The sequence below is a fragment of the Xenopus laevis genome, chromosome 5L, assembly GCF_017654675.1.
Source record: "Xenopus laevis strain J_2021 chromosome 5L, Xenopus_laevis_v10.1, whole genome shotgun sequence".
Taxonomy (NCBI): domain Eukaryota; kingdom Metazoa; phylum Chordata; class Amphibia; order Anura; family Pipidae; genus Xenopus; species Xenopus laevis.
Window position 1 is genome coordinate 122,024,148 of NC_054379.1, and position 276,154 is coordinate 122,300,301.

Consider the following 276,154-nt stretch of genomic DNA (forward strand, 5'->3'; position numbering starts at 1 on the left):
GCAGATATTTATCAAGCAACATTAGAAAAAAAAAAAAGTGAACCAATTTATAAAAAGGTGGAACTGAATAGGAATGACCCTTATAACATCCCCAGCACATATTTTCAGTAAAAAGTATTGGTGACATCTCCATGTGTGACAGTTGTTAGGTAGAGGTCGCCTTATTGGACAGCTTACCATCAATTTATGAACTGAAACATAAAAGTTCGGTCTTCAGACAATGCAATTGTGTTCAGACTTACTTTACTCAAGTTAGCTTTCAGTTTTTTCAGGCAGAGAGTAAGCAGCTCTCTTGACTCCAAAGCACATTGGATCCAGGTTCCTGGGGGCTGCAGGTAGCTAGGAAAGATAATGGTGTGGTTTATAGCTGGGGGTCAAACTTTAAGCCCTTAAGAACTTGCTTAGACACACAACATAATGTTAGAAGCTGGGGGACTGCAGAATGAAATTTTATCAGATGTCTCACCACACCTCCAACTTTGTAAGCTTTTAGCTTGATCACAAAAACACACAAAAGTGTACATTACGCTTATAACAATGAGGAAGTATTTTTGGAAATGATTGCTATAGTATTGGGGTTTACCACAAATTAGGACTGGTTTCTGCTATCCCTGCGCTATAATAAATATTACATGCCCTCTCTATAAATAGTGGGATAGCCTGTTATATAATAAAGTGCCGATAAATGGCACAATCTCCACAAAGGGATTAACACTTTATCACAGAGATAGTAATAATCAGGGCAGGCTGGACTGCTGTGACATTCAGTAGAGATTCACCCAAATAAACTAAAAAAGCCTATCTTATCTTTAAATGTGAAGCCGACAACGGCTGATCTGGTGGGTTTATTTAACCTGTCACCGACTCTCCCAGGTTGGTTATCAACATGACTAGCTAAAAAAATCAATTTCCCTGTAACTTTACCTTATATACAACCAGTAAGACATTGTCTACAGCACATTAAAAGCAAATGATTATACTTCCATTTAAAAGTACTTTAAATGGTAGATATCAAGAAGCTTTTCCAGCTCAATTGATTTCAGGTTGTTTGCCAGAAATGTAGATTTTTTTCAATTACTTTCTGTTTTCTATTTGTGACCTGTTTTCAAATGAAGTGTAAAGTTTTATTTCTCACCTTCTTATTTCTTTCGAAAGCAGGTCTGGGAGGGGGAGGTCACAGCCTCTGCAAACTATTCTAAATTGGTGGCGCAATTAGTGGATACATTTTATATCTTTGTCCTGCTGAATCTCTGAATTTCATTACAGGCAGCTGTTAGAATTGATACAATAGTTGCTAATATTCATAGAAGAAATTGTAACTGTTCAGAATCTACACTTGGATTAGAAACTGCCAGAGACATGAACATTAACCTTAAAACTTTAGTTTTGGAAAAACAGTAAAAAAAAAAAAAATGATGGAAAGCAATAAAAAAAAAAAAAGTCTGGTGAACGATCTGGAAACAAATGAGCTGAAAAAAGTTTGAAAGGTGAACAACCCCTTTAAGGTTTCTGATATGGTTCAGCAAGGATCCTGAAACAAATATTTCTTCGTCTGCCTTGGAGCATTTCAGTTATTTTCAGTTATTGTATGATTTGATATGTGGCAATAATAAATATGAATTCAGCATCTTACCGTTCACACTGTTTGCAGAAATGCACTGAAACTTGCTTTGGGATGCCCTCGCTAATGTCAACCTGCGTCCGCAAGCAGGCTACACACATGTTGGCTGGATTGGGGGGAATGGGAATGCCACACTGGCAGCAAAGTCTGTACAAAGAAAATACAATTAATAGTTGTAAACTTAAAGGATTTTCAGGAATGAACACACAGAGAAACATCTGAAGACATCTGAAGATGCTGTAGGGTGCCAAGAGAAACCTATTTAGCACCTCAAGCTTCAACAAATGTGCGAATTGACTTTCTAAATACCAAAGCTTGTCATTGCTCTATTCTAGAAGTGCTGATGAAAGAAAGGAAATATTCTGACAGATACCATTTATACATTTTTTTGTTCAAATATTAGAACGGCAACATCAATAAATTCTGCGTTATTTGCCCAATTTTGAAAAAAAAAAAAAATAATTAATTGGCAGCAAAGAAGAAAGCACTCAAGCACTCCCTGACACAGAGCATACCATGTTTAGAAAGAGCACCAGGTTGTTGTGCTGCTCTTTTGAACATATAAAGAGCAGCCAATTAATGCAAAAGGGAAGAAAACCCTCCCCAAAGCACTTTTACAAGACTGCTGGATGGAGAGCAGTTAGGAGGCTAAAACCAATAACATGACTACCCAATAAAAATCCTTCTGCATATGGACCCCTACAAACTACCCCTGTCAATTTACTGTGCTGATTTCTGTAGGGTCAGAGTAAATATCCAGAACCCAGTACACGCTGTGACCCATGAATTAGAACCCCACTTCACACACGACTTTCACATAACTGTCATTGATCTGTATTGATATTAACAATAAAGAAAATTGCAACAAATAGTAGTTCTTGCAATGTATATTGTTATAAGTATCATATTTCATTGGGATAGTTCAAAATATTTTTTCTCAGCAACAGCATATTTTATAAGAACTTAAGATGCAAAAATGCTCACAGCCATTTTTGGCATACACACTTTTCTTTATGAAACTTCCTCTCGCCTTAAAGTGATACTGACACTAAAAAACTACTTTTTAAAATATGAATGTTCACTAAAAGTTACCTATAGGTCATGTTGATAGTTTTTTGCTGAGAGTTTTGTTTTTGTAAGGAATTGCTAGTTTTTAAACCTGATTGTTTTGCCATCCTGACTGTCCGATGTCAGCCTGTCAGTTAAAGTTTCTAATGCGAATGGACTCCTGCTGCACAAATATGGCAGCCCCCTCGCACAGGAACATGGGGCATCAGAACAGTAATGTAAAAGCATCCTGCAAATACTTTATGGCAAAATTATAAGTAGCTTTCAAAGGCAATATTATAGATGTAAAAAAATACTTTAATTTCTGGTGTCAGTATCTCTTTAAGAAGAGCGTTAAAGGATGGGGAAACTGTTTAGCAAACCTACATAACAACACTGTTATAAAGGTTTTAGTGCCACCAGTCACACAGCTTCCTTGAGGGCACCTTTGTAACATCTCTGCAAAAACAAACAGTGGCATCTTTTATACTCCTCTCACACAGATTTGGAGGGGATAGCATTGCCTCAAAGGTTGAAGACCACAGTTAATTAGCTCCTCTAGGAACAGAGTTTCAGCCATTTAATACCTTTTTATATTGTGGTGTAACCTAAACCCCGACTCATTGACATTCTAATATATGCTCAAATATATAAGAAATTGTTATTAAACAATAAATGAATAACATGCATTACATAGCGAGTGATATATAATAAAATCCACAGCATAGCGTACAGAGAAGACTTTAATGTCGGTCCCAACCATGCTAGACTGTTAAAATAAATACACCCTCTTTATAATCAATTATTTAAACAAGTATGTATGAGGGCATGGTTTAGCATCATCACACAGTGTATTTTGGGGTGACTGTTTCAAGTAAACAGATAAACAGAAAAGCACTCACATGTTGCCCTGGCTGCTTGTTGCAGGCCCTTTCATGTACTCCATTTCTACTAAAGAGGTTCCTGCAAAATAAAAAACAAAGATTGTTATATTATAAACTACATTAACACACATATATATATCTCAATGAGTATCCACACTCTAAGGCCAGAATATGTAATCGGGGTGCAAGCATAGGACTGGCCAGATATGGGATGACTTTGACGTAGTTGGCCAGCTTAAATATATTGCAATATATGGACAAACAATCCCTGTTTTGTTTAAAGGGTAAGGTATTTTTCAGTAGCTGTATGCACAAAATGTCTCTGTCTTAAATATATTGATAATGGGTTGAGTGCAGAGGACTCTTGTATGTGTCTATATGTATTTACCCTCATTGCACCCCCGCCTAATGGTTTTAAAAACTAGCGGTGAGCACAACTTTCCCTTGTTTTATCTACAAATATCAAAAAGCTGGCACACCCATGTAAAAAATAATTTGACCTTTTTTATTATTTTTTAATCCTTGAAATCGGTCATTTTTTTTTACTTTGATATTCGTGTGTATATATATATATATATATATATATATATATATATATATATATATATCTTTTAACAAAAAATAAAAAGAAGAAATCATGTAGTGCCAGACAACATAGGGATTGGCATAAATAAAACAAATTTGGAAATGGGGAATAAGATGCAAGGAGAACAGTTTGGGGATTAAACCCAAAGAGAGAAAGCCTGTTTAACAAGAATCGTTCTGTATATGGAACCCTCCCAACCACACTTGTCAGTTTACTGTGCTGATTTCAGGAGGGTCAGTTTTAGATTCTAGTATGAAACGCAGAAAAGTAGGACATGAAATGGGAAACCGTGCCAAAAAGCATAGAGCAAGAGGATAAGTAATGAACAATGACTCTCTGAATAAGCAGCAGATAAAGATAATATTATATATTTTCCGGACAGATGAAGACAGCCGACAACTGTGAAAGCATGGGATCCGTATCCTCGTGTGAGTTATCCTAATGCTTATAATGTTAGCTGGGAGACAACGTGCTCACTCGGTATTAGACATAACACTCACTGCCCCTACCCTCGATTTCTACCATGTTAATGAACTAAATGAAGCCAAACCTCAGCCGTGCCAAAGCCGATCATGGAAACGAAGTGCAGACTCCCAGTTCTAGGACCCGCACCATGTGGCAATGCTGCGCTTCCGGGTGATGTCACTTCCAGAAGGACCATGGCTGTCTTATGCGCTGCCTGTATGAAAGTAACCCCACATAATCTTATAGCATCTGACGTGTGACAGTTAAATATCATTCCTTTAAAGAATAATCATCTATGAATATCATCCAATAGGGTTGTTGACGCCGGAACACAAAATTTTCTGTCATGACCTTCGGTGTCATTTTTAGGACATCTTATATTTGTTTAAAGGGCTGGTTCCACTTTTGAGTTAACTTTTAGAATGTTAAAGTTTCCAGTTCTAAGCAACTTTCCAATTGGTCTTCATTATTTATTTTATATAGTTTTTTTTAATTTGCCATTTTTTTCCAGCTATCAAATGTGGATCACTGACCCTGACCTACAGGGCATCTCCACCCAGTACAGTAGGGTTGCCACATGGCCAGTATTTTAGCGGCCTGTATTTTAGCGGCCTGGCTGGAAAAAAGATATATAGGAAGGCCGGTATTTTTTTCCAGAAAAGGTGACAACCCTACCACCCAGTTACCCATGTGAAAACTGTGAATGCATATACCACCCAACATTTGAGAATAAGGGCAGGACTGCACGGACGATTCCGGCGGGATCCGACATGCTGCGCAAAACCGCAGACGTCACATCGGATGTGACGGAAATAAGGTAAGTAATTCTATTGTTGGATCGTGTCGTATTGTTGATTCGACGCAACACGACTGTCGGATGCAGACGCAGCGTGCAGCGTCTGCATCCGACAGTCGTATTGCGTCGCATCAACGCTGTGACATGATCCGCCAATAGAATTACTTACCTTATTTCCATCGCATCTGACGTGACGCCTGCGTTTTTGCGCATCGCGTCGGATCGCACCAGAATCGTCCGTGGAGTCCTGCCTTTAGAAAGAAGGACAAAAAGTAGGGCCGCAGCGAAAATATTTTGGCCATGTCCACTTGATGGCCACACCCACAGAAATCACGCCCCTTTTAACAAAACACACACCCATTCATTGGTTGCAATGGTAGCATCAGACACACGATGTGCACTAGCATTTTAAGGTAGTCAAAGTGGGCCCCATTGTGTCATTTCATTATTAAGCTTTAAACTTAGATTTTGGAAAAAAAACTGTTAAGAAATAAAAAAAATAAAAGCAATTGAAAAAAGTCTTTATTTCTAGGAATAATCAGAAAACAGCTCAACTGAAAATGTTTTTGGAAGGTGAACAACCCCTTTAACTGTGCCAACCTAAACCCGAGCTCAGCCCACCACTCTACTTTGCACATCTGCACCCAACCTGCCCATCTCTAACATCACCAGAGCAGACGGGCCTTAGTGTACAACTAACAGCTGCTATCGGCATCTTCTATAAGATGTTGGGTTGGGGCAGAGCAGAGCAGGGAGAAGTACAATATGAGATGTGGGGATACAGGTATTAGCACTCAGTAGAGCCACAGTAAAGCAGGAAAAGCAGCGGGGTATGCATTCTGCATGACATTAAAATGGAAGTGACAAGAGAACAGCTAAATCTAAGCCTTAAAGGCACATTTGCTCCCTCCTGAGAGCGCATGGAACCATCTACCAAAAACATGTGAACATATTAGTGGGCAGAACCCATGAAGTTCATTTGACAAAAGATAGTTATAATGGCTGAAGAGGATAGCATTTGCTTTTCACTGTATCTCTGACATTTCAGTTTTTAGACAGAGGACTGCAAACTGTACACTGATGCGCACAAGGATAAAAAGACTGCTCATCCAACCAATGAGGTGGCTTTACTATTTACTGTACGTCCCCAAACAAAGAATAGCACTATAGTTACTGCAAGCTTCTACTGTTGACCTACCTCCACAAGCCTCACCCTTGCTCTAAAATATTTATATCTCTACATCATATCTATCTATTATCTATCTCTCCATCTCTCTCATATATCCATCATATCTCTCTCTCTCTCTCTGCTTGCTGTTCTACGACCTGGTCCAATGGAATCAATAGGCTTCTATCCAATACCTGCCACTGCTTTAAAGAGGAACTTTAGTCAGTCTACCACTTTTCTGTTTAATGTTTCCAGCAGGGGATATAAGGGCTCAATTACTGTCACAGCATGTGGACTCACTCCTGCGGGAGATCAATGTGAAATATGAATCAACTGAGGTAACATTAAAAGTAAATGCTGCCTTACCAGCAGCTGTCTTCAGCAGAACAAGCTCATTCTCGTTCCTCTTCTGGAGCAATAGGATCGTGATGTCACAGTCATAGTCTCTTCTTGCGAGACTATGCTAACTATGCTAAACCCGAAAAAGCAACAGAAAGCGGGACATTATGTTCATAATCCGGGACAGCGGGACGAGCTGTTGAAAGTTGGGGGTTATGTGAAGGTTTAAACTATGTGTTCAGTGCTGGCAGTCAGTATTGCAATTATGTTATTAGTTTAAGCAGATTGCATTTGTCTGTTTTTGTGACTAAAGGTTACCATATCGCCAAACAAGCCAATCTCTCCCCGATGAGCCCACATTGAGGCGGGCGATATTGGGCTGATCCGATCATGGGCCCTAGGGCCCAACAATCAGATCATAATGGAGCATATACAGGCAATCGGATCGCACGTCCGCATCAACAAACAGATACGACCGCAATCTGATGGGATTTTTAACCTTGCCTGATCGGCATCTGGCCGACTTTCGGGCCAGATATCGATTGGAAAAGCCCGTCGGCATGTCCTACACACGGGCCGATAAGCTGCCGAAGCGGTCTGTTAGCAGCTTTTATCTGTCCATGTATGGCCAGCTTTACTTAAAAATCAGAGCACATTTTATGACAAATTATGCATTACTTTACATTCATTTATAATAAACAGGGGTCTTACAAGAGTTACAAAATAAAATGTAATCAAAGGACCCAGCATCGGACTGGGGGGTTTGCACTCTCAGGGGCCCCCCCCCACCATCCCCCAGGCCCCTCAGCCGCAGAATCGACTCTCCCCCCATCCCAGCCGCAACCTGCACCTCCCCCCCTCCCCCCCGCATACTTTTCTTGCTCCCCGCAGCAAAATTCAGGGAGGGAGGTAAGCAGCGGCAGTGCAGGGAGAGGGTCTAGGCCAGCATGTTTTTTCCCGGTGTCCTGCCGGCCCAGTCCAACCCTGAAGGTAGCCCCAAGTATGTATAGCCCAAAAAGTACAAAGCATACATTTGGATGTCCCTTTTGTATTAATAATCGGACTAAGGCTGCCAACAACCTTCCACGTGTAATGATACTGTACATATTAACGTCTTCACCATAAATTGCAATGGTTCCACTGCAGCGGGAATAAAAGCCAAGTATTTATTTGACTAATATGTAATGTTTGACAAAATGCGAGTCAATTTTCATGTCCCATTAAAGATATCCTGCTTGGGGTTTTTGTTATTCTTACTCTTTTGCATCTGAAATTGCTACGCTAGAATGTTCTCTGCACGGCTATTAATATTTAGAGACGTGAAAGCAATGATGCAAAGCTTGGAAAAAATCTAAGTATTAGCTAAAGAAGTAAAATAAGAGAAGCACAAGGAAACAATACTTCATTTACTTCCATGTATAAAACACCTGAATAAGTAAATTGGGCTCTTAACAATTCTATTTAATGTACAGGACCACAAATTTACTTTTCAAAATGGGAAGTTCCAGAATATGAACAATTAAGTTTAAATAATACCCAGTTTTATTAATGTTCTATAAAACTTCTGTTTTTTTCTGCTTTCTTTGCAAACTCTGAAAGAGACACTTTATGACAAACAATACACTTTATTTTCCATTAGCTTAAGGAGCCTGGAAAGTTAGTTGAGCTGCTGGCGATGCTGATGTTATATTAGTTTTTGTTTACAAAGTTAGATCACTGGATGCTACAAAATACACTTTGTTGCAAAAAGTATCGACATCTGCTTGTCCAACATCTCATTTTCAAACCAAGGGTATTAAAGTTGGGAATTTCTTTTGTTGATAAAAGAGTCTTTACCTTCACCAGTGTAGTCAATATGAATGTGTTAAATTGCCAGTTCCCTATAAAAAAGAGCCTTCAAATTACACTGTTGCTTATGTTTAATTTTACAAATAAAACTTTTTTTATACATTCAAATTCATGATTGAGTTTTTTTGTGATTTGAGTTCCTACATATAGTGATCTTTTTCTTTGTCCAAGCATATTTTGAAAAATAAACTCATTAAAATGTACAAATCTCCCTTTTTTAGATATATGTGCCAGCTGTGTAGGGTATGAGCTTGTGACATATCATGGGTTAACTTAATTTTGCTTAATATCATTGTCTGATGTAATGGCCCCTGTGTTAACCATAATGGTTGTGGATTAAATAGTAAATAGTAAACTCCAATAAATAATACTTTTATACATATAATATAGTATAGTTCAGTATAGCACAGTTCAGGTAATCAGGATCTAAAGAAGTCACTAGCAGGCTAGTATAGTGCTTCTAATCAGGGGTGCTTCGCCAATGAAGCTAGTTCAGTCTGTCTAGGTACCAGGGGCTGCCTGCTTCTAATGAAACATATGTTTTCTCTGCTACAATAACTCCTGTACAGGTATGGAATCCAATATCCACAAACCCTTTATCCAGAAAGCTCCGAATTCTGGAAAGGTCCCATAGACTCCATTTTATCCAAATGATGGAAATTTTTAAAAATTATTTCCTTTTTTTCTATAATAAACAGTACCTTGTACTTAATCCAAACTAAGATATAATTAATCCTTATTGAAGCTAAAACCAGCCTATTAGATTTATTTCATTTCCATGAAATGAAGATTCAAATTAAAGAAAGATCCATTATCCGGAAAGGCCCAGGTCCCATACCTGTATATTGTTAATGACAGTATCTACCCATATTCTAAGATGAGTTAAAAATAAAATTAATTGGACACTACCCCAATGTACTTTATGCACAAGCCAAAAAAATATTTAAATAATTAAGATTAATGCTAGTATAGGCGGGCAAGGCAGGCCGGGCGCCCTAGGCAGCCCAACCAGCCAGCTCGCCCCCTACTTTCCCCGGCGTGCATATGGGGAAACGCAGATCACACGCACATGCACAATAACGGTATTCGCACGCGCATGTGTGGTAACGCTATTCACGCGTTATTCACGTGCGGAAACACGCAATAACGCAATTTACAAAGCACGCAAGTCAGGTCTAAGGGTGGGCAGAAGAAGTGCCTGCTCAGCGCCCCCCAATTGTTGCACCCTAGGCAGTTACCTCTTCTGCCTACCCTATAACAGGTATGGGACCAGTTATCCAGAATGCTCGGGACCTGGGGTTTTCCATATAAGGGATCTTTCTGTAATTTGGATCTTCATATCTTAAGTCTACTAGAAAATCATGTAAACATTAAATAAATCTAATCGGCTGGTTTTGCTTCCATTAAAGATTAATTATATCTTAGTTTGGAGCATGTACCAAGTACTGTTTTATTATTACAGAGAAAAAGCAAATCATTTTTAAAAATGTAAATTATTTGATTAAAATGGAGTCTATGGGAGATGGCCTTCCTGTAATTCAGAACTGTCTGGATAATGGGTTTATGGATAACGTATCCCATACCTGTATCGAATTGAATTCTATGTGATCATCTAGAAGGCAAATGTTACTGTACGTTTATAAACTCAGAAATAAAATTATACACATTGAGGCATTATAGATCTCCAGGGTTAGTTGTCAAATGCCAAGTGGATTTATTATCAGTTTCCATGTGCCGTGCCTGACCTGATGAAGTGCTTTATATGCTACAGAATCATACCGTAATACATCCAGTTGACTTCTGATGATGAGTGTACCCTGGAGACATTCCTGAGTTATATTTAATGTAGCTCAATAGTCAACAGAAATCTGCTTTTCTCGGCAAATGTATGCATGGAATGAAGAAACTGCAATATGTTACACCCCTCCACTGCTAGACGTTCTGCATTGCTATTGTTTTCAAATGACTGTATGGATTGTAAAATTGATTTCATACTTCATCTTTGCTTCTGCATTCTGTACATTCATTTTACATGTAAAGCATGGAGATATGGAACAGGTATACCCGGTAATGGCTGGAACAGAAGAATCCATCACAATCCATAAAATCAATATTTTCCCAACATTCGCCATCTTCTATCCTACATGACTTTCTCATGGGCATGCTTTTCTCCCACTGTTTGCTTTTTGATCTGAAGAGAGCATTATTAAACATTACCTCCTTAAAGTAGTTGTTCCCCATTTGAGTTAACTTTTAGTATGATCTAGACTTCTAGAGAGTTTGTTTTCATTTTATTATTATTTGTTGTTTTTGAGTTATTAGGTTTGCAGTTTTATCAAACTGGTTGCTAGGGTCCCAATTACCCTTGCAACCATGCACTGATTTGAATAAGAGACTGGAATATGAATAGGAGAGGGCCTGATTAGAAAGATGTGTAATTAAAAGTAGCAATAACAATATATTTGTATTTGTAATAACAATATGTGTAGACTTACAGAGCATTTGTTTTTAGATGGGGTCAGTGACCCCCAGCTGGAAAGAGTCAGAAGTAAAAGGCAAATAATTCAAAAACTACGTAAAAAGAAAAAAAAATGAAGGCGAAGGAAAAGTTGCTTAGAATTAGCCATTAACTAATAACATACTAAAAGTTAACTTAAAGCTAAACCACCCCTTTAATGTCAGAATCTTCTTGATAATTTGAGCAAAATGTTTTGCCTCGTTTCACCAAGAAAAAAAACCCCATAGACTATAATAGATAGTTTAAAAAATGTTGAGCGGTTTAAAAAATGTTGCACAGTTTGAAAAATAGTGGCGCAAAAAGGCACCCATTGATTTCAATGCTGTAAAAACAAGAAACAAAGTCTGCGTTAACATTAACATCATCTAATAAAATGGACTGAATGACTCTATATTAATGTGTTTTCATAAATGATTGCTATTGAACAGAATGTGGTACAGGCGTGGTATTAGAAGTGACTTGAGATTATACTGGTAAAGCATTACTAAGTCATTCCATAATAATGCTCAGTCTTGATGCAGAGAAACACTGATGGATTAAAGCTATTATAATGCATAGCAAAACTTGTGCTTTCCCGGTATATATATAATGACAGCGTGGTTGTACAGTGAAACCTCAATTTTATATTTCCTGATCTTTAGTTTTTCCTCATTATACACCTTTTTTGTGGTTCCACCAATATATAATACATAATGAATTTCCCTGATTTTACATTTTCCCAGATTTTACATATTTTTCTTTTGGTCCCCTAAAAAACATAAATGGTTCCACTGTATTTAAGGCAACAGTGGAGTAGCTACGTATAGAGGAAGCAGACCTCTGCGGTGAGGAAGCATAGCACAATTCGGCACAGTGCGGAGAGTGGGTGGAGTCAGGGTGGGAAGTGGGCGGGAGGATGGGGATCGGAGGCGCTGGCTCCCTCTGAAGATTTTTTTGCAGGGGGGCCCAGCACACTTTAGTTACGCCACTGTAAGGCAAATTATGATTGTAAAAATAAATACTTTTTCTAAAATAATTTTTCTAATACTGAAGTTTAATGTTTCATTTATTTCATTTTCTCATGTCCCCCTGGAGCAGCTCTGTGATGAGGGGTCACCAATTCTCTAAACTGTCTTTAATTGATACATTTCTTATCTTTGGTCCTGCTGCACATGATCCCTCAGTTTCATTAAAGGCAGCAGTTGTAATTGATACAATAGTTGCTAATATTTCAACAAATGCTGCTGCTGAACAATGAATCCACTTAGTAGCAAATGGCACAGTTATGCACCTGGATAACTGAGCTAAACATTAAAGTTAAAACTTCAATTTTATAAAAATGGTCAAAAATAAAAAATACAAAGTAATAGGAAAAAGTCTTTAGAGATCATTCATGACACCTGGGGGTTCAAGTGCCTTTCTTAGGCAAAAGCCTGAAAACCACCTGTTACTACTAGTGACAGACTTTTTTTTATTGAATCTAATGACAGATTCCTAAACCACGTTTAGAGACTTCTCCACGAGCTGAAGAATGCTGGTAACACACCGAATATGTAGACATAATAAAAGTTTTTTCAGTGAAAGGCTAGCCTCATGGAACTGAAATATGTCTACAGAAATTATTTTCAGGACTATAGATGTCCGCAGGCTTTACTGTAAGACAATATTTTCATTGCCTTAATATGTTACGAGATTAGATTTAATGCAGTTTTTTGTAATGTAAAATAATATCTAGTGTACTTGCTAAATAAGATAAAGTATTGAATCAGGCCAGAAAGCAATCTATTCAGGTGCCTTGAATTCGAGATCCGAATTACGGAAAGACTCTATTAAAATCAAATAATCCACATTTTTAAAAATGATTTTCTTTTTCTCTGTAATAATAAAACAGTACCTCTTCTTGATACAAACTAAGATATAATTAATGCTTATTGGAAGCAGAGCAAGCCTATTGGGTTTATTTAATGTTTACATGATTTTCTTTAGACTTGAGGTATGAAGATCCAAATTATGAAAACATCCATTATCCAGAGAGCTCCAGGTCCCGAGCATTCTGGATAACAGGTCCCATACCTGTATTTGTAGATGACACAAAACTATTCAGCCCAATTCTTCCATCCTTCCTTGTGGCATCCTTGCAGCAGGACAAACTGTCCATCTGGGTATAACGGGTCTGATCAGTTACTCTAAAGTGTATTTTGTATACCCTTCTTCCTCTCCATGTGTTAATTGTCTTTCAATTGAGGGCCTATATAAGCCTAGCTCCAGCAATGGGTAGTTAGCTGGTCATTAATCTCCCTAGCTGTTCTCCTGCCCCCCTGGTTCCTCGTCCCTAGTCTGGCTTTTTCCTGGACTTTGTTTGCCTGCTGCCTATCCCAACTTCTGGCCTATTTATTAGACCCAACGCCAACTATATTTGGCCTATATATTCATCTGTTGTATTCATTAAAACTTACATTCACTTTATCATGGCTTCTGGTCTCATTTCTGCTATTTATGGCTATACTCATGGTTACCTAGCATATTGGCTCCTATCAGCCAGTTTTACCCCAGTGGTTAAGCATGACACTGGGAGGCTAAATGGCAAGTGAGATTCAGTGTTGATAAATAGAAGGTTATGCACCTGGGATGTAAAAATATGTAAGCCAATTAAATCCTTAATGGGACTGCACTAGGAAAATCCATAATAGAGAAGGGCCTTGGAGTTCTTGTAAATAATAAACTTGGCAGTAGCAAGCAATGCCAGTCTGCAGCCGCAAAGACAAACACATTTTTTTTGTAGGAAGAGAGGGTAATTTTTTCTCTTTACAGAGCACTGATAAGAACTCACCTAGAATAGGCTGTGCAGTTCTGTTTGTGCTCAAACTGAATATTATTGAATTAGACAGGGTCCAAAGAAGGGCAACTAAGCTAGTAAAGGGTATGAAGAAAGACTGGCCAAGTTGGGGTTGTTTACAATGATGAAGAGGGTCTTAAAGGGATACTGTCATGATTGTCATGACAAAACATGTTTTTTCCCAAAATGCATCAGTTAATCGTGCCGCCCTAGCAGAATTCTGCACTGAATTCTGTTTCTCAAAAAAGCAAACAAAGTTTTTTATATTTAATTTAGAAATCTGACATGGGGACATATTGTCACTTTCCAAGGTGCCCCCCAGTCATGTGACTTGTGCTCTGATAAACTTCAGTCACTCTTTACTGCTGTACTGCAAGTTGGAGTGATATCATTCCCCTCACCCCCCAGCAGCCTAACAACAGAACCAGATAGCAGCTCCCTAACACAAGATAACGGATAACAGCACTGAAATGATGTAATTTTCTTATAGAGCTAATGCCAATGATAAACAATGATATCACCATTCTTTGTCCTTTGCAGCGAAGTCTATTTAGCTTTTGAAGAATGAATTGTGCAAGGAGATGCTAAACAAGCAGTGACCTCTAAACTTGTTTTTTATATTAATAACATTAAGTGGATGTTTTAAATTGATTGGTCTAGTTACTGATTCTTCCTTCCTAACTTATATCAGTTCTGTGATGTGTTCATTTTAGTAATGGGGTGGTGATCACAGCCAAGGAGCATCACACAGTTAAGATACTCCAGGAATCGTGGACCTTGACAAAATAAAAAGATATTGCAGTGAAGATTCAATCTATACCGGTAAGTAGATTAATATTATAAGCTTAAAATTAATACCAGCAATAGATTGGTTATAGGTAAACTAGTTGCAACCTTTATAAGGATAGCATTGATGAGAGGCATGTGCATGTCTATTCTGCCCCTATGCATTGATGTTAAAGCCAAATTGAATCTTACTAATTGAATTACTTTAACTGACAGTTGCTAATCTTCTGAATCTATTACAGATTCTAAACTTTGCATTTATGATTCCTGCTATTATGTCTGTTCCAGTGTGATAGGGTTTATTTGCTAATGCACCTGCAAGTTTTAAGTGTTTCAAAATGGAAATGGTCACTGATTATACTGTATTAGCTCATATAGCCACCAAATGACATGACCTTAACATTACAGGGGTTATTTATTAAGGTCTGAATATCCAAACCTTGAATAATTTGTGGTTTTCAAAGGAAAAAAAAACCTAAGTATTTTTCGAGATGTATTTAAGTCTGATGGTCTAAAAATTCAGAAACCGAAACCCTGGCATCTAAAAGCTCTTGAGGTCCTGTATAAGTCACTGGCGCTCATTTATCAACACTGGGCAAATTTGCCCATGGGCAGTTACCAGTGTTGATAAATGACCCTCAATGGGGAAGGTCCCAGTGTGTCTTGCGCTGATGTCCGTACCGATATCTGATGAGTTCATGGTTTCTGAGCAAAAAACTCTGAAAACTACGAAAAAATCATAGTTTTTGAGCAAAACTCCAAAGTTTTTGGGAAAAGCTCCAAAGTTTGCCCGACCCTATTTTTTCAGGCTTTTTTCTTCATAAATAAGGTCCATTCGTGCAATCGGAGTTGGACGTATTTCAAACTTAGAAATATTGAGATGAATTTGGACCTTGATAAATAATCCCCTACATCTATGTTGTTATTGTTATATTCAGCAAAATGACTCTGGGCCCATAGAGCTACAAATATGTATTCTGTTCTATCCCATTTTAGTGTTATTCAGAAAAGAGGGAAATCAAGTCAAATATCCTCATGTAACCCCATGAGCCATTCTTTCTCCTCCACATTATTTAATATGATACCCTGTTTATAAGACCGAATCTCTGTTTTACCTGAGAGATGCTGGTTCTTTGTTGATAGGAGGAGGTATTATGACAATATTGATCTTAACAGTGATATTTATTAGTCCATTCGGAATGCACTTTTAATTAGACCTTTAAAAGAAGGTCTAATCAGGAATGATTTTACCCTTTAATGTTATAAGGGATCTATTTTCATAGAGAAAGTGTTCTGGTAGTGCAACTATAGATCAAAACAAGCCAGCTTGTCATACAAATCTATACAGTATATTTCTTGTACTAATAAACTGCTCATTCTCTCACCCATGGGTTAACCAAGAAGGGAATGCTGATGCTCTTACTAGGAGGGCTGGTGGTGTTGCAGTCTGCTGAGCAGAGCAGGAGTTGATGGGAAGTGATTAGGAGTTTCAGTCAATGTAGAGTTTATAGCAGCTTATTTTATACTATAATAGCAAAACCTGCAGACTATAGATCCTGATTAACAGCATTGTGGACACTGAGCAGTGGTTTATATATAATTTAACACATCCTTAGCAAGATATCAGTACCATTGCACAAGGAACCTTCCCTGCTGTCATTCCATAAGAAATATGGCAAATAATACTTCAGGACAGGGTGCTGGAATAGTTTACATCAAATATAAAGAACATATTTTGTTATATGTATTGTGTTAAGATGTTGTGGGAAATGATCATTGTGAATTCCAAAAAAGAAATAGTCCAGCAGAGATTGTACTTGTTCAGATGTGGCCAATTCACTCAACCAATTAAAATTGCTGCAGTGCAGGAGTTACCTACACTTTTTTTTTTTTGTGTGCCAGGCTTAAGAACTGTATTATAGGTGGGAATATGGCTAAATTTGAGGAAACCCCCCCCTACAATAAAATAAGACTGTTTTTTTATGTTATTATTATTCAAGGTAAAATAGTACATAACATAACATAACAACAGAATATTTCATGTTGATACTTATATCACATTTAAATACCTATGTAACATCAATAAAGAAAGTTTCCAAAAAATTTTTTTTCTGTTTTGTTATTTGGGGGGGGGGGAGAAGAAAGGGTAGAAAGAAGGAGGTGGTGGAGGGAGGGGGGATTGGAGAAGGAAAGGGAGGGGGAAGGGTGGGGTAAATCGAAGGGCTGTGCTTTACAGGCAGTTTTTGTACAATGGACCTTCACCAAGTGACAAATAGAGAGCGAGAGTTACAAACAAGGGGTGCTGATTCATTAGTATCATTGGTATGTGAACCAAAAAACTCAGTAAGACCGAGAGAGAGCACATGATGCAGATTAACTGCTAAGTGGTGAAGAATAAACCACTTAGCAGTTAATCTGCATCGTGTGCTCTCTCTCGTTCTTACTGAGTTTTTTGGTTCATTTGCTGCACCTGGAGCGGAGGTGTCTGACTGAGATAGAGAGTTTGAGTTACCCCATTACCCAGTCAATCTCAATTTCTTTTGTATCATTGGTATGTATTGATATTAATAAGTACTTTGTTGCAAAGCTATTTAGATCCCCACAGTATCGGCAACAAGTTGCAGGATTGGAAAGGGGGCTCATAAGAAAAAGCTACAAGTTATAACAAAGGGATATAGGAGGGTCAATAATTGGGATCCCACATTAACACTAGTCCACCAAATTTTGACCAGAGGGGGAGTACAGGGCCCTAGAGTCCACTGAGAAAAATAAAATATGATCCATGCACAGTGACCAGTGGATGAGGACAAACGAAAGATCAAATTCATGACTTCCCTCTAAATCTCTTGGTTGATTTGTTTGTTTTAAACACTTGTGTGTTTTGTTAGGACTTCCAGGTTTGGCAGTAACTCATTCTCAAGAAAGCTGAATTATGGGAAGGCCGTCTGACATCTCCTTTTCTCTGTGATAAGAAGACAGTACATACTATAGTACTTGATCCAAACTAAGATATAACTAATCATTATTGAAGGCAAAACAACCCTTTTCTGTTTAGTTAATGTTTACTAGTATCCTGCAAATCCCAGATCCTGTGCATTCCGGATAGCACAGTCTTTGAAACAGATCAACTGCACAGTCTGTCAATGCCCCAAAATTCAATCTGCTGAAACTATAATGCAGGACCAATGTTTGTGCAGAAGAACAAAATGGCACCTCAGAGTGACTCTTTTGATCAAGCACAGGAAATAGAGCCACTTGAGCACATTCCGTTTTGCAAGTGTACTTTACAATGAAAGTCACCTTGAAATGTTCAAGAAATTCTAAAATTGATAAACACTACATTGTAGGTATATGCTAATAAATGCATCTAAGACATTAAGATGAATATGACATAAGTTAATGGGATAAGAATGGGATGTGACAGTATCTGGGGATATTCTGGACACCTAATTGTAGAACTATTGCTTTGTTTAAAGGAATCAGTACGTTTGTACCTGGCAGAACACATATACATAATCATTCACTTCAAATAATAGGGAAGGAGACACAATGACAGGGAAGATATTGAACTTCCCAGTAGCTGTGTATGTGCTGATTGGTTCCCTTCTTGGTGCTGGTGATTCTAGACTAAGTTCTTAGTAGGTCTGAGGCTGTGTCAGTGTGCCCATTCTGTGCAAATGTAATGATGTCGCCAGCAGGTGGAGATGTAGAAGTACATTGAGCTAGTAGGAGACAAATTTACAGGCAAATATCTCTCCAGTCATAGGGCTGCTGGAGAACTGTGAAATAAATGATGAATACTGTAATGAATATGGTATATCATTTGCACTGTAATTAAAATGATTTTCTCTTAAATTAATGTATTATATTGCCAGGTTTAATTTTGGTAAATGTATCAAAAGTATATGTATACCTTTTTTGGTGTATTTTAGCACTTTCTAATCAACAGAGGGTGGCTCTGTTTTGCTGGTTTTCCGATTGGCTGATCCCATGTCATTAACTTTAATGTCCTGTCCGGATTTCCTAGTTTGGAAATCCGAACAGGCACTTTTCAACCGGACAGTCCTTCCAAAATGAAATCCAGACAGGTGGCAACTCTACCTTTAACTTATTGTTTCCTGCCAAAATTTTAAGAAAAGTTTAGCATATGAAGGGGCACACAAAGTCTCCGTTGCGGTCCCTTGGGTTTGTAGGTAGACTCTACCATTAAATGTAAAATAGTTAAAACACAGGAAAAAAACTCATTAACTTGCATCCAATTATGCCAAATGTTAATGTAAAAATATAGGAGTGCTTTTTTTGGAAATTTCTCCATGAAAATTTGGGTAATGAGCTGCAGTATATTAATTCAAAAATGTTATTAGAGGAATGGCGTAAGTAAAATTGTGCTTTACTCCAGCTTCAACTATTTGTCCTAATGAAGGGTTTTTGGCAGATTTGGCAGGAAACTTTCCGTAAATTGTAAGATTAATGGGGTAATTTACTGTTTGGAATGTCCTTGTAACAAAAGCAGTGCCGGAACTAGGGGTAGGCAGAAGAGGCACATGCCCAGTGCACAATGAATGTTGGGGAGCCAAGCATGCACCTCTTCTTTTGCCTACCCCTAGTCCGGACCCTTGTTCTCCCACTGGCACTCGGAGCGCTCCTCCATGCTTGCCCCCGGTGCGCAATTATCCCATAGGATAGTATGGCTTAATAAGTATTTGTTTACATATCTCCCAAATTTAATGGGCAAATACTTTTCACATATCGAAATATATGCAGTAAGATTGAATGTAGAATAGGATGGATTTTGGTTGGATAGGACTGGGTTTCCATGGCGTTTTACTTGAGGTTTCACAGACCAATAATTCACAGACAATACTTAGTACACTAAGGGTGCTTTATTACCAATGAGGTTAGTAAAACAATCAATAATGCATCAATCAGCAGTAAATCAGCAAATAATTAAGAATGCATCACCATTTGAGTCAGCATCATCATCTGCACCAAGCAACTGGGAGATCTCATTTTAGTCAGCAGAGAGGTCTCAATCAGGAATCAAGGGCCCTGGGCAGTATGCGAGATACTCCGCAGGAGAGAGCTGATGGGCGCCTGCGGAGTAGTGCGCATTCTGCTCTTCGCTAATCCTAGTAAAGTGAGTGGCGTATCGGCACATGCGCAGTTGGAGCAGTTTTCCGGTTCGTTACAACTGTGCTGGAAAATTGCCGAAGCGCTGGAAGAAGACCCAAAGATTACTGCGTTCACTCTGCATGTATGGTCAGTAATCCTACAGGGGACACAATTCTGAGCTAACACTTAGCAGGGAGGAGGCAGGGAGTGGGCCAACGGAGGGTGACCAGTGGGGACTTATCACAGTGGGGGGGGTTGAATTCTCCTTTAAACGACTTGGTCAACAACACATCTTGCTTCCTATGCACTCACCAGGAGCTGGCCAGGCTTCCAACAAGCACATCCAAAGCAGAGATCTTATCTTATTGTTTATTAGTATTTGAGTACATATTCTGCTCCCAGCTATAATGAAGGAAGCGTCTATGAAGTCAGAAATATATTCGGAAGTAATAGAAGTCATAAACATTAGGTCATTGTGTATCCTAAAAAGCTGTATTATATATTACATTGGGTTTCAAAGTTCTTTTCTACAAAGCCGCTTTATATAAGACATTTCTATCAAAGTATTACCATGAGCCACCATTGATAAAACTCCTTTCATTCCACAGAGTAACTAGGAATTGGAACAACTCCACCTTCTATACAATTTCCCTTTCTCAACTTTCAATCAAATTAATTGTCAGCATTTATTTAAATTGATTGATATTTTGTAGTGAATTCATTTAAGAAGCACCAGCACCATAATAATTGTCAATTTGGAATTAATTGATTTCAGCAAAAATGTGAATTTTATCTAAGGCACAAATTCATTTATGATGAATTGATATAGCTAATTGGTTGTAGTGAACCATTCATTTATTTACTAATTCATCAAGTTATAATTAATTGCACATTTGAATTGAAGTTAATTTATTGAATTTTTATCGGGACAGTGCAGGGTTAATTTACTTATAATTCTGTCTAATCAATCGTATTTAACGGTAATCAGGCCTCAGTAGAACCCAAAAGTGTACTTTAATTGAGCCAGCAAGGGAATCTTTTTTTTTGTGGACTATAACAAACATCATCATTTGCGGTTATGGCTTATAAATCTATTCAAATCTAGCTTTGCCAAATAAAGATTTTCTTTTTACTTTTTTCAATGCGCTTTTTAGTGCAATTAGAACAGAACAACAAAACTGCATTGTCAAGACTTTCATTGTTTATTTTCCTTTTCAGTGTTTCTTTTTAGAATTGCACCCTTTTCCTGAGAAAAGGCTATTTGCAATGTCTTATTATATCTGCAAATAGCAATTAAAGGGGAGATATTTCAGCCTCTGCTGCAGAATTGCATTCAAACTTATCTGTATGCAGGAAAAATCTGACAATACCCAGAGGTCACAGAATGGCTGCATGAATTATTCAGATTATGTGAATGCATAAATAACACATTGCAAACAGGAGGAAATGCATATTTTTTTAAAAAAACTCCTTACATTTTTGAGAATTTTATCAATTATCTCCTGGTGCTAATTGCAGTAAAAATCTACATTTATATATTTCAAAAGACCAGTAAGTCATCTTTGGAAAATATTTAGAAAACAGAGCATTTACAGGATATTTTTGTGATATTTTAAAAATGAAATACGTGTAGAAATAACTTACAGTTGGAAACCTTTTGGGGCTGTAACTTATGTTATAACAAGCCTGAAGAAAGTAACACGGGTTTCTATGGTCATGACCCTTGTTTTTAAAATGCTGACTTTCCTCTGCACCTGACTCCTTGAATACTTCTCAACTGTGCTTACTTGTCTCATTATCTGTAAGCTATGGATAAAAATCTGTGGAAATACAGCATAGCTGTTTAATTTTGCATAGTATTAATCTTTTATATGGGACATCATGTTTTTGGCAATACAGTTCTCAATAGTACTCAGGAACGTGACTGGTTCTTCTCAGCTACACTTGCTGGATGGCTGGATAAGTGGTATTGTGGTAAAGTTGTTACAACTATTCAGTGCCTGAAAAACAAGTTTTACTTTTGTCTTATATGTCTCAGTGGTGCCTAATGTCCTGTTGCATTGGGTCCCCTAGGATGTATTTAATCACCAATTAGATTTCTTAGATATGTCTACTACAGGCAGCACAATGAAATTAATCCTAATCTATTGTAATGGGTTGCTGTACTGGTACAATTTTGAGCAATCTAAGCAAATCTCCTTGTATCGTTGATTTTCTACCTTTTGTTTTGGTAATAACTTTTTTCTGTAAATATGTATATAATTGTATGTATTCTGAAGATACAAACCCTAGCAAATGAAGTTTGTCACCAACAGTAAAAAACAATGGCTAATAGATGAGTGCTAGGTTGCCAGGAACATGAAGTGCCATGGTTTAGACATTTTTTTTCTAAATTATGGGAATTAAACAGGGGTTAGAAAGTTATTGTATCCACTTGCTTTCAGGATTAGAACTCCCAAATGGCTGCCCTTTTATTGGCCACCACTGGGATCACCTGACTATAGCTGGAAAGGGTGGGCGCAACAACATGGTGCTGGTCACTGCTCCTGTATAAACTATAACAAACAAGGGAAAGTTGTGCTCACTTGATATCTATATAGACAAAGACAAGTGGTTCTCTGCACTCAGGTGACCAGTAAATTCTAGCTGCTGATTGGTTGCTATGGGTTACTGCTTCTGGGCAAACTTAGTGACTTTTTTTACACAGACCCATAAGACATTTTCCCCATATGTAATAAAAGGCACTAAGTTTGCCCAGGAGCAGTAACCAATAGTAACCAATAATATGTTTGCTTTTAAACAGGTGACCAGTAAACTGTACCTGCTGATTGGTTGCTATGGGTAATTGCACCTGGGCAAAGTTATTGCCTTTTATTACAAAACCCCCTTTGTGCATTAAGCTACTAAATAATCCCCCTCCTTTAAACAAAACATGGATTGTTTGTCCAAATATTCAGGGTTAGACTGGGGGGCCCAGGGCCCACTGGGGCTACTGGCCCAGGGCCCCTTCTGACCCCCCCTGCTGTACAGGCGCCACATACGAGTGCATGAAAAAAAATGTCCCCTTTGCCGGAGGTCGCGGCATAGGTGCCCCTTTGTCGTAGAAGCTGTTGTGGGTGCGGACCTGGGCTGGAGGGGCCCACAAGAGCCGGTGGGCCACCGGGTTTTTTCCCGGTGCCCCGCTGGCCCAGTTCGACACTGCAAATATTGCAATATATTTAAGCTAGCCAACTGCGTTAAAGTCATCCCTGGTCTGGCCAGTCCTAAACTCACTTTTATCTGATTCTACTTCTTCAATATACATTTTTCATAGGGACTATGTTTTACCTGCAACTTGTTTTCCAGTGTAAAAAATCCCAAATCTTTTCCCTTTTTATTGGACACCACTGGGATATCCTGAATATATTTTATATATATATAACATTTGCATTTTTAAATAAAACAAGCATTTTTACAATAAGACTGGGCTTATGTTGGTTTACTAAAGGTGTACATTGATTGCCCTTTAATACTGGTTTGTAACTCTTTTGACTTCTGAACTGAAGTTGTCAGAAAAAGCTGGAAGCATTTCGCACATCACTTTGTTAATTTAGGGTGGAACCTTTAGAGCCTTTAGAAGTGTTGTGAGTAATACATTGCCTGCAGACTGGCACTTCAGCCTTTGTGACAGGTTTATTGTGCTCCTATGAGGCAGCATAGTTGTGACCTGGATTTCAGTATCTTATTCGCATTATTTTTAGAAAGTCACTGCTGGAAGGAAAGCATCTCGCTCTTATTTAAGGCTGATTGAATGTAACCTTCTCCTGTTTCTGTTGCAACATAATACTTTAATTTGTATAGCAGTTTAATCAGAAAAGAATATCATACCTATAAATGTGGGGTTACCCTATAGCAATGTAGGAGGGCTTGGGACTCAGTATTACTTACTTAACCCCATCTCTGCCAGTTGCCTTTGATGTTGACACAAGATGCTTTGGGACTGCATGGGCCACTTTTTGTACAAATGCATGGATTTACACATAATTTGTTACCAGGAGGTTTACTGTTTTTTTTACTAAAAGCTGCCAGTCAACCCTCGCCTTCAAGGGTCTCACCTATTGTTCTACATCATTAGTCATTACTTCTGGCAGATACCCATTTACTCTTGCATTCACTTATAAATAATTTTCACTGTGCTCATTCATTATTTACCCCCTCTTCCAATATTCTTTCATGATAAAGGGAAAATTCTGCTGAAATTCCTCCACTGCCCTGTTATTATAAGTTTCCCAAGATGTAATTCTCTTTTAGTATACCGTTTATTTGTGTATTAATATATTAAGGTACTATCACACTGTACATTCATAGAGTTTTATTTCATTAAAAGTATTTTGCATGCAGGAGTTAGGTATGGTAAAATAAATGACAATTGATGGGGCAGATTCTCTGATTGTTATGCAGATAGATTAAGATTGTATGTTTTCTCCATATCTGCTTTGGTTTTCTCTTGTTACTCTTGTTTCTTCCCCCACATACAGGCAGGTTAATTGGTTCCTGATGAAAATGGCCCTAGTGAGTTCTGTGATTTATAAACATTATCTGTAAAACGCTTTATAGCATGTCCGCGCTAAGTTAAAAAAGTACAACATCACATAGAGAACATCATAACAAGGGAAATCTTTTTGGACCCCATTCTAGTACAGTATACAAATGTGACTCAGTATATTTTGGTTTATTCCATAAAGAGACAATAATGGCCTTAAGCCTCAATAAAGGAGACTTGCACTTTAAAATACACTCCTTTAAACGGCAAAATGTCTTGTTTGCTCTTATTCCACATGCATTTTGGTTTACAGATGTGCCTGCTTAAATGTCAGTTTGTTCACTTCTGCAATCAGTGCTTCATAAAGCATCAGTATATTTCAAGGTGATGAACGCAAGAAAATGTATGCTGATTTCAAGTGCTATTTCTAAACATATTACTTATGTGCTGTTCTAGGCAGCTTTTACATTGTGTCAGGAATATTCAACACATAGAATAACCGCCATTCACCCCCATATCTGGTACTGACATACCTTTAAACTGTCCCCTCCTACTGATGTAAGCCACACTAAGGTTTATAACACAAAAGGAGGACAATGGTTTTGTTTAGATAATTAATTCATAGTAAGTAATAGGTGATCCCTCAAAACATAACTTATCAGGAAAAGGAATTATGTGGATTATTCAGAAAGACCTTTTCTTGTTTAGTAAAAAAAACTATAGAGATAATACTTGATAATTTGAGATGAGTGAATTTTTGGGGGGCGGAATTTGAGCAATTGAGATTTGAGCACCCAGATATCTGTTGGTGATCAAATTTATTAGATGTGCCTGTAATTTATAAACTCTAGATGGTACTTTTTGGTTAAACAGCAAAAGAGTTACTCTGTAGTGCAGTAGATACCATTACCAGTCGACCAGAGGTAATGGCACAGACAAGTTTTTAAGAGATTGGCAACATGGGAGCCTTTTTTCTATTGAAAAAGCAGATGTAGCATAGTTGATAGGAGGTTCTCTAACAATGCAGGACATGTGTGTTGCAGTATGCTGAGTGATAAATCCATGTGATTTTACCTTCCCATTGACTCCAATGCAATTCAGCAAATTTTGACACAATCAACTAGACTTGAAAGTAAGGAAAAATGTTTTATTGGTAGCCCAAAAGAAAAAAAAAAATGTGCCACAAAAAACACCCATATGTTTTAATTTATTTTGATACAAAAAAGTTGCAGCGACAGGGGGATTCAGGGGAATGTGGACATTCCAAAAATATATGGTTTTCTGGGATGAACATACTTTTTTGTACCTTTGCCCTCAAAAATGCTGTAAATGTGTTGATTTTGCAGTATCTGGATTTAAAGAACTGAGAGCTTCTATGGGGTGTCTCATTTTGGGGCCCCTATATGCCACATACATAGGTAAACCAATACTCATTGGGCATCAAACTGTTCAGTGGACTCCTGACGTTCATATTTAGGGTGTTTTATCCGGTTACCTAATGATATGTGGGAGATATGATGCTGTAGACTGGAAGCTTTGAGGTCATTTTTCAAAAATTTAACAAATGTGTAAATAAAATGAAAAAAAAGAATTTCAACTTGATAGTTTGGAGTATGTGTCATTTTCTAGGGTAAACCTACTGTTAGTGGAACGTTTGGCCTTGAAATCCAGTATGCAGTTTTGTGGAACAGTGCTTTGAAAATTTGGTACTAAATTGCTTGAAGTTTTTGATCTATCCAACTGAGAAATCTCCATAAAAATATATATCTTTGGTAGTGGCACTTTCAGGAGACATAGAACTTTCCAAATTTACAGTCTTCTCATGGATAAAATACATTATCTTGTTTTCCTGGGTAAACTAAAAGACCCCCCAGGAAAGCACAAAATGTTAAAAACTGGTCTGGCAACAAAAGTACCAAATTGGCTGGCAGTGAAAGGTACTGAGGCAGTTTATTGGCAATAGATTAGCTATAATAGTGCATGCTAGACTGCTATATTTATTCTGAAGAATGCTTTAGGGTAGTGGGCAACGGAGAGATTTGTCATCTGCGATTATTTTTGCACAACTGCAAGCAATAAATCTCCCAAAAATGTGTCTCCATTTGAAATAACTGAAACCGATGTAGGTAAAACCAACATATCGTGAAGCCACCCAAAGTTTACTCCAGAGGCAACATCGGACAACTTTGCAATATGTTGGTTTTACTACCAGTGATTTTAGTTATTTCCAAAGGAGATGCATATTTGTGAGATTTATTGCCTGCAGTTGCACATAGATAATTGCAGGAGACAAAACTCCCTGTCAGCCACTGCCCCTACCATACCTGAGTAAATAGCTCTAGATGCTCTCTCTGTTCGTTTAGGATAGCAGCTACTATATTAGCTTGGTGTGACATCACTTCCTGCCTGAGTTTCTCCCAGCTTGCTCATAGTCTGGGCTCAGATTATAGCAGGGAAGGGGAGAGAGGAGCAAACTGAGCATGCTCAAGCCCTAACCCTGGTGGTTTAAGCCTAAAGAAGGAAGTCTGATAAACAAGCCCATATGTACACAATAGAAGGAAAGAAATGTTGTGTTTCTATTGACAGAGGACTCAGAACAGGATTCATTTGAGGGTTTTCTCGTGTATTTAAATAGATAAAGCTTACTTAGTTTCAACCTATCCTTCTCCTGTAAAGGGATGATACATAGTTACATAGATAATTTGGGTTGAAAAAAGGACCAAAGTCCCTCCAAATGAAACCAAGTGCACATACAGTATATTCAGTATATATACTGACACCCATACTGATCTCTTCATATTTACATATACAGTATATCATATATATATATAAACTAAATATACCAATACCTATACTAAACTGACTGGATGTTATGCTTGTTCAAGAAGACATTCAAGCTACTTTTAAAGGCTCTCATAGTGAAAAAACAACTTTGCTGCTTCAAATGAAAGTTCAAGTCTAAAGGGGTGGCTTCTGGTTCGTAGATCTTTTCTACTGGAAAAAAGATCACCTGCTCTCTGTCCATAATGTCCTCTAATGTACTTGTAAGAGTTAGCAGGCCTCCCCCCTCCCAAAAGGTCATTTTCTCTAGAGAAAACAACCACAACCTTAACAGTATTTCCTAATTTTGCAATTATTCCAATCCATTTACTGGATTTATTGCACTTGCCCGAACTCTCTCCAGTTTATCAATATCCTCCTTAAGGACTGGAGCCCAAGACCACACTGCATACTCAAGGTGTGCCCTTACCAGGGACCTATGTGATGCCCTTTTTAGCCAACACATTACTTTATTTGCTTTGGCAGCCACAGGTTGACATTGCCTAGAGTTACACATCTTATTATCCACAAAATCCCAAAATCCTTCTCAATTAAGGATGCCCCAACACACTACAATTTAATGTATAACCCACATTTATGTTTTTCCTATCATAGTGCGTAAACTTGCATTTATTGACATTGAACCTCATTTGCCAGTTCTCCGGATTAGTCAAATCACTGCATCATAAATGGAATTGAAAGTTTGTCACAATTAAGTATCATCCAAAAAAACCCAGAGCCTCAAGGTCATTAATGAACAAGTTAAAAAGATAAAGGTCAAGGACAGACCTCTATTGTAATCTACTAACAACACAGGTCCTATTAGAAAATACTCCAGTTACTTGCTGGCAGTATATAAATAAAGGATGATGATTCAGCCAAATTAATTTATGTACTGTATCTTCTTCAATAAATGTGGCAGTTTGTTAAAGCACATTTATGGCTTTCAGGAAAATTCCTGTAAAGTGTTCATGAATGGCGTTTTCACAGTTTGAAATAAAATGAGCTTGACTTGTGCATTGAGTGATTCATATCCCTAGACTAGTGGTTGTTAGACTATTTTGGTTCCAGAACTCCTTGAAGAACCAAACTCCAGCCCCCCTTACAGATATAGGACAACATTGCTGTATCAGCTATTTATCAGTAATTCCTGTAATATCTTACTCTTCTGAACACCCCTGCGGCTCCAAGCACCCGGGGGGGAAACAGTATAGTTAGGGTGAAACTGCCCTAGAGTATAAATGTTACTTTTCTGTGCAAGGACTGCACAAAGTTCATATATTGAATTAGCACCTGAGTGTGACTTGCATTTTGGAAAGATCAATGTGATATTAAAATAAATTTATTGTGCATTCTGCATCCTAGTTTTCTTTATTAATGATACTGTGTATGCCTAGTCTCTGAACATGCTTCACTGGATCATAAATGGTTGATGATGAATCTGTATCAATCTTCTATGAAAAAAATCAATATGCCATAATTATATACTTGTTCTGTGATTATCACAGTATTGTATTTTATTACTACCGTACTTTCTCCAGAAAAGTCTTCTGTTCTTTATTTTTCCTATTGATTAAATACTTTGAGGACAATGAACGTGCTGTCATCCAAGCAAATGCTGTCAGCTGTAATAAATTCCTGGTTTAAGAGGAATTCCCCCCAATGTAAAAGAAATGGAGGCCTAGCAGTAAGAAAAGCAGAGTTTTGGAACAACAAGAGGACTCATTTACAATGCCCTATAAAGTGTCCAAAAAAAAAGGCAGCAACCTGTCATATTATTGTCCACTACTTGAAGCTTTTGTGTAAATAGCTGCAGGCCTCTGCTCTTTGTTTCAGTGTCCAGGAGCAGGCAGCATTCCATTCAAGAGAGTCAGGGGTACATGGATGCACTCAAGCTTCTTCACACCTACCGCCACTTACTAATAAAGCCCAGGGCCACCATCACAATTTACAGGCCCCGTACAACAAACTTTCTGGGCCCCCCACAAGTAAAAAATATTGGTGGCATGCCCCCCCCTACAAGTTATGAAATATATTGGTTGACTGGTACAAGTAAAAAGAAAAGCCCTTGGTGGCCAGACCCCCCCCCCCAAGTGAAAAAAAACAAAACATCAGCGGCCAGGGCCCCCAAATTAAAAAAAATAGTGCCCAAAGGTTTTAAAAACTTTGCTCCTACTTCACCAGTTCAAGGGGGGCCCAGCTAATCCAGGAAACACAGCACGGCCGGGCCATCCTTAACATATAGGAGTAAATTTACTAACCTGTGAAAATTCGCCAGCGACGGCTTTGCACCCATCAATACATTTCGCCAGCTGAAAATTCGCTCAGACAACGCTAATTTACTAAAATGTAAAGTTTCGTCCAGGGCGCCGAACGCTGGCAAATTTTTGCTAGCATTACTTTGGCAATCAAAGCTAAGATGTGCTAGTGTTCAATTACGCCTAGCGCAATTTCGTTAGAGGTCTTCGCTCAGGCTAATTAACATACGGCGGGAAATTATAAAGTTGAATGGCCGTATAAAACATCACATTACACAAGTCCAGGGAACCTTAATAAACACAATAGAGTTGTTATAATGGCCTACACATGAGCCCACTGTATAGTTAATGTTCCATATGTTAGAAAATGTATGGGGGAAACCAGTTAGCCAAAAAAAATGTACCGTAAGGACTTTTGCAGACTAGCCAGCGTTTTTGGGAACTTTTTCCACTATAAATATGATGTAAGTGACAGAAGATTGAGGAAGATCTATGCACTCCAGTGCACTTTGCCTGGTCTGAGCGAACGCAAGTCTGGCGAAAGAGGTAACGCTAGCGAAGTTACGTCTGCACCCTTTAGTAAATCAGCGAAGTGCCTGAAAGCCGTAATGCTGGCGAATTGTTGAGAACATTAGTCACATCTGCCATAGAAACCATCAGGCCCACAACAATTGTCCCCCCAGTGCCCCCCTGATGGTGGCCCTGATTATGCCTCTCCAATGTCAATTTTTTCCAAATTCTATAAAAGAAATGATGCCTACAAAACCTCTGGCTGGTTGATCCCATAGCCTACACACATGCACCAAAGACTACACATATTATTCCCACAGACAATTGTAAAAGTAAACGTCACATCAGGAAATCTGTTAGTGTTTTGTAGCAGAAGTCAGTGCTGACAAAGCGTGAGGTATCTTGTCCAATAACTTCCAAATGTGAATGAGAAAAATGAGCATATGTACGACAGACCTGCACAACTACCTCCTGGAGATGTGGCCATCTGTTCATTCTGGTGGCTATGCTGCATGTCCACAGTGGAAAATAACTGGAGACAATTATTTCACACCTTTCGTCAGTGGTTTAACAGAGAAAAGTTGTGGCTACAAAAAAATATTCCTGGAGTAACTTTAAACATCCAACAGTTTATTATATTAATTTCTTCACTGGGTCTAGATGAAGAATTGGAGGCTACCACCCATACAAGGATTTGGCTAATTCACTCTCGGGTTCTCTTCTCTCTTGTTTAAAGCAAAAAAAAAAAAAAAAATCACTTGAAGAACTAGCTTTGAAAAGACCTCAATGTTATTAATAGAGAACATATCTCCTTAAACATTATTAGAAGGAACACAATTGTATTATGATAGGACAATACACAAAGACCACAAATGCAAAGTGGCCTTGTGGTGGCAATAGTTTCCTGAGTTGGATGTGCATGGGAATGCTATGCTACTTTAGATACTGGTATAGGATCCCTTATCTGGAAACCCGTTTTACAGAGGGATCAGAATTACAGGAAGTTCATCTCCCATAGACTCCATTTAAATTAAATAATTAAAAAACTATTTCCTTTTTCCTCTGTAGTAAAAAAACAGTACCTTGTACTTGATCTCAACTAAGATATATTTGATTTTATTTGTGGGAAAACAATCATATTGGCTTTATTTAAGGTTAATATCAAAAAAATGTTTTTAAAAAAATTGTTAGTACACATAAAAAAAACACCAAGACAAATTAAATCTTAAAATCGCAAAGTCTTTATTAAGAAATAACTTACCGAAACTCCGCTTGCGCTCCTCTTCAGAAAGCTATCGGGCGATCCATCATGCAGCGATTGATTTCTCCTCCCTGCCTTCCTTATAGGAGATAGCCAGGGAGGAGAAATTGAGCGCCGCACGATGGATCGTCGCCCTGTCGCCTTTTCTGAAGCGTTGTTTCGGTAACTTATTTCTTTGCGATTTTAAAGTTTCATTTGTCTTGGTGTTTTTTTCCCGATGTATAGTAACAACGTTTTTTTTTTTTAAAAAAAAAAATATCGATGTTACTGGTCCTTTAAATGATTTTAAGCAGACTTAAAGGGTTGTTTACCTTTGAATTACGTTTAGTATCATGTAACCAGTGATACCCTGAGACCATTTGTAGTTGGTTTCATTTTTTATTTCTGTTGCTATTTTGCTTTTTATTCAGCAATCTAGTTGCTAGGGTCCAAATTACCCTAGAAACCATGCATTGATTTCAAAAAGAGATTTGAATCTGAACAAGGAATAAAGGAATGAGTGACTTGCTTGCAATATTGGGTAGTAGTTTACTTTATGTAATTCCTAATCACTGCACTAGCCCCTTCCACACGCTGACCCCATAGCCGGCATTAGAACACGTGACATGTTCTTCGGAACTTGAACCTGCGTCTGTGCAGCTCCTATAGGACTACAGCTCCCAGAGCACTCTAATGATTTGGATAATAGGGCTGCAGTACACTCTGGCTGCCGGATAAAGAGCGCCAGCAGGGTCCCTGGATAAGGTTCGCCAGTAAGCAGACCCTCTGCAGCTGTCCCGTGTGACTGGAGACCCAAGCGCAGCCCTCGCGACATCCGATTATTTCTGTCCCTCCTCGCTTGCAGTTTTCCTGTAAGCACCGGGACGTACCACATACACCAAAACATAGGGGTGGGCACTAGGTGTTGCAGTGGAACGCTAGAGCACGTGCGCGGCACATCAGCTAAGTAAGTCACAGCGCCAGCTTAGCACTCGGTGAAAAGAGCAGTAAGATGGGCAATAAGGCACCCGTTCGCCGGACTGGAAGTTATACTCCGCGCTGCATTGAGACTCCCCCCCCCCGTGAATGAAGGTTTGATCCGGTGTTGGCGAGAGACTGAGAACAGCCGGCGCTTCCACCTTTTGACAGCTCCGCAAGGTGCTGCTTGCGACTAGACTGGAGGGAGCGAGTGCTGTCTGATTGGTGGCGTACATAGGAACAGGTAAGCGGGGCTACGTATTGCTTCCCACTAGCACCACATTAGCGGATCTCCCCCTGCTGAGCCGCCGCTAGTGATAGTGATAGTAATAGTTACCCTTTGTTTTAGGTGCTGCAGAGCTGATCCCCTGGGAGGAGCCGAGAAAGAGAGGGTCACACCTGGCAAGTGCCATGCACTGATCCCCCTCCTTCCAGCCCGCACCGCCCCCTCCCCGGCCATTCCCGGCACATAAATGATAGAGGATACCATGACTTTGCTGTCTCTCCTGGGTAGGATCATGCGCTACTTCTTACTCCGCCCGGAGACCCTGTTCTTGCTGTGCATCAGCCTGGCCCTGTGGAGTTACTTCTTCCACACGGACGAGGTGAAGACCATCGTGAAGTCCAGCAGGGACGCCGTGCAGATGGTAAAGGGCAAGGTGGCCGAGATGATGCAGAACGAGCGCCTCGGAGGGATCGATGTGATGGAAGCGGAGTTGTCCAAGACTTGGGAGTACAAGAGCAACAATGTGGCCGTCTATTCCATCCAGGGCAGGAGGGACCACATGGAGGACCGCTTCGACATCATCACTGACCTGCTCAACAAGAGCCACCCTTCTATCTTCGGCATCTTTGATGGACATGGAGGAGAGGTATGTGCCCAACTGATTGTGCCCATAGCTGTAGGGTAGCATGGAGATTGGGGCTCGGTCACCCAAGTAAATAGAGATACTGATATGTTTGGAAGTTTCTTAGTGAGAGGTTTAATAGGAACTAATGAAACAAGGGGCAGTCATGGAGAAATGGTAAGGGGTGATGAGCAGTCACAGGACTGGACAAAGTGATTGATTCTCAGTAGAACAACTGCACAGAGTGATGCTCAGTGTAACAACTGGACCGGGTGATGCTCAGTGTAATGACTGGACCGGGTGATGCTCAGTGTAATGACTGGACCGGGTGATGCTCAGTGTAATGACTGAATCGGGTGATGCTCAGTGTAATGACCGGACCGGGTGATGCTCAGTGTAATGACTGAAACAAGTTTGCACCCCACTGCTGTAAATTATATATGTGTGCTTCAATAAAAGCCGTATTGATATTATAAATGTCTTCCCCTCTTGGATCAGCGCTCACTAATTGCGAGGTAGATGGTACATAGTACAAGCCGGGAGCAGCGACCGGAGGAGATTTGCCAATCAGGGTGAGCTCTGCCATTACCACTCTACAATCTGCTATATCGTGATGCTCAGTGTAATGACTGGACCGGGTGATGCTCAGTATAATGACTGGACCAGGTGATGCTCAGTGTAAGGACTGGATGCTCAGTAAGAAGACATAAAGGATTGATACTTCTTGAGTATTGGAAAAGGACTCTGGTGGAGCTGAAAGAGATGAGAATCACTGATACATTAAAGGGTTGGAGGTCAGTGTGAGCATAGGAAGAGGCAAGAGTTAGTATGAGAACCTGAAGGTGTGATACTTAATACAAGGACTGGAATAAATCATGCAACACACTGGACAGAGATATAATGTTTGTTATGAAGATTTTAAAAAAGAAGTCTGTAGAGGAACTGAAAGTGCTGAAGGATTGGTGGTCAGTGGGAACAGGAGGCGAGCTGGATGGGTAATTAGGGTGCGGGGATGAAAAGAAGTTCATGTATATTTGGACAAATTAAAGAGCAAATGCTCAGTGTGTTGGCAAGGTGAAAGCTGGAAAAAGTTAGGGTCAGCACAGAGAATAAAAAAACATGAGCATTAGTTATTGGAAATAGCAGAAATGGGGATCTGTATAGAAACCACAAGAAGTGAGTTTTACAGTGGGTAGTGAAAGAGGTGAGGGTCTGTGCACGGACTAGAAGAGTTCAGAGTCACTATGGTAAATGGAGAAAATAAGGATCATATAATGTGAATACTGAAAGAAAAGCTCTGAAAGAAAACTTGAACAGAGTAAATTAGACTGTATCTGACATGGGTTGGTAATTAGAATTTGCTGAACTACAATTCCCAGAAGTGTCTGTTTGGCTTTCTAATTTAAAAAATCCTACAAAGTGAAGAGAGTTTTTTTGAAATATGTACAGGAAAAAAAAGTTCTTCTAAAATCAGCAGATCAAAAGTGAAATAGTTATAAAAAAGCCAGCTCCTTCTTGATATACGGTATATCTATACACATGTATACAGATTAGCTCAGATAACGAGTGAACGATACTGAACTGAAGTGGATGAAAAATAAGAATTTATATTTCACTATCTGGCATTCAGTTTGTATTTCAGGTTGCTGCATTAAATCTTATTTATAAAGTGCCTGAAGGAGAATGTGCTCTCAGTGCCTTGCAGCTTAATCTTGTAAATTATGCCATGAAGGTGTTTGTGTACTTATATGCACAGTATTCATTTCTCAAGTTTATTGCAATTAGGCCTGCAAATGCTTTGCGTTTTGCTGTCTGACAAGCTTACACTGCTGGAATATCAGCACATTTGGTTTCTAAGAAGTACCTTTTACATTACTACACACTGAATCAAAGTTTTATAACTGCACCATTCACAGAAGCTTGCATGGGAGCAGCCCCTGGTCTCTGTATTAAAACTAAGTGTTTCATAGTTGCGTTACTTTAAATCCCGGCATTATGTCTTTTAAACATCTCGTTCAGTTCTTGTCTGTAATAAGAGCGCCATCCGCGAGACTCAAGCTTTCTGGTGGTGTTTAGCTACAGAGAATATCACACACATCATTTGCTGTGTACTAATCCTTTTTCCTAGTTCTTGTCAAAGCTTCAGCTATTCTCGATCTCTATTCTGGGTAGAGTCATAACAAGTGCATTGTTAGGGAAAGAGAGATTTCCTGTACAGGTATCGGATCTATCATTTAGAAAGCTCCAAATTACTGCCCATTATAAGCAAAATTTGTTTTCTTGTTTTGCTTTTTCTGAGTAATAATAAAACAGTACCTTGTACGAGACGGTACCTAAGCTGCGGGAATCCATACTGGTGGCAAAACAATCCTATTGGGTTTATTAATGTTTAAATTGTAGCCAAATCGCTTATCTAGGTAACCCCTTTAGTTTGTTAACTCTTGTGAGTTGGGCCCTCCGATCCTATTTTTTGTAATCTGTAAGCCTTGCTACATAACTTGCTGGCTCTTTAAATAAATGATGATGATGGTGAACCCAGGCATTCTGGATAATAGATTCCATACCTGTAGTTCAAAATTACAATATGATATACCAATAAGTGTCAGTGTAATAAATAACTGCCAGAGATAATTTACAGTATATCAGTGATAGGCAAGCTTGATATGATTGTCAGAACTACAGCTGAAGTTTTAGTTCATGTTAAATTGGGCATTTAAATGTTTAATCACTGTTCATGTAGAAAGTAAGGATTGAAACCCACTAGTGTCAGCAACACTATACCGTAACAACATCCACCTGGCTCTGCAAATCAAATGTATTTTATATGTGCCCCAGTGTCTGAGTGATTTCACGAGGATCAATGAACAACCTCAAACCTGCCATAAAGTTTTCTTATCATCTCTCTGCTTTATGCACTATTGTATTATTGCTTTATGCAGTGGGAATTGATGCATAAAATGAAATTCTTCCTTCCATCCACACCATTGGCAGCTCCCCTTCTAAGCAGCTCTAATCATGGCTGGGTTCTTATAGCAGCAACAGCATGGCAGCACACAGAGGGAAGGAAGAGAGCTGCAGATTATGTTGATCCATGGGCACTTTGCATGGAATCATGATCAGAAGTTGTCTGTGGTGCTTAATCTTATTTACATCAATACCAACCTACTTTTGTGTTTGAAAGTTCTATAAACTAACTGTGCACTGCAGGTGTAATTTGTCTGTGTAGTTCAAATACATATGGAGGGCTGCAGGTTACCCTTCCCTGACTGTGACCTTATTCAGAATCCAGACTTCTATGAGACTATGGCAGCCAGAAAGCACTAGCAATATATTAGCCGCTGTATTCATACTGGGAAATTCCAGCACAGATTTACTCATGTTTGTTTTAGGATTTAAACTGTTACCTTCAAGAAACCTTGTTTAATGGAGTCAGTGTGTTAAGACAGTCGGTTATACTAGCTCTGTGTTTATCTGTCTACAGTGTCTTGCAAAAGTATTCAGACCCTATAACAGTTCTGTCATTTTTCTGAAATTTGGTCCTCTCTGATTTTTTTTATTATTTAATCCCTTCCCTGCTGGGTGCCTTTGACGTTGTTATGCTAGACAGCATGTGGCATGGCACAAATCCCGGGTTGCCTGCCATGAGGTAAGGTGACAATCTTGCCTCAGGCAAAAGCTTCCCCTAGTAACTTTAAAGGAGAAGGAAAGCTACTGAAGCAGTTTATTGCCAATACATTAGCCACAATAGTGCAAACTATAACACATTACATTTATTCTGCAGAATGCTTTACTATACCTGAGTAACAGCTCTGGAAGCTCTCGCTGTTTGTTTGGGATAGCAGCTGCCATATTGGCTTGGTGTGACATCACTTCCTGCCTGAGTCTCTCCATGCTCGCTCATAGCTCTGGACTCAGATTACAGCAGGGAAGGGAGGAGGGAGGGAGAGAGCAGCAAACTGAGCATGCTCAAGCCCTAGCCCTGGAGGTTTTAGCTTAAAACAGGAAGTCTGATACAGAAGCCCATGAGTACACAATAGAAGGAAAGAAATATGGTGTTTCTTTTGACAGAGGACTCAGAACAGGATTAATTTGAGGATTTTCTTGTGTATTTAAATAGATAAAGCGTACTTAGTTTCAACCTATCCTTCTGTAAAGGGATGGTACATAGTTACATAGATAATTTGGGTTGTTGTTTTTTAAAATGGAACTTTGTCTCTTCTAGTACAGAAAGAGCAATAGTGCTCTTTGCACAAGCAATGCGCCCCCTTTGAACCACTCTGATATTAAAGTTGTAAGCATGGAGCGGATATAGAGGGTCATCTGAGGCAGAAACAGCCCTGCACAGATCATAGAGCATCCCTGCATTTTAATATTTTGTAGAGCTACCAAAAACGGCAGCAAAACAGCTTTGAGTCTTCTTTGGCAAAGTATACGCCAACTTTGTTTGCTGCTTGGAATTGATTTGGGCCCATTGTTCTAGGCAGTTTTGCTCCAGGGTGTTCAGGTTAGTCACATGACACTGTCATGCCTCAATTTTTGAATAGTGCCACAGATTTCCAGATGAGTTGAGTTTAGGGATTTTACTGGACCATTGTAGGAAATAGCTATGGTGATTGTATAATATTGTGGGGCTCCAATTCATCAGCTAGACGTGGGCATTTTGTTGAAATGGAATAAAAAAAAAAGGTTGGTGCAAAATCCGAATTAATGTTAGATTTGCTCAGAAACAAAAAGGTAATCATCCTACCATTCAATACCTTGTTATCAGTCTAACTGAGAATCTGTAGCACTGTTTAAATATCTTGGTGCAAAAGTGTCCTTAAGCAACTTGGAGTAAATTTGCCCAGAAAAATGGGATAAAATCATTCCCAAATAGTGTGCAAGCCTGGAAATTATGTCATGCTGGTATGACTGCAAAAGGTGGCTCCACAAAATAATTGTATTGGATACTTCTGCAAATGGAAATTTCAGTATGTTTTAGGCAGTGTCACATTAATGAGTTTAAGTAAAAACATATCACGGAGAACAACATTTCCAGCTAGTATTTATTATTCATTAAAAAGAGAGAATTGGACTAGGGACTGAATACTCGACCTATCCAGGTCCATTTCTTTTATTGTCTCAAGACAGGACTGAGTTAATCATGTGGGTCGTGAAAAATGTTTCAGCTATAAATGGCTCCTTTGTCTGAATATGTAATATCTTGTTATGTTTTTCATCTGCTCAGTGTGTAATTAGAAATGTTCCACCAATTTGCGTAAATATCAGCGAGCATAATCCCTCTAAAGAAAGGAACGTGCTCTTGCACCTGATTATTAAGAAATTCTATTCAGCAGCTAAAATCAGTCACAATATTAAACTACAGGCTTGGCATGTATTATCCAGAAACCTGTTAGCCACAGTGCTCCAAGAATCAGCAGTACCATTCCAAGCACTGGTTCTGTACATTTTCTCTTTTGACAGACATTCTTTTCTACTGTAATATGAATGTAGTTCCTTGTACTTGATATTAACTAGAGCAGTAGAAATCTACATTTAAGGGAATATGTAATGTTAAAATATTTTTCAAGGATTCTAGGCAGAGTGTTTCATATTAAAGAAAGACCCCAAATGTAGATAATAGATGCCATACCTGTATTGCTTTCAGAAATGTCTGTTTTATAAAATAATTTAAGAACAACTCAGTACCAATCTATTACTTCTTCTTGCATAGTATCAAGTCACTGAAGCAAACTATAGACAAGGGGAGCTGCCCACTCTAGTTGTGTGACTGTATATACAAAAAAAAAATTACACTATTTGCTTTTGTCTCATTTCCCACTCTGTGAGATAGGCAAGAAGAGGGAAACTGCAACCTAAACAGTAGTTTGCTGGTGCTACATAAATGTAAAGTGTTGACCATGAAGTAGAAGGATATGCTTTTGAAGATTTTTTTCCTAGTAATTTTATTTTATGTAGAATCATCCCTTGGCAGTATATAACAATATCAATTCTGTGCAACTCAAGGACAGAATTGGCAGCCAAAAGGGGATACCTGGTGTTTGCCAATGTGTTGTCATTCGGTCATTTGAGAGATGAGATGTTATTGGCTTTCTCACAGCAAGCATATGCAGCCCAGCAGAGCTCATTGAAAGTATCTAATACTGCCTTCTGTTGAGCCTTCATGGTTTGGAGTGAATCCTATGGAGGATAGAAATTTTTAGGGTACCCAGGAGATGTTCCCTACATCCCCTAGTAAATGCTTGCACAGGTATGGGATCCATTATCCGGAAACCCCTTATCCAGAAAGCTGAGTGACGGAAAACCTGACTCCATTTTATCTAAATTTTTTAAAATGATTCCCTTTTCTCTGTAGTAATAAAACAGTACCTTGTACATGATCTAAACTAATCCTTATTGGAGACAAAACCAGCCTGTTGAGTTTATTTAAGGTTTACATGATTTTCTAGTAGACTTAAGGTATGGAGATCCAAATTACGGAAAGATCTGTATCCTGAAAGCCCCAGGTCCTGAGCATTCTGGATAACAGTGTCACCAGCGAGAGAAAAGCCTGTCTGTCCCGGTTATCCTAGTCTTGTTTATAAAGGTGACGTGTGCTACCTGGCAGCACTTGCAACTGTTTTTCTTTTCTAAGTAGCAGTTTACTTTTCTCCTGTACTTTTTATTCCATGCCAAAACCACACCTAGTTAACCGTGAAGCAGTCCAAGCTGAGTTCCTACATATTATATAAGTGACTGATACCCGTTATAGTCTATTTATTTATCACAGTTAGGTTTTCTGTGTACTAGCTTTAGACACAGTGGAAATCAGGAGTTGTATGTGAAGAAGTGTCAATGAAAACAGATTCAGGAATGGATTTAGAAAGGAAACTGCAAATCTCTGCGTTGGTTTCTATTTATTTCTGTTGTGTGTGTTGATTTGGGTGCTCAGATTTTCCTTCAGCTGTTGCGAGGGATCAGTGGAGTAGCATTCCTGGAAACAGAGTCGGACAGATCTATGTAAGTGTTGGGCCAGAGAGTAACATGCAGAACGCTGGCACAGATCACACAGAGAGGGGCCTGTTGGATTTCCATATGTTTATCTAGTGGGTGCTTTCTGTTACGTAGCAGGATCTTCGAATTATTTTTCAGGTGTGATTGAAGTGTTTTCCAGGCGCAATAATGATTGCAAACAAATGTGAAATGATCAGTTTATCATCCTGCATGGAATCTTATCAGTTATTTGCAAGTTGACTATTTATTTTAAAATGGTTACATTTTGAGTACTACAGGTGTATGAGATAAAGGAATACAATCAAGAAAATTACTTTTATTTGTGCCTGAAATAGAGTCTCACTCTAAGCTAGATAGAAGGTGGGTGTCTAGTAGTGCCTTACACTGGGTCTCTAGATAGGGGAAATGGGGAGTGTCAGCCGAGACACCAGGGCTTGACCTGCCCACAATACTTGGCAGGGCAGCAAATTGCCCGAGCTGTTCTGAGACTTTAGCAGTAACATTGTGAGAGTTCACCTTCCATACCAACACCTCAGCTAGACAGTAATGTAGCTAGAGTTTATTTCAAGCAAGCTACATTAGATAAGGCCATTGTGGTTGATGTGGTTGATATAAGAAAGCTTAGCAGAATAATGGATACTGAACCACTGCCATATTTAGTTACTGCCCAGCAGTAATTACATATACATACAAACTAAATAGATATATTTATTAATATAAGTATGGTATGCTTGTATCCTTTCAACAAATGTATAATAAGCCAGCCAACCTCAGCTATTTTTTGTTCTTTCTTGTCTCCAAGAGAAATGGCCAACCTCCCAGCTGTTAGCAAACCAAAGCTCCCAGCGTCCTATGAATCTACACATGAATCTGCTTTATACAAGTAATATTTAAAAAAAGCTCTGGCATACCAGTTATTTATGATGCTCACCGGGGCTAAAATCCCACATGCAGATAAAGAGAGAAGCACCCGGATCTGTTTTGTGGTCAACAGCTTTGTTGAAACTGACCAAGTTTTCGTGGGAAACCCCCCTTTTTTTTTTAATAGTTTGTTTCTTTCGCAACAATTGCAAAAGAATAAATTTCCTGTTGCCTACAAAAAAGGCTGTATGTTTTTTATCTGCCTATGTTAGTCTATTGCTAGTAAATGTAGAGAAATGTTAAATATTGCTTTTATACATTCTCAGTAGCTACAATAAAAGACACAATGCTTGCAGGATCTGCAGCAGTAGGGAAGAGCACTTTCTCCCTTTAAGTTATTTCTTCCCAAACTACCCGTGACAGAGAGGAGTGTTGCATTATGTGTGTGTGTATAAGCTACCCATTGGTGTGTGAACTGATTTATTTTTAGCTGTCATTATTGATTGCTTGATGCACCTTCCACTTTTGCAAAGAGGATTTTCACCCAGTCACACATAGTAACGGGTGTCAGACAGCAGCAAAAAGATAAGTCTGAATAATTTCTGCAACTAGCTGGAAACAGTTTGTTTTAATTATGTATTTCCACAAGAAATCATTGTCCCTTGGTGTCCCAGTAAAATGTGCCCCGTTCAGACTAGGTCCAGATGATTCGACCATCCCCAAAATTCTAATAATTAGCAGCTTGTGGCGCCTAATACATTAGTGATTGTATGGACCACCATACAATAACTGCCACATGGGCAGCTGTCTACTTTGTCTGCATCAATTTACATTGTGATGCGACTGGGGCTGCCCTAGCAAACCACAAATCCTAGGAGAGTATAAGTTAATGTGACTGTCTGTATTATTATAATCATCATTATAGACATACATTTATTTTGGTTGTGGTGTTGTACCATCAATCAGTATATTGATTTTTGTTTGTTTCAATTACAAGCATTAATGCACCTTTAAAAAAAAAAAAAAAAAAAAAAAAAAATCAAGAAAACAAACTAACTAATGTTTTGCTTACCAAGTGTTTAGCGTTAGGATTAGATTAATTGTCACGTGTTGATAGACTATATAAAGTATTCGTAATGTAGCAGCAGTATTTGTCTGCAGTGAAGGTGACTTCAAGGTCAGTTTGGTTGGTTGTGACATTGAAGTTGAAAATGAAATCTCATCTGATATAATGTCTTGTTTTACAGCATTACATTGTACGTGATAATATTTTGACCGATTAACCCTTTCTCTGCCAAAGACATAGACTGGACATTGCTGCCAAAGCAGGTATAAGAGTGCCAGCAAAGTAGATTCAATATTTTGGGGTTATATTTAAGTTAATAAAACAAAGCACATTGTCTAGTAACATACAGGGGAGCATTTTCAGCTGGTGACGGGTTAATAAAAGCATGAATTTTCAAAAGCTGCTGCGTACAACTTGGTGCATGCCTTGGAGTTATAGCCTGAATGCTGTGTTCTGTATTAATATGACTGCTGTTGTGTGTATATATATGTCTGTGTTCTGATTATAATATAACGTCTTCTAATTCACTCAATAAACACATTTTTTTTTGTAGTGATATAACAGTCTTGTTTCTCTGATAATCCAGACACATTTTGGTTTCTCAAAGTAAAGTTGCTCTCCATCTCTACATATAAAGCCAAAAGATAATAACAACCTCTGCTAATGGGGTCCCGAACGTTCCATTTACTAAGATCATTTTCTAACTTTGTAACCACAAGCAAAATGTGTCATAATCAAAGTCTCGTTTGCGGTGCTATTAATGTGCTTTTTCCCCTAGGTGCAGGGAAGAAACAGATTAATGTGGAGATGTAATGGTATTTGTACATTAACTAAATATCTTCATGTTCTGTAGCCTTTTTTTTTTCATTCTAATACCCTGGGGTGCAAGATGAGAATTCTTTAGCTTAATATTATTCAAGAACTAATAAATAACGGTGCCAGCATAATATGAAATTCAGGTAAGGAGCTTTATGAGACGCTAAATAGTTTCCTTGGGTGAGATCATATCAGCCGAAGAGACAAGAAGATATGGTTGTCTCCCCAAGGATAATACAGTTAGTTTGGGCCAATGTAAGGGCACTAGCAAAGGGCAGTAGCATGACAGGGCATGTCTGCTGATCCATGTTTGTACAAACAATGCAACCAGATTGTTGTTGTTGTGGTATTTTTTTCCTTTTATTCAGTGTCGGACTGGCCCACAGGGATACCAGGAAAACTCCCGGTGGGCCAAGGTGTCAGTGGGCCCTCATGCTGCTAAACATTTGACCTATTTCTTGGTCATTCCCTATTTCTATGAGAACAAGAGGCTAAATAGATGGAATAATAGATTATAGTATGTAACAAAAAGAGACTAGCAGAATACAGGTTGAGTGAGGAGAGGAAGAATAATATTACTGAGAGTGGCCCCCTGGTCTAAGGTGTTTTGGTGGGCCCCTAATCTAAGGCTTTTAGGGTGGACCCCTGGTGTCCCAGTCCGACACTGCTTTTATTTTCCTCTTTGTCATTTAAAATACAGGCATGTTTTACGACAGAGAAAACTGCTGAATTATTTGCCTCCTTCTTCTGACATTTTGCATTTTTTTGAATGGGGGTCACTAACCCCATCTAAAAAACAAATGCTCTGCAAGGCTACAAATTTATTGTTACTTTTAATTGCTTATCTTTCTCAGGCCCTCTCCTATTCATATTCCAGTCCCTTATGCAAATCGATGCATAATTTGGATCTTAGCAACCAGATTACTGAAATTGCAAACAGAAGAACTGCTAAATAAAATACTAATTCAAAATAATAATAAATTATTTAAAAAATGAAGCCCAATTGCAAATTGTTTATTTAAAGGTGAACAACCTGATTGGGTTGTCCAAATGTTAGTGTACCCCCCCCCCCCCCAAGGATTGTAATCACTTACCTGAACCCCCAGGCCGGTGCTCCTGTTAGGAGAAAACTGCACCAGCCTCGGGTTCTTGCGAGCAAGCGATCAGCTTCCTCCCTTCTACTGTTTTCAAAGTGCAGTGGCCGACACATGATCAGTAGAGTGAAAAAGCTGGCTGGAGTGTCAACCCAAAAAATATGTTTTTGCCTAATAAAAGAAAACATAATTCTAAGCTTTGCAATATACATAAATTACAAGTCTTCTTTAGTTTTTAAGTTATGTGTATATGTATAACTATTCTCTGCCCTGATGGCTCAGACTGTTGATACAATGTGATACAATGTAAGACAAGGCAGCTGATTAACAGACTTGTCTTTGAGGGGGAAACTAAGACTTTTGCAACATTGTTTAGAAAATAACAACCAGGCATTGAGCAAATGCTGCTTTCAATAGCAATTGTTTTTACAAATAACTTTAAAAGCACAGACCTATTTTAAATAAATGTATACTGGAAAGGTGCTAAGAATGATTTTTTTATTTGGGAGTTGACTTTTATTTGGGAGTTTACTTTTATTTGGGAGTTGCTCTTTAAAGTTTGGTGTTTCACTCTACTGTGCATGTACATGTGGCGCAAAGACAGAAGCAGGAAGAGGATCTCTAACACGCATATACCCCAGGCCAGTGCAGTTTTCTGCTTAACAGGAGCGCTGGCCGGGGGTGTCAGGTAAGTGATTACAGTCTTTGGGGAGGGGGGGTGACTACATTTGGCACCCCCCAACGATTGGACCTTTTCTTCTGCTTTAAAGGAGAAGGAAAGGCATTCTTCACTTGGGGGTGCCAAATGTTAGGCACCCGCTAGTGATTGTATTGACTTACCTGAAACCCTGGGCCAGTGCTCCTATCAGCAGAAAACTGCACCGGCTCATGGTTAAACAGTGAGCACCACAGAGCACTTCTCTTCCGCCCTCAGATATTTCGTTCAACTGCGCATGCATTTGCCCCCGGAAATTTGAAGCAAGAAGAAGCCGGAAGAGGATCGCTCAGTGGTGCTCACTGGTAAACCCTGGGTCGGTGCAATTTTCTGCTGATAGGTGCTCTGGGTTAACCTTTAAATTGTACATATTTAAGCCTTCCAACAAACTATAAAAAAGTTTTTTAATTGTTTGGGCAATAAACATTTTTATTTACACTCTAATTGTGGGCAGAGGACCTGTACACATTTTTAAAAAATTTCTAAAACCTAAAAGTAGCTTGTCATTCCATTTCAGTCTGACCTATGTGAACATTCATTCCTTAAAAAGAGGTCCTCACAATCGACTGTAAACTCAACTGGCTTATTTTGGAGTATGTTGCCTTTCTGTATTAGGCCTATGAACTTAGTTCCCCCTATCCTGTGAATCACTCTGCCCTATCCAGAACCAGTTCAGTTGTTCATACAACAACTATAGTATTTGGCTTGAAGGAAACACAACTTTGAGATGTGTTGTGATTCCAATTAAATGATAAGATTTGCAGCGTAGCGTAGATAACATTATGTTCATTTTTTTTTTAAAAAAAAAAAAAAGATTCATCATAATGAAGGACAATATATGGGAAACCTCAGCCTTAACTTGGCCATACATATATATGTTGAGTGGACTACCCCAGCCATTATTTTTGTATGATTGATATCAGTTTGTTTGTTGATTGGGTAGGTTTGATAATATCATCTGACCATGCCCCATGTCAGCCAGTGTATTGTGCATTGGCAGATATGGACATAAAAATGTGCCACAGCCCCTTTTACTTTCTGCATTTTCAATTGTTAGGGCTCTCTGCCCAAACCATCTATTGTGCCACCTCAGAGATGTTACATGCAATTAGTTTAGAACAGTCAACTGCAAGATGGAAACTGAAATCAAAGACCTCATTAGCTGCTGTTGGCAACTGCACTTCCAGTGTCGGACTTGGATGTCTGGGGCCCACCGGAAAACCTTTCAGTGCAGGCCCACTCTCCAAATTATTTTTCCTTTTTTTCTTCATTCACTTTTCTTCCTTTTCTTCATTCTTTATTATTTTAATAATTTCTCCTTACATATATCCAAACATATCATCCATTCTTCCCTCCATTTCCTCTCTTCTCTTTTAGAAATGGGGGAATGGCTGTGGTATAGATATACAAGGCAAATAATTGGTTGATCAGAAGGGCCCACTGATACCTGGGCCCACCGGGAGTTTTCCTGGTATCCCGGTGGGCCAGTCCAACACTGTGCACTGCAAATTAGCACCTTTGTTAGTAAATTGCATTTTTTGTGAACTCTGCATGCATTTCTCTGTTATGTTATTTTGTGAAATCCTGCAGCATATTGCATTGGGGAAAAAAAGGTATTGAAACCTGTGTCTCAAACAAGAACCCAACTTGTGAAAAAAAACGCCCTTGTGTTATTTACATTTCGTTCACCAAGTAAAGGTGCTGGTGTGTGACAAAGCACCAACAAGCAAAGTTGAAAAAAAAATAAACTGTTTTATATGTGTCATGTTAATGTGCTGTTTTAACACATACTGGTTAAAATGTTGCTGGTGGGGGAACAAGATTATTGCAGTCAGCATTTTAAGAAGAAAGTATTACTTGTTGGGTACTTGTTGTTCTACTGCTGAACCGCTAAACTTTCTTTAGCACTTATGGGGGCAGATTTATCAAAGGTTGAGGTGAATTTTTTAATTTAAAAAAATCTAATTTCGATTTATTTTTGTGTACTTCGACTAGGGAATAGTCCACATTCGATTTGAATTTAGAAATTTATCATGTACTGTCCTTTTAAGAATTCGGATTTGACTATTCGCCATCTAAAACCTACCAAATTGGTGTTTTAGCCTATAGGGGGACCTCCTACAATCAATTTGGAGTCATTTGGTGGACTTTTGAAGAAAAAAAATTTTTTTTTTATTTTTTGGGTGAAAAGCCTTGAATTGAATTTGTAGATCAATCCTATTCACCTGTTTTTAAAAAAATTCGACCCTTGATAAATCTGCCCCCTAGAGTTAAATTCACTGGCCGTTTTGTATTTACTGGGGAAGGCAAGTTCTGCCATATAATCGATTTTCTGTGTGTTAAAATAGTAACTACCATAAAACATTCCAGAAAGAGAAGGAATTCAGCAATAATTATTCACAGCAGAAAAATAGAGTATTTCTTGGCCACTGCAGTTATTGTTCCCTAGTGCTGTCTGCTTTCATTGGCTTTGTCATTTCATTGCAGCCTGTCACAGGCAGGTTATTAGAAAGGCTATCTGGCGGGAGAGACAGAGGGCCCCAGAACTGCATTTTCCCCTCCTAAACAATTAATCCCCAATGTCGTACAGAACCATAGTACAGGTATAGGATCCGTTACTCTGAAACCCATTATCCAGAAAGATACAAATTATGGAAAGGCCATCTTCCACAGACTCCATTTTATCCACATATTTCCTTTTTCTCTGTAACAATAAAACAGTACATTGTATAAAGATATAATTAATCTTTATTAGAAGCAAAACCAGCCTATTAGGCACAAGCATTCTGGATAACAGGTCCCATACCTGTACCTCTCAATCCGAATTGACCTCAATGTGGTTGTATGGAACTACAGGCTGTCCTCATCAGGAAAAGGAATTCACTAAAAGGTGATACAAGTGATCATACTTTTGTTTTTCCCAAATATGATCAGCATATTTAGAAACACCACATGGGTGGCCAAAGTGAGCAAAAATCTGTTCATTTGGCAACCTCACCACATGTTTACTCTGTAAGCTTTAAACAATAATTTGTATAAAATCATGTACAGTATAGGATCCGTTATCCTGAAACTGGTATACAGAGAACTCCAATTTACTGGAAGGCCATCTCCCATATACTCCAGTTTAATCAAATAATTCAAAAGTGATTTCTCTTTTCCCTATAATAATAAAACCTTCTATTTGATACAATCTAAAATATACTACTCGTTTTTGGAGGACAGCCATCCTATTGGATTTAATTAATGTTTTAATGATTTTAAGAAGACTTCAGGTATAGAAATCCAAATTACGTAAATATCCCTTATCCGGAAAGCCCCTGGTCCCAAGCATTTTGGATAAGAGGCCCCATACCTTTATTGGCATTCAAGTGTAAGTGTATAATGGTGAAGAGAAAAACTATTCTGGGAGCAAACCACACATTCTCTCAAATTCAATGGTCACTATATACCCACTACCACCTTGCACACCCATGTAGATATAGGGATATCTGTTTGCATGATAAGGCTTGTGTATGCAATATTAATGTTTAACATGTACTTATATAGACAAGTGGCGATTGCTGTATGCTAAAATGGGAGCAGAATTGTAAATTGCTCTCTATAGAGCAGAGGTAGGAAAAACATCCTTTACAGAGAATTGATAGGAATATATTTGTCCTTTACGAATCAGAATGGAGACTGAGAGCCATTTAGCTAGTTCGTGGAGTATTAAATAGGCCAGAAATTACTATCTCCAGTGCATGTGTGCTGTTGGATTTTTTTTATTTGCTTATTTTTGATATACTGTATGAACTCTTTCAGTGGGAATTATGGTTTGTGCCAAATCTAAGTGATGATTTCTGTTCCTTTATGCTTCCGATGTGTAATATAAACCGTAAACTTGTTCATACCAGATAATCTCTTAAAAAATGCCAACTAGCCCCTTACAGTATATGACACAGGTGCAAGTGTCAGTTGATACTGTCGCTGGTGAAGCCAGTTTTCTGGGACATCCTAACAGCACCCAGCAGCTGCCCAAATATTAGCTCTTTGATCTGCCTCATGGCCACTACATTAGTCCAGTATGTCATAAAGGTGACTGCACTGCTCTGATTCGTATAATTACACCCAGTCATTGGAAGTCTCTCCGATAAATAGCATCTGCTCTAGCTCTTTAAAGGAAAACTATACCCCCAAAACAATGTAGGTCTCTATAAAAAGATATTGCATAAAACAGCTCATATGTAAAATCCTGCTTCATTTAAATAAACCATTTTCATAATAATATACTTTTCTAGTAGTATGTGCCATTGGGTAATCATAAATAGAAAATTGCCATTTTAAAAAATAAGGGCCGCCCCCTGGGATCGTACGATTCACTGTACTCACAAACATACCAACAAACCATAGATGTTAGGTCACATGAGCCAATTAACAGACCGAGTTGTGTCTTTTGCTTCCACACTTCTTCCTGTTACAGTTAGAGTTGTAGTATTTCTGGTCAGGTGATCTCTGAGGCAGCACAGAGACCATCACGAAATGGTGGCTCAAGGCAAGAGATGTAAAAGGGCAATATTTACTTTAATATATATTCCAGTTTGGTAAGATTCTTTAATATGCCACTTAATATGATATGAACTATCTGTTGCTTAAGTGTTCATTTTGGGGGTATAGTTTTCCTTTAAAGATGCTGTTCACCTTTAAATTATATTTTAGTTTGAAGTAGAGGGTGATAGTCTTAGTCAGTTTACAATTTTTTATTTGTGATTTTTGAGTTATTTAGCTTTTTATACAGCAGCTGTTTGCGATTTCAGCAATCTGGTTGTTTAGGTTTAAAATACCTTAGCAACCATGGATTCATTTGAACAAAGCTGGCCATAGATGCAAAGATCCGATCGTACGAATCCTCGAACGATTGGACGTCCCCATCTCCCGACCTGCCACTAACCATTCAGATCAAATAAAGTAGTAAAAAAACTGATCAGCCGATGTTCTGCCCCTGACAGCAATTGTACAAAAGTTATGTCCAACAAAGCTGGGGACAGTCTCTTATTAATAATCGTATGATCTGCAATACATGCAGAGACCGATCTCCGCCAGACAAAAAATGTCGTGACTCTCCAGACAGGGTCCAAAAAAGAGCTTACAATTTGACTTCTGCTATCAACATAAAATAAGATTAGTAACCTCCTATTGAGTAAATCACACAGTTTAGTTGTGTCTGACTATTGGGGAAAGTGAAATTAGAATTGGGATTAGATCTGTATTCCAATTACAGTTGGCTTTGTTGCAAATTGTAGCTTTCACAAGACTATTTTAATATTGACTGGGGATAAACACAGTGAACTGAAAATCAGATGTTAAACCATTTTAGTGTGCATCAGTGAAACCAAGAATGAGCTTAAATGGGGTTTTCAGTAACCTACATCTAGCTCTGAAAGCCTGTGTGATCTGCGAGAATGCCTCCTGCAGTGACAGCTTGGGAGATAAACTCCCGGACAGCTGCCCTCAATTACACTACATCCAGATTGTGGCTTCATGGTACAAGACTGTCCTATGATTTATCTGAAGCCTCTGACCCCAGCATTGAGAGTGTCTTCAATGGATCATTCATGGAGGCCTGATTCCTAAGGTACTTAAACAAAGAGTGTTGTGCTGGGACTAAGTGGGTGACAATGCTATGCATGATTTATTATGATGGTTGGTGTTTCGCTGATGAAAACCTACAAATGATAAATTCTGACAAGAGAGGCCTTCTGTACTCTGTTGATCTCCTTTTTGGAAATACATAGAGGGCGGCAGATTTGCAGAACGTCTTTGAGCTCTATAAATTGGCAATAGAGATGCATTTAGTTCTGTTTGTGGTGTGTTTCATTGATGATTGGTTGTTGTGACAATTGTGTGAGATGCTAAAATGAATTTTAGAGATTACAGGGGTTGCTAAACCTTTTAGGCTTCCTCAAGTTCAGGGCTGTGTGGTTGACATTACCTGTCTCTACAGTCTTGAGTGCAACAGATGTCTTCTGGGTGGTGTGTGAAACAGCAATTGATACTGGGATTTAGATGGGTGCCCCCCAATCCCTGCCCTGCTGGAATACCTATTTTTTTATGCTTATTTTAATATTTTTTCAGTTATAATGTACAGTGTATTTCTTATATTTGATCTCTATCATAGTCTGTGTAACATCATGGCAGTGCCAGTTCTAGTTAGACTAAATCTTCATGCTGTTCTGGTGAACATCAAGCAAATTATAAACACTCTGAGCAATGTTCCCTCTAATTCCTTCTTGGCTATGTGCACAAAAAAAAAATTCTTTTGTGTGGACATTTTAAACTTTTGTGTGCCATTTTTTAAACAGTTTAATCAGGTCAGAATTAGTGCAAAATTATGTGTTTTCATACAAAATTCTTTGTGCGGACCACAATTTGTTGTGTGCGTGCGTACTAGCACACACCTTAGAGGGAACTTTAACTCTGAGCAGTTGAGAGTATTGAAGTGCTCCTCTCAAGCATTCTTAGCTGTGAACTAGGGACTTAAACTTCTAATACGCATCATACTGTTTGCTGAAAAATTTCTCTACACGTTAAAGCCAATCATGTTACAAAATAGTTCCCTTTTTTTATTGTCGGAATCTCTCAGCTTTGTAGTTGATGCAGTGGTTAGATTATTACGAAAATGAAAAGTCTGAACAATCGGGATAGTTATTTTTTAAAGGGGTTGTTCACCTTCTAAGTACTTTATTTCAGTTCGGTTGTTTTCACACTGTTCACCAGAAATAAAGACTTTTTAGAATTGCTTTCCATTTTTTATTTTTGTCTGTTTTTCCAGAATTGAAGATTTAGGGGGTTATTTACTAAACCCTGAATGCAAAAATCATGAAAAATTTGTGATCTTTTTCTTTTTATAAAATCAGACTTTTAAAAAATCACCAATGTTTCATCATTTATTAAACCCTGAGGATGGAAAAGTCTGAATCAGAAAATCCGGCATCTCTGACCGGTAGAGGCTGCATATAAGTCAATGGGAGAAGTCCTAATGATTTTTTGATGTGCGTTGGGTTTCATGCAGAACCCTGAGGTTTTTGGGCAAAAAAACAAAATAAATCTGAGTTTTCGGGTAAAAAATCATGAAAATCGGATTGTTTCCCGCAAAGCAAATTTGCGGGAAAATGTAATAATAAATAAGCGTAAAAAACCCAAGCGGATTTGATCGGAGTTTGCAGCAGAAAATGTTGAGATAAATTCAAACTTTGGTACATAACCCCCCTAATGGTCCTCCCTCTGGTGTTTTAGCAACTCAATGATGCAGGTGCAGATTCTAAACTGTTCTAATTTACTACATTAGTTGATACCTTTCTCAGCAGCTTTTTTGGAACATTAGGCAATTATTGTATCAATTCTAACAGCTGCCTTTAATGAAACTCAGGGCTCTGCAGGACCACAAAACATAAGCAATGTTTCAACTAATGTATCAATGTAGAATAGTTTATAGAGTTGGTTTAATGATGTGCCGGTCCAGATTTTAAGAACCAGCCCTCACCCAACCTGCACCTGACCCAGCTCGGCTCCTCCATTTAAAGTCCTGTGCCCACCTCACCCCCCAGTGATGTTAGGAAAGGGACGGGGCAGGTGTGAATCCATTAATGGAGGAGCTGGAAGCCAGCAGTGTTAGGTCTCGGGCATGGAGAGCGGAAGGAACCGCTCAACTCGAAGCCCTTTCCGACCAGAACATTTAATGCCGGTTAAAACCTGAGTTTCGGCCCAGTCGGCACATCACTACCCCCCTTCTCTCCCAGATCGGCTTTGGAAAGACAAAAAAAGAAAGGTAAAAAATTCAACTTTAAACTTCAATATGTATTAGTTTCCAAACCAGATTTCTTAGTGTGTGTATGTGAAGGGCAGCACCAAAAACAACATTAGCATTATTCACTGTTGTGCGTTTGTGTGTGTGTGTGTGTGTGTGTAGGCACAACAACATGAAAAGGTAGCTCTGGGAAAAACACTTTCCCAAGGCAAGTGTTCATTCCAAGGCTACCTTTCAACTGTACTTTGCATTTTGCATTTATTTGTGTGGAATTCATCAGAGCAGGCTCAGTGTTGCAAGGAATGTGTGTGTATATGTATATATATATATATATATATATATATATATGCAAGGACCAGAGGGAGAGTTTTGTTTAAGTGCAAATTATTTTGTGCTTGCATTTTTATGCTTCTTTAAACATTACCTGTAAGCATTGGAAGTGACCCAGAATAATGCCCTGATAGGTTTCTTACGTTTGCCATAAGCAAGCATTCCTACGTAGAGAAGCCATTTATCATCCTACCATGCCACCGGGGATTATTATTGAATGATTCTGAAATTTTTTTCTTCAGCTTTTTATTTATGACATGCTTTGAAATGAAATATTAATCATTTTGTCTTGGTGCAGAAGTCAGCACTGACCATTTTATGCCAGATTTTGTTTCCTGGAAGCCTTTATTTAAGTGTAAGGCTTATAAATGCTGTTTAGCAGCAGAATACTATTTTTATTTTATGCTTGATTGGCAGACTGGCTGCCTATGCAGAGTTTTAGTTTCAATTATTACATTTACAAATCATTTTAAAAATATGAAAAAAAACCCAAATATTAAATATATTTCATATTCTATTAAGTTGCACAGAATTGCACTTTTTTCATTAAATTCTATTTTGTAAAGACTTGCAGGAATAACAACCTTGTGGACCAGATTTATCAAGTATGGGTAAATTGTGCAGTGACAAATGGAAATCCAAATAAGATTTTACATACTACCCATCTGTCCTGATGTAGACAGGACAGCCTGGTATCCAGTAGCCAAATATGGAAAAGGCTAAATTTTGAGAGGCACAGTTTCAAACAGATTAGGGCACGCATCAGTGCTGCTGGTACAAATCATTGGCATTGCCTGACATGCAATTTCTGTATAAAGAGAGAGACTTTGTGCAGGCAATCTGCCTTATTATATCAGGAAGGGGATATAATTGCCGTGTATCAATCCAATTGATACCCCATTTCTAGGCAAGGCATCCCACCAAAACCCACCATGGTTTTTGTCAATCTTATCAGGGGAGCCTGAAGATAATCATCAACAGCCAGCTTGCCACTCTTGGAGCCTTAGTACCATTAATACTGTACTACCTTTCTGGCATAAAAGAGGGCTATGTGAAACCTCCTTTTTTGCTTTTTTCTAGTAATTATTCCTTCTATAATTCCCAGCAAGCATAAGTCTGGTGCAGTTATTGCAGGGAAAGCCATCTTTGTGGTTTGAATTTTGCCCACTCTCCCTTCCAGGCTTTAGCGACCTGCAAACACTGTAACTCCAAATGGAAGGAGCAGGCATCTGACTATGGACATGTATGGCAGCTTAAGCCTTCTTGGAGCAACTAGGTGGTAGTAGGCATTATTGTTTCCTTGACTTGACCACTGGGTAAAGATATGGTATTTATCACATGGACAGAACCTAACCATGTGAGTTGAACAACCACAAATCCCTAGTTAGATTACAGACATTGTAATTGGTAGGAGTTTTAATTGGCTATAGGGATTGTGTCTCATTTGTAAGTAGTTGAACATCTCAAGTAGTGTGCTTACACAGTCTTTGTTCTTAAGAAGATGTCCTATCTTTTTAAATAGAAAATACAGGTATGGGACCTGTTATCCAGAGTGCTTTGCACCTGGAGTTTTCTATATAACGTATCTTTCCGTTTGGATCTTCGTACCTTAAGTCTGTTAGAAACTCATGTAAACAGTAAATAAACCTAATAGACTGGGTTTTCTTCCAATAAGGATTAATTATATGTTAGTTTGGATCAAGTACAAGCTACTGTTTTATTATTACAGTGAAAAAAGCAAATCGTTTTTAAAATTTTTGATGAAATTGAGTCTATGGGATACAGCCTTTCCATAATTTTGAGCTTTCTGGATAATTGGTTTCCAGATAACGGATCCCATACCTGTATTTTAATTCATTACATTTTCTGGTAGATTTATATAAAATCCAATGGTAACAGCTCTCACCTATTTGTTGAATTCTTGTCTGGGTGCATCTCTAGCAATTTCGAATTGACAAAATCTTTTCTATTAACATATTCTTACTTGAAACGTTTTTTAACTATTAGTCTATTTTTTTTTCCAGACAGGTCATATTGTGATGATAATGTTTTAAAATTCATATTTGCTTAGTCATAATAATTATAACTGGTTTGTTTCCCTCCAAGACCACAATGCAAGCAACCAAGCATAATATACAGTTCTAGCAGAAAAATGCTTTATCAGAAATGTTTCTTTTTGTTAATGAAATTTCATTGATTTAAACGATTATCTGGAAAAATTCATAGAGAATGAGATGTATGGACATAAATTATCACTGAAGGGACTAGGTTATTACAGTCACTGAACATGATAGATGACAGGTTTTCCTTCTTTCATCTGTAGGTTTTGCTTCTTTGTCCATAGTAAACAGGGTAAGGGAATTCTTCTTCCTTTCATGCTTTCCATGATGCAGGGTTTTGGCTTAAAGGAACAGTACCATCAAAAAATGAAAATGTTTTAAAGTATTACAAATTCAATGTTCTGTTCCCCAGCACTGATAAAAATAGTGTGTTTACTATAGAAACGCTACAATATTTTATATAAACAAGCTGTTGAGTAGCCATGGGGGCAGCCATTGAAGCACAGGATACACAGCAGACAACAAATAAGCTTTTCAGTAAACAGTGGAATTCTAAAGGACTTATTTACTATTTATCCTGTGCTTTAATGAATGCTGCCCCAATGGCTACACAGCAGCTTGTTTATATAAACTAAAGTAGAGTTTATTTAGTAAACACACTAGTTGTATCAGTGCAGGGCAACAGTACATTGTATTTTCAATACTTTAAAGGCATACTGTCATGGGAAAACATGTTTTTTTCAAACTATCAGTTGATAGTGTTACTCCAGCACACTTCTGCACTAAAATCCAATTTTTAAAAGAGCAAACAGAATTTTTTAAATTCAATTCTGAAATCTGACATGTGGCTAGACATATTGTCAGTTTCCCAGCTGCCCCAGTCATGTGACTTGTGCCTGCACTTTAGGGTAAGGCCACACTAAGCGATAGCGCGGCGATTTGACTCGCCGCGACTATTCGCCGCGACTTTTAATCCTCAATCGCTGGTGAAACTTTGGCGCTGGCGTCTATGGGAAATCGCGCAAAATCGCCAGCGTAAAAACACACGCGGCGATCTTTTTTCTATTGTCGCTCGAAATCGCCTAGCGAGGCGATTTCGAGCGACAATAGAAAAAAGATCGCCGCGTGTGTTTTTACGCAGCGATTCCCCATAGACGCCAGCGCCAAAGTTTCACCAGCGATTGAGGATTAAAAGTCGCGGCGAATAGTCGCGGCGAGTCAAATCGCCGCGCTATCGCTTAGTGTGGCCTTACCCTTAGGATGGAACTATTTTCTGGCAGGCTGTTATTTCTCCTATTTAATGTAACTGAATCAGTCTCAGTGGGACTTAGCTATTACTATTGAGTGTTGTTTTTAGATCTACCAGGGAGCTGTTATCTTGTGTTAGAGAGCTGCTATTTGGTTACCTTCCCATTGTTCTTTTGTTAGGTTGCTGGGGGGGGGGAGGGGGTCATAGCATGCCAACTTGCAGTACAGCAGTAAAGAGCACAAGTCACATGACTGGGGCAGCTGGGAAACTGACAATATGTCTAGCCCCATGTCAGATTTCAAAATTGAATATGCCAGTGAAAATGCCAGTGGAATGCTGGGAGTTTTCATTATATCTATGGGGCCACAAGTTAACAAATCTTTGTAGTTTTAAATGTAGAAGCTTCCACTCATCCAAATGTGGAAAAGGAATATTATATTCCCATAAAAACCTATTTCATACTGTGATGTCGAAGGTTAAGGCAAGATAAGGCGAAAATAAGTGCTGCTAAGTCATGTATTACAGTTTACCTTTTAATGAACTAACTTGAGAAGAGATGGATACAAGATGGATACAGTAAGAGACATTTGGGTGCAATGGTTTCACTCAAAGCTTGTATTCATACCCCCTAAGCTGAAAGGCTTGGGACTTGAGCACCTGGACCTCACCTTTTCGTAAGTTACTTCATAGAAATAAATACTGCTGCTTCTATATATTGGTCTCATCTGTTGTCCAATCTATTTATTACACTGAAGTCATGAAGCTTCCATTGGTTAGATACAGTAAAAGGAAAGATAAACGGTAGTGCACCATCATAAGTGACGTCAGCCATTGATGATTGATGATCTTGCTGGAGAATTGCTGCCATCATCCACGACCTTGTCTGCTTCACAGCTGTGTGAGCAGCTGACATCTCCAACCAGACAATCACAATACGTGTCTTAACTGCTAAACCACAATGCAATTATCCATACAATGTGGAGCTGGCAAACCAAATCGCCTCTCGGGAGAAATAAGCATTTATTTGCTTTTACACTCACAAGATACTTTTTATTTTTACTTTATCCTTTCAAATGCGGGAGAACTTTAACTTTCAAGCAGCTCACAAGGGGTAAAATCCTAAAGCCGAGTCTTTTTTTTAATTTGATGAAATTTAGATTCTGCACTGTCTTGTATAAGTACTTTCAGCAAATAAGCCTCAGCATGTAATGAATGTCTATACTTTCTACCACTTCTCATATGCAAAGTGCTGAAGGCCAGAGAGTGTTTCTTCTGATAACTACAGGCCTCATTATAGATTTACATTGCGTTGCCTCTGCCAGGGGCAAATTGGGATTTGCAATTAAATGAAGAAGTGCTTTCTGCGAGGGTCTGGAGAGGCTGGAAATTTAATTCACTGCCACACGAGGGTAAATTGAGTTGATTATGTGGTTCAGGCAAAGTGACCCCACGAGATACAATTGAAAAGATTTCCTTGCTCTTAATTGTTTTTTTTTTAATCCTACAAGCTCATTTTTCTGTTTTGTAGACAAGTTGTCATAGTCGGACAGAGGTTTCATTAGCGGTTTTGTCACCAGAGGACATCAATTCTCACATACATTTTCAGAGAAGAGTTCTACTAAATGAGCAGTGACTACAGTACATTGCTGATGTGTGCATCTGTCCATAACTAGCAAAGGCCACAGGGTATCTTCTTCATCTCCTGCTTATGTCAAAGGTTGAATAGATACTTTTGTTGTAGCAAGCTACCTGTCTCAGTCAGGGAGAGGTGCTGAGCGGAGTTATGTCAGTGCAGTACAATTGCCTTTGATTCCTTTTTGAGGCTTGGGCTTCACAGAAAAAATATTTTTGTGCATCACAACCACTTGACTGATCTAACACAAATCCACACTCCATTTTAAATGAAATTCTGTCTAGTATGTTTCTTGCTATAACAGCAAGGAGCACATTACAACTCGTTTCTCCTTTTAAAACTGGCATGCAATGACAATTGCTCATGGATTGCATAGAAAGAGAAAAATGTTTTATAAGCTGTGACACAAATAAAGGTAGACACAGAATAAAGAACTGTGGTGCACTCTGCTTCCAAAATAAGTATTTGACAGTGGATCCGATTTATGTGATAACAGAGGTGAGTTATCCATAGTCCATCAGTGGCAATTGCCTGCAACCGTGGAGTGAAATGGAAACGAATCTGCCAGATGCTGTAATGAGTTACGGCCTTTACCAGGCTCTTTTCAGCTCTGGAATAATTATAACACCCCATAAAACAGAATGGTGTAAGGCTGCTCAAAACAGGCAAACACATTCTGACAAATTGACACAATGATCTGCTAGATGACTTTGTCAATGCTTTAAACACTGGTCAAAAAGGTGTTTATACAATTGTAATAAAAAATCCAAGATGCTGGGTAATCTCTGAAATTACCAAATTCAATTCTGAATAAATCTGTCCCTTTGTCTGTTGTAAACTGGGAGTATTTGCTGTATCTCAAAGTGGGTTACTAACTAATCCTGTGATACACAATGATATTTGGCCTGGGGTCCCTGCTCCCTTCAGCACCTTTGATTATATCTCTGCATCTACACACCTACGTTTGTCTCATTGAGATGCTTCTGACATACAGTATACCCATAACCACAGGCAATGCATAGTGTATCATATTACCAAAATACCCCATGCCTGGAATGATCCCAGACATTCCATATAATTGATCACATACCTGTTTAGATCTCTTGCTCTGAGTACACATTTGCACCTAGAGCACACATTGCTATGAGTCAGCATTTCCTAACATTTTCCTCAATAGATCCATATTAAGCCTGTGGATCAGCTTCATAATTCAGTAATAATTGGTTCAGAATTAATTATCTAGTTAATTTACTTTTTTTTGTAGGAAGCAATTTTACTGCATTAAACAAAATCCTAGAGAAACAACATAAACAGCAAGTTGTCTCAATTTAAGCTCTTGACCCATAGTTTAACAGTCCCTGCTCTAAGTAATAAAACTTAAAAATTCTAATTATCATAACAGGCAAGGTTTTATGTAGCATTATCTGAATTGAAACATCTGGTTTCTGATGTATCAGAACTGTACTTAAGTTCTTCCAATAAGCCAATAAAGAATGTACAATGCAACCATATGTTCAACACACCATGCATATATCATAGTCAACAAGCTCCCTCCAACACATAAAATAGAGAAAATGGAATAATAATTCCATTATTTCCCATCTCTACTTTAGTGAAATGGAAATTGTCTAATGGGTTTATGATTATTTTATCATTTCTTTAGCTAAAGCAAGCGCCCTGTGAATGCAAATCACTACTCACCTTGATATTGGCATGTCGGTAAAATAGTTGCAGACAGATCCATAATTCCTTCTTTTTTTCCATATTAATAGTTAATTAGATATAGGAAAAGCAATTTTAAAGCTTCCCAGTAATAGCTCACCTCAGATATTAAATGGAAGATTATCTATTTGGAAACAGCCTTAAATCATGATACTGGAATGCTGCTGTCATGGAAAATTTTAATGACCACTAGAGTCTACCTGTAAACACAATAAGCTTTCTAGGGAAAGATATGTCCACTCTCAGCCATACGTGAAGTCTTCTTAGTTTGGAAGTTCCTTGCAAAGTGTAAATATGAACGATAAATGATACAGGTATTTTAAACAGATTAAGGTATAATCTTGAGAATATGTATGGTGATGTAATGGAACACCCCACACATAAACATTATGCTAAAAATGATTCATATATAGTAGAATTATGCTCTGTAGAACAATTTCCACTGGTCTCCAGACCCAACTACGTTAGGAGGAGCTTGTACGGGCCTGGATTTGTGTTAAGGCCACAAAGGCTCAGGCCTTGGGCGGAACAACACCATAATAACCAGTGGTTGGATGTCCCTAAGATCGACCACACATGGGCACCTTTACTCATATAATTGTTATGCACTGGTGTGGTGACATTTTTAGTAAATTTGCCTCCAGTCCTGTTTTCAAGAGGCTTGAGAAAGGTTCCAGTAGGGCCCGAAACTTTGCCCTTCTGTGTGTTTGTATATGGGCTAATAAATCACTGAAGATTTTTTTGCAACATTACCAGTGTGCTACTGGATTTTTTCATTGGATGTAAAAGTTGACCGAGCTTGCGGGCAAAGGTCTTCCGGTCTAGCACCTGGACCTGCACAGGTGAATATAAGAGGGTAGAGCACTCCTAACTACTTGCTATTGACTGTTTTCACAGTCTGACATATAGGTATGAGACCTGTTATCCAGAAGGCTTGGGACCTCGTGGGTTCTGGATCTTGTAAACAGTGACCGTAAATCATGTAAACAGTAATTAACCCCAGTAGTTGGTTTTGCTTCCAATAAGGATTCATTATATCTTAGTTTGGATCAAGTACAAGCTTCTGTTTTATTATTACAGAGAAAAAGGAAAACATTTTTAAAAATTTGAATAATTTGATTAAATGGAGTCTATGGCAGATGGCCTTCCCCTAATTCAGAGCTTTCTGGATAACAGATCCTATACCAGGCCCGGACCAAGGCAACTCCACTACCGCGCGTTTGCACAATTTCGCACGTTAGCACATGGTGGTGCGTGCACTTGCACTGCTTTTTTGCCATGAAAAAGAAAACCTTGGTGCAGATCTTATCCGACCTTGCCTATACCTGTAATATGATGTCTATTTAGAATTGCAACCAATTTGCAGTGCATGTTTTTTGTAATGCATTTTTGTAGGATTGGTATCGCTTCTTTCCCGTGCAGTATTATCAACAACATGTGAAAATCACCAAATACAATTCAGTTTTGTGGGTAGATACAGGCCATTAAGCGAACCCCAGAATTAATGGCAGGTCAACGCTCAACCATGGTGTATTTGCATTTATTTCGCCCTGTGCTGATTGGGCACATTAGCTGAAACAGAGCATGTATAGGCAGAAATGCATTTGTAAATAGCCAAAAAAAACACAATTTTGTATTGATTTTAGCACTTAGGAAAGTGCTTTCTATTTTTTTTTAAGAATTGGGCACATCTTTTCTTTTAAAAGAGCTGGCTTTCCAGAAGAGGAGTAAAATACCATACACAGATACAATTTACAGTTATATCATGGATTCTCACACAATCGTGCGTGTGCAATGGCCTCTGTCCCCAATACGCAATGGACAAAATACATTGCAATTCTATTATAAGGAAGATTAAAATATTTCCATTAAGTGATTATCCAAACACATAACTTTTAGATTTTATAAAGGCATCTTCTTTTACCAATACTTCTGTCTAAATTATATTTAAGGATTACATAAATCTGCCTTAAGAGAAAAGTTATGAATATATTAAACCGCACAGCCTATAAAATGCTCCGATTATAGCCGACCGAATGAGCTATGCCTATGTGTTTAAATTCTGCTGTGAATACCACATTCCCCTCCTCATAAGTGTTTTCTACTGCAGTACCTGCTGGCCATAAACCTGGTCCGATCCGACATTCAACTTCTTTTAATATATAGCCTATAAACATATATTAAACCTGCATAGAGAATTTGTCCTTACATTTTACATCACATTTTAAGTGGTAAAAACCATTGAAAATTTGAAAACTTAACAGGACAGTAAAAGTGTTTTTTTTAATAAATTTTCAAGGTGACCTTCGTGGGCGTCTGGGTCGTTTGATTCATTCTAATGTGGAAGAGTTTGATGTCATAGAATGGCTATATTCTTTCAAGTGTAAAGAGGAAGCTTCAGATTCATCTATGGCTGTGCCATGCACCTGATGTCCTCTCCGATTTGGCTGAATACTAAATCTTTAACCAAATCCAATTTGCATATACAAATGAGCAAAATCTCCCCCAAAATGCAATAGGGAAGAAGGGACAGAGGCTACTCCAAACTCACTACCAAGGATGGTTGGAACATGTTTCTGAAACAAATTACTTTATTGCAGTTAGGTCTCCTCCAGGTGCAAGTTAACACAGTTCTTTGTATCACAATATTGGAGATTTAATTGGATTCCATTACTATATTATTTATTAGCATACTGTACATTATAAAGTTATAAACATGAGAAGCACCTGCCACTACCTGACATACTTTGGGCACTCCATCCTTAATCATAGCCATAGGCACACTCCTGAAATAATCCCAGCCTCCAGAACCTAAACCAAATAGTTTCGATCAGCGATATATTGAAATTGCCTTTATTTTAACTAAAAGTTTCAGGTGCTTTGAACAGTTTTCCAAGAAAATAACTGGACTAATTACAATGCAGGATAACTCATCAGCAATTATGACGAGTCACTATACAAAGAGGAGTTGCAGCGGTTAACAGGCTGGTGTAGAGCCAACAACCTGTCTCTCAATGTAGACAAAACAAAGGAGATGCTTGTTGACTTTAGGAAGACTAGTAGTGACCACCTGCCACTGTACATCGACGGCTCTAATGTGGAGATCGTCAAAAGCACTTGCACTTTTTGTCTGTTGTCCGGTACATATATGTTGTGTTGTGTAGCACCATGGTCCTAGAGGAACGTTGTTTTGTTTCACTGTGTACTGTACAAACGTATATGGATGAAATGACAATAAACTTACTCTTGACTTGACTTGAACCCTCAGTACATATGACTATCTGACATGTTTTTGGCATCCCCACCCTTAACCATAGGCATATGATTAAAGGGGACACTCAAAACATGAGGCAGTAGCAGGTGCTGCTCATGTTTATACCTTTTTAATGTACAGTAAACTAATAAATAATACTTTGAATGAGATCCAGTCTGGAAGTTGCTGCATCGTTCTTCAATATTGTTACCAAAAAAATAAAAACATGGCCTCCTTAGTTGTCCAGGTGTCAAAAAGTCACATGATATAAAGGGTTTCGATATGGTTCTGCAAAGCCTTATAAAAGGTGCAAACATGTACAGTGTGTAAAAAAACAAAACTATTGCATCATGCAGATGACAAGAAACTTTATTCTATTCCCGTGAGACAATAGGGCCAAGCTCTATTGAACAGGTAAACACACTAGTAAGTGGTGGTTATCCGGAAAGAGGCTGAATGGATTTTCCATCTCAAAACCCTTTCTCTTCATAGGTTTAGGTCTTCATTCAGTCTATCATGTTTCTTAGAAAGGTGATGGTACCTAGAAAGTAAAATGGAAACTACAGAATCATCACTTTTTGTCTGCTGCTGCTGAATTAGGTCATCCACTCTTTAACCTTTCTTTAGCTCAGCATGGTAGCAGCTTGCTGCAGATCCCTTGCTTCATTTGCTTTTCATGATTTATTTGCTAAATGGATTTTTGTTTTGCGTAGTCAGTCTGGTGTCCGGATATACCTGGATAGAAAGGATGTATTGATGTATATGTAATTATATGCTAGAAACATGTTCTCCTTGGTGTTCAGAATTCACAATCCTGCCTCCAGACAAAACAATAAATAACATCTCAGTCAGCTACTAGATCTCCTATTTTGTCTAATCTATTGAAATTACCTTTATTCTAACTAAAAGTTTCAGATGACTTGAATTGTCTCTCCATTCACATGACAGTATATTTCAAATGTAACAATCGTGAGCAATAAATGATTGCATAGTATATATTAATGGTTGCTTCTATAGGAATAGCCACGTATATGCTGAAAATAAATTAAAATCAACCCTAAGATAGTTTCCGGAGCACATTAACCCACAGTACAATTCCTGTATCCTTACTGGATCAAACAAGAATTCCCCATTTACCACCATATTCCCCCGTATTTTGATAAGATAGGGGCTTTGAATGTAATGTAATCTCCAGCTAGGAACCAGTAAAACGGGTTTTCAAGTACATGCTAATCTTATATTAACCTGACATTGTAGAAACTTCTGTGATTGTGAAATAAAGAAAATCTTGGCAACCCGTAGGTGTCTGGAATATGACACAAGGGCCACATTTTACCAGTTCTTCTAATTTGTGACTTATTCACTCGCTGATAAATCTGCCACAAGGCACATACAACTGAGGCAGCTACGAGTGGGAAGGCATTCTTTTTAGCTGAGATGCTCTTTTGCGAAAGCTAAAATAAGTACAGATATAAAATCTGTTATCTAAAAATCCATTATCCAGAAAGCTCTGAATTACGGGAAGGCCATCTCCAATAGGCTCCATTTTAAGTAAATAATTCTAAACTTTAAAGTGGACCCGTCACCCAGACATAAAAATCTGTATAATAAAAGTCCTTCTTAAATTAAATATCAAATTCAATTTCTTTTTTTTTATTAAAGCATTCATAGCTGTTAAACTCGTTTAAAAATATCAGCTGTCAATCAAATATTGCCTACCCCGCCTCTATGCCTAGGCATAGAGGTGGGGCAAGCAATTACTTTCACTTTCCTAGATGTCACCGCTCTCCCTACATTCCCCCAGCTCTCTTAACGATTTAATTATGTAACCAGTGCATGGGGATGGACATTGGGCCCCTGTCCCCTGGTGCACAAACAAGATTCTGAGATGATACAAGGCTTACCTTAATAACAGTGTCCACAAAATGGCTCCTTCCTGGCTGCTATAATTATGAGTTACCAGACTGATGGAAACAAAATTCAAATAATTTATACAGTGTAATTAAAGTTCATTTTGCTTGACTAACATGATAAAATAGGATTTGGATAATTTTGTTTGGGTGACGGGTCCCCTTTAAAAATGATTTCCATTTTCTCTTTAATAATACAGTACATTGCACTTAATCCCAACTGAGATATAATTAATTCTACTTGGAAGCTAAGCAAATAGTATTACGTCTATCTTATGTTTAAATAATTTTTCAGTAAGGTATGGAGATCCAAATTACAGAAAGATCCCTTACCTGGAAAACCCCAGGTCTCGAGCATTCAGGATAAGAAGCCACATACCTTTATTTCCCACTGTCTTGGTACTGGGTGATTTTGGTGCCTTTACTGATTGGATAATGGAGTATTAAGGGGCAGATTTATCAAGGGACAACGTGAATTCGAAGGAATTTTCTAAGTAAAAAAATTCAAAATTCTAAGTAATTCTGTGGATATTTCGACTGCAAATTTGATTCGAAGTAAAATCGTTCGAATATTCGACCATTCGATAATCGAAATACTGTCTCAATACTTCGACAAATTAAACCTGCCGAAGTGCTAAGTTAGTCTATGGGGACCTTCTAGAGCATTTTTCTATGTTTTTGGAAGTCGAAGTAAAATCGTTCGATCCATCACTGAAATCTTTCGAATCGTTCGATTCGAAGGATTTAATCGTTCGATCAAACGATTTTACTTCAACCGCAGGATACCCAAATTCAATGAAAAAAACTCTGACTTCGAAGTATTTCAATTCGATGGTCGAATTTCGAAGTATTTTTATCTTCAAAATTTGACCCTTGATAAATCTGCCCCCAAATGTCTTCACATTCACATACAGTGCAAACTATTGTGGGTTCACCTGCTAGCATGCTGCCCCCTTTCCAGATGTTACATTAAAGTAGTTTCCTTCTTAGCCATCAAACAGCTGAGTACGGTATGTCCTTTACACTTGCACTATAATAAGCAGCAATAATTGGTGATTTTTAGGTCTGTGTTTAGTGGCATGAACATTTCAGGAAGAAGGAATGTTATGAACATGGCAAGCTTAATTAGGGCATTACACAGTAGACTGAATCTGCAATGTATACTAAATGCCACAAATGAATGGTGGGTGTGTTGAAGCTCAGTAGAATATGGGCGTTGTTGACCTTTACCAGTTTAGCTTTTTCCACTCATAAGGAAAGATATATTGCTGCTCTCTATTAGGACTGCCAAGCTACTGGCTAGTTGCCCACAAGATGGGGATTGGCTGGCATCCTACAAGTGTTCCTTGGCTTTCAATGAATAGCATTCATTGCTTACATTAAATGTTACAAAAAAACACTTTAAGATATTACTGTCCCTAATTAAAGCACCACAAAAGATAACTGTTAGAGTAGTGGTACATTTATAATGCTTTGTTACCCTAGCATTTTCTACCTTCAAGCAATACATGCCTGGCACTATACAGAACTGGGTGCCCACCCATTGATTTTGAGAGTGGGGTCAGAGTTTGATTTCTTGATTTTTGAGGGAGAAAAACCAAAAATATAGAAATTAAATAGTGTGCCATTACGCTTAATAGAACATTCCTTCTGTTTTTCAAAGTATATAATTCTATGATAAATACTTCATCTTGATACTATGGGGGCAAATTCACTAACCTCGCCAGCGACGGCTTCGCTCACAACGCAACACTTAGCCAGGTGTAGACTTGCCAGGACAACGCTAATTCACTAAAATCCGACGTTGCTTCCAGGACGCCAAACGCTGGTGAAGTTGTGCTAGCGTTACTGTGTCAAGCGAAGCGAAGTTGCGCTAGCGTTGGCTTATTTGCATACGGCGGGAAGTTAAAGTTGAATGGACATACATGTTGCAGCAAATACATTACACTACTCAAGCCCAGGAAACCTTAATAAAAAAAAAAAAAGTTGTTAAATTGCCCTACACATGAGCCCAGTGTATAGTTTAGGTGCCATATGTTAGGAAATGTTGGGGGAAGCCGGTTACCCCAAAATAAATTTTTTTATCACCCTGAAAAGTGAAAAGACGCTAGCTTTTTTTGGGACTTAGAAAAATTGTCAGCAATTTTTTTAGGAACTCTTATCTACTCTATTGCAATTCGCCTGGTCTGAGTGCAAATTCGCCAGGAGTTTGGGTCTTTCTCCTTCGCTAGCGAAGTTACGCCAGCGACCGTTAGTAGATCGACAAAGTACCAAAATGACGTCACGCTGGCGAACTTTCGCCCATGTTATTCACTTCACCCTTTAGTAAATTTGCCCGTATATGTCCCCTTTAATATGTAAGTTAAAAAATAAAGGTACAAATATATTTTGTGGGGCTGGCTTCTGTCAAATCATTATAAATTAGCAAGCGTGTAATGCATTTGGATTATATTTATTCCAGACTTATTTATTCTACTTAAAATGTCAAATATAAACTGTTTCTAAAATTATGGCTGCCTTTAAAATATGCATAATAGGAGAGGTAATTTAGCCCATGTGACATCTGTTAAATACTGCATGCTGTGCTACGTCTCTTCCGTTATTGCACAGTACACTTCACGAGTAATGTGCGCTTGGGGAACTGTTATTTCTGCATACACTGCACTTTGTCTTTTCCTTTTTCAGTTGAGATGAGGACACTCCTCAAATGACATGTATGTTCCTAGAAATGATTTAGGAAAATATAAATGGCACATTAGGATGTATGTGTGTGAATATATTATTATGAACTATTGTATAAACAAAGTGGAAATGGAACCCTACATTAGATTTTTGAAATCCATCCACTATCTACTTAGACTGTAAGTTTTTCAGGGCATTCGTCTTTGGATCCTTAGCACATTCAATTCGATGTATCTCCACCATCTACGGTACTTAGTTTCTTGTATGTATTATAAATATTGTGTATAAAAGTTGGCTTGGCATGGTCGGTCTTGCCAATAATGATAAACCTTCATACAATTGGATCTAGCTCTGCCTGTGTCCTTTCAGTCTTTACTTCTGTCAGAGTAGAAAAAATGTCTCCATGTACATCTGTCACCAATATTATTTGTGTGGGAACATTGTGTGTTTTGCTGCAGATGTCAATCCAACATACAGAGTCTATTCCATAACAGAAGACAAGCAAGACAATACAATAGCAGAATCTGTCTATTTTAATGCAAGTGCAAGGGCCAGAGTGCTCAAAATGAGGGTTTCTTAAAAAATTATATTGTCTTGCACATCCAGAGTGCAAGTTTTGTTCCCTAAATGTAATTGCTGATAATACATGATTCAGTTCTTGGTGATTCACCTCCCTTGACAACAACGGGCCGGCCCTCATCCATACTGAGTCTGCACAGGCTGGATCACTAAAGGTCTGTCGCATTAGCTCAGTATCAGGCTGGCGCCATCTTCTATTATAGTGTATATATGTCAGCAGCTGTTGAAGTCAATGGTTTTTCAGTTGTTTGTTGCCATCGCCTCAAAACAGTGTGCTTCATTTGTCTACATGTAGAGTATATACTGTCAGTGTTTTGTATGGCGATCATCTATTTTAATTATCTGTAGCTAGGCTGGATTTCGTACACCTCCCGGCCTTATCTTAGGAAATTCCCTCAAGTGCTGTACCAATTTCAGAAGTACATACATCTATTCTGAAGCCCATGTCTCTCTTTCTGATAGATGAACTTGCTATACTGCATTCATTTCTAGGGCAAAGAGGTAGATAACCAACATATTTTTATACTTTACTATTAGACGACCGTGACCTTGTGGTGTACCTCATAATTTAACAGGACCATACGTTGCAGCCTAGAAATTGTACTGATCACATACTGCAAATAACAGGAAGGTATCATTTCTGATTCGCATTAAAAGGACATAGATGAGCATAATTGACATTACCAGGCTTAATCTAACTGCAGATCTACTACACTTGGGGGCCGATTCATCAAGGGTCGAATATCGAGGGTTAATTAACCCTCGATATTCGACTAGGAACTAAAATCCTTCGACTTCGAATATCGAAGTCGAAGGATTTAGCGCAAATGCTATGATCGAACGATTAAATCCTTCGAATCGAACGATTCGAAGGATTTAAATCCAACGATCGAAGGAATATCCTTCGATCAAAAAAACTTAGGCAAGCCCATGCGGACCTTCCCCATAGGCTAACATTGACTTCGGTAGCTTTTAGCTGCCGAAGTAGGGGGTCGAAGTTTTTTTTAAAGAGGCAGTACTTCGACTATCGAATGGTCGAATAGTCGAACGATTTTTAGTTCGAATCCTTCGATTCGAAGACGTAGTCGTAGTCGAAGGTCGAAGTAGCCCATTCGATGGTCGAAGTAGCCCAAAAAACACTTCGAAATTCGAAGTTTTTTTACTTCGAATCCTTCACTCGAGCTTGATGAATCGGCCCCTTGGTGTGATTCAGCTTTGTATTTAGTGTTCTGCAGCAAAATTGTAGCTTTTTAGGGGGTCTATATCCCATATCCTTTCAAACACAAGTGTTGCTAGAAGTTGTATTTCAGTGGGCCAGGAATACATTTGTAAGAAATATTTTCTGTATATATAGCAACATTTATATGCATGGCATTAACCCTTTACATGCCAGGAATAAATTGTATGAAATAGACACTGTAAAAATAGACCATGAAAGGAATAATTAAAATGTGAAAATAGAATTAATTGCAAACATCATAAAACAATGTAGGGAATGTGTTTTCGGCAGTGGATTAACATTCGACAGCCAGAATCACTGAAGGCTACAGAATTCATCACATCTTCTTCCTATACCTTTTACATCCTCATCCTCTGCACACAGCCCCTCGTTTTAACCTGCACACAGTCTTATTTCCCAGTCTTTTGGCCATGCACATAGTCTCTTTCTCCATCCTTTTCCCCTAGTCCTTTTTCGAATTCTTTTTGCTCTGCACCCTTATGTTTCTTTCCTATCCCTTTTCTCCTGCACCCATCCTCCTTCCCTATCCTTTTTAACTTGCACCCATGCTCCTTTACTATGCTTTTTGGCTTGCATGCAACTTTCATCCATATATTCACACTGCACACAACCTTGTTTCTGTCACTGCATGCCCCCAATTATCACGTGCAAGTTTCCTCCCTATGATCAGGGTGCAGGCCTGACCATTAAGTCCATGTGTCTGGCTCCCAATTGGCTATATTTCTCATGACTATATTCTATATTATACCACTAATTTATATAGCACTGGCTAGCTGTCACACACAGAAGTCACTTCAAGATGCTTGTGCTCACCAATGCCACACCACCATACACCACATGTCTAATTACCTAGTACACACCCAGATGTAACTTTCGGTCTGCCCATGACCTCCATCTCTCCTCCTCACTTATTACTTCTTCTCACTCCTCATTCCAGTACTTTTAACCTTTTGCATCCATCCTTGGAACACCCTGTCCCATCCCATAAGACACTCTCAGAGCCTTCAAGATTTCAAACAATCACTTGAGACCTGCCTTTTCATTCAAGCATATAACATAAGCACTCAGCAAGTTGACCTACCCCCTAACTTTTTGCTCTCACACTGACACTGATAACCATGTTTCATCCTGTACTTACCATTATTATCATAACCAACATGGACTCTCCATTCAGACTGGTTACCCTCACCATATGTCTCATTTCCTCTCCCTCTTAGATTGTAAGCTCTTGCAAGCATGGCCCCTCCCATACTGTCTTTTAATAAAAATTTCCATTTGTAACAGTGAACTGATTGTGGGGAAATGTTTGTATTTGTAAACTGTTAGATCTTGTATTTGTATCTCTTTAGTTTGTACAACTGTGTGGGGACTTTATAAAAAATAAAATGGCTTTAAAATAGTATTAGAATCAACAGGGATCATACCTTAAACCAACAAAGATTACCTAAGCCCTCCGTTGTATGCCGTGCTAAGCTCCAAAGAGTTGGCATTGTATTATCAATGTCTCCCCTGGTAACTTAAACTCATGGCAATGCTCCCAATGCAACTAACCCCCAGCACTGACTTCTGATCAGGTTGTAGGTATTGAAAATAATATAAGATGGTACAAAGTTAGTTAACCAAATTTAACACAGCATAGACGATTAGCTGTAAGGATCCAATTTATACAAAGTAATAGTGAAATCCCCTGTTTTGGTAAATATCAGTCTTTTAATGTATGTACATACAGCTCTTCCCTATAAGCTAACTTCAGTAGAATATTTTCACGCTGCCTTTTCCCAGCATCTTGCCCCCAACACAGTCTCTAGGCTCTCATCACTGTGCGCTTTCATGTTATCCATGGTATCCTCTTATTGATCTATCATCATTTCTCAGGGATACCCATGGGCTAAATATGAAGAGCGTAGCTGTAGCTCACATTGGAGCCAGCCAACCCCCAATAGTCCACTGTACAGTCTATGGTACATAAATATTTGATAGCTGCTTAATAGCACTAGAGAGAGAGAGAGAGAGAGAGAGAGAGAGAGAGAGAGAGAGAGAGAGAGAGAGAGAGAGAGAGAGAGAGAGAGAAAATAAATGTTCCCATGCAGGACTTTAGAATAATGTAATGAGTTAACTGAAAAATAATTCTAGTTTCTAGTTTGGGATCAGAACAAGACTCAAGAAGGCATGTGTATATAATATAGCAAGATTCCACTTCTCTTGCCTCTCCTTGTGCAGATTTGTTAGTGCCTTTTCCAGGAACTCATATAAATCATTCATGCACATTCAAACAGAACAAATAAAGGCAACTGCTTTGATTCTAATTAAAGCTGTTAAACTTCTAAAGCAAAAAAAAAAATACAAACAATTATCAAGGGAAAAATACAGCATATATTAAGCAAGTATCAACAAGTATCATACTGCTTGTTTTGTATTTTTGGGGTATGAAATGCTTCTTTCTATAATGTAAATGATAGACTATTCTAATCCTCAAAGCATGTCTGCAACTCTACCTCTTTTTATAAGGAGGTCAAACAATCACAGACACAATACTGGCTCCAGGTCTAGTAAAACCGATGAAATGTTTGATTTTAGTAAAATCTGCCTGTCTATTAGTTCTTATAGGTTATCAGAACCAGGATTTTTATAATTTAACACTATATATATATATATATCCTAAACCCCATACTACTAAAAAAAGGGAAAACTTTGTCCAAAACCATTTTTAATAAAAGGGAAAACTTTGTCCAAAACCATTTTTAATAGAAGAGGCGGAACATACATTGCATCTCATACTCTTTTTTTAGTTCCATATCTATCATAAATAAAACTTTGATATTGACAATTTCTACTTTTCTTGCCTTTACAAAGCTTACATTTGCAAATCAGTGTCCTGCTTAGTATGGATATGCAGCCATATCCATATAAGACCTCAGTTCGTGTTCAGCAGAAATACGTTCAGTGTCAACATGTTAAATGGCTCCAGACTCCGGTACACAGGTACATTGTCTGTCACACACAAATAGTGTTTGTTGTACTTATTTATATACTACTCTTTTATTCTCTCTGCATTCTTATTACATTATTTTTCTTCTGTGGTACAGTTTTCCATAAATAAATATGTATGCAGTTTAGGGGCAAAGCAGAACTTGTTGAGTGGAGAGGAAAAACAGTCCAAATTACTTCTCCATAAACTTTGGATTAAAAATGGCCAGTGCAGTTTCATGCAGGTGATTACGGCACAAATATGCTGAGTTTTGGAGTGACAATAGACTACAAGACATTTCTCTTTGCTCTTTCAGACACTTTAATTTTAAAGTTAATAGAGGGTAATTATGTTTTGTTTGCTGCCCTCTAAGCTGCAAGATGCCAGGACAACAGTAGTTTTCGAATTAAGCTTTGTGCCATTACCCTTAGGGACAAAAAAGGCTGCACCTCACTTTTGTGCCGTCTTTGTTTGTATTAAGAAGTGGGAGTTTTGTCACGGGAAAACATGTTTTTGTTTCAAAACCCATCAGTAATAGTGCTGCTCCAGCAGAATTCTGCACTGGAATTTGTTTTTCAAAAGAGCAAACTGATTTTTTTAATATATCATTTTTAAATCTGAGAGGGCTAGACATATCTGTTTCCCAGGTGCCCCCAGTCATGTGACCTGTGCTCTGATAAACTTCAGACTCTTTACTGCTGCACTATAAGTTGGAGCAATGTCACCCCCTTCCCTTCCCCGCCAGCAGCTATTCAGCAGAACAATGGGAAGGTAACACTATAACAGTTCCCTGACATAAGATAACTGCTACCTGGTATATATGAGAATAACACTCAGTAGTAAAAATCAATGTCCCACTGTGACTCCTTCAGTTACATTGATGGAAACAATAGCTTATCTGAAAGCAGTTCCATAGTGAAGTGCTGGTTCTTTTTGAAATCACAGGATCAGGCTGAGATGGCTGCCTACACACCAATATTACAGCTAAAAAAAATTAACTTGTTGGTTCAGGAATAACATTTCATATGGTAAAGGGAATTATTTGCAGTGTAAACAATGTAATTTAGAAATAAAAATTACATTATGAAAATTATGATAGAATCACTTTAAGCATGAGTAATGCCCCAGGCCCCAAACATAGTTTGTTCCTGAAGTGCAGCGGTTTTACATAGGAAAGATTGCAAATACTAAGTAAGGCTCATGACACACGTGGGATATTCTCCACCGGTTCTTTTATCTAGCAGAGCAGTACCTACATACATCCTGCCTATATTATTACATGAAAAGGGATGAATTTCTGATTTAAAAAAAATTAAATTTAGCTTTTAAAGTTACCAGGTGGGTGTTCCTGTTTGCTAAACACATTTCCACAAGAAAAATCATTGTTCTAGAAGCCCTTTAACTGTGATGTGGAACTTGTATTTATTTGTTCTCTCTGTATCCTAATTATATAATCTGGCTGATGATGATCTTGATTAATTATCATTGATTCCATCTGACAAGGCATATCTGAATATATCTTCATGTGGAGTATCTCCCAAATGTACTGTTTAATTTTTACCTGCCATATTGTAATTCATAACTACTGGGCATGGAATACTGCTTACACATACATTATAGTATTCATTAGAATATAAATAGAAGTGACTGAATTGAAAATATCATCGGTGAATATTTTTAGCAGGTGGCGGAAATACATTTGTACTTAAATGGCAAGTAAAGGCCCTGGTTAAATATTTATCTGCATCTTTGTGCTTAAACTGCTGTATGTGCCCAGTCTGCCTCTGACATTATGGGTGTTATGCCTGTTTGATCTTAACTCTGGGGTAAATCTGTGACCTGATGCAGCCTCCCAGTTGACAATATTTAGCAATTGGCTTGTTAAGTTAGTAACAAGTTAGATCATTGTTGCATGTTGCTACTTTGGAGGGCATACAAACGTATCCATCTTAAAGGGATGGTTCACCTTTTTGTTCTCGAATGGCTAATTCTAACTTTTTAAGTGGCCTTCATTTTTTCTTTTGTATTGTTTTTGAAATATTTGCCTTCTTCTTCTGATTCTTTCCAGCTTTCAAGTGGGGGTCACTGACCCCATATAAAAAAAAAAGGCTCTATAAGGCTAAAAACATATTGTTATTGCTACTTTGGATTACTCCTCTTTATATTCAGGCCCTCTCCTATTCATATACCAGTCTCTTATTCAAATGAATCCATGGCTGCAAAGGCCATTTGGACCCTAGCAACCAGAATCTTGAAATTGCAAACTGGAGATCTGTTGAATAAAAAACTAACTAACTCAAAAACCACAAATAATAAAACAAGAAAACAATTGCAAATCATCTCAGAATATCACTCTCTACATCATACTAATTTAAAGGTGAACAACCCTTTTAACCTCTTATGTAGTGCAAAGGGTAGATTGCTAAGGGAAAACATTCACATTTGTTGTTGACATTTTCACTTCCAACCTGTTAAATTACAACGGAATTATTGCTTGTTTTAGGTTGTTGGAAGTTCAGTAAAGGTTGGAATGTCTAACCCACTGAACCATCACCCAGGTTCCAGCACCACTCAAGGGCTGGTGCTTTGAGTCCTAACAAATGCAGTTTTTTTCCACCTAAATCTCACTGCGTAGGTAAGGGGAACAGTCATGTTAACCCATGCTTGTTTGAGGATTATCCTAAATACCTGCACTTTTTCTGAGGTTATAGGATTATTATGAGATCACAGCTGCAGAGGAAGTTGAAGAACAAGTAACAGAAAAAGGCAGCCCACTAATTATAAATGGTGTATTTGCAAGCAAAAGTGATATTTGTTTTCTCGTTTGTAATAAAAATATAATTTATATAAGCATTTGAAATATAAACGAATACAACATGCACTGTTAATTGTTTCTATTATAAATTCTATATTTGTATTATAAATTCTAATATTTTAGGAAGAACATGAACTTATAATGTAAATAGTGTTGGAATCACCTAGCCAAAGGAAGAAAATTGTTTGCATATACCACCACATGATGAATCATTTTGGCTGCAGAAAGTGGGTAGTCTGTGAGCCAATCAAAAGAGCAAGATTGGCCATGCACACTAAGCCCCATATGTAATATAGTGCACAACGTTTGGCCAGGTGCACAGACTGGGCCGGCGGGACACCAGGAAAAACTGTAGGTAAAGATAAAATAAAGTATGCATGTGCGCGCGGCAGTCGGAGGGGGTTTGCAGCAGGGGTGGGGGCCCAAAAGTGTAGGGGGATGTGGATCTAGACAGGCCCAGAAGCTATGGGGGGTCATGGTTGGGGCCTAGGAAGCCTTGGGGTTGGCAGGGCCATGGAGACGATCCCCCCAGTCTGATGCTGCCCAGGTGAAGTAACCCATAGAAACCAATTAGATGTTTGCTTTAAAACAGGTGACCAATAAATGCCACCTGCTAATTGTTGCTATAGGTTAAAGCTCCTGGGCAAACGTCTGTCTTTAATTACATAACTCTATAAGATCCAATTATTTGCCATGGTTGCCCATTACGACTTATTAATGATGGGATTTTTAAGCCAGTCCAATAGATATCCGCCACGTCTCAACAAAATAACAGTCAGAATCCACCACCTTGTCCCCAGAGATAAGCCAAAAAGCTTCTGACTTGGTCAAGAGTGACAGGCCAGTAAAATCAGCCTGTGTATGGCCAGTTTACATGTAGTGGTGAAATGGATAGTTCAGATGCTGCCATACGGAATCTACCACCATTGGCACTTAGGTGTTCCCAATTCTTGCTAGCTCTGAAATAGTCTACAAAGAATTGGATGTGACAATAGGAAATTAAACATATTGCAACCTACTTGTAACAAGGTGTTTCTTTTATGGGATAAGGATAACAGACACCTTTAATCCCCAGATAATCTCACAGTTACGGAGGCTTTAATAGGGAATGAGCACAGTTGCAACAAAAGCTAGATTTGTTAAAGGGGAAGTGTCCATAAACTGAAATTTCAGAAAATCTCCTATTCTCCTATTTAAGCTTAGAAGGATTTTTTGTTTTGCAACAGCTTCACCAGAATGAGACATCCCGATCTTACAGAAAGCTGCATTTACAACAAGCTGTGTGGTGCAGTTAATTTCAACAAACTGAAATGAGAAAACACTGGCCCCAGGGCAATGCAGGAAGGGTGGGGCGGCAAAAAAATTCAAGCACAAAGAACTATTCTATACATACTGTACTAACTCTAGGCAGATCTAAAACCTGAGAAATACAGTAATATAATGAGAGGAAGAGAGGAAAGTTATTGTTTGGGCAAGGGCTTTTGACATAGACAGTGCAAAAGATGGTTCTTTCTGTCTCTAACTAGGAGTCATTGATTCATTGACTAAATCGTTTCCCGTCAGGTTTTATTCTTTCACACAAAAAGTAGTAATGTTTCAGATGTTTCCATAAAGAGATTTGTATGACCTTCAGAGGAAAGTTTCCATACGTGGCAGTGTATTATCAGTCACTGCTTTGGTTACAGTGTCCATTAGAGAAAAGCAGAGAAAGCCATCAGGGCAGAGTAGGAAGGCTGGGTCCCAAAAACAACTTAAACCTGATTAGTAGGATGATGGAAGTTATTGTTCTGCAACTCCTGGAAGGTCACAACCCTGGTGGTGTGTGATTAATTAAAGCAATCTTCCACTGGTGTGATCTCTAAGATGAACAGCAAAGACCGACAGTTGATTAGTTAGAGAGTAACATTTCCACAACCAGGGTCAGCTTATGCTGACCCTCACTATTTAATTTTCTGATTGGGTTTTTTATATTACTTGGCACAAAAGGTGCAATGGGGCTAAGTTCAAGGCAGTTTTAGCACAACCCATTGGCATATGACTTGTTACTGTGTGTGTGATTTGTGGTCTAGTGATTGTATCTGTGTAAATGGGGACATTGATCTCTATATTGAAGTACAGCAAAGTAGGAAACAGCCCTGTGCCCTAAATATCTGCTTGCTGGAGACTATATACTTGTCATTCACTGTACAGAAGGTGCATTCCTCAAGGATAATTGATTTTTCTGGGAGAAGAACAGTCCCCAGAACTGGTTAATTCACAGAAATACGTTTGATTGAATTCTTCAAGGGGAATATGTAGCAATTGGAAATGGTCTTCAGATGTCCTTTACACATAACCAGTTGTCTGTGGGGGTTTCCAACATCTTATTAGCAAAAAAACAGAAAATCAAAATTATATTAGGGGGTTGTATTTGTCCTTCTGTGGTTGGTTATTTCAAAAATATCACCTTGACCAGGGATATGTATTTTACCCCCTAGATGCCAACTGCACTCATGCAATTCTAATGCTCTTATCACAAGGACGGGCATCTGTCACTCTCCAGATTTTGCTATTCTCCAACTTTCAGCGTGATTGGTTGAAGAGGCACAGACAACAGATTATATTCTAGTACATAAGTATTAAAGCGCAGGCACACAGGTGCACTCTGGATTCCAGGAAAGAATATACCAAGTATGTTGGGCCCTGCCAGCTGGGTCCAAAACATAAGTTGTACTTCATTATGGAGTAGGCTGTGTCCCCACTGTGTGCACATTAAAGATGTGTTTGTTAATATGATAAACATTGGTTACAGGCAATATAACAGCATGTGAGCTGCTAATAACCTACATTGAGAATCTTTCATCCTTCATTTATATGTTTTACGTTTCTCTTTCTTGAAAATGCAATATTTTGGGCAAGTTTGGCCACCCACTGGCATTTTATTGTTCCCTGGTTTATGTATTCTGTTGATAAGTTGTTTTTTTCCCTCGGGTTTTTAGTTACTGTCAGGGAGGCACGATGCCAAATAGCTGTGGGTTCAGGGTTTGCAAAAATCCGTTGTTCCTGTACTCTTGTAAAAATGTGGTTTCTTTATATCTTTTTTAAAAAAAAAAACGACATTTCGCTAAACAAACAAGAAAATGAGAATGAAACTCGGATGATACTCACGACTTGGGTGAATTGCGAAATGTTTAAAGAAAAACTCTAAGGGAATTTTTCCTGGAAAAAACATGATTTTCAGGAAGGCTAAAAACAATTCCAAGGACGTCCCCCTTAGGCTAAAACAGCAATTTGAAAGGTTTAAGGTGGCGATAGTCAAATTCTTAAAGAGCCAGTACATGAATTTCGATCGAATTGTAACTATTCCCTAGTCAAACACTCAAAAAACTGAAAAATCGAATTTCGAAATTCAAATTAGAATTTTCACTGCGGCCCTTGATAAATCTGCCACTAAATGTCCTGTTGCCTTTGATTCTTCTAGATGCTGAATATCATGACTTGGATAAATGAGAATCTTCATAGTCATACCTGTACCATGCATGCAAAATGGGTAATGTAATAACAGCCAAAAATGTTGCTCCAAGGCTAGTAATGCATAGCAACCAATCAGATATCTGCTGTCAAACAGCAGGCCAGTCAGCAGTGATTGGTTGGTTGTTGTGCATTACTAATGATTGGTTGCTGTGCATTACCAGAACTGGAACAAATCCCCCCCATTTTTTGTATTTGTTGCCATAATCCCCCAGCCAAGACTGTTAAATTATAAATTTATTTAGAGAGATTTTCACATGTCATATAACATAAATTTGACTGAACAAGTTGAAGGTCTTTCTCCTTTATATGAGTCACACCGTGCCATTAATAGAATAACTAGCAAATCTGACAGAATATAGTCATGGTTCTCATCTCACTATCTAGACAAGGAGCATTTCTGACAGCTTGCAGATGTCCCTGAAGATGGAGAGGAAAGATGAGAAGAACTAGTGATAGGCTTGATGGATTCAGATTTTGGAATCCTCCACAAGTTTTATGCAGGGTTATTCTATTGGTGAGGGGACGTTAAGGAGGCAATGTTAATATAAGGTGCAATGTTTGCTACAGGTCTAGTAACCCATAGTAACCAATTAGTAGGTAGCATTGAACGGGAGAGAAAAAAACCTGCTGGGTTGGTTGATAATGGTTATTAAGCCCGAACAATCTGGGTAATGTATTAAATGATCCAAAGTTTCCTCTCATTTAGTAACCCATAGCAGCATGGATGTGTGTTTTCATATAGCTGACCATTCAATGCTACCTGTCAATGCTTTACTATAGATTATTAGAAAAGCAGCAAACTTTAGCCTATTAAGGCAGACGGTACAGTGTAGCTATTTATTTGATACAGTCAGTAGACCGGTTCTTTGTAGGCTGCTCTGGGGTTGGCAGGAATAATATATACATGTGTGCACTTAGCCGAATGGTTTCTAACCTGCAGCTCTCCAGATGTTATCCCAGTAGAAACCCTTGTGTTTTTTCCTGTACCGTATAATGTGTGTATATATACTTTTTTGATTTTTATTCTAAAGTTGTTTTACATTCATTCAGTTTGACAGCATATGCAGGGGCGATCCTGATCCCTCTGCTGCCTGAGGCAGCTTGCTGTAGCTGCCGCCCCCCCCCCATGCGCTCACCTTTTTGCGACGGAAGGGGTCGAGGGAGGTCCATGAAGAGGGTGGAGGTGCATCCAACATGATGCCTGTGATAAGTCTCAGCGCGTCTACCAGGAGGCACATTTTTGCCACTCCTGGTAACTAGTGGGGCGCTGCCACCTCATTCGAGTTTCTCAACTCGCCTCATTAACGCAGCATCCCTGAGCGTATGCCAATGTCTATGAAGACCCTGCATTTTCTAGTGTTTGTCTAGTAAAGTATGGTGGGAAGGATTATCTTGCCCAGGTTTCATGCAGATAGAGAGAACAAAAAGCAGCAGATAATTTTATATATGAGATACTTATGTGAGTAGTCTGTCCATGTAATCTGTCCATGCCATCCTTAGATTTTTTTGTATATTTTCTATTCTGTACGCTGTATTATATATATGCATTTGTTCTCCTTTGCTTTATAATGGGCTATTCTAATTTGAGCATATTATGTAGAATTCTTCAGAACAAATCCCAAAGTTACTGTGTTAATCCAATGAAAACCCATATAATCTCTTTGATCTTTTTGTGTCAAGATCTCTTCTTCAATCATTAATTTTGTTAATCTCTGTCCTACATAATTCAATAAAAGATTTTAGTGCCAGGAACCTTAAAATTAGGTTATTTAAACTGTTTACATTTTACAGTATTCTTTAAACTATATATGTAATTAATATGCTTCACTGTTAACCTGTTAGAATCCTCAGAAAAAATACAGGCAATGCTATACCTACTGCTTGTAACGTAGAGTGCAAGGTCCCACTGCCAGGGACTCACATATACTGTAACTCAAAGATAACCACAAGTGTTTATTGTGCCAACAAACCAGGCTCCTCAGGATATGCTCCCTTATATAGGGATGTATTATGATATCAGTAATGTTTACTGCAGTGATTCTTAACCTATGGGCCCCATTTACTAACAATCGAATGTCGATTTTTTTAACAAATCTCAAAAACTCAAAAAATTTGAGATTTATTAAGTGTAAATACCACAAAAACCTCTTGTATAAAATGTTGCCAAGTTTCGCTAGGAATTGTCTGACAAACTCAAATTTTTAGAGGTTTTAGAGGTATTCGTATGTTTTTTTTCAGATCGTTCAGCGCAATTTTCCATTCGTACCTTTTTTATTTCGATTTTAATAAATGTCATGACATTCGTAGTTTTAGAGAAAGTGAGTTTAGCTGTAGTTTTAAAAAACGCTAAAACCACTAAAATTCGTCCTGTAATAAATAGGCCCATTAAATAGGCCTCCACTTGTCCGGGGCAAAAACTGATGTCCATTTACTTTATGGTGGGTAACTATGAATCCCCTGGACACAGTAAAGGTTCATTTTCTCTGCCGGCATATATATAATTTAAAGGTTCCTCTTACAACAGGGGTCCCTAACCTTTTGTATCTTTGAGCCACATTCAAATGTAGATTTGGGGAGCAACACAAGCACGCCAAAAGTTCTTGGGTGACTAATTAAGGGGTGTGATTGGCTATTTGGTAGGGATGCACCAAATCCGGGATTCAGCCAGGATTCGGCCTTTTTCAGCAGAATTCAGCCGAATCCTTCTGCCCGGCCGATCCGAATCCTAATTTGCATATGCAAATTAGGGGCAGGGAGGGAAGTCGCATGACTTTTTGTCACAAAACAAGGAAGTAAAAAATGTTTTCTCCTTCCCACGCCTAATTTGCATATGCAAATTAGGATATGGTTCAGTATTCGGCCGAATCTTTCGTGAAGGTTTTGGGGGTTAGGCCGAATCTAAAATAGTGGATTCGGTGCATCCCTACTATTTGGTACACCCTATGTGGACTGGCAGCATTTAGGAGGCTTTGTTTGGCAGTACATCTGGTTTTTATTCAACCAAAACTTGCTTCCAAGCAAGACCAGTGAGAACAACATTTAAGGGGTTGGTGAGCAATAGGATGCTCACAAGCCACTGGTTGGGGATCACTGCTCTTACAATAAAAAATAGTCCTCAAAATACAAGATACTTTGGGCCATCGGATCTCCGAAGAATAGTAAACACTGCTTTACCGAGGACAGACAAATTCTATCCTGCATCCTAATAATTAGGGTAAGGTTTTAAACAGGTAGCACAAGTGACAATGGTATGGCATTACTTATAACAATGAAACATGTCTTTGAATTGGCTGCAGCTAAATAACTTTTTCATTTTGGATTGAACCTCAGAGAACTTATATAAACATGTTGCTGCCTTCTGCATTTAAAGGAAGCAGGCAGTGCTGAATGAATTCGGGAATTGTGAGTGTCCAAAGAAGACATTGATCGAGAGGGAGAAAATGAGAAAACTAATTTAGGAGCCAGAAATGGAAGGAAGGCACTATAAGGGTTGCAGATGCATTGACAGGAGCCATTTCACCATATCAGAGAAAACTGCAAAAGAAGCAAAGAAAACTCTTCTTATTTTGCTGTTCTAATGTAAATCTATATAAGCTGCAAATTAACTAGAAGCAGTTTATTTCCTCACTTACAGACAGTAATCAAAGGCCCTGAAATGCGTTAGTTTTTCTGTTACCGGGCATAGCAAGTGGACACTTTTCATTGCGCTATATTAAGTATGTCCAACTGACATTTGACATATTGCTACATCTATAAGACGCATTGGTAGGGAGTTTTGGTTTAATGTTAACTGGTTTTGCATGGAATGTATATGGTGGGAGTGTGACAACAGGGTCTGCAGAATGAGCCACTGCTAGGGGACCCAGTGGGCATTTAGTACACAATTTTAGAATGAAGTGTGAACTAGATGATTGTTCACCATTGAGTTAAAACAGAGAGCGATATTCTGAGACAACTTGCAATTGCTTTTCATTATTATTCGTGATTCTGTGAGTTATTTAGCTTTTTATTCAGCAGTTCTCCAGTTTGCAATTTCAGCCCTCTGGTTGCTAGGGTCCAAATTACCCTAGCAACCATGCATTGATTTGAGTAAGAGGCTGGAATATTAATAGAGGAGGCCTGAATATAAGTAATAGTAATAGTGAGTAATAAAAAAGTAGCAGTACAAACAAAGTTGTAGCCTTACAGACCTTTTTTTTAGATGAAGTCAGTGACCCCCATTTGAAAACTGGAAAGAGTCAGAAGACAAAGGCAAATAAATAAAAATAAAAAAAAAATTGTAAAAAATAAATAATGAAGAGCAGTTGAAAAGGTGTTTGGAATTAGCCTTTCTATAACATACTAAAAGTTAACTTAAAGATGAACCACGCGTTTAAGCTAATTTTACACTCTAAAAATGTTAGACTTGCTAGTATGGGAAAGGAAATGAGTAACTTATTATTTCATATTTTATTAACTAAACCTTACAATTTAACCATTATATTTTGTGGGAATTGCATTACAGCTCAGCTTGGTATCTTTGATGTGGCTGCAACACCAAAATACATTTCTTAGTGTGCTACTGCTGTTTTATATTTCCACTTTTTTGACCTTTATAAGCCATGCCTGCCACACATGACTAGCAAAGAGCACTGAAGCATCACACAGAGCCATGTAGTGCTATTGAACCATTGAAGATGAATTGTTGCTGTATTAGTAAGATGTTGCGGGCAACACACTCCTAATAGCAGCAAAGCATTCCACAGTGATTGGCTTCTTCCTTGTGGTTTTCAGTACTAGTAGTGCTGTTTACCTGTGACTTCTATATCATGCTTGTGGGTTAGCTCTTACTACCCCCTGCGTTTTTCATGTCGTTACTACTGGTCAGACGTAGGGGACAATATATTAAGTGTAGACACCTCTAACTTCGGTGGATTCTGTTCTTAAGCTAGCCTTGGCCAAAACTACCCCGGCCTTGAGGACAGAGCCACCCGTTTGTTCAGTACTTTCTTTTTCTTTGCTATGGAGCGATATCTCTTTGCTCTCCCACTGGTAACTCCCTTTTTACAAGCCTATAAAAATTCTGTGATTCCTTTGTTTGGGGTTCTGACTGTTTGCGAGTTCTGAATCAACGGATCAGATGTCAAATAAAACTTTGTCTTTCACCCGAAGAGATCTCTGGTAACTGGATTCTACAGCAAGGCCTACTAATTCATTGACAGACACTATTTTTTACCCCCCTATTAAGTATTCCATCAAATATGGCTTTGTGGCTAATTGGGGCTCGAAACATTCATGACTGGCAATGAATATGTGTAATGTTGATTTCCAGCATGGCACTCATGTCATTTTTATTTTGCAGTTCAATTTCTTTTTTTCAAGCGCATAGTGAAAGTGAAGTCTTAAAGTGCCTGCCTGATGGCTTCAGCCATGTTGTAACCAGAAACAGCTTCCCAAGTGGCACTCGCTAGGTACTCAGGAGCCACGAGCTGAGCAGTTCGCTCTACATTCAGCCCTTATGTGAATGAGTGGCACTCACAGGTCTGACTTTTTGACTAAAGGCAGATGTACATTTTTTTTACACAGCTCACTTTTTTCACGAGGAACAAAATTACCTTCTTTTCCAATTTTTTTTCATTGGTCACAGAAATACTCGAATAATTTTCAGTAAAAATATCCCATCCATGTGTAATTCCATTGTTTATCAAGCATGGCAGACCGTTTTGTGCAGCAAAGTTAGCTGCAGTTTGTTTCAGTCTAGTAAATTGAGTGACAAATATTTTTCTTGAAACAATGTTAGTGTGAATGAAAAAAAAAAACATTTCATAATTTGGGGAAATAATTCAAACTTTTAATTGTGTTCATATTTAAGCAGGGATACAAGCTTTATTTTTAGTAAACGTAACCCTTATTGTGAAGTCAAATACTGTTACAAGGTCACATTATTCAGGAGTAATTCTGGATGTGACTAGTCGCCAGATTTATAATATATGCCCCTCTTGACATAAAAACACCTGATTTACATAATGGCAGTTTGCATTAACTTTTCTGAAGAGTTAGGTGCTTATTTCTCCTTGGAAAGGACATAAAAAACATTTAACAGTGGCCGTGTTGATATACTCACCCTGCGCCACAGTTTAAAAACAAATGATCTACAGCTGCTATGCTAAATACCATTCATAAAAGCCCCTGTTTATATGGCATCCGTACAATGCATCTCATCAGTCTTTGCTAAGGGGAGATTTGCACATTTGCATGGCCTTTCCACGGTGGAATAATTTTCTTTTTAACATCTTAATGATTTCTATGACTTTGAATATTTGTTGCAGTTCTTTCTTGTTTTTTTTCACCATTATATTTCATTGCAAAGGGCAAACTGCAGTATTGTATTTTTTTGTTGTAGGTGGCAGACGCTTCTAAAGCTGGCCATACATAGGGCAGATCTCGCCCGATATGCTGCAAATACTGGCAGTCGGATTGCGGGCCATATCAACCAACTGATGCGGTCCTCAATCCAACTCGATTTTTAAACCCACCCGATCAACATCTGGCTGACTTTTGGGGAAGCCCGTTGGAGGGCCCAATAAACTGCCCAATAATTTTATAGGAATTTAAATTCCAATAAGATATATTGGATATAACTGTCAATGACTATCTGACACCCAACTGCTGCATGAAGACAGAATGAAGAGAAACAGATGCTGAGAGAGGGATAGTGAACATAAACTTAATTATTTCAGAAACAATGCAGAATTTTTAATTGATTGTATTTAGAAAGTTTCTTATTTCAGTATGAAGCTTATATTTAATTTATATTCATTTTCTTGTTCGTTCCCCTTTAAAATTGTATGCCACACATCTGTCCACACAAGACCCACCTTCCATTCCTCAGTCTTTCTATATTCTACTCAAACCATGCCCCTTTTCCAGTAATCTGCTTTTTTTTTAATATCTAGAATGTAGTACCATTAAGGAATTACAGGGGCATTTGGAAGGTATGAGTTCCAGGAAACTTACTCCACAAAAAGCATCAGTCAAAGGCATGCTGTCATTAAAACAAAAACAGCTTACATGGATCTGAAGACAAATGTGTAATACTATTTATGGGTTGCCACATTCAGCAGCCATGTATTGCCTTCAGCAAATATGTATGCTGTGTTGAATGACAGAGCTGTAGAGTCAGAGTCTCCATACATTACTATATTAAAGGAACAGTAACACCAAAAAATGAAAGTATTTTAAAGTAATTAACATATAATATACTGTTAGAATGCACTGGTTAAAGCTGTGTGTTTGCACAGGTTACATAACAAATAACAGACAAAACACCATTGTATTGGACAGGGCTTATCTGTTATGTGCTATGTAACCTGTGCCTTTTATCGGTTTTTTTTCAGCTTGAAGAGCTGCCCCCATGGCTAAACAGCAGCTTGTTTATAAAAACTATTGTACTGTAGTCTTTCTGAAGCCAACACACCAATTTTACCAGCGAAGAGCAACAGTACATAAGGGGGTTATTTATCAAAGGTTGAGTAGATTTTTACCTGGTATTTTTAAGTCAAAACTCAAATTTTTCAAGGTTTTTCTAAACAAAAATCAAAAATTTTGCCAGATTTATTATACCCAGACCCTGGAAATAGTTGGAATCTGAAAAAGCATAACCAAAACCTGTTAAGGTCATGTAGAAGTCAATGGCAGAGGCCCCTTGAACCATTTGAAGATGTTTGTAGCCTTCATGATGTTCGAGTTTTTTTCCTTACGTTTCACTCGAAAACTCGATCAATTTGAGCAATTCAAATTTTGTTTTCACCGAAAACTCAATCAATTCGAGTATTCAAGTTTTTCACCCCAACTACACTGATTCAAGTTTTTTACATTCGAGTTTTTTCATGAATTAGAAACCAATCGAGTTGTGAGTTCATTCTAAGTCTAAAATAGCTTAAAAAACTTCTAAAATTCCACCTTTGATAAATAACCACCTATATTTTAATTACTTTGATACATTTTCAGTTATGGTGTACTGTCCCTTTAAAAACAGAGACGTCGGAGTCGAGGTACCATAAAATGAGGAGTCTGAGGTGTCATAAAACGAGTCGGAGACGAGGAATTTATGTACCGACTCCACAGCCCTGTTAAAGGACCAACAATAACTAAAGCATGTGTCACTATTTAGGATACAGACAGTACCCAAAATCAGGAAAAAGTTACAATCAGACAGCTTAACTAAGTCTCCATTTGGCTGGCAGTTTTCTAGCATTCCCACAACTCAATGCATAGTGTTTAGGTTTGATTGTTAAACTATATAGGTTTGGGGGATATATTTTTTTTGCATAGGGCCACATTTCTGCTTTTCATTATTTAAAGGACAGGTCCAGACCTTGGGACTCATCCTTCATCTTCATTTCTACAGTGAGCAAATAAATATGTTGTTGAAATATTAGTTGTTAGTGATGATGGAATCGCATGACCCTGATGTTTATATCGTTTAGTCCCTTTCCCCTTCTGCCTGTATTAGTGTTTTTATTTTTAATGTTGGCTTTTTAATTAAATCAGCCGCACCTTCAACCAGGTGTTGATGCAGAATGAAATGTGTGTCAGGCATCTGATTTCAGCCTTATAGGGGGCAGCATATTTTGTACTATGTAATTATTAGGAAGCCTTACTGGCTGTTATTTCTTTAAACAACATGCTATAATATTAATAAGTTTCTTTTGATCTTTTTGAGTTGGCTCAGCCTTCTCCTGGTTTTGTGTGGTGGGTTTAAGCGCACTAGGGTGTAAATTGCTCTAGTCTCTCCTTCTCTTCCCTTTCCCCCCCTGTTTGAACTGGCTATGCTCTTATGAGAAACCTATTTGTTTCTTTTCTTAACATGAGCTAAATCTCAGCCAAAACACAATAACACAATAATATTTGAGTGAGCAACTTGTAATTGTATCCTCTTTTTTTAACATTTGCATAGGGTTTCTATAGATACATTTTCCAATATACTTGATTTTACATACGTGGTTATGTAACATTACGTTTTAGTTTCCAAACAATACACATGAATTATTGGTGTGAAAGTTCTAATACATAGTAACAGTAAATTAGGTTGAAAAAAGACACACAACCAGAAAGTTCATACTTTTATGTCTATATAAAAACTTCTAGTTGATCCAGAGAAAGGCAAAACACCTTTCTGAAGCCTCCCTAACCTCCTTTATTCTAATCGAAATGGGTGCCTTTGTGTCTGCTTGAAGGACCTACTGGTAAATTAACCATTAGAGAGATTATTATATGATTCCTTTATATACTTATATATATAGTTATCTTACCCCCTTAAGTGTAAACAACCCCAGTTCGGCCAGCCTTTCTTCATAACTGAGACTTTCCAAACCCTTTACCAGCTTAAAGGGTATGGACAATAATATTTTGTTGGAGCATTGGAGGACAAAACTGCAGGAAATATTTTAAATATTGTGTTTCCGCGAATCTATGCTCCTAATGCAGCTCAAAATCTTATTTGCCCTTTCGGGTGCTGACCGCTTGCTATGTGCATGTTTATTATGTACAAGGACTCCAAGATCCTTCGCCATTATGGATTTGCCTAGTGCAGTATCATTAAGTGGCTTTCATATTTTTACATCACAGAAGCAGGACTTTACATTTGTAGACATTGCATCTCAACTGCCACTTAGCCACTCAGATTGCCAGTTTGTCATCATCCTGCTGCAAGGAATAGAATTATTTTGGGTGCATAGTTTTGTCATTTGTAGTTTAGCAAGAGGCAGACAGTGTAGGAAGATAACATAGGGAGTGAAAGAAAGGGAAGAAAATGTTAATGAATAACGAAAATGACGAAAAATTAAAGTGAGTTTTGCACACGTGAAATTATAATGAAAGTAATGAGTGGGTCTCCTAGTAACATTCTCAATTTTTTTTCTGGAGTTCTTAAGTGAAGGAAATAATGAGCTGTATTTTGGAATGAATATGCTATATATTCTGTTATTTCATTCAGAAACACTATGTTATAAATCTCTTTTCCATAATTCTGGATTTTCTCTTTTGTGAACCATGGTTGGATGCTTTTTTAGTTTTACTCAGAACCTTTAAAGCTTTAGTACTTTATAGCTCTGGAATAAATCAGTATCCATTTGGCATTGTTTTTGGACAAATAATGCATTTTTTGTGTTTAAATTAAGATTTATTTTGGGGTAAAGCCTGCAAGTATATCTCTTCTTTTGAAACCCCAATTCACAAACCGCAAACAAATACATGACAGGATAGTAAATATTCTTAACCGACTTAAAACAAATGGCTTAGAAAGGAAAACCACACATACACACCCACGCAAAATAGCCAAGGGTATTAACAAACAAATACAGGTCAATGTGGAGCTTTAGTCGCTCTTAAATCTCAAGCATATAGCTAAATAGAATTTGAAAAGGAGTGATTTAAATATTGATAAAATATAGGATTTTAACACATATAATCATATAGTGCAAAATGTAATTTTCTCCTTGGAGCAACTTATATTTTAGCTGTCATTGCATGCCTTTCTTCCTTAGTACTTCTCTGTTCACCCATTCCAACTTGTATAAATATCTTGGTTTGTAGATATTTTATGAGAAAGTTTAATATGAGACCTGTGCATTTATAGGTTTCTGCTTTACTAATGTGCCCGAGCGTTTCTTACTGTGTTGCCAAGTGCTTGCAGATGGCTGACTGGATTGACTTAAGACAAATGATTTCATGTATAAATGTGTTACTTTGCAGTGGCACATTTCCCTGCCTAATGTGGATCATTTTGCCAGTGCGTTGGAGAAACACAACAATCCATCATTCATGTAGTCACACTATTTTATATCGCCTAGTTAATTTGCTGTGAGTTCACCCATACAGTAGAGCACACAGAACTAATGGAGAGACTGGAAGTGTGTGTGTGTCATTTAGAAAATATACTTGTGCTCTAAAAGATATAAAATACATTTACTTGACAGCATATTGTTTGGTTACAAAAACAGTACATTTATAAACGGATTAATGCAAAACATATCTTCTGGGGGATTTATTAAATGGGTGCTATCATCTGTTATTAGCCTATTTTTAAATCTTATGCTATAGTTATTTTGAATACAGGTATGGCATCCATGATCCGGAAAAAACGTTATCTAGAAAATCCGAATTATGGGTTGGTGATCCCATAGACTCCATTTTAATCAAATTAAAATTTCTAAAAAATGATTTCCTTTTTTTCAGTAATAATAAAACAATACCTTGTACTTGATACCAACTAACTAACTAATAATTAATCCTTATTGGAGGCAAAACACGCCTATTGGCGTTATTTAATGTTTACATGATTTTTTTAGTATATGTGGAGATCAAAATTATGGAAAGATCCGTTATCCAGAAAATCCCAGGTCCCATATCATTCTGAATAACAGGTCTCATACCTGTATTTAAAATCAATACTATGGGATTACCATAGTTATAACAATGTTTAAAGCAACAAAATTATTTTCCATCATTTAATTTATTACAGTTTATTTATTATTACCGTTGGTAGCCTGATGTTTAAACAAAGCTCTATCCCCATTCCCATTTCAATGTGCCGTGAGCTAGGAAATATTTATGAACTATGCTAAAAATCTTACCAGAAAAATAAAATAACAATATAAGGGTTTATAGATATGGTGGCAAATTTTCTAAATGGGAGGGGAACATTTAAAAAAAATATATGTTTAGAATTAATTTTCTTGTTACCATTTGTTATTTATTTATAAACACTTTAGTATTCTATGTAAAAAAATATTCTTTACAGAGGAACACTTTCCGACATCGTAAGAAAATGTATTCTGAACCAGTTGTCCAGACTTCACTGGATTCACTGGGTCTGCCCATGAGAAGGAGCTGCAAAAAAAAGACATTTGTACTGGAAGAAGACAAGGGATAATCTTATGCTGGCCGTGGACATTCTGGGATATTGCTCTGCATGACATACATACTTTCATATTAGTACAATTTGACCTTTGAATTACATTATATTTATGGTAGGACAAAGACAATAATATCCCACAAGGTAAATAGCCAGTGATGTGGAAAACCCATAACCTTTCAGTGTGATTAGTAAACAAATAAGTGACCCTTGTATTTGGATTAACATAACATTTTTAGGATGAGTTAAAAAAAAAAACAGCTAGAAACATCTTCTCTTCTGTGATATTTGCCATTTTCTCTCATCCCAGTGTGGTGACCTCTGTGCACTCCAGCATGGAAAATCCATCTACTCACGCATGAAGGGCCAACAGTATGAGAGAGCACATCCAAGTTTAGTTAAAAGTGGAAGATTCCAGTGAATACGCCCACATACGTAATTGCTGAAAGTAGCACGACTGTCACACTTAAGGCAATATTTGATATGTGTTTTTATAACCTAAATAGGGTTTAAACATTACATGGGATCTGTACCCAAACACCAGGAATATATATAAATAAATATCAACCATAGGATCTTGTGCTGTGGGACTGGCACCCCTGGGGGGCTCAAAGCAGCAAACTGGCTGATTATTTTATATGGTACAATTTGTACATTACGGCCGGCACACGTAAACTGCTTTGCTTTTTCTAGCCTTGATGTTAGCCGTGCCTCAGTACTCCGGTTTGAAACATGCTGTGGCTGTGTTTGTTTTTAGATACCTCCTGGAAGGGCTGCAAAACATCCTGTGAAACTAGAAATATTCCCATGACACATTTATTCAAAAACCATCTCTACTGCTTCTCTGCCAAACTCCTAACATCCATCAGTTTAGTTATTCTGCATTTGTTATAATGGCACACTATGGTGCACATTTATCAAGGGTCGAATTTCGAAGTAAAAAATACTTGGAAATTCGACCATCGAATTAAAATACTTTGAATTCGAATATCGAATTCAAACTTCTTTCATCGAATTTGGGCATTCTGCGGTCGAAGTAAAATCGTTCGATCGAACGATTAAATCCTTCGAATTGAGCGATTTTATCATACGATCGTACGATTTTACTTCGACTTCAACTTGAAAAATGCTGTAGAAGGTCCCCATAGGCTAACATAGCACTTCGGCAGGTTTAATTTGGCGAAGTATTGAAGTCGAAGTTTTTTTAAAGAGACAGTACTTAGATTATTGAATGGTCGAATATTCGAAATTTTACTTTGAATCGAATTCTAAGTCGTAGTATCCTATTCGATGGTCAAAGTATCCAAAAAAATTACTTCGAAAATTCCCTCGAATTTACTTCGACCCTTGATAAATCTGCCCCTATGTGTGTTACTGCAAACACTCTCTCCAAGAGGAACACATACTCCTCTATGGCTATACAGTATCTAAACAAAGAATGCTTTATAAAATAATTCCTAAAAGCAATAGGTATGGGCCCTATTTTATTTTTTTTACCCCAGTGCAGTTTACAATCTAAGGTCCCTGGTCACATTCTCACATCACACAGGCACTTTTATCAATTTCATCAGTAGCCACTTAAAATAGCCACTTCCAAACACTTTTTCAGTTGAGTTGTTTTCAGATTGTTCACCAGAAATAGACTTTTTCAATTGCTTTCCATTTTTTATTTTTTACCATTTTTCCAAAATCTAAGTTTATAGTTGAATGTTCCTGTCTCCGGTGTTTCAGTCTGGCAGCTCAGTAAGGGTAGGACTACACGGGCGTTTTCGTCGCGATCCGATGCGCTGTGGAAAAACGTAGGCATCAAGACGGATGCAACAGAAATAAGGTAAGTAATAGCATTGTCGGATGGTGTCGCATCGTTGATCCAACGCGGAACACCTGTCGGATGCAGACGCTGCACCTGCATCCGACAGTCGTGTCACATCGGATCAACGCTGCGACTTCATCCGACATTTGTATATCTTACCTTATTACTGTGTCATACAACTTGACGCCTGCGTTTTTGCGCAGCGCGTCGGATCGTGCGAAAACGCCAGTGTAGTCCTACCCTAATTCAGGTGCAGATTCCGAACTGTTACAATTTGCTACATTAGTTGATACATTTCTCAACAGCATCTCTGGAATACTGTATTAACAACTATTGTATGAAACAGCTGCCTTTAATGAAACCCAGGGATTCTGCTCAGCAGGGACAAAGATAAGAAATGTGTCAAATAATGTATCTAGGGGTGAACAACCCCTTTAACCTGCTTGCAAGGGCTAAATTATGTTTTTTGCTTATAATATGAAACATATTACTTGTTATATATTCCTTGGTATTTTGCAGTAATTCTGTCCATTCAAAATCCTCAGTATAAATATATATATATAGATATATATAGCTATATATATAGATATATATATATATATATATATATATTTATATAGATAGATATGTATATATATACATATACATATATATATACATATATATATACATATATATACATATATATATATATATATATATACATATATATACATATATATATATATATATATATATATATATATATATATATATATATATATATATATATATATATAACGATTGAACCACACTATGGGTCTTTTCCAAGTGAAAAAATTGCTGTTTATTCCAACGTTTAGGCTCCTAACTCAAGCCATATTTTTCACTTGGAAAAGACCCAGAGTCAACTTGTACCTATATAGTCAACTTGTACCAACCACACTCAAATCCGGATAGTTTTAGCTGAATTCGGGTGCAGGGTCAAAGGTATTGCATATAGGATTATTGAGAAGACCTGCACTCCATTTTGTGAAAAAATTCAAATGCCTTTTATTGTGTACATAAATCCAACGTTTCGGCACCCATTGGGGCCTTTTTCAAGGATGAAAATCCTTAATAATTATATATATATATATATATATATATATATATATATATATATATATATATATATATATATATATATATATATATATATATATATTATAAATCAATAATATATACATCAGGTTATGAAAAAAAGTTGTAATATGCTTAAACATGCACCTCTGTTTTAAATCATACCTAATTTTTACATATCAAATTAAGCAATGTGAAAGCAATTTATAATATATAGAAACTAATTATTTCTGCACTAATGAGGTGTGACTTTACCACATGCCCAACAGCTGTTCGTGACTCCATCAGGCTGCAAAGTAAGGTGGCCTAGCATCACAACGAACACTGGTAGTATTCCATCTGAATATTAAGTATTATGGTCTACAATCCTGTGTAGTTCCATACAGTGTGTTGTGAAATTGTTTACTTGCCCCGACCATATTAAACCATTTAGGGCTAAAAATAATAAGCTAAAATAATGAGCTAAAATAATAACCAATGTAAATTAAATAAAAATTGTAAATAAAAGATCTTTTAAACTAATGTTTAAATGTATGATTTGTAAGGCATTCCCTAATAAAACCTTCTTATATGTATATGTCCTTATAAGCTATGGGTGCATGTACAAGGGATCATTTATGGACACAAGTGCAATGTGCAAAGTGCAATTTCAGGCATAATTCGCTATGATTTTTACCCCTAGTGCAAAGTTTCATCCCACAATTACAGCGTAATTATGGCTGATAGGAGAATTGCACCTGATGATTCTTCGGAACTGACATGGCAGGCACAAAAGTGAGCCTGTTTAGGCACATGTATCTTTAATGAATTGAGCCTGATGCAATTGTGCCAGATGCATCAATTATATGTGCATGATTCATCAGAACTGACATGGCCTGCACAAAGGCACTTGGCACAGATGTCCACATGTGCAGTTGCTGTTGTAAAAGAACTCTTTTGTTTTGACCAGGCAGAATATAGACAAATTATTAACAATTAAAATGATACAAATAAAACATGAAAAAATTAAGAAACACAAAAAATGAAATAGCCTAGATGTAGAGTTGCTTAGATGATGTCTCAATATTAGACATTAAACTTTTAAGGTCAAAATTTCTATTCAAATTTAAGAGAGAATTGTCACAAGAACTGGTGGTCCAGACTTGTTTTTCTTCAAAGCAGAGAAGGGTATTGATTTGCCTTGAATAAATGTGTAAAGCGTCAATACAGTGACTTATCTGCAGACCTTTCCATTAACAGAGTTTTACACAGGATGCAAGCACATAATTGGAGACAGGATGGTTTTATCTTTGAAAGGACTTTTCACAGTAAAGCTGGGCATACACAGGCCTGTAATTCACATATCCAGTTGTATTACAAAAGTGCAGGATACACTTGAAGGCCAAACTGATGTCTGTTTAGGTGTACAACTAGTATCTATCAGACTGTTTTGAAAATCTCATCAGACAAGGAGCGCATCGAGCTGCTTATACTCCACAAATGCCCTTATTTTGAGCCCGTTGTTGGCCCAGAGCCCAATGATCAAATCAGTTTAATCTGACCCACTACTTAGGTGGCCATATTGGGTAAAGATCTGCTTATTTGGCCAGTGGATCTTTGTGTGTATGTGTATATTTGAGTAATAAAGACTAGAAATGACAGTAAACCGTAGTTTCACAAACTACGTACCATGTAAAAAACATTTTTAAAAAATGTAATTTTAAGTTATTTTACAGATTTTGCCTCTTGAATATGCAAACTAACTGACCGGTAGGGGTAAGAATGGAAATGCCCCCTTCAAATCTAAATAACTTTGTTGGCAATCTCTGTTCATTTGCACAAACATAAATGGTTTGTGCAGATTAAGGGCAACGGGGGAGTGGTACATGGATACGAGTTCGCCACTTGAAATTAAGGAAGCAACACCAACTAAGGCTTTTCAAAATTGCAGGTACCCAAAATCGACACAATACATAGGGTGACACAAAAGAAACATCACTGCTTGTCTCATGCAGTTTGCATTTTCTCTCAATTTGCCATATTTTTAAGGTTTGCTGTAATCCTTCATAACTAGCTGAGGCTGTTTTCGATGATTAGCAATGTTTATAAAAAAAATTTGCAATGTTTATAAGCAACAAATAAATTTAGCATCCACATAAACTGATGTAGATTTATATCACAAGTCTAAGCTTGGCTGGTTTATAAACATTAGAGTCCATTGCTGTCTGTATCTGGTCTCTCAGAACATATGGTAATTGAGCAGCTGAAGCAGCTTCTCTTCGGCCCATCTCAGACCTGTCTCAGCATGGTTTGCCCATTCAGCATTATTATTATATCAAAAATATCTTTGATTTTTCTGTCTGGTTTTCTTCTTGCATTTCTTTAGTTTCTTTTTTACATGAAGGCTGCTAATCTCAATGTCTTTGTTCTGAAGATGCTACAGATGCCTCTATTTACTACTGTCATAAGCAGCATACATCACTTGACAGCATCTCTTGTGTAACAAATCCATTACCTTTTAATTAAAGAGGTAGGGAAGGAAACCCTTCTCATCCGGCATCAAGCAACTCTCCACTCTATGATGAGCAGTCCCTTTAGTGTTGCAAACGTATCATTACCAGATGGCCCTGGAGCATGTTGCCCTGCCTCTTCTCAACAACAAGAAAATGGTCAAAGCCCTTGAAAGCATTTTAGCTGTAAGAACAGCTCCACTAAATGGAAACAAAACAAAAATAGCTCCTCTTGCTTGTGGCCTGATGTGTTTTAAATGGTCCCACTCTGTGTAGCAGAACTACATATCATCCAGCTCACAAAAAGTGTTTAACTAAATCAAAGAGGGTATTCGCCTTTAATAAAGTTTAGCATATTGTACATAGACCTTGTTCTAAGCAGCTTTCTTTTTTTCTTTTTTTTTTTTTTAAGAAGTTTTCACATTTTTGATTTTGAAAATGTGACTTTCCAACCTGCTAGCTAAAAAATGCAGTCATGGCCACTGACCATTGCAAGCTAAGAACAAAGTGACTCCATTTTATTGTTATTCTTATTGCATTCTATTCAGTTCCTCCGCTATTAATCTTAGTTATTTATTACCCCTTTAAAATAGTGATATTTTCAAACAAATTAACATTTACTGAGTATGTGTCTCTAGTGTTCTAAGCCTCCATTGACTGTGAGTATGAGTTTTTTGCCTACGGTTTTGTGTCATCTTGGGCTGGAAAAGAATGTTCACTCTAAATCATTGTCTGAGACCTGACAGTCATGTAACTATAATATTGCTTGTAATTTTACAAATAATTACTTCTACACAATAACATTAACAGGACATATGATTAAATTATGACCAGCAAGATAAAACAAGTAATTTAAATCATGTTAACTTACCGTAGTCTTTAAACAATTATGTGTGGTATTATTTTTTCCCAAAATAGTGATCTCGCTTTAAAGTTCATTTCTTAAAGACGTTATTCACCTTTGAGGTAATGTTCACCTTTTCATATGATGTAGAGATTGATTTTCTGAGAATTTGCAGTTGGTTTTTTATTCTTTATTAATGTACTATTTTTGAGTTATTTAGCTTTTTATTCAGCATATTTGCAGTTTCAGCAATCTGGTTGCTGGGGTCCAAATTACCCTAGCAATCATGCATTGATTTGAATAAGAGACTGGAATATGAATAGGCTTGAATAGAAAGATGAATAAAACAATGTAGCAATAACAATACATCTGTAGCCTTACAGAGCATGTATTTGTTTAGATGGGGTCACTGACCCCAATTTGAAAGCAGGAAAGAGTCAAAAGAGGGCGAATCATTAAAAAAACTATTTAAAAAGAAAATGTAAATAATGAAGACCAGCTGAAAAGTTGTTTAGAAAAGGCCATTCTACAACATACTAAAAGATAACTTAAAGGTGAACCACCCCTTTAGCTAGGGTCCCCCAACAGATGTAAGTGCCTCTACCAACAGCAGGTTGTATGTTGAAACGAAATTAAAAATAACACCATGGCTTGATCCCCCCACTAATCATTCTAGTGGGTGTTACATGCAAACCTTATTAGCTCGTTATCTTCTTTATTGCTTTCCAGCATTCTGCAAAGTGTCCTGAAATCATCTGAATGCTACCAAGGAAACTACAGAATGACAGATTTCCTCTATCAGCTTTGTGCAGATTTGTATCGGTAAAATGCCTTGTATCTGGCCAGGCGGTAGTATATCCAGTACTCTTAAGATTTATCCGTTTGTGAGAAGCGTACACGGTTTCATTTTGTTGAAGAGGATGGGGAGGAAAGATAAACTCTAGCGGATGAGATATTATTATTAAAGTAAGGAGCATGCATTGTCCTTTACTGAACATAGCCTCCAAGGGAGTCTGCTACTTGTTTTAACATGTCTAGACATGTAAAGTATTTGCAATTTGATATAAATCTGGCACTATACTTATAAAAAATATTTAATGTATTGAAACGTGAGAACAACTTGTTTGATTATAATAAGACAAGCCAGTACATTATTTTGCTAGTATTTTGCTAGGAATGCATCTGACCAACATTGCCTAACATCAATGCACCAAGCTGAATAAAAACTGTGTATGGCCACCTGCCTCACTGCTAACTTTTTATTGGTTCCCGTGAGTTTCTTCTATTGACAGTACAACAATCCACAGTCTTCACTTGTTCCTGAGACACGTTATTACTAGTTTAATGCTCGTTGTAGAAAGCAAGGACAGATTTAGGGCCATTCCATTTTTGTCTCCTAGATAGATACATCACAATATATATAACATTGCTCTAATTGGGATGTCCGTCTGTTTCAGTGCACTAGATTTCTTTAATAGAAAGGTAGCTTTATAGGAAATACTTTGGTAGCTAAAGCCTAAGGACACTTGTTTAGGTTCCTTTTTCTATAATATATATGAATTGTAGATTCCATTAACGTAAAAGAGAAATCAAACATTGACCCGCAGCTCCTTGCCTGCATAGTGTGCATTTCAAGGAGTCATAATTGTAAATATTAATTTTCCCAAGCTCATGCTAAATCTCTTGTTTGCCTTTGTGCATGGGGGAATGTAATACAAGTCGCAAAGAGCAAAACAATTTGCACAAATAAGAATTAATTTCACATTTTGCAATGTAATACTATTCTCTAAACTGTTAATACATTGCGAATTTTAAATGCGCATTGAGAATCTTAATTGAGCATTGCAAATTTTAATTCTAAGAAGAGCTTGAAGGTGTTATGGTAATCTTTTGGCGCAAACATCATGACTTTTTCAGTAAGAAGTTTTATTACATTCACTGCGCACTGGCGCTAACTATAAAATTCACAAACCTTCTTCCACTTCCGGTTTTGCAAAAGCTATAATACATTCGCGCAAAAGAAAGTTTGTTCGCAAAGAGGCATAACTTTTTGCACTGCGAATATTTTCTTCGTTTCCGACTTTTATTACATTCCCTCAATGGAGTTTTGTAACACAGAGCTGCCTGAGACTACAGCCAATGGGACAGTTAAAAATGGGAATGGTAGCTAGAAGGCGCTTCCAGTCACTTTAACTTTAAATGTACACTCGTGATTTATTTTTAACTGTTTAGATAAGGTCCAAATCCATTGTAGCTTTTGCGAGGCTGTAAATCCTTTAGACTTAAGGGAGCATAAGGTCAGACATAGCTAGAGAAAATATTTTGACTTGATGTGTTTAATGTTCCTTGTCCAGATCCAAGTAAGATACAATGACATTCAAATGGTTTGGAAGTAAGTAGCTAGATTAGGAACTGTCCTGCATCCTTGGCCTATATACCTTAGTGTGGTTATAATACTGATAAAACCCATAAGCATTAGTTTTCCATGTGACATTTACTTAGTTGACATTGTTTTAGTCACATCTTTTATCATATGTGGGGGATGAAAGGAAATCAAACTTGTATAGTCTGTATAGTCACTTGACCCGAATGAGCACTTGTATCTGGATATATTTGGCACCATTTAAATCTTTAAAAATCCAAAATGGCTGGTCTGCACCAATCAAATCATTAAGTATGACCACCTTTAAATTAATTAAATTAAATTAATCTCGCTATTTATTACTTAATAGCTTAGAAAGTAGTTTAAAATCCTTCATTGTTTTACACAGCACTTTACAATAAATGAATCCTTTCCCTTAAACATTTAGCATTTTGGTTATTTAGGCTCATGGCATACACAGCACTTTCTCTGCCAGTGGAAATACCTGACACTACCCATGCTGCTTGATGTTGAACTGAATGGCAACTGCCAGTGTTAACATGAGGATTTCAGCCCGAGACTGCTTGATTACAAGTTTCTATCAGCTTTCACCATTGGTAATGGGCAGTTGCCATGCAAGCCAGTATGGGCAGTGACAGGTGTTTCTGCAAGTGGATTAAAAAGCTTTGTGTGCCATTTACCAAGGGACATTGTTTAGATTATTGTATCAAAGACCTTTCTTAGTTTTAGTATTTCAAGTTCAGGATAATTGTGCAAAAAAATAAATTTATCACATCCACAAAAAATACAGTCCTTTTTTCAGTTAGGTCACATAATATACCATTTCTAAAGCCTGGATATTTTTTTCAGGCTGAGAAAAGCAAATCCGCTCTGTACCCCAGCTCCATTCATTTGAATCACTTCAGGTTGTGTGCAGTCACGCAGCAGAGCAGAGGTCAGCTTGAAAATGCCTTCTTTTGGGCCGTGCTCCACAATGTGTGGCTGCACAAATGCAAATCTTACTCAAATCAGTGGAGATGGGGCATGGAGCAGATCTGCTTCTCTCAGCCTCAAAAAAAAAGCTGAGAGCAGTAATGCCAAACACTCTGCCCTTGACCTAAGACTAGATTCAATTAGATGAGAAAGACTTATCTCCTTATTGAATTACAGATTGGGCTTTCCGATATTGTTGACAAACAGTTCACTGAACCCCCACTATTGAGTAGTGATGGATGTTGTACTTGAGCAACAGTTGTAGCTCCAAAGGTTGAATAGTTCTACTTTATATCCATCATGAGAATTGTTAGCCCTTGGATCCCAAAGAATGTTAGGTTTGTACTTGATGCAAGCATCACCAAGCCAGTCCAGTGACAATTTCTGCTTTAAACCATCATTCCCAGCTTGATTTTCAGCTTAAGCAGTATTAACTGAAGACACTATACATGCTGAGATGAGAAGGAGATTTCATTTAAGATGTCTGACCTATTCATTTCATTATTTACAGCAGAGCCGGGCCAACCCGGCCAGGCGCCCTAGGCAACCTGTCCGGCCACAGCGCCTAGTGTGTGCTCAATCGAGCATGTGCGAAACTACGCACCAGCGCGAAACTACGCGCCAGTGCGCATGCACGAAACTGCGCGCATGCGTGCAAGTGCATTTAAACAGAAATTACCAGAGGCAGACAGGGAGACACAGGACCGGACATGGGGTAGGCGACAGAGCAGCCTGGCGCCCCCTCAGCTTTGCGCCCTAGGCACGTGCCTACTCTGCCTACCCCTAGTTCCGGCCCTGATTTACAGGAATCCATTTTTGTTTGACCTGCTTTTAATGCTATGGCTGAAACAATAACTTCAAACTCTATTTGGTTATATTATGTGAGCTATCGTTTCATGAGGCCTCCTAAAGGTCTTTAGAATTTGTAGTTGCAAAGGGTAGAAATAAATCTTACATTCGGCCAGAAAAAAAGATTCACTCCATGACACAGGCACCAGGTGGAAAGAACATTTCTTTATTCCCCACATCAGCTGTAAATTAGCAGCTTCCACTCATACACAGAGCAGTATTGCCTGTACCTATACAATGTATTATGGACACACTTGCTTCTGATATTCAATTCTGTTTATCTGCATACAAAACCCTTGCATTTTTTGGTGTTACTGGTCCTTGAAACCTAATGTATTCTATTCATTTTGATTAGACCAAGTGATGGTAATTTTTTATTTTTATTTACCTATCCCCTGACTGATATATGACCAATTGCTTGGTGATTTAGCAAGACCATGCCTCAGGTTAGTAGAGACTGGCCTTGTATTTAAGTTCTTGATTTAAGTTCGATATACTTTATTTTATAACATCAACTCCTAAAGTTAATCTTCCTCAGAGCCTTTAGCCTTGATTTTTATTGAAAGAATTACAACTTGAATATGTCTGTTTTGGTCAACGAGATGGCTGCCAGAATGTGAAAATGTTACCAAGAGTAGGAGTTATTTTGGTTAATGTGCAACTGAAAAAGGGATGCACCGAATCCACTACTTTGGATTCGGCCGAACCCCCAAATCCTTTGTGAAATATTCGGCCGAATACCGAACTGAATCCTAATTTGCATATGCAAATTAGGGATCGGAAGGGAAACTTTTTTTTCTTCCTTGTTTTTGACAAGTCACGCAATTTCCCTCCCCACCCATAATTTGCATATGCAAATTAGGATTCGGATTCAGTTCGGCCAGGCAGAAGGATTCAGCTGAATCTGAATCCTGCTGAAAAAGGCTGAATCCCAAACCAAATCCTGGATTTTGTGCATCCCTAAACTGAAATAATAGTAAGCATTTTGTGCAGAGCCATCTCAAAACCTTGCCTTGGTTACTAAACACACACACACACACACACATAAAATTCAAATCATCAAAAATATTGAAGCTTCAAGCAGATTGACATATTGCAGCAAATAAAGAGCAAATCATAAAAATGTCCTTGTGTGTCACATTCCCATCTGCATATATGTGCCCTGGGCAGTGGGCTTTCTTTCAGGTAAGAAAGAAAGAAGTGTATGGATCAGATCCATGGTTAAATTTCCAAAATCCATAGCAGGGGAGAAAACAGTATAATTACTCTGGCATGTATTCTGCTAGATTGATATATATGGGGCCAGAAACCCTTTGCTCAGACATACAGTATATATGTGTTATTCTGCAAATTAGAGCTCCAAGTCATGTACAGAGTTTGTATTTTCCACCCTGCTCATCTATCTATAGTAAAGACTTGCATCTTATGAGACCATTTGTTGCTTTGTATTGTCTTTTCAACAACACCTAATAAATCCTGTAGTTTATAGTCCTTTTGTCTGAGCCTCCTGAAGGTGGCAGATGGTCTGCTCTCAACAGTTAATGAATACTGGGTCAGTAATGAGCACAGTAATTCACTCGGAACTGAATGGGACATTATGAAGACATCTGTACAGGGTAGGGGGGTGGTAAAGTTTCTTGTAATCTAATGGTCTAAAGACATCAAGGGCATGGGGCACAGCTTGAGGGGAACCTTTTCAGTGCAAAGAAGTGGTGTGTCCAGCAACCCAGACAGGAGAATAGAATTAGGAGATGAATGCTAGCTAGGGAATATTAAGTCTGAATTGCATTAGAAAAAGAAATCAGAATGCTAACTGAATATAGTGATAGAACAAGACAACTCCTAGCATATATGTGCAGGGGTGTACCCTAGCCACTGCTATAATAGTTATACAATGACCAGATGGTCCTCTGATATAAGGGATTCAAGAAATCAATAAAACGTCAAAGCCAGAGTATTGTATAGCAAGTACAATTCAGTTTCCAAAATTGGTTTAAATGATATGGAAATGCAGGAAAAAGATATAAATAGGCAGGACACAGGGTCGGACTGGGCTGGTGGGACATTAGAAAACAACCCCGACCGCTGTCACATTCTGGGGACCTCTGCCGTCGCTCACCTCTGCCCTCACTCCCCCGATCGCAGCAAAAGAAAGTGTAAAGTGTGAGAGAGGGGGGAAAGACTGGCAGTGGGCCCCTGGGGTAGAAGCTTCAGTGGGCCCCGCACACCCCAGTCTGATCCTGGCAGGACACAAACAAGGCAATTGGTAACTTTCTTTACTGCAAAGCACCTTGCCGAGACGTGTAGTCTGTAGTGTTACATAAAGTGTACAAGGACAACTACACCACGTTCAGATAATGATAACTTAAAGGGATACCGTCATGGGGAAAACATTTTTTTTCAAAATGAATCAGTTAATTCTGCACTGAAATCCATTTCTCAAAAGAGCAAACAGATTTTTTTTTATATTCAATTTTGAAATCTGACATGGGGCTAGACATATTGCCAATTTCCAAGCTGCCCCAAGTCATGTGACTTGTGCTCCGATAAACTTCAATCACTCTTACTGCTGTACTTCAAGTTGGAGTGATATCATCCCCCCTCCCTTTCCCCCCCTGAAGCCAAACAAAAGAACAATGGGAAGGTAACCAGATAGCAGCTCCCTAACACAAGATAACAGCTGCCTGGTAGATCTAAGAACAACACTCAATAGAAAAAACCCATGTCCCACTGAGACACATTCAGTTACATTGAGAAGGAAAAACAGCAGCCTGCCAGAAAGCATTTCTCTCCTAAAGTGCAGGCACAAGTCACATGACATGGGGCAGCTGGGAAATTGACAAAATGTCTAGCCCCATGTCAGATTTCAAAATTGAAAATAAAAAAATCTGTTTGCTCTTTTGAGAAATGGATTTTAGTGCAGAATTCTGCTGGAGCCGCACTATTAACTGGTTCATTTTGAAAAAAAAATTTCCCATGACAGTATCCCTTTAACTCATTTAAAAAAAAAAACTGTATTATCTTTCTGCATAAAGCCTTTGTGTCTGAGTCTACTATACTATACTATACTGTACAATCAAGATTCTCCCTATGCTATTCGTGTGCTAGAAATACTTGAATTACTCTCAATCACTTTGCAACTTTACATATCAAGGAATTAATTGCACTTTTTAGATTTGCTTGCCTCATGTGGATGGAAACATCTCATTAATGAGCAAATAACATATACTTTTATAGATGTTGGGCTGGCAAATTTTACTGGTAAATTTTAAAAATTATGGATACACTGGGGCTCATTTATCAACACTTGGCAAATTTGCCCATGGGCAGTTACCTATAGCAACCAATCAGTGGTTAGCTTTTTAAAGCCAGCTGCAAGTAGAACAATGAAAGCAGCAATTTGAATGGTTGCAATGGGTTACTGTCCATGGGCAAATTTACCCAGTGTTAATAAGTGATCCCCACAGTCCATAAATGGTCAACTACATAAAAGTTGTCACTAATCTTTTTGGCATAGGTACTGCCTAGGTACTGTTCTATTCGCTAATATTTATGTGTAATATGTATGTATGTATTCATACCATATGGGTATTGATAATTAGGTATATTACTTTATTCTCTTTAGGATTATAACTATGCCTCCGAGTTTCCTATTATTAAGGTGCCCATAATAAGTTCAGACCAAGCTCATTGATTCCCCCACAAGCAACTGATATGTGGCTGAAAATGGACCAAATATCAATCAAGTTGGTATGTTTTTCATGTCCAACAAGAACTGCAGTGACTTGTTAATATGGTCCTTATCCGACGGGCCTGTAAACCGCTCTGTATGATCTGATTGGAAGCAATCGATTCTGGCAGTGTATGGCCAGATTTTTTTCCACCCAGCTCCTTAACTTCCCTTCACTCTTCCCCTGTTCCAACCCCTTTCCTACTCTATATTACTGTATATATTGAAAATGTTTTAAATAAAGAACATTTTTTATAACCTTTTTATTGCTGTATCCGGTTTACTAAAACCTTATTATTACTTGTAACAGCAAATTATATCATTGTTTATTGTTATATTTCTCTTTGAGATCCTTTCAGTGCTGAGGAGCGTGTAATACATCACCAAAATATGTTTTCTGTGTTATAATAAAACAAAGCATCTTCGTTCCTTTAGAAAATGGTTGTACTGAAAGCATTTCAGCACAATATCCAATAATTCTTCAAAACAAGGTACTTTGGCTTGCCAGGCTTTCAGACAAAAAAAACCTCCTTTTGATGCTGCCCTTGTTTTACCTGGCACAAGCCCACAGCCAAAGAGGTCTGCAAATAGATTATACCGGACAGCTGTCACTTGGAAGGTAACATTGTGTCCCAGTTCTGATTTGGCCTTGTGTGCAAGCAGATCATCTGCTATAAACAGATTTCCATTTGGTTTTCTGTCCAATGATACATTTGCTAAATGTAGAACAATGAGAAAAGCTGCAAAACATTACCACTGGGAAAACACTGTGGCAATTACTTTCTATAAATAAGGTGTTGCATTTTAAATGTTCCATTTTCTGTTCTTTAAAAGTGTTCTGTCACTCTTGTCAGGTTGATCGGGAAGATATATTTTTTTCTCATTAGAGAATACATTCTGATACATACTGAAATTAATCGTTAAAGGAACAGTAACAGCAAAAGAATGAAAGTGGTTTAAAGCAATTCATATGTAATGTACTGTTGCCCTGCACTGGTAAATGTTATGTGTTTGCTTCAGAAACACTACTATAGTTTATATAAACAAGCTGCTGTGTAGCCATGAGGCAGCCATTCAAAGCTGAAAAAAGAGAAAAGGCACAGGTCACTTTGCAGATAATAGACAAACCCTGTAGTATAAAATGGGATTCTACATAGCTTATCTGTTATCTACTATGTGTCCTGTGCTTGAATGGCTGCTCCCGTGGCTACACAGCAGATTGTTTCTATTAACTACAGGAGTGTTTCTAAAGCAAACACACCAGTTTTACCAGCGCTGGGCAACACAACATTGTATTTTCATTCTTTCAAAACACATCATTTGTTGGTGTTACTGTTCCTTTAAAAGTATTTTTTTTTTTTTTTAAAATTCCAATTTTTATTAGCAAATATACACACACAGTGAGGGTACAGAGAATAAATATACATCATAAAATGTGTATTCCAAGAAAGAGGAGGAAACAAGAAAAACAAAGTTGTACATTCAACCTGCAATCTATTTCCACAGTATAACAACCTCATCATTGTCCGTTCACGATCACATCATTACCGTACCCTCCGCAACATGTGTACCTTTAAAAGTATTTTATACAGCTCTACGCTGATGGTGAGACAAAAATTTGTCCTCCAGTGTTCCCCATGTGTTATACTACAGGTATGGGACCTGTTGACCAGAATGCTCAGTACCTGGGGTTTTTTGGATAATCTTAGCATCTCATTTGTTGAAAGGAATAACTGCTCCAGGGCAAACATAATGCTTTTTATTACATGTAGTGGGTTACGGTCTGGTTCTGCTATGTTGTTTCAGGTGTCGGAGAATGCAGAGAATATAAACAACTGCTAATATTGCTTTCAGTAGCATACTGTATACATTTATTTGCACTATATGGGGAATTTGTGCTGTAGTATTCCCTCATATTGACATAATTAGGAACCTAGATCCATCTGAACATCTCTTCTGATTAAAGCTCCTGTTACATGAAATGCTGATGCAATATATTCAAAAAAATTGATGTGAAAAGTAGGACTTAAAAGGGAATGCTTACCTTTTGAATACACTTGTAGTGAACCTGGTCTTAAAGGGGTTGTTAACCTTTACATTATTAATATGATATAGAGAGTCATATTCTGAGACAATTTGCATGGTATTCATGTTTTATTATTTGGGGTTTTGAGTTATTTGGCTTTTTCCTCAGCAGGTCCTCCGTTTGTAATTTCAGCAATCTGGTTGCTAGGGTCCAAATTAGCCTAGTAACCATGTACTGATTTGAATAAGAGACTGGAATATGAATAGGAGCGGGCCTGAATAAAAGAGATGAGTAGCAGTAGCCTTACAGGGCATTTTAGATGGAAACCACCAATTGAAATCTGGAGAGGTTCAGAAGAAAAAATAATTCAAAAACTATTAAAAAGAAAATATGCAGGCCATTTGAAAAGTTGCTTAGAATTAGCCCTTCTATAACATACTGAAAGTGAATTTAATAGTGACCCACCCCTTACATTTTTGATTACAATTTTCCAGTTCTAAACACTTGCTGTTCTGCAACTGAAAATGCTGTCTTGTTGTCGGGGTCCCTGACCCTGGCAACAAAGAAAACAAACTGACAAAAGAGTTAAAGCTCAACAGCCAATCTTATTTTGTATTATTTTCTATCAATTCTATTTTTTTTTTTTTTTTTTACAACTTTCCTTTGCTGACAGTAACCATTGTTTAGGAATAGCTTAAACATGGAGAGGGGTTAGAGGAACATTAAAGAATCACTTGAGCACTAAATTATGTGTATTTGACTTTACTTTACAGTAACTTTTTCATATTAAGCCACAGCAATGCACCCTATAATATTCCTGCAGAGTGATGCTGAAATGTGCATTAGACACAATACACCAAGCACAACTGTACTGAATGTTGCCAAATACACAACATGAAACCATTAACAACTGGGGAAATCGTATGTCCATTTATTGCCTTAGAGGCAGGTAATTGGATATTGGAATCATCCTGGGGTTAATTATAGGATAAGGCTATTATCAAGGAAAATGGTCCATAAGTAAATAAGAATCCAGTATTACAATTAGCCAGGGGACATCTCTGTCCATATTTTGGAATGGAGAGAACACCACTATAAAATGATGAGCAGAGGTGATATTCTTGATGTGAATTATATCTCATAGTTAATATTTTCCTTCCACAATCCCCTTGTATTGAAAAGGAAACATAATTTGAGGTTTATTGAAAAATGTGATACAATAACCCAGCACATAACACTGGGCTTTAATCTTTAAGAAGATGAAGACTTACATTGTGCAGCATCTGCCCCAGCTGTGTTTGCAAGATAAAAACATCTTTGCGGTATGTTCCATATAAAGTCGGAAAAGTAATGTATCATTGCTGCGCCTTGTAGCTCAAGACAAAAATGAGATTGTTAAGAAAGATATCACTGAAAGGCATTAAATCAAAGCCGCCGTCCTGTTTTATCTGCAAAATAAAAGCCCTGTTGTGCTCAGATGTGTTTTACGCCGCAGCTGAATAAAACATTGAATGGAACTAGATCACTGCACCTTTAGATTGAGCACCCACTGAATGAAGAGACTGGAACAATACAATTACATATCCAACCAGAAAATACAATTATAATCTTTTACAAGGAGAGAGCAGGAGCTGGGTTTCGGAAAAAGGAAATTTCTTGGCTGCTGTGAGTCCCCTCTGTGATACAAAAGATTGTATATAACATTCAGGGCTTAGCCTGAGACCATGGTGCAGCAGCCAGTGCAGAAGTCGGCAAGTACAGGCCAGCCGAGGATGATGGGTGCTGAAAGCTGCTGTTTATATTCCATGATTTACAGTGACACCAGCATGTGTTTATATGCTAAAAACTATTATTCACATAGTTGTTTTTTCACATAGCGCTCCCTTGTTTCCACCAATTACATATTTTCTTTGCATTTGTTATTGTGTCAATAAAGAAAAGAAATAACTGTGATTTCCATGGGAAAAAAAGAGATCTATATATCTAATATATACATATCTAAACAAGCAATTGTACCATTTTCATGTCAGATTGACGCCTGGGAATGAAATATAATGTAATACTACGCAACTTTCCAGTATACCATTGTAAATTTATTTACCCCAGGTCGGTACAGTTAGCAGAAAACGACACCAGCTTGGGGTACATTTGAGCCCGGTAAAGTGGCCCTTCCTTCTCCTTTAAAAGCAAAACAGTAGATCCATGAATTTAGGTCTTAGATTTTCCTAGAATAAACGCCACTTAGGTTTTTCCAGTCCCTTAAAGGAGAAGGAAAGTTGTATCCCACTTGGGGTGCCAAATGTTAGGCACCCCCAAGTGGTTATATATATACGTACCTGAACCCCCAGGCTGGTGCTTCTATCGGCAAAAAACTGCACCGGTCCTGCATTATACAAGCGAGTACCACGGCGCTATCCTCTTCCGGCTTCTTCTTTTTTCAAATTTTCCGTGGCAGACACACGCGCAGTAGAATGAAATAGTCAACTTTTTCGTTAAAGTTCAACTTTTCTCTCTGGTGGGCATGTGCAGCCGTGAGAAGAAAGAAGAAGCTGGAAGAGGAGCGCAACCCTGGGCCTGTGCAGTTTTCTGCTGATAGGAGCACCAGCCCCGGGGTTTCAGGGGGGTTTCAGGTAAGTTAATACAATCACTTCGGGGTGCCTAACATTTGCCACCCCCAAGTGGGATACGACTTTCCTTCTCCTTTAAGTGAAAAAACTATGTTTTGTAATCTGTCGTTTTGATGCGGTCCACTAAATTGGAATTCTGCTGTATAAGTCTGGCTGTTTACATTCTCTATACTTTGTACACACCTGACTTTGATTCGAAATTAAACACTGATTTTAACTTACAGTTAAACAGAATTTTTTAATTAATTTATATTTGAAATTCTGCAAAAAAAAAACAGCTTTAAAGTGCTGCCCATACCTGAAACGTTGGCTCCTTTTTAGAGCAAACTGAATAGGGATATTTGTTTTTATTTGTATTTACAGGGATAACGTTACCTTTAAATAGACTGTACATTTTGATTTGTGGTAATTGCCATATTTCATGCCTTGTATGAAGTGAATTAAAAAGGAATTCCCTAATACGCCACCATTGCTAAATACAAATCGATGACAACAGCACTCCTAGTGACCATTAGTGATTAGCAACTGGATCACTTCCAATGTTCCCACTAATTCCTTCTTGTTATGTGCACAAAAAATTTATTTTGTGAGCACATTTTAACTTTGTGTGCGCATTTTTAAAAACTGTGTGCACAGGTCAGAATAAATGCAAAATGTGTTTTCACACAACATTAGAGGGAACTTTGGTCACTCCGACAAATGTCTTCGTCTGGTCACACAATAAACTCTGCTTTTATGCTGTACTGAAGGCAGTCCTGATTGATAAATCAGAACTGTGCATTAATTGTTGCATCAAAAAAAGCACATAAACTTCAAACAGGCTGGATTACATTGTGTTCTATGGCCATTGTAATTAATGCTTGTATTTTAATACTCTGCTTCATTAACTTTTCGAAGGCTGGCATGTGTGGGCGGCATACGTAGCGTTCCTCTGCAAGGAGACAGGGTGAAATTGAGAACTTGTGCCTATGGCCGTAGATACAGAAACATTTGCAATGATCAACACGAAAAACTACAAATCAAAGCGTGGCTGTTATCTTGCCTTACCACAAGCTCTTTCAGCAGAGTTCTAAGGCAAGCGCCAAATCATTTGCAATTGATGCTTTGAAGTTTGCTTTGCTGTGTTATGGGTTTAAAATACACATGCCCGCACTGCTAAATTAGCCTAAATGCATAAATATTCTGACAACAACTGCAGAAATACACATCTGAACTTTAAATCAGGCCTCTTGTAGTCTTTGCCTCACAGTGAAATTAGCATTAATGTACTGTAGCATGCTCCGCACTTAATCCACTTCTGATTAAAAGTGTCTCTCCCTCCATATTTCCATAGCACAGAAATAAACACTGCTTTTTCATTATACCAGTATTTTTATAACAATTTAATTATCCAATAGGGCATTTTCTTTTCCCTTTTTCGCCTTAAAATGGAATGTACAATGTATTAGCCAAAAAATGTTGCCCACTTCACAGATTTGCAGGTCAGAGGCCAGCCAACACTCAGCATTTTTGATGTTAGACTATCAACTGTTTATACATTCTTGAATCTGCCCACACGCCTGTGTTGGAAAGCAGTGCACTTATCAGAGGGAAGCGTCTCTAGGCCTCCGGTGTCTTTGTTCTTGTGGGTAAAGCCGGTTATTTGTGTGAAAGATTTTTCCAATTTGAAAAGGAAGAATCTCCCCAGAATAAAGCAGATAGAGGGGAGGTTTCTCTAATTGGGGAGGCTTACGTTACCTTACACATTCACCTCTTGGATTCCTTGTTTACATTTTGTGATCAGTCAGCCAGTATATCCCAAAGTCTTGTGAAAACACAACAGGTTTTCCTCAAGTATATGCCATATATATTTAAATATATTAACCATTACTGAACCCTGGCTGCTAGAGTATCCTTGAGTTGCTCTTATATCTTATGCATATTTCCCAGGAAGGATTAGCACAAATGTCTGCACCCTTGGTAATTTGCACAAAGAATTCTGCTTTGGGTGCTCTAGAACTTCAGTAGTGCTTAAAGAACTATGAATGTTTATGCAGATTTGTATGCAAAACCCTTCAACTTCTTCCCTCTAGTGAGATGGCAGAAAGAATGCCTTGAAACCAAGACGTTTGCTCCACTATTTATTTGACACAGAAATATTGTACAGGCCTTTCTTTTATGTTTCCAGATACAGTTTATTTCCATAGTGTGGAGCCCCATGCCTTAAGACTACTAAAAAAATTTAAACACAAATAATATAAAAACAAGATTATTATTTTGCTGTTAGTGTGGATTTTGTACTGGCTTAATTAACATCAAATACAATGTTTTTTATTGCTATTCTACAAAATAAGCAAATAAGCAAAAATCAAGAATTGCTAGTTTTAATAGGACACTACTGGAGATGACTGCCTTATATTAGAGCTTTTTGTGAAACTGGTTTCAGGATAATAGATCTTATACTTAATGCAGGTATGGGACCTGTTATCCAGAATGCTCAGGTCCTGGTTTTCCAGATAACTACAAAATCATGTAAACATTAAATAAACCCAATAGGCTGGTTGTGCTTACAATAAGGATTAATTGTATCTTAGTTGGGATCAAGTACAAGCTACTGTTTTATCATTACAGACAAAAATGAAATCATTTTTAAAAATTTGGATTATATAGATAAAATGGAGTCTGTGGGAGACAACCTTTCCATAATTCAGAGCTTTATGGAAAGAGCAGAGTTTGTTTGTTGTTTTTTTTATTTTGTAGATGTTTCAACAGATGCATTTCATGTTGGAATGTGGCGGTTGTGTATCATGTTCATGGATTGCTCACACAGTCTATGATTAAAGGACAGTGAAAAGTTAGAAATAAGTAAACTTTGTCAGAAAGGTCCAGGTAAAAGTCCTTTTACCACTTTCCTTTCTTTGTATCCGATTTCCTCCTCACAGCTCAAAACCTCTGCCGCTGGCAGCCATGCCTGTACAGTTACTCACTACCCCTAGATTCTCCCTCACTCCCTCTCCCTTCCCTAGCTGTAATCTGAGCCTAGAGTGGAGCCTGCAGCCATAGACATGGCAGGGAAATTATGTCACAGAGAACTGATATGGCGGTTGCAATCTTAAGCGGGAACTTCTATGGCTGTTACTCAGGTATGGTAGAGCATTCTGCAGAATAAATGTAGCGTTCTGGCTTGCCCCAGTGTGGCTAATCTGTTGGTCATAAAATGCATCACTAGCTTTCCTTCTCCTTTAAGTCTCTTCTTTTGGTTGAACATTTTGTACAGACGTTGGGCATTGGGAATCTTTATTGTTTAACAGGAGTTCTGACGGAGTATGATTAGCTATCCAAAACTCAAATCATGTACCATATTTGTATCAAATCATGTACCTCCCTAGGTGGTTTGATCATTACAATATCCAAAACACTGGAACATGTGAAAACAACTTTACAGACCTATTCTCTCTGCTGTCTTTTTTTATTAAGTTTTCACTACCAGAACAATGGATGCAGCTTTACATGGACTGGAATTAGTATAATGGCATGAAGTTCATGGGAAAAAATGAGTGTCTGTTAAATTTCAGAATGATATTCTGTTAATGTGAAATATACCCAGCCCTAGATAAATGGCACACTGGATATAGCATCCAAGAGCAGATACCTACACAAAAGCAAAGCCATTCACAATAGGCAAGTGTCACTCTCCTTATAAATAGATCACCTTCAACAAGCCATGAAAGTACAGAACACTCAGCACTTTTCTGTTTATGTTGAACTTTTTTTTCTAACATATTAAACCTATTTTACTGCTCTGTACACTCCAATTCTTTACAAGCTAAAATGAAGAATGAGTCTCATTGAAAAAGCTGTAATTGAGCTTAAAAAGAACCTTAGCAAATCAGTGAGGCCATTAACTCCACACTATTTAATTATAGTATACTGAGGTAAAATGCCACGGGTCCAATATCTATCTGAAGAAAAAAAAAGAAACCTTGTTCATTTTTAATTATACAAGGAGAAAACCTATTTTTTTGGATATTTTTGCAAACATTCTGTAACTCTTTAGCATAGGTTTGGCAGTCCCATGTTCTACAACAGCGATCCCCAACCTTTACAACCCGTGAGCAACATTCAGAAGTAAAAGGAGTTGGGGAGCAACACTAGCATGAAAAATGTTCCTGGAGTACCAAATTAGGGCTGTGATTGGTCATTTAGCAGCCCCTATGTGGATTGTCAACCTACATTGAGGCTCTGTTTGGCAGTACACCTGGTTTTAAGGCAATAAAACTCACCTCCAAGCCGGGAATTCAAAAATAAGCACTTGCTTTGAGGCCACTCGGAGCAACATCCAAGGGGTTGGAGAGCAACATGTTGCTCGCGAGCTACTGGTTGGGGATCAGAATCTACATGGATGAAAATTACTACTAAAATTGGTTTTACTTCATATACATGTTTTTTTCATATTTCACTGCCTAACACAGTCATCAAAAGAAATAAAGAATGTTTTGCCCATTGCCTCCTCTTGGTCACTATTCTCTTGGGAAATTTAAACAAATGTACTATTTCCAAACATACTGCTGCGGAACAGGCTGGTAGAAGGCCCAAAGCAATAGCATTTGTAAACCTCTATTTAACAGAAAATTACTGGAAATCCTTTAATATTTCAATGTTAGGGCACCTGTTTTTGCCTTGGCCCCTAGGGTCGCAACCTTTTCTTACCTTGGAATATGGACAGGGGGCAGTACCAGTGACGTCAGAGAAGAGTCAATGATGCAAAGGGGCAGGCCAGTGATGTGAAGGGGTTGGCCAATGACATTGCGGCCTGTGATTGCCCAAATCACTCAGGAAGCAGGGGACAGGCCTGCCTGGTTTTGAAAACCGGGCAGGTATTTTCAAACCCAAAACCAGACAAGTGGCAACCCTATTGGCCCAAGTGAACCTGAACCTGCTACAATAATGGAACTAATCCTCCTTTCTGTTTTACTACATTTTTACATAAATGCTAGCATGATTTCCTATCTCCTAGATCCATCTGGTGCCATACTGCATGAGTGCCTTAGCTGAGATATATGGTAGAGGCAGGCTACACAGTTAGAACAAAGAAGGGAAGATGACGTTAGGGCGAAAGTTGATCTGCCTATGGCTTTAGTACATAACGAATGCTATGTGTGTTTACTTTCAGAATTGGCCAGTAAACCCAGATTTGGGACCAAGGAGGCAGAATTACGGTGGGATAGCATGCTGAATATACTCCTCAAATAAATAATACAATTACAATGCACTTTTCTTATAACTTAATTTATTAAAGTGTTAATCCTTGAAGCCAACAGTGTGTTAGGTGTCAATAGATTGTTTTGATAAAGGAGTCAGGTTTCTTGTCCTTGGGTCGAAACACTGGCATTGTGAAGGGGATGTTTGAACTGTTGGGCCATCATAAATAGTAAATCTGCCCCTGTTCACTTGGTAATGGAAAAGGCCAAGCAAAATATTAGCAGGAACCACCATTTAGATTTCTTCAGGTTGTACAGAGAAAATCCAGCAATATTCCCATGTATGAAGCAAAATATTTAGTATATAGGGATCATTTAATTATACTACCTCTCTATAAGTGAGGAAATTATCTGTGTACAAAATCAGTGACATATCTAAAGACCTTGAGGCTCCATTCCATTCTGTTCTAAATACCTGGCACATCTGTTGCCACAAATGTTTTCAAATACTTTGATGAAATAACAACATTTGAGCCAATGGGTCCTACAGGTATGGCCCTGTCTAAAATTATCAGCTGTGATAATTTAAATGGCCAAGTTTGTTGTTTGGTGTTACCTCCTTTGGTTGTTCAGTTTCAGCCATGTGACATATTCCTTTTGCTATTACATTTCTGCAGTTTCATTTGCAGCCGAGGCAAATTGGATGCTTGTAGCTCTGAAAGCATATTGTTACATAATGATCTCCTCATGGGGTTGCTCAGCACCTTATTCATATTATATTTTATAGTTATTTTCTATTGATATTGATTTCTCCATAATTTGCATTTACAGTGTATTTAATTAACCTAGAAAAAATTATTTTAGTATGTGATGCAACCTTTGCCCACTCTGGACACAAAAGATTTTGAACGCTTTCATTAGAAGTTGATATTGGGCTGGATTGTGTAAGAATGCCCATAAACTGCCTGCCAGGGTTTTTATGGTATCCACTGATTGACGGCATTCAGTAGCTCTAAGTGAGAAACTTCTTTCATTGTCTGTGCAGAGTATCATCTCATTGCATTCAATGCAAATGTATTGCAGTCACTGAGGAGCTATAAAATGTCTGTATGGTTTTTGTTTGCTAAAGACTGGATTTTTAGAAATCTTTTGGATGCAATTTTCTGTAATTATTATAACTTCCAAACCCCAGTAATTATTTTTATAAAGGGACTTTGCATTCATTACATATTCTAAGCAAATGTTTGTTTTAAAGTTTTAATATTACTAATAAGGGGTTTAGACCTTAGAATTTAGGATGTAGTCAATGGTATTATAATACTATTATAATTGGTCTGAACAGAATTTTGAGTTTCAGATAAGAGATAAGAGATTTTTCAGAAACACATTTTTAAAAAAATGTAGACCAGATTGGAAATCATCCTAGAATATCAATACCTATGTCATGTGAAAATTAATTTTAGGGTGAAATACCTTTTAAAATTACAGATTTCATTTTGAGAAGAGGATTATGAAATATTTGTTTAGACTGACTCTGTGAACGCATCTCAATTATGGGGCACTTTAAAATGTAATTGCTTACATTGCTATGTAATTTCACATCTTTACCCAATGAACTGTTACAACAAATCTCAAGAACATCCTGCCTTATATTATCCGGTTATGTAGTCTGTTTGTAGGATTAGAAAGAGGCATGGGTCAAGCAGATGATTTTATAATTACTGAATAAAAAAATGGTTAATTGTCAGCAACAATTTCCCCTAATCATTAGCTGCAGCATAATTACCTATTCTGCCATGGTTACGTTTAACGAAAGAGAAAAAATAGCATCATTAAAGTCAATCTGGGAGCATCAAAAGTAGATTTCTTTCGGAATCATAAATTAATTTGTTGGTTAGCATAAGCTACGGAAAAGGGAATAACAATAGAAATTTGGTTGAGCACATGCCTAGCACATATAATTTTTATAAATAAAATTTGAAAAAGTGAAAATATGGTATTCTTAATACATTACTCCCACAAATTCAGTTGTGCAAGCGCCATCACCAATTGTCTTATATTATTCTTATAAGATTTTAAAGATCAATAAAACACACAAAATGTTCGTCTCTGATCTGGCTGTTACTGACTCGAATATCGAAGTTGAAGGATTTACCGCAAATAGTTTGATCGAATGATCAAACGAAAAATTGTTCGATATAATGATTTTTCTTCGACCTAAAAAACAGAAAGCCTATGGGGACCTTCCCCATAGACTAACATTGCACTTCGGTAGCTTTTAGGTGGCGAAATAGGAGGTCGAAGTTTTTTTTAAAGAGACAGTACTTCGACTATCGAATGGTCGAACACTTTTTAGTTCGAATCGTTCGATTCAAAGTCATAGTCGAAGATCGAAGTAGCCAAAAAAAAATTTGAAATTCGAAGTTTTTTTATTTTATTCCTTCACTCGAGCTAAGTAAATGGGCCCCTTAGTGTGTGCCATAAGCACTCTCCTATTGGAACTTGTCGAATTAGTGAATTAATGAACACAGATTTTGATGGGAGTAAGGTTGACTTTAATTTAATTAAAAAAAATTGATAAATTTGAGTTTTAGTAAATACCTCCTCAGGGTTCCTTTCAAAATATGTATTTACTATTTATGGTTCCCCTGACTACTGTTCTCATCCTCCTCTTAATTTATATCTTGTAAGCACCACTAAGACTAAGGGACTGAATGGGATGTTTAAATATTATTTGTTTACCAGTGCTATACAGATAAAGAAGAATAATTATATTAAGAACTACAACTGCAAACTTCAGCAACCAAAAAAAGGTCAAATTAATTTGTCTTCAAATGTTAAAATTGAAGCAGCACCAATGAGATTAAACTTCTTGTGTATACATGAAGGATTACCCAGACAAGCACCCAGAGTTTGTAACTTTATCACCATAGCAGATTACTAGAAGGAATATTTATTATAAGGAAACCAAGGTCAAACTCATTTTCCATCAAATGGCAAAACTGAAGCAGCAACCATTTTCGTGTATACATGAGGGATTAGCCAGACAAGCACCCATAATTTGTAACTTTATCCCCATAACAGATTACAAGAAATGTAGTGGTTGTTGAAAATTATCAAGCAGAAAATGAGATTGGCCTGTAATATAAACTGATGCTACAAGGCTGGTTATTTAATTATTATTCTAGTTGCACTGGTTTCTGTGCTGCCATGTAGTAATTATCTGTATTAATTATTAATTAGTTTTATATTGTGACATTTATATTCTATGTGTACTGTATATTGTGAGTCGCTCCCTAAGCTCAGAAAGTGACAGTAGCACAAAGCATATGCAATTAATCAGTAGAAAAGAAGATGGGGAGCTACTGGGGCATCTTTGGAGACACAGATCTTTACTGCTAAAGGGCTGTGGTTGCCTTGGGCTGGTTCAGAAGCCAAAAACATAATGTACAACATTTCAGTGGGTGCAACATGCTATGAGTCTTGTAATTAGGCAGGTGTTAAAGGGGACCGGTCACCCTACAAAATATTCCATATTTTCTGTGAAGTTAGTGGAGCAAAATTTTAAACTTTACTTATACTTTATAAATCATTTACACCCTCCCCCCCCGAAAGAGAATAACATTCTGTGTATGCAGATTCCCTTGGAGCCCCTCTGACTTTGATGGATTCTGTTCTCAAGCCAGCCTTGGTCACTAGTACCCTGGCCTTGAGGGCAGAGCCACCTGTTTGGCTGTAAGAGCAGTTCTTTGTTTTTCTGTGCTATGGAGCGATATCTATATGCTCACCCATCTGTAACTATTTTTACAAGCCTATAAAAACTCTGTTTGGGGTTCTAAGTTTTTGTGAGTTTAGAATCCATAGAGCTTTTGTCAAATAAACATTGTCTTTCACCTAAAGTGGTTTCTGGTTCCTGTAATTCCATGACACCTTCAGTCTTGAAATTCACAATTACAGCATGCATCTATGGATCTTGAAATTGGGTTTCATTTTTAATTTGCAATTAATTTCTAATTATACAACTTTTTATGGTGGGTGACAGGACTCCTTTATTAACAGGGTTAGCTTGAATGCAAGCATGTTGTTTGTTGAGCCTGCTGAGTGCTGAAAAGCGCAGTCAAGTAATGGAAATATGCTGATAGAGTGCATGCCACTATCATCGTTGCAGGTCTGTGCCCATTGTCATCCCTAGCTCTGCACCTCATTTTAAAAAATTAGTCCTATAGCAAAAAGAAATATAGCGTTAATAGAGATACTTAGGGGCAGATTTATCAAGGGTCGAAGTGAATTCGAGGGAATTTTCTAAGTAAAAAAATTCAAAATTCAAAGTTATTTTTTGGATACTTCGACCATCGAATAGGATACTACGACTTCGAATTTACTTTGAATTCAATTCGAAGTAAAATAGTTTGAATATTCGATAATCAAAGTACTGTCTCTTTAAAAAAACTTCGACTTCATAGTTCGCCAAATTAAACCTGCCGAAGTGCTATGTTAGCCTATGGGGACCTGCTAATGCATTTTTCTAAGTCTTTACACATCGAAGTAAAATCTTTCAATCGTACGATAAAATTGTTCAATTCGTTCAATATGAATGATTCAATCGTTCGATCGAACGATTTTACTTCGATCGTTCGATGGCCGAATTCGGTGAAAAATCCTTTGACTTCGATATTCGAAGTCAAAGTATTTTAAATCTGCCCCTTAATGATAAGTGGAGGTTAATAAGATATTCTCTATGAACACTGCAGAATTTATAGTTTACAACTTACTGGAAACAACAGACATGCAGGGAAATGTAATAAAAGTCGGTAACGAAAAAACTATTCACAATGTGAAAAGTTATGGCATTGTGCGAACAAATTTAGCTTTGCGCAACTTTAATATAGCTTTTGTGATCCCGGAAACTGTTTAGCGACCACTTCCGACAGCGGAAGACCGTTTGCGAATTTTATAGTTTGCGCCGGTGCGCAGTAAATGTAATAAAACTTCTTACTGAAAAAGTCGTTATGCTTGCTCCAAAAGATTACAACACCTTCAAGCACTTCTTAAGCGTGCACAATTAAAATTCGCAATGTGCAATTAAAATTCGCAATGTGCAATTAAAATTCGCAATGCGCAATTAAAATTCGCAATGCAATAACAGTTTAAGGAACAATATTACATTGCAAGATGTGGATTTTTATTCTTATTGGTGCAAATTTTTTGCTCTTTGCGACTTTTATTCCATCCCCCCCCCCAATAGTGTCATACAATACAATGTGTTAATAAGCCAACTATTGAAAACTCATGCTGTATTATGAAAAAACAGTCTTTGTAACAATAGTAAGCAGATTTAGTTCTAGCCAGGGTTCCCTGGTATATAAAGGGCAAAGTGGGTTTGTCTGCAAGCCGGCACAAAATATTCGTTTTAACAAAGGAATAATTGTAAAACTTTCAACAAAAAACAAGCAATACAGCAACAACTTATTACCTTTCTTGTTGTCTGTATGTGAAACAACTACAGAATAGGCCTTAAATAACACTGCTGCTTTTATGTACTTGCAACACAGTATTCACACAGACCTTTATTGAGTTGTAATGAGCTCAACAACTTACATTGACAATACCCCCCCAAGAGAGCAGAGATTTATTTATAGCTACAATGAAAGCTTGAAAAATTAATCAGTATAAATTGCTCATACAGTTTATTTGTAGATTGTCAGTGTGAGGGCGATTATCAGCATGGCATTAATATACAGAAAACTTTAACGAGGATTATTTGTGAACATATGTCTCCAATTTTCCATTTATAACCTGTGGACTGGCATGAAGAAATGATTCTTGCATTCACCTAATGCTTACACGGCGCTTCATACGCAATCGTTTTAATATTCAATCTTATTTCTTTTGTCGCTTGGCTGGTTCTGTCTTGGCTTATCAACGTGTTGTTTTCGTCTAATAACCTATTTAAAAAAAATGCCTTTTTGTGGCTTTAGGTGTTGATTGTTAGAAGGCAAGATTTGCATGTTTAAAAAATAGGGAAAGAAAAAAAAGCTCTTAACTATTCCTCCACCAACATTCACCAAAGAACAGATTTGTTTTTTCTATCCAGTTTATATAAATACCCTATCTCAATGGGCAATTCATTATTTTCCACGACCGAGGCAGCTGTGGATTACTGTAATTATGGATTTAATATAACCCAGTCTGCTCCCCATGCATACTAATTCCAACTTTTCCCATCTCTCCGGAGGCTCTTTAATTTTTTATGATTATTTGATTTTGAATTAGCCAACTAATTTAAGAGGCTAGCAATGTATGTTTGTCACTTGGTAGCCTAATGCCAAATAAGCATTCTTTTGTATTTTTAATACCAAAATCCATTTAATATCCTTGAATTGTATAGTAAGGACTAAAATTCAGAATACAGAACAGACAGAACCAATTAAGGGGTGGCAAATAGCCATTTACATATTACTCGTCTGTCTCATTGAAGCTAAAATAAGATGACATTTAGACCAAACTGTCATTAATATATTTTAATGTTATGGTACGACTTAATAAATGCCAAGCAAGATATATGTTAGTAGCAAGAGTGAGAAGATAGTACCAGATGCATATCATAGCTATTATCTATAGCATTGCTGTTCAACTGACAGCCCGCGATGCCTCTTCTGTGGGGCCCTCACATGAAAGTCTGCCTGCTGTGACTGCTTACCTTGTATAATCTTTAAAAGGTATCAGTATTGAGATTAACTGGCCCCTTCATTGTTCACAATTCATATTCAGACTGTATAATCCTGTATCGTTTACACTTGTAATCCCCCCCTGTATTGTTCACACCTGTAACACTTCTATTGATCACACCCTTAAAGCCCTGGACTGTTCACATCTCAGACACAGGGTTTATTTAATGTTTAAATTATTTTTGGTTTTTTAATTATTATTTTTAAGGTATGAAGATCCAAATTATGGAAAGATCTATTATCCAGAAACCCCAGGTCCCGAGCAATCTGGATAACTGATCCCATACATGTACAAGAACAGTTGAAGGCTAGAGATTGGATAACACCAATGTATAGTGTATTTATCTCTGTCATTCTAATATAATAACTTCAATCCCAGAATTTATTAATCCTGTTGCTCCTAACCTCTCCATCCACTTAGCCTAAATATTATTGCCTACTTCACAATGATTGTCATATAAATGTATTATTGTCCTGAGAAGTGTGTCCTTTTTCATGTGTCCATTATCCTCCATCTCTCGCAAGTGCTGTATTTTTTTCTCATATATCTTGGATTTATTGGGACTGCTGATTTTTCTTTCCGAACCAAAATATAAAATGCTGAACTGAAAATGGAGAGTTTACCTGGGTTGAAGGCAAAGTAAACCTAGGGATGAGATACATGCCCACAGACAACTTTGCAATATGCATATAATGACCCCAAAATCAAAAGAAACAAACAAATACACTGACCCATCTGTTTATAAGCCATCTCTACCAAATGTAATATTTTCAGTGTGGTGGCGATAGCTTTTTGCAACTTCTGTCTCAGCAGACCAATCTCTAACAATATATTTCATATACTTGTCTTCCACTTAGAGCAGAGAATACACTTGTTGATAGATTTCATAAGACCAGAATCTATATACCAGGAATACTAGAAGAATAGAAAGGTGACCATACAATTTTTTTGCCCCTTGTACATCTGGTCAACCCTCTAGCCAGCCTGTCAAATACAGAAGTGGCTTCCAAACTCTGGGGTTGACCCCTACTAGAATAGTCCAGAGCTATGGTGGGGGGGTTCAGTAAAAGCAAAAATGTTGCTAATCCTGTTTTTTGGGGGAAAATTGTTTTGCTTGGAACTATGGGGCAAATTCACTAAGCGCCGAAAATGCACTAGCGACGCCTTCGTCTGAACTTTTCCACACTTCGCCAGGCGAAGTTTCGCCAGATCGCCGCTAAATCCGAAGTTGCACTCAGGGAGGCCCAAGGTAGCGAAGTTGCGCTATCGTTAATTCGTCAAGCAAAGCGAAGTTCACTAGCGATGCCTAATTTGCATACGTGCCAAGTTCAATGGATGTATATGTAGCAGCAAATATATTACACTACACAAGCCTGGGAAAGTTCATAAACTAAAATAGAGTTGTTACTTTTTTTGAAGCAAGCCATATCTAATCTATTGCACTTCGCCTGGTCTGAGGTGGTGAAGGCAAGTCTTGCGCAAGAGGTAACGTTCAGTAAAATGCGCAAGTTAGTGAATTAGTGTTGTTAGGGTGCGAAGTAGCGCTATAGTAGGTCCACTTCGCTAGCAAATTTACGCCAGCGCTGTTAGTAAATCGAGGAAGTAACGAAAAGACGTCACACTAAATAAATTGCAAGTTGTTTTTTCAGGTTGCATGGAAAATTTTAACCACTTTTGTTAATGCTAATATGTCATTTTGGGTTTATTTATTTTTTTGCAAACTGAAATTTTGCAAAGTCAATTGCTATTTCCATCTCTTTATGTTTATAGTGAGAAGTCAATTGTGCAGACTTGTCTTTATATCTCACATTAAGGTTTGAGTAGAGGAATGTTGATCGCATGTGTTCAAAAAATGTTGTTGGTTCGCTGTGAAGAAGCCTCCATGTAGACTGCTTTATCCCAGCTCCAAATAAAACCTAGTGTGCTACAGCTTTCTTTTTCCATTTAAACCCAGCAAATTGTCTCCAAACACTGTCCATGTTGATTTTCCCTTTGAAGTCTTTATTTAAAACACAAACACATTTGCAGCATACTGAAAACATAAAGATTAACCGTGCCTATAAAAGCTAGTTAGAAAACTTGCCAGCTTTTCAGTGGCTGGTAATAATGAACAACTGTGCATCAAAAGTAGCTGCAATCTGGATGACATTATAGCACATCCCTTAAGGAAAAACAAGTATTGGAAACCAGCACAACGTTGACAGTGTAGCTTTATAAGATAAGAGTAATAACAATAAGGTTATTATACACAGGAGCTAGGAATAACCCGTAAAATATATTCTTGTAAACATGGCTTAGTAAGGTCATTTGTGTCACATGACTTATTGAAACTTATAAATTATAATGTTGTAGACACCTCACCTCAGAAGAACATGACCTGTATAAAAGCACACCAAGGGCCTCCAAACTACTCTGCCTGCACTGATACCATTTTATATAGGCCTCCTCCTGGGAGTGCACTCAATAAATGATATACAGTATTCAGTGCATATTAAAATCATTGTGTGTATTTAGTTTTAAGTTGCTATATATATGCTTTAGTTCTATGCACACATCATAGTGGGTATAAAGACAGATACAGGTATGGGGACTGTTATCTGGAAACCCTTTATCCAGAAACCTCCAAATTATGGAAAGGCTACCTCCCATAGATTCAATTTTATCCAAATAATCCAAATTTTTACAAATTATTTTGTTTTCTCTGTAACAATAAAATAGTACCTTGTACTTGATCCAAACTAAGATATAATTAATCTTTATTGAAAGCAAAACCAGCCTATTGGGTTTATTTAATATTTACATGATTTTCTAGTAGATCTAAGGCAGGGGTCTCCAACCTTTTGGCTTTCCTGGGCCACATAGGAAGAAGAAAAAAGGTCTGGGGCCACACTCGAAATACACGCAAACACTAACACTAGCTTTTGATTTATTTTATTGTGATAGTATTGTAAGTTTCTCATTGTGTTTGAGAAACTAATGTATCAATATCTGGTTGAATGGAAGTAGTTGCAATTCTCAGTGAATTTTCAAGGTGCTCATCAGATAATTTGGTTTTAATTTACTCTTAGTGTGTTCATTCTTGAAAAAAGTTGCTCACAAATGTAGGCGCTGAATATATCCCTATCATAGAGGGCGATGCCGCTGAAGAATGCTTACCTGCCTTTGTAAGTAACCGAACGCTCACTTAACTGCTTCTCCTGCTCTAGGAAGCCACACACCGCACACCCCATGTATAATGTAAACCACACATGCACACAATTAGCGACCGCGTACATACGCTCTCTGTGCGTGACATTGCAACATGATGTTTCCTGGACTGGCGAATGTTCAAACTGGGCCGCATTCATATCCATCCTGGGCCGCATGTGGCCCTCGGGCTGCAGGTTGGACACCCCTGTTCTAAGATATGAAGATCCAAATTACGGAAAGATCAATTATCTGCAAAGCCGCAGGTCCTGAGCATTCTGGATAACAGGTTGCATGCCTGTGCTTGAAACGAAGTCTATTCACAGAATTTTATATGACATGAAAACAAAATATGTGTTTTAACTGAAAAGGACTTTGTTAGGCTATAACTTAAAGCATTCCTCCAACATCAACAGACTGCTACCTGTTGCAGATAGAAAGTAACCAGACTTACAAATGGTTTACCACTTGTAAAGCCCTGTGTTGTCATACAGAACTTGAAGGCATGATCAATTGTAACAGTCAGCAAGCAAGCTCTTGTGTGTTTCACTGATACAGAAAGGAAGGAAAGCATTCGGAGCTCAGCAAAATTATAATTCCTCTCCAAAAGCTAAATTCTGAAATGTTTTGTAATCTTTTGTCCCTTAAAACGGGACTGCAGGTATAGGACCCATTATCCAGAAAAAAACTATCTCCCATCTCCCATGAAATAATTCTAATTTTTAAAAAAGACTTCCTTTTTCTCTGAAATAATAAAACAGAACCTTGTACTTGATGGAAACAAAGCTGCATGAATCCAAATTGGTGGCAAAACAATCTTACTGGGTTAATGTAATGGGTACATGTGTTTTAGCAGAGTTAAAGGAAAACTATACCCCCAAAATGAATACTTAAGCAACAGATAGTTTATATCATATTAAGTGACATATTAAAGAATCTTACCAAACTGGAATATATACTTAACTAAATATTGTCCTTTTACATCTCTTGCCTTGAACCACCATTTTTTGATTTTCTTCTGTGTGCTGCTTCAGATCACCTGACCAGAAATACTACAACTGTAACAGGAAGAAGCATTGAAGCAAAACATAGAACTCTGTATTTTAATTGGCTCATGTGACCTAACAAACCTAACAAGTATAGTTTGTTTGGTTTGGTTGTGTGCACAGGGAATCGTATGATCCCAGGGGGCTGTCCTTATTTTTTAAAATGGCAATTTTCTATTTATGATTACCCAATGGCACATACTACTAGAAAAGTGTATTATTACGAAAATGGTTTATTTACATGAAGCAGCGTTTTACATATGAGCTGTTTTATGCAATATCTTTTTAGGGACCTACATTGTTTGGGGGGTACAGTTTTCCTTTAAGGTATGAAAATTCAAATTACAGAAAGATCTCTTATCAGGAAGTCTCTAGGCCCCAAGCATTCCGGATAATAAATCCTATACATTTACCACCAAGCATTTTGGAGTAATCCAGGGGAAATAAGTGAGTAATACTTGAAAAAAGCAATACTATAACACTTCTGTTTACTAGATACCCTTTGGGAATGTTCCTAGGCCAAACCTAGTGGGAGTTGTAAAGTTAATGTGTTTTTCGATATTGTTCTTATTTTACTCTGTGAAAATTGTAATCTCACATGGTATTCTAGGTGCAAATGTGAGCATTTATGAGAAAGGTACAACAGAGCTTCTTCAGTGCCATTTTGCACATTTCCCTGGCCGACTAGACATTGTGCTCAATAAAGCTGTATCAGTCCTTTTGCAGGACAATTGTTCAATACTAATAAAATTACAATGTATTTCATACATCTAATCACTGAGCTGGGCGTGAGGATGAAGACTCTATCCCGGGGAAAGTCACAAGCTCCTTGTAGTTTTATTGAGTCATAATAAGCTTTTGTTTGGACATTAATTATATATGACATTAAAGGAAGTGTAAAGGACACATACAAAGGAAGCTTGTGATAAAGCTAATGACTCTATATATTTTTTTTATCAGATTGGAAGGGCATTTATAGGGTTCTAACACAATGGCCTATGTAGTAACATGGAAAACATATTCCCTGATACAGTAGCATAAGAACAAATCCAGATGTGTCAACCCTGATGGATTTATCCTATATTTATACCCCCCATCTGGGGTGAAGCAAGGGTTATAACTAGAACATGATGTGGTTTTGGCTGAAAAAAATCTTCTAAACTGCAAGGAGCATTGAAATAATTGTCCACCAAGCGTATATATTGCTTGTTAGTTTGGATTCTTAAAATAAATGTAATACTTATTCTAAACATCTACATTATTTTATTCTACTTCCTTTGCTGGATGTTCCCAGCCCACCTATCCATCATATCTTCTTCCCTCCAGTCTATAGTTTTTATGTTGTTTGAAGTTATCTAAATGTGTTTTGTTTTTAATACCATGTACCATTTTAAAAACCCACACAAATGAATTAATTAATTCCAACCTTTCCATTTCTGCTGCTATTGCCTTAGGGCAACCTTGCACGTGGCGTTTTTACGTTGGGATTTTTAAAAAAAATGTACAGCTGAGCGTAAATATGCACAAAATGAAGCCCTATTGAAAATAATGGAATACGCACTATAGCAATTCCCACGGGACGAGTATTGTATTGCCAGTATTTGCATTTTAAAGGAAATCTATACCCCCCCCCAAACAATGTAGGTCTCTATAAAGAGGTATTGCATAAAACAGCTCATATGTAAAACTTTGCTTCATGTAAACAAACCATTTTCATAATAATATACTTTTCAGTAGTATGTGCCATTGGGTAATCATAAATAGAAAATTGCCATTTTAAAAAAATAAGGGCCGCCACCTGGGATCATACGATTCACTGTACTCACAAACAAACCAACAAACCATACATGTTAGGTCACATGAGCCAATTAACAGACAGAGTTGTGTCTTTTGCTTCCACGCTTCTTCCTGTTACAGTTAGCGCTGTAGTATTTCTGGTTAGGTGATCTCTGAGACAGCACACAGACCATCACGAAATGGGGGTTCAAGGCAAGAGATGTAAAAGGGCAATATTCACTTAAATATATATTGCAGTTTGGTAAGATTCTTTAATATGCCACTTAATTTGCTATAATCTATCTGTTGCTTAAGTATTCATTTTGGGTGTATAGTTTTCGTTTAAGCATAAATGCCAATACGCTAAGGAAATACCGTATTATTGAATGCTATGGGATCTGCAGGTTTGGCAATACACTTTGCTGAAATACGTGGCATATGTTCAACATGGCGGCCCAACGCTCACAAGATGGATTTTGCATTTACGTATTAACGGCGTTGTATGCTGGGGTTAAAGCAGGTGGATATAGCAACATGTATGTTAGAAACAGTATATTTAGCATTATAAAGGGACTCGTCATGTGCCATTGATGATGGAGCCATGCTGTCTCTAGTCAGTGTGATAGAGGCTTGAGGTTTAATTTTAAGTAAGAGTGCAGTTGCTCTCAAGGAACAAATTAAGAATGAAAGAAATGAAGTTAGTTGTAACTACCCCCTTAATAGAATAATTTGTATACTGACAGATATGGCAAAACCTTTGATATATTCTTGCCTAACTTCTGTTTCTTCCTAGCAGGAATGGTGCACGGGAACTCTTTACTCTTCAGTAACAGGAGACATTTTATTGGTTACTGTTTTTTATAATGCTTTATTTATATAGCATCCCCTCTGTGGCAAATTGGAGATGTTTCAAATGGGGTTGTTGGCCTTCCTCTGGATTAACTAGCAGTTAGACAGGTTATATATAGATTTAAAAGGTTGACATGTTTCTCTTTTCAACCTAACTTACTATGTTACTATTACACAGCCCATAACATCGATTATATGTCATTGACATCATAGAGATTGATAAACTTGCTCAAAATCAAACTGCCTAATGCTACACAGCCAGCAGCAGTTTTGTATACGTTAGTGCATTTTCTGATTTAAAAGGTTAATGTATGTTTGGGTTGGTTGCTATGGCCTGTCCTGATCCATGTTTAATGTAGGTTTCTTAAATCCCTTTATTATTAAAAAATAAAGATCTGCTTCCAGCCTCAGTTACCAGGTCCAACCCTTTGAGCAAACTTCACATGTCCTCGCACAGACTAGCACCAGCTGCTATAATTTAATTGACTGTCAAAGCAACATCTTTATAGTTATCTGACAGGGACAATCTTCTCATTCCCAGCTGCAAAAAAAAATATATGTGCCTTGTGGCTGTTCTCTGTTTCTTGAATTGGCTTTGCCAGTAATAAAATGGGAACAGTACTGCAAAGTATGTGCATGTGCTATTTTTTATCTTTACCAAGAATAATTGTACAAAACTTCCTTTTATGGGGCCCCAGGGCAGAACAGCTGCCCATTTGTCCCTCATCAGCATATTCAAACTCTGGCAAGAGATGATGGAGGCAGGGAATCATGGTATGACAATAGTCATACAAACAAAATGACAACAGTTATTGTTTTGTATCAGTGGCACCAGTATGTATCAGTGACATCGGTGAGATCGATTGGTACTGTAGGTCAGTGGCTTCCTGCTGTATCTGGACTTCCCGATTCTAATCAGAAATATAATGTCCATTTCGGATCCTAAATGATCAATTTCATTTCCAGAATTGCAAGTCAGGATACAGATGGTATACTGCTCTGGAATTCACTTTCATGGAACTTACTCTTACTATGGTGATGTTAGTTCCAGCTTGACATACATGATCTGTCATCTGTCATCTCTTAATAAGTGTCTGTTTTGCTTTAGGTTTAGAAAGAGTTTTGGCCTACAGAAGAGAAGCAGCACTGTTGAGTGGTGGAGATGCTTTCAAGATTACTCACTAATCCAGTTGCTTGCTATTGCTAGATACTATATTGGTACATAATCTCAATATCTACACAAGGGATGTCCATCCTGCAGCCTTCTGAAGGTTTCCAGGGAAAGGCTATAGAGCTTGAATGTCCTTGATATATGTAAAGACCCTTCATTGGGTCTGAGCCTTGTTTATAGCAATGGACCCCTACTTCTCTAACTCCTACCGTGTTTCCAAGGTGAATTTATAATAGACAACCCCCCCCCCAATCTTAAAGCATAAAACACTCTCCAGATACTATGCAATATCATAGCAGAGAACATTTTTACTTGTAGATCTGCATCTGCTGGAAAGAGTTAATTAAAAAAAATTTAATTTCATGCATTTATGCACAACCTTTTAATTTGGCTTTTTTGGCGTTGATATTTAAATATTGTAATTTAATCAACTAGTGACCCAGTTTGAAGAGCTATACCTCCATAATGGCAGCTTAATAAATCTCAGACTCAGACCTGAGTGTGGAAGTGTGCATGAAGCATGCTGTTGTTGCTGTTTGGCACAGGAACTCTCCCATTGTGATTAGGAAGCAATCTGAGCGCATCAAATCCTTTTTCCTTCAACAAACACACAGAAGGATTAGTCTCTGTTATCCTACATATTTCTTTTTTTTCAGTGAATTGAAGTCATCAAGTCAAACATTTGTGGTGCTTAATGCTTGAAATTGTAGTTAAAGGAACAACTTTAAATTGATCCTACAGGGTGAAATTGCATCTTGTTTCTATGATGTTCAAAAAGTACCTAACAAAATATATTATGTACTTTGCAAGCTCCACTGCTTTAATACCTCTCCCTATCATTAGGGATTCAACAACGCTTACCGTATATGACGCTTCTAAACAGCTGGCCACACTGGTTTCCTAAAAACAAAATACCCCTTGCTGTGTAGTTGTTATTTATTTATATATTTTTAGCTGTATACAAATTTCACACATCTTCATAAAAGGGGGTATATTTATGAAAGAGTGAAGTTAAAGATTGCCACAGTCTGCTAGAGAGAATTTCCGCCACTCTCCATTCATTTATATGGAATTTTGAAAGGAGTATTTATCAAAGGATGAACTTTCACTTTCACCCATTGATAAATACTCTTTAAAAAAATCCCATATAAATGAATGAAGAGTGGCGGAATTTCACTCTAGTGGACTGTGGAGATCTCTAACTTCACTCTTTGATAAATGTACCCCAAATTATGCTTACCACTCAACAGTTTACAGGAGGAGGGGACTTCTTCTGTTTAATTGGCTATGATCTGTTTTCAGATCTGACTGACAGCTACAACCTCCTATCTGTCAAAGTTCCTGCCTGGTACAGAATAGAAAGAACAAAAAATCTAAATGCATAGCGGAGGGTTAAATTAATGGTGGGAACATGTTTTTTTTTCCATAGAGAAAACCCTTTTTGCAAGTGCATAAACACGAATGAGCACAAAAGCACCCAGAGAGAGACTATACTCAATTCATATTTTGGGTTTCTCACAATTGCACTTTTATAAAATTTGACTATGAGTAGGCAAGCAGGCGTAACTAAAATGTGTCAATGATACTGCAGTTCTAAACTTTATCGAAAAATAAAAGCTATATTATCTCAAGGCTTTATACCAACAGGGGGAAATGTAATAAAACTTGGATGTCGCAATGTAATATTCTTCATTAGGCTTTTATTGCTTTGCGAATTATAATTGAGCATTGTGAACCTTTAACACCTGCTTAAAGGTGGTGTAAACTTTTCGAGCAAATGTAACAAGTTATTCATTAAGAAATGTTATTATATACACTGAACACTATTGCAAACTATAAAATTTGCAACCACTATACTACTGTGAGGGGCAAAGTGCTCGCAAAGGCAAAATTGTTCAAAAATGTATTGGCATTTCGAACAATTTTACATTCCCCATACAGTGTACATCTCAACATCATGCAATGGAGGGATTCTATTACTAAGGGGCCCATTTACTTAGTTCGAGTGAAGGAATAGAATAAAAAAAAATTTGAATGTTTTTTTGGCTACTTCGACCATCGAATGGGCTACTTCCACCTTCGACTTCGATTCGAATGATTCAAACTAAAAATCATTCGACTATTCGACCATTTGATAGTCAAAGTACTGTCTCTTTAAAAAAAAACTTCGACCCCCTAGTTCGCCACCTAAAACCTACTGAATTCAATGTTAGCCTATGGGGAAGGTCCCCATAGGCTTTCTAAGCTTTTTTGGATCAAAGAAAAATCGTTCGATCGATGGATTAAAATCCTTTTTTTTTTTTCAATTTTTTGTTCGATCGAACGAATTGCGGTAAATCCTTCGACTTCGATATTCGAAGTCGAAGGATTTCCATTCGGCTGTCGCATATTGAGGGTTAATTAACCATAAGTAAATTTGCCCCTTAGTGTAGAGGTGCAGGAGAGAAGTGGGTTCTGCTTTCCCGCTGATACACATACTTCAAAGAATGGTGAAGCATCCACAAGGTCGAAATAGCATGCAGATATTGAAATGCTTTGTTGATGAATACTCTGAGGAATAGAATCAGCAGCTCAGCACAATGTGTTAAGTGAGAGGCCCAAGTGAGAAAGCTTTTGTCCAAAATATATTTTATGTACATTACTTGAAGAAGTTTTAATGAAACCCTAAAGCACCACATAACATTTACACAGAGTGAAGCACGTACCATGGAGGAAGCGGATGCAAAAAGCCTTGTCCTCGTAACTGCAATCAGTTTAGCCATATTTCTTTTGCACTAGGCACCAGAATAGCTGTGACCACAAAAAAAAAATTATTATACCCAAACTCTGTGTAGGGGCTATATATTAAATTACTTTTTCATCTGATATTACCACCTCAACTGAGGACCACGTTTTATCTTTAGCTGGTGTGTTGGAGGACAGGTGGCTGATCACAACTTTGATCCTATGGTCCATTATAGGTGTATGTAGCTTCCTAGTGGTAGGTGTTGCCTACTTTCTAGTGACACTCACCAAATTTGACAATATTTCTCAGTATGTCTAGTACGCCTAAAGGGGCAATACGAGAAAGTCTCTTTTATAGGCTATCATTGTTTTCTCTTTAACTACTCAACAAGCTATGTACAGGTGTGGGACCTGTTATCCAGAATGCTCAGGACCTGGGGTTTTCTGCATAATGGATCTTTCCATAATTTGGGTCTTCATGCCTTAAGTATACTAGAAATTCATTTAAACATTAAATAAACCTAATAGGTTGGTTTTGCTTCCGATAATGATTAATTATATCGTAGTTGGGATCAAGTACAAGCTACTGTTTTATTATTACAGAGAAAAAATTTGGATTATTTGGATAAAATGGAGTCTATGGGAGACGGCCATTCCATAATTTGGAGCGTTCTGGATATCGGGTTTCCGGATAAGGGATCCTATACCTGTACAAGGAAAATGATTCAACTTTATATAAATGTAATACTTGTACCATATTTTTTTGTGAAAATAATATTCTGGCAGGGAAAATATCCTGTAAAGACATGTGAAGCATCTTGGGCCTTTGGATACAAAGGCTTAGCATTTCAGAACCCATCAATAGAACATTTGGTGTAATTGTGCTGCAAAGTGATCTCAGAGCTAGCGACATGACATTTAAATTCTTTTCTCTTTCTTAAATGACAGAGTAATAGAGAATTGACAGGCAAGGACTTTGGTGAAATTGCTCATCCATGCCTTTTCTTTCCAGACAAGCTGAGAATTCGGAATTTCTTTCTGACATGGTTTTATTGATCTTCAGAAGATCATACATTTGTAGAAGCCATAAAAGCAAATGCAGCATTGACAAGGGTATTGATGTCTTATGCACATGTCAGAATATACTAAAGGATCTGTATGTTAATGCTTCTAAGATATTCTCTTTGCAGAGATATTAAAATATCTCCCTCTTATACTCTGCAGCAATTTTAGAACATTTCTTTTGCCTGCACAATTATGTGAATATTTCTTTCTCTTAGCAATAACTTTACTGAATAATATTTTTCAACTGTCCTTAGTTTGCTTTAACAGTTCCATTTTTTTCCTGTTGGAAGTTCTCTATGGAATATGCTGCTAATATCTGCCTATTTTTAAGATGTGTTTGGAGAGCTGTTTTCTTTCTTAAGCTCATTTGTGCACAATTATTTAGGTGGGAACGAATAAAACCAACCTGCAGCTGTTTAAAGCATTCGAACAGAGTTGTCCATGTTGAGGTATCGGGTTAAGACATTAAAAATGGTACTAGTTATATGTAAATGGAATATGACTTCGATAAGTTTTTGTTGGTTTCTTGGGAAAGTTGGAACCGATTTCCTTCTGGATCTAACAGTACAATGGAGAGTTCAAGACAGGGTTATCTTGTGAGGCTTACATTAATAATTAAGTAGAAACAAGCTGGACTTCCTCTGTGCAGTCTACGGGCTTAAGCTTTACTTAAAAGTTTGTCTGGGACTTAGAAATAAAGATATTCTGGTTGTTGACATAGATTTTCTGTTATATTTGATGTAATTTGAATTTGTATGGCTGGAGCCATATATTCTTGTGGGGACAAGTTTGATTAAAGGAGAAATTAACCTTTAAGTTAACTTTAAGTATGTTATAAATTGGCCTACTTTTAGAGACTATTCTTAACGACAAACATTTTTCAAAAAAAGACCAATTGTTAGTTGCCTAATAATGCCATTGTCTACAACATACTAAAGATTTATTTTAAGGTGACCACCTTTAAGGAAAGGTGTTCAAAAAATATTTTCACCATTGACTGTAGATAAAGTTAGAAAAAAACTCACTAATTCCTACTTTATGCTATTAAGCCTATGTCAATAATAATGTACTGTATAATCACCTATGGTTCACCATGATGTCTTCACTTTCATTTTATTTTAGCTCCATCTGAAAAATAATTCATTATAAGCAATGTCCACCCAAATGCATTTTATTTGTTTACATAATAAAAGAAAAGTAAATCTAAGCAGCTGTTAATCACAGAACATGCAAGAGCTCTTAAACTGTCTCTTAAATGTAATTCCTAACTTCATCCTTGGAAGAGGAGAGTTACTGGTTGGAGACCTTGAAGATCAAGCTTTGGAGTTTCAACTCTATGGAGGGACATAATTACAGAGGAAGCAGAACCTGTGGTTGCAGGGGGGCAGGAGTGTAGAGGGCTTGTAAGTCCCTAAATAATGAGTAATTTCAATATATCTTGTAGAATAGGTCAACAGACCACAGTTTTGGGGCCCTAAATTGCTTTTTTACTGTGAGGCCCCTGTTTTGTGCCATACATAATTCAGGAATAAACGTCATGTGGCTCTAAGTCTGTTCATGAACTGGAATTTGTTTCCCAGTGGACAGTCTGCAAACTGTTCCTTCAGTATGATAGCGAATCCAACACTTGTTTCATTTAATCAGGTCAGAACTCGGCAAACAACACTTCTGCTTGTTTGCGGCTATAGGAAAAGATGCAACGCCTTCGTAAAGAAAAGGACAGATTGTGGAACTGGAGATAGCAAATCACAGCATTGTAAAGGTCAAGGAGGTCTAATTGAAATGTTGGTCTATGTCTTACATAGACACATAAAGGATGTCAAACAATTTGCTCCGATTCTGAAAAACAAACAAACCTGCAAAAGAATATTTTGCTGGTTATTGATTTTTTTTTAAATATATTCACATACAGCAAACTTTCTATGTCCAGTTATAAGCTAACATTTTCTACTCTGTATTATATTGTATTTTGGTGGTAGCGCAAAGCAATCCATTTCAATAAAAGAAAGATTTCCAAATTTTTGCTGAATAAAGCATTGTACTTAATTGAATGTATATTTAACTGTTATACATTATACGCATTCATACCAACATAACATCTGCACATGCAATAAACACAAGATTCCTGTTGATTCCCAAGAATTGTGACCACAGCTATGCAGAGAGAGGCCAAATATGGCCCCAAGTCTATCTTTTGGGCAGCAGTGGTTTAGAATCTCCATGTCTACAGTGTATTATGGCAAAGTGTCCCTTATCTTTTTTTATTATTCATGTTTTAGAAAGATGGTTTTTTTGTATGTGTGCGACCAGCTTATGCATTTCAGTTGTGTCCTTATGAATAGTTTATATGTTTTAGATGGGTGGCTTTATTGCAGTTATAAAATGTGATGTCTGATAAACAATAAAAGATAAAGAAGAACGTGTTTAGTAATTTGCTGTACCTGCTCAATTACATTATTCATATGGTATGAAAAAAGAAGTCCATCAAGTTCAACCCCCCCAAATTACCCCCACACATATACACATACCTATACAGACTTATCAATACACTACTAACATATATAAAACGATACAACATGGAACATGTTTTCCAGAGTGTTCAGGACCTGGGGTTTTCCAGATAAGGGATCTTTACTATAATTTGGACCTCCATACTTTGTCTACTAAAAAATCATCTGAACATTGAATAAACCCAATATGATTGTTTTGCCATCAATAAGAATTAAAGGGGTTGTTCACCTTTGAGATAACTTTTAAATTGAAATTTGTTTTCATTTTTTATTATTGAAGGTTTTTCAGTTATTTAGCTTTTTATTCAGCAGCTCTTCAATTTGCATCATAACCATATCTGGTAACTAGGGTCCAAATTAGGAACCATGCATTGATTTGAATAAGAGACTGAAATATGAATAAGAGAGGCCTGAATAAAAGGATCAGTAATAAAAAATTAGCAATAACAATGTTAATTCTGATTTTCTAAGCAATAACACTGTCATTCTGATCTTTCTGGATAACAGATTTCCAGATAACTGATCCTATGCCTGTATAGCTTGCGGGATCCACAACAGGCACTTTCTTCTTAAGGCAGTTTATTTACAAACAGGGATGAACATTTCAGGATACAAAATACAAATCATAAAAATAAATCCTGCCCAGTGGGCACTACCTTCACACATTAGGTGAGTTCTAGGGATGCACCGAATCCAGGATTCGGTTCGGGATTCGGCCTTTTTCAGCAGGATTCGGATCCTTCTGCCTGGCCGAACTGAATCCTAATTTGCATATGCAAATTAGGGGCGGGGAGGGAAATGGTGTGACTTTTTGTCAGATAACAAGGAAGTAAAAAATTTTCCCGTTCCCACCCCTATTTTGCATATGCAAATTATGGTTCGGATTCGGTTCGGTATTCAGCCAAATCTTTCACAAAGGATTCGGGGGTTCGGCCAAATCCAAAAATATGGTGCATCCCTAGTGAGTTCCCTCACTAACCTGGCTCCCTTGTGGACTACCAGCAAAAACCCATAAGTTGGGGACACCCCTGTACATACAATACTTCATTTTGGGGGGGATTGCTCAACCTTCTTGCTTTTCCTCAATGTCTAACTCAGACAGACTCTGTCACTTGGTCACAGGCTCCCTCTGTACCATGCAGTGGCAGGCAGCACCCCAAGCCCCTCTGCGAGTCCCTCACAGGCAGGTATCCTTTCTGCTCTTTGCCCTGCTCTGAGAGACCTTCCTAATAGTCTCACTAGAATTAAATACTTTTCCACAGGATAGTCAGTCTTCGTGTGGAAAGTGAGCTCCAATATGTGAGCTGGACTACTTTATCAGAGTACCTGGCTTGCATGTTCCTTCCACAATACTCCAGCTTCCAAGATCTGGCCACCAAAGTCTTTAAACAAAGAAACCCTTCTCTGTTTATTAACACCCTTCCTGGCACCTCCTACTGGGTAGAAATCAAAGGAAAAACACTCCTTTTTACCCATTTCCTTGGTCACTCTACCACAATATCAATACCTGTTCTAAGATAATTGGAGATTTTAAATCACCATAACCTTGTATATTATGCTTGTCCAAGAAATCATCCAAGCCACTCGTAAAGGGGAACTCCAGCTTCCAAACAAAAATGTAATAATAAAGAGCCCCACATAACACATAAACCATTAATATATCCTTCACATTTACATGTTCTTCTCTTTCTGCATCATTTCAAATCCTGACAGGGGAGGAGGACTAAACACTGATCTAACAAATTGTAGCAACTTCTCCACAGTTTACAGACCGCTTGCAATGCACTGTGATCTTCTGTTCCTTATTGAAATCACATGTGCAGAGAAATGTTGGGTTTGGAGGATGCAGGCTAAGGACAGCTGGCTGTTGATACAAAGTAACAGTAGTCAGCCAGCTCAGCAAAGTAGTCAGAGAGATCAGCAGGAGAGCAGGGGGCTAGGCTTAGGGAATTGTTCCAAACCATTAAAAATCATGACAAGGCTGCATATATTTTTAATTGATGTATATTGCAAAGTTGCTTGAAATTATGTTTAGTTTTCGAAAAGCTTAAGTTATGTTTGTGTGAAGTTCCCCTTTAAAGGCAATAAACTGGTCAAAGGAGTACAAAGTTAGTTTGGCTAGATCATGACATTGGTTATGTTTTAAACTATTCTAGTCTAGTTATACTATAATTTTAGGCTAGAGTAACTATAACAATGGAGATGTAATTTGTATTTTGGGTATGAATCCCTTTAAAGAGAAGTGGAATATATAAATAAAAATAAAGAATAATACTGTGTAATGCTATAATAATTGAATATACTGCAGAAAGTTGTATCTCTGCTGTTATGTTTTTATTGTAAATTGTACACAAATGTCCAAGATGACCAGAAGTAGATGCATGATTATCTTTGTTTATTTGTCCTGCAGTCAGCAGCTGAGTATGTGAAAACCCATTTGCCAGAAGTGCTAAAACAACATCTTCAAGACTTTGAGAGGGATAAAGAGAACAGCGTGCTCTCCTATCAAACCATCCTGGAACAACAAATTCTAGCAATAGACAGAGAGATGCTGGAAAAGCTCACAGTGTCCTATGATGAAGCAGGTACACGGGGGTGTCCTATAAGGGTTTTCCTTTCTTTATGCTGTATGTGTTCTTTTTTCATAATACAAGTACTAACATGCTTTACGTTTCACGACTATGCTTTGGTTAACAAATCATGTTATTCCTGCAACAACTTATTTTATTGACTGTAACTCTACTTGTTCTATGCAATCTGAGAATATGGGTTGAGCCCCATATTCTTATTTCTATCTTACGGTATTTGGTTTTGCTGCCAATTATTAATGCAAAATTAGTACTTGCTGCTTCCACAGAGACTAAAAGGCAGAACCTGGATCTTCCTGTCAGAAATGATTTTCATGTTTCAACTAAGCTATAATTATAGCGAGGCACTGCCGGAAATGTCAATTTTTTTTTTCTTACTGTTAACCTGTCTGGCTTTTTGTCCATTTCTGCACAGTGGCCACCTAAATGTTGTTTGAATACTGTCATGAAAATCTCTTTATAGTAAAATCTCATTATATTAAATAAAATAGTATGATAAGGAAATTACATATTCATTGACAGAATATGTTTCCTGATCTGTATAGCTCAGTTTTAGATAATACTGCCAGTATGATTTTTCTTTTACCATCATAGTGATCAACATGTACATACATTTAAAAAAGAAATGAGCAAAAACAGATCAGGTCAAGTATGGGGAATTACAACATATTTCAAAACTTCCCCAAGCCCCACTCCCATTTTCGCTCACACAATGAATAGACATAAATTCTATTATAAAGAAATACAAATTCCATCCATCTTGCCCCACACACCAACCAGATTCCATTCTTGAATTTGACTTTCGAAGATAATATTTTCAAAAAAAAAAGTACACAGGGATGGGATCTATTTTGTGGAATGTGCAGGGCCTGTCCGGGAAGTAAAATGGCAGTTGTACAGTAAGCGAAATAACATAATAGAGCCAAACCCGAATATACAAAAAGAAACACTTTTTTGAAGTGATAAATTCGTGTTTGTGGGTACAGACCATAAAACACTCAATAACTGGAGACATGGCTACCTAATTTAGGGTAAAGTACAATTCATTTGAAGATAAAAATGAATAGAGGAAACCCTGAAATTTATGTGTCAAATTTACACTTTAGTAACTACCGCCTGCAACAACCGAGTCAGATTAAAAACTGTCGCTAGTTGACATTCTAGAATGTTAAGCTCATTAGCAGTTACATTTTATTGGCACTCTTAATTTTTTAGTATGGCAGAGGGTTCCTTTGGGTCTAATAAGATGTCATTACATGAGACTCATTGACAGAGTGTTTACCATACCTACTTAACATGCGCCTCCTGTTAGTGTGAAGAAATAAGCAAGCACACGCTGTCCTCACCTCATTGGTTAATGTCCTTAGTGGATGCTCTCCTTGCCATTAAGCGGCTGCAAAGCCTGCAAACTAGGAAACATTTAATTTCCTCTTAACATCAGGTGATATTCATTCAAGCCATGGGGGAAAGTAAGGGATATGCAAACGTATTAGGAACTATAATGCGGCATTGTTCTTTTGTGACTGTAGAAGCTGCCATGTAAGATTATGAAAGGTTGGTTTAGCAGCGGTTAGTGATGCATGGCATAGAGTTTCATCTGTTACAGTTCTGACTAATATGCAGCAAAGTTATTCATGAATGCATAGACCAGTGATAAAGCAATCTAAAGAGTTAAGAACAAACAAAAATAAATAAGGCTATATGTAGAGACGTTTTGGGCATAAAGCTGTGCCCTAAAAATCATCATGATTTCTACATTGCTATTTAATAATGGGTCAATAATTGTACTAAAGATTTTAAAGAGAGGGTAAGGCATAATGAATAAAACAGGCCATAAATTGCACCAGAGCAATAACCCACACCAACCAGATGTTTTGCTAAACTGATCAACACGAATTCCTGGTTGGATGCCTTAAGTAACTGCCCTGGTACAATTTAACAACTGTATATTATTTCCAATGTCGGCTGTTTTTATGCAGTATTCATTCACTTATCACTTTAAATACATGTCACATGAAATCTTAATGGTTTATTGAATACTTATATACATTAAAAAATTTTACTTTTGGCATGGACTTCCTTAATATAAATGTGTATTACATAGGTGTGCCAATGTGTACCAGCTTAAAAAGAGTCGCGCAAAATGGGAAGGTCACGCACCCCCCATTTAGTACATAATATAAGCAAATAAAATGGTTTCTTTGCCTATTTTTACTCTGGATTTGAATTAAACATAGCAACAGTTTTGGTTGGCACAAATGGGGACAGTTATGAATCAGACAGTGAAAACAAATTAGTGGAAGTTTCAATATACAGTAGGAACAAAGTGCCTCAATGTGAGTAACTATGTGAGTAACTATTTAATAAATAGTTTTTCATGCAACAACTGTGGCAACATTTCCACAACAGCAACTGCGTTAATGATTTATAAATTACCCCTTTAATGTGTTACATTGACTTATGATCCTATGTCTTGTTCCACAGAGACCAATTTGTCACACTCCTAGCACTTTGTATACTTGCATTCAGGAAGCAACCATAGTATTATCCTAAAAATGATACAAGCAGGCTCGTCCAGTCATGATAAAATGGCAGTTGGCTTCACTTTATAACACTGGCGGGTGTACTTCTCAATAACAACTGGACTTGTTATTGACTGCCTTGTTAACTGGGCCTGGGCTCAGGCTGTGTATTCATCACAATAGTACGGTAAGTCTCCATTGGCCCAAATGTTGCCATCACATTGTAGATAAATACAAAAGAATGAATGCCTGCCAAAAATAAAAGAATCCCATAAGAGAGACAGATACAGCAGGAAACAGAAAACAAAGAACTGGTATCTAGGTAAATAATCATGGGTATTTGCCTCAGGTGATTAAAACCTGCCAGAGAACTGCCTGAATATCACTTCAATCAAGTCATGTATTGTTTAGTACAAGAGCCATAAATGCTGCATTCCTGTTTGCTAATCTATATCTGATTACAAGAACAAAATGTGTCCCCTTGCTGATGCCAGATGTTTCCTGGGCTTTATGCCTGCCAATTATTTAATGTCAATGATGCTGCCTTGCTTCGCTCCTTTCTGAATTCATCAGTGTATCGGAAGAAAGCTCTGTACCCTGATGGTAATGATTTTCTTGGAAGGTGAACAAAATTCCGGGTACAGAGAACACAGCCAATGTCTGGAACAGTATCATGGCAAATAGGATGTTATAAATTGTAACTGTGCCACTGTAACTTGCCCGAAGCACTTTTCTGCTCCACTTCTTACTATAATAACTGTGTTGGCTTCATGTCCTCTCCTTTAGGGCTAGTCCACACGGGGAGATAGCGACGCGTTTGCGGTCGCGGCGACAGTTTTGTATGGGCGCCTATGTAAAAACGCCTGTGCTAACCACACGAGGCGATGCGCTTTTCAACAGTCGCCTGAAAATGCCTGGCGAGGCATTTTCAGGCGACTGTTGAAAAGCGCATCGCCTCGTGTGGTTAGCACAGGCGTTTTTACATAGGCGCCCATACAAAACTGTCGCCTGCGCCGGTCGCGGCGACTGTCACGGCGCTTTGTCGCCGCAAACGCGTCGCTATCTCCCCGTGTGGAATAGCCCTTATAAGGGTTTTTATATTAAAGGGATTTGCGTCAGTCAAGAGAGCATAAGGAAAACGCAATATGGTCTTCAACAGTTTGCTAGTCACATTGTAAGTTTGGTGGAAAATACTGTATTGATTTTAACCAGTCAAAACCCTCCACTAATGATATACATCAGTGGATCTAGGCTGGGTATCTGACTTCTTTAGTGGAGCTGAGGATTAGTGCAGAGAAATTGGCTGGCAAAGTGATCAGTTAGGGTGAGAATTGGGGTCAGGATGATGTTAGCATGTTATTTGGTAGGTACAAGTCAGTAGGTACAATAAGCCTGGAGCCACATTTTTATTTGAGAGCTTACATGCATCTCTGGACCCTGTACTTTATCAAAGCTGATTGAATAGGCACATTGGCATTAGGTATAAGGCATAAATCGTATGTATAGTCTCCTGTATGAAGGCATTTGTCCAACTCGGTACATGGTTTTTAAACTTGCATTAGCAACTGAGCCCTAAAGTCACTATTAATTATTGCATCCAAGTTTTTATCTTTTCAGAGATAGCGCATACTCTGTACAGTGCCATGTGTGTGACCAAGTACTGGTTAAATCCTGCATCATCTAATTTAAAATCTGAATATTACGAACAAACTCCTGCTTCATATATATTATTTACATTTGAGCATAACACATTCTAGGACACAAATTGTACAAGTGCAGTTGCCACTAGCAATCAAACAGCAATTAGCTTTGACCAGTGTTATAGTTAGAATATAAAACCCAGGGCCCAAACTAGGGGTAGGCAAGTGAGGCGCATACCCATGGCACCAATGTTGGGGCTGCTAGACACATAGATCTTCTGTCTGCTTAAACCTAATTCAGGCCATGGATGAGGGAAATGGAGGTCCTCCTCGCCGGTACATTTTGTCACTCTGCAGTCACCAATGATTCCTTTATTTAGGCACCGTATTGACTTGACTCAGAACTTTGTCATCCTCAAGAGACAGAGTGCAGTGGAGAGTGTTAGCTTATATGTAGTACTGTGGATGTTGCTCTGCAGATGTTAGTTTTACTTTATTGAAGGTATATAGCATGCTTTCTTATTAGCCCGTGATACATTGCCACAGGTTTCTGTAGCATTTATCCAATGATACCTGCTTAGCATAAAATAAATAACTCAAAAAAAGCCTGTGATTTTCCCTATAAAACCGGAAGTTGCAAATATTTTGACTTAACACAGCACCCACACAAAGATGTTCCCTGCAGCAGATGGCCAAGCTGGAAGGCAGCCAGTTGTGAGTCAGACCAGCATGAGATTTTCGCAAGCCTAGGGCTGCTATTCATAGCAGGTAAGGAAGCCTGGTTGCAAAACTGTTCAACCCTACCAGGACGGCTTTGTTTAAATCACTATTTATTTTGCTATAAGTACTAGAGTGTGTGCAATCCCTCTGCTGCCATCCCACAGCTAACAAGCATGATCCTCGGGTATCTTCATTGTGTTCTGGTCAAGCAACTCTATCTTGTCAAATTGGAGTTTTAATATCTGCATGTGAATGTATTGCCTAATCAGAAAAATCCAATAGAACTGTGTGGATACTGATAGGACATGAAAGGCAGTTTATGTGAGATTGATTTTTGAAAAGGTTCAGGCAACTCGCAGTGATTCCAGCAAGAAGAATTTCTTAGCACACAGTCTGCAGTTCCTCCCTGTTCTGAAAATGAATAAAACTTCTAACTCTGTATGAAACATAAAGGAAAAATATACCATTAAATATACCCCTAAACATTGCAGGCCTCTGTAAAAAATTATATCATACAACACTTTTCAACCTAAATAAAGCTTTCTTTAGAAAAATAATGTGTCATTCAATTATCCAAAAACAAAAGTCCCATTTTAAGTACTAAAGTCTGTCCCCCTAACTCAGTGATCCCCAACCAGTAGCTCGTGAGCAACAGGTTGCTCTCCAACACTTTGGATGTTGCTCTCAGTGTCCTCAAAGCAGGGGCTTATTTTTGAATTCCAGGCTTGGAAGCAAATTTTTTTTGCATAAAAATAAAGTATAGTGCCAAGTAGAGCCTCTTATAGGCTGCCAGTCCAAAAAGGGGCAACCAAATGGCCAATTACAGCCATTATTTGGCACGCCAAGGGACTTTTTCATGCATGTGTTGCTCCCCAACTCTTTTTACAGTTGAATGTGGCTCACGGATATAAAAGGTTGGGGACCCCTGCCCTAACTCTTAACGGGCAAACAAATCCCTTTTCACTGGGGGTGCCAAAATGGTAGTGAATAGAATCACTACTTTTTTCCACAGACTGGTGCTCCTGTTAGCAGAAACCTGCATCCACAAGGGGAAGTTTGAATCGTGGTACCATGTTACCTTTTTTTCCCCAGCTGTCAGATTAAGATGGCACCGTGGCACTGTGATTTAAATGGCTTGACCTGGTACCGTTTTTTCTTAACAGGAGCACAGAGCTGCTGTGTTTGCACACAAGCATATATGCCACGTTACATCCACCAATGAATAGACAGAGCTGTGTCTTTTACTACTTTTACTTCTTCCTCTTACAGTTGAAACCCACATTTCATTTCAGGTATTGAATGTGAGCCCAAAACATATTATACAATGGTGGCTCAAGGTAAAGGATATAAAACAAACTATTTATTGACATATACCAGATTGCCAAAATGATTTGATTAATCACTTATCAAAGGGAAAATAAAACAACCTAAAAAAAAGACACTATCCAAACTGCCCCCCTCAAATATATATTTGGGGTTTTTTCCCACTACTCAGACATTCAACCACTCTCTCGTCTTGTTCGGTATTGATGTAATGGATTCAGGAACTGGATCTCTCTTTACTTTCCAGATAATCTGTTTACCACCCATTATGTCTCCTCCAGCCTACCAGTCACACCTCCTTCTTTCACCCCTCCCCCCCCTTAGTATTAATGCATGAAGTGAACCTGCCCATGACCTCAAAATTACAGTGAGTTTTCTGCCAAATTGAGCTACTTTATTTGGCAATAGGTTTTCAAGTACCACGTTGCCAGTTTTGGTCTAATTTTGAAAACCCTACACATCTTCACCATGTGAATTAAACTAGTTTGGGACTACTTTTGAAAGGCTTTTGGACAGGTTTTGTTTGTGGGAGGGGCTATATTTATGAATGTACCTGACAGGTATTGAAAATTAGACCTAGAAACTAGAAGCACCAGAGTTGTATTTCTTAACCCTCTTCTCAAGAGCCTGCACAACTTTGCAGGACTTCAGTAGAAGTGAAACAGACCCCATTTATATACCTTAAACACCCCATAACGCTTAATAAAAGGCAGAGCAACCCGGAAGGTATATATATATAGCCATTTGCTTCCTCTCTCTGGCTCTCTAGCATCCAGTTGCATACACAGTTAAAAGAGCAATATTGGCTTTAACTGGCCTTGCTCTAGTATACAGTTGCCTCTGCATGGGGCCAAAGATATATATATGTGTATATATGTGTATATATATATATATATATATATATATATATATGTATATATATATATATATATATATATATATATATATATATATATATATATATAGGTTTCATTCTCCTTTAATTTCCTTATTTTATTTGCCTGCTAAAGAAGGGCAGTGGAATTCCATTCTCATTTGTATTAAAAGTAAAAAGTTTTGTGTCCCTGTCGTTGTATTGAGTTAAATATAAGAGCCACTTTAATAAAGGCAGACTAAATATAGCTGCAGGGTAGGAAAAACTTAATGAATGTCAGCAGAGTAAAAATTGCTTATGGTTGGCATGTATTATGGGACAGATGGATGCAAATCCTGCCTTAATTGTTAAATCTTTTTTGCAGAAAAATGTAGCCACACAGAATACTGATGTACAGAGAGTAGGACGAGGTAAACAATTTACCATGGCAGAATTGGGGTCGCTGGTTCAAATCCTGCTGTATAACATGTCATATCCATATAAAGAAAGGATGTTTATCAGTGTTATTATTGTTATATAAAATACCTAAAGCCAATGTTATTAAAGGGAAAACAATAATAGGCATAGAAGGGCGGGTACTTCTTTGAGCAAAGGCAGCAACCATTCATGCCATGCACCACTACATGTCAGACAGCCATCAAGGTAGTCGTGTGCTATAAAAGCAGCCTGCTTTTAAATAATTAATTCATAAACAAATCAATATAGACATCTGAATATGTATACCAATTCTTCTGATCGTAAATACCTTAAGCATTAAGCAGGAACTGCAAAATCTAGCCAATTGGATGTGTGTATTTAACATTTGGAAAATAAATCAGGCCAATGGAAAGTGTGTTGTGTAGCCAGTTGGAGTACCTTACTCACAGAACTCCATAATTTAATCGTTTCCCCGAATGGAAACAATATAAATAATGCAGCCAATTCTGTTCTGTTAATTGAAGGTCAAACTCTGGTGAGGGCTCAGCAGGTTAAATCTAGGACTGAACTTAAAGCGTAATTAAAAAAAGCATATTGCATGGTTATGACCAAATAGTAAATTATTGGACCATGGCAGCTTTCAAAGGAAGATGGGATTTGTAGTTCAGAAATGCAGATGAGCCATAGATTTTACCAAAAGAAGTAAAGAATGGGGATATAACATGTACCGGTCACTCATAAAATCCATGTGATTCGTGTCGTCATGCCTGATGTAGGGATAACTTTGGTCCCTACATCAGGCATGATGACACGAATTACATGGATTTTATGAGTGACTGGTACATGTTATACAGAGAAGTCTGATTTTGCCCAAATAAACAATTTGTGTAATCAGTTTGCCAGAAAGACATAAACAGATTTTGCAAATGAAACAAATTAGGCAACTTGTATAGATTAAATAGCATCCACTTTGCTCATTATAATTTGATGAACTGCGTAACTGAAACAACATCCTCGGCAGCCCTGTCTGCTGTTTTTCTTAGACATAACAATACTAATAATAGACATAAGGGACAGTATATGGGGTACAGTTGTATAGGACACATGTGTCTCCCTGTCTGCAGCTGCTTCCTCTCTACCATTTTCAGAAGAGCTAGGATGTATAGTGTGAGGCCACACATACCCCCAGTGACAACACAAATAATGTGTCACAACTGATACACCGGCATTGCAATGGAACACCCAATGGTTTGTATATCAGTGACACCTTTTAGGGATAGAACGGAATCACATTCTATAATGTGTGTTATGAAACCAAGCTAAATATAATAATGTAATGTAGAAATATGGCCCCTAATTCTACGATTAGTTGGAGCTGATTTGATGAATGTCCTTGAACATTACTATTGAATGCTCATATAATTATACCGAAGAGCCCTTAGATTTATATTAAACCATGAGGACAAAATGAGAAAGCTGTCAGGTTACTGGAAGCAAAAATAATGGGGTGCACGCTCTCCTCTAATTAATACTGCTCTCTGTGAAAAGACAATTTTGGAGAAGAAAGAGGTTACTAGCTACAGCGCTCTCTGGAATAAGCAGGCTGTGCAGAAGATCGCTTAAAGGAAAGGTCAGAGATAAGTTGCCAATGAACAGATACCAAGGCGCAGCTTTATAAATGCCATATAAATGTGATGCCACAATGATGTCTCTGTATAAAGTTGCAATACAGTATGTGCCACAGTATACAGCTGTAGGCAAGCATGCACATTTATATAGGGGACATGGACTCTCAAAATACACTTCTGCATTTTATCTTTTATTTTCTTTGGATTCCTGTTGGTGCTGGCACAGCAATCATCCATGAGGGGGTGCTGTCAAGGGTTCATTGATTTTTATGATGGTTTTTTCAGCGAGAAGCCCTTCCGCAGGTCAGATAATGTTACTGTACTGACAGCTGGAGAGATTTCCTTCTGACACAGTTCTCAAAGCAGCCCTGTCATCTTGTATATTGGTTATCTGACATTGACCTCCTTTGAATCAAGGAAAGCACTGGCTCTGCACATTTACTTAACCCCTAGGCAATTGATATGGAAGGTCACAAGGAGCCTTGCTTTGCCATAAACTGATCTTAAAATATCTGGGAAATGTTATGTGTGGTTTTTTTATTAAGTCTTGCTATAAATGAGGTGTGTGATGCTAAAAGAGGCAATGGTTGTGTTGCCCTTACATACAATATGCAAGACCCACAAGTCATAGTGATACCGCATGGTCACAACTGAAACAACTCCTCCGCCATGCTTTAATGGATTCTCTGGGGAAGGCATAAAAGGCAATCCAGAATGCTCGGGACCTGGGACTTTCCTTAAAATGTAAACATTAAAGGGATACTGTCATGGGAAAAAACATTTTTTTCAAAATGAATCACTTAATAGTGCTGCTCCAGCAGAATTTTGCGCTAAAATCCATTTCTCAAAAGAGCAAACAGATTTTTTTATATTCAATTTTGAAATCTGACATGGGGCTAGACATTTTGTCAATTTCCCAGCTGCCCCAAGTCATATGACTTGTGCTCTGATAAACTTCCATCACTCTTTACTGCTGTACTGCAAGTTAGTGATATCACCCCCTCCCTTTCCCCCCCAGCAGCCAAACAAAAGAACAATGGGAAGGTAACCAGATAGCAGCTCCCTTACACGAGATAACAGCTGCCTGGTAGATCTAAGAACAACACTCAATAGTAAAAACCCATGTCCCACTGAGACACATTCAGTTACATTGAGAAGGAAAAACAGCAGCCTGCCAGAAAGCATTTCTCTCCTAAAGTGCAGGCACAAGTCACATGACCTGGGGCAGCTGGGAAATTGACAAAATGTCTAGCCCCATGTCAGATTTCAAAATTGAATATAAAAAAATCTGTTTGCTCTTTTGAGAAATGAATTTCAGTGCAGAATTCTGCTGGAGTAGCACTGTTAACTGATGCGTTTTGAAAAAAACATGTTTTCCCATGACAGTATCCCTTTAAATACATCCAAAAGGCTGGTTTTGCTTTCAATAAGGATTTATTTATAATAGTTTGGATATGTTTTATTACTAAAGAGAAAAAGGGAATATTTTTTTTTTCAATTTGGATTATTTGAATAAAATGAAGTCAAATCGAGACAGCCTTTCTGTAATTCAGATCTTTCTGTATAACGGGTTTCCGGAACGGATCCTATACCTGTACTAGGCAATAAATAAACAAGGTGGAAAACCTCATCTGTTAAGTTTATTCAAGTCTCTCAAAAAACATACTGTGCTTTTTCCTACCACTACAACTTGCCAGTTCATTATAACCTGCTTTATTCTCCAGCTGTATGGAAGTACATATGTAATCCGCCCATTGCAGGGTATGAGTTTGGCATACCTGCTGCATTTGTGTAAAAAAAAAAAAAAAAGAAGAGATTTCCATAAGCCTTTTCTTTTGTTTGCTTTGCTTTTTTCCCCTGGAATGTTGGAATTTGTCTGTGGAAAAGCAATCAGTGGAAAAAACCAACTGAAATCAAGCACATCCCGTAATCTCCAGCCCTGTGTGTGTAGAAGAGGCATTAAACAGCTGGATAACTGTGTATCCAATGATGCTTATCCAAGTATTGATTCCGTGCAGTGTTTTACCATATGGGCTTGTTTAAAAGTAAATAAACGTATCTTCATATATATTGAATAGAACTCGTGCATTAGATGTGTATGCCTACAGATCTTGTGGAGTGGGTTGGTTTTTTTTGTTGTTTTGTTTAAAGGACCAGTAGCAAATTTTATTCTGTTAAAGGAACAGTAACACCAAAAAATGTAAGTGTTTTCATGTAAGTGTTTTAAAGTAATGAAAAGATCATGTAGTGTTGCCCTGCACTGGTAAAATGGATGTGTTTTCTTCAGAAACACTACTATAGTTCATAAAAACAAACTGCTTGTGTAGCAATGGTGGAAAATAAAAGAATGCTATATGGCACAGGTTAAATAGTGGATAACAGATAACACCATTATGTTCTGCTGAGCTTATCGGCTACCTGCTGTGAAACCTGAGCTTTTTCTCCTTTGAATGGCTGCCCCCATTGCTACATGGCAACACTGCATTATATTTTTATTCATTTGAAACACTTTTATGTTACTGTTCCTTTAAATAAACAACTAATGGCCTTTATGGGGGATCAATTACTATGGGCATGGCACAAATGCTGGAGCACTAGGGGTGCAAAATACGATAAACATTTTCAGCATACCCATAATGCAGTACCTGCCGCGCTGCATATTGTACTGGACTGAAAAGGCACCTGGGAACTCTGCATGCAATTTCTACCCGCAGGCGCTTCTATTGCACAACGCCAGTGACTTTCCTTAAAGGAATACTCAAAACGTATCAGTTAATAGTGCTGCTCCAACAGAATTCTGCACTGAAATCAGTTTGAATTTTGAAATCTGAAATGGGGCTAGACATATTTTCATTTTCCCAGAAGCCCCCGGTCATTTGACTTGTGCTCTGATAAACTTCAGAAACTTTTTACTGCTTTACTGCAACTTTGAGGGATATCATCACTTCCCCCCCCCCCTCCCCCCCAGCAGCCTAACATCAGAACAATGGAAAGGTAATCAGATATCAGCTCCCTAACACAAGATAACAGCTCCCTGGTAGATCAAAGAACAGAGTTGGCAAAATAATAGCCTGCCAAAAAGCAGTTCCATAGTGCAGCACTGGCTCTTTCTGAAAGCACATGACCAGGCAAAATGACCTGAGACGGCTGAATACACACCAATATAACAACTGAAAAAAAATAATACACTTATTGGTTCAGGAATTACATTTTAGAGTGAATTATGTGCAGTGCAAACAGTGTAATTTAGAAATAAAAACTACACCATAAATATCATGTCAGGAATCAAAGCATCAGGCTCTCGCTTTCTTCTTAATCCACTTCACTGGTAAACTGGAGTTAAGGGTCATTGGATGAGGACCATCAATTTGTAAATATCCCCACACGTTACCAAAGTAGAAGGAAAGTGGTCCAGGGCATAACATGGGGTGGCCCATGTATTCTCTGAGCTATTTACTTGCAGATACCTTTAGTAGGGATGTAGCGAACGTCGGAAAAAAAGTTCGCGAACATATTCGCGAACTTGCGCAAAAACGCGAGCGGTTCGCGAACGGTTCGCGAACCCCATAGACTTCAATGGGAAGGCGAACTTTAACATCTAGAAAAGACATTTCTGGCCAGAAAAATGATTTTAAAGTTGTTTAAAGGGTGCAACGACCTGGACAGTGGCATGCCAGAGGGGGATCAAGGGCAAAAATGTATCTGAAAAATCTGCCTGTGTGTGCTTGGAAGAGATAGTGTAGGGGGAGAGCTGTTAGTGATTTCAGGGACAGATGATAGTAAGTTTGCTGGCTAGTAATCTGCTTGATACTGCTCTGTATTGGAGGGACAGAAGTCTGCAGGGATTTGAGGGACATTTTAGCTTAGGTAGCTTTGCTGGCTAGTAATCTGCTGTTCTCTTTAAACAACTGCCATACGTTGACCTTGTAGGCATTGTTTGCCCAGTTTTTTTGGACGCAGCCACTGAAGCACAGTTGCCAGAAAAAATATGCCATATAAATGCTGAAAATAGTCATTTTTCGCCATACGTTGACCTTGTAGACATTGTTTGCCCAGTTTTTTTGGACGCAGCCACTGAAGCACAGTTGCCAGAAAAATTATGCCATATAAATGCTGAAAATATAAATTTTTTGGTTGCAGCCACTGAAGCACAGAGGCCAGAAAAATTATGCCATATAAATGCAGAAAATATGCATTTTTTTGGTCGCAGCCACTGAAGCACAGTTGACAGAAAAATTATGCCATATAAATGCTGAAAATATAAACTTTTTTGGTTGCAGCCACTGAAGCACAGAGGCCAGAAAAATTATGCCATATAAATGCAGAAAACATGCATTTTTTTGGTCGCAGCCACTGAAGCACAGTTGACAGAAAAATTATGCCATATAAATGCTGAAAATATAAATTTTTTTGGTTGCAGCCACTGAAGCACAGAGGCCAGAAAAATTATGCCATATAAATGCAGAAAATATGCATTTTTTTGGTCGCAGCCACTGAAGCACAGTTGCCAGAAAAAATATGCCATATAAATGCTGAAAATAGTCATTTTTTGCCATATACGTTGAGTCAACGTATGGCAAAAAATGACTATTTTCAGCATTTATATGGCATATTTTTTCTGGCCTCTGTGCTTCAGTGGCTGCGGCCAAAAAAACTGGGCAAACAATGCCTACAAGGTCAACGTCGTTGACCTTGTAGGCATTGTTTGCCCAGTTTTTTTGGCCGCAGCCACTGAAGCACAGAGGCCAGAAAAAATATGCCATATAAATGCTGAAAATAGTCATTTTTTTGGTCGCAGCCACTGAAGCACAGTTGCCAGAAAAATTATGCCATATAAATGCTGAAAATATAAATTTTTTTGGTTGCAGCCACTGAAGCACAGAGGCCAGAAAAATTATGCCATATAAATGCAGAAAATATGCATTTTTTTGGTTGCAGCCACTGAAGCACAGAGGCCAGAAAAATTATGCCATATAAATGCAGAAAATATGCATTTTTTTGGATGCAGCCACTGAAGCACAGTTGCCAGAAAAATATGCCATATAAATGCTGAAAATAGTCATTTTTTGCCATACGTTGACCTTGTAGACATTGTTTGCCCAGTTTTTTTGGTTGCAGCCACTGAAGCACAGAGGCCAGAAAAAATTAAACCAGTAGGGTTTGCACCCTAGTTTGTAACGGTGGCGGAGGGAGGAGGAGGACGCTAAAGGACAGCTGTGTGTGGAGTCATGAGGCTTGAAGAGAAGGACAGCTGCATAGAAGTCAGAACAAGTCTTCCGGCGTTCAGTAACCCTCCGAGATCCACCCCTCATTCATTTTAATAAAGGTCAGGTAATCGACACTTTTGTGACCTAGGCGAGTTCTCTTCTCAGTTACAATCCCTCCTGCTGCACTGAAGGTCCTTTCTGAGAGCACACTTGAGGCTGGGCAAGACAAGAGGTTCATGGCAAATTGTGACAGCTCTGGCCACAGATCAAGCCTGCGCACCCAGTAGTCCAGGGGTTCATCGCTCCTCAGAGTGTCGATATCTGCAGTTAATGCCAGGTAGTCCGCTACCTGCCGGTCGAGGCGTTCTTTGAGGGTGGATCCAGAAGGGTTGTGGCGCTGCCTTGGACAGAAAAACATTTGCATGTCTGACGTTACAGACTGGCCAAAGGGCTTTGTCCTTGCAGGTGTGCTCGTGGCAGGATTACTGGCACCTCTGCCCCTGGAATGTTGATGAGTTCCTGAAGTGACATCACCCTTAAAAGCATTGTACAACATGTTTTGCAGGCTGGTTTGTAAATGCCGCATCTTTTCGGACTTGTGGTATGTTGGTAACATTTCTGACACTTTATGCTTGTACCGAGGGTCTAGTAGCGTTGCGACCCAGTACAGGTCCTTCTCCTTAAGCCTCTTGATACGGGGGTCCTTCAACAGGCATGACAGCATGAAAGACCCCATTCTCACAAGGTTGGATGCAGAGCTATCCATCTCCGCTTCCTCATTATCAAGGACTGCATCATCCACGGTCTCCTCCCCCCAGCCACGTACAAGACCAGGGGTCCCCAAAAGGTCACCACTAGCCCCTGGGAAGCCTGCTCCTGTTGGTCCTCCTCCTCCTCCTCCACAAAGCCACCTTCCTCCTCTGACTCCACTTCTGGCACCTCTCCCTGCGTTGCAGCAGGTGCCTGGGTTCGTTCTGGTGATTCCGACCAGAAATCGTGCGCTTCCAGCTCCTCGTCACGCTGGTCTACAGCCTCATCTGTCACTCGTCGCACGGCACGCTCCAGGAAGAAAGCGAAGGGTATTAGGTCGCTGATGGTGCCTTCGGTGCGACTGACCATATTTGTCACCTCTTCAAAAGGTCGCATGAGCCTGCAGGCATCGCGCATAAGCACCCAGTAACGGGGGAAAAAAATCCCCAGCTGTGCAGATCCAGTCCTACCACCCAGTTCAAAAAGGTACTCGTTGACGGCCCTTTGTTGTTGCAGCAGACGTTCCAACATAAGGAGCGTTGAATTCCAGCGAGTCTGGCTGTCAGAAATCAAACGCCTGACTGGCATGTTGTAGCGCTGCTGAATGTCAGCAAGGCGTGCCATGGCTGTGTAGGAACGTCTGAAATGGGCCGACACCTTTCTGGACTGGGTGAGAACGTCCTGGAATCCTGGGTACTTGGAGACAAAACGTTGGACTATTAAATTTAACACATGTGCCATGCAGGGCACATGTGTTAAATTGCCTAGTCTCAACGCTGCCAACAGATTGCTTCCATTGTCACACACCACTTTTCCGATCTGCAGTTGGTGTGGGGTCAGCCACCGATCGGCCTGTGACTGCAGAGATGACAGGAGTACAGATCCGGTATGGTTTTTGCTTTCCAGGCACGTCATCCCCAAGACAGCGTGACAACGGCGTACCTGGCACGTCGAATAGCCTAGGGGGAGCTGGGGGTGCACAGGTGTGGAGGAGGAGAAGGAGGACCCAGCAGCAGAGTAAGAAGAAGAAGAAGACGAGGTAGAGAGCGATGGAGGAGTAGAGGTGGTGGCAGAACCGCGTGCAATCCGTGGCGGTGACACCAACTCCACTGTTGTTGTTGAGCTACCCATTCCCTGCTTCCCAGCCATTACCAAGTTCACCCAGTGGGCAGTGTAGGTGACATACCTGCCCTGACCATGCTTGGAGGACCATGCGTCAGTAGTCATATGGACCTTTGGCCCAACACTAAGTGACAGAGATGCGGTAACTTGGCTCTGCACATGTTGGTACAGGTGTGGTATTCCCTTTTTAGAAAAAAAATTGCGGCTGGGTACCTTCCACTGCGGTGTCCCAATTGCTACAAATTTGCGGAAGGCCTCAGAGTCCACCAGCTGGTATGGTAAAAGCTGGCGGGCTAAGAGTGCAGACAAGCCAGCTGTCAGACGCCGGGCAAGGGGGTGACAGTCAGACATTGGCTTCTTACGCTCAAACATGGCCTTCACAGAAACTTGGCTGGTGGCAGATGACTGGGAATGGGAACAGGTGGTCAAGGTGGAAGGCGGAGTGGAGGGTGGTTCAGACGGGTCAAGGAGAGCAGAGGTAGAGCAGTAAGATGCTGGACCAGAAGGAGTGTGGCTTTTAGTTTGCCTGTTGCCTTTGAGGTGTTGCTCCCAAAGTGCTTTGTGCTTGCCGCTCATGTGCCTTCGCATAGAAGTTGTACCTATGTGGCTGTTGGGCTTACCAAGGCTCAGTTTCTGACTGCACTCATTGCAAATTACAATGCTTTTGTCAGAGGCACACACATTAAAAAAATCCCACACTGCTGACTTTTTGGAAGTGTGCGATCTGGCGGTAACAGTAGAAGTTGGCGGAGTTGGCGGTATTGGCGGCAATGGCGGGTGCGTTGGCCGGCTGAACACAGGTGCCGATACATGTTGTTGCCCTGCTGATCCCTGCGGGCTGTCCTCCCTGCTTCTTCTAAGTCTTATTCTCCTACTGCCTCTCTGACTCTCCGTCTCTCCATCTGAACTACCCTCCTCTTGCTCTCTTCTACTAGGCACCCACAAAACATCAATCTCCTCATCATCATTCTCCTCAGATGCATCAATTTCTTCTGACACATCACAGAAGGAAGCAGCAGCGGGGACCTCCTCCTCATCACTCATTATGTCCATCTCTATCGTGTTCTCTGCCAGAATTAAATCTGGTGTAAGGTCCTCATCTCCTTCATCTTCTTCTGGCAATAATGGTTGCGCATTACTCAGTTCAAGAAACTCATTGGAAAATAACTCCTCTGACCCCAGTGAAGAAGGGGCACCGGTGGTGGAGGAAGTGTTACGTGGGGTGGCCATAGCAGTGGAGGATGAGGAGGATGTTGTGGTAAAGTTAGAAACGGTAGAGGATGGGGTGTGCTGTGTAAGCCAGTCAACTACCTCTTCAGCATTTTGGGAGTTCAGGGTCATTGGCTTTTTAAAACTGGGCAATTTGCTAGGGCCACAGGATTGCATAGCAGCACGGCCCCTAGCACGGCCTCTGCGTGGCGGCCTGCCTTTGCCTGGCATTATTTTTAAAAAAACAACAACAACAACAAAAACTCAGTTGGTTTTTCTGGAAACGATAATACACACAGCTAGATGGCGGGTTGAAGAAAACACTGTGCAAATAATGCCTACAAAGTCAACGTATACACTACTACAGCGGTGGATACGGATTACGTAAAATATATGAATGCTGCTTGAAAAAAAGTAACTCAAGTGGTTTTTCTAGAGACGATAATATTATCAATATTTAGACAAAATGTGAACAAGGTCACACAGCTCGATGGCGGGTTGAAGAAAACAGTGTGCAAATAATGCCTACAAGGTCAACGTATACACTACTACAGCGGTGGATACGGATTACGTAAAATATATGAATGCTGCTTGAAAAAAAGTAACTCAAGTGGTTTTTCTAGAGACGATAATATTATCAATATTTAGACAAAATGTGAACAAGCTCACACAGCTCGATGGCGGGTTGAAGAAAACAGTGTGCAAATAATGCCTACAAGGTCAACGTATACACTACTACAGCGGTGGATACGGATTACGTAAAATATATGAATGCTGCTTGAAAAAAAGTAACTCAAGTGGTTTTTCTAGAGACGATAATATTATCAATATTTAGACAAAATGTGAACAAGCTCACACAGCTCGATGGCGGGTTGAAGAAAACACTGTGCAAATAATGCCTACAAGGTCAACGTATACACTACTACAGCGGTGGATACGGATTACGTAAAATATATGAATGCTGCTTGAAAAAAAGTAACTCAAGTGGTTTTTCTAGAGACGATAATATTATCAATATTTAGACAAAATGTGAACAAGCTCACACAGCTCGATGGCGGGTTGAAGAAAACACTCTGCAAATAATGCCTACAAGGCCAACGTATACACTACTACAGCGGTGGATACGGATTACGTAAAATATATGAATGCTGCTTGAAAAAAGTGACTCCGGTGTTTTTTCTGGAGACGGTAATATTATGGATATTTAGACAGAATGGGAACAAGGTCACACAGCTCGATGGCGGGTTGAAGAAAACAGTGTGCAAATAATGCCTACAAGGTCAACGTATACACTACTACAGCGGTGGATACGGATTACGTAAAATATATGAATGCTGCTTGAAAAAAAGTAACTCAAGTGGTTTTTCTAGAGACGATAATATTATCAATATTTAGACAAAATGTGAACAAGCTCACACAGCTCGATGGCGGGTTGAAGAAAACACTGTGCAAATAATGCCTACAAGGCCAACGTATACACTACTACAGCGGTGGATACGGATTACGTAAAATATATGAATGCTGCTTGAAAAAAGTGACTCCGGTGTTTTTTCTGGAGACGGTAATATTATGGATATTTAGACAGAATGGGAACAAGGTCACACAGCTCGATGGCGGGTTGAAGAAAACAGTGTGCAAATAATGCCTACAAGGCCAACGTATACACTACTACAGCGGTGGATACGGATTACGTAAAATATATGAATGCTGCTTGAAAAAAGTGACTCCGGTGTTTTTTCTGGAGACGGTAATATTATGGATATTTAGACAGAATGGGAACAAGGTCACACAGCTCGATGGCGGGTTGAAGAAAACAGTGTGCAAATAATGCCTACAAGGCCAACGTATACACTACTACAGCGGTGGATACGGATTACGTAAAATATATGAATGCTGCTTGAAAAAAGTGACTCCGGTGTTTTTTCTGGAGACGGTAATATTATGGATATTTAGACAGAATGTGAACAAGGTCACACAGCTAGATGGCGGGTTGAAGAAAACACTGTGCAAATAATGCCTACAAGGTCAACGTATACACTACTACAGCGGTGGATACGGATTACGTAAAATATATTATGGCTGCTTGAAAAAAGTCACTCCGGTGTTTTTTCTGGAGACGGTAATATTATGGATATTTAGACAGAATGTGAACAAGGTCACACAGCTAGATGGCGGGTTGAAGAAAACACTGTGCAAATAATGCCTACAAGGTCAACGTATACACTACTACAGCGGTGGATACGGATTACGTAAAATATATTATGGCTGCTTGAAAAAAGTCACTCCGGTGTTTTTTCTGGAGACGGTAATATTATGGATATTTAGACAGAATGTGAACAAGGTCACACAGCTAGGTGGCGGGTTGAAGAAAACACTGTGCAAATAATGCCTACAAGGTCAACGTATACACTACTACAGCGGTGGATACGGATTACGTAAAATATATTATGGCTGCTTGAAAAAAGTCACTCCGGTGTTTTTTCTGGAGACGGTAATATTATGGATATTTAGACAGAATGTGAACAAGGTCACACAGCTAGATGGCGGGTTGAAGAAAACACTGTGCAAATAATGCCTACAGGGCAAATAATGCCTAAAAGGTCAACTTATACACTACTACAGCGGTAGTAAAATAAAAAAAAGTAAAATAAAAAAAAATGAATATTAAAAAAAAAAATTAAAGTTGGTGCTGCTGAACTACTAGGAGCAGCAGATTAGCACACCAGTCCCACTCCCCAACACTGCTAGACTAATAGCACTGGGCTCTTATAGTAGTAGTAGTAGTAGTAGTAGTAGTAAAACAACAAAAAAATAAATAAAAGCAGTCCTTACAAGGACTACTGTTATTGCAGCAGTCAGCAGATGAGATCAGAAGCAGGACAGCTGCCCACTGCAGCTACATACAGAGCACTGCAGTAGAAGGTAGATTACTAGCCAGCAAAGCTACCTAAGCTTAAATGTCCCTCAAACCCCTGCAGACTTCTGTCCCTCCAATAACAGAGCAGTATCAAAACGATTACTAGCCAGCAAACTTTCAACTGTCCCTGAAATCACTAACAGGCAGCAGCTCTCTCCCTACACTATCTCTTCAGCACACACAGGCAGAGTGAAAAAACGCTGCAGGGCTTCGGTTTTTATAGGGAAGGGGAGTGGTCCAGGGGAGAGCTTCCTGATTGGCTGCCATGTACCTGCTGGTCTGGGGTGAGAGGGCAAAAAAAAGCGCCAACAATGGCGAACCCAAAATGGCGAACGTCGCGCGACGTTCGCGAACTTCCGGCGAGCGCGAACACCCGATGTTCGCGCGAACAAGTTCGCCGGCGAACAGTTCGCGACATCTCTAACCTTTAGCATTTTGTTTCTGGATCAGCAGTGATGTCAGAGACTAAAATTTTCACCAGAACCCTGGCCATCATTTCTACCAGAAAAGACCCTTACTGGTTACTGAATCTGGTATAGAATTTAAAAAATGGGCAAGATTTGATTTGAGATGCTATTCAAAAAAACTTATTTCAAGGTTTACATGCGTTTTGAAAAAAAACATGTTTTCCTATGACAGTATCCCGTTAAGAATATGATGTCTATGGCCTTTCTGAGTGGACCTACACTGTCAACGGCTGTGAAATTGAATGTTTCATTTCATGGAAATGTGCAGGTATAGGTAACTGAAGTTGATTACAGCGTGTACTAGACTTTGTGCTGCTTAAAGGGATACTGTCATGGGAAAACATGTTTTTTTTCAAAATGCATCAGTTAATAGTGTTGCTCCAGCAGAATTCTGCACTGAAATCCGTTTTTCAAAAGAGCAAACAGATTTTTTATATTTAATTTTGAAATCTGACATGGGGCTAGACATGTTGTCAGTTTCCCATCTGCCCCAGTGATGTGACTGATAAACTTCAGTCATTCTTCACTGCTGGACTGCAAGTTGGAGTGATATCTGGGGCTGCCAAGAGCCGTCTTCTACAGTGTAACACACTTCAACCGATTCTGTTTCCCATAGACTTCAATAGAGTTTTCACGTGAGATGTTTTTCTGAATTGAATTGCATCTCAAATTGAATCTCGTCCATGAGTTTTCAAATGATAAACCATGAGATAACTATTCTCACTTAACTGAATCTGGCCCGTTGTCTGGAAACTTCTAGTTAGTCTTGTAACAAATGTCATTTAGTTGTTACTCTTAGGGTATGGCGACTTTGCATTGTAGTCTATGGGGAAAAACGCTGAGGCAGTTCGGGGAGTTAGTCGCTAAAAAGACGTGGCGACTAGTCGCCAGGCGACAAAATGTCCCCGAATCTCCTCGTGTGGACTAGCCCTTACATAGAAAGCCATTTTATTACACTGGCTATTCAGACTTCAGTTCTTGTGGCCGTGTATGTTTGGGCATGAACATTTGCAAGTTTCAGTATGGGCAAACTAGAAGAAAAAAGAATTTTAGAATTTTAGAAATGCAGCTGCTTGTGCTGATAAGGAAATATCTACTGTAGCTAAACATATAAAAATATTTCAAAGCATTTCTGGCAAAGGCATTGATAAGATTAGACTTGTGCTAATATTAATACATGACTGGTACAGCTTGCAGCCTTTTTCATACATAGATTATGATAATGCTTCTGCATTATGTGTCCTACTATGTTCATTTTGGCTTGATATCAACAATTTAGATTTAGTAATTAACATTACGTGTCTCTCTGTGAATCCCAGGATTAAGCATCTATTTTTTTAGCTCCATGACATAAACCTAAACCCACCCTCCTGTCGCGGTTTACTATATAAACTCCGAAATGGCTGCTTCTCATTACTCACCCTATGCCTTATTGCTGTGCCCAGCAATGCACATTGAGCTGCACATGAAAAAAAATGATAAATAGAAATAATTATTTAATAATTGACAAATTATTTATGAACAAACACAGTAACAGTTTTCTTGTAGAGTTTATATCCTACCTTAACAGAACAAAATAATCTCCTTTTACAATTAATACTTAGGTTTTTCAGGCCACCCCCAAAAATATTTACAGCATGAAGGGCCCCTTGGTCATAAGGAAAAGTTACTATTGTACATGAAAAGATCTGTACATATTGTGCATTTGTTTGCGTACGGATAAGCAAACAAAATCCTGTTTCAGATAGGATAATTAGTAAAATGCTACTTATAGCTTGGTTTTATAGATTTTCTTTTAATTTGCTGGCATTATTCAATGTATGTACAGTAGTTACTTGCTTTTTGCTAGGATTTGAAGTTGTAAACCCAATTATAGGACGTGTTAACATTTTTCTGTGGACAAATGTATTTTTCATTTAAAACCCCTTCAGGCGATGTCGCAATGTGGTTTCTTCATATGGCCAGTGCACCTAATTATGTTTATAAGCGTAAGCAGAATTGTTATCCGTCGACACCACAATTTTTGCTATTCATGACAATTGCCAAGGAACCAAGTGCTATTAAATGTATATGTAATGGCATAGTCGCAACAAGAGCATGTGACAGGCTGGAGGGACACAAAGCATAAAGGTGTGCCAGACTTCAGAAGTTGTCACTTCTAGTAGGGATTCGCTATCCAGAAACCTGTTATCCAGAAAGCTTACGGAAAGGCCGTTTCCCGTAGGGGTCCCCAACCTTTTTTGGATCGGGGACTGGTGGGGTCGGCAGCAAATTTGGATGCGCCGGCGCGCCTTGTTTTTGCGCACTGGGCTCCGCAGCCCAGCGGTTGGGGATCCCTGTCCCATAGACTCCATTGTAATCAAATAATTACATTTTTTGAAAATGATTTCCTTTTTCTCTGTAATAATAATACAATACATTGTACTTGATCCCAACTAAGATATAATTAATCCTTAATAGAGGCAAAACAATCTTATTGAATTTAAATAATGTTGGCACCCAGCATATGGTGTTCATGGCTCTGAGCACCTCGGGGATCATAGAGAGTTAGCTTAGACACGTTCTACCCTCCGCCCCTTAGCTGACTACTGAAGCCATGTGGTTGCTGTATGTCCTGAGTATTGCACACGAGCTAGAGGCTGATGTATTTTATTTACACATATTTGTCAGGTTTGAGTTCCTTTATAAGTACCCATAAATATATTACTGATTTATTAAGCCTTAAAAGGTTTCCTTATATTAAAAATCTAGTCTGTTGATGGCTCCCATCTGCTCAAGCATGACGTCAGTGACCTGAATACATTAGCTTTTTTTAATATACGGTAGTGCTTCCTGTGAATGCTAAATAAAAATGCTTGCAGTATCCACACAGCTCTTCCTCATCTCCTTCTGCTGCTTCTCCTTTCCATTATGTGCACTTCAGTTTTTAGGCTTCAGGAATTGCAGCAATGGGAAATTGTGTATCTATATGCAGCGGGCAGTAACAATGAGGATATATATCAGCATCAGGACTTAGGATCATAGAGGCAGCGCTGCTGATCGCATATGATTTATCAAGACAAGGTTAGCGGCCCAGAAAAAAAAGAGTATATTCCTTCTAGCCTTCAGATAAAATCTGCAATTGTTCCAAGAAAACAATGTGGAGCATTTTAAAATAATGTTGCCCACTGTTTGCCTTGATATATATATATATATATATATATATATATATATATATATATATATATATATATATATATATATATATATATATATATATATAAATGATAGATACATACCTCCCAACATTTTGGAAGTAAAAAGAGGGACAAAAATGTTTTCTGCATGTAGTGCGGCAGTTTTTTTTGACCACACCCATTTTTGTGGCCACACCCTGTAATTACCATGTTCATTATAAAAATTTGAAAATATTTCTCCTTATCTAAACTGTTAAAATTACTTATTTTCTTATCTCAAAATTATTACAAAGTATCTTAGTTGCACCTGTTAGCTGTACTGGTCTCTCTGCCAAAAGCCAATTAAGTTAGAACCTTTGTTTCTTTTTCTGGCTGTTCAGTGCAGAGAAAAGAGGGACTTTCCAGTACAAATGAGGGACCTCAGGTTGAGCTGTCAAAAGAAAAAAGGGACAGTTGGGAGGTATGTAGATATCAATATGTATATATATATATATATCTATTCATTATGATAATGTTGGTTTTTGTTGTTGAGCAACCTGGTTATCAGAAGGATTGAGGCTCTTCTCTTTCCTGATGAGCTTCCTTCAGTATTTTTGGCTCTCATACAGAGCCAGCTGAGTCCCGGGACCAATAAAGCATCCGTGCTCAATTTAGCTCTTTTTATACTGTACATTTTCCACTCTGCAATTACTGGCAACCGTACAAGGTTAAACCAATAAAACATAAATAATGGGGTGAAAAAAAGTCACAAGAAGTTTACTTTCTCATGGTACCATTTACTGAGGTCACGTCAAGCTAAAAATAAGAAGTGGTGCTATTCAGTTTATAGCAGACAGTTTTCCAGTGATGCTAGGAAGCATAATAGGAATTAATAGTTCTAAATGCCTTCAGAAGGTAAAAATAGCTACCAAGTATCCCAGATTTCCAGTGACCCTCAATCTTGACTTTTTTGTCTCTGGAAACACCCTTGTTTTTAAAAAAAATAAAATCACTAACTGCATAGAAGCAATTTAACTATAATTTGTCTAGAAATTGCACAGTCACGTCAGTGATCCTTAAGCATTGTTTGTACGCTTAGTGTGATACAGGTACCGGAAAGCCATTATCTAGAAAGCTACGAATTACAGAAATGCTGTCTCCCATAGACATCGTTGTATCCAAATAATCCAAATGATTTAAAAATTATTTCCTTTTTCTCTGTAATTATAAAACCGTACCTTGTACTTGATCCCAACTATGATATAATGAATCCTTATTGGAGGCAAAACAATCCTATTGGGTTTAAATTATATTTTGGGGCAGATTTATTAAGGTTTGAATTTCGACTTCATAGAAGTTATTTAAATTCCCAATTTTTTAAAGTCAGATGAATAGGATCGACCCGCAAACTCAAAACGAATTCGATTCGAATTTTAAAAACTCTAGTCAAGGTTTTTTCTCTGAAAAAAACTTGAATGTCAGGATGGCTGCAAACAGCTCCAAATTGATCCCAGGACATCTTCCATAGGCTAAAACAGCAATTTAGCAGGTTTAAGGTGGTAAATAGTCTAATTCGAGTTCTTAAAGGGCCAGAGTATGATAAATCTCAAAAATCTAATTTATAACAAAAAACTCGAATCGAATTTCAATAATTCCCTAGTTGAATTTGGCCATAAAAAAAACTTGATAATTAGATAATAATCTGCCCTTGGTAAATTTGGGAGTAGGCGCTCGTTCTCGCACTTGGTTTAATTCATGTTCAATCACATTTTGGTAGACTTAAGGTACGAAGATCCATATAAAGGAAAGATCAGTTTTCCGGAAAACAACAGGTTTAAGCTGTTGCCCTCTATACATGTTCTTCCAGAGGAAGACAAACAACACTCAAATCAGACCAACCATCACTTCAACCTCATAGGATGAATTTCTTCCGGGACCAAATTCCCTATTTATTCGCTGTACCAATTGTTTAACAAATTATAATAATGAATTTTTCTTGCAAGCGTAATGCTATCTCAATTGACAATTGTCCCTTATGCTGCCTTAATGTTCTTAGTGTGCAGGTTACATTTCTGACAACTTAAAATCATGGGTGGACCCTCCTTAAATAATAAAGTTGTATGCTCTGTCATGCACCCTGTTAGACAAATCGGTTCACTCCCTCTTGGCAGCAACTAGATTATTTAAGAGTAATGTGGTCACTGTACTTTTTTATCCTGGAAGGTAATTTATGAGCAGTAATTAAACACAAATATTTTGCCAGTTGGCCGAGCCTCTCATGCCTGTTACATAGTTAAAGAAAGTTTCTTAGAATGGAAAATACTTTTCTATTGATGTTAGATGCTTTCATGTCACAGGCCCTCATTTTATTTTCCTGTTACTGTTTGTTTGCATGGTTATCCTTAGGATTCACAAACTTTGGTTGCTGGAAAAAGTCACGTATATATATCATCTTCTCCCAGAACCTGTAATTGATAGCAATAGTCATTCCAAAAGCATCCTAACCTTCTGTAACATCAGCTAGATGCATCACGTTGTCATCCCATACGGGACATTATTGGCCAAAAATAGGCCAATAGGCCCAAAGCAAACTGTTTGGCTTACAAGTTGTAGTTGTATTAAGAAGAGGTGACAGAACACACCTGGCATGATAAGAAAAATGTACCCCATATATATTATTTACAGTACAGGTACGGGGTCTATTATCCAAAATACTTGAGACCTGTGTGTTTCTATGATTTGGATCTTCATAAACCCAATAGGATTGTTACCAACAATATGGATTCATGCAGCTTAATTACCATCAAGTACAAGGTACTGTTGTATTACTACAGAGAAGAAGTAATTATTTTTTTACTTTTGTTTTTTTAATTATTTGCTTAAAATGAGTAATGGACTTCTAGTAGTTCGGAACTTTCTGGAGAACAGGCTGTCACATAAGGGATCCCGTACCAGTTTTACATTCACGTGTTGGTCGTCCGTGTATTACTGAAAAAGATTGCAACTTCGTACATGTTAATGGTTTTGTTTTCCCCATTGATGGGAAAATGGTGGAGCTTGTTGTGATGACACATACAATTACGAATGGAAGCTCTTGTGTAGCAGAGACAATACCAATACAATCATACAACTACTTGTAATATAGACCATAAAGTTGGTTTGAAGGAGAAGCAAAGGCTAAAATTAAGTAAGCTTTATCAGAAAGGTCTATATAAATACACCAGTAAACCCTCAAAATAATGCTGCTCTGAGTCCTTTATCAAAAGATACACCACATTTCTTTCCTTCTATTGTGTATACATGGACTTCTGTATCAGACTTCCTGTTTTCAGCTTAAACCTCCAGGGCACGGCCTTGAGCATGCTCAGTTTGTTCCTCTCTCCACCTCCCTCCTCCCTTCCCTGCTGTACTCTGAGCCAGAGCTATGAGCGAGCAGGGAGAAACTCAAGCAGGAAGTGATGTCACACCAAGCCAATATGGCAGTTGCTATCCTAAACAAACCGAGAACACTTCAAGAGCTGTTTACTTAAGTATGGTAAAACATTCTGCAGAATAAATATAGTGTTATAGCTTGCACTATTGTGGCTAATCTATTGGCAATAAACTGCTTGAGTAGCTTTCCTTCTCCTTTAAGTGCTAGCAAGATATTCCATAGCTTATACTAGCAAATCTGCACAAAAGGAATGTTCTTTGCACGCATTTTATTGTTTATAGTATAACTGTTCAAAGCAGAATAAACTGAAGATGAATCCTACTCATAATTATGGTATATTTCTATTTTAATAAGATTTGCAGAACTAGTAGGAGTTTGTGTGGGATTCCTCCCACACTCTAAAATACACAAAGGTTAATTGTCCTTATGATAACATTGACAACTGTGTGTAAATGTGATTGGGACCTTTAGACTGTAAACTCCACTGGGGCCGGGATTGATGTGAATGATGTACATAATCTCTGTTAAGCACTTTATAAATAAAGAATAATAATCTGTTAGTAGAAGTCTTTACCGATCAGCAGAATATTATGTCACTTACAAAAACCCTTTTCAGTACCAAACAAAGGCAGCAAATAAGAGGCACCTGTAAAGTAATTACGCAAAAGAACTGCTTTCAAAGCCTGTATTATTACCAAGGTAACCCTGGCTGCATAGCTGGTATGATTACTGTAATGCAGAAGTCTGATTGGAGTTGTGCAGAAATAGCAGAAATCTCACCAAAACATCAACCTTTCCTTAACCTCTGGATCACTGGTTCCCAGACTCTGGGGCTGAGGGGCCCAACGCAGTGAAATGAGGGGGGGGGGGCAACCTGATGGTGAATTCTTGCTAACTGTCTTGTAAATTGCTGAACTGCAAGTGAGCACCAGGTATTCTATATCTATAAACATTGTGCTTAAGTGAACAAGGAATACATCAAAAGGCAAATTTCCCTTTTATTTCACCATAATAGGAGTTGTAAGCTACAAGAGAGGTTTGCTAGCAGAGAATGTTTTATTTGTTTAAAGATTATAGATATCAGGTCTTGGAACATGGAGTGTTCTGGAAGGAACTACTCTATTCCACAAGATTCATCTCACATATTGGAGCAGACTTTCTACAAAGCCTTGGGGCTTTAAGCTGCCTTTGCTCATAAATCCTGCCTATCTTACACCCCTGGGGTTTACTGTGACAGGGTCTATTGATCAATAACTAATTCTCATTCACTGGGTCTCTGTACCCAAGTTTAATCCAGAAGATGGGGCCTATTTCATCCCCTGGACCCTCACTCGCCTCTAGGCTGAGCATCACAAGCCAAGCATGTGGTGATCCCACCTTTTTTATCAACTAAAGAACAGGGAATCCCATAATATCACAAAACCAATAGGAGACTACCTCCTCCCTACAGGGCGCAGGACTATATCAAGAGTGCAGAGAGTTCACTGCTGTGTTTGCAGACTGCAAGCAAGAAAATACAGTTTTTTGGTTATAGGGATTTTAATGAACGTACATCCTTTTTAAGTTGTTTTTTTTCCTATAATTTCACCTCATTACCAATTAGTTTCATTTGTTAATATGAATCTTCCAAAAGCTGATGGTCTGCTTACATGCCTGGTCTGTGTGTGGTATACTAAGGGGGTTATTTATAAATACTTGAGTTTTTTTAACTCCGAATTTTTAGTGGAAAAAAACTCAAATTTTTCGAGGATTTATTATACCCCAAGGGAAAAGTCTGAACCCGAAAATGCTCCATCTCGGACTTGCTGAGTTTGTATATAAGTCAATGGTAGAAGTCCCTATCCTATTTGGAAGTTTCTGAGGTCTGCTTTGGAATTAGCCCGAAACTCCAACTTTTTCGGGCAAAAATTCCGAAAAAAATTGAGTGATTCGGGGGGAAAAATCCCAAAAAGTGGTACGATTTGGATTTTCTATTAATTTTATCGAGTTTTTACCCGATCCAAATAAATCATGCTTTTTTTCATCATAAATAAGGTCAAATTGTGGACTCTAGTTTGGTCAGACTTTTTTTTATTTTAAATGCTCAGAAAAATTCAGATTTTAAAATTTGAATAAGGCCTTTAGAGGCAAATTGACTTACCTCCGAAGTTGGACAAGTCCTATCTACTCTATTGCACTTCGCCTGGTCTGAGTTGGCGAAGTAAAGTCTGGCGCAAGAGGTAACGTTCACGAAAATCCACAACTTAGTGAATTAGCGTAGTTAAGTCCCTTTGCCAGAGCACAACTTCGCCTGGTGTAAGGGTGTGAAGTAGCGCTAGAGTAAGTCTACTTTGCTAGCGAATTTACGTCAGCCAGTTAGTAAATTGGCGAAGTGGCAAAATGACGTAACACTGGCGAATTTTCGCTAGCGTTAGCCACCTCGCCTTTAGTAAATTTGCCCCTTAGTCTCCAGTTTGCATGACTTGTTTGTGCATGTTCCATTTAAAGGGTCTGATCTCTGATCCATCTGTGGCCCCAAGATGTTTAACTACAACTCTTAGCTGACAGTTGTGGTTCAGAAATATCATGAGTACCCCATTGTGCAAATATATGCATAAATGTTGGCCGTTATGAATGTTAATTTGCACCAACCTTGCTGCGTTCCCCATAGGCCTCTGTTCAATATTAGATTTTTGATGGTCACTAGAGCCCCGACTTTCATTTCTGTAATTTATGGTAGCCTCTTACTGTCAGAAACAAGCAGAAGTAAAGCTGTACTGGGCCATAACTGTAGCTGAGCACCCATGAATCTGTTAGTTAACATCATAAAAAACTAATGGAAAAGCTCATTTCTGGCTAAATTGATGCAAACTGACATGTAGGATAAAAGCAGTCTGGTTGGTGCACACAGAGATGGCCAGCAGGTGAAAGGCAATTCTTATTTGGCGTGAGACAGGATTTTAAGTGAATTGTTGGAACCAAACTGATCTGTGGGTGATCATCTTTTGATAAATGTCACTAGTGATTACTGGAATTCCAGTGATAAGAGACACAGATCCACATCCACAATATTCATAATCATGTTATAGGTATTTTGCTCTCATAGAAAATAAAAATGTCTAGCCCCATGCCATTCATGTTACATTTAGTCTGGGGTTTTTTTGTAAGGTGGTATTTTGAACTGGTCCCATCAAATCAATGGTCCTCAACATAAATGTCAGCACCAAGGCTTCAGCAATATTAACCATTACTACAGAAGTTACAATAAGGGGTACTATTACGGTATGGTATTTATTATAGTAATGCTTGGGACCTGGGGATATACATGTAAGGGGTATTTGTCATTTTGATCACCAAAAAAAAAAGTTTGTTTTGCAACCAACAAAGAAGCCTGGTTACCATCAAGTACAATATACAGTTTTATTATTAACTGTTGTATTGAACACAATAGGGCCATTTATAAAATGATATTAAACTGCCATTTGTTGATGCAGTGGCTGCCCCTGACATTTTGTATGAAATGACGAATAACTGCCCAAAACTGTCCCTTTCCCTGCTATTTGATTTCATTTCATCTGCCTTATTTTGGCCTAAAAACACTAAGGGTGGTAGCAGAGGGAGAGATTAGTTGCCCAGGCGACTAAACTCCCCGAAATGCTTTCCCGCCTGCAAGAATACGGAAGGCATTTCGGAGAGATTAGTTGCCCGCATAGAGAAGATTTGTAGCTGGGTGACTAATCTCCCCATCTGCCACCACCCTAAAGTGTGCAAAGTGTCAGGCAGATGCAAATGCCACAAATGGCCGGAGGCAGGGGCAGTATCAGGCAGCCAATGGTATTTCTCCACTGGTACAAGATGTTCAACGTCTGCAAATAGCCGTAGTGCATTTACCTTCCCTTTACGTTTCTTGATCTTTACTACACAGGCCTGTAAAATGTGTGTCTTAGAGCTGACTGATAAATCACAGCAATACAATAATAATATTTAAACATAATATTTAAGGGAGGGATTCCACATATTTCTCGTTGAGGCAAAGAGCAGCCTTTATATCAGTGATGTACATACATATATGGGGGTGAATTACCATGACATGGGGCAGCTGGGAAACTGACAAAACATCTAGCCCCATGTCAGATTTCAAAATTGAATATAAAAAAATCTGTTTGCTCTTTTGAGAAATGGATTTCAGTACAGAAATCTGCTGGAGCAGCACTATTAACTGATGTGTTTTGAAAAAAACATGTTTTCCGATAACAGGATCCCTTTAATGTTTGAAGGATTTTATAGTAGACGTACGGTATGGAGAGCTAAATTACAGAACTACTCCATATCCAGAAACCCAGGTTCGGAGCATTCTGGATACCATTTGTTGCCTAGTGTGTGATGTTTAAATTTAAATAGATGTAAATCATTTTCTGCTGGTGCTTCTTTTGATAATATGGTTAACAACTAAGTGGCTGACAGAGTAGCACTCAGCTCAGCGTGTTACATTTTCAATTTCTATAAGTCTTTCAGTGGATTATACAAAAGATTGTAATAACTTCAATTCACTGTGCATTGTCCAAGGATCATAACCGCTATTATTAGAGCAGGAATAAGAGCGCTGCCACTGCGAAGCTTATGTCTCTCATATTGTATTTCCAGACATAAAGATAGCATCCCCTGATGCACAAACATAGAGCTGCACAACAGGCCTCTGCACCTTGTATTATACACCTGATAGATAAGAGATTGTATCAAGGAGCGCTTAGGCAAAGAAGACTGGAATGGCACTTAGAGCACGAGCCTCATCAGGCCCCATTTACCAGGAACAAAATGCTTTTTGCAGCAAAACCTTGTTGTATGTAGTGCCTAGGTAGCAGGTGAAGCTTTCATGTGGCTTTGGATTGGTACATTCCTAGTGTTTGTGAATAAGAACATAAATCTCCTGTTATCTGTGAAGTCTATCAGTGTTCAGCCACAGCAACGATGGACCCAAGGAGAGTGTAATAAGACCAGGGTTCCTAAATGGAGAAATACGATATTAATAATAATTCTAAGAGGGATATATGTGCGCTTTGAGGAAGTGTAAACCTAACTGAATGTAAGAATGCTCAGAGTGATGGTTTAATGTTGCTTTGAATCAGAAAAGACTCTTATGTAGTGATGGGCGAATTTATTCGGCAGGCGCGAATTCGCGGCAAATTCGGCTGTTTCGCGAATTTCGCGAACTCTTATGTCTTTCGTAAAGAGAGCAACATCATAACAGTCCACACTGTTTCTTCTGATGCTTCTGACAACCATATCATAATCGGAAAAATGATCAGGTGGCACTGTTGTTTCATAATTAATTATACAGCATATTATCCATTATTATCTTCAATCTGCAGAAAAAATTACTGAAAATTGACAAAGTGCTTAGCAGTGTGATTAGTTTTACATTTTTAGTAGTGAAAAAAATCAGCATAATACAATCATATTGAATAATGGAGCACACTGTGGCCCACAAAACTACCATCACATCATCTTCCAGCCAAAATATTTAAAGAGCTACAGAGATCATGCTCGGGTGTATGTATACTTGAGTTTTTTTAATACTAAAAGAGTACCTTGTACTTGATCCTAACTAAAGCTGACCATAGACATGCAGATTTTAGCCTTATATCCATGAACGATCGTACGTCGCAATCTTCCGATCTGCAACTAGCCATTCAGATTAAATAAAGTAGTAAAGGAACAAAATCAGACGATGTTCTGTCAATGACCACAATCGTGCAAAAGTTATGTCCGACAAATACTAGTGACAGTCACCCATTGATATTGTCAGATAGGCAATACATGCAGAGATATTATCATTAGCCGACAGAAATCTTCTAACCTGTCCGATCAATTAAATAACTGATCTGCACGGTACAAAAAATGTTGGGACGATCCACAAATGCTCCATAAATCGTACAAAGCAAATTTTCGTGAGACTTTATCTTTGCGTCTATGGCCAGCTTAAAGGGATCCTGTCATCGGAAAACATGTTTTTTTCAAAACACATCAGTTAATAGTGCAACTCCAGCAGAATTCTGCACTGAAATCCATTTCTCAAAAGAGCAAACAGATTTTTTTATATTCAACTTTGAAATCTGACATGGGACTAGACATGTTGTCAATTTCCCAGCTGCCCCTGGTCATGTGACTTGAGCCTGCACTTTAGGAGAGAACAACAGCATTCTGGATAACAGGTGCCATACGTGTATCAATTTCACTGATCACAAGGAACCCTTACTCCAGTATCTAGTGATCTTTAGATCAGAAACTATCCACCCCATTCTGAGCTGAAATAACATGACCTGTTAAATTATGTACAACAAAGGGAGCCAAAGAGGTGGAACACGAAGCACAAATAAAGTATCTCAAAACTGCTCAATCACAGAAGTACAGTTAGCTTTAACTTCACCAAATACAAACTGCGTGGTTTTATTGCATGCAACTGTGCTATTATCTTTACTAGGACTCCAAAAAACTTGTGTTCTTAATGCAACTGATTAGCTCTGTATTGTTAGCCACTTGTCTTCTGAGGCTTCTCAAAATAGTCTCACAATCTTACTGTTCATCATAGCCTATTAGCTGAAGCTAATTTCTGTCCTCTTTGCAATTAGGAAACACTTATAGCAACATCCACTCATAAGCTATAGCACAAATTAGGCTTTTTTTTTTATTTTTTATAGCTGTGTGAGCGCATTCTCAATAATTGTGTTAAGGTTCTGAAAATGAAGTTTCGCAGACTGTTTGCAGCTATTGGAAGTAGAACAGATAGATATAATACATGACCTTCTTGCCCTCTACATTTCCACAACATTCATTTTGATTCTGTAGCAACATCAGTATTCAGTGCATCAACAACTTGCCAGGTAACCCAAAAACAAATTATTTTCTGCTTAACAACAGCAGAGAAAAATGATATAAATGATTGTGCCACTAACTAACCAGTAGGGATGCACCAAATCCACTATTTTGGATTCAGCTGAACCCCCGAATCCTTTGAGAAAGATTCGGCCAAATACCCAACTGAATCCTAATTTGAATATGAAAACTAGGGGTGGGAAGGGAAAAACATTTTTTACTTCCTTGTTTTGTGACAAAAAGTCACACAATTTCCCTCCCCACCCCTAATTTGCATATGCAAATTAGAATTTGGATTCGGTTAGCCCGGGTCGAAACCAAATCCTGCTGAAAAAGGCCTAATCCTGGCCCAATCTCGAACATCCCTACTTATCAGACGGCATTACTCCTTTCTACAAAATAACATTTCATTAGTTTATTGACATCTATATTGCTTCTTGGGCTGTGATGTGATATTCTTCCTCTGTCTTGTGCACCCCTTTTGCCTACTTGCTTTTATGTTTTTATTATTCTTTTAACTTTTTCTTTAACCTTGTCTGCTTTTTATTACCTGTTTGCCCTCTTTGTTCTACGGGTATGGGTAGGGTTTCCACATTTAAAAAAAAAAAAAAAAAATTACCGGCCATGGTGGGGGGGGCGGAAAAGAAAGGGGCGGGGTGTGACACAAAAAGAGGTGGAACCGATGAAGGTGTCACAAAAGGGGCGGAGCCATGTTGAGTAGCATCACAAAAGGGCGGTGCCATGTGGAGTAGCATCACAAAGGGGGCAGGGCCACCGCCCGAAGCCGAAGAAAATGTAAGTTTTCATCGGCGGGCAGGGGATTTTGTAAATGGTATTACAAATTACCGGCAGCTACATTGCCGGTAAATTTGTAAAACTGGCCCCGGCCCTGGCAGGTCTGGGATCTTTTAATTGGAAACTAGTTATCCAGAAAGCTCCAAAGTACCGAAAGGCCATCTCCCATAGACTCCATTTTATCCACATAATCAACATTTTTAAAAATTATTTCCTTTTCTCTGTGATAATAAAACTATCCAAGCCAAGATATAATTAATCCTTATTATTTTTTATTTATTAATCCTTATTATTTATTATTTATTTCCTTATATTAAGATCCATTATCCAGAAAACCCCAGTTCCCGACCATTCTGGATAACAGGTCCCATACCTGCACTTTGTTTTCCACCTTTCTGCTTTGTCCTCTCCTCCTCTTCCATTACTTATTCAAAGAGGCAGGTTATCACATATCTAATATTTGTCTGGGCATGTTTGTTTGCATGTACCTGGGTGGGGAGGCTGTGATTGAATCTGGTGTGTTTTTGTGAACTTAAAGGAGGAACATGCCCTTGACCAAAGCAGACCTGGGACATGAACGTTTTCAGTTTGCTTTAGTAATTAGAACTTCTCTTGCAAGGACAAAATTAAATCATTATATACTGCTAACTTTTCCAATTAACTTGTGCCAATTAAATGTAAAATTATTCACAGGCAGAGAGACTTTTCTAATTATCTGTGGCTTTTTGCACATGCAGTAAAAATGACAGATTTTTGCCTGAAGATTCATACAGTTTGTAAGTTAAAATAGGCCAAAATTGGACAGACTCTTGAAGGGAAATATGTCTACTTAAATATCATGTTGTTGCAGCTTAGCGTAAAGTTTGTTAGTACTTCATAAATAAATGAGTTTTCACATGATATGCCATGCGATAACTTTTTCTCACTGAATTGAATCTGGTCCATACTTGTGTATATTGATGTCAATACCCACAATCCACAAATCTTTGGCATTCAGGAACCATTTTTCAAGCATGTTCCTTTTGCGTAAAAGAACAGTAACACCAATAAATGAAAGTCGTTTAAAATAATGAAAATATAAGGTACTGCTGTGCTACTCTGGTAAAACTGGTGTGTTTACTACTATAGTTTATAAAAACAAGCTGCTGTGTAGCCATGGGGGCAGCCATTGAAGCTGGAAAAGATGAAAAGGCACAGGATACACAGCAGATCACAGATACGCTCTGCAGTATACAATGGGATTTTTCAGAACTTATCTGCTATCTACTGTGTATCCTGTGATTGAATGACTGCCCCCCATGGCTACACAGCAGCTTATTTAAATAAACTAATTACTGTTCCTTCAAAAAATGAGTGGATAATAGTTTATCAAAGGCAACGTGCCTAAATAAAGAGACAAGGTCTCGCCATTATGTTAAAGAGGAAGGATCACTTATAATAAAGATACTACATAAGCAGCAGTTGAGCAGGGTTAGAACTATTGAGGAGAGATTTTTGTTAGTCCTCTTTCTTCCAGACATTACACAACCGTAAACCACATAAACAAAAGTAAAGCCCATCATTTTTATGTGTATAAAGGCCTGGGATCCATGGACACCTCTTTCTAGACTGTGGAAGGATATTGAATGCTATTATTAAAATATTTATAACGGAGAGATTTGTGGTTTGTACAGCTGTGAGTGTATTACATAATAACTGTGCTTAGTATATGTATAAATATGTCTAAATCACTGACAGTGAGACATGTACAGTATAAATAACCCTAGACTAAAAGATTGCTTCCTTCTTGTAGTGAACTTGTTTATCTAGTCAAGCAGTTCATCCAGATAGAAAGTAAACTGCCACTTTCAGATCTGGCTGGCGGGTTCATTTTTATTTGATTGTAAGAGCATGCCTCTGTGCCATGTATACTTCTATAGGTGTTCGTGTTGCGAACACACGTCAGGTGTCTTATCTGTGAGTTTGGACACGTTCGAACATATTTTACCAGGTACACACTATAGAATTGATCCCTGAAAGTATTTATATACAGTAGCATGTCAGATTAGTCTACTGAAAGTCTTACACCATTTGATAGACCAATAGGTAGTTAGAGCCAATGAGTTGATAAACATGGTCTAAAATAGTAGTGAATAGTAAGGAATTGTACAAAACAAAAATATATTTATATCAATTTACCGGGGAAGCTTGATACCAGTAAGAGCAGTGTGATGAGGATGGAATCCAGAACTGAAAATATACTTAGAAATAGCTTGGCACACAGGAAAAAAAGGTCAACAATTTTTTTGGAATGTTTAAAATCCTACCCCCACATTGGAAGAATGTGTTTCCTAAAGGGGAACTATCCTGAAAAATAAAAATTTGATATAAGCTTCATCATACTGAAATAAGAAACTTTAATAAAATCATTTCAATATTCTGCAACATTTCTGAAATAATCAAGTTTATGTTCGCTATCCCTCTCTCAGCATCTGTTTCTCTTCATTCTGTCTTCATGCAGCAGTTGGGTGTTAGATAGTCATTGACAGTTATATCCAATATATCTTATATGGGGACTTCTTTTGCCTAGAAGATGTATTAGAGCTCACTCAAATAACTGATTCCAGTACAAGCAAATTCTAACAAAATACTGTAACTGCCTTTTGCACAAATTCTGCATGTAGAGAGACATGATGTCTGGGGATTTTAATAGAGTGAGCTCTAATCCATCTTCTAGGCAAAATGAGCCCCCTATAAGATATATTGGATCTAACTGTCAATGAATATCTGACACCCAACTCCTGAAGAGAAAATGAAGAGAAACAGATGCTGAAAGAGGGATAATGAAAATGAACTTGATTATTTCCGAAATTACATAATTTTTTATTGATTAATATTTAATAACTTCTTATTTCAGTATGCTGAAGCTTATATTAAATTTTCATTTTTGCAATAGTTCCCCTTTAAGTAATGCCAGTAGAGGCTGTACTGCATATTGTGTCTTGAAACCTCAATGTGTGGCACATTCATGTTTTTATTCAATATCCTGAGTAACGGATGTAGCAACCTAAATTTTATTCCTTATTTCCAGGTACCACGTGCTTAATTGCTCTGTTATCAGACAAAGAACTGACAGTCGCTAATGTTGGGGATTCGCGAGGTGTGTTGTGTGACAAAGATGGAAATGCTATTCCCTTATCCCATGATCATAAGCCGTACCAGCTAAAGGAAAGGAAGAGGATTAAAAGAGCTGGTAAGAGCCTGTCTATACAGACACACTTTGGAAATGTCTCACTTATCTGTATCAGCTTGTGTCTATGTACATAATTATATTGCATATCCTTGCCTATCTGTCTATTCTTATAGGCATGGATCTGTTATCCAAAATACTCGGGACCTGGGGCTTTCCGTATAACAGATCTTTGTGTAAATTAGGTCTTCATACCTTAAGTCTACTAGAAAATCATGTAAACATTAAATGGCACCTGTTGGGTAAAAATGTTATCTAATAGAGCCCGCATTCCGGTTGGGGGTGAGAGTAGTTTTTTTTTAAATGCCCCCCTGCCAGTGCTACGCTACCTGCACCGGGAGGGAGCTCTCATTACGATCAGCCATGTTCGGTCACTCGCATGGGCATAATAAAAATGTGCCACAAATTGCTCATTATGGGCATGCGCGTGGCGTCACATGCGAGTGACACAACATGGCTGCTCATTTTTAAAAATTTTAATTATTTGGATATAATGGAGTCTATGGGAGAAGGCCTTTCCGTAAGTCGGAGCTTTCTGGTTAATGGATATATATATATATATATATAGAGTGATAGATATAAACAGAAGATAATATAGGACCACTACTATGTCATGTTGTGTATTTTATCTCACTACGACCTGGGCTATTGATTCCTATTAGTGCATTGCTACACCACCTTTTTATATATATTTAAAAGGGCCATTTTGAGCATCTTTTTCTCTGTTGAATATATTTACTTTTAAAGGAAAACTATACCCCCCAAACAATGTAGGTCTCTATTAAAAGATACTGAGTAAAACAGCTCATGTGTAAAACCCTGCTTCATGGCACATAGTAGTATGTGCCATTGGGTAATCATAAATAGAAAATTGCCATTTTAAAAAATAAGGGCCGCCCCCTGAGATCGTAAGATTCACTGTGCACACATACAAACCACATGTAAGGTCACATGAGCCAATTAACAGACAGAGTTCTGCCTTTTGCTTCCTCACTTCTTCCTGTTACAGTTAGTGTTGTAGTATTTCTGGTCAGGTGATCTCTGAGGCAGCACAGATAGAGTCACGAAATGGTGGATCAAGGCAAGAGATGTAAAAGGGCAATATTTATGTAAATATATATTCCAGTTTGGTAAAATTCTTTAATATGTAATTCAATTTGATATAAACTATCTGTTGCTTAAGTATTCATTTTGGGGGTATAGTTTTCCTTTAATTACAGTCCATATAAGGTCAAATGGATTTCTCAATAAGAGCTAACCAGTGCATTATACAGATGGCTTAGGCTGTGTTCATATAAGCAAGTTGTGTAAATCAAATGCATTGTTTGGATAACTTGGAACTCACTTATGATTTGTTTACCTTTCTGTGTTTGCCTAGCAAGCTTGTAAACTGACATGATATTAATTCTTTTTGTTTTATGCTCAACGTTCTACAACTTATCTGCTATTGAAAGGGAAGGGACGGGCATAAAATTATCTGGCATTTTTCAAAATGTGTATTATGTTTCTGATTTGCACCCAGGTTATGTTTATTTTGGTGTGTGCCTACGCCTTCAACTACATATATAATGTAATCTTAGGATTTCATCCCAATGGCTGCATACTGTTGTCATAGGTTTAGGTTTTCTGTGTGTTCTATTATTTCACATTTTGTAAAGTCCTTTGTATGTTCCTCCACTTTCCATCAAACATTTTGCATTTGCTATACCCCTCAAATTAGAAGGCATTTTAAACTTCACATTGGTGAGAAGCGAAATATATAGGAAAATTATTCAGGCAAAATAATTATTGCAATATTGCAAGAGCCTCCAGATATAACTGCTTTAACACCAAGAGTTAAAACTGGGAAAAGACAATTGATAACAAAATTCTCCTAAAACTCATCAAATTGTCTTTTCACTCTTGGATAAATGTATGTATATCTTTCTTTTTAAACCGCTTCTGTGTACACAGACGTGTATGTTTTTACAATACAGTAAGGGTAAGGTCACACTGGGCGTTTTGGGGAGATTTGGTTGCCTGGCGACTAATCGCCTCATCTTTGTGGCGACCAATCCAAAGCCGCCCAAAGGTGCCTCACGAGGAAACTGCGGGCGACTTCGGAAAACGAATTGCCGCGTGTGATTAGCGCCATCATTTTAGCCAGTGAGTGAGGGAAGGCGTTTGGGGAGATTGGTCGCCGCAAAGACGAGGCGATTAGTCGCCAGGCGACCAAATCTCCCCAGAACACCCAGTGTGGCCTTACCCTTATAGGAATAGTACAAACATTGAAAGAAAGAAATAAACACAGTAACAAAGTGCAACATGTAAAAAGACACAAGAGGAAGGATCTTCTTGCTCCTCTAGAGCTTGCAATCTAACTATAATATTCCCATAGGTGTGGTTCAAATGCAAGTATGAGAGCAGTTATCCAGAATGCTTGGGACCAGGGTTTTTTTGGGATAAGGGGTCTTTCTGTAATTTGGATCTTTTCTAGTAAAAGATAATTTAAACATTAATTAAACCAAATAGGATTGTTTTTATTCCAATAAGGATTAATTATATCGTAGTTGGGATCAAGTACAAGGTACGGTTTTATTGTTACAGAGAAAAAGGAAAACGTTTTGAAACATTAGAATTATTCTTAGTCTGTGGGAGATGGCCTTCCCATAATTCTGAGCTTTCTGGATAACTGCTTTTCAGTTTAACAGATCCCATACCTGTTTATGATTTGCCAGTGGGTTTTCTGGAAGATATTTGAGCTCATGGCAGAGACGTGTCTAATTGTAATCTGTCTGCTGCTGATTTTTCTATCTGATTTATTTTATAGGTGGGTTCATCAGTTTCAATGGCTCTTGGAGGGTACAAGGGATTCTTGCCATGTCCCGCTCACTGGGAGATTATCCTCTGAAAAATCTAAATGTCATTATCTCTGACCCTGATATCCTATCTTTTGACCTGGACAAACTGCAGCCAGAGTTTATGATCTTGGCCTCTGACGGTCTGTGGGATGCTTTCAGCAATGAAGAAGCCGTGCGGTTTATCAAAGAGCGATTGGATGAGCCGCATTTTGGAGCCAAGAGCATTGTGTTACAGTCATTTTACAGAGGATGCCCTGATAATATAACTGTTATGGTAGTAAAGTTCAAGAATAGTAGCAAAACCGATGAACAATGAAAGCCACAATATGTGTGCAAAAGGACTGAAGCAGCCTATTTTATTTTAACTTAGTAGAAAGAGGTGGAAACCTTATTAAGATGTACAGCAGCCCCATTCCCATGTTTTAGGATTAGACATGGACTCACGCAGCTAATGTACCCATCAACTGTCCAACCATGAAACACAGGAAGCACATTCTGTATGACCCAACATTATTACTCCATTAACAAGTAATTATCTGTATTAAAGGGTATTACTCCTGCTGAGGTGTTAATCTTATTCTTATGCTGGGGGTAACAAGACAACACTTGTGTCATCAGATAGAGAAGTTATATTTATTCTATGTTTTTAGAAAATGTGTTTGTTCAATGGGATTATATGTTTCTAATATTGAGAGAATCAGACAGGTGTCCCTTTAATAAACGGCAACAACCGAAGTTCAAACACTCTTAAATAAATACAAAAAAAACCCAATTTTTTTTTCCATATTTCTGTCTTTACAATTAAGGTATAAAACTACTGAAGGATATCAGTTAAAAAATTTACACAGATAGATCTGTGGCAGATGGTAGAGCTCTAGTAAATCCTTGCACAACAGTCCTTGGTTGGACTGTGGAACGTGGGAAGACTCTTGGCACAGTTCAATGGAAAATCAAAGGAATGGGCCTAATTCACAATTGTTTCTTTTTGTTGTTTTTCTTCTCAACAGAAAAGATACTGTATATGAAGAATATGAGCATTGACAGGGTATATGTAGTACATGGCAGAGGGAGAGCGTGTCATCATTTAAATATAGCCTTACTTTTTGACTAAGAACGTATAGAATCTATTATCCAGAATAGTTGGAACATCCGTTTGCCATAGTGTTAAGGAGTGAAGGCTACTACAAATATTTAATCCTTTATATAATATTTATATTTAAAAATTACTCACCCCATCCTCTGTAAAGAGACATTGTGCCTGCCTAATTCAGTTTAATGAGATAAATCTGTCTCAAGGTTTATCATGTGAAAACGTTATTAAAGTGAGGAGATATAGAATGGAATTAGGAGATATGGTTTTTCTGACCAAATTGAATCTGGCCCTATATTGGGAAAGGTGTTTCTTAAGCAAAATCGTACCATATCTCCTTTAAGCATTAAATTTGATTATTCGTAATCTACTAAACTGTGTGGATTCATATTGGTGAAAAAACAGTCCTATTTGGGTCATTTAATGTTTAATTTTTTTTAGATTTTTTTTAGATTTAGGGGGTGGTTTGTAAGTCAAATATTCAAATTTGTCTTTATGCCACCATTCAATTTTTTTTGCACAAAAACGCACAAATTCAAATTGTATTTAACGTTTGGTATTTATTAAGCACAAAAAACTGTAATGTAAAAACTTCAATATCTTAAAGCTTGAGAGTTTAATTAGAAGTCAATAGATGCTATCCTAGGCAAAATTTTTTAATTTGAGATTTTCAAAAAACATTTTTTTGAGATTGTAAACTCACAGATTGGAGGTAGAACACAGAACATAGAAACAATCGTTTTTTTTTTTTAATTTGTATGTTTTAATAAATAAGCAAACATTTGAGTTAAATTGTGAGTATATTCACAGTAGAAAAGAACCCCTCAAAGTTAAACCTCACAAATTCGATTTTTTTTTTTTTTATAAATAAGCCCATAAGACATTTTTTAGAAAAAAAGCTATATACAGAAAACCCCAAGTCCCAAGCATACCATTTTGTGTGTGTGTATATAAGAAATATCTGGCAACAAAATAACCAGAAAAGAAGTGTTAGTGTATATCAAATAAAATCTGGAATTCTGGGGCAGCCTGTGGTGGAAGAGATTTAAGCTTTCATATAATCACATGCCAATACTCCACTTTTCCAAGTCTCACATATGTCCAAAAAAAGTTAAATTTATTATAAAGTAGAACCAACTTTTTGTCCAAGTAAAATATTTTCCTGTGCTCTGATATCTTCTGGATCTGTAACCAAGGCAGCTGCATAACTGGTTTAGTCAATATTTACTACATTTACTTATATGAAATTATTTTGTCACAGAGGAGAAGAAAAAAAGAGTGATCTGACATCAATAATAAAACTGCAAACTCCTGCTAACAATTGTGTTTAAAATGTATCTTTGGCATCTGCATTTCAGCCACTGACTGGCTTCTATAATAATAATAATTCCAAGCTTGAAGTAGTGGTGCCTTCCTTGGCCCTTTAAATAATGTGTTTCTGATTCCTTCCGTTCTAAAGTCTATTTAACAAGGTCATTGCTTCCATTAATACTCTGCAGTTTGGCAGAGAAGGCATTCACCTTTTGCCCCAGGTATTATAGAGGCCCCTTGGAGCAAGAAACTTGGTACAAAAACATTTAAGGGCTTGTTTACAAACTGAAAGTGCAGTTGTATAGATTGTACAGCAGTTGTTGCACAAATATACACCATTCATTAAAGGTACTTCAGTCTAAAGGTGGCCATAGACACACAGATCCGATCGTACAAATCGAGGATTCGTACGATTTTCGGATCGTGTGTGGCATGTGCCGACATCTTTCGCCCGCCGGAGATCGTTCGTTTGGCCGATCGGTCAGGTTTGATTTTGACCCGACCGATCCCACCGGAGCTCATGGCACATCGTAATCTGATCCCCGATATAGCCATGCCTGTTAATGGCATATCGGGGAAAGATCCGCTCGTTTGGCAACATCGCCAAACGAGCGGATCTTTGCATCTATGGCCACCCTAAGGGTTCTTTGCACTTCCACAAAGTTGTGCTTGGTGTCTCTAACACCACTCTGCCTCATATTCTTAACTGAGAGCAAGTGTGACTATAGAGGCAGGAGAAGCCTTGAGCTACTGCCAGGGTTCCCACAATAAACTACGTCACCTGACACATTGCAACCTGCATCTTAAATTGCAATTTGCACACTGCGCTTGACCTTGTAAGTCGTCCTCGTTTATTAAAAAGTAGTAGTAAAAAATGTTGTGCTGTGCACTTGTGCATGCATTTGTAAATGAGCCTTATATCGTTCAAATGATTGACAGGTCAAGGGATTTCTCAGGACTTCAAATCCTTTCAAAATATAACAGACATATTTAAGGTGATACCGTTCTTTGTTAAAAACCAAGTCAATTATTTATCATCTACTCGACCTTAGTCAAATACCACATGCACATCTACGTTGCAAGATTTTTTGGCATTACTACTCAAATTAAGTGTCACACGGTCTTCCAGCTAAAGCTTCCATGGATATCTGGGATTTAAATTAGTGTTTATAATAAGTATAAGTATTTTTTTTTAAATCTGGAAGAGACAAACTTTGGCCTGCCAAACTGGCATGCTGTGAAGGTTTCCTAATTCTGTTTTAGAGGAATTTTGCATGCAACATACACTGTAATAATTAAAAAGTAGTGTAACATTCACTGTTTAATAAACACTAGCACGAACCAAGCTGGGCTGCTTAAAGGCAAAACATTTGGTTTGGTTTTTTCCTCCAGGTTCATGAAAGTGCCAACAAGTGCAGATCTAAAACAGGAGCACAATTAAATCATGTTGCACTTCAAGTCTGATCCCTTCTCGAAGGACACCTATATGGTCTTATATAAAGAATAAGGCACACGTTGCTGTGCAGGAAGGGTAGGCGGTTGGAAGCTCCATGAGAAAACTGATAGAATGAGGAGTGACATAGTGGTGAGATGACAAAAGAAAACGGGATAGAAAAAAGAAAGAGGAAAGGGCAGAGAAAAGTTACTTGAAACAAGGGAAATAAGAAAACTGAAAAGAAGATGAAACAGAGAGATTAGAGGACAATGGAAGGAGAACTTAACAATAAGACCAGAGGAAATAAGGATGTTCGATACAAACAATGGGGAAAGAGAGAAAGTAGGAGACTGGTGAAAGAAAGACAGATGGGAAGACTAGAAAGCAATAAAGATGGGTAGGAGCAGATAATAGGTAAAAAACACAAGAACAAGAGAATTTTAGAACAAAAATTAGACTGCAATGGGGTTTAGAAAGAGGACAGGTGGAAACAAGAGAAAAGTCTAAGAGAAAAGAAGCTGTAATTAATATAACATTTTTAACATGGTATAATAATGTTCAATGTGTAATATGCTGTTCTCCTGATTGGTAAGAATTTTTTTAATATACTGGTGTGAATTCCCCCTTTAAAGAAAGCATAGTGAAAAGGACATTATAAGACACCCTCCTAACTGCACTATTCAAGATAATATAAATATTTTATTGGCTATAATATGGAGTATTTGTCCTGTCTAAAAATAAATTGCATTGACCGCAAAATAAATATTCTCATTGACTCCCCAAAACCTTTTGCTAGTTGCAGGCAATGAAGAGCTAATAGTTCACTAAACAATGCTCCAGTCTAATTTCCAGCAGTGCCCCCAGAAAGTCAGTCTCTTTGATCAGTCCCTGGAGCTAACTCTGATTCCAGTCTATTTTGGTTTTTACTAACAGTTTGCAAGTTACATGAAATGGCACAGCCAGGAAGCAGAATAAAGCATGCTTTCATCTTCCTTTGGAAAACCAATAATTCCAAAGCTTTGCTTCACTGATGATTAGTTTTTAGCAGTGTGCTAGATTTCTCTTTTCATGTTTGAAAGGTGTCTTTAATACAGAACAAATCAACAAGCCTCTTGGATATTTTTTTGAAAATCAAGATAAACTCAAACCTCTGTGAAATGTTTTGTTTTAATTGCTAGCCTATTGAGAAATACTAAAAAAGGGGATTGTGTATAATTCTTATCACTACACTTGATTTATTTATATAGCAATATACTTTGTGTAATACGAAAATTTACCCCTGAAAAGTCAACATTTAGCATACACATAGTGAGAATATTTTAAAACCACAGCTAAGTGTACTTTAATCCAATAATCAAAAGATGAAAAAAATCTTGATAAAGAACTAAATGTTGGCGCACTAAATCTAGGATTACGTTCTGGATTTGGACATAAGGCTGGATTATGTGCATTTGGATTTGGCTTCAGGCAATTTTTGTGGAAACTAGGCAGATACATTTAAAATATTGTTTTCATATGACTTTCTTTCTGTGGACACCAAAGACAGAGAAGTATATGTGAAAAGCAAGGCAACATTTTCTCTGTTAACCCATAGCAAGTAAGCCGATGCTTTCTTTCAGTGTTTTATACCTTTTAATAAGCATTTAATCTATTAGTTGCACAATAGTTGATTTTATTCCCATATTATTTCCAATACCTCATTGGAATCTCCCAGTCAGTCAAAATGCTTGTACAAACTGCTAACGATGAGTTGTTTACAACTTGTGTTCAGTCTCTCATGGATCAGAAAAACAAAAATATCCCAGCAGAACCAACCCAAAAGCACTTGATACTGTTTGTAAAAGCCACAACACTTCACAGAAACTGTTTTTCACATCAGTCCCTGCCTTATGGAGCTTACAATGTATGGGATGAAGGTCAGACAGATCGAATATACAGACTAAATGCAGATCTTGCCATGGAGGCAATCCAGAACCCTAGGGCTGCAAAACACCAGTATAAAACACTACGCCACAATATGTGACACATGTGAAAAAAGGCTTTTTGTTATCCTTTATTATTTATCCTTTTAATCAGCAGCTCAAATGCATATGTTTTTAACAATGAATAAGAATTTTGGGCAATGACAAAAACACCCTCAAATTGTTCATTTTGTCAAGGGCTTTATACACACAAATAAGTCTCTATAAGGAAAAAAAGTATAAGCAAAAGGTGTGCTAGTATAGAAATATAATATAACTATCCAGCTACTGGAAAAACACTGTGGTCCCTCTTTGCATTCACCATCTTTATGGCTATGAACAGTTCAGTACTGTTGATGGTGATGACAGAAGATAGAAAGCCAGAAAACTCATACTCTTCTCTAGGCTGTACTCTTTCCTAATGTCTTTTATAGGCTGTACATCTTCTTTGTACTCTTTTCTAGGCTTTACACAGTTCCTTTTGTCATTTCTAGGCAGGATGTCTTATGTGTAGTCTTCTTCTCCAGGCTATACCTCTTCCCTCCAGTCTTCTTAGGCTGTATATATTCCCTGTAGTCTTCTCTAGGCAGTACATCTTCTCTGTGTCTTCTCTAGGCTGCACATCTACTCTGTAGTCTTCTCTAGGCTCTACATTTTTTATGTTGTCTTCTGTAAGCTGTACATCTTTCCTGCAGTCTTCTCCAGTCTGCACATCTTCTCTGTGTCTTCTCTAGGCTGTACATCTTCTCTGTAGACTTCTCTAGGTTGTACAACTTCTCTGTAGTCTTCTTTAGGCTCTATGTCTTTCCTGTAGTCTTCTCTAGGCTTCACATATCTGCAGTTTTCTCTGCGTTGTACATCTTCTCTGTAGTCTTCTCTGGCTGCACATATTCCCTGTAGTCTTCTCTAGGCTCTACGTCTTTTCTGAAGTCTTCTCTGGGCTGTATATCTTCCCTGTAGTCTTCTCTAAGATGTACATGTTCCCTATAATATTTGCTAAGTTGTCTAAAGTCCTGATTTTTTTTCTCAGGATAAAGTTTTGGTTTAGGCAAAACTTTCTAAAAATTTATATTGCACATATGAAATCAGATAAAAAGGAGTTTAAACGTCTCATGCAATATTGATGTTTCAGTTAAGGTTGAATAAATCTATAAAGAACTTGCACAGTTTATTTGTTCTTATCATTTTTGTAAGCTATAGCAAGTGCCTAACAATAGGGCTGTGTGACTTATTATGAAACCTTTTTGCCGCAAATCAACAGCATAGGCATAAAATAATAAACGTTTATACCGACTGCCATATATTCATATATAATTCTACAGTCTCCAATGGAAAGTCTTCAAGTATCAGCCTGCTCAAACTAAATATGTCACCCTCCCCTTGTCAAATCAAATAACTGTAATACAGTGCACAACAAGAAGCATACCTGTTGTTAGAACTGAAAAAAATATAGCAGATCTCACCTGAATTGAATCATAATTACTAGCTTAGTGAATTAAAAAGTTATTTTTAAACCAGGCTGCATTGTTCCATAAAGTGAAATTGATATGCATTGCCCTGCATGCATTTTTTACCACATTTTTTGTATGGCTACCTGTGGTCCTGTCATCAGGTAATATATTGTCCTAACCTTAAAATTAAACATTTGCTGAGTCAAAAATCTATATCAGTTGCATGTTGTGATTCTGATTAGGAGACAATTTTCCCAGGTAATATAACTATGTAGGGAGGTGCCAGCCAATTAAATATATTACTGGAGGTAAATAGTTAGGGACCAGCATCTGGGGTTTACCTTGACTTGATACTGTGCTCATGAATTTTATGATCATTATTTTGTAACTAAACCCTTGTTTTAGAAAATACAAGCACTTGTATAGATACTAAATCACTAATGAAATGGGACCAGGGAATGTGATTGATCTTCTTTATGTCCAGATCAATTGCACTTCTATTATACTTATATTATTATTTTACTTAGCCTAGGGGTGCTCCCACCATCCATTTTTTTGTGTGTATGAATGAAAAGTGAGCAAAGGGCAAATTCAAATGTAATTGCAATGTTTTTTCCCCACCGTTTTTTAGTTTTTTTCTAGAATTTCAGTATAGCTGTGCCCAGAGCAACTGCACCGCATTTTCCACATTTAATCCAATCGCATGCATGCTTTGTCTGGCATAATTGCGCAAAATATTTTCATACATTTTTGAACATGTTGCAGTTATGACAAATATTTAAGTCTGTCTGGTGTCATTCCAGTGTTCAAGTGACGTGTGTTGCCAGCGGTGATCGACGCACTGCACTATGGAAACCATGGAGCTACTGCCTGGTCAGGAGGTGATGGTAACTTCAGGGTTCCCTCCAAGCACAACTATACGGAAGTGTGAAGAGCACATTTTGATGCATGTACCTTTAATAAAAGTGGTTTCATGCACAGTTCACTGCGTGGAAAAGTGCCCACTTAGGGCCCACGATCAGATCAGCCCGATATCGCCCAAGGTGGGCATATCGAAGAGAGATCTGCTCATTTGGCGACATTGCCAAATGAGTGGATCTCTCCGTGTATGGCCGCCTTTGCTTGTTACTTAAATGAGAATTAAACCCTAAAAATGAATATGGCTACAAATACCATATTTTATATATTGAACTTATTGAACAAACTTGTCACAGGGGGTCACCATCTTGGAAAGTGTCTGCGACATTCAAATGCTAAGTGGGCTCTGAGCAGATGTTGAGAAGCTAAACTCAGAGGTTGTCACAAATTATCAAGCAGAAAATAAATGAGGTTGGCCTATAGTGATGTGTGGGCCGGCCTGATACCCGCGGGACCCGCAGGTTTACCCGCAGGTCTGGCAGGTTCGGGCTGACATCGCATCCCTCTTTCTGGTTTGTGGCCATGACCTTATAAATTGCGGCTTCCGAGTTCCGGGTTGAACTTTTATAGAAGCGCGCCTGTGTGCCTCTCCCCTTTTGTAACGTCACTGACGGGGCAGGTCGGTGGGGGTGGGTGGAGGGAGGATGGGTTGCGGCCCAACCCGCACATCACTATTGGCCTGTAATATAAGCTGATTCTACAAGGCTGATTATTATATTCTGATACTAGTTGCACTGGTTTCTGTGCTGTCATGTAGTAATTATCTGTATTAATTACTAATCAGCCTTATGTTTTAACATTTATAACATTTAAATGCAGTATCTTGTGCATCAGTCCTAAGCTCAGTAAGTGACAGCTGCACAGAGCATGTGCAGTGAATCAGCAGAAAAGAAGATGGGGAGCTACTGGGGCATCTTTGGAGACACAGATGTTTACTGCTAAAGGGCTGTGGTTGCTTCGGGCTGGTACAGAAGCCCAAAACATAATGTGCAACATTTCTTGCCCACTTCTTAAAGGGATACTGTCATGTATCCTCCAGCAAAATTCTGCACTGAAATCCATTTCTCAAAAGAGCAAACAGATTTTTTTTATATTCAATTTTGAAATCTGACATGGGGCTAAACATATTGTCAATTTCCCAGCTGCCCCTATTAACTGATGCGTTTTGAAAAAAACATGTTTTCCAATGACAGGATGCCTTTAAGTAAGGCTTCAGTTCTCCTTTATAATGCTATAGGTCTGTTCAAGGTGCAGAGACCTGTGGTTGCCCCAGTTAATATAGTGATGACTGCATTCAGCACCACTGTATTCAGGAGAAGGAGTAACACAGGCATCCACTGTCCCTCACCCTATCATCATGATTTCAACATTATTTAGACACACAAGTTAAGGAGCTTTTTTCTACCTAATCTGTTCTAAATCATTGAAGGTGCTGCCCATTGTAGTAGTTAGGTACACAAACCCTAAAAATAATGATTAGAAAAATGTAATTATTTATTACAACAACAATTACAAAGGAGCTTTTTAGCGATGTGTAAAATATGCAGCAAAGTGGCAAATTTACGATGCTGTGAAACTATGAGCTAAAGCATATGAACTTATCTGCCTTACCCAATGTTTCGTATGTTTATGGTCGTATGTATCAATTTTCTATTTTTGAGTAGAGAACTCATATGTATTTACATGTCTTGATACAGGTATGGGAACTGGTATCCAGAATGCTTGGGACATGGGTTTTTCTGGATAATGGATATTTTCATAATTTGAATTTTCATACCTTACTATAAAATCGAGTAAACATGAAATAAACCCAATAGTCTGGTTTTGCCTCCAATAAGGATTATTATATCTTAGTTTTGGATAAAGTTTGGATCAAGTACAAGATACTGTTTTACCATTACAGAGAAAAGGAAATCAATTTTAAAAATTTGGATTATTTGGATAAAATGGTGTCTATGGGAGATGGCCTTCCCGTAATTTGGAGCTCTCTGGATATCAGGTTTCCGAATAATGGATCCCATACCTATACTAACTGTTTAAAATATCCAACTATCATGCCCCATATGTAATAAAAAGATCAAAGTTTGCTCAAGTCCATTTACCCATAGCAGCCAATAAGATGTTTGATATTAAAAAGATAACCAGTAACGACTATCTGTTGATTTGTTTTGATGAGTAGACCTGTAGCAAAATTTGCACCTTTTACTACACAACCCAATATGAGTCATATGACACCTTCTGAAAATTTGTACAAATATAATTATATGCAGGATCATGCCGTGTGTGAGACTCACCAGGCCTGCTACCCCAGGGGCACCAACACCCCCTCTAGGGCCCCTGTACAAAAGTGAACTTCCTCCACTATAAATTCCTTATGGCCTGCCTGAATGCTGCCCTATCCCAGGCTCAAAAATACTACTAAATTACACTTAGAAATAACAATAGATTCAACCCACAATGCTTGTCCATATTCAACCTACTTTTTCATCCAGTGTTGGACTGGGGGCCCACTGAGGCTGCTGCCTCAGGGTGACCCCAGTCCAATGCTGCCCCTCTGGCCCTGGAAAGATGGGTGTGGAGTTGGGGAGAAGGAGGTGGCAGCAGGAAGGCCTCCTCAGGGAGGCAGAGGGGTAAGAAACAACCCTGATTATATACGGTAAATATATGATGTTCTGGTCATTTTGGGTTCATGGCACAAGGCCTTTTAACAAGGTAACATTGCTCAAAAACACTTGATTCAGTCAAAATCCCTTTGTGACAATAAGCCTTATAAGGCATCAAAGTAGTGATGTTTGCTGCTTTGAAATACTTTGCCAAAATCTTGGAACTTATTATTTATAAATGTGCAGTGAAGTCAGAGGGACATTAGAGGAGTCTGTGTAGCAGAACTAGAAGAACCCACACAGAGATACCAGACTGCAGGGTAGAACTCTGGCTGTTCTATATACATGCTCTGCTCCTCCCCCTTCACTTCCCCTTCCTGAGTCCATAACCTTTCTCATTACTAAATATTGATATTAAAACATTAATATAAACATTTAGCATTTTCACAGGAGTAGATGGAACAACATTGGATTTCCATACCTTCCAAAATTTAAAAAAAATAAGGGACAAAAATATCTGCTGTGCGCGTGTGTATATTGTTGTGGCAACACCCCCAAATTCAAGCCCGGACTGGCAATCTGTGGGTTCTGGCAAAGGGGCTGCTATAAGGTGCCATAGAAAGTCAGTATTTAGTGGGCTGGTCTGGGCTGTTTGGGCCTCTGTGTACCTGAAATGCAAGAGCCTATTTTGATTCTTAATCCAGACCTGCCCAAATTACCATGTCCTTTTTACATAATTTGGCAGGTTATGGAAATTTTGAACACATTTCTGGGGGTTTTAGGGTCATATTGTATGTTATTTCAGTCAGTACCGTAACTAGAGGGGGGTGGGTCCTGGTGCGTGACACGCCCCCATTTTCAGTGGCGCGCGGGCTGCCGGGGGGCCCTAAGGGGGTGCGATCCCTGGCCCGCTCGCACCCCCTGCTCCCCCAGTAGTTCCGCCACTGATTTCAGTTTTGCAAATGAAGGTGAAATTGTCCTTTAAGTTGTGAATCTCAGTTCCCCCAAGAGAGCTTCTTAGCTTATTTGTTACAATTGTATCTAAGTGTATCTTTACTGCTAAAGGGCTGTGGTTGATTTGGGCTGGTATATACCGTAAGCTAAAAATATAAAGTACAATATTTCTATCCTACTTCTTTAGTTAAGCTTTAGCTCTCTTTTAAAAACTCAACCCACATAGAACTAGAAGAATGACCTTTCCAGACCGACAGAACATACCGTAGCAGCAATGCAGGCTGAGAGGTGCACTGGAGAGTGAGCTGCTATTGTCACACATAACACAATGGAGCTTTAGTGCACTTAGATTAAAATATAACCTTTAATAATAAATTATTAAAATGCCATTACAGACTAGGAACTGTTGCTGGGGAAACTTTATGTGCCCCTTTTTTAAACAAAATTGTATTATTCCATATTCTGTGATAACTTGTATTGCATAAATAAATCTTACCTTGTCTATAGAGTTATTTTCTGAGTTTGACTATTTGATATTACTAAACTTTCCATATAGGTCCTCTCCTACCCATATCCCAGTCTCTTAGTAAATGTAATGCATGGTTGATTGTGTAATTGTGATCCTACCAACCAGATTGCTGATATTGCTGATATTGCAAACTGGAGAGCTGCTGAATAAAAGCTAAATAACTCAAAAACCACACATAATAAAAAATCAAAACTAATTGCAAATTGTCTTAGAATATTATTCTCTACAGCAGGGATCCCCAACCTTTTGCAGCTGTGAGAAACATTCAGAACTAAAAGGAGTTGGGGAGCAACACTAGCATAAAAAATGTTCTTGGGAAATGCCAAATAAGTCCTGTGATTGGTCATTTTCTAGTCCCTATGTGGATCGACAACCTACATTGAGGCTCTGTTTGGCAGTGCACCTGGTTTTTATACAACCAAAACTTGCCTCCAAGCCTGGAATTCAAATATAAGCACCTGCTTTGAGGCCACTGGGAGCAACAGCCAAGGGGTTGGAGAGCAACATGTTGCTCACGAGCTACTGGTTGGGGATCACTGCTCTACAGCATACTAAGGGGGTTATTTACTAAACTTCGAATGCAAAAAATCACGAAAAATTTGTGAATTTTTTATATAAAATCAGACTTTTAAAAAATCCTGAATTTTTCGGAATTTATTAAACCCCGAGGATGGAAAAGTCTTAATCTGAAAATCCGGCATCTCAGACCTGTCGAGGTTGCATATAAGTCAGTGGAAGAAGTCCCAATGACTTTTTGATGTGCGCTGGGTTTCAGGCAATACCCCGAAGTTTTTGGGTGAAAATTACGAAAAAAACATGAGAATTGGATGAAAAAGTTCGAAAATATTTTGGGAAAATGCAATAATAAATAAACTTAAAAAACCTGAGCAGATTTGATCGGAATTTGTAGCAGAAAATAATGAGATAAATTCGGACTTTAATAAATAACCCCCTAAATGTTAACTCAAAGGTGCACAGCCTCTTTAAACAGAAAGAAATTGTGTGTAAGTACAAGAAGAAGTAACTTTTTCCCAGAAGCTTTTCCATGGGTATATTGTTTTGACAAAAAATATCTAGCTGCCTAGACACCTTTCAAATGTGGGGTGCTCATATTTAAAGCCTCAACATTGTTTTTCTCAGATGTACTGTTCCCAATCCGTTCCTTATTAACTGTGCAACATGATGAGAAATTATCAGCCCATATGGAGCAAACACTTGGTACTCTTTACTGGAATGTGCTTCTGCCTTACTTCAAAGGAGCTTTGATGCGTGAATGCTTTATTTCCCCCCACTCCCACTGTCCATATGTGCTTTCTCAATGATACTCTAGATGCTTCAGTTAATGCTAAACTTTATTTATATACTTGTGAACCATGACAATAATGTGCAGATATTATAACGCATAGATTTATATGTATGCCCCTTAGGCATGGACAACAGACAGCACTCTAGTCTTACTAACAGCATTTTCACATTACACCTGACTCAACATGTCTGGATCATCAGAGCATTAAATCAGTCAGTAAGTAAAACCCCTGTTTTATTAACTCATTCTCACCTGCATTTCTGCAACACAGGCTTTTCATTTAATTTACAATAATAGGCAAAACACATTTTTCAATATAAGCCATATACAGTATATTAGGATCATGTGCATAACGCCTCTTTATTTTATCACTTCTTTTCTTTTCAGAGTGTTCAAACAAAAGTTTAAAAGTATATTCTTTTATATATATATATATATATATATATATATATATATATATAGATAGATATATATAGATATATATAAATCTCATCTTCTAACCACCACCACCAACCCACCCCAAAAAAAAAATCTCATCTTCTTATATTTTTCAAATATTTGGTAAACATGGTCATAAACATGAAATTCTATCAAAATATTTTTACTCACAGTAACAGTCTTTTTTTAATTTGTCAAATAACATTTTGCAGCTGTATCTAGGAAAAAGCCTCTGGACATGAAGATATTTGTGATGTTATTAAAGTGCATCTTTAATTGAAAGAGGGAATACATATTATAATATATATTTGAATATTATAATATGTATTAATATTATATATATATATATATATATATATATATATATATATATATATATATATATATATATATATATATTAGGATGATGGCCTTAAGGAAAGAATATTTGCAGTGCAAGTTACAGCTTGTAACATCACACGCACAAGGGATATTGCGTTCAGCCACTGGCTATTTCTTTTTTTTCAAAGTTAAAAACCAAAAACATATTAATATTTTAGGAACCATGAGGATTTGAGAATAGCCCTAAACTAGGAGTTTCCTCTGTCTTTGGGCTGTTTAAAATGTATAACAAGCATTTCACTTCTCTGAATATTTAAGGCAATTTAAGCAACAGTTTTTGGGCAAAATGTTCCTGCTTCTTGTTTAGCACAGAGCTAGGCATAGTACAATGCTTATCCTCAACAATATATTAAAGGAAATGTATACCCTTTACACAAATGAATGTAAAAAGGCTCAGAGCTCAATCCTAAGCACTTTTCCAATTTACATTTATTATTTTTTGCCTACTTTTCAAGAGCAACATTTTATACTGTTAGTATAAAGAAATTGAAACAACAGTGACAGCGCTGGTTAGTGCTTCAAACTGGGATACAGGAGAGTCAGACAGGGGAAGAACAGGGAACTCTTCTGATGTTGCTCTTAATAGGAAAGGCACGAGGAAAGTCATCTTGGGTTTTTAAGCAAAGCAACATCACATTACATCAAACCCCTGGTTTTCCAGCAATTTCCAGTTGCGCGCATTTGCAGCAAGCATTCAGAAGGCTTTAGAACAATATATGTGAATGCTAAACAATTAGGGTTGCCACCTTAAAACCAGGACAGCCTGGTTTTTAGAAGGGCTGTCCGGGTGAAAACTGCTTGTCTGGATTTCTAAATTGGGAAATCCGGACCGGACATTGAAATTAATGATATGATGATCAGCCAATCGCTGATCGCCATGTCATTAGTCCTGACACCATAAGCCCCTGACATCACCAGCCTGCCCCCAACGTCATCCACTAAAATAGACATGTAAATAAGATAACTTAGGTACAGAGGGAACTTGGGGAGTAGCACTTGCAGGGGATTTGCATCCATAGCTACTGCTAATTCTGTGTTATACAAATATTTGTAGAAGTGGGTTCAGTTTACCTTTAGTATAGCATACATACTTTGACAATATTCTGTACTCTGTCTGAAATCCTACATACTGCAAATAAAACAGGACAGGGTACAATGAATAATATTTGTAATTCCCCCCAACCCGTATGAAGGATCTGTAACTAAGGCCGTTATCTTGCTTTCATCCCCAAGCAAACTTACAGTGGATTCCCCCAGTTCTTAGTAAAAGAGAAAATGGTACTTGAGGCATTCTAATTTTCCAGCCACCATGTACAGTACAAGTGATGGTATCTGAACTTTATCTGTAAAATGACTGTAAAATGACTGAGCGAGTGCATCTACTACCCATAGAACCATATGGCTGCTAATCAGACCACAATGTAATGTCTGAGGGTTCCTGCTCTGAGTCTCCAATCCACAGCAGTAAGACTGATCTTGGCCCCCCAATGCAAGAAAGCAAAATCTACCCACATACTGTTATAGGAATGTCTGAGGTGCAGCTGAATTATTGGCCAGTGACTGGCATTTATGTGTTATTTGGCCAGTGAGCTCTGAGCAAATGCAATATATGAAATATATAGTCAGCTTGTGCATAGGTTAGTGTAATCAACTCACAAAGCAGCAGTTCCACTCAAGCTTCACTGATGCACAATCTCTCTAAAGTACTGCATAAACCTGTCTCTGCTATATAAATAATACATAATAAATCAGTACTAAATAATGTAGCAACAGAACCCTTATTTTTCTTTGTTAACCAGTATTAACAGAATAATGTAAGATGTTTTCATTGTTAAAAAAAAAAAAAAAAATATATATATATATATATATATATATATATATATATACTGTTGTTGTACAGAATATATAGTACAAAGATTGCGGAGCTCACAAACGCTGTATTATACAGTAAATGACAAAATACCGAATTCATTTTGTTAGAAAGAGAATGGAATGGATAATTTCAATGGCACTAATATAGACAGTAAGTGCCACCTAGTGTTCAAAACAACCCGCACACGCATGGTACATTGTCCAGTGCTGGAAATTGTTCTCACATATTGCAAGTAAAGAGACATTTTAGGATAAAATAATAAGACATAATGATACTCAGTGCTTACTGCTTTAACTGACAATTATTCATAAGCATTATTGTATTCACAAAAGTCTAATTCACAGGGGAAGGAGGAATCGCTAGTTTTGTTTTCCTAGGATGATGCTCCTTTTCATAAAGAAATGCACTGAACATGGGAAAATGATATATAAATGATATTTACAAGCAGCATTAATTAGGCAATGTAGTAGAGCAGGATCTGCATTCCCTCCTGTATTAGTCAATATTTATATGTAAGATGTAGACACCCGTATATGGTACAGCACTGTGGAATACATTGTTGCTTAATAAATACAGGCTAATAATTATAACTAGGAATGCACTAAATCCGCTATTTGCAATTAGGCCGAATCCCTGAATCGTTTCTGAAAGATTCTGCCTAATAGCGAACTGAATGTGAATCCTAATTAGCATATGCATATTAGGGGCAGGAAAGGATAAAGTGAAAAAAAGTTCTTCTGATGAAAACTAATGTGATTTCCCTACCCACCCATAATTTACATATGCAAATTAAGATTTGGTTTGGCCAGGCACAGGGACTCTGAATCCCGAACTGAATCCTGGATTCAGTGCATCCCTACTAATAAGTGCAAAAAACAGGTGCAAACTGCAAACTGCCATGTATTCTTGACTTCACTCTGCCTCACACATAGCACCCACAGACAAAGGTTTTGCATCTTCTTGAACACCCCCTAGCTTGCAAGTCAGCTAAACTAGTTAGCTCTCATGGGCATGTGATGCAGTGGTGCCGTGTTCTTGCAATCTGTTAATACAGGGCTGTGTTGCACCCTCAGTGCAGTTCTTTGCACCGTGCAATTTATGCAGTGCAAAGTGCAGGCAGCATCTGGGATTTGTATATGAGTTTGTGTGTGCCTGAAGAGAAAGGTTTAACAAAATTTCATTAATAAGTCTATGATTTGAAATGCATTAATAGTCTTCTTTATAATCAATGTGTATTTACATTTATACCATAAAAATAATATCATGAGAAAGTACAGGTGTTTAAAATACTGAAACCCTGTAAGGTGCAGCACAGAATGGGACCTTGTAGCCAAGAAAGTCACCAATTATAATTCAAACAGAAGATGTATGTACTCTGTAATAATTCCTTATCTAGATACATGTATGGGACCTATTATCCAGAATACCTGGATCTTCATACCTTAAAGGAGAATTCAACCCCTAGGTGCAAAAATCCCTCCCCTGCGTAGGCCCTCCTCCATCCTCACCCCCAGCCTACCTCCCCCCCCCCCGGGCAAATGCCCCTAACTTGTTACTTACCCCTTCTTCTAGGTCCTCTCAAGCGGAGTTCACGGCAGCCATCTTCTCCCGAGCACTCTTCTTCCTGTATTCAGCGGCGTTTGGTGGCGCATGCGCAGTAGGAGGCATTTGCCGGTACGGATTATATGCATTATAATCGGAGCTGTTTTGGTATGGTGCATACATGAAGCTGAATAATACTGGAAATGTGAATGAGGTTGGACACAAGTTGGCTCCAGCCAGTTCATTCTGTCTTTGACACTGAAACTTCAAGGTGATGTCGTACAGATTTTTTTTCTGTGGAACAGATGGGAACAGTGGGGGTCCTATAAATTCTTTGGAGAGCATCGCCAATGACAAATTTCTCCCAAAGATCCCAGCACCACAAATCAGAGAATTCTGCTGTAGAACTCACTTGATATGATCAAGAGCCACAAGTTAGAGCACATGGTTCTGGGCCCAGATTTTTTATATTGGAACCATCTGGTAATTTTTATATAACCACTGCACTGCAAATATACTTTATATAAAAATATCATATATATATATATATGATCGATATATATATATGGATGAGCTGCATTTTTTTGTTTTTGTATATTCTATATAGGAAAGTGGCTTTCCCTTTAATGCTTGTTCTCCCAACCCCCGCCTCTCTAAACACAGTCATACAGATTACTTAAAAGCCCATAATGCTGAATGTTTCTTTGGAAGAGGCCATGCCAAATAAAGAGAGAAGCAGTTATGGTCTTTCTCCTCCCAAAGAAAATACCCTTTTTTAACTTAGGTAGGACTGATGCACGGACACATTCTGTTTGCACTGTTTATGTTAGCATACTAGGGGAATCCCTGGTCCAAAAATGTGAACGGATACAATTATATTTCTATGCTACTTGCTGGCCCTTTATTTATTTAACATTGAATAGAGTTTTGCTTTGCAACTGTTAGCAACTTCTTTAAGCCTGGCCCTGGTCATTGTGTAGCTTTGAATTGCTGCACGAATGGAATGTAGTGCAGACAGTTACAAACTGAAATATCTTTTGCTTCCTTTACTATTTAGTACACAACTTACATTCTTCGACTGCAGGGGTATTAACCACTTGTGTGGCATAGACCTACAGCACTGACAATCAGGTACTGGATAAGTAATGTGCTCTTGTTCTACACCCTAAGCTTTAATTATATTTAAACCTGTCAACTGAAGCTGCCACAACCAACATCAGAGTTTTCTTTCTGTGAAACAGGAACTTGCATATGTAGATCTTACTGCACCACTGTGCTAGACATATTAGCACTGAAAATATAATGATCTAATATAGTAATACAGTTTAATTCATTGGTATAACTAATGTAGCCCAAGCCTTGGTGTTGGACTGACGCACCTTGCATTGAGCACACACGCACAATTGTTGACCTTATCTCCTTTCTCCCTGAGAAGACCGAAGACCAATTATAAAACCTTTGAAAGAATAAAACCTTGGAATAGTGTCACAGGCAGGAGAGATGAATAGAAAACTTAAATATATTTAAGTGAATACCTTAGGTAACACCTTAGATTAGGCATTAGGCAGAATTGGACTGGCCTGTTGGAATATTGAGAAATATCCTGGGGGGCCCAGTCTTCGGAGGCTCAAATTGCTTTTAATTGGTTATGGGTCCATGACAGGTGTCTGAGTTTTAAGACACTTTGTGGAACACTATCTGTAGGTACCTTGGACGGTGCAGAGTTATTAGAAACAGTGCAACCACCTCCTATTAGTTTCTTCAGTCCACAAATACTAATTGTATTGCTATATTCTACTCTCTACCCACAGAGTTTAAGACTAGGCTCAGCTACAGTGGGATTGGCTAAACCGGTTGATGAACTTTGACCTTCCCAGTCCAGCCTAACCAATCAGCACATGAGGGAGCTGCGTCTTAAACTTTGTAAGTAGATATACAACCTAGTATTAAAATGAGCTTGTGCCGACTGCCAGCTGGTAACGCTGTTTTTGTTAACTCTGCACAAGGTACCTTGGAGGGGCACTTGACTGTGGTCTTACTCTGCAGTAGGTAATTCCTCAGGGTGTTCTTCTAGGTACGTTTGTAATCTCTATTATTTGTTTTCTTTAATTTCAGAGCTATTTAACTGTTTATAAAGGCTAATATAATGACAACAGTTCCACCTGCTGGTCAGTTCAAAGAGAATAAAGTTTTTCTGCCTAGAAAGGCATGAGAAAGGTCATATGAAGTATCTGATCTCTTTCCTGAGCAGAGACACTTTAGAACAGTTCTCTGTTTTCCATCTGAACATATAGAGCTCACCTTTACAGTTGAAAGAACTGACCAGAAGATGGTGCTGTTGTTACAAAAGTCATAATATTAGCAGTTAATCAAGAGTTTAATAGCTTTGGAACAGAAAAAATGCAATTGAAATTGCAAAAGTTTTTAGAACTTTTCTGAACAATTTTACATTCATTTTTTAAAGGTTTACATATCCTTTAAGGCAGCGGCTTCAAAGCCTCATATGTCTTTCTGGTGTTGTCTTTGTAGTGACAGTTTTTGGGCGCTTTTTTTAATACAAAAACAAAAAGGAAATGATGGAGAAATTCTAAAAAAAAATTAAAAACTAGAGTGTAGGTGAAAGAGTAAAATAATAAGCCAGCTGCCCCATGTCACATGACCAGGGGCAGCTGGGAAATGGACAAAATGTCTAGACCCATGTCAGATTTCAAAATTGAATATAAAAAAATCTGTTTGCTCTTTTGAGAAATGGATATCAGTGCAGAATTCTGCTCGAGTAGTACTATTAACTGATGTGTTTTGAAAAAAAACATGTTTTCCGATGACATGATCCCTTTAAGTGACAGCCAAGTAGGGGAAGTTTGGTAGCTCAGACAGTGATGATTGATGAAACAAGTGACAGGGGTGGTGGTAGCAACAACAGCTTTGGGCATTTGTGGGTATTAGCATTTGGGTGGGTGGCCTGGCAGGTCACTTTGGGTGGCAATACTACTTGGTCTGGCACTGTGCATCACTTATTTACATTATTGGCTGTTACAGGCTAGTCCACCTTTTTCGCTGATTTCCAACCCACCCATGGGACCAGCCCTACAGTTTGGGAACCACAGCAATAAATGGACTGTTCTTATTTGATCAGAAAAATGCTTACAGTCAACTGAGAAATATTTTCATATTCTATATCAGGCTTAGTATAACTTTTTTGGCAAATTATAATGTCTTCTTTGGTCTTTAAGGCAAAAGCCATCAACTCATACTCTTTAATTGCTGCAAACTGGAAAGTTCCCTGTGTGATTCATTGATATTTTTAGACTGTAAGTTCTTCGTCATTACTGTATTTTAAAATTTTGTATAATTAGTCATCCTTAAAGTTTGCCCAGTGTACTCTGAGCAGCTGTTGAAAAGCTAAACTTAGGGGTTGTAGCAAATTATCAAGCAGAAAATGAGGTTGGCCTGTAATATAAGCTGATGCTACAAGGCTGATTATTAAATTCTGATGCTAGTTGTATTTGGGTTTTTGAGCTGCCACATACCAATAATCGTAATTATTTACTAATCCGTTGTTTATTGTGACATTTATATTATATGTATTCAGTATATTGTGAGTGGGTCCCTAAGCTCAGTAAGTGACAGCAGCACAGAGCATGTGCAGTGAATCAGCAGAAAATAAGATAGGGAGCTACTGGGGCATCTTGGGAGGCACACATCTAAATGACTTTGGTTGTCTTGGGCTGGTATAGAAAACCCAAGACATAGAGGCTCATTTATGAAAGGTCAAATTCTGAATGCATGTGAGTTTTTTTTAACTGTAATAAATTCAAATATACTCAAAATGCAATTGGGAGGTTATTTAAGAATAAAATTAAATTTCTAAAACTCAAATGAATGTTACCGATCTGAAAACTTGAATCGAAATAGGCTAAACTCAAACCTAGTTTTTTTCTCGGGGAGACTATTAACATCTTCAAATTGGTCACTGAGTTTGGATAATTTACAATTTGAATTTGAGAGTTTTGACCAAAAAAAAAATCTATTTGAATATCAACCAATTTGAATAGGCGTTAAAAGACCAGTAACATAAAAAAAAATTTAAAAAAAAATTTGATTTTACTTAACGAAAAAAAACCCACCAAGGCAGGTTTAACTTTAAATGCGCAAAGTCTTCATTAAGAAATTACTTACCGATTCTCTGCTTGTGCTCCTTTTCAGAAACGGCGACAGGGCGATGATCCATCTTGCGGTGCTCGATTTCACCTCCCTGCCTTTTATAGGAGAAAGCCAGGGAGGAGAGTGCTGCACGATGGATTTTCATGTTACTGGTCCTTCAAAGCCCTAATAAAGGAACTAAATCTTACAAGTATAATATTATATCTTATTGCTGGTTGGAGATGACATTGAAGGGGCTATTTAGCAAAGGTCGAGTGAGAGTTTTTTTATATTTCAAATGAACTAGAAAGAGAAAAACCTGATTCTGCGAGTTCGAGTCCTGAACACGAAAACTTGAATTAATTGAGTTTTCTGCGGGAAAAAACTTGAATAGCTTGAATTATTTGAGTTCTAATATCCACAAATAATGCTGTTAGTTGGCCACTAATATAAACTTTTATGTACAGGGTGTTTTTTATAATATGATACATGCATATAATATGGTTTAACTGGTCCCAGGGGCGATCCTGGCCCCTCCGCCGCCTGAGGCAGCAGCAGTTGCTGCTGCCCCCCTTCCCCCGGAAATTTGCTCTTAATGTACCAGGAGCAGCATTTTTGCTGCCCCTGGTACCTAGTGGGGCGCTGCCGTCTGAGGCGATAGCCTCAACTTGCCTCATTAGCGAAGCGCCCCTGACTGGTCCACATACCCAAAAACGAAAACCAATAAAAGCTTACACATACTGTAAGGGCAAACAAAGACCTCTACATATCCCATTTCTCTTACAGATCCATATTATTATTAAGCAATAGACATAATTTACAACTGAATGAGATCTTATCATAGATGCATATAAAATGTGCGAATACACAGACTTTTTTGCAAAATTGCTTTCTTTAATTAGCAAAATGATTGCATAGTAAGATTACCAGATGAGCTGAAAATTCAGAGACATCTCTAATAAATGCATGTTGTGGGGCTGCATTGATTGAATTTATTGATTGATTGCCTAGCTAGTTTAATAGTTGTGTCCCTGAATTGTTAATTGATCTGGTTACCTTATTATATAGAAATGGGAAAATTGTAAATAATATGTTTAAATTGGTGGCAGAACCATTTCCAGGAGCTTTTCTGGGGGTATTAGTTTCAAGAGCCCCTCCCCCTGTTTTTTTATTGCTATGACCAACAATATATTTATGAGAATAACTACTGTTGATTCCATTAAGGGCTAATAGTTTTATTTTAAAAGAGAACTAATGCTTAACTAAAGAGTAGGCTAGAAATGCTGTACATTATGGTTTGGGCTTCTGTACCAACCCAAGATAACCACAACCTCCAAAGATGCCCCAGAAGCTCCTGATCTTCTTATCTGCTGATTCACTGCACTTGCTCTGTGCTGCTGTCACTTACTGAGCTTAGAGCCCACAGAGTATGTGAGTGTCACAGACACTTTCCAAAATGGTGACCCCCTGTGACAAGTTTGAAGTCTGGATCATTGCTGCTATTGACAAGCTGAAACTTTACACTGATGCAATAAGTTCAGTATATATAAAATACGGCATTTTAGCCATATTCATTTTTAGTTTATTTCTCCTATAAGAGCTCCTTCCATCCATTGTTAAAGCACAGTCAGTTCTCTGAGTTATACCTTGAAAGCTGTGCTGGCTGTCTAATGTAAACCTTGTTCTGAAGTTAGCCTGGCACATAGGAAAATAAGTTGTTTCCATGAACAAAGGTTGCTAACCCACACCCAATACTTATTTATAGCAATAATAATAATAGAAAATCCCTTGTTTGGGAACATAAGATAAGAAGCCTGGTAAGAGTAAAAGCAGGAAAAAATATTTTGCCCTTCTATATCACGGACTTTGTATTTTATCATGCATGTATTTTGTGGATTCTGTATTTTATTATGCACGTCTAAATGGTGTATACATTCCCGCCTCTCCTATGAAAGCAAGCTTGTAATAAAGTGTTATGTGTCAGCTGTCACCTGTACTTCCTTCATCTATGGGACGTGTATGTCAAAATCTCCTCGTCTGCCATTTCTCTTAAGCCTGGCAACAGATATCCTCCAAAGGCCACTGCCTGAGGAATGTATAAATTTCTCAAGACAATTCCTGCAAAAACTGTGTGAACATGGCAGGATTTGTGGGTCTTCAAAAATATTATAGCAGACCGAGCAGGTGAGTTCATCTTCAAAGTTATCCATTGCCTGCGAAGAAATCGTTTCCACATCTTACTGTCAATACTTTATTAGTTGACTTCATTTATAACATGTTAAATAAGTTGAGTGGTGCCATGCAATTTGCACATTTTACCTTCAATCATCTGTTTAGAAATATTATTAGGAATAAGAGGTGCTCTTTACACTTATTTCCCCATAAATATGTTGCTACATTTGAAAGTAAAACAGACAAAATTGTTTATATTTACCACCTCAATAGATGTAACAATGTCAGTACTGGGACACTAACAGATCCTGGTCATGAACCCTAAATCTTAAAGGCACCCTTACAGATGGAGGCTCAGGGACAGCACAGAATGCAATATTATACAGAGTATTCCAATTGTCCATGGCACTTTTGTGTTTCTGGTTGTGTGAGTTAAGCAGATAAGCTAAATAATTTAAGTGGTAGAGTGGAGTGTCCATGGTATACCAAGCGTTTGCTTCACTGGCAGAGAAATGTCTGTCACTGACTGAGCAGCCGCCACTTAAATGAATGACAACTGCCAGTCCACGGACATTTAAAAGAGGAGCTGTGAAGCGGCATCTCCACTGAGCACATAACTGTACTTACTCCAAGTGAATCTACACGGAGGAAAGGCACATAACCATGTTACATTAAGAACCAGAACAAAGGATCTGGTGAGACCTATCCAATTTGTGGGGGGATACTTGTAACTAAAAGAGGGTGGGGGATGCCCCGACAAACCCAAGATTTTGCGAATTTCTTGTGTATAACAACAATACAGACCACGCTATAGGAGGAGTACTACGTGCCTCACTCTCTAAAGTTTAAAGCATCCCCCAGTATTAATGTATAGAAATGTTTATTAAGGGAGCACATCACTATAGCCCACTTGGTGTATTTACAGAGGGGTAATATGGACAAATTCAAACTAATATGGCATCCTTGGCTGGACTCACCGGACTCTAAGGAATGTGCAAATTTACAACACTACTCACCATGTGTGCACCTTGATGTGCCAGGCAGGACATGGATTATACAGACACAAAATTTGCAATTAACAAAAGGACGAGACTGTATGAATACCCACCAATTTTATTTTTATGCCTTGTATTATTCTTTCTTTATTGTTTAATTTGTTAAAATAATCAAAAACTATATATATATAAAAAAACAAACAAAAACTTTAAAGCATTGTGGATGCTGACTATTTTGGGAGAACTATAACTCTCACACAGAGACACTGTCGTGGCTAAATTCTTTTTTGGAGATTGGGGGGATGACCAAGCAGTAATTTATCCTAAAGGAAAATTCATAAGGGAATTAATTGTAACATTCTAATTTGTAAATAAGTGATCATTTACTCTATTTATGAATTTGTATTGAAATAATTTTGGGCCCTGGCGGCCAGGTTTTAATTGATTAATAATTAAGAAATTTTTAAGGGTTAATAAAATCTCTATATTTATACACCAACTGGGTTATTAATTTCACCTTTTAAATGATTTATTGTAATATTGATATTAACATTGGATAACAAAGAGTTTATTACAAAACCAAGAACATTCTGGGATAAAACACTTGTGCAGCCATTTTGTATACAAGTCCCTCCTCTTGGCCACAGGGTAGGGCTGTTAAGGGGACTGAGTGACAGGGGCACTTGCTGCTGGAACACACCACTTCCATTACTTGCTGCACATACTGACTCTCTCTCTCTCTCTCTCTCTCTCTCTCAGGGATGGAGACTGGACATTGTGGAACAGCAGCTCAATGAACACAGATCCCATAAATCAATGAGCATTTTCAGGTGAAGCTTTGGGACAGCCCTGAGCTTGTCAGGGAAATTGGAAAGCTGAGTGACGTGTGATCCCATCAGTGCTTTTGTGCAGTTCATTCAATGCTGCCTCCCTGTGTCACAGCGCTGGGTGCCTCACAGGCTGGAGGTGTGGCTCTGCTGCTCCCATCCAATCAGCACCACTCCTTTACATTTTAACCCTGCCCCTCACCTGAGCCTCTCACTCCCTCTCCTCGGTGCTGCTTCTATAGCCCAAAGTAAAGGTAGCGGCGAGTGCGCCTGGTTGGCAGCACCTTAGCAACCCGTGAGGGGGACACGCCCCCCGCCCGTTCTGACGCCAATCAGCCAACTCCAGTCACTCGTGTAACAGCCAGTGCCCCCCGAGCTCATTCAGCTTCACTCCAGGGTTCAGCGTCGCTAAGCAACTTCCTGCCCCATCTTCCCTACCCGGCGCCTCTCACTATTCTGCCTCATTATATAGGAATTGCTGGGACTCCTCCTAACTCTCCGCTTGCACATATAATAGCCGCTGCCTATCTGCCTTTTCAGATGCCCGGCTACTGTGATACACTCCCTCCTGCCTCCCAAGTTCGCTTGACCAGCGAGGTCACAGCCGAACCTGATGGCAAACGTCACTCGCAGTGTAATGAAGCTTTAGATACAGTGCGCATGCGCTCCCCTTCCACTGCAGCAACTGGATGAAAGTCATTTCAAATATAAGCTGCAGTGTAACCCGCTACACAAGTCCAGGAAGTAGCTACAACATTGTGACAGGAAGTTGTTATTGCATGAGACATGAGAACATGACAAGCCCTAATAGGAAAAGGCTATTTGGTATCTGTCATAGAGCGGAGTGACCCTCTTGTCTATAGCAGCTCGGCCGGTGTCTCACTCTGATTCAGCCGGACATTAGTCCCCAGTGTCGGACTGGCCCGGCGGGACACCGGGAAAAAACCCGGTGGGCCCCGACCCTCATGGGCCCCCGCCGGGCCAGACCACCTCTCTCCATTCACAAATCGGAAAGAGAAAACTGCGCCGCGCAGCCTGCGCATGCGCCCATGCGGCGAGTACAGCATCGTGCGTGCGCGCTGAGCGCGCCAGAATGCGTGCGCGCCGGCGCACTTCAAAGTAGGGGCCGGACGGGGAGGCCAGAGGGGGGCCCTAGACAGCTGTCCCGGTGGGCCCCGGGCCCCCCAGTCCGACACTGTTAGTCCCTGTTCCCTGCTGGAATGTCTGGGAGACCGGCTTCACTTTCTTGATAATTGCCCAGGTTTAGGATTCCCACCTCACCCTTTTAAACCAAACACATATGGAATCCACAACCTGCACGTCTAATTATCAGTTCATTTTGATGCATGGCTGCACAGAAATCAGTTCAGTCTGCAGCATGCATCTAAATGATTTGCTAATTAGCCGTGCAGGATGTGGATTCCATATTTGTTCGGTTTTAAAGCAGTGAAGTCTAGTCAGACTGGAAGATGAATGGGTTCGGGGCTGAACAGAGAAATCAGGCAGCAATAACTATAAGTGTTGCCTCACAGAGAATGTTTTTTGGCTGCCAGGGTCAGTGTCTCACGTTTGGAAGTTGGAGACATAAAAATGAGGCAAATAATAACTTGCCAGTATTACGGATAAACCGTCCGGTAATAGATGGCGCTTGGATGATACCTTATTATCCTCTCCCCAACATAGGGACCAAATAGAGTCGGAGATAGACTCATACTTTTCCATCAATAACTCCCCTGAAGTTAGCAGCCCGATACTGTGGACGGCCCATAAGGCTTATTTGCGGGGTATTCTGATACAGCTCCGGTCACGGGTCAGGAAAGCTAAAAATGCGAACTTACAAAAACTTATGGTGTCATTGCAAGAGTTGGAAACTCAGTATATCCATGACCCCCATAATTCCAGGTTAAGGAAAGACATAGACAAGCTGAGGACGGAAATTAACTTACTTCTGACTGAGTCAGAAATTGCTAAATTACAATGGACCAAGCAGAAGTTCTTTCGTAGGGCCAATAAAGCGGACACTATGTTAGCTAGAAGGCTGGCTAATAAATCTTATAAATCCGCCTTTACCCAACTCAAATTGAAAGATGGCTCGCTGACGGCTAACCCGGAACGTATTGCTTTAGAGTTTGCTTCTTTTTACCAGACTCTATATAGCAACCGTCCTGATCCTGACCCATCTACTCTGACACATTTCCTCCAAAATTTGAAGTTACCTTCCCTTACCCCGCAACAGATTGAAGTTATGTCAGCCTCAATTACATCGGAGGAAGTGCAGACAGCTATAAAGCAAATCAAGACTAGGAAGTCCCCTGGCCCCGACGGGTTCTCCGGAAAATACTTCAAAACCTTTGCCTTGAAACTGATCCCTTGGCTCACTATAATGTTTAACGACATTATGCAAGGCAAGAGTGGGTTTTGCCAGGAGGATTTGCTAGCGCAGATAGCGGTTATACCCAAACCAGGTAGGGATACCACTTGTTGTAAAAATTTCCGCCCGATCTCTGTCCTTAATGTTGACGTTAAATTACTGGCTAAAATTATGTCCACTAGACTGAACACAGTCATTGAGAGCCTCATTCATAAAGATCAATCCGGATTTATCCCTAGGAGACAGGTTACGGATAACATCCGTAGGATCCTTAATTTAGTTCATATTGCCAAATCGAAAAATATACCATCTATGCTCCTCTCCCTAGATCTGGAGAAGGCGTTTGATACTATATCGTGGCCTTTCCTTTTTGCAGTCCTCAAAACTTTTAATTTCCCTCCGTCCTTTTCACAAGTCATCTCTGCGCTTTACTGCCGTCCTAGAGCAAGAGTCAACTACATGGGTTTCAGTTCCACGGAGTTCCCTATACTGAGAGGTACTAGACAGGGATGTCCCCTGTCTCCCCTGCTGTTCGCCTTAGCGATCGAGCCGCTGGCACAAGCCATTAGAGCTAATAATAAAAAAATGTGCCCTATATGCCGATGATATTATTTTGACCCTGACCAAGCCCATGACTTCCCTACCTTTTCTGTATGACACGCTCTCCACATATGCTAATTTGTCCGGCCTAGTGGTGAACTCCTCTAAGTCGGAGGCACTGAACATTTGCCTTCCAGAACATCACAGGAAGCTTCTGGAAATAAACTTTGAATTCCACTGGAGGCCAAAAACCATTAAATATTTAGGGACACTGATATCTTCCCATTATTCTACTCTGGCCTCAGACAATTATACTAAACTTGGTCATAAAGTCTTAGCCATGATAACATCCTGGGGTAAACTTAACTTGTCCTGGTTGGGGAGGGTTACGGCCTTGAAAATGTCTGCTCTTCCACTTTTGTTGTATGCTTTCCGCACTCTGCCTACCTACCCTCCAAGGGGTTTGCTGGACACTCTACAGAAGGCTTTTACTAGGTTTGTTTGGAACGGTAGGAGGGCCAGATTGAACTTCTCTACAGCTTGTCGCAGTCGTTACAAAGGGGGCCTTGGTATCCCGAACTTGAAATGTTACTTTTTTGCTGCTCAATTGTCTCAAATAGTCTCCTGGCACCAGCCTTGCGATGCCCCGTTGTGGGTTCACATTGAACAACATTCTCTCCAGGACGTTTCCCTTCGGAATATACTGTGGATTACAAATTTTCCTACTAAAGCCACGAATAACCCTACAGTGGCGCATTCTCTGACAGTGTGGGCCCGCACAAAAGACACCTTTGGCCTATTCTCTCCTCATAAACCGGCTGCCTCTTTCCTCAACAATGCTGACTTCCCCCCCGGTAAGTCATCTAAGGCTTTCGCCTGGTGGGAACAGTCTCTCCTGTCGACTATCTACTCCCTCACACGCTCTAACAAGATACTATCGTTTTCCCAGCTCCAGGAACAATACAAGGCCCCCCAGGGGGAATGGTTAAGATACCAGCAGATCGTGCACTTTATAAAATCTCACAAAGGGGGTACTACTTTCCCCCTCCGACTGCTTTTGAAAATCTTTGCCTGCATCTCGTCTCCACCAAGGGAGCGTTGTCATATATATATGGTCATCTGATCCATATCACCCCTATCAAGTCATTGAAGTTCGTCCAATATTGGGAGAGGGATCTCAGGCAATGTCTTGATGAAGATACTTGGTCTGACATTTTTACAAATACCATTAAGTGCTCTGTCAACGTTCTCATACAGGAGACCTCCCAGAAAGTGCTGCACCAATGGTACCTGGTTCCAGAGAAGGTTGCCAGATGGTATCCTGCTTCCTCCACTCTTTGCTTCAGAGCTTGTAAACAGTCCGGCTCTTTCCTTCACACGTGGTGGAACTGCCCTGTGGCAGTCCGCTTTTGGATTCGGGTCTATACTCTTATTACTAGTGTCACGGGACTCACTCTCCCTAAAAACCCGGCTGAAGCCCTGCTAAACAAACATGTCCCTGGTGGCAATAAATACTCCAGGCGCATGATCACTTATATCTTCTCTGCAGCTAAGCAGACAATAGCGAAAGCCTGGAAAACCAACACCTTGGACATACGTGAGGTCAAAAAGCGGCTCGACAATTTGCTGATAATGGAACGGCTTACGAGCATTGAGTCTGGCCAATCCAAGGCCTTTAACAAAACCTGGTCCCTCTGGCTCTCCTACCGACAAATTTCTCAGGGGTTGTTAACCTAGTCAAACTGTTGCTGGGAGTGCGGTAACGCTGAACAATCCTAACCTACAGCTCTTCTGCTATAATGTGCCTAACTTGCATTCATGTTCCCCCTTTTTTTCCTTTTATTTTTATTCCCTTCCCCCTTTTGGTTGACAATTTGCTGGATATGTTTTCTTGTTTGCCTTATGTATGCATCAGTACTATCTATGCCAATGATAACTGTGTCCCGGGGTGTTCCCGGTTTGCACACGTGTATGATGTCAACTTTTCATTTGAAAATAAAAATACATAAATATAAAAAAAAAATGAGGCAAATAATAAAATAACTGCAGGGAAAATATGACCAAATTAAAATTTGCTAATAGATCATTTTATAATCTACTAAAAGATTCCTCCCCTGATCGCAGCAAAAGTACAAGGGGCTGGAGGTTGGGGCCCCTGAAGTAGCATCCCCGAGGGCCTCACACACCCAAGTCTGACCCTGGATAGTCCTGGTAAGGGGTCACCATGCAGCTACGTATCTGTGTAAATGGAGTTTGCTTTGAGCCCTGGAAATTAAGTAATAACAGATACCAGGTCCCCTCTGCTTTCAAACAGAACATGGGGTGACAAGGAGGACTGACAAGGGTCAAAATGGGCTGGTGGGACATCGGGTAAAAACCTGGTGGGACCCACTGACCCAGACCTGCTCCTGCCTGAGACTTTGAGCTGCCCCCTGGCCCCAATCGCCTTGGAAGGGGGATGTGGCGAAGGAATTCCCAGTGGGCCTTGTTCCCTCCAGTAAATAACTACACACAAGCAGAACTGTAATATAATGTCCATACATTAATACAGAAGTTCCAGCTATTATAAAAGCTAAATAGATTACAGAACAACTTAAGAACAAATTAATCCTCTATTTCCCATCCATATGTGCCAGGAAGTTAAATAAACTAGTAATGCACGGGTCAACCCGAAACCAGCTGGACCTGATCAACTGTTCCCTGCAGCAGGGCAGGACCATTCATATTACCTTCAGCGTATTCAGGTGCTGTTTTCTGCACCAGGGGAGATTGCCCTCATTCAGGGTAGGTGCAAACTAGTATTGAAACAAATGGGGACAGAATCATTTCGGACATAATATCAAAAGGGTTGGTGAGCAACATATTCACGAGCCAGTGGTTGGGGGGCACTGATTTAGGGCAACAGTCACTGTAAACTACTTTACTTTTTAAAACTAAATTTCTCTATTGCTGTGTGTATTCTACTGAAGGTGAGCACTTTGGTACCGAGTTGTGAGGAAGGTCAAATGTTGAGTTCTGGGTCAGGCCTGACATTTGTAAGACAAGGCCAAGTCCTTACAATAGGATATAATGTATTGTGAAGGAGCTGAAAGATCCCCCCTTACAGGCAATACTCCTTAGTGCAGGGGTGTCCAACCTTTTGGCTTCCTTGGGCCACATTGGAAGTAGAAAAATGTTCTGGGGCCACACTCGAAATACACACAAACACTAGCTTTTGATTTATTTTATTGTAAAAGTAAAAGAAAAGAGGGTATCAGAAACCTAGTGAGATTTTTGAGATTGTGTTTGAGAAACTAATGTATCAATATCTGGTTGAATGGAAGTAGTTGCAATTCTCAGTGAATTCTCAAGGTGCTCATCAGATCATTTGGTTCTAATTTACTCTTAGGGGCACATTTACTTAGCTCCAGTGAAGGATTAGAAGGAAAAAAACTTTGAATTTCGAATGTTTTTTTTGGCTACTTCGACCATCGAATTGGCTAATTTGACCTTCGACTATGACTTTGAATCAAACGATTCGAACTAAAAATCACTCGACTATTCGACCATTCGATAGTCGAAGTACTGTCTCTTTAAAAAAAACTTTGACCACCTACTTCGCCACCTAAAACCTACCGAGGTACAATGTTAGCCTATGGGGAAGGTCCCTATAGGCTTTCTAGGCAATTTCTGATCGAAGGAAAATCGTTCGATCGATGGATTTGAAGGATTTAATCGTTCGAGCAAAAATTTTTCCTATGATCGTTCGAACGAACGAATTGCAGTAAATCCTTCGACTTCGATATTCGAAGTCGAAGGATTTTATTCGACGGCCGAATATCGAGGGTTAATTAACCCTCGATATTCAACCAATAGTAAATGTGCCCCATAGTGTGTTCATTCTTGAAAAAAGTTGCTCACAAATGTAGGAGCTGAATATATCCCTATCATAGAGGGCGATGCCGCTGAAGAATGCTTACCTGCCTTTGTAAGTAACCGAACGCTCACTTGTTAACTGCTTTTTCTGCTCGAGGAAGCCACACACCACACACCCCATGTAAAATTTAAACCACACATGCACACAATTAGCGACAGCATACATACACTCTCTGTGTGTGACATTGCAACATGACGTTTCTTGGATTGGTGGAAGTTCAATCTGGGCCGCATTCATATCCATCCAGGGCTGCATTACCTTGCATTTTTAATAGATTGAACAATATTAGATCAGACAGACCAGATGAAAGCAATAGCCTGATGGTAGTTTTAACAGTATTGTGTCTCTTTATTAAAATGACATGATTGCCATTAGGGCATATAATTTACTATGTGGGTAACTGCTATTTGACCTGGATCGCCAGAAGGGAGGCATTAGAGATTTACTATCAGTGCTGCTCTGTAGTAACCTGTGTGGCGTAATACATTAGTGCAGTTACAAGCTCTCATATAGCAATATGTTGTTCTATCCATTTGCAGATGTGCCGGAGAAGGTGTCTCCCTTCTTCCTCTGTGAAGTAACTGCAAGTTTAGCGATGCTCCTCTGTATCATTACACTGAAAATGACAGGTTTTTAAAGATACAAGGAAAGCTTTCTGGAAACCACAAAAGACTGATGAGCCGCTGTTGGGAGGAATAAAGTTGGTGGTACGGAGAATTGACAAGAGCAGGGACAATGAGGACAGCTCTTCTGCATCTTCTTTTCCCCGACTCAGTTTTCTCTTCCCTAACAATATATTCACCCCAGAAGCCACAACTCCCCTTCGATGAAGCAAATCTGATAAGCAGCAATTGGCATTTCCATTATTTCTGATACTATTACACTGTACAAGTCTTTAACTTTGTCCTCCTCATCAAGCAAACATTACCTTGAGGCATGTCCTGCAGAATGAGTGTTGATTCTGTTAACACTGATAAGAGGGGTTTGGATGATTTCTTGGACAAGTGTAATGTCCAAGGTTATAGTGATACTAAAATCTACAATTAATATAGATATTGGTATAAATAGATTCAGTGGGTGTGTGTAGGTATGTGCGCTGGGTTTCATTTGGAGGGGTTGAACTTAATGGACTTAGGTCATTTTTCAACCCAACTTAACAATGTAACTATGTCAGTAATATAAGATTACAGTGCAACACGACTGAATTACTAGACGGTCAAGAAGACAATAGAGACAATAGTATAAGAAACACTGATCCTCACTACCAAGATGACTGATCTCATTTGTCGAAGGCCTTTTTCTTACGGGCTTATACTTTGCAATACTTATTTACAGCGCCGATTCTAATGAAGACGCCGCCTGAGGCGGCTCCTTAAATGCCGCCCCTCCCCACGCAGAAACACTAGTGCGGAGAGCGCAACTGCGCTCTCTCGCACTAGTAAAGCCGAATTTCCGGTTTCAAAACCGGAAATTCGGCTCTTTAAAGTGACAGGAGCAGCTTTTTGCCGCCCCTGGAAACTTATCTGGCGCTGCCGCCTGAGGCGAGCGCCTCAGCTCGCCTCATTGGCGGAGCGCACCTGCTTATTTATGGAAAAATAATAACAATTATTGGACGTTCATTCATCTGTGTGTACTCTATGCTGTGAGGCAAAACACACCCGTACATTCAGACCGAACTGTGCACCCAAAATATCAACTTCCGCAAATTCACCACAGAGCTTGCACTTCTAAAAAACAGATATTTCCAAGCATAGTAGGATTATATCCCTTATAAATGCAGATTATATTCATCAAGAAATACATTGTCTATAATTATTCTGCCAAACTCAGAAACAAATGCAAAGGGCCAATTACACCAGCTGACAAGAAATGGGTCAATAATATTTCTGCAAGGTTAAAATGGATGTTCACCTTTTAGAAACATCTTCTGAAGCTGTCTTAATAAACATTATCAGTCAACAGCAACTTGCTTGTCTTTGAGTTTTTTCCATTTATATTTTTGTTTAGATTTTACTAGAATGGCAGAATCTCTTTAGAAATCATAGTTGGTCATAAACTATGGACTTCCTTGGAGGCATGTAGTGATCATAGTCACAAACTGCTCCTCATTAAAGGGGTACTTCACCCTTAAGTTAACTTCTAGTATGTTATCAAAACAGCACCTTTTCAGTTGGTCTTCATTGTTCATTTTTTATAGTTTATTAATTATTTGTATTTTTCTTCTGACTCTTTTCAGCTTTTAAATGGGGGTCACTGACCCCATCTAAAAACAAATTTAATGTAAGGCTACACATGTAATGTTATTGCTACTTTTTATTACTCATCTTTTTATTTGGGCCTCTCCTATTCATATTCCAGTCTCTTATTCAAAATAATGCATGGTTGCTAGGGTTCATTGGACCCTAGCAACCAGATTTCTGAAATTGCAAACTGGAGAGTTTTTAACTCAAAAACCACAAATAATTAAAAAAAACCAATAGTAAATTGTCTCAGAATATCACTCTACATCATACTATTATTATTATTTTATTAACATGTATTTATATAGCGCCAACATATTGCGTAGCACTGTATACTAAAAGTTATCTCAAAGGTGAACAACCCCTTTAAGGTTATAGGAAACGGTCTCCAGCATTTACTCAGAGAGGAAATGTACCACTGAAGTACATAGCAAAGTAGTATTTACTACTATACAGTATGCCAATATTAAATGCTAAATTTTAGCATGTACAAACAATGCTGGCATGCCTGTAACTGTGCAATACAGAGACCAAGTATAATTTCATGCAATTCTATATGTAACACAAAGGTGACACATAGGGGGTTACAAAACCTAAAATTTATCTGGTTGGACTTTTTTTGGGGGAAAAACTTGAATTTTTCTTGGGGGAAAAAAATGGGTTTTCGGAAACTGATCTCAAGGGAACAAAAGTAAAAAATTACTCTGCCTAAGGGTAATCGCACATGAGTAGACAGTTGGTCTGGAATGCTACAAATCTCCCCCCTGATCTAGAAACAGGCCTGGGACCAAGGTACATTTCCAATAAATGTATAATGCCAGCTCTGGCCTGGAATTATATTCAGTAATTTATGGCTGAAAATGCTAATCACTGATTGGTTGCCCTCCAGTGAAGACTAACTGCAGTCAAAATTCCCATCTGTCTATCGCTGCACCTAAGTTTATATAATGGAAGGTGCCCTTATATAACTGATATTAGTTAGTTCCACTACAGAAACAGGGAACGATAGAACTAGATAAGTTCTTATTAAAGAGGAGCAGAGACAAAAGAGAAGTGTTAACAGTGTTACTGCCTGCTCTACTTTTATTTTCCCTATGGAAGAGGGATTGATATAACTAGATAGGTTCCTATAATAAAGGGACAGATACAAGGAGAACATGTTGAAAGTATTATATTTGCACAGATTCTAGATCCCCTACAGAAAGATGGACTGGTGGCACTAGACAAGTGCCTTTTATAGGAACAGAAACAAGAGGAAAGTGCTGGAGGGGAAACTGCGGGCCTGCGGCTCTACTCCTAATGAAATGAACTTTAGTGATATTAAGGTCCACTGGGCTGATATGGGGGTTAAACCCTGTAATATTTCTCTTTGGCATGTCTCTTTCTTTGTAAGTTTGAAATAATTAAAGAGATATAGTAAATATGTTGCCCATAAATTAAGTTTATTGGTATATTTAAATACCTATGAACATGAATAAATGCATGAGCCTCTATAGGCACGCATACTAGAGCATAAAAGCATCTTAAACTGCTGGTAATGGTCTGTGCTAGGGATATTCAACTTGGAGCAATGTGGCTCAACTACAACTCCCAACAGCCTCCAGACACAGAGCCTGGTAAAATATCCCAAGTCTGGCCAAGTGTCTATGCCTGGTCTAGGATGAAACGGTCATGTGACAAGCATTGCTGTGCGCACAGCAGAATGACAGTTCAACTGCCATAATCTCACACTGCTTTGGTCTTGAGAGAGACTGGGTGCGTGTTTTGTTGAGCGAGATTTTTTCTGCGAATTCAACTGCGATTTGAGAAGAAGACATGACTTCAAGGAGCATTTCAAAGAGTCCATCTCTAAAAGCCTCAATTAATGAGTGCAGCAGGTTATGCCGAAAAAGGAGGATCGTCAGCAGCGAAGAGGAAGAAATAGAGAAGATGAGGAAGAAGCTCTTCAAGGAGGAAAAGAAAAAATGGATTGACAGTGGTGATGAAGAAGAAGTAGAAAGAGAGAAGACGATTCCAGAGCAATCCAATAACAACAGGAAAATCAGGAGGTGCCTCAAAAGAAGGATCGAAAGTGACGAAGAAGAAGAGGCAACAAGTAAAAACAAGACAAATCGATCCAATGACATCAAGAAAGGAAAGAAAAGAGGTAGGTACCAGAAAAGATGGATTGAAAGTGATGAAGAGGCAGAAGGAGAGAAGGAAAAACAGCCTAACAGCAACTTCAAGGAGTCAGTGAGAAGCAGGAGCTATGAGGGCAGTGGAAACATCACTGGTAAGCAAACAAATTAAATGTATACTATAAAATACATTAACTGAAAAATACTGTATATAAATATAAAGCTATATGTATATATGTGTATGTAAATGTAACATTTTGAAAGCTTCTGCCTTTCAGTATGGAGCTGGGCTAACTGACAAAAGGCAACTGCTCATGTGCTGTTGGTTGTGGGCTGAGGTCTGGTACCAAGGGCAGAATTGGGTCTAAATACAGCGCTGATTAAGGATCAATTGGTATTTGGGTTTACCAGTGTTGGACTGGGACACCAGGGGCCCACCCAAAAACCTTAGACTAGGTGCCCATCAAAAGACCATAGATCAGGGGCCCACTCTCAGTACTATTATAATTCCTCTCCTCACACAACCTCTATTCTGCTAGTCTCTTTTCTTTACATGGTATAATCTATTATTCAATCTATTTAGTCTTTGTTCTCATAGAAATAGGGAATGGCCATGAAAAATGCCAAAAGTTTTGAAGCAGGAGGGTCCACTGATACCTGGGCCCACTGGGAGTTTTCCTGGTATCCCTGTGGGCCAGTCCAACACTGGGGTTTACAATATCACAATCATTATAAAGCTAGTATCTCCATTAAACTAGGAGTTTACCTTAAACGGGTTGTTCACCTTCCAAACACTTTTTCAGTTCAATTGTTTTCAGATTGTTCTCCAAAAATAAAGACTTTTTTCAATTGCTTTCCATTTTTTATTTTTGTACTGTTTTTCCAAAATCTAAGTTTAAAGTTAAATGTTCCTGTCTCTGGTGTTTCAGTCTGGCAGCTCAGTAATTAAGGCTCACAATTTTGCAAAATTTAGTTGATTTCTCAGCAGCATCTGTGGAATATTAGCAACTATTGTATCAATTCTAACAGCTGCCTGTAATGAAACTATGGGATTCCACTCAGCAGACAAAATATAAGAACTGTATCAACTAAATGTATCAGTTTAGAACAGTTTAGAGCTGCATTAGAAAGGTAAAAATTTGATTTACCCTTCGATATCAGAAGAGTCAATTATACAAAATAGAAAGTAATCGGAAAAAGTATTTATTTCCGGTGAACTATCTGAAACCAACTGAAAACAAGTGTTGGAAGATGAACAACCCCTTTAAGTTGAAGATTGCTTTTGAAAATCTATATATTATGGCAGTCAAATGTGTAAAACTAACAGAATTTATCCTTTCCCAGAGGAAAGAAGCAGCCACGGAAGACCTTGCATTGAGTCCAGGAGGCCTCTCTCACTGAACATCACAGAGTACGACTTCCACTATGTACTTGGAACAGGTGGATTTGCTAAAGTAAGTAATGGGGATCCCAGGAGGGAGACTTCCTTATCCATAATAGGAGAGAGGAGATATAAGGGCTAAGTTACAAAGTGCAACAAAATTGGCACACTGCACCATGTTGTATTGCCCTGAATCCCTTTATTTGCACACAACACTGCCAGGTGTAACTGTTTGTGCACTTGATATGAAGCACCAAGGTTTGCACGTGGCAGGTCTGGAATGGGATGTAAAATAGACCCTGGCATTTCCAATACACAGAGGTGCAAATAGACAATTACAGGCCTAAAGCATAGTGACTGTTTTTGAGCAAGGAAGGAGCAATGAGAGATGGAAATTGAGCCCTGCGCTCACTATTTAATACAGTTACCAGTGTGAAAAACTGATTCTTGTATTATAGTGATTCTATTATAGTGATTCTATTATATATATTCCTGCCAGTGACATTAAGACACAATGAATGAAATCCTTTTTCTTATTCCCCTGCCCTTCATAGGTCATGTTGGCTTCCACACCGGTGACCAGGAAACTTGTGGCCGTAAAGATCATCCAGAAGGAGCCAACGAATACATCTTCCATTGTGAAGGAGGCACGGGTCCTGAGGGTTGCTGTGGGACATCCATTCTTGTGCCATGCCCACGCAGCCTTCCAGAGTCAGGTACAAAATCATATCAGTCACTTCATTCTTTATATTAAGCTACAGGTATGCAGGGCCGCCAGGTCAATGAGCTTCATAATAGGCACTGCCATTTTTAGTACACAGGGGCCCAATAAAGGAATATTACAGCAGCCATCAGAGGGGTACAGGGGCAGGGGTACTGCAGGCAGATGTCCTGTGGCAGGGGGAGACATAGATAGAAAGCCCCAATTCAAAGGTCCGAAAAATGGTAGAGATTGTGGTGGGGTTTGGTGAGTCATGAATGAGATTTAAGCATAATTGGGATGTTGCTAGGGCAGATTAGAAGTGTAACTGAGCATGCGAGGTGGGCATTGTAGGTTATGGATCTGAAAAGCCATTTATGTTATCTATTATATAGGTTTTTAAATCTTTCTGTGCTGTTCAGTGTGGTGTAACCTGTTCATGTGAGTCTCTTCTCCTCTGTCTCTATAACTAGCTCCATGCCTTCTTCATAATGGAGTACGCCAGTGGAGGAAGCCTTCATGAACTCATCGGAGACAGGCAACACCTGGAAGAGAGAGAAGTGATGTAAGTGGCAAAATCCTAATCGTACATGCGGAAAACAGGGTTAAAGTTGGTGGCCCAGTATAGAACACCCAACCTTCCTGTACCCTGGAGAGCATGAGGTGTCTGGTGATTTTTTATATAAGAAGCATTTCAGCTGTCAGTACTGTGATAGAATAACTGTAAAGGCACATTGAGAGTTGTGTGGTTGCACAACATAATATTGTAATATAAATAAAATCGTTGTAAGCTCTTAGGGCACAAAACGAGGAGAGTCAGGCAAGACAATGATAAGAAAGTTGAGTGTGGGGTTTAATTTGGCAGGTGCAAAAGTTTCATCCAAGTTTTTAATTTCTAACTGAACTGCATGGAATGGCCTCATAAAGCAATAGATTTGGCAGAAGGAAGAAGATTCTTTTCATTGTATCTTACTAAATGAATAGGAGTGTGACATGAGTGACTTATGCAGGGTGTCTAATTCAAACCAAGGATAAACTATTTCTAAATTGATCTTATTTTCTGGAATGGTTTTGCAGTGATGTAGGATATGATGCATTTTGAATAAAGACTAATAAACTGTTCTACTTTGGCAGCTTCTACTCAGCGGAGATGGTTTGTGGCCTGCAGTATCTACATTCTCGTGGCATTATCCATCGGTACGTGATGTTTGCCTCTTATCTATATATGCTCTTCATCAGTGGCGTAACTACCGAGGAAGCAGACCCCGCTGTTGCGGGGGGCGTGGGGGTACAGGGGGCCAGGAGGGGCCTGCTTCATCAGTAACTACGCCGCTGGTGCAAAATAATAACCGTTTGTCATTATAGTTAGAAAAAAAAAATAATTAAAGGCTCAAGTGAGGGGAGAGAGAGAACACGCACAGACTGACATTGTCTCTATTCCAGCACATCACAACAAAACATGTTATTTCTGCACAGCGCCCAGTGTGTTCCGAGCCTCGGGGTGAATCCTTCGCTGTGATTGGTGGAGTCTAATATCAGGGTGAGGCTTGGAACGCGCTTCTGTCACCTGTAGCTGAGTGTATGTGAGATTTGGGCGCGCCTCAGTCTGAATAGAGAAGCGGCAGATTAGTGTGTGGGGTACTGGCCACAGGTGGGAAGGGGGTTGAGTTTAGTTTATGGGGCAGCTGCTCACACATAGGGGGGTTACACAGTGTAAATGCAGTCCTGAGGCACCAGACTGGCTAATAACTGCCCCTAATACATTACAGGCTCCCCCTGACACATACTCACTCCCCATACACTTGCACTAACTTATAGTCTCCTGCCCCTCCTCCTCCTCATACTTTACAATATACCCCCTATATACTGTACATTTGCATCTCCCATATAGTCTCCTGCCCCTCCTCCTCCTCATACTTTATAATATACCCCCTATATACATTGGTGTCTCCCATATAATCTCCTGCCCCTCCTCCTCATACGTTATAATATACCCCCTATATACATTGGTGTCTCCCATATAATCTCCTGCCCCTCCTCCTCATACTTTTTAATATAGCCCCTATATGCATTGGTGTCTCCCATATAATCTCCTGCCCCTCCTCCTCATACTTTATAATATACCCCCTATATACATTGGTGTCTCCCATATAATCTCCTGCCCCTCCTCCTCATACTTTATAATATACCCCCTATATACATTGGTGTCTCCCATATAATCTCCTGCCCCTCCTCATACTTAATAATATACCCCCCCATATACATTGGTAGTTCTGGGGTATTTATATGTGAAATTGCTACTGTGCCATACTTCTATAGTACTGGGGTATTTATACATGGAATTGCTACTGTGCCATCCTTCTGTGAGTTCTGGGGATATTATTCATGAAATTCTCCCACTATTTTGTGCAGAGGGGGTCCTGAAAATTTTTTGCAGGGGGCCCTGGCATCCGAAGTTACGCTACTGCTCTTCACTTTCTTTTCTCCACTTATTCTCGAATTCTCACAAAATTCACTTCACTTCTAGTCACCCCAAGTTTATAAATGTGATAATGAAAAATGGGTTTCTATGGAATTTACTGTATGTCACATGAACTTTCTAACTCCTTTGTGCCTTACAGAGACATCAAGCCAGGGAATGTTCTACTGAGCAGTGAGGGACACGTGAAGCTTGCTGACTTCGGTGTAGCAGCAGAAGAAGTGTTTGGCCATAATACCATCCATGGCCAAGCAGGGACATTGAATTACATGGCCCCCGAGGTAAGAAATATGTTCCAGTGAATTTATAATATAACATGCTGGTACAGACACACATGCTAAAGCATTAAGGGACTCATAATTATACTCCAGAGGGTCCATACACTGATAACCTGCACCTATAGTGCCACCTGCAGCCGGTAATTGCACCACATTGAAAAAAACAACTTGTAACTTAGGGTACAGCTCTTTGCTCTCCATACTAAAGTGCAGAAAGGGGTTACATCTGAGAGTTTATTGAGCAAACGTGAATGGACACCACACCTCATTATTTGGTATTATTTGCATGGGATCAGAACTAAGAACAAATCTCATGTTACATCTCATGGTACATAAACATCCACTTCATATAGAGAACTGCACAGAGAACCGTTTATAGGTTGGTAACTAATCAAATCTTTATTATCAAGATGCTACTAGACCGTGACTACACTGCAGCCGTTGACTGGTGGTCTTTTGGTGTTACACTATGCAAAATGGCCACTGGGAAATCCCCTTTCCAGACTGGATGTGACCTGCCCAAAGTGAAAAAATCCATCCTCAAAGATCAGCCCAACATTCCAGGATGGATCAGCTCAGAACTACGTAATCTTCTGAGAAAAGTGAGTCTGAGCAGATATTACATCTGCCCCTCCCCCTCAGTAGATTTTTCAATCTCTTCATTTGCATTGTATTTATTACCCAAATCAGTATTGTAACATATGGTGCTCTTTTCTATCTTTAGCTTCTGAAAAAGAAGCCTCACAAACGCCTTGGAATCAATGGAAGTATCCGGCAACATCCTTTTTATGCTTCCATTGATTGGGAGGAGCTGGAAAGCATGGGGATACCACCACCTTTTCAGGCAGAACCTGTAAGTACCAAATACAATGGGAAATCACTGCTTTACATTAAGGGGAAGATTTATCAAAATGTGAGTTAAGAGAGAAAAAAAAAACACGCACATTTTATTCATTGCTATGGGATTTTTACAATTGTATTTATCAATGGATGAAAGTTAGAACTCCCCATTTGATAAATATGCTTCTAAAAATCTAATATAGAACGTGATTGAGTTTTTATTTATTAAGCTCTAAACTCACATTTTGATAAATGTTCTGCAAAGAATCCATCGCTACTTGGCCAGCATCACTTCACTAGCAGCATTCAGGTGGTTACAGCTACTGGGGGGGGGGGTAGCCTTACCACTGCACAACTACATTGGTGGGGTGGGGAGAGGTAACTTTGTGACCCAAACAAAAAAAATATCATTAAACAAAAACATTTTACTTTTCAGGAATCATCTGGAGATTTAAATAAGGTCACACCATCATTCATGGAGGTCCTACAAAACCCATCAGAGGACAATCTCATTCAAGGGCTTTCCTACATAAATCCCAGCTGGAAGGAGTAGAAGCCTAGCCAGGTGAGTTTTACACTGGCCTCCCTCACCTCAGTGAGAGTCTCTGGATACTTGTGCAGTAAAACCTGGCAGCACCTTTGTGGCTAAGGGTAAGGCCGAAAGTCAAAGGTGGCTGTTTTAAGACAGAAGAGCAGGCCTAGTGTGGGATCCACTTACTTCCCTGAGGTTTGGGATCTTATCACCTACTCCACCTGCCTTGTCATCTACTCCACTCAAGCGTACCATCTATTTCATCTGGCTATATCATCTGCCAAAGTTAAAAGTCCAGTAAGCTTTCTATGTGCTTTCCATCACCTCCATCAGCCATCCACCTCCATAATCAATTCTGCCTTGTCCATCTGGCCCTGTCACATCCTCACTCTGCCAATATTAGCTGCTCCTTTTACCAAATATTCCATCTGTCATCACCATCTTACCATGCATGTGGGTCACTAAACCATCACTAATGCTCCATCTAGTTTTGCGACCTTGAGGCAAAAATTGGTAAAATGTGCTAGGCCCACCACAGTTAATATTTCTGTCAGTGTTCCCCATCCCAATCTTCATCTCCTCTTCCCGATCTCTCCTCCAGTTACAACCCCATCCAATACCCTAGTTTTAAAAAAAAACACAAAAAATAACAAAAAAAACCCCTTTGCCCTCTCCTCTAGTTATAACCCTGATCTATTTCTCCCCCTCCCCCCCCCAAAACAAAAAAACAAAAAACAGTGTGATTCAGTTAGGGAAAATAGATTTGAAAGATGTGTGAATGGTGTAAATGAGTACCCCCCCCCCAAGAAAGTCTGAATGGGGTGTGATTTGGTTAAAGAAAGTAGGCATGAATGTGAGAAAATGACGAGTACATGGTGTTAAAGCAGAGTAACCCACCCAACCCCTAGTTAGGGAGAGTAGACATAATAGGTGTGTGAATGAAGAGTAAAAGTCAGTGTAGAGAGAATATATTAGTGAACTGGTTACATGAATTCATCTTATATAGCATAGGTCAGGAACAGTGAGAATAGTATGGATGCCTTTCTGGCAAGGGTGTATATACCAGGTTACTGGTAATCATTAGTACCACGTTGATCCAGGGACTGGTCCGATTGCCATTTTGGAGTCAGGAAGGAATTTTTTCCCCTCTGAAGCAAATTGGAGAGGCTACAGATGGGGTTTTTCGCCTTCCTCTGGATCAACTGGAAGTTAGGCAGGGTTTCCTTGGGTAAAAGATTGCACATGATTCATGTGAGCCTGTTTCTAGCTTTAGCCTATTGTCTCCCATAAGAAACAAGGAACCCCGAGTGTGAGAGGTTGAGGTAAGAATGAGTGCACGACTGTGTTAGGGAAATAGGTGTGAATGGAATGGACAGTAACCAGTTGCAGTGCTACCATGAGGTAAGGTGAGAATTTTGCCTCTGGCAGCAGCACATGGACGTTACCAGGGGCAGGAAAAAAACGTTCCTGGTACTTTAAGAGGCGGAATCCCAGTATTTAGACTGGAAATTCGGCTCTTCTAGTGTAGATAGCACAATTGCGCTCTCGGCACTAGCGATGCAGCCCCCCCATAACCCACTCCAACGCTGAATTCTGAGTGGGGGAGGGGGAGCAGCATCGGGGCACAAAAATGCCCCAAACAGTAACAAGGGTTGAAGCCTTGACGTGGCGTTACTGCTCACATGTTTAAACATGTGCTAATTCAACCCAAGGCATGACTGTACAAATATAAATGACATGAATATAGTTTTAATAATGTTGGGAATGAATCCATAAAAAACAGCTTTTCCCAGTGCCCAATGCTTATACATCACGTGTCTGATAATTAAAAAGGAAGAAAAAGTAGCAGTGCCATTTGTATTCTTCACAGTACAGTGCAGTGTATGGGCAGTTTTAGCTTCCCTTCTATTCACCATTGGATTCTGCAGAAACAGCTCTACATGGTACATGGAAGATAAATAATGTTGGTTAAACAGAAAGCTCCCCCAAGAGAGAGATAGTGAGGGTGGTTCTGAAAGTTGCTCATTTTTGGGATTGTGAAAGCTCTCAGAAGTCTCAGAGATGTGTCCCCTGCATATACATATATACATTTGACTGGTGTTTAAATACCATTGTATCTTACTGCATAATTTGTTTGAAGTGCCAGTTCCCAATATCAGTCACTACTGCCTTTCACTACTCAATATTTGGCAGGGGGCAAAGCAAATAAAAGTAATGCTAATGAAGCGGCCTCTGTCATTTCCCTGCTGCACAGAATAATATATTTCACTAAAACAAAGTGTAAAAAAAAATACTGAAGATGAGCAAGAAACACTCAATGTTCACTGACAGCCTGAACATCAAGCAACCTTATTACTGATGGGGGAAGCAATAGTATTTCCGGCCATCAGGGGGGAACAGGGGGTACGAGTGTACTGGGCCCCTTCAGGCCCGGCATTGCTGAACTTTTCGAAAGAGCTGGGCCCCCCTTGATATGACTGAAGCCCGAAGCCGTGAACACTCCTTCCAAAGTCCTGAATGCGGTAGTGCCGAAAAGCCGAAGTCCCGAATGCAGAGGTGCCGAAAAGCTCATGTTGCGAAGTAGTGAAAAGACCCAAAGTCACGAAAACAGCTGAAATTGAAGTCCTGAAGCGGCAAAAAGACCCAACGTTACGAAAGGAGGCGAAGTTGAAGTCCTGAAGCCACAAGTTCAATTCCTGTTTTTTTAAAAAATATTCTTCGGGGCCCCAATTTTTTTTTTAACTTGTAAGGGTGCTCTGGCACCAGTGTTCTTTTTTTTTAACTTATAGGGTAGAGAGAGTTTTTTAACTGTGGTGTAGAGTGGGCGGGATCTGGGATGGGGGCTTGGGGGCTGGGTGGGGTAAAAAACTTTATTGTACGGGGGGCCCCGTGATTTCTAATGGCGACCCTGCATTCCAGTGCAGATAGACTGAGCTGGTGATGTGGAATTCTCTCCTGAAGTGGATGTACTGGCAGATAGCTTCAATAAAGGGTTAGGTGGCTTTTTAGTAAGTTAGTTTAGTAAGTTTGCAGTTTCAGCTATCTGGTTGCTAGGTTCCAAATTACCCCAGCAACCATGCACTGATTTTAATAAGAGATTGGAATATGAATAGTAGAGGGCCTGAATAGAAAGGCGAGTAATAAAAAGTAGTAATAACAATACATGTGTAGCCTTACAGAGCATTTGTTTTTTTAGATGGGGTCAGTTATCCCCATTTGAAAGCTGGAAAGAGTCAGAAAAAGAAGGCAAAAAATTAAAATGAGAAAAAATCAATAATGAAGACCCATTGAAAAGTTGCTTAGAATTGGTTATTAACTGAAAGGTGAACCCACCCCTTTAAGATTAATCATTTTGCCTACCATGTTTTTAGAACCCAGCATGCCAAAAAATAAAATATGCCTCCTCCCTCGACTGAGCTGCCATGAGAATTTCCCTGAAAGTGCAAGCAGTAGGGCCTGTCAGGAGCATTTTTGCTTTAAGTGTTTAGCCATCTACAAACCAGCACAGGGAAAACCTGAAATCTGCCAGTATGTCGCATGTGTAAAGCTAAACCCATATAATGTTCTCATTACCAGTCACATAGCTGCTGTATACAAGATTTTCGACAGCTTTATAGCCATACAGTTTCATATGCAAGTTGTTTTGCTCCTCACAGCTGCTATTGGGGACACAAAGGGGCAGATAAAGTAATAAACACATGGGGGAATGCAGAGGATTCCAATCAATGTTTTTTCCTAATTAAAACTTTCCTGTAAGGGCTCTTACAGACGAGCGTTTTTAGCTGTGCCCCCCTGCGTTCCGGTTTCATGCGTTCAGCCACAGGAGTAGATGCATTGAATTCTTTTCAATGTGTACTCACACAGATGCATGTAGGTGCCGAACACAGGTAAAATGCAACCATTAACTGACAATACAATCTAAGTCTCTCAAGTATATGACAGGGGCAGGCACTGAAACTACCTGGCAAGCTAAGACAGGAGCCACAATTCCCCCCAATGTGTTTATGAAGATGAAATATGAATCATGTGAGTAATGTAACCACACACATGTACAACCACACTCCATGCTCAAGTGCTTCCTGTGCAAAGATTTAATGTTTAATACAATAGTAAACAATATATATATATAAATGTATAAAATATACAGAATTTATTACCAATGCACATTCTGAAGCAGTGGTTTAACTAGACCCCCAAGGGCCCCGTTACAGAAATTTACAACTGACCCCCCTAAAGGGATTGTTCACCTATAACTTTTATTATGATACCGAGTGATATTCTGAGACAATTTGCAAGTGGTTTTCATTTTTTATTATTTGTGTTTTTTGAGTTATTTAGCTTTTTATTCAGCAGCTCTCCAGTTTGCAATTTCAGCAGTTTGGTTGCTAGGGTCCAAAGTCCCCTAGCAACCATGCACTGATTTGAATAAGAGACTAAAATATGAATAGGAGAGGGCCTAAATACACAAATGAGTCATTAAAAAGTAGCAACAACTGTTAATGTAAAAGTTACACGTGAAAAGGACATGTAAAATTGAGGTTTCACTGTATTATAATAATATAAGGGATAATGTAACCCCTAGTGTAAATGATAAGGATATTAGAAGTCACTGAGGTGTTCTGTGACCATATAAAGGCACAAGGCTGCAGGCTGAGTTATACAGGGAACTCTGAGTATCACTCATGTATTATAAGGGATAATGTACCCCCTACTGTAAATGATAAGGATATTAGAGTCACTGAGGGGTTTTGTGACCATATAAAGCAAATTATAGCACCACAGCTACCACATGAACTACAACTCACAGCATCACGAACCAGCAGGTGGAAGAGTTTGCCCAGGGTTATATGCCAACACTAAGTGCCTGTGTGCCCTGACCCTAATTGTACGTATCCCTGGGCTGCGAGACCAGCTACCCCCTGCTGGCTTTTTGTAAAGGGATTATAACATTACAGGAAGGCTATGGGCAGTGTTAATGATGACTGTGGCCATGGAACCCATAACAAAGCAAGAGGGAATATAATAACACATTCACCCCTGAATATACATATGAAACAGAAACCTTACATTATAAAAGATCATAGATTAACAAAAGTAAAACATGCAATATGGTATTAGACAAAAAAAAGAAATGGGTGCTAAACTAATAAACCATTACTACAAACTGGAATATAAAAAGGATTTTTTACTCTTTATAAAGGTGCCATACAGTACACAAATTTGGCTCTCTCATAGGAGAAAACAATTATTTTAAGCAGAGTTACCAAAGTAAGAGCATCAGTTGTTTATTTATTTGGAAGTTGTAGTGTATAAATGTCATTTATAAAAAATAAATGATATAGAAAATCTATAGTTTTTTAAATGCAGCCTAAACTCATACTGTTTCATGTGTGTTATAGAAACAATTATTTAGTTGTTGGTCACAACAAACGTGATAACAAACTTCTGACTGATGCCAGAAACCCAGCCCGGCTTTCTATACAGAAAACACGGCACTGCCCAAGCTCTTCCTAACGGGTTCCATGATTTCAGAAAGGTACGACATGTATCTAGAAGCAAAATGATTAACAGTGTTGCTGTTGTACAGCCATATAATCAGCACAAAAAATAAAGTTATCATCAGTAAAATACAAAAAACTGTCCATTTGTCTGGAAGGGTTTTGGATTTTTCAGGCATTTCGAAGCACAGATTTATTGTTGGTGTTGACAGCAGATTGATTTCAGCAAGACTACCTTTCAGCCATTCATTATTTAGAACCTGTCTGGCTCGAGGGCAGATGGCAACGGGGTGGACAGTTATAGGTTCCCGCTTCGTCAGGGCTTTCATCATTTTGCGAATGTTGTGAAGGTTTTCAAGAAATAGCAGAGGAGAGGTCTCTTCTTGAACGGAGCTGCTCAGAGAGATGAGATCTAGCTCTTCATCTTGAATCTCCTTCATCTCCTCTATCTTTGGAGCATACACCTCAACAATTTGTTGATTTAGATCATTCAGAGCAGCCAGCATGTTTTGTTTCTTCTGCTCCAACGTCTCGTTTAACTGGTCAAAAAAATCCATCTTTATCAAATTATCATCCAGAACTATCAGTTTACAATAAGTCATTTGTTCTTCTAGCTTCTTAATGACAAAAGAAACGCCGGTAAAGTGCTTTTCACTCAGGATGTGGAGATATTTCGAGGCAGTCAGCTTCTCTCTTAAGTAGGAACTTTCTGGATCATCAATTGCATGTCCTTGGTGTTGCCCCACCGTATGGCACTGGCCACAGATTAATTTTCTGTCTTTAAGACAAAATAGATTTAAGGGCTGTTTATTGTGCTCAGGGCAGGTGGCTGCTTTGACGTGGTTTTCAGATTTGTACTTTTCAACAATGGATTTCAGGGCAAAGTTTATGGGTAGTGCGAGAGTTCCCGACAGCGGAAATTCTGAAGTGTTTCGGCACGATGGGCATTTAACTGGCTCATCAATATAAAAGACTTCACTGATGTCTGAAGGAAACATTTACCCAAAATATTTGAATGAAAGACATCTTTAATCTCCACTTTAACCCGTTGCTTCAGCATATGAGAGAGTTCACATAGGGCTAATCATCTTTTTATTGGTAGAGTTGTTTGATCCATAATTAGAAAATAACAGCTTTCTTGATATGTCTGCGCACAGAGGGGCTCTCTATTCTACAGACTATAGACTCAATCCATGCTCTTTGAAGTGAAGCCAGTGCTATGCAGATGCACCTCTCCCCTCCCTCCACTCTACATTACAGAAGCAGCAGGTAGATTTAGAGCAGCTTATTCCAACAGAGGTTGTAAAGCGGCTCTAATGTGCTAACTGTGGCCTGCACAGCAAGGGTTTCAGGGTGGCACTGCTCCTGCAGTTCTCATATACTATACTCAAGTCAAGCAATACGATGAAAAATTGCAATATCCATATAACAAACTGAGCAAAGAATGAATTTCCCACACCCCTTTACCATCTTGAATTCATATACACAGCTGCATACAGTATAAGCAGCCTGTGTCTGTGACCTCTGATCCACGCATATTGGGGGGTCCTACTTACATCCATAGTTACTCATCTAGTTTATTATATTAGAGCAGGTGACATTTATGCTTGCCTTGTGTGTTACAGAATTTACCATAAACAAAGGTTTTTGTTTTCTTCTGGTCATTGTGCAGATGGGTCTAGAACGGGGGACCCCAACTTACCCGTGAGCAACATTAAGATGTAAAAAGAGTTGAGGAGCAACATAAGCATGAAAAATATTCCTGGTTGGTGCAAAGCTCTGATTGACAGTACACCTGGTTTTTATGCAACCAAAATTAGCTTTTCAGGCAGGAATTACAAAATAAGCACCTGCTTTGAGGCCACTTGGAGCATCATCCAAGGGGTTAGTGAGCAACATGTTGTTTCCAAGCCACTGGTTAGGGATCACTGGTCTAGAAAGGTTCCCTTTGGTTTGTACCATGTATAAACCTACCAAAGTGTAGAAATAAGTATATCAAGTTATAAGAAAATATATTTATGATCTTGGCTTTGTGTACATATAGCAACTATACCATTCTGCATCCATCACTGGAATGTCCAACCTCTGTTCCTCATTCTTAAGTTCTTACATTGTTTGCAGAATACTCATCACTTTCCCCTTGACAATTTACTATACCTCATTTAAAGTTAGGCTTATTTAATGACCATAATATCCCTCTGAATAGCTCTGCTATTCACATGGACAATGCATCATCAGTTGTCCCAACTACAGGTATGCAATGCATTTAAAATTTTATTTTTCATGTTAATATAAATAACACATTGCAGCTTCAATTACTCTGACTACCCCGCAGTTTGTATGCTGTATTAGGAGACCATAGTGAGCCTAGTTAAGATGTGTGGCTTTTTGCATATTTAAACTATTGGCTTTCAGGCTAGCATTAACTTTTAAACCTATAGGTTATCTAAAATATACAGTAACCAACACTCACTCGTGGGATTAGTCTCTGGGTTAGGCCCCTCTGGGGTGCTGATACTATTACTGTCTATATGGAATGCCTAATAATGACAGTTTTGCACCTGAGGAAGGGGTTTCCCCCGAAAGCTTGTGTTACTTTTCCACTGTAATAAAATGTTTTAAAGGCAAAGCCAGAAGGTGGTGTGCTTCATATCCGGTTATTTAAGTAATTTGGCTGTCTTGGAGGCAGCTTGGGAGTGGATGTACCCAGGAAGAAGTAAGTGGCGTGCTTTAGAAAAAACTGTATTGGACTGTATAAAAATGACAATTCCCACTAATAAGTATCATGACGTTGATATGGTATATAAGGTATGGTTCATGTACACCATGAATGACTGGCTTGTACGTGTCAAAGAGCATTGAATAATCAGCGGTATTCAACAGTAGTTGCTTTTTTTTGCAAGTTTGGTTTAGCAATTTTTATCTCTTACTGCTGTCATATGATGAAGTAATATTACTGTATTATCTTATCTGTGTAACCCATATTCTTTGTTGTTAAGTCACATTATTAGTTATTGCTTTCTCACAGAGCTGTAAATGCAACAACGACTGAACAATCTAAGCTACAAAGATTGTTGTTTTATAGTCTCAGTGTACCATCTTGTACCATGATAATGCTGCTATCTTATGCAGAAATACCACAATCATAGCCAAAGCTCAGTGTCAGTCACTAAGAAACTATAGTAAAGTAAACTAAAGGAATTAAACATTTATGTTTTTGCACATAGTGGGCTATCATCATGCAGTATTTGTAAGCTGGATTGAAGAGGATATTATACAAAGAACTCCAGGAGGCCCTTAGGTAGGCACAGGGCTATAAAATACCCTGGTCTTCAGTACACCATTAATTAACTTACTTTAAAGCACCGATGTGCACAAGGAAAACATCTTATCAATGTCTCATCCATCTCCAACCAATCTCTTACAGAACTTACTTACTACTGACTCATGAGGACGCCTTATCTAGGGGCGTAACTACAAAGGAAGCAGACCCTGCGACTGCAGGGGGGCCCAGGAGGTACAGAGGACCCCATATTTAAAATATCCTTATATTTTACAATAGGGGGTACTTTATTCAGTATATAAAATAAACAAGAGCAATGGATGTCTTGTAAATTATGTCCTTTTAAAGGTGCTTAGTAATGTCATCAGTTATGATCATTGTTTAGTTATGTAATTTCTGTGTGAGCCCAATTAAAAAGGAAGCATGGTTTGACCAAGCCAGTGCATTAAAAACTCTTATTTATATGTATTTATAATAATATTGTCTTCATGGATGTACATTCTGTATTGTAAAACCGAACAGCGTGTATCATAGTAATGTTTTATAAATGAATACATACATACATGTGTTTAACAATAAACTATATGTTAGTTGCCATGGGAATAAGGGCCTGGTATACACCCCACATCCATTACATACAAGCAAAATTATCGGAAACTAAAAAGTGACTATTTCCAGCTGGGTTAATAGGGAAGAGGGACACATCACTTTGAAGGGGACACTTCCATCATTCCAACATATTCTAAAGTCAATGCAGCTTTTAAAAAAAAAGAAAGCATTTGCAAGTTCATGGTGGCCATTGCATAAAAGTTTTTACACTGCTTGGTGTTGCAGTTTAATTACAGGTTTGACATCTCTGTCACTCTGTGCAGAGTTAGACGCAACAGTTACATTGTACATTTCCTCCCTAGGGGTGTGATCCTGGGGGACCATGTGCAAGTGCCCTTTGTTCCCTACTGTATTCTGTACCCCCTTCAACTTACACAACATACTGAGCTGTGCATCCAGACTTGAACAGCTGATCATGACCCTTTATATTCAATTTGGAGAGCTGATCAGGATTGCTTCCATGCATAGTATTGTGCTATGGCACCCTGTAGGCACCAAATGGCATTTTTGGAAGGAAAATGGCAAGTGATATGGCTTTATGTGTGACTAGTTTCGAGATAGCTGACAGAGACAGATATAATAGCAGAGGATCCTGTATTGCCGTGCCTGCCACAATGTACAGTCCGACACTGCAGATATCTAAGGTGACCTGATATACTACAAAATAAGACAGCAGGGCTGCTAGGTGGTAAATTTCTTGCTGACAGTAGAATTGTTACGGCATGTCCATGAAGGTGCCCCATCTGCTCTTTGCACACAGAATGCTGTACGAGGGGCTGCTGGTAATTGTATTTCAACATTTATTTAGACTGTAGATTAAATATCCCTTAACTGTCTTGAAAATATTCAGTGGGGTACATTTGGAATATCAACGCTATGCATTACAAATAGAAAGAAAAGTGATACTTGAATAGTAAACTACAAGTTCCAATAGCTGTGTTCTATAGCTGCTTTATAACCATATACAGATATGGGATCTGTTACCTGGATACCCATTATACAAAAGAATTTGTAGAATGTGGCAATGCCATTTCTCATAATGTCCTATTTAAAAAAATACCATTTTGAGTGATTTGCTTTTACCCTATAGCAGAGTAATACAATAGTACTTGATGGTAACAAAATTGCATCAGTGCAGAGTGATGGCAAATTCCTACCAGTTTATTTTTTTATGTTTAACATATTTTTCTTTTTTTGATAGTACAGGTATGGGACCTGTTTTCCAGAATGCTCAGGACCTGAGGTTTTTTGATAAATAATCTTTCTGTAATTTGGATTACTATACGTAAAGTCTACTTAAAAAACATGTAAATATTAAACTCAAAAGGACTGTTTTCCTCCGCTAAATATATAAAAATAGTTGTCATGTACACGCTACTGTTTTATTACTACAGAGAAAAAGGAAATGATTTTATAAAATTATAATTATTTGATTAAAATGGAGCCTATTGGAGATGGCCTTTTCGTAATTCAGAGCTTTCTGGATAACGGATCCCTTACCTGTATTGAGGCATGGTTCTCCAAATTACAGGAAGATCACCTAACCCTAGGTCGCAAGCATTTTAGATAATAGGAGCCATATTTGTAGTGAGCTCAAAAGTGGCCGTATAGCTTGTAGAGAAAAAAAAGCTCTATAAACATGTCCAAAAAGATTTATGAGACACCTGCTGATGTGCTAACCTTCTAAGAGAGGAAATATCAATGTTCAAATTTCAGGTCACAAGAAATGTAACCTTGAATGCCATCTAAATCAGCATGCCATGTACCACCAGCATGGCTTGTCACCTCTTACGTTACTTTAGGCCTTGTGCCAAGTGTTACAGTTTATTGTGCTTCACACTTACCTGGCAACCTTCCCAGCTTCAAGATAAGGCCCTATGGTGACATCCCTGCCTATTTAGTTTAATAGGAGAGCCTGTTAATATCTACCACACCGTCTGTCTACGTTTGTAGTATGTTTCTTTAATAGTTCTGTACATAGGTTCCCTAGTGAGATTCCAGAAAAAGAGTGTAAATTATTATCATTTATTTATATAGTGCCAGCAAGATATGCAGCACTTTACTTTCATTTATAACAAACAGGGCCCTTTTCAATAATTTAATAAAAATTAATTAATTAAAATATAAAATGGGGTCAGAGGGTCCTGCTCTAAAGGAGATAAAAATATTAACGGTATGATCTTGCATTGCATTTACACATTTACGACATGAGGTTCTAAATGTAGAAGACCATGGTTATATTTATCAAAGAGTGAAGTTAGAGATCACCACACTCAGCTAGAGTGAAATACCGCCTCTTTTCATTCACTTCTATGGAATTAGTAAAAGCGTATCTATCAAACGGTGAAAGTGAAAGTTCTCCCTTTGATAAATACGCCTGTAAATATCCCATAGAAATGAATGGAGACAGGGGCGTAACTATAGAGGAAGCAGACCCTGCGGCTGCTGGGCGGCCCCAGGAGGTATAGGGGCCCCATGAGGCCCTAATTCGTATACAATTTCAATAAATGTTAGTAAAATATGTCTCTAGACATTTTGGGGGCCTGAAAAATAATTTGCTGTGGGGCCCAGTAACATCTAGTTACACCACTGAATGGAGAGCGAGAGAGGCGGTATTTCACTCTAGCGGACTGTGGTGATCTCTAACTTCCCTTTTTGATAAATATGCCCCTATAACTGTATGTTTATAAGGTAACTTAGCTAAAGCTATTTGCTCCTCAGTAGCTATGAGCGAAATTTTTCACCAAATTTCGCCACGTAAATGACATTGATTCATTTACGTGATTCCATAGATTCCAATGGGTGAAACAATTTGTCGCTTGCACAAATTTGTTTTTCTTTGTTCAGAAAAAGTTTTGTCACCCTAAGATTTCAATGCATTTTCGCAATTGTTCACAGTTTTGAGGATTTTCAATAGTCATAAAATAAAAGTGGGTGCAAGAATCGACAACTGTGGCACTAATTAACAAATATGCTGTTAGACCAAAATAATGCAGGTCCCTTTACTGTGATGTGAAATGTGAATTCTAAGCCTAGTTCACAGACTAATTCATCCTGTTCTTGACCTGATTGTTTGCCCTATGAACATATATGATATGACTTTACACGTCTAAACAAACATTAACCCCCCCACCCAGTGCAGTGAGACACAATATTTGGAATAATGAATTCTTAGTATTTTGTAATGCAGTGGAATATAAGTGAGTAGAATTTGGGCAAAACTGGATCAAATGTATTTAGAAAGATAGGTTGCAGAACAATTAAAAAACAGAGTGGGAGAGACAAGGACGCAAAGACCCCCACAGAATACTTCATCTATTAACCACTTCCCTTATTGTCAGTATGTAACCCCGAGAGGCAGGTAGTATGGGGACCTTCCCCATAAGCTTTCTAAGTAATTTCTGATCGAAGGAAAATCGTTAGATCGATGGATTAAAATTCCTCGAATCGTTCGGTTCGAAGGATTTAATCGTTCAATCGAACGATTTTTCCTTTGATCGTTCAATTGAACGAAATGTGTTAAATCTTTCAACCGTCGAACATCGACCCATAGTAAATGTGCCCCATAGAGTTTCTATAAATGTGATCAAATTAGCAGAAATATGTATGCATTAACAGATGCATACATGTTTAGATCAAGGCTTCATCATGTGTTGTGTAAATTGCAGCTAAAAGTCTTGATGCCAAATATTTCCCCCCTATAAGTTGCATCTTGGTGAGAATCTTGTATTATGAAAAGACATGATCAACAATAAAAAAAATATATATCTTTGAGAAAAAAATGTGTTTCAGGGACAAAACTGATCCCCCCACCCCTGTGATTTGTACAAATCAAAATATAACACAGCAGTGAAAATAAATAAATTAGCCCCTACTTAAACGTGCATTTAAATGGTATCATAGCCACTTATTAAAAACGGTCCTTACTAGTATCTACCAGCTGGCATCTTGAGACTAAGCTTTCATCTGCACAATCATGCCGAATCCCTTGACAAGATGTCAGTATACAAATGGCATTCCAATGCACATGTGCTGCCACACTAGGCAAGCTACACTTAAAGGTGAGGACCACATGCATACTGTATATATAAACCTGCCTTTGTCTAAGAACACCTGTTCTAGAATGGTTCTTTTATTTTTTTCTACATAAATATAATTTTACTTTCAGCAGCTGTAATACAAGGAGTACGAGGTTACCTATTTTTCACACCCGCTGTTGCTTAGCTATAAATTGAACTTTGATTTCTCATATTGATTATGCTTTATTACACATCACAGTTCCATCTTTGTGACAAGCAGTGGACATTAAACCTTCATAAACAATACACCTTTCTGTATGCTGATAAGGCAGGTTATAAGTACAAACGCCCAGGAGATCCATATCCTCATGCAAAACTTTGTCATTTTCTCATTTACCTGACTTGTTTAAGTCAAACACACACATGGGTTTATCAGGTTCCTCTCACTCCAAGGTAAAGCAAGCACGAATTCTTATACTGGGCTTGGATGATGCCGGAAAATCTACTGTGCTATATAAATTTAAGTTTAAGGAGCCTTTTATAACTATACCAACTGTGGGCTTTAATGTGGAGATGATTCACACAGAGAAGCACTTGCAGTTAACCATGTGGGATGTTGGAGGACAGCAGAAACTCAGATCCTTTTGGTGCCATTACTTTGAAAACACAGATGGACTTGTGTATGTGGTAGACAGTAATGACTCTAAACATCTGAATGAATCCAAGAAAGAGTTTCAACATGTCCTTCAGAATGAGCTGATTAAAAATGTTCCTGTGGTTCTGCTGGCAAACAAACAGGACCTCCCTGGAGCACTGAATGCTGAGGAGATAACACGGAAGTTTAATATGAAGAGATATTGCTCTGACCGTGACTGGTACGTACAGCCTTGCTGTGCACTCACAGGACAAGGACTGGCAGAGGGACTTAGTAAGGTGACGGAGTTTGTGAAGAACTGTATGAAGTCAAAGGAAGAGTCCTTAACATGTTCTAAGCAGAATGTCCGACTCAAGACGTCCCGGAAAGTCTGATCCTGGCTCTGGCAAGTTTGCAACAGACACTATAAGCAAGCACCTTTTTAAGATGGAGAACCGAAAATGAAGAAGGAAATCTGCCAATATTTATTTTCAGCTATATGGGTTGCTGTTAATGAATATTTTGATGAGAGACAATGCAGTATTAATGTCATGTTTGTTTTCATCTACTTGTTATTTATTAATTTTATTTTTTACACACAGAAACACACAGAAACATAGAACTAATTATGAGATAAGTGCAAGGATAATGCTGTACAGCAGTCATTAATAGGTTTGTATTAACAACCTTCTTAAAAATGCAATTAGATTTCATGTTAATCTAAACAAAAATTAGCCTGCCGTAAGTATTAATGCAGACGTTTTTAGATTTTCTTGGTCTACAGCCACCTTAACTTATAGAAAACAATGCTCCCAAAAAAGTGACAGGAATCACTTTTTGGGAACCTCTGTTGCCTGGGCTAGCTATTAGAATATCTGGTGGACAAAAATGCACCAACCCAAATAATTAGCCAAAAGGTTAATTGATCTTACTGCAATGTGATAGTGATTGACCATTCATTTCTACCCCTTACGTGAACTTTTGGGGATCATGGGGGGGGGTTGGATTTCCATTTTAAATAATCATCATGTTAACATTATGGGCCCTGTGCACAAATGAACATATAGCCTGGTTGGAAAAAATTGTGAAAAATTATGAAACACTCATGATGTGTGTGAGCTCACTAGGGACTTAATAACTGCAATATATGGAAGGTATTTTTTGAGCAGCAAGAAAGTTTTTTTCTATTCTGCTTTGATAGTGACAGCTACATGTTCAATATATCCTGTTTATGAGTTTCGCATCAGTTCTATATTCCTAACTGACAATTACAGTAATAAAGGAAAGCATATCTCATTTTGTGCACAGAGTATTTGTTCACTCCATATTTACATTTATAAATATTATGAGAATTTCCATACAGTTTGCCTCAATGAACATATTATCCATAGAACAACAGCTCTGTAAACCCCCTTTAATCAGAAAGTCATGCTTTGAACGTTCAAACCCCACCGCTTTCTTACATTACAGTTGACATGATGTAAACAATAAAATGCATGGTTACGAGTCATTCACTCTGGTTACATTTTAACAAATGGAAAAGCAATGTTTATGTTTGTTTTTTTCAAAGTTCTTGTATTCCTGTGTATAGACATAGACAAATCTATTTTTAAAAATTGCAAAAATGAATCTCCCCATGTTATCATTGCCTTAAAGCACTTAAAGGGGAAGTAATGTCTAAAATAGAATAAGGCTAGAAATGCTGTATTTTGTATACTAAACATAAACATGAACTTACTGCACCAGAAGCCTAATAAAACAAATGATTTATGCTTTCAAAGTTGGCCACAGGGGGTCACCATCTTGTAACTTTGTTACACATCTTTGTAATTCCAAGACTGTGCACATGCCCAGTGTGGCCTGGGCTGCTTAGCGATCATCACAAAATATCAAAACAGCACAAGTCAAATAATATCTGCCAGAAGCCGATACAGCAAGACTGATTAATAATCAGAATAGGCAGACTGCAATGGGTCCTCTGTTGTCATTTAATATAATGTGGATTTTACAGTTTTTGTATTGTTTAATACAAACTTTCTACAACTCTGCAGAACCAGTGGCTGCAGCAAAATAATCCTCCAAATAGAGAGTTTCAGAGAGCCCAAAATATGGCAACTGCACTTAGATACATTTGTAACAATTTAACATAAGCAAAGATACAATTGTAACTATTTAAGATAAGCAGTAGTGATGTTCAGGCCGGCCCGAAATTCGCAGGTCGGGTGGGTTTGGGTCGGCTCCTGCACAAAATCTTCGGGTCGAGCTCTTCTCTTGCTCTCCCTGCCCATGACTTAGCACTGCTGGCTTCTGGCGCCTGCATTTTTGCCCCCTTTTGTGGGGCTGGTGTGGGTCTATAAATAGATGTGGAACGGCGAGCCAGGATGGACACAGGTAGGGAGGGGGCAGGTTAGGATCGGGTGCTGGTTGACACACACCACTAATAGCAGGTCTCTTGGGGAAACTGACTTGCAGCTTAAAGGAAACATAGGATAAATGAAAAAAACATAATTTTGTAGGCAATTATGAGTAATATATGGTGTTGCTTTTACATCTTGCTAAAAATTAATATTATCTTTAAAAATAGCCCCTTTATTACAGCTCCCTATAGATCACTGGTCCCTGTTTCAAATGAGGGGTGGGTGTGTACTAACTGTCCCTGCCCTGAGCACTGTAGGCGGGGAACAGCCAGTAGGAGAGGGACAGGCAATCACAGTCCTGCAGTTAACAAGCACAGACAGGCTTCAGTCCCCTATCAGGTCCTGCTAGCTGCTGATTGGTTCCTGTCCTACAGTGCCAAGAGCTGAGTTCCGCCGGCTCCCGTGTACAGCCTGGTAATTCAGGGAGCAATGTTCAATAAATGAGCCTGAAACATTACTTTTTTAAGCACAATTCTTCTATATATAAATGAGTATAATGCACTGGTATGTTCTTATTTTTTTTTTTACACAAAATGTCTCCTTTAAAGGGCAATTCACCTTCATTAGCAAAATTGTAATAACACATAAAACCTGACCCTAAAACCCCAAGAAATGTGTTAAAATTTTCCATTACCTGCCACATTTTGTAAAATGGGTGTATTTGGGGGGGGTGGCCATAAAATAGGCATGTTCAAAAAATGTCAGAAGCAAGCGCAGCAGATCTTTTTGTCCCTCTTTCTATTTGTCAAATGTTGGGAGGCATGTTTTATTATTATACTTCAGTAACACAAACCCACCCTTTACACCCAGAGCTTTCACTTGCTGTATGTGCAGATAGTAATCTAACACAAGTAGCAGTGATCAAAAATGCATAGTTTGCTATAGCCCTTAAATATCTGTGTATAATTATCTATACATAAGAAGCTTTCCAGTGACACTGGTACTAGACTAATGAACCATACTAGGCTTACTGAAAGAATACATGAGCAGCAAAAAAAAGCATGCCTTATTATGTATATAATTATATATGATACAACTCACCATAGAGACCTGTGGGTGATGCCTTGGATGTGCATCTTAATATTTGCTATGCAAAGTACAGTCATATCAATATATAATATTTACTATGCGTTATTAGCTATTTCTCTGAGAGATCTGTGAGTTTTTTTTTTGCTTGCTCTTTCTGAATGGAGCTGCCTGTTTTTAAATTCAGGAAAAAGGGTCGAGAACAGTGCACCACGTCTAGATCTACAGACCCTGTAACAAGACATTAGCTAACTGCCACTAATATTATCCTATATTGTGACAGCAAGTATTGCAGTAAATGGATATATTCAGGCCCGGATTTGTGGCGAGGCCTGGGCCTAGGGCGGCAAAAAGTGAGGGTGGCATGCTGCCCAGCCGCTTTCTGTGGAGCACTGGGGCCGCGCAGCTCCCCAATGCTCTTGCGCTTGCTCTTGTGCACTTGTGAGTAAAAAGGGCTGTGCCGGCACTAGGACCGCACGGGCCAGGGGTGCTAGGACATCACGGCCAAGGGGCGGCCGAAAAGGAAATCCCGCCCTGGATATATTTCTGCACAGAATTTACACTAAAATAAATACATTTGTGCACCAGTTATTTGCAATTTAGATTTCTTAAGTATGGGTACTCTATCTCAACTATTAAAAAATTCTATATTAACATACAAGAAAAGCCTGTCACTGGAAGGAGCTACCTCTTACTCTGGACTGGTGCACCCCTTCTTTAAACCCCAATGTCCCAGGGTAGTTTTCAGCAGGGCAGTCCACAACCATCTTTCTCAAGCATTCCCCTTGCAAGTTCAGACATAGCTCATGCACAGTAGGGACTTTTCCAGAGAGTTCTCTACTGTGTATGTGCCAAGCTTGAACTCGAACTGGGAAATTTTTAAAGACTTGAACTGACAAAGGGATATTTAGTGTCATAAAAACACTGTAAGTTATGGAACATCGCTTACATTGTATTGAATGCCTGGGCCTATCACTCCTTTTTCAGTTGTGGGTGACCATTACACCATGAGAATAACAAAACATTAAAGTTCTATCCAGGAAATGAACAATGAAATGAAACAGTGGTGTGGTACAGAACCAGACTGTATGTGGCTTATTTCCAGCTACATTCATGTATAGCAAACTGCATTGATAAATTGGAACAATGCCACAGAATATTCCACCACTGTTTTGGCCTAATGTTAACTACTAAAGCCACGTTCCTTATTGAAATAGCAATGAAAAAATGTGGCTTAATGACAACTACTGAAGCACCCACACTAGTCTCTGGTGCCATGGACACAGTTTTGGATTGACTTTAGTTCCACTTTCATTTATACAGGAATGGGATCCGTTATCCGGAAACCCATTATCCAGTTACGGCAAGGCTGTCTCCATTATAATAAATGAATCCGAATTTTAAAAAATAATTTCCTTTTTCTCTGTATTAATAAAACAGTACCTTGTACTTGATCGAAACTAAGATATTATTAATCTTTATTGTAAGCAAAACAGCCTATTGGGTTTATTTAATGTTTACATGATTTTCTAGTAGACTTAAGGTATGAAGATCCAAATTACAGAAATATCTGTTATCTGGAAAACCCCAGGTCCTGAGCATTCTGGATAACAGGTCCTGTACCTGTGCCAACTACTGGTTCCAAACAGATGGAAGTGTTGTACAAAGTTCCTACTTACGTCACTTTTTTGTCTGTCCTAGATTTTTGTGTCTTGACTATCTTGCATATCTTATTGTATAATATATAATAAATATATTGATTATCATGGCTCATTTACTGGTATTCATATAAAAACAAAAAAGCACGATTTCCCATTGGACTGCAAACATCTAATTGGCTGTTACTGGCTACTAAGACCTACAGTGAGCTAATTACCCTCTTTTACTTAAAGCAGGGCTGCCATCAGAAATCATGGGGGCCCAGAAAATGTTGTACGGGGCCCCGTGATTTCTGACATTTTCTGGTCCCCAGCCCAGCCAAAAGCCCTGCCCCAGATCCTGCCCACCCCACAGTAAAAAAGCCACATATTCATCAGAGCTAAAACAGTACCCCCCCCCCACACACAAGTTATAAAAAGCCATTGGTGGTCAGTTCCTCCCTACAAGTAAAAAAAATGAATTGGTGGCCAGACCCCCTACAAGTTTAAAAACCATTGGTGGAAAGGCCCACTTCCACAAGTTAAATAAAAACCATTGGTGACTGACCCCCCCACAAGTTAAATACCATTGGTTTCCAGGACCCCCCCAATTTATAAAAAGCCAGGGCCCCCATATAGGTAAAAAAAAAACATTGGTGGCCAGCCCCCCCACACACAAGTTATAAAAAGTCAATGGTAGCCATATGTTAAAAAAACAAATATTTGTGGCCTGGGCCCCCCCACAAGCTAGAAAAAAACATTGGTGGCAACCCCCTCCCCCTATAAGTTAAAAAAACAAATATTGGTGGCCTGCCCCCCCCCAACAAGTTTAAAAAAACATTGGTGGCCAGCCCCAGCCCCCTACAAGTTATAAAAAAAGACATCGGTGGCCAGGGCCCCCCTATAGGTAAAAAAAATAAATAAAACATTAATGTCCAGGGCCCCCCTATAAGTTAAAAAACATTGGTGGTCAGGGTCCCCCATAAAAGTTAAATTAAAAACATTGGTGGTCAGGGGTTTAAAAAAAATACCATTGGTGTTCAGTGGAACTCTTCATTCTACTCTTCGGCTCCATTCAGCAGCTTTCATGTTCTTTCGCCGGCTTTCAGCTCCTTTCGTCTGATTTTGTTAACAGCGATGGCTTTTGGCTCTTTTAGCATTGCAAGGGGGGCCCAGCGAATCCAAGAAGTGTAGCATAGCAGGGCCCCCCATCAAGCTTAAAAACCGCGGGCTTGCTGTGCCCCCCTGATGCCACCCATGATCTAAAGGCACATATAGCAGGTGGATTTTCTGGCTGTAGGGAAATGCCAGTGCATGTCTCCTCTCACTTCACTTACATTCACCCACCTTAAGGTGGGCATATGGGAGCTAAGATCTGCTTGTTTGATGGCCTCACCAAACAAGCAAATCTTTAAAAGCATGGCCAGCTGGAGATATCTGGAGAGATTTCTGGAGATGTTGCCCATGGCAACCAATCAACAATTAGATTTAGATAGCTCCCTATAAATTAAGCTGGCCATACACGGAGAGAGCCGCTCGTTTGGCGATGTTGCCAAACGAGCAGATCTCTCCCCGATATGCCCACATTAAGGTGGGCGATATCAGGCTGATCCAATCGTGGACCCTAGGGCCCAACGATCGGATCATAATGCTGCCAATACGGGTGGTCAGATCGTAGGACCACATCTACGAACAGATACGGGCGCGATCCAATGGGATTTTTTACCCTGCCTGATCGACATCTGGCCGACTTTCAGCAAGATATTGATCGGGGAAGCCCATCGGAGGGCCCCAGGCACGGGCCAATAAGCTGCCGACTCTTTCGCCAGCTTTTATAGGCCAATGTATGGTCATTTTAAGAAAACAAAAGCAAAGATCTGATTGGGCAACATCTCCAGAAATCTTTCCAGATATTTATCACCGATGTTAGTAAACATGCAACTAAACCCTAACAATAAAGATGCCTAAATAGGCCATATCAGCATATCACCAGCATCTTTATTTTAGTAGTGGTCCAAGCTGATTATTGAATTCTGATGCTGGTTTCACAGCCTTATAGTGTGACATTTATATTCTATATACACATTATATTGTGAGTGGGTTCCCAAAGTTCAGTAACTGACAGCAGCACAGAACATGTGCAGTGAATCAGCAGAAAAGAAGATGGGGAGCTACTGGGGAATCTTTGGAGAGGGACATATCTTCCCTGCTAAAAGTCTGTGGTTGCCTTGGGCTGGTATAGAAGCCCAAAACGTAATATACAATATTTCTAGCCTAACTCTTTAGCCACTAAGTATACTGTTAACCTAAACAGTTTATGTTTCCCCTTAAACCAACGTTTAAGCCCATGAAACAAGATTATCTTTCTTTTTTAATGCCCGCATGCAAATGACAGCTGATTTAAAGGGGAACTAAAGTCTAAAATAGAATAATGATAGAAATGCAGTATTTTGTATACTGAACATAAACTTACTGCACCAGAAGCCTAATTAAACAAATGATTTATGTTTTTAAAGTTGGCCACAGGGGGCTGTCATCTTGTAACTTTGATTAAACATCTTTGCAAGACCAAGACTACACACATGCTCAGTGTGGTCTGGGTTTCAAGTTGGGAGGTTAAGCTTGGGGATCATCGTAAATTATCAAAACAGCACAGGTCAAATAATTTCTGCCATAAAAGCAGATACAGTAAGACTGATTAATAATCAGAATATACAGACTGCACTGGGTCTGTGGATACACATCTCTACACAGTCGCTGGCTGCTTTATAGGGAAAGCAAATTACGATTCAGCAACACCATAAAACAACATACTTAGAAAACGTTTATTAAAACAAACATAAAAGAAAGAAGAGAGTTGTGGGACATGTAGTTCATCAGCAGGAGCAGTTCAGCTTCCAAGCGGAAGGTGCAGCCCTTTTTCAGCTAGTACAGTCTGATCTAGTCAACTGCAGCTCAGTTGTTACTGCGTATCTAGTGACAGCGCAGGCGGAAGTTACGAAACGCCTTCAAGGCACGAACGCCCCCTATCTCGTTCATGCGCAATGGCACGCCCCCTGTCTCTGGAGGACCAAAGAGCAGCCCGAAAGTTTGCGCAATCCCGCTCCACCTCGCGGCGGGTATACAGCCAATCAACTTCGGGGATTCCTATGTGGGCGGGACAGTGTCTCTTCGAGGCTTTCTTGTTACCGGCATTCCAGCCAAGCAAGAGGGTTCTGAGTTCGGTGTTCTCTTTGGTTTCTCAAGGGACTTTGGCTTTCGGCTGTCTGTTAGTTCAGCCTGTGAGGGTTCAGAGAAGGGCTAGTAGTTAGACGCGCTCTAGTAATCCAGCACAACATATCCGGCAAAGCAGCGGCGAGAGGCCCGGCGCTCCCATCATGGCTGACAACGACAAACTGGACAACCAGCGGCTGAAGAATTTCAAGAACAAAGGCCGCGACCTGGAGGTAGTTACTTCCTGCCCCTCTACTTTCCTACGTCCTGTGGTAAAACGGGACAGCTGGGTGCGATTGGCGACCTACACGCGCGGCGCGTTCTCTCAGGGCCCTGCTGTGACGTCGGTTCGGCGCGGGCCTGTTAGTGAGAAGCCTGGCTGCTAGGCCTGGCGGGGGAAGCCGGGGAGTGGCGCTTGAGGGTGGAGAGAGTGAATGGGGCCTCCCAGCTGATGGTTGTCTGGCGCAGTACAATTAGTTGGCTTCTGAACACATCTCTGGGCCTCCTACACTTAATCCTCCGGCGAGGCCATTTGTACGTGTTATTGTCGGCTCCCATCTTTATACACTGCTTGAAAGGGCCAAAGCCAGGCCATTGTTACTTCCCCTCACTAACAGTATTGCTCACACTACTAGCCTTCAGCTTGTCTCCTGCTTGCCTGACTTTAATGCTAATCCCGGAATAGGGCCATGCTCATAACACTGTCACACACTTGGGCAGTCTTCATCTCCGCATCCCCGATTATTACTGCCATTACAGACTTTGGCTGCATAGAAACAAAATGTTTATTCCCCTTTACACCTAAAAAGCCTATACGTTAATTAAACTATGCACATGTGATCTATTTTATTCACACTCTTGAATTTTCAACTCCTGGCACAGACGATAAAGGGGTAGTTAAACTTTAATGTAACTTTTACTATGATGCAGACAGTGCTATTTTTTTTTTTTTACAACTTGCAGTTGGGTGTCTATTTTTGTAGGTTGCTAGGGGCCAATCCTAGCAACTGGGCAGTGGTTTGAATTAGAGCAGTGATCCCCCAACCAGTGGCTCATGAGCAACATGTTGCTCTCCGACTCCTTAGATGTGGCCTCAAAGCAGGTGCTTCTTTTTGAATTCCTGTCTTAAAGGAAAGCTTTAGTTGCATAAAAACCATGTATACTGCCAAACTGAGCCTCCTGTAAGTCCACATAGAGGCTACCAATAACCAACCATAGCCCTTATTTGGAAGCCCCAGGAACTTTTTGCATTCTTATGTTGCTCTCCAACATTATTTTACACTTTAATTTGGCTCACGGGTGAAAAAAAAAAAAAAAAAGGTTGGGGGACCCCTGAATTAGAGACTGGAGGATGAATAGGAGAGAGCCTTAAGAGATAAGGAATACAAAGTAACAGCAATGAAACTTTAGCCTATTAAAGATAAAGTTTCCTAGCTTGCCATAGACAAGTTTCAAAGGAAAAAAAACAACGAAAGTGATTTTAAAGTAATGAAAATATCACGTACTTCTGCCCTGCAATGGTGAAACTGATGTTTGCTTCAGAAACACTACTATAGTTAATATAAACAAGCTGCTGTGTAGCAATGGGGAAAAAAGACTATATGGCACAGGTTAAATAGAGGATAACTGAGAACATCATTATGTTCTACAGAGCTTATCTGCTGTGTGACCTGAGCCTTTTCTCATTTGAATGGCTATCCCATGGCTACACAGTGGCTTATTCTTATGAACTATAGTAGTGTTTCTGCAGCAAACACATCCGTTTTACTATTGCAGAGCAACAGTACATGATATTTTCATTACTTTAAAACACTTTGATTTTGTGGTGTTATTGCAGGGGAAATGAATATAACAAGATGATGGGCTCTAATTCCACCTAAAAAGCATTCCATTACAGTCCAATGTTACCAATACCACCTGTCTTGCACACCTGCAATTTTTTTTGTGTGCTTCTATTGACTCTTGTGAGGTATGTGGATGAAAATATAAGAATAGAAGTCTCATTCCACTATTGCGCTCTGTTTACGGGTAGTTTAGAACAGAAACAGAATGGTTACTGTATCACAATGGTTTGTCAATATATAGCTTACTTGGAACTTGGGCTAAGGCTGCTGCTATAATTGGTGGAAATATGTAACTGAATTGACATAATTTAGTGCAGATTTGGGCAAGGTGCTTTACCTGTACTGACAAGTGTCTTATCTGTTATCTGGTATTACTCCTCATCCTTAGCAAAGCTATAGCATGGTTGAAGTTACAACCAAACACCCGCGTGAATTTACTTTAGTTGGCGGTGCTTTGTAACTACTCATAGTACCTCTAACAGTGTGTAAGATGTAGACCAGAGGCTGCTCGGAGACAAACTACAACTGACAAAGTAATAGTTGAGTTGTTTGCTCAAGACTTGCAAGCAAGATAGGAACAATGATATTTGCTCACTGGGAAGCATTATCTTTGCACTCCATCACATTCCTGTTGGCAAAACATATTGCATCACTAGGCAGCAAATTCTATGCATACAAGTGTGAGTTAGAGTAAAAGGCTCTTTGCCCACACTAACAAAAGCATTTTGAGTGCACTTAATCTATAGTTGATTTGATCCATGATAAAAAAAAGTATCTATCACTCACTAATATAGCATCAATCTCTACTTTGTAATGTAGTTTATCGTATCTTTCATATTCTGTACTCTGAATGCTAGATTTGGCTCTCAAAAAAATGACTCTTTGCTTTTTCCTGCTTACAAACAAGTCTGATGGGCAAATGCTTCTATTTTATATCCGTGCCAACCACCATTCACAAAAATGAATACTGTGGTACCATTTTTCCATTCCCGAGTATCAGCAGTGGGCCAAACGGCCAGGTACTGTATAATACAGATACTGAACAAACTGAGCAGCAGGCATACCTGCTGAAGCACTGTACTCTGGCAGATTACATTCTGACCAATCCAAGAACTGAGCAATATCTGTATTATTTGGTAAATAGTCAAAATCCCACCCCCACCACTTCAAAATACTTTTTTATCCAAGTGCAAAGAGGAACCCCCTGGATTTAGTAACAATTAAAAATATATATAAAGTGAGTACATACAGTCGACGGGATGTTTCAGTCTCAAGGCAATCTTTTGGGCAAAGGTTCCAAACGACCGAAACGTCATGTTGACTGTATGTACTCGCTTAATATATATATTTGGTTGTTTCTAAATCCTGGTGTTGCTGGTTCTTTTTTGCAACATATATTGCTTTGTTGTGAGGTTAGCAAATAGGACTTATTTGATCGTATTTGTTCTGCTCATGGATGAAGTACTAGTTTTAAACACGTGGGCAATTAGCTCTGCTAGTAATGAACCTTATACCAGCAGTTAATCGTCTATCATTATTTTAAAAGCTGCCCCTGTCCTTAAGCTTGAGGACTGCACTATAGCTGTCATTCTAAGTTCTAAGCTGACAGAGCATAGTCTATTTAGGACAGAGGTGCAATTCACATGGAATGCTTCACCCAAGACACACTGTCATTGACACCCAAAAAAAGTTGGCATACTCCATAGACTTAAAGCCCAGAAGCAGTCCAGCTGGCTTCTCTTGCTATTTAACTGACAAGTTTCTGCTCACATCGTTGTATCCAAGTGACACCCATTATTAAAAGATATAATTCCATCCCATTGCACCAGCTGAATTATTCACCTAGAAGGAAACCTAAGGTTTTTTTTCCAAAATAATTTTTCAATCTGTTCGCAAACCCCTAAATATTAAATTTTCTATTTTCCTTCCTTTTGCTAGCAATATGACCCAGTATGTGAATTCTCCCCCCCCCCCCCCCCCCCACACACCAAATGTTGTATCACTGGACCTCAGTAATAGCAGTAGATAATAGTAGCTCTTCAGTCGACAGGTATGGTATCTGTTACTCAGAAAGCTCGGAATTACGGAACGGCCAACTCCCGTAGGCTCCATTTTATCCAATTAATCCAAAATTTAAAAAATGATTTCCTCTTTCTCTGTAATAATAACAGTAGCTTGTACTTGATCCCAACTAAGGTATTATTAATCCTTATTGCAGGCAAAACCAGCCTATTTGGTTTATTTAATGTTGAAATGATTTTCTAGAATAATATATGGGACCTGTTCTCCAGAATGCTCTTGACCTGGGGTTTTCCAACTAACCGATCTTTCTGTAATCATCATGCCTTAAGTCTACTAGAAAATCATGTAAACTGGCTGGTTTTGCCTCCAATATGAATTATAAGGAGTAATTGTATCTTAGTTTGGATCAAGTACAAGGTACTGTTTTATGTTTGCAGAGTAAAGGACATTTTAAACATTTGGATTATTCGGATAAAATGCAGTCTATGGGAGACTGCCTTTCCCTAATTCGGAGCTTTCTTGATAACTGGTTTCCAGATCTTATACCTGTAGACTTGTGGTATGAAGAAAGTACAGAAAGATCAGTTACCTGGAAAACCCCAAGTATTGTGCATTCTGGATAAAAGGTCCTATATCTGTACTTCAAATATCTTTTGTGCGTGATATTTGGATGTTGTGTGCAGTGATTTCAAGTCATTATAGCGCTATGTATGTGTGCACACTTCTAGGCGATTTTTTTTCCGACTCTGTCCACACAAGCTTAGAACATTGTTGCATTATGTTCATGCGAGGTGGTTAACAGCACTGTGCCAATAAAGAAAGGCTTGTTAAGAATAAGGATCCACAGGGCCGTCTTTGGCTTTTCAAGCACCCGATTTTTCCGTAGCCTAGAAACCTTGAGTAGAAGCACTCCCTCAAGCTCCTCAGCATTCCACAAAACAGGTCATTATACATGTTATAGGTGAATAAGGATATATTATTGTATTTCACTCTGTCTTTGGGGTATGTTTCTGTTCTGTTGGGGGTAATGGTTATCATGGCCAGTACCTCAATATAGGTAAGTGGATCAGTTATACAGAATGCTCCCAATTACGGAAAAGCTTACCTTTTTCTCTGTAATAATAAAACATTACCTTGTACTTGATCCAAACTAAGATGATTAATCATTGTTGCAAGCAGAACCTGCATATTTGCTTTATTGTTTACATGATTTTCTGGTGGGCTTATTGTATGAAGATCCAAATTATGGAAAGATGCGTTATCCGGAAAGCCCCATGTCCCAAGCATTCTGGATAACAGGTCCCATACCTGTTACAATACAATTTAATTTGAAGATGAATTCCATTGCATGAATAAACAGGCCTTTGAGGCTGCTTTTAGATTCACGTGGATTGCCCTGTTCAAAATGTATTGCTTTATAAAATGTTTTTGTTTCCATTTAATATGCCTAACTGCATAACACAACTTGCATCCTGGTTGCAACAGCTCTTAATAGTTACTATTACCTCTTTGCTCATCTATTTCTAACAGGTGCAGGATTATGGCTGTGAATTGTTTGATATAACCCCTTAGTGCTTCTGTCTCTTCTTAAAACGCCTGTTTGTTTCTACCAGAAATTGACTGTCCTTTTATAAGAACATAACAAAAGCATTTAATTAAATTTTTTTCAACCTGCTTAAGTGTGAAAAGCTGTGAGATTTTATAGTCGTTCTTTTGTCATTAGAATTGCATTTTAGCTATGTTATGCTACATTATCTAATTTCAAAGTCATTCTAAATTTATACTACATACTCATTGCTCTTGTGACTGCCATTGCTTTTCTATTGTAGTACACTGTGTACTTTGGAACGGGGATTTTAGCTTGCCAAGTCTGCAGCTGAATTCTTTTGAATTCAAGCAAACATCACTTAGTTACACTGTGTAAATTTTGCTTATATGTTGGGTATACGTGTTTTTATTGGACTGAAATCAGCCCATTGATTGTATATCTAAATAGCCATACATATGATTACATGTGATTCATTAGGAGAGTCGTATATTGTAGAGTAGGAGGCAGTTTCAGTGGTTACTGTGTGGCTTTGCATCTGTCTGGGTCTATGATGACCTGGATGCTATCTACTAGGAATTTCTCTCCATTTCTGCTTGGGTTTTCTCCATCAGAGCAAAGATATGCAGGCAGGTTAATTGGCTCCTGATTAAATTGACCCTAGTAGTAGTGCTGTGAATGTGATGGGGAACTCTGGCCGTAAGCTCTCCAAAAGTGGAAATTGATGTGTATGATGAACAATAATAAAAGATAACTTGTTCCGTTAATTAGAATTCCATGTATACTGTCCATTTATCACAATAAATAGAACTTATTTCCTATTGCCATTCGGTTTTTTTTTCCTCTGAACATCTCTATAAACAGGGCAATTTGTTCAGAGTTCTTAATCAACCTTTAAACAAATTAGCTCATCTCAGTGGACTCATTCATTGCTCTGCAGGACAGCAAGTGACCACAAGTCCTAAGGCTAAACTGGTTTCATATTCTTGTACACAGTAAGTTAGGTTGAAAAAAGATACGTCCATCAACCTTTTACCTTTTTTACCCTGCCTAACTGCCAGTTGATCTAGGGCCAGAAATAGCAGAAACATACTTTTTAATTAAAACAGGCAAAAGGTGTCTTCAGTACAAACCCTATTCAATGAGCTCATGAAAAAACAGGTCTATTCCAGGTCCAGACTGACCATTTGTGGATTTTGGCAATTGCCAGAGGGGCTGCTGTTGGATACCATAGACGGTCACTATTTAGTGGGCTGCTTGGGCCTCTGTGTGCTTGAAATGCCAGGGCCTATTATGAATCCCAGTACAGGCCTGACTTTAACTCCCTTCCCTTATCTGTCTATCCTTGCAAATGAAAAGAATGGCTAATGCTTTACCTATAGCATATGCTGGTGTTTTCCTGAGCATTCACCACTGGTAGGGATGGCATTTTCCATTCATTACAGGTCTGAATTGGTGGCTTGATTACATATTTCTTGGATAGGGACTGTGAAGGTTCCTAGTTATAAAAGTTATACTTTATCACTGTCAAGTCTGCTGAAATGGATGTTCTCCATTGTGCTTTTATTGGCCTATATATGGGGCCTGATCCCTTTCTGACTAATATCTCTTCATGGCTAGGCCACAGTTCATCAGGAATGCTGGAAAATCCAGATTGACCATACAGGATTGTGGTTTGAGTCCTGACTGGTTGACATCAGGCCTCTGTGTGATCTGATCCTTTCCCCTTAATGTTCTACATGTGAACAAATTACCCATTTGGGAATGTAGCGGTCCTCCTGATTTTCCAAAGGCTTAACTGACCTAATTATTTTCTTTTTAAGTAAAATTAAAAAGATGCCCCTCGAATATGTTCATTCTCCACACTCTGTGCACCAAGAGGGTTAGTCTAGCAACTTTAGATATTTCCATTAGGAAAACTGATGAAAAGCTGAAATTCGGTCTCCCTGAACTTGGTTTGTTCCAGGTAGGGATGCACCGAATCCAGGGTTCGGTTCGGGATTCAGCCTTTTTCAGCAGGATTCGGCCTAATCCTTCTGCCCGGCCACATATGCAAATTAGGGATGGGGAGGGAAATCACGTCACAAAGCAAGAAAGTAAAAAATGTTTTCCGTTCCCACCCTTAATTTGCAAATTTGGATTCGGTTCGGTATGCAGCCGAATATTTCGTGAAATTTGGGGGTTTGGCCGAATCCAAAATAGTGGATTTGGTGCATCCCTAGTTTTGTATATGTGGCTCTTAAAGCACTCAGAGTTCAATACAATGTTGCTGTTGTCCGGAAAGTTATGCTTTTATTTAAATATATTTTCCTTTCTTTCAGAGCATGAGAAGACAGAGGAATGAAGTTGTTGTGGAACTGAGAAAGGTAACATAGTTATTTCCAATTGTAAACAGTGCAATCACTCATTATTTTACTTTATCTCTAGCTAGTAATGGGGAATGAAAAATGGCCCCATTTCTATTTTAATTAGAAACGGGGCAGAACAAAATCTTCAGGAAAGCACTTTATGTATTGCCAAATTGTTCATTTATTATTTTTGGTTATGTTGGTCCAAGGTATAGAGAGAACCATTTGGGTGTTGTATATATGGAATTTCTCTAGAATGGAAAGCCACACATCAGAAGGTACCAAAAATACATTTAAATATCAACCTGGCGCAGCCCCTTTTGTGTTTGGCTTTTAAGTTTGTCTTGATCTAAGGAATAATTGTTATTTTTTATGTGCCCTAACCGTATTTACTCTAAATATGTGTAACTATTCCATCTAAAGTGTACTTCATTGCATACCATTTACTGTGGTGTGCAAACTTGTAAAGTATTCCCACATTACATTAAAGACCACAATAATATGTACCATATATTTCCAAATAAGAATGATCTATTTTTCAGTAAGTGGTTAAAGGGGTTGTTCATCTTCTAAACACTTTCAGTTGTTTATATATTATTCCCCAGAAATAAAGATTTTTTTTTTTTTTTCAATTACTTTCCATTATTACTGTTTTTACTAAATCTAAGTTTAAAGTTGAATGTTTGTGTCTCAGGTGTTTGAGTCTGGCAGCTCAGTAATTCAGTCTCAGACTCTAAACTGCTACAATGTTGCAACATTTAGTTAATACATTTCTAAACAGCGTCTCTGGAATATTAGCAACTATTGTATCAATTATAACTGCTGCCTGTAATGAAACTCTGAGATTCTGCTCAGCAGGGACAAAGATAAGAAATGTATCAAGTAAATGGATCAATTTAAAAAAAAAATTACAGGGTTGGTGACCCCCCTCCCAGAGCTATATTAGAAAAACGTTCCCACATAGAAAATAGAAACTAATTGGAAAAAAGTCATTATTTCTGGTGATCTATCTGAAAACAACTAGTTGTTTGAAGGTGAACAACCCCTTTAAGCACACCTACTAAACAATACCTGCATTTTGCACTTTTATAAAAAGTTGTACAATTTTTTCTTAAACAAATTACAGTGAAATTTGATCAGTGTGTTCTGCTTTCCGAATGCTTTGCTTAAAGCCATATAACTTCCTCTTTGAGCTTTTTATATTAACACTATGTAGATTTCTAATCACTGAATGCTTTATTGTCCTGTGAGTCCTATGCTTCTAGTTCACCCATTCTCCTATAAAAACCGATTTCAGGCAGTATATAGGTGAATTGGTACTGAAGTAAATCAACAACGTACCTTAGAAACAGTTTGTGGTCATTAGGAGGAACTTTTCCGACTTCTCCTTACCTTCTTTAATACAATTAATATAATGAGTTCTCTATTTTTTATCACTTTCTCATGTACTTGTTTTGTTGCTTTACAGAATAAGAGAGATGAGCATTTGCTTAAAAGAAGAAATGTTCCCCATGAAGATATTTGTGAAGATTCTGATGTTGATGCAGATTTCAGAGTGGTAAGGTCAATGTGTTTCGTTATCTGTGTGAGAGTAAAAGAGTTTAGTGTAATTAGACACCCAAGGGCAGTGATTGAGGAGCATAATTAACCTCTACTAGAAATTAAGACTTTCTGGAGCAGAAAATGATAATGCAGATTATAACTAGTTGGCCACAATACCTATTGGATACCATACTGGAGAGAGTCCTCCTTTTACTCATGTTATTCTGTAAGTGCAACAGATAATGTTTTTTCTGACTCTAGATTCATCATCTGGAGAACAGAGCACCTGTTATACAGTGGAACCAGCATGTATTATTTAATGCTTAGTACAAGTGGGGGAATCTTAATTTATGACCCAACTGATTTATTTGGGCGAATGTAAAAATGCATAAAAACTATCTCAATCTCCAAAAAATGTTTTATCCCCCTTCACTTGCCTCTTTCCCATGGTGTGTTGCAAGTAACCGTGCCCAAAGCCCACCTCACACCTTACTTGCAAAACTAACTGAGAACACTACTGGTCACCATAAGGTGGAGGAGTACACAGATTATTTGGAAACCAGAGAGATTCAAATGGTGAAGGGATTGAAAGTGAGTCAAATGCACACCATCATGGTTTCCTCCCAATTTGTATAGGTCATTTTTATAAATTGCAATAGGCTGTTGAAGACTTAAGTGTAACGTGCCATTTTTATGTAAACTATAGATGTCACCTGCTGTTCTCATTGAAAGTCACAGATGTATAAAGTAGCGGCAACTATGGAGAGAAATGAAACATGTGTATAATACAATGTGCACTGGTTCTGAAACCAGCATGCAGACAATCAAACCTATTTGTTATAGGCATTTAACCCTATATAGGCCTGTTTATTTTGACAAATGTGAATTCATTTTAAGGATGGTAGATTATTTCTTTTTAAATTGATTCTACAGGTCAGTTTTCTTAGTGTTCACCCTTACTTTGTAAGACAGGCTGCCTTTAGGTCTTTTTTACTATTGCCTCTCTGGTCTGCTTTTAGACATCATCAGTGTGTATCATAATTGGGTCTTGATTTTTACCCGAATGCCTTTGAACCCAGCTTGCAGACCAGTTAGTTAATAATTTTGGCACATTTACCCTTTTCCTTTGGGTCATGGTTTTATTAGTTCCATTCACCAGTTAGTTATAATCCTACCCATCACCATGCCTTAGTTTTGTTGTGTAGGGCAGTTAGCGGAGTTATCTCGTAACATCAGGGTGTAAATGCCCTTTTTCACACAGGCAAGGGGAATTTCAGGAAACACTTTTTTCAATAACATATCATTCTATAGTAATGGAATATTTAACTGTGTCGATGAAATGTTCTGAATGTTTTTTGGTTTTTTTTTCTACTCTCAGCAAAATACTTCACTGGAAGCCATTGTACAGGTATTGTCTTCCTTTTTTATTTTCCCTTTTTACATAACTTGGATCCTGGATTGTTTTTGTTTGGTGTGGTTTGTCCATGCATATCTTAAAGGGGTTGTTCACCTTCCAAACACTTTTTTTTTCAGTTCAATTGTTTTCAGATTGTTCACCAGAAATAAATACTTTTTTCAATTACTTTCCATTTTTTTTATTTTTTACTGTTTTTCCAAAATTTCAGTTTAAAGTTTGAGGTTCCGCCTAAATTTTCAGAAGGTGTTATTTATAGTGAGAGCTGTGAAGATGTTGAATTCTCTCCCTGAATCAGTTGTACAGGCTGATACATTAGATAGCTTTAAGAAGGGGTTGAATTGCTTTTTAGCAAGTGAGAGAATACAGGGTTATGGAAGATAGATCATAGTACAAGTTGATCCAGGGACTGGTCCGATTGCCATTTTCGAGTCAGGAAGGAATTTTTCCCCCTCTGAGGCAAATTGGAGAGGCTTCAGATCGGGGTTTTGGCCTTCCTCTGGATCAGCTAGCAGTTAGGCAGATAAAAAAAAACGGAAAAAAAAACTAAGAGGTTGAACTTGATGGAGGTGTATCTTTTTTTCAACCTTACTTACTATGTTACTATGTCCCTGGTGTTTCAGTCTGGCAGCTCAATAATTCAGATGTAGCTCAATGTTGCAACATTTAGTTGATACGTTTCTCAACAGTATCTGTGGAGTATTAGCAACTATTGTATCAATTCTAACAGCTGCCTTTAAAGGGGTGGTTCACCTTTTTAAATGATGTAGAGAGTGATATTTTTTTATTCAACAATGCTCTGATTTGCATCTTAACCAATCTGGTAACTGGGGTCCAAATTACCCTAGCATCCAAGCATTGATTTGACAAAGAGACTGGAATATGAATAGGAGACGACCTGAATAGAAGGATCGGTAATAAAAAGTAGCAATAACAATACATTTGTAGCCTTAAAGAGCATTCGTGTTTTAGAAGGGAGTCGGCGATGCCGATTTGAAAGCTGCAAAGAGTGAGAAGAAAAAAGGCAAATAACTATAAAACTATAAAAAATAATGAAAACCCAATGAAAAGTTGCTTAGAATGGCCGTTCTATAACACGAGTTACCTTAAAGGTAACCACCCCTTTAAAGGGAACTAAACATAACTAACATCATTTATTAAGTAAAAACACCATGTGAAAGTTCCAGAAATCAGATTTTTAAAAGTTAAAATTGTTTGTATAATGTAAAGAAACATCCTGATGTCTGTCGGGCAGATTAGAAAATACCATCTGATTAGGACATTCAACTGAACTGCATTTAATATTGGTTTTAGATTTATATTCTAACTAATTACTAAATTCTTTGTTTTAGAATGCATCAAGTGATCATCAAGGCATCCAGCTGAGTGCTGTGCAAGCTGCAAGGTAAACTGGGGTGCTACAAAGTAAGAATACAAAATGTGATTCCTGTAAGAATCAAATCTAATGTTCTGTAAGCTGTGGTCTGTTAAAAAAAAAAAATGTCAGCATGTCTAAGGTTGGCCCTCTTTTTTTTTTATTTGTGGGATTTCAAATATGTTCTGTCTTGACTTGCTTGCATTAGGATCATACACCATATTGTACATGAGACTTCAGTGTGGAGAAAATAGACAAAGCAGTAGATGCTTATTAGCTGGGTTCTTCTATCTGTTTCACAACACTTAAATATTCTTATCAATATAAAACATCTACTGTATATCCCCACATCTTTTTATGACATTGGCTATGATAATGGGAGGATGTGTGAATAAACATCACAATTTTGAAATCATTACTGCATTTATTTATTGTTGTGTTTATGTAAGTAACAAGGTTATCAAATGGCATCACTCATGGAAAAGTAACTCCCCTCTTACTTAATCAGTCAGCCATGGACCGACAAGTGAAAAATAGAGCATTGTGTCTGGTGTAAATCAATTTGTGCATTCCACAATAAGAACATCATACCAGTAATAAAATGTGCTAGCGTAATGGTGTGGGGGTGCTTTGCTTTCTCAGGAACTTGGCACATTTGAAAGCACCATGAATACTGAACTGTACAGAAAAAATTCTTAAAGTGGAATGTCCGTTAATGTGTCTGTGGGCTGTAAATAGACTTGCATTACTGTCTTTCTACATAATCCATCTGCATGATTAGGCCAATGCAAAACTTTCACTTTTTCTCCTGCTGAATTGACCCCAGTAAAGATGATATGAGAGGACCTGCATCAAGCAGTGTATGCACATTATTTGCAAAGAAGGGTTGGCTGACATTCTTAATAGCAATCTAAAATGCTGATAATCAAATTATAGGAAACCTTTGGGTGCACTTATTGCAAGATTTAAGGTTTTCGATCTGCAGATGTATTGTTGACAACTGATGCATTTCTTTCCTTGTTTTTTATTTAGAAAACTCCTCTCTAGTGACCGTAATCCACCAATTGATGACTTGATTAAATCTGGAATTTTACCCATTCTGGTTCATTGTCTGGAGAGAGATGATAAGTAAGTACTTTGTAACTTTTTCTTTCTTTTTTTTTATCTTCTGGTTAACACGTTTAACACTACTCAATATTGTTCCTTTTCCAGCCCTTCTCTTCAGTTTGAAGCTGCGTGGGCTTTGACAAACATTGCATCTGGAACATCTGAACAAACACAAGCTGTGGTTCAGTCAAGTATGTATTGTACTAATGTTTCTGCATCTTCCTAATGCTGATAGCGGAACTATGCTTTATGTAGTTTACAAGTAGCCAAAACATTGCAAGAATCTTGTTAAATGGGCAGTATTTATAGTGTGGAGAATTAATCACATGCCAATTTATCTTTACCTTGGCATTTAACCCGGCATCCTCTCTTCAGCAAGCTGGTATTTTCAGTAACATGGCAGTCTTGTTATTTAGTATAGGGTTTTAATTTTGTAGATATTTGGTTGCACAAAGTTTCATTTTATCTTTTAGCATCTACACAGATTTAAGATTCCAATACAAAGGCATTACTAAAGTGCACAACGTATTCTTTGGATTTGTTGATGTATTTTCATTTTCTTATAAACTTTGTCAGAGATGAGAAACTTTAGATATTTTACAAAATTCCCGAACCACCAATTATGATTGCTCATATCATCTGAGCTTTGTGCATTCAGTAAACCTGCATGGTTCTTTTGTTGGGCATGCCATAAATCTTTTTATAGGACTGCTCAGATTTACAAGACTTTGTGCTGTACCTAATTCACAATATTGCTTTACAGATGCTGTTCCACTCTTCTTAAGATTATTGCATTCCCCCCATCAAAATGTTTGCGAGCAGGCAGTCTGGGCACTGGGGAATATTATAGGTAGGATACTATTATTTCAATTGCTTTTTCTATTCTATCCTATAGAAACCTGCAGTTCTAAAGTAAATGCATATAATACCTGTAAACTCAAGTCCAAGGGAGTGGTACAGCCCTGGTAAATTCATGTGTACTTAATTTTTCAATATGTTTTAGTACCTTTACTTAGTTTTGTTTATTAAGTATGAAGTACGTGCACCCCTGTCCATGCTGTAAATTTTTTTTCTTATTCTTATGTTCTTGTTATTACTGATATAAAGTATACATTCTAAACAGGTGATGGACCTCAGTGCAGAGATTATGTGATCAGCCTAGGTGTGGTTAAACCTTTGCTGTCGTTTATCAATCCATCCATTCCCATTACATTCCTAAGAAACGTTACCTGGGTAATGGTTAATTTGTGCCGTCATAAAGATCCACCGCCACCTATGGAGACCATTCAGGAGGTAAAATAACTCTTTAATACTATTCAAAACAGTCCAGGTTCTTTTTATTGGTTCTGTGTAAACCACCAGGGATAGAGCAAAATGAAATCACTTGAATCTCCTTTGGAAATGATGAAATTGAGATTGGGGTGTTGAGTGAATGTTAATTGTAGAATGTAAATATAGTATAACTTCCATTTATGGTGTGTATGCATGCTTGTGTGGTACTTTTGGTTATTTGCAAGGGGGCTCTGAAATACATTGCGGATTTCGGAGTGCATCTGAGGGATGTTGCACTGTGATGGGCTTCTCTGCAACATTACCTGTGATTAGAGCCCGCATCGGCTCCCTTAAATAACCTGCGCACCCTTACATCTCTAACGGGTGCATGATTTACATGTACTCGTGATCTGATCCAAAGAAGTTCTCACAGTTGACGTATTTGCTCAGATGGCTGTAGAATATGGTCAAAAGGGGCCAAACTGCCCAACCAAATCTGTGCATATAAGGGCAGATTAACACAAGGGCAGAGAATGCTGGGTAGTTAGGGTAATAACAAAGCCATTATTACCTGTTTTAGTACACCTTTTATTTTTAGGTAAATGAAGAAAGTTTTTAATACAATTTGGATTTACTGGTCCATGTTGAGCATAGTTGCATGCGTCTGCTTCAATTTCAAGACAATCATACTTTTTAGTTGGTATCCGTTCAACTTCTTCTTCTATGGATAGGCCAAGACTCTTTATGTAAAGCAGTGATTAGAGTTCTCTAACAATATATCACATTATTCTAACTTAATAGTGTAGATTAATTTTTTTTTTTCCCCCTCAATCTTTTATTTTGGCAGATTCTTCCTGCACTCTGTGTGCTTATACACCATACAGATGTAAATGTAAGTCTCCATGTATATTGTCCTCATTTGTGTATGTATGTATTAATGTATATATCTTTTTAAACTATTATAATATTTCTTCTATCTTTTGCTTTGTGTCATTCTGAAATATGATAAATGAGTTTGCTATTAAGAGTTCAGGTGATAGTTCCAGTTGTCTACATGTATGTACTGTATATGGTAGCTAAATAGCAAAAATACAAAAATCTTTTTATTCCTCTTTCTCTCTTCTATGCCTAGATATTGGTCGACACTGTCTGGGCCCTCTCCTATCTGACAGATGCTGGTAATGAACAAATTCAGATGGTGATAGACTCTGGAATAGTGACAAACTTGGTTCCTCTTCTGAGCAACCCAGAAGTTAAAGTGCAGGTATGGTGCCTTTATTAATAAGCTAAAAAACAGAATGTGGCATTATAATAGAGTTGTTGTACTATAGCAAAAATCTGACACTTAAGGATTCCAACCTTCCATCTTTAATCCAGTGATAAATTTTAACTTTATGGTATCTGCCTTCTTGCGTTTTAACATGTGCAGAAATCCTATTATCAAGGTTTGCACTGTTTGTACCTCAAGTGGCACACACTTGAAATACAAACAGTGGAAACCTTTATAATAGGATTTTAAATAACACTAGAGGGCAGATTTATCAAGGGTCGAATTGAAAATTTTTAATTTGATTATATGGTCAAAGCTGTTAAATTCATCTAGGGAGTTCAAATTTGGTCGAGTTTTTTTAAAAAAAAAAAAATCTAATGATTTTCTCGGGGTATCATCCCTATAATAATTAGAATTTGACCACCTAAAACCAACCAAATTTCTTTTTGCGTCCATGGGAAAGGTCCAGGGATCAATTGGAGTTGTTTGCAGCCTTTTTTTTTTTTTTTTTTAATTAATTACGATTGGTTGAATTTTGAATTTAGGGGAGTTTTTAAAAACTCTCATAAATTCAACCTTTGATAAATGTGCCTCTAGGTGTTAAAAACATCAGCTTCTGCTCTCATCTTTTGAGGGACCTGTAGGATTAGTAGAGTACAGTTTTTTGTGACCCACTTGGTGAGCTCATAACTACTCTGCCGTAGAAAATCTCTTGCCTTGTCGTTATGTTTCTTATCTCTGGGATTGTTGCATCTCAGTTTATGAAAGAGAAACTATACTAAAAGTTTTAATTTTTTTTTTTTTTTTTTGACATTATGTATTGGGGTACAGTTATAAAGTAGTGTGCCTAATACATTTTGTGTGTGTAATAGATGGCAGGCTGCAGTATTGGTTTTTCTTCCATTTGTGACATTTCTATGCATTTCTAATTTGCTTTTCAGACTGCTGCTTTGAGAGCTGTTGGTAACATTGTTACCGGAACTGACGAACAGACCCAGGTTGTCCTAAATTGTGATGCGCTGTTGCATTTTCCAGCACTGCTGACGCATGCCAAGGAAAAAATTAATAAGGTTTGCTATTGCATGCAACACTTACGTTTCTTGTATAACCAAAGGAAATACTTTTACATGTTTACTGAACCCAAGTTCTGGAGGACAATTGTTTTTTTTTTTTGGTTTGCCAAGCTTAAGCTACAGTACATGCTTTTAGTTTTGCTTGTTTGTCAAGGTTGGTAAAGCTGATGCACCCAATGTGGCCTGAAGTTGAAAAAGGACTTGATCCTTCTTTGGCTTCTTTTGGTTTGGGCTGACCTCAGAACAGCAGTAAGTGAAGACGTGCCGCAGCCCATGCTTATTTCCATTCCTACCAGTACAACATCTGCTTGCCAACATTGTGCACGGGCAGATACATTTTTAAACATTGGCGAACTAGCCATAGTGCAAACAAAGATCAGTTTAATGTAGAATGTTTTGAAGGTGAAGCAGCAATACACATTGGATGCTGCATTTTGTCAAAGAAGTCAGAAATCCTGTTTGCAGTATTGCAGTGGATATATTTGTTTATTTGGGTAGAGCAAGCGCATTAGCTGTTTGTAGTAAACCAGTGGCAAAATTAACACTGCTTTGCCTGAGTATCTCCTATGCAGAAGCAGCGTTTTCTAAGATTTTTGCATCTGTTCCTGATACATATGCCAGTACACTTTGCTTTTTAAAGAGGTTCTAAGCTTTCCACCACATTGAAACATATCCCATATGTGAAAATTTCACCTTAATCTACTTGTTTTTCCCTTTAATCTTCATGTTTTGTTTTGGTTTTTTTTTTCAATTTGAAACTGAAAATTGGGGATTCATAAATGATATACCCTGCTTTCTTTAATTCAGCAGTTGCTTAAAACCAGAGAGCTGTGAACCTAAAGGCTGTACAATAAAAATGTGTTAATAAAACGATCTACATCATACAAAAAGTTACGGTGATGGTCCACTTTAAATGATAAAAGAAAATGATACTAATATTATAGATGCTAAACAAGAGCACTGATAATTAAGCAAGATAAATTAGGCCGTTCTGAAGTTCTTCTTGAAGTTTTAATGGTATTTTACCCAACAGTTTTCTCATAAAATAACAGACAAATCTTGCCTTTCAATATATTTTTATCTGCTGTCCAACAGTCTATTACTTAGAGATACTGATACCAGAAAATAACCTTTTTTTATATCCATCATAACATTATCTTTGAAAGCTATTTAATTTTGCCATAAAAGTATTTGTCTGATGCTTTTACATTACCTTTCTTACCCCCATGTTCCTCTATGAGGGGGCTGCCATATTTGTGCAGCAGGAGTCTGTTAGCATTAGAAACGCTAACTGACAGACTAAGATGTGACCGTCAGGTTGCAAAACAGACAGGTTTAGGAACTTCAAGTAATAATTACTTACAAAAGCAGAACTATCCACAAAAGAACTATCAACCTGACCTATATAACTTTTAATGCAGTAATAATTATGTGTAATATTTTGAAAGGGGAATTTTTAATGTCCGTATCACTTAAGTGCTTGAAATCCTTCTGTTTTAATCTCCAAACCATATTTTTGACCAAGCTGTTGCCTTCTAAAGCTGATATTTTTGTTTGCAGTACCAGCAGTTTAATAAATACTATACATTTTTTGCAGGAGGCAGTATGGTTCTTGTCCAATATCACTGCAGGCAACCAGCAGCAAGTTCAAGCAGTGATCGATGCCAACCTTGTGCCTATGATCATACACTTGTTGGATAAGGTAATAATACATTTTATAGGGCTTGGGTTTAATTTACGATAAGGATGTACAAAAGTACTTAATGGATTTTTTAATTGTAGGGTGATTTTGGAACCCAGAAGGAAGCTGCTTGGGCTATAAGCAATTTAACAATCAGTGGAAGAAAAGATCAAGTGAGTAATATTTTTCAAACCCTGTATATACATTTGTTACTGTATTATCCTGGGCAATGGGAATTTGAGTGTTGTATGGCAGCATGGAAACCTGTGGGGGCTAAATTAACTATGGGAATTCTCCTGCTTTGATATTTTACGTATTCCTCTGTGCTTAACAGAGGATAATATGTGATGTCTGTCCTATCTGGTTTCTTTCCTTCTAATAATACACATGGAAAGTACCACCTAAAGCGATACCGACATGTTTAAAATTGGTGTCGGTTTCAAGTATGTGCTAAACCCGGAATAGTTCACCTCAAAGCCTCCCCACGAACCTTTGTGCAGCCCGACCCGCTGACACTACTAACGAATCTTCTGCGTTGCTTCAACGATGCTGGGCTGGGGGTGGGGCCATCCTGTCATAGGTCGAAGTCCTGTTTTCAATTGTAATTAGCCTATGGAAGGATTGTGCTGCCCCCAGCCCAGCGTTACTGAAACCGCACAGAAGATCTTTTAGCAGTGTCAAAGGGTTGTGTTTCTATTTATTTTTGTGTACAAATAAATGCTGTATATCGTTTGTAGCAGGTGGTCAACTCCACAGTGTCCGAGCGCTGTAAAAAAAATAGCCGTTGGCCAGCACTACAGTCTTGGCACCCCTGCAATGATATATTCTATTATCCAAGAAAAGTTATCTGCTAAAGCTACTTCTAACTCTTAATGAATATCCATGGTTTTCACATGAACTACATGCACATCTGTCATCTAAAAGGACAACCATTTACTAAGCAATTCTCCAGTCTTTCGGTGCACTTCATACTTCAGATTTAGGACATTTTAAATGTAGTGTCTGGTTCACCTTTTACGTTAACTTATATAGAATTACTGAAATTCCAAACCAGTTAGCTCACTAGAAAGTTCTTAGAATAACAAGACCACATCATACCAAAAGATTTGGGGTAAACTAGCCCTTTAGGCATACATGCACCAAATTAAAGCCCCCTATTTTTTTGAAAGCAATATTACACCATAGATAAATGAAACCCTCATTCTGGCAAGTGGGGAGAATTGATGCCCTCGTGAGGCACCTTCAGGCAACTACGGAAAATGAAGTGCTGCATATGTTTTCACATTAACAATTTACTTTGTTGCTGCTGGGAAAGCATTTCAGGGAGATTTGTCCCCACAGAAGTGCAAATTTAAATGCAGGCAACCTCTCCCTGTGCCAGAAGTCTTATGCAATAGGCCAAGTTCTCCACCAAATTAGTTTTTTCCTATGATGACCTGCAAAGGCAAGTGAATGAAGACTGTAAATAGACCTGTTCCAGTTGCAAATGTTTCCAGGGTCTACAGTTCACTGAAGTACTCAACCACTGTCAATAAATCGTGTCCCATTGTGAATTTAGAGGAAAATGTTTCCTTTTTCCAGCACACCGTTTTACCATTTCCCCTCCTTTTCAGGTTGCATATCTTATCCAACAAAATGTTATCCCTCCATTCTGCAACCTGCTCACCGTCAAAGATCCCCAAGTCATTCAAGTTGTGTTGGATGGATTAAGCAACATTTTAAAAATGGCTGATGAGGATTCTGAAACTATAGCCAATCTTATTGAAGAGTGTGGAGGTATGTTCAGTATGGCTGAGATATTTCAGGAAGATGCTTTATTATATCTGCAGTTGCAGCTTTGTTTGATTGCGTTAATGTTTTTACTACTTTAATCCATGCTTTCTTTATCGATCAGTTTATCGATTCATGTTTGAGGGATACCCTCTGCTTTACAGCTTTGTGAAATATGCTGAAGCTTTATGAATCTGTTCATTTATCTGAGGCTGAGTTTTCAGAAACGCAGCCTGTATATTGGTTTATAAATACACTGGAACATTTGTTTTCCACTGGCACGTTTAAGAAGCCTATTTATCAAGCTGTTTCAAAATTTTTACAGTGTAAACGGTAATAAGTGGTGTATAAGAGCCTATATGTATATAGCTGTGCGTTAATGCAAACACTGAGGTCCGGAATTTAACACTTCTTCACTGACACATGCCAAAATTCTTTTGCACAGCTTTGCTAGAATGCTGGATTTTACACTGTGATGCCTGGATTTTATCCTGTGGTGTATGGCGTATTTTTATACTCGGTTTTACTCGACTTATAGAAAGGCTTTTCAGACTATACGGATCTGTCTGTTTATAGATTAGAGGCTGTTTTTGTTACCCTTGTGGTAATGGTGCCACAATACTAGACATATTCACAAAGAGATACTTAAAATCTGATAGAATAGAGACACTTCTGATTTCAGTTGGTAATTCACATCCCTTCCATTAAATGTTCACACATGGATGGGGCTGCGACAGTCTTATAGCACCGAAGTGTAATTTGAAACATAGAGTTGCCATGCCACCACAATCTAATCACAAGAAAAAGTGACAAAGTTAAAATTGCCCAACTACAGCTCACTGCGTGCATTTGTTTGTTTTACAGGCCTGGAAAAGATAGAACAACTACAAAGCCACGAGAATGAAGATATCTACAAACTGGCATTTGAAATAATTGATCAGTTTTTCTCATCGGATGTAAGTTAAAAATGGTTTCCGCATAAACCTTCTGCAAGTATATATTTAGTCCACTTTTGCCAAATTCCATGTTTTGTTGGTGTTGATTAATGAATCGGTTACACACAGATTTGTTTTTACAGTTTGTATACGTATTTGTGATTTACTCAACTAAAGTGTCACTGACATATTTCACAGGTCATAGCAATGTACTGCTGACAATCATCATGGTTATTTGCAGTAGGATACGTCAATCGGTGCAGCTCAGTTCATAAATGCATTCATAAAAACCTGGTCGCTACCAGTACATTTAATTTTAAATTTTAGATTTTTATCTAGACTTAAGTAGCGATAACCTAAGCGCAATCAAAGAAGAAATTGGCAAGCACTCCATACGTCACTCGTTGTATAGCTTATGACTACGTATCTTTGATATGAAACGTGTCAGGACTTTGATGTTTTTAAACTACTGAAATAGTCGTCCTTTTATACGAGGCTTATATTATTGGGTGAGGAAGTCACTCTTTGGATTTCTTTGAATACCTCTTTCCAGAATGTTTTAATCAAGGGACACTCAAACCATATATGTATGATAGTCTACCTGTTGTAGCAACACCAACACTTATCTGATACTTTGGTATACATTTTGTGGTGGAAATAATCTATTGTAATCTTTCCAGATTGATGAAGATTCTAGCCTTGTCCCAGAAACAATCCAGGGAGGAACATTCGGCTTCAATTCATCTGCCAACGTACCAGCTGAAGGGTTCCAGTTTTAGGAGGAATGGTTGGAAGTGAGGTACATTGCAGCACTGAAAACTGGTTTGATCCATCAAGCTTGGCTCATGGGATCTGCTGCATTAAATCGGAGAAAGAAATGTGAGGACTTCATTTGGATGACAGTGTAGAGCAAATGAAGTCAAGATGGCGAGTGGATGCGAGTGAGAGTGAGTGGCAAATGTAATGAACACTTCACACCGAATGCTTATATAGGTTGTGCAGAGGAAAAAGGCTACAGGTCATAGATCTTCAGTGCCTGAAAGAGAAATTGATGAAATGCAGTACTATCATCATCAAGCCTTTAAGCATAAAAGAAACACATGGGTAGGATGCCCGCACAAGTCCAAGGAGATTAAGCCCAGGCCTTGCTAAGAAGCTCCGTATGAATGGACAGCATTGAATGAATGTCTGGACACCCAGTTGTGAACCCAGGCTCATTGTTCGAACGCGAGGCTATTCACTCATGATGCAGACTCCCAGTCCTGGAGTGGCGTGTGAACGAGAGTATGGGTGTGGTGCTGTATGTGAACGCATGCAAGCTTGAATCGCCTTCAAGGGGTTGACTAAACCTAGAAAATCACAAAATCATAAGTGTTACCTTACACTGGACATAAAAACAAAGACATGATTAGCAGCAGATTTTGGGTTACTCCTCAGCTGGTTTGCTTTCTTTTACTTTTTTTTTTCTTTCCATTTTTAACTTCTGTTTGTACGGCTTGTATATTTTTTTTTCTCCTGCACATAAAATAAGGAAATTGTGAAGGCAACCCTGTGCATTTGCACCTGATGAATGTGTTCCTGCAAAATGTTCCATATCATCAGAGCTGATTCGTGTACAAAATTCTGCATGGAACCCAGGACTGTCCCTAAAGCTAAAGGACAGCCTTACAGTACAAGGGGAGACCAATCGAGAGAGAGGAAACCATGTGGGTTATTTGAAGCCACCCTTTCATTTTCAGAGAGAACATAATTACTTTGCATGTTTAATTTTAGCTACGTTCTGTTGAGTCCTGTACAGAAGTTTCAGTTGTGGTAGAAGCTGTGCGGTGTTTCAAATACTTTGGTTTTCAACATTTTTGTTTTCTATGAAAATGATACGGGGATGTCTAAATTGAGAATTGGTGCGTATGTACTGCTACTTTCAGATTACTAGGAGGTGTGACTAGATCTACTCATGGTATCAACACCTCTGCTATGCCGACAGTTTCTTTGTTTTACAACCTTTTTATCTTTAGATGTAGGCAGCCGTGAACAATCTCTTTTGAGCCACTTTAGGGAGATTAAAATTGTCTTTTAAAACTTGCATTCTTTGCATGCAAGTCTCTTATATTTGGAGAACCGCCTCTGCCCTGAGGTAGCGCACACTAAATTCAAAGCAGCATTGATTATGTTCTATTAAGAGATCTCTTTCTAAGGTGGCTCATTGTTGGAAATGCTGTGCCTTCCCCTTGAGCACAAGTGTTGCATGAACAACAATTTGCTGTTATTCAGACGCGCAAGGTTAAGCCACCGTTAGCTTAGATATAGCGACTTTGTGTTTAAAGTTAAATGGTCATTCTGAAACACTGTAGACTGGATAAAGATTATTTTGTGATTATAATTTGTTGGATTTAGAGTATTTTTGTCATCTGAAGTATGGCTTAAGGTTACAATTAGAAACGGCAGTAAACTAGCTTGTACATTTATTTATGTAGAAAGCAAGCTAGGCTGTCATGGGGAATAAAGCATAAACCTTAAGAAACATTCTATTGGATCTTTTTTTTTTTTTTCTCTCCCATTCCCTTTATCCATACAATACCTAATGAATCACACAATGCGTGGGATTGGAATAACCACATCTTTTCAGACATATTATGATGCACATGGACTCTTAATAACCATTAGTCTGTCAAAACCCCACAACCTTAACTTCGAGCCCTCCTATTCATGGGGATTGTGTAAAAAGTTTGAATTTTTTTTTTATGACTCCCAGTAGTTTGATTCGGAGGCACCATGGCTGTTGGGTTGTATTGTTCTGATCTGTGTACCCACTAAGAGTAAAATGTGATCTAATTGAGAAGGAAAGCTACGAAGCAGTTTATTGCCAATAATTAGTCACAAAAGTGCAAGCTATAAGACTATATTTATTCTACAGAATGCTTTACCATACCTGAGTAAACTGCTCTAGAAGCTCTTGATTTGCTTAGGATAGCAGCTGCCATATTAGCTGCCATACAGTGGCATGATGTGCTAATTCATTTGCATGCTCACAATTCTAAATACAATAACATAAGAAAAACCATCCTGAAAGATGGAACAGTGTCTAGGAGCAGAGGCCTAAGGATCCCAGTGAGATGGTGGGTAACCCTGTGAGTTTTACAGATCTAGACGTTACACACACATGTACCTGAGAGAACCTTACAAAATAGGGAGGGCTTCTTGCAATTGGGGGGGGGGGGGGTCGAACACACAACAGCTGGAGGGCCACACATTGGGGCTCATTTATCAACACTGGGCAGTAACCCATAGCAACCATTCAGTGCTTGGCTTTTTTCAGGCAGCTGTAGGTAGAACAATGAATGCAGCAAATTGATTGGTTGCCATGGGTTATTTTTGCCCAGTGTTGATAAATGACCCCAAGTGTATTTCTTGGATTTAAATATTAAAACAAAGCTCATTACCCAAAGCATTTACCCTGACCAACCATTTTCTCAGGATGCCCTTAAACCAAACCCTGTCATGTATAGTATCACCTGGTGTAAATATCACTGACAGTTGTTCAATTACAACTTCTTGTATCCCACTGGCAACAATAAGCTGCTGGGAGTTGCACATACTCTCTAGGATATTCATAAAACTTGTCGTCTCTCCTGTATTCAATATAGATGTTCCGCATGGAGAGCATGCAGCTGTGCTCTAAACTAAACGTCTAACATCAGAGAATTCACCTTGTAAATCAGGACTCCAGCTTTTGAGTGTTTGGACTCTACTAAATATTTCCTACGCGTGTAACACTTCTCTAAAAGCTTTGCATTAAATCTGATTGACCATTATTATGGCTTCATTTAAGCAGCTTTATTCCACATGGCGTGGGGATTGTATCGCTAAAATAAAGGGTAAGATAAAAGCTAAACAATGTATTTTCCATTTTCTATCCATTACACAGTAGAGAAAGAGCTCACTGTATGTACAGCATGTTTTCATCCTGTAATTGTATTTGCAACTGCCATATAGACCTACGTATTTCTCCACAGGCTATTGACTCTTTGAATTTGAATCATATGGCAGCTCCCTCTAGAATTAAAAATGTAAAAATAAAATGGATTTTCTGTCATCACTAAGTTATACCCTTATCTCTTGGGGGGTGGAGCAAGATGACTTTCTGTTAGTAGGGTATATTTTCCCTTTAAATGCTTATATTGCATTGGGGTTGTATTCTGATTGAATAAATAAGCATTCCTGCATTAAGGCAGAGTTATGGGTTTGCTTTGTATCCTTGCCAAACAAGTAAAAACCCACTGCAACAAAAAGAGGATGTTTTAAGTTGCTAAGAAGTGTCATCCATAATGTGAAAGTTTATCTTTGGAAAATAAATTTCTTTTGTGAAACCTCTATTTGTCTTTTTTTTTTTTTTCTTTTAATGATATGAAAACCATCATACGTTTGCACATTCTCGCCCTACACATTTACAGTGGTAAAATGTCAGATTTGGGCCCATCTGTGGCCTCCACTCATTCTCCTTAAGGAATACTGCTCTGCTGATCTTCCAGTCTGCATGCACTTTTAACAGTTCAGTGTAAAAATAAAAAGATGTTTCTAATATAGTTAGTTGGCCAAAAATGTAATGTATAAAGACTGGAGTGACTGGATGTCTAACATAATAGCCAGAACACTACTTCCTACTTTTCAGCTCTCTAATTCGTTTTTTTTTTTTCCCTTTAAAAGAGAGAGTTACCCCCAACCAAAGTGCAGGCTCTATATGCCCGCACCTTTGATTGGGGATATTTTTTGACAACAGGTGCCCTTTAAACACACGTAACGTATGTAAATGCAGGGGACACATCTCTGAGACTTCTGAGAGCTTTCACAATCCCAAAAATGAGCAACTTCCAGAACCACCCTCACTATCTCTCTCTTGGGGGAGCTTTCTGTTTAACCAACATTATTTATCTTCCATGTACCATGTAGAGCTGTTTCTGCAGAATCCAATGGTGAATAGAAGGGAAGCTAAAACTGCCCATACACTGCACTGTACTGTGGAGAATACAAACGGCACTGCTACTTTTTCTTCCTTTTTAATTATCAGACACGTGATGTATAAGCATTGGGCACTGGGAAAAGCTGTTTTTTATGGATTCATTCCCAACTCTTTTTTTTTTTTTTCTCTTTATTTATAGGTGTTTTTTTTCCAACAAATACATACATTGTATTTTCATCTACTTCTCTAAGGAGTAAGATCTAACACTGATAAATACATTATTTTTTTTTTATTTTTTTATTAATACAAGCATTTTAATATATTAATTTTAAAAAAAAAACAAATAAATCAAATTTCTAGTACAACAAGTACAAACTATATTGAAAATGGATATGATAGGACTATTGTCTAAAATATAGTCCTAATCTAGATTTTATTATTTTCGTAATAGTACTAGCTAGTGTCATATAATTTTAATGCCATGGAACTATGGTGAATAAAGAATTGAATCAAGTTTGGATCTATCAGTTGGAGAAAAGTTATTCATGAAAATTTTCCATTTTGACAAAAAATTCGTACGATTCCTCACGCTATCAAATTTAAAAGCAATAGCTTCATTTGTACATAGAGTTTTCAGCTCAGTGATGACATCCATTATCTCAGGAGGATTCGATTTAATCCAATTTTTGAGGATGCTTCTCTTGGCTGCAAATAATATTAAATGTGTGTAATGCAGCGAGTATGATATATTCCCATATTTAGGTTTAAGAATGTGGTGGGATGATTTGATTGAATCATCCGAAAGATTTAATAGGGCATTTTTTGGGGTTAGTTTATATTTAGAACATAGATTAGTATTCAGATGACATTCAACATCTTGCCAAAAGTTTTTGATGTAAGAACAATCCCATAATAAATGGAATGTATTGGGTAAAAGAATGCTGCATTTAGGGCATTTTTCATGTAATATTGTATTTTTTGATCTGAAGTTAAATCCTTTATAAGCTAAATGGATGAATCTAAAATTTTGATCTCTCCATATTTCTGTGTTGATAAATTTATCAAAATATTTTATAGAATTGATTAGCATTTCCGGGGAGATCTCCATTTGTAGATAAGTTGACCATTTATTTGCTGTTAGAACCATCGGATGAGATTTAACATTGGAATCATTCCATATTAAAGACTGTATCCTTCTGATGTTATTATGAGAAGACTTTAGACTATTAAGAGCAGATAAAAGGTGGGAATCATAAGTAGCTATGGAATCAGTTTGGTTCTTTTTTTTAAACCAATGTGACAATTGAAAATAATGTAATTTTTCTTTATCCGGAATTTGAAATTTATCTCTGAAGTCATGCCAGTCCAAAATATTTCCTGTAGATGGAGATGCAATATCCTTTATATAATTAACCCCTTTTTGTTTCCAACTGGTAGTGAAAGGGGAGAAGAAAGAAGTAGGAAATTCAAACGAGAGCAATCCAAACCTGGAGAGGTGAGCATGCACAGACAGCCTGGTAGATGTAACCGCTGGGTCCGCTCTGGCCGCGGCAAACAACAATCCAAGGAAAAGGGGGTTGCGGACACCGCCAGCTGGTATCAGTAAATGTGAACCGGAACGTATTAAAACAAATCCATCTTTATTAGACAATTTAAAAATAGCGGGCAGGGGAAAGGAGAACAGGCTTGACGCGTTTCGTGACGTCTAGGTCACTTCATCAGAAGCTTGAAGGCCCCCTGCTGGATCCTCACAGAAATAACACCCATAATTAAGAACATTGAGAACATATGTTAAAAGTCACGTAACAGGTACACTCTGTATTCAAATAATGGTAAACATATATAAAGATAAGCATATTTAACAGCAACAACGTATGTACTGCAAGGTCATAATATGATGTAAACATGGTTATATAAATGTTAATAGAAATACTTATTTATAAGAATAATTATAAGGATATCAAGTCGAGGAGTGCAAGCAGCACCAAAATTATGAAATTGGAAAAACCATACAAAATTATTCAAAATTATGCAAAATTATACAAAAATATACAAAAATATATAATTTTAATTTTATGAAGGCCCAAAAATCATCAAATATTCGGAAAAATCAAAACATCACAGAGAAACGGGAAAAAGGCAGCTAAAGAGTAAAATACGCTGAAAAAGAAGCTTTGAAAAAGGTAATAAACTAGCAGTCAATGAAACAAGTCAGTTCCCATTCTCTATTTAGCCCATGTGGGGTCACCGTATTTAGCTTAAAGATCCAGTAGGCTTCTTTCCTAAGGAGGGAATTGTCAATTTCCCCCCTGCGTATATTTGCTACTACCCTATCAATTACCTGAACTGTAATGCATGCTTTACTGTCATGTCTATCAATCAAATGTTTGGAAACCGCAGAACTGCAATCTCCACGTGTGATGCTACTCAAATGTTCCGATACTCGCTTCCTAAGGGGACGGGTAGTCTTGCCTACATACTGCAGACCGCACTGGCAGGTAATAAGATATACAATATTGCACGTACCACAGTTTGCGTAAAAATTGATATTATGACTCCTCCGATCCAATCTACCACAAAAAGTTTTTGAGGGTTTCATATATCGGCATGTGCCGCAACGACTGGCACCACACCTGTAGCACCCTTTAACTGTTAGCCAATGTGTAGGCCCGGGGGACTCGGACTCTGAAAAGAGGCTAGGGGACAAAATCGACCCCAGACTGGGACCCCTTTTAAAAGCAAAACTGGGTTGAGAAGGTAACGAATCCCTTAATCTGGGATCCTGGCCCAAGATATTCCAATATTTCTGTACAATGCCCCGTAGTTGGGCACTGTTACGGGAGTAAGAGGTGATAATCCTAGGACATTCATTTCGATTGCGACCTTGGCATCTAGAGTTCCTGTTTGAACCCAAATGAGTTGCCTTCTTGGATTGGGAGGCCAATAAATCACTCCGACTTGTGCCCACAGCTCTATCATAGGCTGATTTGACATCCCAGAAGTCATAACCCCGTTGGATAAACCTATCCCATAGGAGCATAGCTTGTTCATTAAAGGAGTCCCAAGTGGTACAGATCCTGCGTAGACGCAGGAACTGGCCCACTGGGACGCCACGTAATACACTTTTGGGGTGACAGCTGGCCGCATGTAACAAAGTGTTGCGGGTTATCGGTTTCCGGTACAGATCAGTGAGTATTGTATCACCTTCAACATAGAACTTGATATCTAGGTAGGACATGGTGGTGGGATTACATTCACTAGTAAACGATATCCCCCATCCAGAGTCATTGCAATATCTAACAAATTCGCTTACAGTTGTCTCATCCCCCCTCCATATCAAAATCAAATCGTCGATAAACCTAAAAAAAGAAACAATGTGGCACCGAAATGGATTCTGTTCTCCATAGACGAAACAACGCTCCCAAAACCCCATAAACAAATTGGCATATGAGGGCGCAAATCGCGCCCCCATAGCCGCTCCTCTCTTTTGAAGAAAAAATGCCCCATTAAACATAAAGTAATTTGAGGTGAGGAGATATTGCAATGCTCGTAATAGGAAATCATTCTGAACCTCTGGGTATAATTTCACGTGTGACAACCAAAACTGAATGGCAGATAATCCGCGTGTATGTTCAATTGAGGAGTAAAGTGAAGTGACGTCCATAGTGACCCACAGGTAAGAGGGGTCCCACCGTATCTGTTGAATTTTATTGATGCAGTCTGTACTATCCCGAAGATAGCTTGGTAGGCCAAAAACCATAGGTAAAAGAAGACAATCAACATATTCAGAAAGATGCTCATTCAAGGAGCCTATACCAGAGACAATGGGTCTACCCTGAACATTCACAAGAGTCTTGTGGACCTTAGGCAGCCAATGGAAGATAGGTATACGGGGGGAATCACATTTAAGATAATCAAATTCCTTGTCACTCAAGATACAATCATATTTGGCTCCCTCCAATAAACGTTGTAATGTATTCTTAAACTCTTTGGTAGGATCGCCATCCAAAGGTTCATAGGTATCCCTATCTCCAAGTTGTCTATATGCCTCTACTTTGTAGTACTCTGCATCCAAGACCACTACTGATCCACCCTTATCCGCATTCTTGACTACAATGGTTTTGTTTTGCTTAAGTCTAGAGATAGCTAGGATTTCACCCTTACTTAAATTATCAGAACCACAGCTGCCTTTGAGTTTACAAAGATCCTTGGTTACCAATTTCTGAAAAGTGTCAATATAAAACCCTCTGCTCTGGATCGGATAAAACTTAGATTTATTGCTGAGACCAGTGTGTATAGCTGAACCATCCAAATGCGGCATTGCCCCTGATTCACACAAAAGATCTTCCATAATATTCAAAGTACACAATTCTTCAAATGTACATAGCCCCTGTATACTACGAGCCTTATTACCTCTATCAAGAGCATTGTGGGAAAGACTATTCCCATTATCAGTAGTGGGCGAAATGTCCACAGAGTGGTCATCGCCAGGAATAGACTCTACATTAAAGTGTCTCATTAATGTTAATTTACGAATAAAGTTGTTAATTTCCAGAATCATATCAAAAATCTGTTATCTTTATATATGTTTACCATTATTTGAATACAGAGTGTACCTGTTACGTGACTTTTAACATATGTTCTCAATGTTCTTAATTATGGGTGTTATTTCTGTGAGGATCCAGCAGGGGGCCTTCAAGCTTCTGATGAAGTGACCTAGACGTCACGAAACGCGTCAAGCCTGTTCTCCTTTCCCCTGCCCGCTATTTTTAAATTGTCTAATAAAGATGGATTTGTTTTAATACGTTCCGGTTCACATTTACTGATACCAGCTGGCGGTGTCCACAACCCCCTTTTCCTTGGAGAAGAAAGAAGTAGGCAGTGTTGAATTCTTTATTACAGGTAAATATGGAGTAAAATTATAATTTGACTTAAATTTCTTGTGCATAAGTCTCCAAACAGCAAAAGTATCTCTGTAAAGCGGATTCTCTTTTATTTCAGTTGGTTGATATTTAAGAGGTTTATGTATTAGTTCCAGAATGTTTTCATTAGAATTAGTTATGAGTTCCAAAGCCTGGTTTGTAAATTTACCAATTTCTGCCACCCATTCCACTAAATATCGGGTTAAAGCTGACAGATTGAAAAATCTATAATCAGGAATAGCAAGCCCCCCAAATTGTTTAGGGTGTATAAGTTTATTCAGAGCTATTTTTGGAGGTTTTCCTTTCCATAGGAATTG

The 276,154-nt window shown here is 38.5% G+C and overlaps 5 protein-coding genes, 1 non-coding gene and 1 pseudogene across 7 annotated transcripts in view; 5 read left to right on the forward strand and 2 right to left on the reverse strand.

Annotated features, from left to right (window-relative positions):
- The window catches only part of nmd3.L (NMD3 ribosome export adaptor L homeolog), a 24,938-nt gene extending 20,203 nt beyond the window's left edge, over window positions 1-4,735 (reverse strand). Inside the window, 4 exon segments of the mRNA NM_001092384.1 lie at window positions 243-339; window positions 1,634-1,768; window positions 3,571-3,631; window positions 4,689-4,735. Coding sequence (NP_001085853.1) covers window positions 243-339; window positions 1,634-1,768; window positions 3,571-3,614 — 276 coding nt within the window. The 5' untranslated portion in view covers window positions 3,615-3,631; window positions 4,689-4,735.
- Window positions 4,736-32,090: 27,355 nt separating this feature from the next.
- On the forward strand, window positions 32,091-179,872 carry ppm1l.L (protein phosphatase, Mg2+/Mn2+ dependent 1L L homeolog). Of its 2 annotated transcripts, none has more exons than XM_018263745.2 (5): window positions 32,091-32,557; window positions 32,663-33,185; window positions 137,823-137,997; window positions 176,102-176,263; window positions 179,070-179,872. In XM_018263745.2, exons 2-5 carry the CDS (start codon window positions 32,787-32,789, stop codon window positions 179,414-179,416), a joined length of 1,083 nt encoding a protein of 360 aa, XP_018119234.1. In that variant the 5' UTR covers window positions 32,091-32,557; window positions 32,663-32,786; the 3' UTR covers window positions 179,417-179,872. The 2 variants fall into 2 exon arrangements, with proteins under 2 accessions (XP_018119234.1, XP_041419285.1); XM_041563351.1 differs by having other exon boundaries at window positions 32,094-32,557; window positions 32,828-33,185.
- Window positions 179,873-220,853: 40,981 nt separating this feature from the next.
- On the forward strand, window positions 220,854-223,867 carry LOC121393937 (protein kinase C delta type-like). Its single transcript, XM_041563789.1, has 4 exons — window positions 220,854-221,054; window positions 221,462-221,653; window positions 221,776-221,904; window positions 222,328-223,867. Exons 1-4 carry the CDS (start codon window positions 220,854-220,856, stop codon window positions 222,442-222,444), a joined length of 639 nt encoding a protein of 212 aa, XP_041419723.1. The 3' UTR covers window positions 222,445-223,867.
- On the reverse strand, window positions 222,823-228,919 carry LOC108716210 (annotated as a pseudogene).
- Window positions 228,920-236,201: 7,282 nt separating this feature from the next.
- Window positions 236,202-236,907, forward strand: arl14.L (ADP ribosylation factor like GTPase 14 L homeolog). The gene has a single exon (XM_018262454.2). The coding sequence runs from the start codon at window positions 236,256-236,258 to the stop codon at window positions 236,859-236,861; it is 606 nt and encodes a 201-aa protein (XP_018117943.1). The 5' UTR covers window positions 236,202-236,255; the 3' UTR covers window positions 236,862-236,907.
- A 7,667-nt stretch (window positions 236,908-244,574) lies between these two features.
- On the forward strand, window positions 244,575-270,329 carry kpna4.L (karyopherin alpha 4 (importin alpha 3) L homeolog). The gene is made up of 17 exons (XM_018263746.2): window positions 244,575-244,992; window positions 252,493-252,537; window positions 253,988-254,077; window positions 255,440-255,469; window positions 256,828-256,880; window positions 257,883-257,978; window positions 258,063-258,148; window positions 258,721-258,807; window positions 259,081-259,250; window positions 260,077-260,121; window positions 260,362-260,493; window positions 261,441-261,569; window positions 263,170-263,274; window positions 263,355-263,426; window positions 264,867-265,029; window positions 265,888-265,979; window positions 266,639-270,329. The coding sequence occupies exons 1-17, from the start codon at window positions 244,924-244,926 to the stop codon at window positions 266,735-266,737; spliced, it is 1,563 nt and encodes a 520-aa protein (XP_018119235.1). The 5' UTR covers window positions 244,575-244,923; the 3' UTR covers window positions 266,738-270,329.
- Window positions 259,354-259,648, forward strand: LOC121394011. Its single transcript, XR_005961471.1, has one exon.
- Window positions 270,330-276,154: the final 5,825 nt, after the last annotated feature.

Excerpts from the sequence above, each read along its gene's own strand:
- ppm1l.L (XM_018263745.2), top strand. The coding sequence starts at position 32,787 with ATGATAGAGGATACCATGACTTTGCTGTCTCTCCTGGGTAGGATCATG. Across the intron at positions 33,186-137,822 it reads TTGATGGACATGGAGGAGAG|TCAGCAGCTGAGTATGTGAA; the intron begins GTATGTGCCCAA and ends TTTGTCCTGCAG. Across the intron at positions 137,998-176,101 it reads AGTGTCCTATGATGAAGCAG|GTACCACGTGCTTAATTGCT; the intron begins GTACACGGGGGT and ends CCTTATTTCCAG.
- kpna4.L (XM_018263746.2), top strand. The coding sequence starts at position 244,924 with ATGGCTGACAACGACAAACTGGACAACCAGCGGCTGAAGAATTTCAAG. Across the intron at positions 252,538-253,987 it reads TTGTTGTGGAACTGAGAAAG|AATAAGAGAGATGAGCATTT; the intron begins GTAACATAGTTA and ends GTTGCTTTACAG. Across the intron at positions 257,979-258,062 it reads TGTCTGGAGAGAGATGATAA|CCCTTCTCTTCAGTTTGAAG; the intron begins GTAAGTACTTTG and ends TTCCTTTTCCAG.
- LOC121393937 (XM_041563789.1), top strand. The coding sequence starts at position 220,854 with ATGGGTTTCTATGGAATTTACTGTATGTCACATGAACTTTCTAACTCC. Across the intron at positions 221,055-221,461 it reads TGAATTACATGGCCCCCGAG|ATGCTACTAGACCGTGACTA; the intron begins GTAAGAAATATG and ends TTTATTATCAAG. Across the intron at positions 221,905-222,327 it reads CACCTTTTCAGGCAGAACCT|GAATCATCTGGAGATTTAAA; the intron begins GTAAGTACCAAA and ends TTTACTTTTCAG.
- arl14.L (XM_018262454.2), top strand. The coding sequence starts at position 236,256 with ATGGGTTTATCAGGTTCCTCTCACTCCAAGGTAAAGCAAGCACGAATT.